Source organism: Grus americana, chromosome 1, assembly GCF_028858705.1.
Source record: "Grus americana isolate bGruAme1 chromosome 1, bGruAme1.mat, whole genome shotgun sequence".
In the NCBI taxonomy this organism is placed as follows: domain Eukaryota; kingdom Metazoa; phylum Chordata; class Aves; order Gruiformes; family Gruidae; genus Grus; species Grus americana.
Window position 1 is genome coordinate 132329331 of NC_072852.1, and position 288358 is coordinate 132617688.

The 288358-nt window shown below is 40.6% G+C and overlaps 2 protein-coding genes and 2 long non-coding RNA genes across 10 annotated transcripts; 1 reads left to right on the plus strand and 3 right to left on the minus strand.

Annotated features, from left to right (window-relative positions):
- Positions 1-694: 694 nt before the first annotated feature.
- On the minus strand, positions 695-6632 carry LOC129204683 (uncharacterized). Its single transcript, XR_008576476.1, has 3 exons — positions 6537-6632; positions 6011-6149; positions 695-2331 (listed from the first exon to the last, which is right to left on the minus strand). It is a non-coding gene; the product is annotated as an uncharacterized LOC129204683 (long non-coding RNA).
- Positions 6633-7205: 573 nt separating this feature from the next.
- KLHL34 (kelch like family member 34) lies at positions 7206-9686 on the plus strand. The gene has a single exon (XM_054820995.1). The coding sequence runs from the start codon at positions 7470-7472 to the stop codon at positions 9255-9257; it is 1788 nt and encodes a 595-aa protein (XP_054676970.1). The 5' UTR covers positions 7206-7469; the 3' UTR covers positions 9258-9686.
- A 637-nt stretch (positions 9687-10323) lies between these two features.
- On the minus strand, positions 10324-242878 carry CNKSR2 (connector enhancer of kinase suppressor of Ras 2). 7 transcript variants are annotated; one of them, XM_054820983.1, is made up of 22 exons: positions 242315-242560; positions 205714-205877; positions 192831-193033; positions 174626-174713; positions 159012-159053; positions 146632-146751; positions 139965-140024; positions 135228-135296; positions 118685-118831; positions 108500-108633; positions 104502-104713; positions 100580-100669; positions 98751-98965; positions 77911-77959; positions 76873-77045; positions 72620-72693; positions 70100-70171; positions 63807-63874; positions 58658-58758; positions 56922-57459; positions 16076-16272; positions 10324-12981 (listed from the first exon to the last, which is right to left on the minus strand). In XM_054820983.1, exons 1-22 carry the CDS (start codon positions 242376-242378, stop codon positions 12766-12768), a joined length of 3096 nt encoding a protein of 1031 aa, XP_054676958.1. In that variant the 5' UTR covers positions 242379-242560; the 3' UTR covers positions 10324-12765. The 7 variants fall into 7 exon arrangements, with proteins under 7 accessions (XP_054676958.1, XP_054676895.1, XP_054676917.1 ...); XM_054820920.1 differs by lacking the exon at positions 100580-100669 and having other exon boundaries at positions 10325-12981; positions 242315-242878; XM_054820931.1 differs by lacking the exon at positions 118685-118831 and having other exon boundaries at positions 10326-12981; positions 242315-242878.
- A 38593-nt stretch (positions 242879-281471) lies between these two features.
- LOC129215546 (uncharacterized) lies at positions 281472-287847 on the minus strand. Its single transcript, XR_008580023.1, has 2 exons — positions 287403-287847; positions 281472-286272 (listed from the first exon to the last, which is right to left on the minus strand). It is a non-coding gene; the product is annotated as an uncharacterized LOC129215546 (long non-coding RNA).
- Between the last annotated feature and the right edge of the window lie 511 nt (positions 287848-288358).

The following is a 288358-nucleotide window of genomic DNA, read 5'->3' on the forward strand; positions in this document are numbered from 1 at the left end:
ATGTTGCACTGTCATGCCAGGCACATACTGCTGGGGCTCACAGTAAGGGCTATCTATATTCACTCCCTTTGAGAGCGACTTATGTCAATCCTTCTTCTGGGCAGATGAAATCAAAATAAACTTGCTGAAAAAAAAGTCAGTATCTCTACAGCCTTTTGATCCGGTTTAAGCAGGCTATGTGGTTTTTTTGGGCAAGCCATCCCTTGCATTTCCATGAGGAAGTCAATATTTGAATTATTGCTGGCACAAGAACTCTAAAGTAAAAATTAATAAAAATGAGCTCATAGTTCTTGGAGAGTACCTTGGGGATTAGGGGTTTGGCTCACCACTATCCACAGCTTATGCGCATGCCCAGCACGCACCCAGCTCATACCCGGGGAAGAGGGGAGGTGACTGAAGCCATGGTGTGCCAGCACTTCATCCTGGAGAAGAAAACTTGACATAAGCAATCTAGTTTCTATAACTACACTAGAAACTTTTTCCAGGAGTCGAATTTAGAGACTGTGCCTAGCCTGGGAGGAGATGTCTCTCTCCTTGTTTGGTGAGTAAGGCCACCGGTACCTTATACCACCACGGACTGGCTCTGAGCTCAGCCTGACAAATGATCGGTGAGGCTTGCTAGCCACGCACCATTTGGTAACTCATGAAGATTAGGAGAGTGAATAAAACACATCCCATCAATGCCTTTGCCACACTCCAGCACAGCTTTATTCAGTCACAAGTCATTAAGGCAGAAAGCCCTCTACAAACTTGGTGGTTTGCCATCCATCACCCATCCTTCAGCACGTGCAATTCGTTCCAGCTGCACTCCACCCGGTGCGAGGGTTTGGGTGATCTCCCTTAGCTGTCTCTCCCTCTCTCAAACCTGAGGCCTTGTGAGCAAATGAAATAGGATTAGCGGGTGCAGGTGCAATCCCTTCAGTCCCAAGGGTAAGCCTGAGAGTTGCAGATCACGGAGGGACCCAGTCCAGAATCACTAGGTAACATGCTGCTGCTGCTAACAGTGATGATGATGATGAAATAAATAGTGTACAGATTCTAGGAACACATTTAGTGATCAATTGAGTGTGGACATCAGACTCTCATTATCTCATAGAGTAACAGCACTAACAGCAGCTGAAGACATTGTAACCTTTGCTAAGCAACAGTCTGTATCTTAGAGAGCGTTTGCTTGAATGTGAATTATGGAATGGAAGAGGATGGAAGACCTGAATCCTCACCAGCTCATGTGAAAAACACCTTGTTTTCAGAGAGACCTCTGCGGTCTGCAGCAAAGTCCTGTGAAGGCTCTTAGCTTTACTTCATCTGTGTGGTGTCCTAATAGAGGAAAATGTCATTTGTGTTTTCTCCTCTGTGGTCCCAGAGCACCGGTTGTTCCTTACATTTCTATCCCTATAAAAACAAATCCCAGTTTGAATTACAAGTAAATGCATTAAGAGACCATTGCAACACAGGGAGCGAGTCTCCATTGCCTTATCATTTTCCTAGACCTGAGGTGTGTATCCCAGTTATGCTGGTTTTGTTCTGGGTACATGTGTCACCAGGAGCACAGAAACCACGTCAGGGTGCGCTGGGGTCCCCGCAGTGGGGGCAGAGCTGGGAGCTGCTGGGTGTATCCAGCCACAGACAGAAGGGAAAGACCCAGCTGTCCCGCCGTTAGCGGTCATACACCCCGAAACTGCAGCTTTCGCTACTATATATACTCAAGCAAATAAAGTTTGGGAACGCAGTTCAACCAGCCACAAGGTCTTGGGGAGGCAGGAGGGCTTCATGGGGGTCAGAAATGTGCCTTTTATAGCAAGGGGGCCTCCACACGTGCAGATGTGACCTGTGAGCAGAGCAGCTTCAGCTAGAGCTATACCTGTCCTCACTGTGCAAAGTCAGCAGCCACCACGGTCTCTGGGCAGCCCTGAGCTGGATGGAGAGCGAAGACCCCCCGGGCAGGGGCCGCAGGTCCCTCTCTGCCCCAGCTGCGGCGTGGGCAGCCCTGGCTGCCTGGCGGGGGGAAAGCAAGGCTCGATGCAAAGCGTCTCTGGTGCCACCAGGCCATCAAGGGAGCAGACAGACCCTCCAAGCAGAAAACTGCCCTCCGCTGTGAAGGCCGTTAGAACATCTGCTCTGAAATGGGCTCGTTAAAATACACATTCACCTTCGTTATCCTGCAGCTGCATTGCCTGACTCATCCCACTGCAGTCACTCTGAAGCTGGAGCCCAAGTTAACAACTTTCCTAACTTGTTTTTTATTCACGGGGAAGCTCCTGTCTAACCCACCGGGAGAGCATTAGGAGCCATAACTACATCTGTCTTCATGGGAGGTGAACGGGAGGGAACCTGGAAAACAGGGAGAGGAAACAAATAAGGCACAGGCTGATCGAAAGACTTTTATTTCATGTTGCCTTTCACAGCCTGACACAGGATGCTTTCTCGCACGGGTGTAGTTAGTGCTCGTGTAACCTATTTGGGGCATGGCACCCCAACGCAGGTCTGCCAACAATATTTCCTCCTTTCCTCCTCATTTTCCTCAAAACAACAGAAAACCGCCACATAGCCGTGGCTTAGCAGCCATGGCCTTGCAGCTGGCTTTGGCTGGGATCCCTGCTCTGACTCCTCGTCACACTCAAACTCTTTTTCTCCCCGCTGGCAGACGGAGGCTTGCACTCAGCCCGAGTTTCTTGCCAGCATCATCCCCGGATGCAAACCCCTCCTAGGATGGACAGCGTGCCCGAGGGTTTGCAGACTCCGACGGGCTGGGGGATGCTCTGTCCTGCACCGATTTCGTGCTCCCCCAGCTCACAGGGGACAGTGTCCCGTGGGCACCTCCGTCTCCTTCCGCACACGGACAGTGCTTAAAGCCACGTGCGTCCCCAGCCTCCCGCTGCCGCAACAGAAACCTCACAGCCTAAGCCCACCCCAGCCAAGCCGATAACTTTCTCCTGCGCTTTTATACACAGACATGATCTCACCACACGTTGCTTTTAGCTGCAAGAAAATTTCTCCCTCTTACTGTTTTGTTCTTAAAGACTGCTTTCCTGGGCTAAACGTCCTTTGCTTTAAATAGATGGGGTGACCCAAATACTGTTGTGAATGATTACTCAAGGATGAAGTACGGACTCTAGTGCAATGATTTTTACAAGACAGCTTAAATCAATATGGTTTTTCTGATTAGTGTTTTCTAGAAAACCTGTATGCTACATTATCCCTACCACATTCATCATTTGGCTCACTTTTGCTGTATTTGTTCATGCAGTACATTTTGAAGCATCTGAAGCGTTTGCTCTGTTGTCCTCTGGACTGCACTGATTTCTTCTGGAACAGCGTGTAGCTTAGAAATCCTCTGCTGTGGATTTTTGTAATGAATATTTTTCAGTAAGCCACTCGTTCCTAATGAGCCTAATTTTACTTGTACAACTCTTTTCATAACCTTTACTCTTAAAAAATAATTGGGAAAATTTACAATGGTAATTGAAGTGTTTATTAACTGATGGCCTACTTGCATGATTAAACTGAACGCGGCATTGCAATTCAGGCCATTTTTCAGCTTTGTACAGGAAAAAAAATAACTGCAAGTGTGGAAGCCAACATTTTTCCCAGCATACCTCTGAATATTCTTTTTTATTGCAGACTGTCTACTGTAGTAGACAGCAATGATTTCCGCAGAAAATACTCTAAAAGCCTGAAATCTAAGTCTAATTTAAAGTCTAAATGATGCACATAATTAAAAATGTACTATCTATTCCCAGCAAATCATATATCATTGAAACACTAATGTTGCCCTAATTTTAAGCACCATCTAGTGAGTCAAACATTAAAACTGATCTTCCAAATTACAACCGAGAAAACTAAGATCGTGGCTTGACTACATCCCACCTAGCGTTAGGCCTGTTCCTGAGATTCGTCAGTTAGCTGTTTAGTCACTGCCTGCTCTCTTGCTAATGGACATTAAATATTCCTCCAAAGGTGCCAAAGACCTGAGCTGCCGTCTGGAGATAATTTGTCTGTTGACAAAGGAAGGTACTGGCTGAGTAGGTTCCCTAGTTAAACAAAGCTAACTGCCGAAAACTGGAGCAGGGAGAAACCTCATTTTGATAATGATTTTTTTTTTTTTTTGGACCACTCCAGAGCAAGGGACTGGAAAGGATTTGGCTTTATTTCAATTATAAGTGAAAGAAAAAAATCTGCAGGCAAATAAACAGCTTTATAAAGATCATGGTTCTTACTATTTGTATTAGCTGGCTTGCCATGAAGATGAAGTAGGTGTGAGAGGGAATCACACAGCAAATCTGCATACAATTATGGGACCTGCTTATCCGGCACTGGTATTAAATCAGTTCAGTTAAATCAGCACCAGCTCCTGTGGCAACGCACTGTAATTAGCTGGCAACTGACCTGTATAAACTGCAGCCCGTGTGCAGAATTAGTTCGGAGAGCAAGTGATGCACAACCAGTTTGGTTAACACGGCACCGCTCTTGGCGCAGACGCGGCCATTGAGCCTCAGCCTCCTTTGGCCTCTCTGAAGTTACAGCGCTCGCGGTCGGTGCCATGCTGGTACTTTCCACGTGCCAGAAAAACCGGTGCAAACCTGGGCAGTGTCTGGCCTGGCCTTGCTGTGGGAGAATAAAAGGCACGTGTCCTTTGCCTGCGAGTGCATCTCTTGATGGGGGCGTGAGGGTGTTTTGGCTGCTGCCGGCAATACCCACAGTTGCCTAAGCCACATCTCTGACCCCTTTCTGGTACACCTGGATCCAGGGGAAGTAGGATTTAATTGATTATGTGTCCTCAGTCCCAGCTTCTATGGCTTACCATCATGCATGAAGCACTTTACCAGCGCTGGGCGGCTGTTGGCCATGGCTCAAGGACAGACGACCAGTCCAGTTTCTGTGCCTCGGGTGGGTGTCCTGTACCAAGGGTCTCTCCCGGTGGTGGGTCCCCGGTTGCCTGCCCAGCCAGTGGCGCACCTCTGCTGCACTCTGGGTCGGGGCACTACGTCTGCTTGGGAAGCTACACAGTGAGGGAGGCTGAGGACCTGATCTGGGCTGCAGAGACCTCTCTCCTGTTGTGTTTTTAGGTTTCCTTCCACTCTTCTCCGAGCATCAGTCCTGGCTGTGTCACCTCCTAGCCCTCAGACTCAGAGCAGTCATGGCAGCACAGGCAAAGGGCTGATGGAGGACAAGGTCTGTGGGCAAAGAGGACGTGGTGCCAGGACTTGCTTGTGCCAGAACTGCTGCAGAAACGCTCCTCAAACTCAATCCTGCACTGAAGGCACAGCCCCTCCTGCTCCCCTGCGCTCAGCACTCCGTCTCCTGGGGAAAGACAATGGTGCAGCACCGGCTTGATGTTTTGAAACAGCGACGGTTTATCTGCACATCGTGTTTTTGAAATCTGGTACCTGATGGGGTTAAACTGGGGAAAGCAGTATCTTTAGGAGTGGGAGTATTTAAGGCCTGGTCCCTCATCACCAGCACGCGTGACTGCTGACGGGGTGACAGAGGTACCTGGTCACTGGTTTGTCCAAACCAGGAAAAGCATCAAACCAGAAGCTTGGACTCAGCTGCACAGCTTTGCTGACAACATCTGAAATGCTTTAGAGTTGTCCCAACATAGACATAGGCAAAGCCACTGGGAAACAGAAGCAAGACATCTCTTTCTTCATCCCCACTGCCCATACATGGCATTTTGCTAGCAAGGGAGAATAGATTTTAGCCAGATCCTGATTTATAGTCTCTAGTGTCATGATGGAAAGTGGATTCAAGCAGTAAATAAATTTTCAGAGCTGTACAGCAATGAAGAACGGTGTTTTTGGAGTCCTTCTCCACAAACAAAACAGAGCATGTATAGACATCGGTCTGCTTAGCAAGACAGCTTAGGGTCACTACAACAGTCACACAGCACGTGATGTGACCCACATTAGGGTCCAGTCAGCTCCCAAACACCCCTTGATTACAGAGGTGAGCCAGAATTTCATGATATCATTTAAATAAATATAAGCAAATACAGAAGAAAATGCTTTACCTTTGGCTTGAGCAGAAGATGAAATTTTTCAGTCCTGAGGGATCCTCCTCTGCCCCCGTGTCTGCTGGCTCATGATGCTTCAAAATGGTCTGGCATTTATCAACCCTGTCAAGGTGTGCAAGTCCTGAGCATGTTTGACCTGGAAAGAAAGGTGTCAGGAGGAGATTCCTGAACACCTCCACCCAGAGTTACCCAGGGAAAAAAAAAAAAAAGAAAAATAAAAGCAAGCTTTAAGAAGTCAGAATGTGTAGCTCGCCCAGAGCTACTATTCCTGGTAGAAATTAGACCCTGAAGGGCCCGGGTGAAAATCAGGGATAATCCCCATATACGTGCTTCTAATTGGGACAAACTGAAAGTGAGAAAGCTGAGCGAGCCAGCTCCGGCCCATCCCTGGGGGCTCGGGGCTTGTTCCCAGCTGGTAACTGAGAGCACAATTATGCAAAGCCTCCTCCATAAACAGATTTCGGTTTATTACGGCCGAACTGGGGGAATCTATTTTTGTCACCGCTTTGTGCGAATGTGTTACCCTTGTGATTTCCAGCCAGGTCATTCCAAGTCAGCTGCTTTGGCTGCGGCTGTCGGTGGAAGCTCCTGCGTCCGCCCGGTCCCCGTCCCCTCTGCTCGCCCGCCTGGGGTCGGCCTGGGGCAGGCGGGGACGAGGGGATGTGCCTGCGGCTATTCTGGTAGCGGTGAGTTATGGTGGTGTCATGTGAAGCAAAGAGCCCAGAAATGCATGTCAAATCGAACCAGTGACTAATCATGATATTTTGGTTGTCTTAGTGCCTGCCGGGCAAAGATTTATGGGCTCAGAAAAATCTTCACGTAATAATCCCTGGGCGCTGATTTGATCTTCAGCTGGGGCTTCCTAAGAGAGTGCAAAAAGAGGATGAAAAGGGGGCTGATGTCCCCGGGGCGGTGAGGTCTAAACTTATCTGAGTTTGAAATACAAACAAGAGAGGAGAAAAAGCCAGTGCTGCTTTCTGATCTGTGTCTCCTCAGAGCCACGCGCTGGCAGCCGGAGAGGATCTATTTGATCTGCCTGCGGAGCAAGAAGGGTCGAGGGCGACGGCTGCGCAGACACAAAGTGTCATTTGTTGGGGTTGCCGTCTAGCTCCCTCATCTGTCACCTGATGGCCAGCCAAGCAAGTGCTCAGCACAACCATGGACCATTCATCCCTGCACAAGCGACGGAGGCAAGAAAAGTAAGCATCCCACAGCTGTTATGACATTCAGCTGTTTTTCTATAAAGGAATGCATTGAATTCACTACAAATCTACTAACTGTTCCCCTATGCCAGGCAAGAGACTGACTATTTTTTTTTTTTTTTGGTTGGGCTTTTCTCTAACAGCTGGAGGTCTGCTAGGCATTCAAGCAGTGGCTGTTGAGTAGGGCAGCTGTTTCAATATCTAATTGCATTTTAGCTTTAATAACTCAAGGGGAAAGCGTTGCATTGCCTACCATGAGCTACTTCCTCTCCTACTGCAAAGCACACTGTACTGCAGTGCTCGCCCAGTACCAGACTCTGAGATCAGAGGGCTTTCTGTGTGATATTTTGCTGAAAGTGAAAGAAAATGAGTTTCCTGCACACAAGTCCCTCTTGGCATGCTCCAGCGACTATTTCCGAGCCATGTTCAAAAGTTACACCCAAGAGTCTAAAGCCAGTGTAATTCACCTGCAAGTTGTCTCACCCACCGGTCTCCAGCACATCCTGGATTTCATTTACACTTCCTTGTTACCCCTTTCCTTTGAAAGCCTGGAGGATACCTTGGAAGCTGCAAGCTACTTGCAAGTGACTGATGCTATTGGCTTGTGCAATCAGTACTTAGTTAACAATCTTGCCTTGGAAAACTGCTGCTTCTCTGCCAACGTGGCCAGGAAGTTCTACCTGCCGGATGCCTTAGCAGCAACAGAAAAATACATTGTCAATAATCTCTGGAAGCTGCTGGACTTGGATTTGACAGGACTGCTCGAGCTGAACTTCAGGTCTTTGCTAGCAGTGGTTGAATCACCAGATCTCCCCATGGTGAAAGAAACGCGCCTGTTGAATCTCGTGCTGCTGTGGCTGAAGCAGGATAAACCCAGGCTGGCTCACGCTAGCAGCCTTTTAGAGCACATAAGATATGGCCTCATCCCGGTGGAAGAGCTGAGGAAAACCTACACACAGTCAGAAGTGCCCCTCTCCGCAGGTATTAAGTGCTTGATCATTAAAGCAATAAATTACCATACATCTGTTTTCAAACAGCCTGTCCTGCAGGATAAGTCCACCATGCTGAGGAACCAGAAAACTCGGATCATTCTGCTGGGGGGAGGGACAGAAACCGAGGGGCTCGTCACCGACGTGGTGGCCTTTGACGTTTACAATCACAAATGGCGAGTTCTCACGCAGGTGCGGGACAGGGTGCAGAACCACAGCATGTGCGTGGTGGGCAACTTCCTCTACGTCTTGGGCGGGGAAATAGAAACCGGTGCCCCGGGTGATGCTAAAACCGAAAAGATCTTAGCGGTTACGAACAAGGTCCATCGTTACGATCCGAGATTTAACACATGGACCCAGATCACAGGCATGCTGGAAAAGAGATGCCAGTTTTCTTGTTGTGTCCTAGGCAAGGATATTTTTGCCATTGGCGGAAGGGGTGAGGATGGGTCACTGCATTCGTCTGTGGAAGTCTACAGCATCAGCAGGGACAGATGGACGAAGGCCAGGGAATTGCCGTGCAAGATACATGGCCATGCCAGTGCCATTTGCAAGAATATTATATACATCTCTGGCGGCAAGTACTCAGACCCAGCCAACACAAGCAAGGACGTATATTCCCTGAGCTCGCTTGAAGGGCAGTGGATGAAACAAGCCCCCATGAGCATTGCTCGGTTTGGGCATCAGATGGCAACAATTAGAGAAGCCATATTCACCTTTTTAGGATTATATGAACCATTCTCTGAGATAGAAAGATATAACCCTGATCAAAACCAATGGACTCGGTTAAGACCACTGATCTATGATCGATTTTGCTATGGCCTGGCAGTGGTAGAGGAAACGGCTCTTCTTATCGGGGGAAAGAAATGGCAAAACTCACGGGAAGTCCCCACACAAGACGTAGTTGGCTACGACATCGACAACGACGGCTGGGAAGAGATCTGCAAAGCCCCCTTGCCTTGGAGCGGGCTGCAGTGCGCAGTGCTGCAACTCTCTGAACTGGCCGATGAGCAGGACAGCGACAGCCTGCAGAAGAGGCCACCGAACTGCTGAGCTCACGCGCTACGCAATAGTCACCTTGAGAGATGAGCCAGCAGGGTGGTCCTGGAGAAGAAGAAAATTGCAACGGCACTGAACGTGACAGAGTGGAGGTTTTGCTTTGATAAGCTAAATGCTTGGTGGAAACAGGCAAGAAAGTCTGGCTCCAGCATGGGAAAAGGTGTTAGGATTTCTAGAGCTGGAAGCTGATCTCACTGAGGAAGGATGTAGCAAGTAGCACGTTTAGAGGCGATGAGCGAGAATCGTTATCCTTGACTTTTGAAGAATAATACCTAGATAGCAATTAATAGGTGTTGCAAGTCAGATTTTTCAAAGGTTAAAAAATATAATCCATCTTTTCTGTTTTCTTAATCAGAGGTAATTTTCCCAGCTGGTAAGTGCTATTGAATTTTTATGCTATGGCTAAGCAAAATGAAAGCGAGCTGTATAAAGATGAGGAAATTGATGCCTATGAGAACTAATAATAAGTACTGCCAAGGAAAAGGTATTATTTGATATGCTACATATTAGGCAAGAATGCCTTAGCTAACCAGCATGAAATCACTGGACAGAAAGCATGGATTTTTTGATACGTGGACTCCGTTATGGCCATAAGTTAAAACAGTGACTGTTTGACAGAAGCCATTTCTCTCAGAGTGGCCTTCGTTGTCGCATGCCTTTCAGATGCTTATTTTGCGTTATTTTAATGTACATTACTGGTACAGTACATTTCTTTTGTATCCAAACCTTGTGTTAGTTTAGATGGCCAGATCTGAATGGGTGTAGTTATTATTAGACTCTAAGAAACATGTTACAGGAGTTGCTGTAACTAATGCCTTGATACTTACCTCGCTAGCATAGGCCACTTTATCATACCTGCTCATGGTGGTAAAATTGCTCATAGCTGTTGAACTAGTACATAAGGGAATCCTGCAGCCGAAAAAGGCTTCTTTTCATCAAAGAGTGTGAAGGGAAGGGAGTTAACTGAAGGTTTTCAGAAGTCTTTATTCAGCATCTGCCTACATCCGAAACAGCAATAGTCCCACTTCTTTTTGGCCATGTTGGCAGAGTTCGAAGGCACAGATTCTGAGGGTACTTTAAGGTACATGGACCTGTGAAATGCAGGTAAAATGGTCAGATGCTGCAGAATCCCTTTGGTATGGATTAAACTGAATCTCGAGTCCAAAAACGTTCATTTAAAAGCTAAATTTATTGTACTTCATTTTACAGTGTTCCCTTTCTAGGCTGAGAGTTAATACAGTAAAAATATATATAGAAGAACATTTAATAGTCTTAAAAGAAGGCAGCACAATGGAGAGGACACATGTTCTTTGTCACTAGACTAGCTTAAAAAACTGTAATGTTTAATTTTCACCTTTAAAGCGATCAAGCTGACTTTACTAATGTAAAGTGCAGGCAGAATAGCTGTTGCATAGCAACAGATCTAAGTCTTCTGAACTGCCTTGGTTTTGACAAGGAATCAACTACACAATGTGCATATACATCCATCAGATATAAAGAGGGGTTTATATGAATATATTTACTTTTGGTCCAGTAAAACAATAGCAAGAGAATCTAAATGCTTGGAACAATAGCACGATCCATTTCAAGTCAAGCATTTTTTAAGAGAAATTTACAAAAACCTCACAAATTTAATATACAAGTCAGTACCCATGCAGTAAATAAATGTCCAGTTTATACAAACAAGATTCTTCTAATGGTACAAATATTACACTGGATCCAGAATTCTATACAAACGTTAATACATGATTTGTCATCCATATCGACTTGAATATAGGATTACTGAAAATGGGCTACAGAAAGGCCACTCTTCTGTACAATTGTGCAAAATCTGCAAAACATTTGCAATCCAAATGCGATAAAATAACAGGAAAGAAAGAGAAAAAGAAGAGGAGAAAGAGAAAAAGAAAGAGAGAAAGGGGAGAAAGAGAGAAAAAGAGGGAGAGAAAGAGAGAAGAAGAAAAAGAAAGAAAGAAGGAGAGAGAAGATAAATTTGTCCGTTCTTTCCTTCATCCCTTCATGGATATAACTGCCAGGAAAAAGCAGAGCTCATAAAGTTTAAAGTACATTCACTGAGCTGTACAGGCAATAGTCTAAAGTTGGTTAAGCATACAACTCTGTAAAAAGTATAAAGGAGGCTTTTCCCTTTCACATGAGCATTACTAAATCATGTCGCGAGTCCTAACTTATGCAGCAGAATACTGAAAAGCAGCAGAAATATTTTGTCATGCTCTGATCACTTTTCGAAAACAAGCCCATAAAAAGTAAATACGTGATTTAAGATTTACCTCCTACTTTGCTATTCCAGGCATGTGCCTAACTCTAAGGAGCTATTTCTACTCATATTCACTAGGTTGTCTCTAGCACATCTCAAATCTCATGGAAGTTTAAAACATTTTAATTGGCTTGTGAACTCCGCAGAACTCAGAGACATCCCTTCCCCTTCAAAAGTGAACCAGAGAATTTTTACTCCTCAGTTATTTTTCAGATTCTGTGCTCAGCTCTGTTCCCATCACACATTTTCCCTGCATATAATACGGCCAAATTTCACAGCTCAGAAAACACATAGGAGACTACTTGAAAAATCCTATTCATTCCTTTTCTATTGTGGGAATTTTCAAAGCCTCCCAGATTTGGAGCATTTCGTTGGGAACTTTTTCCACTGCTGCTTTTCCGGGCAAGAGAAACGCCGCTATCAAGAATGTTCAATGTCTACATTTTCTTTTCTGCAAAATCTGCACATTATTCTGATACCTTCAGTACAAAAGCAGCATAAATGACAGTACCATGACTAATTTATTAAAAAATCAACCAAATGTGATTAAGAGACAAATAACACATAATTTGGTCTTAATTAAAATACAAACCAGCATCCCTTTGCACTGATGGTAAACCTCAGCAACAGGCTTTAAAAAAGCACAAGGAAATAAGACCTAACTTTTTGATACTTAATTTCACATTAGTCATTTCTATCTGCTGATTTTCACCATTTTGTGTGTTCGACAAAACTGAAACACAACCACTGCATTACACTTTTTCCCTGTTATTTAAGAAAACTCCTAGAGTTTCTCATTAAATATAAAAATTGGTTTTCTTCCACCACCAAAATAGTACCTGCACTCCAAAAATGCAATGCAATATTGGAATTATATAATATAAAATATCATTGTAAAAGTGACCTTCGATAGCAAAACCTTTAGCTTGTGGAACTTCCTGCATGAAGGCCACAGTCTTCCAAAAATGCTTTTAAATACTTTTCTTTAATAGCTAAAGATCATGTTTGCTATTTCACAGAAGGTAAACACAAGCGGAGTGTTGGTAGCATATAAAATATACAAATCCTCATTAAAGACGTGGTATCGTTGACCATTGAAGGTTTACTTCACACAGCTGAGTAACATTAAAATATAATTTACTAGAGCTCCCACATATTGATATAAAAACTACTTTATGCACTTGAATAAAGGGCTGGAGTATAGCAAATGGACAAAAAGAGAGACCTTTATACATGCGTTTCAATGTAAGAGTGAGTGTGCGCTAAGGAGGCTATAAGTGCATCAGCCTCAGACAAGCCATTAACAGAGTCCCTCGGGGTGCTGCTTTGATAGATGTCCACGAAGAGATCAAGGTACATTTGTTTCCATTCTTGAAAGTCTCTAGACGTCAAAGCTGGATTATCCAGAACTTTATCTATAATGGCTACTTCTCCTTCCCTGGCCTGTGAGAGAAAAGGAACAAGCAGAGAGTCAAGGGGAGTGTTGAGTCACTGACAAAACCAATCATTGCATGGGTGGAAGGAGAGAACAGAGGGGGCAAACACAAGCCTCGGAGTCCCTAAAAGCAGGGGGACTATCTGTCTGCTACACGACCGCTTACAAACAGGAGCCCTTCCTACAGGGTGCCACACATCACCCTGTGGGGCTGGGGCTTCCCTCACCTTGTCCAGCATCCTCAGAAATAGCCCCGATTCCCCCTCCTCGCCCCTTGTTCAGCTCAAGAAAAGCAAGCCCTGTACTGTTTACTATTAGCTGCTTGCATTTCTCAAGATGGGTTTCACACGACAAAGTGCCATCTGTTTGCTCTTCTTGATCAGCATAAGAAATACTGCGTGGGTGCGTGGGATGCAGACAGATGGCCTCTCGCACGCCAGCAGAGCTAAGCCTTTTTTACCAGGCTTGTCACAGGGATAGCCAAGTGCTACGTTGCAAAGGCTTGTGCAAGGACCCCCATGTTAATGATAACCCATCAGTAAAGATCCGGTGGATGTGATGGGTTGCAACCTCCTCCTACCTACTGCAGTGGCAAAGAGAAGGCAGAAATGTGTGAAATCTAACATAGCTGCTGGTACCTCCTTACCCATCATCAAGGCGGGGAATGTGGCTGCATCATAATCACTGGCCAGTGATTAGTTTATCAAGAGGTGACAGGCAGCTGGTATGGGTCAGAGTAAGCCTCAGATATACCCGCAGCCACCCATGGTTATCGCAAGCAGTGGAAGGTGGATGTGGCAGACTTAAGCCTTGGAGACACAGCTAACACACAGGTCTCCAGCACTACTCCTCTGCGTAGGTATCGTATGGTCACCAGTGACCTCCCCTCTATCCTCCCTGCCAGACGGGTTTCACACTCCTCATTGCTAACTCACATTTTCCATGTCCATGCTATGAGTACGTTAAATCTTTATGGGGAGCATGATAAAGGGAAATATTAAGCTGTGTCAGGTCATGTTGGTGGAAGAGAAGGGTCAGAGATGTCACCGATAAGCAGTAGGCTGTAAGGTATTTTTCATGCTTCGCAAACAGCAGCTAATTAATGCTCTCTGCTAGAATACTCATTTTCGGAAACGGAAACGAAAGCTGAGAATGACCAGTGGAAATGAAACCATGAGAACTCCTGATTACCATATCTACTTGAACTACCATAACTTGCTTCTCGCAGATTGTGGCTGGTACCCACGCCTCTGCACTACGCCAGGTAGCGCATCCTCGCTGGCAGGAGAATGGTTTTGTGGTTGTATCACAGGAAAGAGAGCAGAGGGGTCTTTCACTGAGGACTTAGATGATGGGACAGAGATTCTATGGACAACAAGATCTAGAAGCAATTTGGAGGGCTGTCTCAGGCTATTAATAATTTGGGTAAGTTCAAGGAGGGTTCAGAAGACCAACTCCAACAGGCCAGCACAAATGGCTGCATTCAGGAAGAAATCAAAAGCACTGATAAAGGCAAAAATAACTGATTAAGTAACAGCAGCAGCTACCGGTAGATACAACTACCCAGTAGTATGGCAGAGGTGGAGCTTTGGGCTAGAAGAGAGCTAGAAACTCATCATGAGTTACCATGATGCCGTTGCGAAACAGGCACGTGCCACTCTAGACCGTTGCTGTATGCAAGAAACAGCAGTTACGTGTCTTTGGTGCTTGCTGCCATTGTGTTTTCAATTATTGGTGTCATGTACTTTGAGAATGATTCATCAAGGTCCAAACAAGAATGGTGACGGGTTTAAAAAATATGGCTCATGGACAGAAAATAAACAAATTGTGTTTGCTTGGTCCAAAAGAAAGAAGTCCCAGAGAAGCATGAAAATGGGTGAAGGGGATGAGCTGCTTTTGGAATTCCCTGGAGGAAAGCAATTCCGTTTGTAGGAAGCCATTGGCGTAATGTAGCTCAGGTACCGAGAAATGCTAACAAGACAATCAAGCATGGCAGCAAGCTGCTGATACTGAACCACAGTTTTGGTGTGAGCGATCGCACCGTGGTGCAAAAGCTCAGATACAGTGTGACCCTCCTGCCACCCTGGCGTGTCTGAGACTACTGTGATTTTGTTTCGGTTTCTCAGGCTTGTAGAAGTCATGTGGAAAGCCCGTGTAGCTTGACTTTTTCTGCCAGCCTCCAATCTTGTAAAGACTCACGTACCCAGATAATACTACAAGTAGTAGTTGCCTTCAATGAGACGATACAGTGCAGAAAGTTAAGCATGAGTAAGATTCTTTCAGGATGGGAGCCCCACAGCATGAAAATAATATTGCTTAAATACTTCTCTAGGTGATGGAAAACTAAATTAATTAACGTTGATAAAGCTGTCTTTGATGAAAGCTGTTACAAAATCCACTGTACAATTATCTAGTGACTTAAAATGTGGTAATTTAATAGTTAACAGGGTCCCCGGGGAAATCCAACATATTGTTTGCTGAAATCTCTATCAGGACAGAATTGAAACTGCTGTAACAAACAAAGAAGCTGACAGGGAGGCTAAATGAGCTGTGGTACACTTAGAATAACCATAAAAATCTTCAAATCTATCATTATTATTTATTTAATCATTCCTACTGATTAAATACAATGATCCTATCAGCTTATGCAGGAAGCAAGCATGCAGTTTGCTCCTGGACAAGCTCAGCAATGAGAAAATAATCGTGTTGCAAAAGGTACCGCTCCTTTCCGAAAGGCTGCCTTTGCTTAACTTTAGACTTTGGCAATTACAGAGTGAATGCGTTTTGGTAAATGAAAATGTTCAGGGACAAAAAAGGGATTAAGGTCTCCTCTGATAATTTGGTGTCAAATTCTGTTAAACTAGCTAGAGGAGGAGACGCTGACTGAGATTTTATCTGTGCAGAAATAAAAACTGATCCTCTCACTTCGACTGCTCTCCCAAAGCACATTTTTCTCTGCTTTGCAAACAGCGTTTCCCCATGTCTCCCTTGTTTTGCACGCTAGGTTCAGCCTGGACTCCAGCTGCACACAATTAATCTCCAAATACAATACAGTCCAATCCAACCCTGGGGCAGGATTTTTTCCTCCCTCTTTTATCTCACCTTTAAAGTGCTTTTCAGAATTCGCAGCTGGTGCAGTTTTTCATTGACTACTGGATCGCTACATCTCTTTATAAAAGATTTCTTATACTCCAGCTTAGTGGAAATCCGGTGTTCTCCTAAAGGAGACAGGCTGGCCTGCTCCAAGGCTCTGTACAAATCTTGCAAGGAGTCTGCTGGTTTTTCCTCTATAGTTTCAACTGCAATGAGAAAAAGGAAAAAAAAAAAGAAGAAAAAATAGAGAAAGGAACAATGTATCATTAACATGATTATAGGAAGACCTATCAAAAACCTCCGCAAAATGTTTAACAGGTTTAACTAGAACATAAGGAGAACATTTCACACCTGCTAAGTTCCAGAAAAAAAGTGCTGCGATTGTAACTGCTCCTTCTCGCTATTGCCTTCAGGAGAAAGGGAGAAAAACTTTCAAGAATGTAAAGTCTTGACCCGCAAAGAAAGAAGAAAAAAAAAAAAAAAAAAAGAAATAATGCAAGGTGCGGTAATATTACAGTGACATACTGTCAGAAATCACGTCTCTGGTATTGCAGTTAAACATGCTGGTGACTTCATTATTACAAGGAAAGGAAGCCCTGGGAGCATCCTGCTGAAGAAGGTGATCGGGGATCGGATCTCGGCCCAAGAGCGGTGATACGGCATTTAGGATGATGTTTATGATGGTGGCCTTGGAATGACGTGTCATTTTCCTTCCTAGAAAAGTCCACTTTTTTTGTCTCTCATTTTTGATACTCAGGAGTGTTGTTCAATAGCCAGTAATACTGTCATTTGTGGTATCTTTTTACTCTACTATTACCTGAAGGTTCAGCAGCAGACTACGGACTGTACGTAAGAGCGCATTCATGACAGCCTACCCAGCAGTGCGGCAAACCAAGGCAGAGCTGTGTGCAGTATAGGTTTATCTATCTATCTATCGATCTATTTATTTATTTATTTATGTAAGGTTTTAAAACATTTGTTCTAACTAGTACTGGGAGCATTTTAAAGGAAAAAATAAAAAAGAATGATTTTACTTCTCTAAAACCAAAACCAAACAAAAGCTGGGGATGAAATGTTACACTGATATAAGCATTTGAAATGCTTTGTTTAGAAAGCATCACAACATTTCCATTTCTTGCATACCATTTTCCCAGAAGAAACTGTTTGATGACTCCGTGCAAACTTGGGAAGCGCCACTGAAGCGCCAGGATTAGCTGAGTGGTGACCAGCAGAAGCCAAGGCAGCCCTGGGGAGCAGTCAGCTGGCAGGACGGGCAGCTCCGTCCCTGCTGCCCCTCACACACCGACACACCTGTACATGCAACAGCCGGCCACCGCCTGTGCACAGCCTCCCAGTTGTCTCCAGAGCCCTCAGGACCCTCCCACCCAGTCTTGGCTTTCATAGAGGTGTACGTGTTCCTGGCCCAAGGTGCCCGTGTCCTCAGGATGCTTTCATGAACGCTCTTGTAGGAAGGCTGGCTCCAGCTGTTTGGTTTCAAGCATTACTTTTATCCTGTGACTGACCCTGCACCAAGACATAGCCATCTCCGCTGGCTGAAAGTTCAACACATGCTTAAGTACCCCTAAGTAGTGAACCTCAGTCTCCTCAGGTGTTCAGAGGGTTTTTTATCAAACTCCAACAGGGAGGACAGCCGGTGTTTAGAAGTGACATTTCTAGCTGACCAGGAGCTACCCGAGGCAACCTCCCATTCAAGCCCACACCATGCAGTATGGCAACTACTCACCTCAGGCTCAAGCAAGAACTCCAGAGATCCAAATCTCCCCATCACAAAAAGTATTTGCATTTATATAGCTCTTTACACAATCAAAGAATTTTGCAGTCAGCAGCTAATCTAGCTATATCCCTCATCAGTTTATTCCTTTCCCCTTTTTAGGAGGCAGCTGTTTTTAAAGCACTCATTTTTTTGAAGAGATATGGAAGTGAAGAAGGGTTCGAGGCTTTTTATTGATGGAGGTGTTGTGGGTCTGTGCAGTGCTCCCTAAATCCTCCCAATGTGTGCTATCCTGCTTGGAGAGCTGGGTTCATCACTGTAATGGGCAGCCAGGACTCAAAGAAAAACAGAAATGAGATGCATTTCTCTTTCTTGTTGGCTTCTTTCTTATTAAAACATCTAACGTGTTAAAGGGCAAAACATTTAGTGGCTGAATACTTAAAGATTGGTTAAAATCCCCCACAGTCTTGATTTTCATACTTTCTTAAAAAGTCCATGCAGCAGCGAGATCAGATGTTTGGCATCTATCAGTTCGTATCGCTGAACACCGAAGTTCACCAGCCTGACAGCTGGGGAACGGGAGTGATTTGCTAAAGGGCAAAGGGAAAAAACCCACCTCCATCCGACAAGGGAGTATTTTACATCTGTTTCTCTCTTTCTCTTATCCCTTGTTATGCAAAGCAAAAAAAAAATCTTTCCTTGGGTCTCTTTTCCCAGCAGCATTGCCACATTGTACCCTCACGGGATTAGTACAGGGACAGTCTGTTAAAGAAGCAAGCCAGTGCTTTGACTCCATGTTATCTGAATTTACTTTGCTAGGGTGACCTAGAGCCTGGACCAGCAACCAGCCACCGCATTCAGGCGTGCCATCGAAAACCCACGGCTTCCTAAAACACCAAAGGTCTCCACCATGGTGAAGGACATTTGGATTCAACCCCGAGGTTCAATCCTGAACGACAAGTGCCTTTAATGAACCTGGAAGGCAGCAGGGCCCGTGCGGGTTCAAACACCAGGCTGGGGGGCTTGTGCTGCCCTCCTTCCCCTCGCCGCCGGCCCGGAGGTCTGCACGGCTGGCGGTCCTCAGGGTCACCTCCTCAGGCAGGCAGCTGCTGCTCAGCGTGGGCCTCAGGGGGACTGCGGCCAGGGGATTTCTACCCTCGCCCCAAATGGGAACAGCTCTGAGGCTGCACGGGAAGAGGCGCCAGGACGAGAGGGGCACGACGCGGGCAGGGCGAGGCAGCAGAACGCTGACAGCAGGTCTTTGAAACGCATCGGCACATCACCTCCACCCGGCTGGGGCTGCCTCCCCCGGGCTCTGTCACCGCCTTGGTGCTGTAGCTGTGAGCGGCGTGTAGAAAAGGGGACGAGATTTGCTATAAAGGAAAGAGCAGGGAAGAAAAACAGCAGGTCCCTTCCCTTAAATGTGTCACTGCTGCTGAGGCTGGGGAAGCTCAAACAGAGCAAGACACCGCCTTGTTCCACCCACGGCGGGGGAGAGGGCAGCGGGTGTCACACTAACACATCTCAAGCCCATAATATTTTCCAGAGAAACACTGAAGGTGGTGGTACGGCTGCTCTCAATGGCTCTCAGTAGGCGGGAATGAGATTATACACAACTCTCCCCTCCCTCACCCTTCTGCTAAAGGCTTTGATTGATTTCCTGTAGGTGTTGGTGAAACCCTTGGCACCATAAAGCATCTGAGGTACTTGATTAGATATACAGCTGAGCTTAAAACATATTTTCTTTTTTTAAATTGGTGGATTTGTATGCAAGTCATGCTATTACAGTAGGGCTGTCTCCTTAAGGAAGAATAAGGCTTCAGGTAATGCTTTGTTTAAGTAGAAAATGTGGCCTAATGGGATTTGCAGATGACCTCAGAACAGCAGCTAATGCAGCAGGTTGTTTTTCACCCCCTCTCTGCTGCTGAGTCACGGGTTGCATCTCCCCTCTTTCTGTGAATACACTGTCAGGTAACTGTTTCCACATACTGCTAAAAAGGACGGTCTCTTCTCTGAAACCGTAATTTTGTCCCGGTGCCTCACCCAAGCCTGAACAACTCTGTAATTCTGGAGCAGAAATAAAGCTGCATAAACTCAGGAGGACAGAGGATCTGAATTCAGAACCATATCTTCCAAATACAAGAATACACAGATACCAATTTTGTAACAATGAAGCTTCTGCTGCGTCTTCAAGTGAATGCAAAGCCATTTGTATTCAATTCAGGAGATAAAGAATACATCAGTCTAGCAAATGGCGTGTTATTATTTTTCATTATTCTGTTTTCCACAAGGAAGAGTTTCTGAACTTTCTGTACTTTGCCCTCGCTTCTTAAAATGCAGTAAATATTTGTATCTACTTTTATATTCATCAGGAGAGAGAGCTGGAGATTGTGGCCAGGTGGGTGAAACTAAGAGGTCAGGAATGGTTTGGGTTGTTGGCATTCAGGAAAAACTGGTGGGATTTCTTACACTGTGCTGGCATTTGTTATTGAAAAGAGAATACCCTGAGATCCATGATGTACAAAGTGTAACCACCTCCTGGCTCTCTTGGGCTGTTCACCTCGCCATTATTTCCCTCTTATAAACCAAGATCCTAAGAACAATAAATAAGAACATCAGGCACTTGAATGAAAAATGACCAGGGAGAAACAGCTAACATTGGCATTTACATGGATGAAGACATGATCGGTCCGTGTAAACTGATGATTCAGGAAGATGGTACTGAATTAGGGCCATGCGGAAGGTCACCGTTGCAACCCAGCTGGCTAACACATTGCTCTCTGGACACAGGGAATCTCTAGGCACACTTTTCCCATAAATCTGCTCTAAATATATGGAATAATCTCTAGTAATTTTCAGTGGAGGTTCCTCCGCTTCTGTGACTCACTTTCCCTGTAAAAGCGCAAGCCACTGGAAGGAAGCTGGCATGGTTTTCCCCTTTCAGGGAGGTGCCAGAGGAACCAGTGATGACACCGGGGACTGTAAGTGCACAGGACTGCCCATGCAAGGATAGTACAACACAGTTAATCATAAATTTTGTCACCCACTGTGCTGACAAGGCCAGATTTTTCAGTGGTTGACTCTCTCCTTTGAGGCCCCTTTGTGCTTTGCCAGTGCCTCCTAATGCCACCCTGGCTCATCCTGTCGTCTTCAGACTCCTCGTCCTGACTGATGGACGCTGCTGCCACCCTGATGGCATTCTCCATTTTTCCGCTATCCTCTTTGCTGTTTGCTACCTTTACAGTTTAGTGACGCGCTTTCCTTCACCGTGCAACTCCTCTCATGCACACCCACTCCTCTACTTGCAATTAGCCCTGCGTTTGAACACAGTTACCACCCTCTGCAAATCCTGAGAAAGCCAAGCTGCTGTGAAGTCTGTGACAGAGAGCAAACAAGGCACTAACAGTCCGACTGAAATCCCCCGGCTCCACTGAAATTTAAACTCCCATTTTCATTCCTTTTGGTGAGCTCACTTTCTTTGGCAGAGGAACCAGCTCAGCTCAGTTTTCTCAGGATCTTAAGGAGGCAATTTTGTTAGAATACATCATTAATTACGTTATTAAACAACTGCCATATGTTATTTCCCCCCTACAAATCCCAAAGATTTGCTTCCAATTTGAGTTACACCTTTCTGCTTCACCTTTCACACAGGGGAGGCATCTACCTGAAGCCTCCCAGAGACTTTCTGTGAGTGTCAGTATTGTTCCACCATAACAATGAGCATCCCTGGCCTCCGGGAAATGGTCTCAAGCTAGATAAAACAGGCCCTGATGCACAAATGTCTGGGTGGGTTTTTTTTTTCCTCCTTTGCTTCTACTCTGCTTTTGTGAGACCCTGCATCCAGCTCTGGGGGCCCCAGTACAGGAGAGACATGGAGCTGTTGGAGCAAGTCCAGTGGAGGTCCACAAAGCTGATCAGAGGGCTGGAGCACCTCTCCTGTGAGGACAGGCTGAGAGAGTTGGGGTTGTTCAGCCTGGAGAAGAGAAGGCTCTGGGGATACCTTGTAGCAGCCTTCCAGTACCTGAAGGGGCCTACAGGAAAGATGGAGAGGGACTGTTTACAAGGGCAGGGAATGACAGGACAAGGGGTAATGGCCTTAAGCTGAAAGAGGGGAGATTTATATTAGATGTTAGGAAGAAATTGTTTGCTGTAAGGGTGGTGAGGCACTGGAACAGGTTGCCCAGGGGAGCTGTGGATGCCCCATCCCTGGAAGTGTTCAAGGCCAGGTTGGATGGGGCTTTGGGCCACGTGGTCTAGTGGAGGGTGTCCCTGCCCATGGCAGAGGGGTTGGAACTAGGTGTGAGGTCCCTTCCAATCCAAACCGTTCTGTGATTCTATGATTCTATGACTCTGTGTATCTATGTTGGAAACAGAGAATCTTGTCTGCCACAAGGTAAGTAGTAAGTGATATAATCCCAGGACCCACAGTGTTTTGTAATCTGCCTATGCCACAGCTTTTGGCTGTGCCATGTCTAACTAACAGGTCTATCAATGCCTGGTACTGCAATGGTTTCACTGGCAGGCAGTGCAGCAGACATCTACCTCCTGCAGCAAGCTCTCGAGCCCCAGCTCAGGCTATCTGCCGGCCCAAGCGTGCTAACGGGCAGGCAGGGGCAGGGGACATAACATGGCCACAGGGTCCAACAGCCTGTCTGGGCTTGTAAACCCCGGGGAACAGTTAGGAGAAAGACAGAAGGGATCTCCCTATATTTAAGGTGAAAAAGCAGAAGGATGGAAGGAGAGTGAACGGGGGTTTTATCCATGTTGGAGGGGAGGGGAGAGAAGAAATCCTCCAAGGAAGTAGTTGTTGGTTTCTCAGTGCAAGGCTTAAATCCATCTTTGCTGCTGTTCAGGTTAATCATTAGAGTCCAAACTGCACAAGAGGGAGACATACCCAAATGCTTATGATGCAAAGAGCCAGGAATTACAGTTATTTTTTTCACTATTTGGATGGATGGCAGACTAAGCTAGGTATTTCCTTTCCCCCCAGACTACAAGCTAAAAGGAATGAAATGGTGAAATCAATGAAAGGTTTACAAGGAGATGGTGTCTGTACAGCTGTGTGCTGTGTATGAGGTCACCCCTGCACAGGTACGGGGTGGAGCCACGGTGACATGGAAAATCAGCTCCTGGTAGGAAAATGCTGCAAGTCACATCCCTGATTACTGAGGAAAGGAAGAAGTGACACAGTGCTTAAGCCGTGCATGGTACAGCAGGCAGGAGGTGCAGTAAGATGCAGTTCAGGTCTACGTGGAAGCCAGCTACTAATCATCTGCTGTATATTGCCCAGATTACCCAGCTGCTAATCATCTGCTCTGGGTAATATAGAGCAGATTTCCCTGTTAAAGCACAAAGAGTAACCTGTGTCATCTCCCACAGCACATTATGGCAAAATCAAGGTCTGACTGGGCATGTGAGTATGCCTGTGCATGTATATGTACGTGGATACATATACACATGCATATATTAATACTTTCCATGAGTGAAGAAAAGTTTAAGCAAGATGAATAGAAGCTGGGGGCTTCTTGTGCTGTGCCTGGCTCTTGCAACCCTTCTCTCTGTTACTCCTTCCCTTTGCCTGCCCTTTTCTGATTCGTGTAACCATCCTTTCTGGCCCCATGTACCTGAAATTGCAGGATTTTCCCCAAAGTCTTGAGTCAAGGAAGGGAGGAGCAGTGATTAAAAACAAGCTTTGAGCCACGTTTGGTGAAACATTAGTGGCTGGAGGATCAGAGAACAAGTATTAAATATGCATTTTATACCATTCTTTCCTCTAAAGAGGAAGTATTTTGGGGTTACCAATATAGTTGTACACAGTTTCTATTCTCTCCTATTATGTAAACCTGCAGGCAAAAAAGATATTCCCCAGAGAAGGTGTTTGCTGAAAGCACCACCACAACAGAGCTCTGCAATACGCTGGAGTTTTCCACCCAGTGATACGAGGCTGCCTCTCCTCTCACATGCACGAGCACAAATTAGTTTCTTGAAATAAAGTGAACTGTGCAGACAAGTGGAAAACTCATCTCCCACAGGACAGATTTCTGAAGGTACTTCAGGCATTTTCCACTACAACCAAGTTCAATCATAAGCAGTTAGGTACCACAACCGCTTTTAAAAGAGGCCTGAGAGATGCTAAACCTTTGCTGTGGCACCCAAGGTCTAATTCTTTCTGTGAACTATATGCGGCACTAGCACTTTTCTTTCTGGATCAGTGGAGACCTGCAAATCTCTTTGCCTCTGAGGTCGCCTGTCTGGTGATATCTGAACGACCAGCTGCCTCCACCTTGTCACGGCCTTCTGAGCCACCACTGTCCTGCAGACTGCAGTTTGTGAGATGGTGGGTGAAGCATGTTCAACCTCCAGGCTTCATGGAACACTTGAGCTGGTCTTACGAGAAGTCTCACGCCCACGCCGGTCACCTCTCTTCAGCGTTCCATGCAACTGGAATTGCTTATTAAAAACAGCTGACGCTAAACTCGGCATTAGAAAAAAATTGATTCTCAAGGTTTCTCCCTGCAGACCTGCATTGTTGTGCTGACTAACATTTAGGCATTTTCAACATTCACTTAGCAATGAAGTACAGGTGCCAGCAAATGGGTTAATATGTTAGTGAGAAGGGAAAACACAGACAGAGGGAATAATTAGCTCGCTTTGTTCGTGCTGCCTCTTGACAGCTCTTACACACTTCGAATAAGCATCGAGAGAAGCTCCTCATTTGCTCCCAGCCCTGCTGTTTCATGAGGTTATATTGGTGGGATGTGATTTCAGAGAGGGCATAAGAATGAAGATGAAATAACTCCAAAGCTTCCCAAAGTAACGGGGAACTCTGATCAGTGGCAGAACTTTTTGGCAGCAGTGTTATAATTGCATCCTTTGGTATTTGGACACGGTACTCTACTCATTAAGTTGCCTATGAAGGCATCAGTTTAACCTTCATCTGCTGAACAGATTTTAGTGACTCTTTGGGAGAATTTTAACATGATGAAATAGGATATCCTGACATTTTTCTGTGCCACACATTGATATAAGCACTGTTTAATTCTACTGCAAGCTACCAATGTTGAAGTGAAATAAACAGAGCAATTACATTTTGATGGTACGCTTCCCCTCAGTCCCTGCAGTTCAGAAACAATGAAAAACATCTCGTATTTATGAGGTAAGCCGGGAGCTGAAGCGAACTGGGTAAACTGCTATACTTCTGGGGATGCTGTGACTTTTAAACGGGAGAAGGAGATCCCTATGGATACATCTCGCCAGCAATATATGGAAGCAATTACTCCTTCAGGAAAATATTTTGTCACAGACCTAAGCCGTTAAAGCAGATGAAGTTGTGAAAGGTTAAGTGACAAACGATATGGACCCAGCGACATTACTCACCAGTCGGAATCAAGCCACAGTCATGCTTGCGCAACAGCAATGCCTGTCAAGGTTTAAGGGCTTGATACCTGAAAGCCTGAACAGAAGGGGTATGTATTCCTGGTGAGCAACACCCACTGAGAAAATGAACTCTACTGCAGGCTACATCCCAAGTTTGATTATTTATACGAAAATGTAACACCGAGAGTGAAATTTTCGAAAGCGCTTGCATCGCTTAGGAATAGCAATCCTACTTTCAACATGAAAGAAACATGGCAAATTAATGTGGGTGGGGCCCAGATTAATTTAATAGCTGGCTCAGTTATCTCTGTAACACACTGCAGTCTGTCGGGGAAGCACCTCCCGAGGCATTTATGAAAGGGGCCTGAAATACTTCTGAAAACATTATCCCAGAAGATGTCATATTTATTCAGCTATTCAGATTTATTATTTGATTTATAATTGCACATGTTATGATAGACTGATTAGATTCCAGACTAATTAACCTGCACCTGATTTACATGTTATTTATGTAGGGCACCACACTGCCAAATATTAAGCACCCCCTGCCAGCTGCTGAATGCCCATCACCCCGCCATGGTCTGTAAGCACCGCTCAGAGTTCAAAGTGCCCTTGAGAACAAAAGCTATTACCGTGTTGAGCGAAATGCAATACCATGTTGCTTTTCTAGACATTACTCTTGTCATCAGACGTCATAATGAACTTGTGAACACGTATGCACCTTAACATAAAGCGCTCTCTCAAAACTGGCACCAGAGTCGTCACAGAAGAAAGGTCTGCTCCCCATCCATTGGGAAGAATGTGTTTGCACACAAAAGAAACAAGAGAAAGGAAATGAACATCAGCCCTGACAAACAATGGTTACGCAAAGGCAAAACTGAAAATTTGCTGGCTTATTTCCTTTATTAAGCCCAAAAGAACACCTTCAAAAAATCCTGACTTCATGAATAAATCAAATGCCTTCATGAAAGAAACATTTACTGCCATTTTCTATACTTTATTTTAAGGCATACAGAAAAATATTTAACAAATGTGTATGCAATTAAATGCCGAGGACTGCTAATTACAGCCCTTCTGAATGCCTCTGCAAAACAAAGATACTCAATACAATATGTTAGAAAGGGTGGGGAAAAGAAAGAGAGGAAGCTGAAGACGATCTAATTCATATTAGCACAGATATATGTTGGCCTTTGGCTACGAGCAGCAAATAAGCCATCAGCGTCACCCCAAATGGCAGCCAAAGGACATTTTAGAGTCACATCTTTGCTTCTGCTTCTCTAATTCATTTCCAAAACATTTCACCTCTAACTAATTATGGAATTTAATGACAGAATGTAAAGGACTGGCTGGGGTTGCAGGCCATTCCAACAAGGCTTTAATGACATATCCTTCAGGTTGCACAATCTTTACGCACTTAGCAGTGATTTATCAGCCCTGGCAGAGGCAGGTACTTCAAAGGCAACCTTATATAAAAAATAAATTCTGCCTTTGCCAAGCGTTGGAAAGAGCACTAAATTAAATTTAAAAATCAATTCCTACAGACAAGAGAGTCATAAAAACTCAGTGGGTTTGTCTATTTGGCCAACAGGCAAAAATTTATGACAGTACAGTTTTGTAATCAATAATAGCAATACAGTGTATGTTTTTGATTGGAAAAAATTAAAGATGCCAAAACAACATTGCTAAATATTTAGGCTGATTTGTGACAGTCCCATTGAGCAGAAACACAAAACATGCATTTTGATGAATTTCCAACTAGTTTATGTCATACTATACTTTTTATTTTTCAAAAAAGAATATTAAAACTATTATAAGCTTTGTCACCTGCTGTAAGGCAGAATGATGTAATTTTATTCACTGCACATTTCCTGTTTGTGAGGCAAAAAAGCATAATTTACTTCTTTATAAAAGGGAAATATATATATCTATATATATATAATTTTATTGGTATTAACATAATGCAATACCATACATTGAGCAAACAGAAAGAAAACATTTCAAAATACATTTTTTAAAAGTATCTCCCCATAAGATAGTATGAAATATCAAGTAATTAGCATTAACATTATTACAATACACCCTTAGCCAAATATATTAAGGAAAATCCACATTCTAACCACAGAGATAGAGGCAAACATCAACCCATAGGGGACCCAGAACATAATGATAAATACAATATCTGAATCTACTTTGAGTGACATCCAGACAAATACTGGCCCCAAAACAGCCCTCTGGAGTCTGGGTGTTATACAGAGAATACTTTGTGCCTGCTTGGCCAGGCAGCATCACTCACATGTTTAAGTCCTAGAAGATAAAGAGGAACTGAAGAGTTTATCATCTGCAGAGTCTAATAAATCTCAGCGTGAGGTATCTTCTCCATCATCATCCAAACGAGTGCCAGTGTACCCTCTGGTAATTCATTACAAACCATTAGATAAATGGAAGTCTCGGAAAGGTCCGTACATACCTCCACTTGACAGAATAAACTTAGTTTAGCATGACACAGTAAGGTGACTTCCTTCACTAATGTGAAGCACGCTTAAAAGACACGACTCTGTCTGGTTGGCCTGAACGAGTTCACTGAAGTTCAGTACAAGCAACAGGATTTTACAGTTACCATGGCTGAATCCCTCTTTAATTCCTCGAGGTCTGCGGAACAAAACTGAGTGACATCAAAGCCCTTCCCCTGCCAAGACCCTCTTCCCCTTCCGTTCTCCCATGCGGGGGGCAGTATTTTCTGCAAATGTGCTCCGTGTAGACTGGATCTGACTTTGTGCCTAGTCCCATTGTGGAAAGGGTGCATTCTTCAAAAGACTGGCCATGCCCTTTGACACCTTCCTGGAGGCCTCATATCCAGGCATGTGGTTGTCTATGCTTTAACAGGTCTGTTCTCTGTTATAAACATCAAAGTAATTCAAGAAGAACTGACTTTCTGAACGGAGGCCATTAGGTTGCTTGCAAGAGGCTGAAGTTGAGTCTCCGTCGTGCCAATTCTCTAATGATAAGTTTATCAACCTTTGAGTCCAATCGGTTCAGTGCCAAGAGAAGTGGATCCCATTTGACATGGAGAGGTGCTATCAACTCTCGCAGTGTATTAGCCTAATATGATAAAGCAGTGATACAATATGTTGAAAGAACTGTGATGTGCCATTATTTCCATAGCATATTAGTATATTAGAAATACTATCATGCAAACAAGAGCAAATAGCAAATCTGGCATACAGTTGCAGCACTAGAGAGCTTTTCTAATCTGCATGCAGCTACGCTCGTGAGGACAGAGACATGGCACTGCTCTCCTATTACACCTTGCTCCATTAAAATATCCATCCCTGATGCAAAAGAGGTATTTAGGGCAGAAAGTTATATATTCTCTCTGTGGATATGCTTAAAAAAAAAGAAAAAGAAAAAGAACAGAACAGAACAGAGACCAATTAAAAAAACCACAAATAAAACAAGAGAACAATACACATCCTAACCAGCTTGGGCTGGTTTCCTCCATGTTGAAGAGACATTAGCTCATTTAGAAGCACTGAAAAAGGGCCACGTGAATGAGGAGAAAGGAAGGAAGGAATGTGCCCCAAATCCACCAAACGTGCTATGAACACAGAAAAATATCCTGTCAGCAACTTATGCATGAAACAGAAAAAGAGGTGGCACAACATAATCTGGCTCCTTTCGTTATCCTAGCTGACAATCCAGCATTGTGCAACGTTGGGCGAAGGATAAGATACGGAGCTAGGAAATCATGTGATTTTGAAACCACACTGACATTACATACATCCAAAAGCTAGGGCTTGAGAACTCAAGAATCTTTGCGGACCTGTGTTAGCAAAGAAAAGAGAAAGAGAGAGGTGGAATAAACAGCATCCAGCTAAGTTGTGTACTTAAGAGTTTCTGCGTGGACGTGCAGCCTCTGCACTCAGGGCAGTTTCAAAAGCCCGGCTGCTCTCAGTACATACCCTATTCTATTTTCTGCTACACTTATTTGTAATAAAAAATGAAAATTTCCATGGATCTTGACATCCATTGTGGTTTTAGATCCCAGATATGAAAAGCTGGGGGATGTTTTGTTGTTAAAAAAACACTTTGGGAAAGAGTTCAACTGTGCAGGATATAAAGATTACAAATTCAGTCCAATTTCACTGGTGAGACTTGTTTATCCATTGTTAAAGATATTTTTTTTCTCAAAAGACAGGATGAAAAAGGAAGGAAAATATCAAGCATTGCCATTTTTACTCTTGAGCATATTACAAAAGGCCTGAGATAGCAGAAAAGAAATGTTGTCTCAGTGACAGAAGGCACAAGGTGGAAAGAATCCCAGATGGAAACATCGGTGCCATTTACTCCACCCACGGCAGCAAGTGGAAAATGAGTTTCCCGAGAGGCAGAGGGTGAGCAATGCTATATGGAACTCAAACCAAGTTCAGCCTCTCCTCCACTGCTGAGATTTCCTGGGGACTCTGTGCATCAACAGGGAGAGGAAGATGAAGAAGGGAGAGGAAAACAGTTTATATAACTAAATCCTAAGTACAGTCGAGAGAAATTTTTACATAACTTACTGTTTAAAATAAGGAACATTTGATTCTATAACCAAAATGAAAAAGAAAACCAACACCACCAACCCCCAAACCCAAACCCCAAACCCCTGACAAACAAAAGGCCAAACCAGCACATTTCAGGACTCATGGGGCTGAGGGGAGGGAGACTTCAGTAGACTGCAAAAGGGAATGTTTTTTTCCATTTGACCTTGTTTTACACTACAAACAGTCACAGCATTTAAAATAAGAGTCTTGGATTTGTTTGGAAACAGGCACTAAATGAACGAGAATGCTGCTGCCTCATATATATCACTTCTTCAGCTTCAGGAGATCCTGTTGTCTCATGGATGTTGCTCATATAACTTGATCTCTAAAAATGCAGAAGTTCGGTTTCAAAGGTCAGGCTTTGGCAAAAGAAACCTCCCTTTTTGTGAAAGAAGGTGGCCATGAAATAAAGGAGGGTTACTGAAGTTAAGGCAGGAGGTGTTACCCAGCGGATGTCTATTCCCAGCTCTTCCACAGGCCTTGCCGTGGCTGGCTGGCACATATCCTCTGTGTCTATGGAAGAACTGTGCTACCTTCAACAGATGGTGGGACAGGGCTTTTTTAATGTACCTCAATTTTGCATGAGAAGATGACTATTTCTGGAAAAAACCCTGCTAATAAGTCTTTTGAAAAGGCTACTTAGTAATATTGCTAAAGCTGTTACAGGTCTATCAACAAACACCGGTGATTCTTTGTGGCCCCAGTTTGGATTAGTCACAATGTGCATGGGCAGCGTTTCATTAGGACCTCTTAAGATAAGTGGTAGCATACACTGTCCTATTTATCTGAAGGTGAATATAATTAACAGGCACTTGGGAGGCTTTTCTAAATAGATTTTCTCATTATTTTAGTATATCACTTTTACTGATAGTAACTAACTGTACAATATTTCCTATTAGCATAGATACACATTAAGAGTTTAGAAATTCTGCTTTTTGATAGTAAAATTACTTTTCCTTATCATTATAAACCCCACATTTTTCTGTTTGTATCATTAGCATTAGAAAAATGATTTATGTAAAAAATCTTCAGCATATGGTTCCCTTTCTAGATAAGTTTTTTTTTAAATTTGTTTTAAAGGAGAACAAATACAAATAACAAAGAACAAGTAACGTGCTTTTGGATGGATACTTATCAACGCTACAACATATGAAACTCATGAGACTTGCAAACATTTTGAGAAATAAACCAACTGCCATTCACATACAAAAATGAATGTGACCCTATGAAAATAATGAAGTGAACTTACTGCACTTAACCAAATTATGTTTGTATTACAAGCTTTATGGCAAATGACTTCCCCAGAGAGGCTACAGAAACAAAGCTCCTGCTATAAATCTCCGCCTATTTCTTCAGCTGATGCAGTCACGTAAGATGTGAGGAAACTTACGTCTGAGCAAACCCGTAGCAGTGGGAGGTAGTTTACCCATCGAAAATGGTGGAATGCATCAGAATGCATCAGGGCTGGGACCAACCCGCCAAGCAAGAGCAAGGGGATGCTCTGCAGACCTTTCTGGGCATGCCACCATGTCTCAAAGACCAATAAAAATGTAAGCTAAGGGGAGGAGAAAGTTCTCATCTGAGAGAAATGTTTGAGAGTCACAATCAATAAGGTCTCAAAATGGCTCTCACACAACAAGTCCTATGTAAGGAAAGGGGCATGGAAGGTGAATCAACTATTTCTTTTTCCCTTTGAGACCTATTTATCAGTAATAAAGGCACACCAGCAGTTCACTAATGAGTGGTAAAGTTAGGGTTTTTTAATAAAATGCGTAACATTTTACTGCTGCCACTTGAGACTACACTTTCTTATGAATGTTCACATTATGTATTTTGCCTAAACAGACTACAGGATGTCTGATTATTAAACGGTATGTTTATGGTAAATTTGCTTTTCAGAGAAGGGTTAGGTTGAATAATAGCATGTTAACAAACTTACTTTTGAAATAGGTACTTGAAGTTTTAGCAAAGGAAATTTCAGACTTCCCATCTATAGTGACAATCAGTAAAACTGTAACCACCTTCTGAATCTCCATCCTTTCCTTCATTTGTGCCCTATTTTGTGTGTACATATTTCTACATCTGTCTGTATATTCATGAGAGATACAGAAGAACTTTGGCTAGAAGCTCTTACCTATTATCTAGTCAAACATGTCTAGTTATGTGTATTCCCCTGAAGGTAAATACTACGCGTGAGTAATCTGGCTCTGAACAGGAATGAATGCAAACACTGGGGAAAGTAAATCCCTCCCCGTGTACCACAAACTGCTACCTGGCTGCTTCTGTTCTAAGTCCAGTGGCAGATACATCTTCCTTCTTACTAGGGAAATGACTCAATGCTGTTTGACACAGCATCCTTGGGAGGAATGCTGGCAGATCTACAAACTGTCTATTGCTCAATGGTGGGAAGCTCCCACCATCTTCAGGACTGCTCAGGTCTCAGACAGGTGCCACGCAGAGCTGAAAAGGAGCTGGTGTAGAGCCTGGCAATGAGAGTGCCTGAGGAAAGAGGGTTTCGAAGACACATCCAGTGCAGCCCCCTGACACTACGCTCCAAAACAGCATCTCTCCAAATTATCCTGTAAGAAGCCAGTTAGATGTGGAAGCAGTAGCAGGAGTCACTCAGCACTCCTCTGGAGACTGCAGTAAAGCGCACTAAATCAAACACTGATAATACAAGAATATGCTGCCTAGAAATATCAAGTTCCAGCTTTTCCAACATCACAGCCTATGCTTTAGTCTTCCTCATGTCCTCACTGAGCTCAACAAAAGAACACCAAGAGCACGAATGTTATATGAGAAAGCACCATGATGAGGGGGATGGGGAGGACAGATGGTGGTGTCAGACCACATATAACCTCCAGTACCTGCTCCTCCATGAGTGCTGCACTCGGCCCCATAAGAACAAGGCACGGGGAAATTACAGGCCTCTGATCGGCAGGCATTTTTCCTCCCACTTACCACCGTATTTCTAAACGTGCAAATGCATCCCGGCTTTCCCAATAGGCACTTCATACACTACAGTTATTGCTAAATAACCCTCTATCTACTCAGTACTAAAGAACTAAATAAATCCCCTCAAACAAACAAGTAAGCAAAAATCCCACTAGAGGTACAACAAAAAGCACCTGAAAACTTAAAAGTCATAGTTAATGTTGCCTTACACACTCCAGCACCATACCACTAATGTACTTATTAGTACACAGAATAACATTATTCTCTGTATCGTCCTGTCTTAAGCTGTTCTGAATTGTATCTAGCTCACTTCCTGTGCAGGGAAGACCTATAAGCCCTATAAACTGATTATGCTTTTCCCCAGGCTTGCTTAGCCATGCAGCTGCAGTGCCTGACACGGCTCTGTCCCTAGGCGCAAATGCAGACATCATGCTGGCGGTGCGTGCTGCAACAACCTTCACTCAAAGCACTCTTACTGCTCCGTGAAAGCCACCTCTGATAAAAACAGCCATGGACTTGGAATTTTGTGGAGACAGACCTCTCAAGCATTTCTAATCCTTCTTTCTGATCTACCTTCTGCTAAAGTAAAACCTCACACAGGGAAGTCAAGGAAAAAGTTTACATACAGAATATGCATTTGCTTTACCAACACTCTCTAAATGACGAGAAGCCTTTTGACGATGCCACTAGAGCTCCTATATTATTTGCTGTTTGCTTATGGAGGTTTTATTAAGTGACAAAATTCCAGCTTCCTCAACAAATAAGGACGACACAGTATCAGTAGGTAAACATCTAACGAAGGAGTGCCACCCATAAGGACCCCATTTTTCGCTCCTCTCTGGTACGTCGATTTTTTAAAAGTCTGACTAATTCTGCCCATATTATGTCCCTCCATATTAGATATATCTCATGGTTATTCTTGTGCTGTACAGGTCTCTCTCTAATATCTGTAAAACTCTCTCCTTTAGCTCATTACTGGGGTCATACTGGAGTGCTGGTTCACAACTCCAAGACAGAGCAGTTTGAATTGTGGCTCTGTCAGGAATCTGCAGTTATTTTTCCAGAGTAGTTTGTTTCGTAACCATTGTAAACTAATAGAAAGAGTTGCTCCCAGACAAAAGAGGCCCTCTAATTTGGGATATAAACAGTGAGACATGGTTGAATAACCATGGTCAGGGAAAAAAAAAAAAAAAAAAAAGAAGCTGGCTGAATTTCTTGTAGTTTTATATACGTTCAGAGGGTGCAAGATGTAATCAGGACTGTAGTGTCCCACTGGGCAATTTATGAATTCTGAGAATGTTATTAAAATTACTGCATGTTGGCACGCTAATTGTGGGATTACACTGAAACTAAGTTACATATGCCTATGGGACAAGCCTCACCCAGGAGAAGCCTATGTTACATTCAAAAGACAAGCACATGAGGCATACATCCAACGGTGAGGTTCCTTTCAATCCAATTCTTGGTACCATAAAATTAGCCAGGCTATGATTGTAATGGCATATAAGGCTCAATTTAATCTATCAAACCTCCTGCATGGTTTATACTGAGAACCACTTGAGAAGACATGTCTTTATTTCCTGACCATGAAGCAGGAACTGTGTAGTTTCAGTTTGCTGCCTCGTGAAAGAGTTACTATACAGCACAAACATGGGAATTGTGTGTACTGACTAATGTTTTGGACTTCAACCCTGAAAAAAAAAGTAATATACTAATTTCTTTGCATTTGTATCACCAATTTTTTTAATAAGGAATATTTAAGGAGAATCTGTCCTATTATCACAAGAGAGTATTCTTTATATCACTGTTACCAGCAGCACATTTCTGGGAATTTTTATACATTAGCTTGCTCAGGGCTTTAAAAGCATATAGAAATGTATGGAATTAATTATAACATGTCAAATTTGAATTTACACAAACAAGTTTTTAACTTCAACCTGTAGAAGCCACTTTAGATAAAGAACACTTTAACAGCCCATCATTAAATAACATAATTGCTCTTTCTGATGGTGCCTTGCATACTGACAACAAAAGTACTGATCCATTGACAAAATCACTCGCGTGACTAACTAATGCATGGCTAGACTTTCATCTCCCCACTGCCTGCCCACATCCAAGGGCAGAGAATTGGGATGCTGCCCCTGCCCCTGAACAACTGCAGCACCTTTCCACCCTGGCCGAGGATCTCTGCTGTGAGCGGGTCAATAAAAGAGAGAGATCACATAAATATTTTAAGTTATTGATATCAGACTACGTGGTTAAGGTAAAATGAACAGACTGAGGAAAAAGTGTCATCTTCTTTGTGCCCTGTTCTGCTGAGGCTCTTCAGCTGCTTTTGCTAAAATGTCCAACATGAATGGTATGAAAACCCACCCAGTTAGGGAAAGCTGGGAAGGCAGATTATTATTATTATTATTATTATTATTATTATTATTATTATTATTCTCACATTGAGATATTTTAATCTAATCTGCAGCTCACTGGAGAAGCACACGGACTACATTATTACTCATCTGGCAAGGCCATTAAGTGAAATGATGACAACTCCCCCAGGCTGTCTGTGCTACATGAAACAAAGGTATCCCCTTCTCTCCCCTCACATGTTTGATCTGTTAATCCAACTTGCCTTGACCGTTCCCAGGCAAGTCATATGTTTCTGCTTCAACTCTATTTTTGATTTTGTCAGGTCTCTCCCAGGCTCAAGGAGGACCATATTTAGGAATACACATTCTATAAGACCTGAAACCCCTCCCTCAGATCATCAAACTGAAATACAATGCACAAAATTAGCATATGAAGAAACTGATTTTAGAAACCTTGCTTCTAATTAATCTGAGTTCCATAAAAATAAGGCATAAGTAGCCTTTCCTATTTTAAAACAATGGTTCAGCTGCTTTCTCAGGTGTCTACAGTGTCCTGAAAGCTCATCAGACCAATACAGCAGTGAGCTGCTTGCTTTGCTGCAGTGAATTCATTACCTGCTTGGGAATATAAAATGAAGAATTAATGATAAAATGTTTTACAGCTGGTAGATACTGAAAGCATATATTTTCACCTGGTGAATTTAACTTTTTTTTTTTTTTTAATGAGAATAATTATCTCTACATAAAAAGCTTGCACAGAAAGGTTTGCTGCAAGGTATCCTTCTGGTAAGTCAAACATTGTTATGGTTTTTGTTTGTAATTGCTTGTGTATTTTTAACATCCAAGAGCTGTTTTCAGAGGTGCTCCAAATTTTTCATAAAAAGTGTATCCTAAGCCTATCATATGCCAAACAATGCCCTCACCAGTGTAATAAGAGAAAATCAGAGTTGCACAGGCATTTCATTAGGCTAAAGGCTCCTCTTACAGGAGGCAAATTCTGAAAATGTCGAAGTTCCCCAGTGTATTTCAACTTCAAAGACAGCAACAAACAACAAGTTTTAAAGTATTTCAAATCTCTGAACATGCTAGAGTGAATATGATCTCTCTAATTGGATGGCATCTCTTCAAGCTTGCTAAGAAAGTACTTCTATACACAGTTTAGGAGGGGAAAAAATCAGCAAACTAACCAAAGGAGTCTTTTGTCGTATCACCTTATGCATTCAAGCTCCTGGTTAAATACTCATTCAGAAAACCGCAAGACAGCCGTTCATGGAAAGGGAAGGTAAAAGGCATTTGCCAGACCGGTCAGGAAGCCCAGGCGAAGCTTAGGGATGACACATCTGGGTTTTACGGCTACGTGATGCTCAGCCATGGAGGAGCCCGTAGCCCTGCTGCCCAGCCTTCCTCTGAAATCCAGGCACCCAGCAAAGGCTCTCCAGTGAGAGAGGTCGTGGTGTGCCCAGTAGTTTTTAAGGGAAGATCCCGATCAAGTTCTTGGTGTGCTGGGGATAACCAGGAAGGAGTTACTACTACACTTCCGCTAATTCCTACAAGGTTTTTACCCTCAATGATCATTGTACAAAGTTACAAAGACATTAGTGTCCAAATTCATTGCTTCTCATGAGCCTCCTCCTCCCTGATTCATCCCCAAGCATCTCCTAAAGACAAAAATGCTTCTGTCAAACATGCTGTGTTTGATGAGGTGCAGCTTCCATACTTCTGTATGATGGTATTGTTTCACAGAAGAAATAATCCTGCATTGAACGTATTACAGCACCAATACCCAGTTTGGGCACTGGTTCTATTCTCCTACATGTCTGACCTCTTCTCATTATGGGAGGGCAGAGCCGTGCTCCTGCTTCAGGTCATCATCCTGTGGGGCCGAGGGCAATACTTCTGACCCGGGGGAGACCTCCTGCCCTCCTGAGGCGATGGAGCAGTGCACAGAGACCACCAGCATGGCCACATTGGCACCCAGGTACCAATTTTGCTATGGCAGCTCAAGCTCCTCCACCAGCACAAACCACCAGAGTAGTGCTAGAGATGGGCACTTCTCAAAACCTTTGAGATGTCAAGTGTTCTTTTTCAGGAGAATGAAAATAGGATCTCTGTGGCTTTCAACTGGAAATGAGAGAGCCATCTTAGGACATGCATGACTACTTGCTTGCTCTTGCTACCTTATTCAGGGTTTTAGATCATAAGCAGGGAAAAATATCTTTAGCTTCCTCAAAGTTTCCTCCAGGAAAAGAGAAGGCTGATGAAAGCAAAGGGAGCCCTTCCCCAAAGGACTGCCCCAGCTGCGGCAGTGGCCAGGTAGCAGGGGTACTGCTGGCACGAGATGGCGGCTGAGCAGGCCAAGCCCAACTCTTGGGCAAGGAAGAGGAGCGGGAGGAAGGCCGGCATCGGGTGGGAAGGAGCACCCAGGGCATCTCCACTACTGACACCCAACCCTGGCATTGCTGTAGCAATCTGCTGGGAAGTGGGGGATACATTTCAGACATAATTTGTATTAAACCCCCCTTGAACTGGGTAATGGCATTAAGCGCTCAGGAGGGCTCGGCCTGCTCCCCCGGCAGCCCCCAGGCGAGCAAGTGGTGCTGGTGCCCTGAGCCACCAGGCGCTCAGCCCTTGGTCCTGCCAAGGGTAGCAGGAAGGGTGTCGAGAGGCTTGAAGAAGAAATCCCTTAGTGCCACCACAACTGTTGTTGTGTGCGAGGGAATCCTGCTCTGCAAAGGGGCTGGGGGGGAATGGACCAGAACAGCCTCTGATGCTGGGGGAAGTGTTACCTGTAAAACCAGCCACTCTTGGAAACTGCCAGGTAAGAGTGCCGTTCCCTCAGAGCATGGTCAGCCAAAGGAGGCTTGTCCTGAGGGGTTTCTGCTGTCCAGACCAGTCACGTGCATGGTCACCCCTCCCCTGGGCAAGCTCTAGTACAACCCAGAGCTGCTCTGCAGTGGATATATTGCAAGAATTCACTACTCATTCCCCCTTCTGTTTGCTTAAGTGCTTTTCATCAAAATATCATCACTAAACAAAGAAAATATTAGCATCTGTACAGCCTGAGAAACACTGAATATCATGCAGCTGAGCTCTGTTCTCATCCCATGATAGCAACCTCCCTCCTATTGAGTGATTCCTCAAGCTGTTCAGTCCTCTGCTAATTTGTTTAGTAACTACATTGTCTTTTTTTTTTCCCTTCTCCTCTGCAGTCTTGTATGTGAACAAGCATTACGCTTTTCTTTTCATGCATCACTGACATCAAAACTACACCTTTATTCAGTGTAGTTTGGTTACAGGACTGGTGCCACCGCCAGGGGTTTGGCTACTTAGACCATGGGACTCGCTTGGAGAAATCTGGTGTACATCTGTCGAGAAGGGGAAGAACATCTTCAGTCATAGGCTTGCTAAGCTGGAGAAGAGGGCTTTAAACTAAAGTTGCCGGGGGAAGTGAACCTCAATCCATCCCACTCCTACCAGTTTGATGCCAGTGCCAGCAACAGATGCCCAGAGCCTGGAGAAGGATCGCAGATCAGCAGAAGAGCACCCGAAGGGCAGCACAAAGGAATTCGAGCCACTCCAGCCAGTCAGTCAGCTTCATTGGGGGCCCAACTGAAATGCCTCTATGCAAATGCACGTAGCATGGGGAATAAACAAGAGGAGTTGGAGATGTGCACATGCCTGCAAGGCCATGATCTCATTGGCATCACGGAGATGTGGTGGGATTGTTCCTATGACTGGAGTGTTGGGATGGAAGGATACAGGCTCTTTAGGAAGGATAGGCAGGGGAGACGAGGAGGGGGTGTCACTCTCTATGTCAATGACCAGCTGGAGCATATGGAGCTCTGCCTGGGAATTGATGAGGAGCTGACCAAGAGCTTATGGGTCAGAATTAAAGGGAGTGCAGTGACAGGGGACATCATAGTGGGGGTCTGCTACAGGCCACCCGACCAGGAAGACTGAGTGGATGAGGCCCTCTATAGACAGATAGGAGCAGCCTCAAATTCACAAGCCCTGGTCCTCATGGGGGACTTCAATCACCCCGGTACCTGTTGGACGGACAACACAGCAGGGCATAAGGAATCCAGGAGGTTCCTGGGATGTGTTGATGATAAAATCCTTCTCCAAGTGACAGAGGAGCCAACGAGGAGAGGTGTCATGCTGGACCTTGTTCTCACCAACAAGGAGGGGCTGGTAGGGGATGTGAAGCTCAAGGGCAGCCGTGGCTGCAGTGACCATGAAATGATAGAGTTCAAGATCCTTAGGGGAGCAAGGAAGGTGCATAGCAAGCTCACTACTCTGGACTTCAGGAGAGCAGACTTTGGCCTCTTCAGGGACCTGCTTGGTAGAATACCATGGGACAAAGACTTGGAGGTAAAAGGGGCCCAAGAAAGCTGGTTAGTATTCAGAATGAGGATCACCTCATCCAAGCTCAGGAGCGATGCATCCCAACAAAGAGGAAGTCAGGCAAAAAAGCTAAGAGGCCTGCCTGGATGAACAAGAAACTCCTGGACAAAGTCAAACATAAAAAGGAAGCCTACAGAGGGTGGAAGCAAGGACAGGTAGCCTGGGTAGGTAGCCTGGGAGGAATACAGAGAAATTTTCCAAGCATCCAGGGATCAGGTTAGGAAAGCTACAGCCCTGACAGAATTAAATCTGGCCAGGGATGTCAAGGGCAACAAGAAAAGTTTCTATAGGTATGTCAGTGATAAAAGGAAGACTAGGGAAAATGTGGGCCCTCTCCAGAAGGAAACAGGAGACCTGGTTACCTGGGATATGGAGAAGGCTGAGGTAGTCAATGTTTTTTTTGACTCAGTCTTCACCAACAAGTGTTCTAGCCACACTGCCCAAGTTGCAGAAGGTAAATGCAGGGACTGGGAGAATGAAGAACTGCTCACTGTAGGAGAAGATCAGATTTGAGACCGCCTAAGGAACTTGAAGGTGCACGAGTCCATGGGACCTGATGAAATGTACCTGTGGGTCCTGACTGAACTGGCGGATGAAGTGGCCAAGCCACTCTCCATCATATTTGGGAAGTCATGGCAGTCCGGTGAAGTTCCCACTGACTGGAAAACAGGAAACATAACCTCTATTTTTAAAAAGGGAAAAAAGGAAGACATGGGGAAGTACAGGCTGGTCAGTCTCACCTCTGTGAGGGCCTGGCAAGATCATGGAGACTATGCTCAAGCACATGGAAAATAAGGAGGTGATTGGTGACAGTCAACATGGCTTCACTAAGGGCAAATCATACCTGACAAATTTGGTGGTCTACTACAACAGGATTACAGTGTTGGTCAATAAGGGAAGAGTGAACTGATGTCGTCTACCTGGACTTGTGCAAAGCATTTGATACTGTCCTGCATGACATTCTTGTCTCTAAATTGGAGAGACGTAGATTTGATGGATGGACCACTCAGTGGATAAGGAATTGGCTGGATGGTCGCACTCAAAGAGTTGCGGTCAATGGCTCAATGTCCAAGTGGAGATCAGTGACAAATGGCGTTCCTCAGGGGTGTGTATTGGGACCAGCACTGTTTAACATCATTGGCGGTGACATGGACAGTGGGATCGAGTGCACCCTCAGCAAGTTTGCCAACGACACCAAGCTGTGTGGTGTGGTTGACACGCTGGAAGGAAGGGATGCCATCCAGAGGGACCTTGACAGGCTGGAGAGGTGGGCCTGTGTGAACCTCATGAAGTTCAACAAGGCCAAGTGCAAGGTCCTGCACGTGGGTTGGGGCAATCTGAAGCACAAATTCAGGCTGGGCGGAGAATGGATTGAAAGCAGCCCCGAGGAGAAGGACTTGGGGGTGTTGATTGATGAGAAACTCAACATGAGCCAGCAATGTGTGCTTGCAGCCCAGAAAGCCAACTGTGTCCTGGGCTGCATCAAAAGAGGCATGACCAGCAGGTTGAGGGAGGTGAGGGAGGTGATTCTGCCCCTCTACTCCGCTCTCGTGACACTCCACCTGGAGTACTGTGTCCAGCTCTGGGGGCCCCAGTAGAAGAAAGACATGGAACTGTCAGAGCGAGTCTAGAGGGGGGCCACGAAGGTGACCAGAGGGCTGGAGCACCTCTCCTATGAGGACAGGCTGAGAGAGTTGAGGTTGTTCATCCTGGAGAACAGAAGGCTCCAGGGAAACCTTATAGCAGCCTTCCAGTACCTGACGGGGGCCTACAAGAAAGCCGGAGAGGGATTGTTTACAAGGACGAGGGGTAGTGGCTTTAAGCTGAAAGAGGGTAGATTTAAATTAGATAAAAGGAAGAAATTATTTCCTGTGAGGGTGGTGAGGCACTGGAACAGGTTGCCCAGAGAGGTTGTGGATGCCCCACCCCTGGAAGTGTTCAAGGCCAGGTTGGATGGGGCTTTGGGCAATGTGGTCTAGTGGGAGGTGTCCCTGCCCATGGCAGGTGGGGTTGGAACTAGATGATCTTTAAGGTCCCTTCTAACCCAAATAATTCTATTATTCTATATTTTTTTTTCCTATCAGGCAGAACCATCTCATACCAAACAGTTCCCTTTAGTTCTCTTCTTGGCTTGCAAAGCCACAATTACAGAGTACTTCTTAAAAATATCAAATCTGCTTCCAAAAAAACAGACAACTTGGGAGGTTTGGCTTCTACTTCTGAATAAATACAGAAAGTAGTGGAGATACAGCAGAAAATAAAATTAAATAGTATAAATCCTTGAAGGGTCACATACTGAAGGCTGTATACCGCTCTGGCCTTCTCACCTCAAAAAGCAGTACTTAGAAAGTTACAGATATGGGCAGCTAAGATTATAGGTGGTGCGAAAGGTTGTTGCTGCAAGGTGTGACTGCATGGTCTAGGACTGTTCAACACTTGGTCACGCCTATAAACACGGGGGATTTAAAAGACGTGTATGTAATTATGAGCACATATATGCACTAACTAAAGAGACAAAAAGGTTGATCATTGCCTTTTCTAGTAACATCTGAAAGTTTGGGTGGAAGGTTCAAAACTAACCAAAAGAGATGCTTTTCTCTCCAGCCTGGAGTTAAAATTTGCAACTCCTTGTTGCCACATGATACAGCTAAAAGTACATCTGAGTTCAAAATCAATAAAACTCTTGTGTGGAAGAATGATCCATCAAGCGCTACAAGCAAGACACCTTTAACTCTTCCCTAGAACTATGTTTCGAGGCAGTGTTCAAGGCAAGCTAACTGGGTTAGCTAGAACATGGAGCTCAACACTCTTCAGTGCAGTCACTTGTGCTTGCAGGTTTTTTTTTGTTTGTTTGTTTGGTTTTTTTAATGTAAATAGCTCAGAGTCTGAGATCTGATATGGAACTACATAAATCAACATTTTGGACAATTTTTACTAAGCCCACATCTGCTGTGCAGAATGGAAAAGTTAGACTGCAAGCTGAAATAGTAAAAATGAGCAGCTTAGTGAGTTTTTAATTTTGCAAGGACTTGTTTTTTTCAGAAGAAAGTAAATACCTCTCTTAAAGAAGTTGAGTATCTGATGGCAATAAGCTCACTAATTTTCCTGTATAACGTCAGGAGTCGCTACCATTACAACTGGATAGTCCAAAGAGCCTTTATAGCATTAGACTTGTCACTGATGCTTTTGTAATTTGCAGTGACTTGAATTTATGTTCATCTTCCTAAATGTTTTTATCCCAGAAATATAGGTGGAGAGGTTCTGGAGAAATTATCCTGGTGCAATGACATGGAATTAGGCTACAAATTTATCTCTGATTTGTGTCATATGTTTCATAACTAAGGTAAAAGAAGCACAGAAAACAAGATTGCTTCTGGAAAAGAGACCCAAGGAAAATAATTTTGAAATACACAGAGATCATACTACCTTTTATAGTGTCCTTGCTTTTATCTGATGCATTAAAGAGTTTACTGTGGTTGCAGAGTAACCACAAGTTCAGTGTATATTATATGATACATCTATTTAACAACTCTATGGAAAAATAAGAACTTTCTCAAGTTTTCTACGAGAAAGTACACGAGAAGGTAGGAACAGGCAAGAATTTATCTGTTCTGGTTACATTATGGTGCGATAGGAACCATATGAGCACAACTGCTGGTGATGAAAAAAATGTTGGTGACCATGATTTACACACTTCCCTGTGAACTATGAAATACAGCAAGCACATGGTCAGCTTAATCTGAAGGTTTTTAGAACAACCCCTTAGCAGGTGTGTGCAGAAACCTTGGGGGGATTTCAGAACTGGAAATCCACAGTTACACGCCTGAGTGCAGAAAACAACCTTCCCTGCCCAGCTTGGAACTACTACAACCATTATACTTGCCTTGGAAGGAAGAGACACGTTAATAAAACCCAGGAGGAACACAGATGAAGATCTGGCTGTATACTTTTGGTCATTAAAAACAGTGCTAGCTATGGCAACCACTAAAGATGAGCAACAGCAGACTGAAGAAATTCAAAACATACAAGGACAAAATAAAGAAACAGGCTCATGACTTTGTCTTTTAAAATATCTACTCCATTTCAATATGGTACAAACGAGTAAGTCATCCAAAGGCAAAGTCTCACCAGAGGCCTCTGCTAATACTTTTGCAACATAAACTAAGGGGACACTATGAGAAGGTTTTATTTGTCAAAAATAAGTGTCACCTCAGCTAATTATGGACAGAGATACAACAGGTTTTCCAACATAATCATGAGATTATGCCAGATTCTCCTCCTTGGAGGACAACTTGGGCTGAGGAAATGTTTCTGTAAACTGACACGATCTGCCAGAGTGTGGCCCCAGCATAAAATATGTCTACTTGGCTCACCTGCGCAGCATGCTAAATTGTATAATGCTGTGAAACAAAAGCAAATGCAGCATGGGTGCATTTACAGTAGGTTATCCTGCAAGAGAAATGTGTCACTATCAAGACAAAATGCTTTTAAAACAGTTTTTCTAACTGGGGGAAAGATTTATACCACCATCATCCTCAGTTGTAGCACAGAGCATTAAGGCTGATGGGATTTGCATTTGAAAAACCAATCACAACTGAAGGACACTTGTTCCATAGCTTATTCTCACCATTATAGATGTATGCCCTGTTTCTAGTCTTCTGCCTTTTGCTTCCATCTCAGCTCACTAGATTTTGCCATCTCTTCCCCAGCTACCCTGATGTTCCCTGTTCCCAACAAGCACTACAGATAACGACTTGTAGAAAGTATTTCCTTTCTTTTTATGCAGGTAAATTAAGCCTCCACCACCTTGGTGGGGTGTGCTTTCCGTTCTTTGTTCATTGGGTTGCTCTCAGCAACCTCCTACTCTCTGTAATCCAGGGGAGCAGTGATGCTCAGAAATGCACAGAGTCTTCTGGCAGCTGTGGCAGAAGAGCCAGATCTAGGTGAAATATAAAACTCACCCCTCCACTCCTCTTTTCCTCTGAGTAGAAACCCAAAGACTACAGCTGTCACAGGCTTCCAAGGGACAGTGCTGGCTGCTCGGGGCCATCTGCCCATGCCCTCGGCCTCCCATGTTCAGCCTCCCCTAAAGTTCAGGAATAGTGAAATCCATCAAGGACCCAAGTGCTATTTTCAAACTGACAGAAGAGCCTAATTTTTACTTAAAGTGACCTTTGTACTCTTGCTATAAATCCCATAATCTTGTTTAGCCACAACATGTACAAGTTTAGGAAACTGGCATTTTGGGATGGAGGAGAGCAAGAAGAAGGTGGCTGACATTTTTGAGTTTCATTAACTGTAAAAGCCATTTTCAAATTGTGAGGCTCCAAGGCAATTATTTTTTCAGTTTATGAAAACCCTGAAACTTCCTTCCACTTTCTACCAATAGTTCAAAATTAATTGAACCAAAAATTTCAGCCGTCCTTTAAACAAGTATTCCCAGGAAAACTAACACACATCCTCTTTTCCTCTTTTACTATGGAGACATTTTACACATATTTTATAGACTGTGCAAGACGTTCATAGAATCAAATTTCTCAACTTCTTAGAGTTTGCAGGGATGCAAGGATAGCCGGTTTATGCTATAAGATTCATGATGGCCACTAGAAGGTGGCCATCTCTGCAGGCAGAACTTGAGAACTGGACTGCAGAAGGTTAAAATGCAAAGTGAGCAGAGAACTTAGAAACTATAGATTTATTAATGCATAATGCACTAATGTCCAAAGTGCATTTTCTGGTTTTTATTTTATTTTTATTCCTCAGTCTCACCATTTCATAAACCATAGTCAAAATCCAGACATTTAAATTTTCAATGCGTTAGTATAAAAAATTATGGTTAAATTATTCTAGTTCATTAAGTATTCCTAGCCCCTGTAAGAATCATATGAAATGTTTGAGGCTACATTAGGAAATATGGCATTAAATATCAAGATCATACAGTAACACTGAAGAAGGTAAGCATAGTCCTCAGTGGCAAAAAAATGTAAAAAAAATAATTTAGACTTGGAGAGCTTTAATGGGAGTGTAAAATTCAAATGGATTTTTCCTAAGGTCTTTACACCGCCATAAATAAATAAATAAAAATACTGTCTCTTCTATCTTCTGAAAAGACAGAAACCAGCTACTCTAGTTGTCCCTAAAGCCCTTAAAGTTAAAAATATAAACGTTGTACTGTAAAAGTATGTGCATGTACTTAGCTCAATTAAAAAGAAAAGAAGTCTTGAAAATAAAATTTATTTTCTAAATTAAAAGTGAAAAACAAATGGCAGGGTATATTCTACCAGGGAGGAAAGAAACAGAAGAATTCTCAGAACAATCAGCTTCAAGCTTTTTACAGAATAAGTATGATTTTCATACTGGATTTCAAGTGTTCACATTTGTACAGCAAAAATATCACTTTAATGCCAAAGGTAGAGGCTATTAAAGTACTGTTATGTGTATTCTAAAACAGATTTTGCTATTTTTACTACAGGAAGATGTTCGCTAATTCTCCAGGTCTGATATTCACCAGTTCTCAAGTATTCTATGATGATGGCTTTGCACGTACAGGAAATGCCCTATCAGCTGCTGGGTCCTGTACCCGGAGCCTCCCCCAACCCATCCCACCTCACTCGAAATCTGAGTTTCATTTAACCTGGAACTAAATGCACAATGGTCCCCGGCTGAGTTTTATTGTTTATTCTCATTAGTCTTGCTGGGTAAAGTGATCAGGGTAAACCTCCTCCCTGTTCATACCCTGTGGCTAGACCTTGCAGTGCCACTGCCTGATCTCCGTCCAACTCTGAATTTACAGCTAGGAGAAATCTCCCAAGTGAGGTTTCCTTAATTTCACCTCCTCCTTGATGCCTGTAAATCTTCATATGATTAAATCAACATTTTGAAAACTGGGTTTAAATCCAATTTTTTTGGCAGTCTCTCTCTTCACTCTCTAATGGTGATAACGACTCAAATGCTTTTAAACAAATCAGTGGTGATATTTTATATTCCAAAAGGCCAAAGTTCAACCTTCTGGAATCCAGAACAGGAGAAAGACTTAGCTGCTATTGTTTTGTGCCAGCAGTACTCAAAATGTGGAGCCAGAAAGCGACCATCCTACTTAAAATGCAGCCATTTTCTTCATGCAAATACAATAAGACCCTGCAGGGAACTTGGTTTACACTTTGTCCATGAAATCATACTATTTAATAGCACCACACTAGGTAAAACAATGTGGGAGTGCTAACTATCATCAACAAGATCCAAATTGAGGCCACAAAAGGAGGCAAATAATATTTATCTTCCTGCTTTTGAACCACAATTTTTAAAAACAAAGCTAGAAATCTATTTTTTTTTATTATTAATGAGAACAGAGATCCTTGCAAATTTGCCTGATTACAGGGCTTTTTTTTTTTTTAAATAAACTACCATATTATCACATTTGTTTCATAGGAACTGGCAATGCTTGATATTGAAAAACAACAGAAGAGCTTACAAATAAAACCCACATGGTTAGTACAAAGTCTGAGCATTAAGCTCTTTTGAGGGACTGATGAAATCCCAAGTGACAAAAGGATGAGCCTTCAGTTCCCCACCTATCTCCAGGTAACGCCTTCCTTGGCTATTTAAACGCAGAACGGATGTGAGGCACTGCGTAATCTTTTCCTTCTGGAAGTTCAGCTCCCAGAAGTGAGCGACATTAGCCACCTCTGATATCCAAGGTCTCCTCTGACAGCAAAAGCCAAGCCCAGATGGAAGACACACCAGAGGCTCGCTGGTAACCGGGAAACCTGCACTGTCTGGGGTTCTCCTCAGGCTGCCCTGCGTCCAGAAACAGTCCCAGGCTGCACTAATGACCTGGACAGGGGAAGAGAATAAACCTATGAAAATCCACAAGCACAAAAGTGGGAGGAAACATCTGCTATACTGCTGGAGAACAGTCTCAGAATTTGGAATGATCTGGAGGGATGAAATCCCTTGCCAGGTTTCATATAACAATATGGTAGATGCCATGCTAACAGACAGAGCTTGGCAAACACCAGGTTAGTCTGTAAGGCTTTTTTTGTTGCTGCTGTTGTCTAGTCAGGCTGTCAGTTTTATAAAATGTCATAATTTTTTATTAGTTGGTTGATTTTAGCCCAATTAATTAGACATTTTAAATCACCTGAGGTTTCTATTAACATGAGCTACTTAATGTGGATATGTGAGAGGCGCAGGAATAATCAGCTCAACTACGATGAGAAAAATAACCATTAAGCAGAAAAGCATCTGGGATACTCTACAGCACAAACTGAAATGTGAAGTACAGTGTGGTTGCAAAAGAGATAGTTATCACAGTACAGTGCCTAAAATGCCAAGGGCGAAGCCATCTTCCTGGTCTCAGCCAGGTGCCCTGCACCCAGCTTGGATACTGCCATCCCAGAAGAGGTGGGAGGTAGCTGGAAAACCCAGGGAAGCTCAGCAAGAGCTTGCAAAAGAGCTGTTGTAATGGAGCAATTTTGTTTTCTATGCCATAATGGAAAGGAAATGCTAGGCTTAAATTTAGAGGGAATGATTCAATATCCATTAGGAGAAAATAAATAAATAGATTCCTTTCCAATACAGCAAAGAGGAAAAGCACTGTCTGGAGGGAATGAGGAATGCCCAGCGCTGGACGTGTTTAAGGACAGATTCGGTAGGTAGATTCAGAGGGCAGAGCTACACTGGGTAACCTCTGAATTCACTTCCAGCTCACTGGCTCCAAGACACGCGCATCACGCTTACAGCTTCACCAGAGCCTTCGGAGAGGCCAAGATTTTAGCCTACATATGCTGCCTTCCTGCAGTGGAAAGGTTTAGGAAACAAGTAAGGAGATTAAGATGCCAAAACATAAGCATCTAGTGCCATTTTAGCTGTCAAAGTATCCAAGGAAGTTGCACAGGGCTGGCTGGTTGGACACATGACCTACAGGAGATCTGTGACCCTCTGGAGTAGCAGCTAGTGGCTGAAAGGAAAGGAAAGTCAGAAAAAGGCCAGGCTGGGACGCTAGGAAAATTCACAGAAAATTGCCTACCACATTTGTTTCGTAGGCCTTCATGACAATCTTCATTTTAAATCCAAGAACTCGGAGGACTTCTTTTTAAAAAATAGATTAAACTAAACAAAACTGCTTTGTAACAAATTTGGCTTTTCTAGAGTCTCAACAAAAAAAATTCCAGCAGGATGCTGACTGTTCACACTGAGGGCTTTAAAATCTCATCCTGCTCCCCATGATGAGCAGTAATTAAACAAGAACGCGTGTTTACACGGTGACACTACAGAAGTTGAGCATGGTAGTAGTTTAATAAAACTATATCCCTCCCGTGTCCTCCCAAGCACTGCTGACTCAAGTTCATCCCTGCATATGTTTTAACAGTTGCCTTGAAAGAACTTGAGAGCCACAGACAGCAGATGGTACCACCTGGAGATGTAATAAGTATAATTTGAAAAGATTTTAGTCCTCCTCTATTCTCCCAGTCCTACTGGTACCGTGTCATATTCTTCTGATTTAATTATAATCGATTATAGAAAGATGGGGATTTTTTAGCTTTGAAAAAAGTTAAAAAATTTTAAATTGTAAATTTTGAAAGAACATTCTCATGCACAGAATAGCTGGTTAAGTTTTTTTGTTGTAGATGTCTTTCCTTTGCATTCAGAAACTTTCAGAATAGGCTAAGTCCCCGCTGCATCTCAGAAATTATCCCAGTTCTGCAAAAATCCCAGTAAAAATTGGCTTCCTCATGTATTGTGCAGTGATCAAATCTGAGTGTCTTTAATGCAATTTTCAGTAAGTTTCAGTGAGAAGATTTCTGTAAATTATTAAAAACAATGTATGTTTTTCATGTTTGAAATCAAGATGAATGTGAGTATAAATTTTGGGACATGAAAATCCTCTTTTTAATGGGAAACGATATGTTAATTAAAAAAAAAAGTCTTATTTTCCTTTTTGTACACAAAACAATTCCAAAAAAGCTACATATCCTCATTTAAGAAATGTGACTATATTATGCTTCAGAATGAAAGCACATTTGGAATTGAGGGGGTGGAATCTGCAAGCACAACAAAGGCTTTTTTACATCGCTATTGAGACATATCAGGCCAACAATCTGGGAAGCAATCGCATATCCTTCAGTATGGTAAACAGAAAGCCCTACAGGGCTTGGGCTGTCTTCCCTGTATCCCTTGTGAAATGGTCTGCCACTTTTAAATTCTCTTTTCCCAAGGACAGCATCTCTGCAGCCAGACTCAGGCAGAGCAGCAGCAGGGACAGAGCTTGCTTACAACAAGAAACAGAAAATTTAATGGCAAATCAGATTGGTTTAGCAAGAGAATTAATGCAGAACGTAGGAAAAAAACAGAAATATATTCTCACGTCCACGGATTCCTTGCTCCACCACCCAACCTGAAGGTGTCTCTGGTAAGAGGGCTCCATTGACAGCCACCAATTGAGGATACTTGGCAAGAAAAGTAATTTATAAAAATGGCCACGTAAGAAATTCTCTTGTGAATTTCTTTTGCTTGTAAAAAGACCATTTAATCCACATATTTCAGGCAAAAGCAGATGACCTTTGTTGGCAATGACACCCAAAGCTATTAAAACCAAAGAGCAGGAATTCACCTCTCCTTTGCATTTTTAGCAGCATGGGCAATGGACAGCAATTAAAATTTAAACAGCATATTTTTGGGTAAAATTAATTCACATGTAAAAAACACTAACAGGCATAAAATGAAACTACTGTTATTTTTGTTGACAGACGATATTGATTTCTGAATTGCTAGTCAGTAAATGATTCAGTATTTGGCTTTCGAATACTGCAGGCAATTTTTTCCACTCAAATTGAAATTTAAAATCAGAATTCAGAGGTTTTGTATCCTATCATTTTTATTTAGAATACAAACCCACTTCTATAATTGAATTTCTTCTGCATATGAGAATTGGAAAAGCTTTATTTTATAAAGTTTCAATTTTGAGATAAAGAACATACTTGGAAAGAAAGATACCTACTCCCAGTACTTGTTTATCCAAGTTAGTCTTCGTACCAATATTTTTTTAATATAATAAAAAGTCTAAACCACATTTTTATACACGCAGCTGAACATACACACATATATGGCAGCTAGAAGATAATTAAGCAATTCTTATTTGGGATAACAATTTTACTATATATGCAATTTCTTCTAGAAACTTACAGAAATTCCTACTCAGATAAACATGTATCTTAAAATTTAACAAGGATAAAAAAGTTTAGCCTGACATATCACCTAGATTATCAATGATACCGTCCCCCTACCCATTCGTTTTCAAATATAACAGCTCTCATAGGATCTCACTGGATCTTATGACAAATGAAGCACTAAATAGTTTAGTTAAAAAAAAAAAAAGAGTATGTGAAGACATGCCATTTCACCAGGTATTTTGTACATAAAGCGTTTGCTTTGAAAAGTAGACCAGGTGATATGGTAGCCGCTGTCTTGTCCCGCTTCTCCACATTTCCTTCCTCCCTGAAACTGTGAGCCATTGATGAAAATTTCTTTGTAAATATATAAACTATCCGTACCAAAGCAGTGCCGGTTAGCCATTTACACTATAAATCAAGGGGCTTAAGATCATATTTTTGAACATAACTAGGCAGTATTTTTAGGCAAGCTCATTCTGAGTTAACAGCAAAGGTAGCACCTTGGAGGTGGTGGGAGGGAATGAGGGAGGGAGGCCTCCTCCCAGCAGACGAGGCACGAAACACTGATGGTCCTCAGCCCACAGGAGTGCAAACGCTCAGTCAGGTGCCACAGGAAGGCTCAAATGGGAATCAGGAATGAAAAATCAGATCACGAAAACAAAGCTCAGAAAAAGCAGCTATTCATTAGCCTACTTCAGTGCCTGAGCATGCATGGGCTGTGCTGCCCAGAAGGATGTCGAGCAAAAAAAAAAAACCAACCCAACCCTGGCAAATGTTCTGGTTTGTACAGGGCTGATAGTGGATGCAGTAAGTTAGAATAACATCCTCCTTAGCATCCCAGAGGGTGCTGCACTTCGTGCTATTCACCAGCCTCATAAGGAATATTTCTAATGTGAAACATTACCTGTCATTTCTCATAGCTCCACTTATTTAGAGACACTACCAGGCATGCACACCTTTACTAACCTCAGTAATTCCAGAGGGGAAGGTATGGTATCTTAATGGTCTCTCCCTTGCCTCTTGGTGTGGATAAAACTAGGCGGTCAGATGACAGGACACCACTGATGGTATCCTCTCTAAAATGGAAAGAGGCTGTCAGAGAAGCAAACCACCTTATTAATTTCAGACACTTATCCTCATCAACTCCAGTGCGTGCAATCAGTCTTTACGCATTATTCATCCTGACTCCCACATTTCACTGTTGCCTAAACCCTGCCAAAGTGAAAAGACACCCTATCCAAAAGGCAGAGAAGCAAAACCTAGAAGTGGTACACGGTGTACCACTTCATAATATAGCGTTTAACTAGCAAACATTGATCTTTCTGAGAGATACCATTTGCACTGCACAGTACAGCCCTCTCATTAAAAAGAGGCAAGCCTCCCTGTGCCTGTATTACAGAATCTGAAATACCTGACCTTATTCAGAGGATATTTTTTACTAGCGCAAACGCCTTCTTGAAGTGAAACGCTGCCCAGGATGTCCCACCGATGTATCTTTTTGGGCACAGTGCATGAAACTCTACTTGTTCCTAGTCATGGGACTCCTTAAACCCATCTGTCCTATTTTGTGAAAGCACTGCCACCTTGAATTTCATTTCTGCGACTGGTAGATGGGGTGGGAGGAACTGCTCTCAGTTTCTCTTATTATTCTCTTGCTGGTTCCTAATTTTTTTCCTGGGAAAAAAAAGAAAAAAGTCTGAGGCTTGGTACCTCAGCACAAGCAGACATTTGATATCTCTTTCAGTGACTAGCTCTCACTGACATCAGGGGGAGCTTTCCTGAAATCCTTTGCAGGGACTGGACATCTCTCTGAGCTGCAAAATGCCAGCACCAGCTCCTGCTCCAGCCTTTGGCAAGTTTCTGCAGTGGTTTAAGGTAAAAAGCCAAGTTTCAGAGACTGAAGCATGAGGCTATTGTGTTCCTCTGGGATACTGCTCACTAGACTGTGTGGGACTAAGCACGGAATGCCAGATGTTGCAAACCTGAACAAGGGCTTACATGATGGAGCAAAGTGCCAGGGAATACGTGTGAGTGTGCACACGCTTAAGAAACACTGTGAAATCTTTTCAAGGTGACACAAGTCACGCATGGAAGATTGCTGCATCTTGTAAACACTCCTGGGAGGGGGAAATCAGCGCAGCAAACAAATGGTACCCACCCTTCAATTGCCCCAAAAGGACAGCCATTGATTGACTATTTAAGACTGTTATAGTTGTCCATCCGATATAGAAGGTACTCCAAAATTCTGATGATGAGGTAGCAAGAAAAAAATCCTAAAACACATGTCAGCAGGAATTAGAGTACTTAGACTGCAGGAAAAAGACAGAAAACTTGTAGAAGCAAGAGAACGAAGAGGTGAAGAATGATGCAGAATGAAATGGGGTTGAACAGTGGGAAGACAGTCTAAGTGACTTCTTCCTGCTCCAAATACCTTTTCAATCTCAAACATAGACATCAATGCTTTTCTGTCCATATTCCTGAAGAAATCTTAAGGAGCCTGCACAGCGGAAAGCTCCCTTGCACACTGTTGCAGGTGGAAGGTGTGCCAATGCTGCTCTGGCCAGCCCCGTGGCACGTGGAGCCAGCAGCAGAGCTCCTGGCCCAGCGCTGTCCGGGCGGGTGACAGCACCAGAGATCCCCATGGACACTACTGCTCTCCAAAGGCTTTTTCAGAGAGCATGGAAAAAAGGTGCGGGTTTTTCTGCAGCGAAGTTGGCAGAATCTAGAGCCAGTTACACTCTGTAGAGAGCTAGTATCTGCTTCTCTTAAATGCTGAACCCTTAGTCATTCCTGTTACTTTGCCAGAAACCAAAGAAGTCCTTGAAAATGAAGGAACCACCATCAAAAATACTTTTAAAAAATAAAGCAAAAAATGAAGCAAGCTTTCCTGGGACAAAACCCAGAAATAGTCTCCCAGGAAGATCCTAGAAGTGTTCTTTGGCATTAAGTGGTGAAATCCATGGAAGCACAGAGAGCGCAGACAGCGGTGGGGCCGGAGCAGGAGGAGGTGATAGTACCATGATGCACAGCTGCCTCCTATTACCTCCCACTAGCAGAAGACAAACCTGAAAAGGCCCAACTTGTCCTTCACAACTGAATCACAGAAACGCAACGCACTGTGCCACAGCCATCAGCCTGCTCTCTGTGTGCACGCTGCCTCTGAACACCACAGTAAGAGGGATGTTTGGTGCCACAGGTCTGAATGTTTGCCATTTTCATAGCCTCAGGAGCAAACACACGGACAAACACAAATACCCCACAAGAGAATCCTCTTCAATTACAAAGCAAGAGACCATTACAGGACGGTGTCAATATGGAACATCTAAATGATTTACACAAAAGCCATTTTAATTAGGGAAATAAAACAATCCATTAGAGATTAGCAGGGCAATGTTAATGTGATATAACAAGACAAAAAAAAAAAAAGCAACTGAACACACAACAAAGTCAGATCCTAACGGATAAACATAGGAAAGGACAACCCATATTTTCAGTTTACCATCTAGGCATTACAGCAGAGCTGACACACAGAACTATTTACAGCAGCAGTAAAATCTTGCAATAGCTATTTAAGGCATAAAGTAGTGATTAACAGAGAGCAGATTCTTAGTTGTTGCAAATCTGCGTAGCTTGAGAGAAAGTCAACAGAACTATGTTAAACTGTATCGGCTGAGGACAGCACCTGAAAAAAGCATGGAGCTCCTGATTTGTGGTGTGGTTATTTGAAAACAATTCTGCAAAATAAGTTGGAAGAAACAGGACTGCATTTTACTATTTGATTTACACTCAGGAGGTTTTAAAAGTGGGAATGTAAAAACAAAAAGCTGAGAAAACAAATTTTTGGCATTGACATTTGACTTGTACAGCAACAACTGCAAAGGAGCGGCATTCGTTGTCCCGCACAAAAAGCAATAGGAATGATTAAGCTTTAAAACACATACATGTACACACAAGACCACGTATAATCATCCAAGAGCTCAGAACTATGTCAGGATCACAAATGTATAAGGCAAATAAATACGTTTAAAAGGTTCATATAATACCACGTCAGGGAAGGTTCAAGGTAAGGTTAAAACATTTCTAAAAGGGAGAGGATTCCCATTCTCCAGCCAGTTGCAATGTTTCGTTTTCCCAGAGCAATGGAGGTGAGGGAGGCAATGATGTAGCATGCACAAGGGCACCCATCCTATTAGCAGACTTAGCAGTTATAAGCAAATCTCTCGGCTCAGAAACTCGGATTTTGCACTTAACACCACTTGCACGAAATCCCTCCTGCCTTTTACTGGTAAGGGCACTGGAAAAAGCCAGCGTTGCAAACAGAACATTGCAGCCATAGCAACAAGCAATTCAACACTTAAACTCTTCAACAGACTAAACAGTATTTTCTTTCTGGTTTTATAATTTCATGGTCAATAATTCAGCATGAGCACTTTACTTGTCTAGCTGGTCATTAATGTCTCCAAAACAATCTCCTGTTAAAGCTTCAACCAAGAAAACCTCCTCATCCAAGCTAAAATAAAAAGGTGTATACCGGGAGACCATTTCAAAAATTAAACTTTTTTCTCCCTTTTTCGAAATTCGTATAGAAAGATGGAGAAAAGGCCAAGTTCTGCCTCATTAAACCAAGCACTAGCCTTTATTAGTATTGTATGCTATAAAATGTTACAACTAGGAACTCAAAAGCCTTAAAATTGAGATTTAAAACACCTAACGACTTAGACCTTGCACAGTATCTCTGAGTAAAGCCCAAACAGACCAGGAATTCCAGTGGGAAGTCTCCTTGGCCCTTTTCGTTGACTGTGAGGAATTTTTTTAAAAAATATTTTTTATTACTATCAGTAAAAACCCATTTGAAAACCAAAACTGAAGACTAAAAATAGGGTAAAACATTCTGCATGGTTGATGACATTTAACCCTGTTGATTAGACAGCTTCATTTCACAGTCAGTAAGAGTCTAATAGTACCCTAATAAATGTATGGGGGTTTTTGGAAAGCGTCATGCATGAATGCAACTGAAATCGTGCCTTTTTAAACTTTTAATGGCATCAGATTTAATATCTGCAAAAGAAATCGCTGTTTTCTCAAAGGCAGGAATTTGAAATGTTTAGGACCTATTGACTAAAGCATAAGGGCAATGGAAAACTGTTGATGTTTCCCAAGTAGATTAATAAAGTCCACATTAATTTTAATGCTCAAGAAAGGTGCTAACCTTAATGAATTAACTTAGGTAGGTAGTTAATTATCCAAAGCTTTCATTGCCCTTTCCTATCTCTTTACCATTTTCATACTCCTTCACTGCAGTGAAAAAATTGAATTTGAAGGAACCAGGTAGCACAGAGCCTTTGAGAGCTTCAGGGGTCATCTTGCCTTCCTTGCCACTACAGGTAACTTAATGGCAGCATAACCCCACAATTCCTGGATGCAGGCTACGTTGACTGACCCTACAACTTGTGTGTGAACTCAACTTTGCTAGCAACACATGCTGAGAAGCTCCATAAATGACAGTGAAGGACAGAGCACGAAACAGACACAGAAATGCGTTTACGTGTTCAGGAAGGGCAGGGACCTTCTCCAATCCCTGTTTATTTGGATTATTTTTGACAAGTACCACTAATATCTATGGAGTTAATGTGCCAAGTAAGAGACAGGTACTCAGCATTGTGATTTTTAATTAAGCTCCGCTGGTCACGTAGTTTTTCTCTAGGATTTTTTTTTTGTTTGAAATGGGTTTTTTTAACTTCTCTCTCTATAAATCAGAAGGTGAGGAACTGGGGAAAATACACTCTCTTTTCCAACTTCTTACAGATTCTGGGCTGTCTTGTGACCTGCCCGCCTGGATACTGCACAACCACAGCCCAACCCTGCACTCCGGCATTACCGAGAGTTTTTTACAACCCAGATGGGGCTGGCTGGAAATTTTACTAACTACGTCCTGAGACACATATGTGTCAGTGGGGGCAGGATACTGTGCAAGTGGAACTGTGAATAAAACATGGAAGCAAAATTCATTTATAACTAAGAATTACTAGTAGGAGGTGATTGGTGACCAGCCTATGGGGAAGTGTCTGGTGATCATGAGAGGTCATGCAGCACACTGATTATTAAGCCTTATACAGAAGGCAGATCAAAGAAGTGTGTGACAAGGGGGACCTGGTAAAACATGGGGGATGTTGAAAGACTGTTGGGGTTTTTTGATAGGAAAAAGGAAAAACAATCTCTATGTTACATGAACAGGACTCTTGAAAAGCCACAGAAATGTCCCATACTTACTTTTATCTTCCTGGTTTTCTTCTGCTGCTTTGCCTTCCTCCTCCTCCTCCTCCTCCACCTCCTTCTGCTGTGCTTCTTCATGGTGATCGGCGGTACCAACTGAAAGGCTCTGGCAGCAGTGGTTGAAGCCACTATCCCGAGGCAGCGTGAAACTTCGGGGCTTTCCCCCATTCCCATTCAGCACTTGCATCCGCTCACCCTCCACGAGGGGGAAGGGGCCATAGTGGTCTTGCAGGTGGCACTTCTGGGTAGGCAAGGTCGACTGCCGCCGGTGCTCGGGGGAGACCACGGCCGCCTCGGAGAACACAGAGTCCTCCAGTGGCAGCGTCTGCAGGTAGTGGAGTCCTGAGCTCGTCAGCGGCGTCTCTATGAGGTCCTGCCAGGAGCGCCGCTGGCTCGCCGTCTTGCGCACCGGCGAGTCGGTGGCGCTCCCCGCCGCCTCCGGGCGAAACTCCTCGTGCGACGACTGCGACTGGGAGGTCTCCGTGGACGAGAGTCGGCTGTGTTTTGGCTCCACGTAAGGGCTCGCACAGCTCATCTACAACGTCAGCAATGGAGCAATCTTCAGATCAATGTAGACCGAGGCCCTACTGCTAGTTAAAATCACATACTTTTCATTGTCACTGATGGCATCCAGTTTAGCAACCAAGGCACAAACTTAACTGATTAACCTGCCCTGATCCTAGCTTTAAGGCAGGTACACATCTACACATGTCACACCTGGGGGCCAAATCCTGATACTTACTCATAGTATGTATCCTTATTATGTCCCTTAGTCTATAAAATAAGCCAACACAATTATTTGCAGAAAACTTTGCAGAATATAGCACCACGGAAGACATAGAAGAGATGTGCCTGGTCCATTAAAAATCTTAAAAATGCCATCCAAATGCCTGTTGTCATCCTATCTTGCTAAAAACTTCTTTGGCAGCGTCTGTGCAGTGCTTCAGTACAGTTCAAAGATCTATGATTTTGGAAGATAAAGTATTGCATTCAAATTTAACTTCATGAACACTCTCACCAGACTTTCCCAATTTTTCAATCCGAATTTTTGCCTTTTAAGAACTATATTCAAGTAAGATATATTAGTTAACATTGCCTGAGTATACGGACATGAAAATTAAAATTGACAGTGCAGAATAAATTAGAAGTCCATACTCTGGTTTATATCAGCAGCTGTTTCAAGAAGAAAATAAAAACCAAATCCCCTTTTGTTCTAATTTATGGAGAAACCTACTTTTTCACAACAACAGAACTACTGGTATCACTGTTTGGGATGTAAGAGAGAACATTTTTATGTTGGCATTTCTGTGGAAATTCAAGTGTAATTTGTTACTGTAAAGCTTCACAGCACAACTGTTGTACCTTAGAGAAGAGTCTGTGTTGTTACTGAGGTAACGACATTTTGTTAGAGAAGACGATAAGGGGGCGGCGAGGGATTGCATAGATGAGTAGGGGTCCATCACGAACCAAGAACAGGAAGAAGGAATTTTGTAACTTAATCCATTTTGTACAGCACTTGGGATTATAAATCCACGTCCTCTACGCACCAGTGTAAATAGCAATGATGGCTGTTGAAGTTAGCGATGCATGTTACTTAAGAAATGCTTTAAGTACTGACTCAAAAAATATACTGGAGAGTGCCCTAATGTGTGCATGCACGTGCTTTTAGCAGGAGAGTAGTTAATAGTGACACTTCATGCAGTCTTTCCTGTAGTCAGTTGCTGGTGACTTACCGATGGAGGCCGTGGGTATGTGTCGTACGGGGGTGGTGGGCTGTCTTGTTTGGGTGTCGATGGAGTGTCGGCTTCCTCCTTATCGCTCTCGCTCCAGTAATCTACAAGTTACATACAGATCAGATGAAAAACTACCAACATGTTTTGATACCCAGAGACTCACTTTCACAAAAGCAGCTGGAAACTCCATCCTTAGTACTACTGAGAGTTAAACACCAGTCAATGCTGACTCTGTAAATGATAGCTGCTGTAATTTGGAATTGCTTAATCTAAAGAGGGAAAATTCAAAACTTTATGGGGTGTACTAAGTCTAATGCCCCATTGCAGAAATATTAAACAACAACCCGCAAAAAAGCCACAGATTTGACTCTTGTACACACCTTATAAATACAACATACATACAGGATACTCCTAATACAAGCATTAGATTTCCAAATATTTTAATAGCCCTCAAAATAATTATGATTGGACACATATTGACTGAAAAATACTGAAAGAATTTTTTGAATGGAAAAGATGAAAAATATAACTTGCAAAAGTCTTGTTGATTGCAAATAACATTAACAAATATAATTAACACCAAGTGGCAAATGAAACAAGTAGTGGTTATTGCACACATGACTAATACATGTTATTTCTCTACCCATTTTCTGTTCTATACTACCAGTTACCCAAGCTTTTCAACTGAATTTCTAATAACAAACAGCTGCATTTAAATAAGACAGAAAAACTTTATATCATATATCTGCTTCGTAAACCAGCTGCTGCCCTGTAATCCATGCAAGAACATAAAGGTGTAATGGTAAGGAAAAATATGACAACGATATTTAAGCATAGAGTTCCAAAAGATGGATGAGAAAATAAAAAGGACACAGAGCCTGTGGGCTAAATTTAATGGGATATGAGGTTTCATTTTGTCAGAAAATCAAGTCTTGGCCAAGCACATTCCATATGTTTGGTAGCTTGGTCAAAGGTAAAAAAAAAAACACATGGAAGAATGTACCACATGGGAATTTGTATTTATTCTGTAGCAAATATTTTTGAAGCAGAACAGCATCTAACTACAAGGACACCAGACCTTAATATTCCTTATAAAAGAAAACTACTTAACTACTGACTCAGCTCAAGATGGATAACTTTAATGTTTCTACACATTGTAAGACTTATGCAAACATTTCTGTTGTCACTTTGTTTCTGACTGTATTACCTTCAAGTATTTGGGTAAATCATTGTACAACCGGACGCTTCAGCTCAGACTATTCACAGACTAATCACAGGCAATTTTCACTTTGCCTAGTAAGTGTTCAGTGAACTGCATGACTTACTACTTTCTCTTTCTGAAGAGAAAAAGATTGATTGTTGCTTCATAAATGATCTAAAGTAAAAATCCAAGTTGGCACAACATGTAATTTTGACTTTAATGATTTTTTATAACCATGATGATTATTGTATTGTATGATTAATGATCTACTGTACCTAATCTTATTCAAGATTTAAAACAAAAACTTACCTTAAAATGATACCATCTTGAAACAGCTGTCCCTAAAATGCTGTATATTTTTAGACTGTAGCAATGGTGGGGGCAGCCTTATTTATCTATTCATTTTTTCTAAGCAGTAACAATTCTGTTTTAACTCTGGGTCTCTTGATTTGCTTCCTGCAAGCTTATATATGAGAGATTCTCTTCAAATGGTATAATAAATAGCATAAATAAAGTTTTCATGACTATGAAATAAAAAATTCCAAAAAATTTTGTCTCTAGAGATTTGCAGATAATGAATTTTTGGTGAACGAAAGACTAAATCAGAGAAAACTGGTTTTTATGTCACTCCTAGTTTTAAGAAAACTTGTTTCCAGCAGCTCAAAACACCTGAAAATATTGGCATATAAGCATGTTTGTTCCTATTACAGCCAAGCCTAATGGCATGACGAGTGGTGAGAGACCTGTCAGATTTACATCACTCAGTGAGATTTCTGCAGACTTGGAGCTCAGCTGTTTATTCTGAAAGTAAAATTTAGCAGCCTCAGCGCAGGTTCCAATTTTGGCTGAAAATACAGATGTTCTTGCTGTCAAATCCACGTACAATAAAACACTGTACGATCACGCTTTTGCGCATCTTACATCAGACAGGGAGTTCTGTTGGCAACCTATGGCTTGTCTAGAAAAATTTTTCAGTCACAGGGGTCAATTGCCAGATGAAATGTATGAAAATAGCCTCCTACCAATTTTTAAAAATGTTCTGCTTTTGGCAGCTGACTCATTAGAGTCCATCTAAAATGTCTATAGTGGCATCGAACAGTTGCTGTATTTCTCTCTGCAGATTTTGTCCAATTCCGTGACGGACAAGCTCAATGCATTGGGCATATCTGCAAAGCTTTCTGAATGAGCAAGAGACTGCATATCTTATAAATAAACTAATACTGACCTGCTATTTGCCGATTAAATATTTTCTATTTCTATAAGCAAGTATTTTTTCCTCTGATTTTATATGACTGGGAAGTATATAAATTCTCCATCCAGGGAAGTCCCTTGCCATATTGCTAACATTCATTGCATTTAATATGGAAAGTTGATGGTATTTTTATAAAACTGTTCTGTACAGAATGTGACATTTTATTCAGCAGTACACCCACAATTCGGTGATTCGTGCATCTCTGAAGTACTTGAAACATATTTATGCACTTTAGATTCAGAACTGTTCAACTCTTAATTGAAACAGGTTTGACAACTACTGTTGAATTGTTTCAGAGGTATTATAAAGCTTTGCTGCAAAGGGCTGAACTGAACAGAAATAAAAGACCTTTTGTAAAATCAAATATGTAGATGACAATTGGTACAGTCACCGAATATGGAAACTTCCAGATTCACAGTTTTTATAATTGCAAAAATGCTCGAAGTGATAGAGAGGTTTTACTTTGCTAACTTGATGCCTCTGCTAATTAGGGACACTACTGAGCTGTTTAATAGCCCTTGTGCTGGGAGCCAAGGATAATCACCAGAGGCATAAAAACACCGTACAGCAGAGCGAGGGGGGAATGCGATACTGATTCCCACACTAAACACAACTAAGCAACGCAAAGAGGATATAGTTTTACCCACCTGTATATGATAAATCAATTTGAGCGAATGGCCTTAGAACGGTAATAAAGAGCTCCGTCAGTGCCTGGGATATAATTTCCATAGTAAGTGGGGTCTCATTGATTACCTTCAATAGGGAGACAGTTTAATAATAGGTAACAGGAGGCCTGAATGCACATGATCTCATGGCTAGGAGATGGATCATCTGCTATTTTTTTACTCAGTGAATACTTGGTAGCAAAAAAATTTCTCCACATCCATCTGGATTTTGAAAGGCGTATCATGTCTGCAATTGTGCACTTGGACAGCGTTAGCATAACTGTTCATACACCTTTTCTCTTACTGTCCCAAATGTTATTGTAATTCTAGTGCCAACCTGCTGTCAATAAAACTTCGAATTTGGCTTTGAATGCTAACACAGAGGATTTCCTAGAGACTCCAAGATTCAGAGTTTGTTCACAGCCTCTTCAAGCAGTGACAGGTGGGATAGAGGTCCCTCCAAACCAGGTATTGCAGTGCTGCCTGGGGAATACAGGTTCCTAAACTGATTTTGAACTCTGGTGAGGCACTGAGAACATGACTGGAGGAACAGTGAGCATGACATTGCTATCCTGGGCTGTGTGAATGGGGAGGGCCTGGTGTTACGAACAACATGATGTGCCAAGGACCATACCAGACTACGTCAGGGTGTGGGTAACACTCCCAGGATAAGTAGCTACACTTACTGGAAGACATGATTAGAAATGAGGCAACAGCAGGTACAACCTAGTTATGTGTGAGAACGACAGAATGCCCAAAAACCTTCCCATGCACGCTGCTACCACCGAATTACAGTGGTATGCTGGGAGCCACTGCTTTTCAACCTCAGGCTGATCCCTGTAGGATGCTCTGTGGTGAGACATTCAGGGTATGAATCAAGGCAGTCATAGTTTTCTGATGCTGCCTTTTAATCTTCTACCATGACAGAATATCCTACTCCCTTGATGTTTCTACCTGGCTGCTGAAGTCACTTTTGCTTCTCATTGAGGGAAGTTTTTTGCACAGTGTCTTCCAGGAAAATGGCACTGCAGCAACACTTTGCAGAGAGACAGACCATGCCCATCTTTCTCCTCATGGTATCAGACCAGAAGGTCAGGGCTAATGCTGTTGTCACATAGGTTGGTACAGAACCATGACTTTGGGGGGTAAGGAGGACACCATGTGGCAAATTATGAAGCCTAGTGATAGCTCTTTGAACACAAGTCTCCGTGAAAAATGGTTAGAAATATAGTCTTTGTAAAGAAAAGACTAGATTAAAGACATTGCTGCTGCAGCTCCAAGCTATAAGCTTTTTGGGCCAAAAGACAGAACCTTACTGATGAAGGCTGCAGAGCCACAGAATTAAAAAATGAGGTTTTGACTCAGTGAGCAGCAGGCCGACAGGCATTTGGATAAGTTCTAGATCATCATGACCACCACAATTTTCTGGTGCCTGCTGCCAGATACATCTGTAGAAAAGAGCATGGAACACTTCTGTGGATCCATGTCACTGGCAATTCTAGGAAACAACCTCCAAGAGGGCTTTAGCACACACCTCAATATAGCAAAGCCAGTAGAAATTGCAAAAAATTAAATGACCTTAAAATTAAAGTCTTTAGGGGAATTCAATTATGTCAACAGGCTTTAGAAGAATGGTTTTGTTCCCGAGACCAATTTCATGCATTCCTGCCCCCTGTGAATTCAAACACTAAATGCAATGTTTAAACATTTTCTTTAATTTGCAGATTCTTAAGTTTCTTCTGATAGGGGACACAGACTCCTTGGTACCACATACCGGAGCTCACTGGCAGTACATTTACTGCTTTTAGCTACCTTCTGCAGCCTTCTCGGAAATGAGACATTCTGTGGAGCAGAATCTGAAGGAGCTAATCAAAACCCCTGAGAGAGAGAGAATTCTCTAAAGCAGCAACAGTGATACCCATATGTGAATTGCTTTCAGATGACGAGAATGAAGCCTGATACACAGCAGGGAAAAAAGAACAGATGAACTTGTAAGAGCTGACAGAAGAAAGCAAAATAACAACACATTACCTTGCTCTTGTTTGATCCTCTCTCTTTCTGCATAGCCAGCAGCAAGCATGTTAATTCTGTTTAGCCATCTGAAATAATATTAAAAAAAGCCGTGATACCAATCCAGCCTCTTAATTTTTGGGTGCATTTCTACAAAAACAAAGGTAGGAGCATCTGAAGGAGATTCAGGACAATGTTATTTTTCATATTAGACCACTGTTTTCTTTGATACTGTTACTCAGGGAGTCTCCAAAGATCTATGGGTTTGGTGTTGAACAAATTGTTTTCACAGCAAAGATTTTATTTCAAATGGAAAACTATGTATGATGTCAAACATCTGTAAAATAAAGGACTTTGAGATAATCAAAGAGCTATTAAGTCTGCTGCTCACAGATCTGCCATCTCACCAATACTGTTGTTCTGATTTCTAAAAAATAAACACCACTTTTCAGAGACTCAAGCAGTATTTTAAGGCCTGAATTGGCAACTTAGCAGAGGAATAGAGCAGAAACCAGCAATAAAGAGAATAGGTTCACTCCCAAACAGACAGTGATGCTTAATTATGCCATTATGTGTTTTAGAGCTTACCTACAGTGCCAAGCACAAAGGGAAGGAAGCATATCAGAATTCACTTTTGTGTTTGTGTCAGAGAAGCAGGGGGAGAAAAGGCAGTTGCCTCAATGCAATTCACATCTAAGGCTTTAACCTCAACTTAGACTTGAAAAAATGCTTCCATAAGCTGAACAAATTAAAAAACCCCCAAAACCCCAGCTACTGTTATTTGCTTCTAGCAGGGCTGTCATTGCCAAGTATACACTCAACTGCCTGTAGCGGTGGTCTGCTTCAACCTGCCCTCTTCCCCCGTGGGCCTCAGTGTATTCATTATTCAAATGCTTACACTAAATCAGGTCCTCCATCAACAAGGCTTTAAACCACCACGACAACCTCCCGTGGTCATCCATTCCATGGTAACTCTGGAATTACTTGCTTCAGTCATCCCATAGTCAGGATTTGACAGGCCTGCTTTGCCAACCTACTGGCTTGCAATTTTCCTGCTAGGGTATACAGAAGGACAACTGAAGTCAGGTTTGCGTTTTCTTCGGGAATGTGAAACTCCTGTTTCAGAAAACTGTGCCTGATGGGTTTCATTTGCATACTGTATGCATGGAAACGGGATGGAGTATTGTCTCAGCAAGGGAAACACCTTTGTAATCACTCCTGCATTCCAGCCTTCAAGACATTTCAGTGCGGGTAAGCAGGCATCAGATCATAAAATACAGTTGCTCTCCTTGAAATTAACTCCTGTCTATGTCCTTCCACAAACAGTGACAACATGTATGATCTGTAAAACATGTTAGTGGTCCATAAATCATTGTACATTGGGAAGAAAGCTAGAGATTTCCTCCCAAAGTAATTACAGAATACTTCATGTTAGCATACAATCAAAATTTCTGCCAGAAGAATAAGGAAATTGAAGAAGACACTTAAAATTTCAGTTGTAATTGTTAGGAAGTGCCATACACTTATAAAAATAACTGGCACATAGAAACATAAATCCAATAAATCATGACTCAGACAATGATTTTACATCTTCACAGCAGAAAGGTGACCCATCACAAAGCTATCTTTTAGGTTCACATTCCTGACAGGCAAAGGCTTTCTTTGGGAAATAAAGCTCAGCTATCTTGACAGCTCTGCCAGCCCAAATGAGAGGCACTGAGGCAGGAACTTCATCCAAAGCACTCCAGCACCATGCTGCCAAGGGACCAGCAAAGGCCACAGACTTGTCTGTGTCCAAAGGGTAAAGCAGCATAAGACAACAAGCACTTGCTCTGCCAAATGGCATGACAGACAGTGGAGGTGGCCCTTTACTTGCCTCTTGCCTATTTTGGATTTCACATTCCCATTCAGTTCACGGCTTACCACCCCTCGGTGCAGCCAGTAGGGAACAGCCACCTACTGAACCCTTTTAGATAGGGCTGATGGCCACAAAGTATTAGATGATACACCTGTAAAGGTTATCCTGTTGGAAAACTTAATTCTGTTCTAAATATGAAATTCATTCTATCCTAAATATGAGATAGCATTTCATGTTAAGTGTGCATGAGAGTGAGGTAACCAATTAAAATAACAAACACTTAACTGACAGTCAATTGATACTGCTTACAGCTATGGTAGATGATTGTTTCCAGAAAAATGTTATTTCCTGAAAAGTATAATCTAATGAGAACCCAGGAAATGTATACCAGTCTGGGAGAGAGACAGCAGACTGACTTCACATTTAATGATTTTCTGCAGGTCATGATCTGTGTCATGGTTTGGAATATCACCTGCAATGCCTGTGGGGTGAATGAGAAGGTACTGATACGGTTGTGAGCCATTAACAAACACGGCTTTTGAGCAATTTGCTACTTTAGAAACTAAAAGAATGGTATTGTCTTCTTTACATTTTCTGCTATGTGGCTGCTAAAGCTTCTTCAGATATGGTTAGAATCGGTATGGTTAGAGAATCAATGTTATTTTAATAAAGCATGGCTAGAGCTATGATTCATTGAAGCTAGAACTGTATGAGAAATCCAATGCACTGGGTTTGTATCACAGGAAAATGTAAAGATCTCCTACAGAACGGAACAGGAGTAAAACGTGCCTGCTTTACAATGCACCAGGGACAAATTTCCAAGCATACAGTTATACAAATATTCCTTACTATGAATATTAAAAGATATAAAGCCCTAGGACATGGGAAGATTTAAATCTTTCTTCCCTGTGGTGTGCTGTGTCCTTGTAGCCACTGTCACTTTTAGAGGGCAAGAGGTCAAGAAAATATTCCTTCCTTACTGCAAATGCAGCTTTAATTTTCTTGTGAGAATTATAAAATCTACTTGTTAGGTATGACAATGAATACAGTAGCAATGGTAGTTACAGCAGTCACTTAGGTTTACTTTCTTTTTTTTTTTTCTTTTTAAGAATAGCACATACATTTCTTGCCAGTATTTAATTAAAACAATTTTATGACACATAGAACAGGATTAAACTCCCCCAATCTTTCTGTAGACCTGTAATTTCTGTAAAGAAGAATGCACAGTACTGGCACTCTCACAGAACAGTAAAAAACATTTTTCTATCTTATTTCATGCTCCAGATAGATGCAATGCTTTTAGTCAAAGTAGGGTGTCAAATTGTCCTTAATCATAAAGCTCGAGGATATGGAATGAACTTGCTATATGGGAATATGAATAATACCTTACAGTGTCTATAAGTACCCAACTGCAGTTTAACTGGAATGAAGAGGCCTGTAGATGAAGCGAGAGAATTTTTAGAGGCCTTCTTCACTGAAATCTTCCAGAGGCATTCTCATGCACTAATACTACAAGCTAACTTGTCATCTTTCCTTTTGATCATAGGGCTACACTAAGGAAAAAACCTTTTATAAATGTCAATACTCAATGTCACAAAAGAGAAAGAGGACAGCTCAGTTACAGCAGGTCAAGGAAATTCTCCCAACAAATAGTCCACGTGAAGTTTCTGACTGTATTTCCCTACCTAGAAGATATAATTTTGGCAGTTGTATATGTCATCACTTAAAAAATGGACAGTTTGGAATAAAAAGGAAGAATAAGAGTATTGTACGTATTGAAGCCGGCCAACCCTAAAAAGAATGCATTTGCCTCTGAGCTGATGATCAGGATGTTTAAGTAAAGAACAAATAATCCATAAAGCAGCAGGCACAGTTACCATGGAAAATCAAAATAAAGTTACATATAGTTATCATCAAGTAGAAATATATGGATTGCCTTCTACATCAGAATATTTTCTTGGAATGGGAATAACAATGAATTTCCAAGGAAGATGTTTCTATGACCGTACACTTATACTACCAAAACAGTACTTTGCATCAATAAAGGACATTTCGTCCTTCTTGTCAGTCAGACTAAGAACGTTATTTGGGTAGAAAGCACACTTTTGCTGCTGCAACCATGCAGATAAAAGGAACTTCAGACACCACAACAATAAAGTTCAGTGATCATAGCTCTCCAGACTCCTTACACACAATGGTGCAGCACAGTCATAAAAGTAGTAAGAAAATTTGAATAGTGACAGAGTTACCTGAGATTAAAATACCAATATTATGTTAGTAGATACACACAAACAAATACTTCATATCTTGCATACACTTTTTTAAAAAAAAAAACCCAACTAAATCATTCTGTACAAGGGATGAAGGAATTGAACCATTTTGAACTTTCAGTTAGACTATGTATTAGCAGTTTTCTACTTTTGTTTGTTCTGCTTCAAACGAACAGAACTGAAATGACTGCATGGTACATAATTAAAACGTATGTCAGCAACCTGACCAGAAAAAGAACAGAAATTGATCAAAACAGTCTTGATTTAACTTAATCACTTGATTCTGTGTTTGACTTCAGCTAGGCTACAAACAGCTTTTAAACAGGAAGTATTTTATTATCTCCACATTTGAAAGATTATTTTTCAGTAACCCACTTTTTTCCCAATATATTGAGTTAATTCAATGTTTGTGAAAGTGAATTACTTTTTCTAATACATTAAACAAAGAGAAAAAATAAAATTACTTGGTGAGACTCTGAAGGCAACTCAGATGTAAGAATTTCAAGTAATTCCACAGACCTTGACAGAGTTGCTTTAAATTTACACGCATGTATCTCAGATCAAAAATTGGTTAAGCTCATTCTAAATGAATTAATAAGCATTTATTTTAAAATATGATAAAAAGACTATTTTTCCTGGGAAGTTAAAAATCTTTTACTTCTTGGGTTTTAGACTGTGCAATATATTTTTAAAGAGTTGATGCATATTTGCTGCTGCTTTCTGATTACTGAAGACTTATATAAATTTTTATCCTTAGAAAGAAGGTGCCTTGTCATACTGACTGAGGACCTGCTGACAGAAATGATTTATCTACTGCTGTAGTTCAGATATGCCAAATAGACCATGCCATTATTCTGTTTGTTGTGCAGCAAATTGCATTTTGAGTGACTGGCTTGACAGAATTATCAAGGAAAGGCAAGCCTAAAATTTTACAAATAAATAAAAAGGTTTGGAGTTTTCTAACTGAGGAGAGACTTTTGAAGTGAGCCTTAGTCTTGCATGAACTTTTGAAAAAATGTTAACAGACAGCTAAATGAAAGCAAGCAAAGTATAGTATCAGCATACTTTTCCAGTCAAATACTATCAGTAAAGAACTGGCAGTACCTTGAAGGTGCTCTGCCAGGTAGCTGAATCTAGTATACACAAGAGAGATTAAACTGTGATTATAGCACTTACTAACAGTTTTATGGATTGAGTTTTATCTCCTTTTTCTTCTGTTTTAAAAGCAAATTTGCTCAGTGAGGATGTCCACAGACATTATCTAAGACAGAACAATTCTCAGGTTGCAATAATAGATTTTTGTTTGTGTCCTCTGTCACATACTTGTCACAGTATGACAAGTATGATGAAAATGCCATGTTATTTTGAACTGAATTAATTTCAGTTTATGTTGTGAAAATAAATGAAATAAACCCCAAATATCTGAATAGACAGATCCATGTTTTTAATTCGAATGAATTAAGCCGAACTGTGTTTATTTTGTCCTGAAGTCTCAATCATGTTTCTGAAAAAATCACACAAGTGGCCTAAAATAGATACAATAAAGCTCAATACCCAAAGAACTAAGACTTAAGTCCTCATTCTTTTTGAGTTGATGAAATCTTACCCACTAAATTCAATACAACCAAAATTTCACTTCAACATGTAGGTTAAATTCATGGCAGTAGACAGAATCTGAAAATTCATTCCTTGTAATCCCCACCTCCCTTTTCAAGACTGGCAGAAGAAAAATCAGTGACTGCTTTAAATCTTTCTCCAACTTCTCATTCCCTCCAGGGCCAGAAGTAGAAGCATCCCTAAAGCAAGCATCACATGTCTTTGGGAGCATGTTACGGAGCAGCACTGGAGATACTGCACATTTGCAGGTGCTGCACAGCCAAAAGCAGAAACCAGGAATTCTGAAATTGTGTTTGGATGTTGTTTCACATACTGTATTTATTTATTTTTGGAAAGAGGGAATCTTGTTTCTAAAAATCATCAAACCTTTGTTTCAAAAAAATGTATTTTTTGCATGAAAAGAATATTTAGCATATGCAGCCACTCAGAAACAATGCTACTCTGCACTTATTTTCTCAGCTATTAAACTTCTTAGATTAACATGTAATTTATTATCACTGTGTTATCATTAGCTTCAAGAAGTGTCACACTTAAGGAATGGTTCCTTGAATATTGCTAGGTTTCCTTACCTGTTCATATCATCTAGATGTTCAGCAGCAAAATAAAAACTTTTGATCTTAGGATGGCAGGCTTTGAATGCGCTGTAGAGGAAAAACATAATTATAAAAATGTAAAGGCACAACTCTTTGTTTTTAAAGATAGTGTGGTCACCAAGGAATGAGATGAGTTCAGATTTTCTGAGTTGTTGGATGCCCCCAAACGGTACAGAAACATACAACTTTTAGGATTGTGCCAGATTTCACCAAGTAAAGTGCTCTTCAACTACCCCTTTCTCAATAATTTTTGACTCATATGTGGGTAAATATTGTTCAACAATCACCTGCAGTGTACTGTATTTGGATAAAGTTAACCAGTTAAGGATATAATTTTATGTATCAGGTAGTTTTGCTGATATACCTATAGGTGTCAATTTTTCCTAAACAGAAAATTGACTGAACAATTTATTTGATACAACAGAAAAACTCTCACTCCTGGTGATTTCTCAATGACCTTGATATTACCTTTAGCGCTAAAACGACTGCATTTCAAACAGAAAAATGTGATGCGCTGATTGACTTCTGAAAAGCTGTTATAAATCAACACTGTGTTCTTGAGGTCATTCTAAGCAATGGGCAATTACATCTCATCTTTTCTTTCTACCAAAGTAATCAACATGACTGGGCCGAGAGAATTACTGCATTTCATACATAATATGAAATAAATTACTAGAAAGAATTTTTTAACTGTGCTGGATAAAGATTTGTGGTGAAGTACTTGAAGATCCAGAAAATGCATCTGAAAGTAATTAATAATTTACAGTACAGAAGAATAATTTTTGAGAACAGCCTGAAAGTCTCTCTTAAAATAAGAACAAAAAATGCATAACGGTCCCAAAGAAAATAAGGAAAACTGCAAACATCATACATGAAGAACATCATCACCATTTTTCTGAGACATAATGGATTTTATATAGATATATAAAGAGATATATAATATCATAAAATAATTTGCAACTCTCCGTAATACATTATGTCTTAGAAAAATGGTGATGATGCTCTTCATGTGCATCATGCTTGCAATTTTCAATATATATGTCTGTGTGTGTACATGTATGTAAATAAATCAAAATAGGTTTTAAGAAACCAGCGATATGAAATAGATATTCAGAAAAGTTACTGCTAGTAAAGGTAATGTAAAATTGAGACAAAAAGAATTTCTCTAACACAGAGCATGACACAATGTTATGCAAGTGAAAGCAGATGTACAGTGACATCTGCTCAGTTTAGAAAGACATCATCAAGTTACTGAGACCCAAAACTTGACTTCTTAAAATTGTTACAGCATCTGTTGTCTGGATTCTTAGAGGTTTTTTCTTTATCTGCCACCCAAGCAAGGAATTTTAATAGACACATTTTATGTTCTACTATCCAGTAGATACCAAAACAAGTAAAACAATTTAAGCAGGGTGCAATTCTGAGAAATGAGTTGACTTTATGCTTCTGCCCTAACAGAAAAGAAAAAATGAAGCGCTTCAGCCATGTAGCCCAAGGACACAGGACAATAAGCCCAAGCTGATATATCTTTTTTTTTTAATACAGTTTTCATTTTGTGCCCTTTGAGACCATCGTGAAGAGTAGAGTTCATCCTGAAGAGATATGCACACCAACTGATACAAGGTCAGTGTCTTCTTTAGAACTGTATGTACTACAAATCATACCATTTTACTTTTGCAATTGCTTTTCTGTACAAATTTCAGTGAATCCACAGTCCTGATAAACTAAAAGAACAGTAAAAACCATTAGAAGGCAAGGCAAAAAGTTTTCAACAATAATGACTCTAAAAATACCTCTGTGGGTGTATGCATCTGTCACATTGCTACATATGCTTGAATTTGCATCTAAATAAGAAATGGATTTGCGCAATGGCACAAACCTGGACAGTAGCACACACAGCTAGGTGAGAAGAAGAGTTATTTGAGACCTTTAGGTCATACCCCAAAAATATAGCAAATCACTGTCATTCTCTTTTCTTACTCTGCCTCAGGACTGAGACATTATGTCAGCAAACATTGAGATGGTGCTAACAAATCTGGAGTTACATTAAAATTGATGCCTGGCCATGAACTCAGGGACTTTTTTATTTGGATGGTCTCTTTATTATGGTTAAAGCTCTTCATTGAGCTTAAAGGTATCACAGACACACACTCCAACCCCAACTCCAACAAACCAACCCTGCCAAAAACAGAAAGAAAACAAAAGAAGAGAGGAAAACCAGGAAAATAAAGGGACAGAAGCAGCCAAGCAGTGTTCTTACTCTTAATTAATTTTGCTGTACTCAAGCACTCTGATTCATGCTAAAGTAAAAAAAAACCCTTCTTCAGGAAACATGGCACACAGAAACCACACTGAATTTGCCTGTATGAACTTATTCTGTGATACAACCAAATGATCATTGTCATGAACTCCATTATGTCACTGTTTTAAGGGAAAACCTTGTCCTTTGTTCCACTTTTTCTATTGTGTCATTGCATTATTTTTGAGCATACTTACTATTTCTTGCGGCATTCGCTGGCTCTGTCAATTTTAAATTCAGGTAGACTGATGAATCCTTCTGCTTTTTCATCCTGCAAAGACAGTCCTAGATATTACTGTTGTTAAGGTGTCAGAAAAAAACCCCACTGCACTGAACACTTACAGATATTTTCACTTGCCTTCTTACATAAGGAATACTAATGTATGCTCTGCTCTGGCAAACCTCCCACAGAAGTCACTAGGACTTCTGCCAAAGTAGTAAGACAGATCCCTTGGTGTAAAATACAATTTTAAATATCCATTTTTTTCAAACAATTTCACAGCTGACACAGCATTTGGAAATATACAAAATGACCAAATGTATTCAGGCAATCAGTTATTGTAATTAGTTAATTTTGGGGGAAGATGGAGTAATTAGTAAGGGGAAATGCAATCTACTGTAAGAAATAGGGAAAAAAGCAATTTCAATGCGTGCTGCTTACCATCTTTATATGATATCACAGCTAAGAGGCATGATATCTCTTCAGCTACTTTCACATCTCTCCAACACTTGAGAGAAGCCATCTGACCTTCCTCCCCTCTCCTCTAAAGACTTGTGCAGTTTCTTCTATCAGCTATTCAATCTCCCTTAACTTTTCACAGTTTGAAAGCATTATTTATTTTAAGCCACTAGTACATCAATAACACAGATTCTCTTATTTAACTGCTCATAACTTTGCATGAGAAATTAATACAGGATCATGAAAGTGAAGCTGCAGAAAACACAAATGTACATTACGGAATTCCACAGAATTACATCTTTTTCTCAGAATCTCCATGGTTATTTATGCTGCATATGCAGTCCATATGACCATATGCTTTCTTAAAAAGAAATAAATAAATGACACAAATCAGCCTATAAAACTGGAACTAGAGCTGTTTTGTGGAAGGTACAATGTTGCAACAGGTTCTGCTGTGCTGGTTTTGGCTGGGATAGAGTTAATTTTCTTCACAGTAGCTGTACAGGGCTGTGTTTTGGATTTGTGCTGAAAACAGTGTTGGTAACAGAGGGATGTTTTCGTTACTGCTGAGCAGTGCTCACACAGAGCCAAGGCCTTTGCTGCTTCTTTCACAGCTCCACCAGTGAGTAGGCTGGGGGTGCACAAGGAGCTGGGAGGGGACACAGCCGGGACAGCTGACCCCAACTGACCAAAGGGATATTCCATACCATACAATGTCATGCTCAGCATATAAAATTGGGGGAAGAAGGAGGGGGAGGATGTTGGGAGTGATGGCGTTTGTCTTCCCAAGTCCCCATTAGGCGTGATGGAGCCCTGCTTTCCTGGGGATGGCTGAACACCTGCCTGCCCATGGGAAGTGGGGAATGAATCCCTTGGTTTGCTTTACCTGTTAAACTGTCTTTATCTCAACCCACAAGTTTTCTCACTTTCACTCTTTTGATTCTCTCCCCCATCCCGCCGGGGGAGGGGGGAGCAAGCGAGTGGCTGTGTGGGGCTTAGCTGCTTGCTGAGACAAAACCACAACAGTCCTTTTTGGCACCCAATGTGGGGCTCGAAGGGTTCAAGATAATGACAAATTTGATTGGAATGTGCTAGATCGAATTTATAGCTGTTATTGCTGTTTAGCTATTAATTGGCAGGGTCCTGCACGTGCCATGGGGCTTGCTTGCCCTACTGTATACTAGAGTCTAGTGCTCGTTAGTGGCTGCTTTTTGCTTTCGCTGCTCGCTGTAGTGCTGTACTGCTGATCATCGTACTCTGCTGTGCCTGGGAACATTTTGATAACAGCAATGGCGATGTGCCTGGGCTGGCTGATGGCCGGGGGCATCGCTGCTGTACTGTGCTGCTGTACGGGACAGGCTGGAACTCCTGTCTGCACTCGGGTTGAAGGGACTGTTGACCTATGGATGAGTCCATGTGGGAGCAGGACACACTGAAGCATCTGCGGATATGTCCACACCAGAGCAGGTACATCTTTGAAGTGTCTGTGGCCGTGGTTATTTATGTACCACAGCAGGTATACCTCTGGAGGGATTGTGAGCCAAGGATAAATCCACGCGGGAGAAGGTACACCTCAAAGCATCTGTGGTTGTGACTAAGTCCATGCTGCAATAGGTGCATCTTGAAGCATCAGTGGCTGTGCGTGAGGTCATGCTGGGGCACCTCAAAGCGTGTGGCCATGGATGAGCCCACAACAGTGCAGGTTTACTTCTGAAGGCATTGTGGCCCATGGAGAAGGTCACGCTGGAACAGGTGCACCTTGAAGTGACTGGGGCTGTGGATGAGTCCATGCAGCAGCAGGTGTACCCCTGGAGAGACTGTGGCTCATAGATAAGGCTCCACTTGGAGCAGGTACACCTCTAAGGAACTGCAGTCTGTGGATAAGTCCAAGCTGGAGCAGGGGCAAGGGGAGAAGTTCATTGCAATGTTAAACCTGATGGTCTGGCCCAAAGGGACCGGGAGTGGAGATTGTAATGATAATAACTTTACATTTTTGTAACCTATGATTTGAGTTGTGTGTTATAGGAATTACTGTAGCAGGAACCACCTGAACCAATGGAGGACAAGCCTTACAAGAAGCAGCACAAGTGCAGCAGTGACCCGACCTGAGCTGGCTTGGGTGCCCAGTAACTCCAAGCAATACACCACCTCTCCTGTCCTGAGACACCACCATAACAGATGGAGCTCAAAGTCACGGGCTAAATGAACTCAATGGACATTTTGTGGACATTTCAGGACATTTTACAGACATTTCACAGGGGTGGTCCACAGACTAAGGGAATGATATCTGCGTATTATATCAAAAGATGTGGAGGGGGCTGGTGGTTAATGAGGTTGTATTGGATAATGTGGGACCTGAGCATGATGTAAGTGGTATGGAAAAAGGGGTGGAGAATGTGTCATCCTGCCAGGGGGGAGTGAGTCAGTGGCTGCATGGTGCTTAGCTGCTGGCTGAGGCAAAACCACAACATCTTCATTAGCAGGTATTTAAAAATCAAATGGACACTGTTTAGAATAATCTTGCTTTTTTTTTTTTTTTTTTGCATGGTTGCCTAAGGAAACAAAGTTTTGGCAACAGCACTGTTTGCTTGTCTGTCCATCTGCCACTGAGGCTCCCCCTGCCAGCTTTTGAATCTATTGGTGATTACAGACACTTTGGTGAGGGAGCTGAGGTCTCAAAAACAACGGAGTCTCAGCAAGTCTGAGGGAAACTTGGGACAGGGGGGAGACAGAGGCCCCCAAATCGCTGGCCTCTCCATGGGAAAGTAAGGCACAACTCAGTGCTTCCACATGCTCCTTGGCCATAGCTGGTGACCAGTCATCTTACTTGTAGATATGAATTACCACCCTGATGAAGACCTCGTAGTAGACCATGATGAGGGAGGATAGAGAGAAGGGAGTTAGGGTTACTGATCTGAAGCTGGGATCAAGGCACAAATGGGATGAGTCCATGGGAAAACAGGCTTTGGTAACTCTGTTCATGGAACAACTTGCTTTCTGTCTACTCAGGGAAAAATTGAGGGTCACAATATTTTAAAAAGGTTATTTACAAATGCTTGCAGTGATTAAAAGAACAAGTCCAAGTGTATCCACATATTGGCAATGATTTTATCTCAGGATATTTACTAATGACACCAATACGGTTTAAAATTAAGGTTTCTTAACTCACTGGCAAAGAGCTTTTTTGCTAAAGCTGATATAAGTAAATGTGTATTAATGCAGAATATGTTGCACAATCAAAGCTGTACACAATTTAGTTGGGCTGCTCCAGCACCCTTAAGTTCAGCATATATGAGCACTGAAATCATATCAACAACTACAAAGAAGAAATGACAGGAGAACACAACTGAGAGAACAAAAGCGTCTTCCTTAATTGCCAGAGGTTTTGGTGATTTCACTAGCAGAGATAAACAAGGAACACCAGGCAGCACATCATTAAAGTTTACACTCCCATGACTAAGCTTGAATGACAGGATTAAATAACTACTTTTTCCCCTTTCAAAGGTTTGAGGATAGATTTACTCTAAACTGGTATGAGCAGGACACAGGAAAGTGAGTTATTTCGCCTTGTAGTAAAAGGTGAATTTGAAGGACCAAATATCTCTGGACCTTAACGGTAATGTAGTCAGGTAGTTAGTATTCATTTCAGTGTGATTATTTGGGTGGATAAAGTTATTCACATACATAAGCACTCAAAACATTGGCTTCCCACTAAGTCATGACAACAGGACTACATGGGCTCCTGTTGAGACAATGAGCACAGATGCTTACCTCTTCATTGATATACCAATATAGAGATGTATCCTTCAGGACAAACCAGTATTTTTTCCACTTCTGGGAGAAATAACTCTTGGCATCTTTCTTTTTCCAAAGCCAGCCTTCACAGTCCCCTCGACCAAGATCTTTACATGAGATCCGTCTTTTGCTTTTTCCAGGAATAGGAGCTGAAAATGACAACAAGTTGATGTGAAAGCATTTGACTTGTCCACTAAATCAACAAGATGGCTAGCCAGAAAGCACTATATATTTGCTTAAGAAAATTAATTAACATTTTCAACCTCAATTTGCCATGAATAAATTATTACAAACTTTCTATTTTGACCACAAAGTCTATGCAAGGCACCAGAAGTTAAAAACCAAAACAAACCAAATCAAACGATGTTCAGCAACTCAAAGAGCTCATATTCTATGGATAAGACAAAAAAAAAAAAAAGCAACAGAGAAAGAGAAGACATTACAGAGAAAAGAAAGGCAAGGTATTTAAAAATAAGAAAAATGTTTATTTGTAATTTTCAACAGATGATTAATATTTCACATCAGCTTAAAATACACAGCATTTAAATTCATTTACTTTCACACTTGGCAGCCAAATACAACTATGCAAGTACTTCCTGGGTATTCAAAAACCTCTCTTTGCAGCTCCTTTTGCAACTAAACAGTTCTTAAGGCCTTTGTACTTCTAAATCAAAGAAGAACAATTTATTATGATATAAATTACCTGACAGCTTAGGTAATGAGCAAGGGCTGCACTAAGGCCTTACATGAACACAGCTAGAAAAAAACAGCCCTGGCCCTAAAGAGGCTAGAGTCTAAGTATTCAAAAAAAAGACAACAGCAGATATATGTAGGTAGAGGAGCATTAGGAAACTGAGACACCAGTAATGGATTAATACCTTCACAACCTGATCAACTGAACTAACTATTGAATCGGAGCTAACAAGTTCTAGTTCCTCAGATACTGCAATACCACAAACATTAATGCTGGCAATTCCCTTCCCACCAATACATGAAAACAAATGTCATTTTTACCTTTGTTCTTCTTTTTACTTTTCTGCTGTAGAGAAGACTGCTGAAATGTCTACAAGAAAATCAAAATGGAAGAAGTGAACATACAGTGTTTATATTCAACCACATCCTTATCGTAAAAGAAGTGTAATGTTGTGAACACTGAAGTCATCACCAGGTAACACCAGCCAATGGACTTAAAGGCCTAAGAAAAAAGGTAATTTTAGTTCATCTGTTCATAAAGTTGTAAAGCAAAAGCACACAGTGGAACATCTTAAAATAGACCACAAATTAGTTTGCCAAAACAACTGAATTTTCTCTGTAAAATAGTCGCTCTTCTCTTGTTCTGTTAATAAGGAAGGAATGTCTCCCTTTGGTTAGTATGATAGTGAAGCTACACAGCCTGTGCGTTTCTAATACATCATCTAACTAAGGTCTTCCTGACATAAATATGCAAATACACAAATTAACACACTGCCTAATGCAGGGGTGAAGGCATTTATACGATAGTCTTTAGAACATCAGACAATTTGCTCAGAAACGGGCCTAATATTTTTAAAGACACCAGTAAAATTCTGCTAAATCACAGCTGGGAAAAAGTCTCCCCCCAAAATATTCTGAAATAGAAAATACTTTATTTTTCACCAGGTTTTGACTCAAAGTATTTCCTTCCAGTTGATCCACTCCCATGAACCAACCCATTGCCTAGGCAATGAGACAGGATGGAAATTATTCCTTTGCTTCAGATCCTAGCTTATTAAAAATGGCAATACCTATGAACACAGTTTATGGTCATTTCTGTTAAAAAACTTTGACTCAGATAATCACCATCACTCTAGTGAATTAAAAAAATAATTCTGTAGTTAATAATTCCAAAATTTAAAGACATTATTTTAGTTCTTTTGAATTTTAGTTTTCTATAAATACAGACAAATGTATTAGAGCTGAAACTAAGAAAAGGCCACATTAGTGTCTGAACATTAAAACCTCTTATTTCAGCTTACCATGAATTAATACAAAATCCAAAGCTTTTGTGCCACTTGACAAAAATAAATCTAAGCAAAGGCACTGACAGCCCCGTGAGCCCAAATCCTTTTCCTAGCAGGTAAGACAAACCCTCACCCCAGCTTACAAGGCTCCCTTTTCAATTCAAGGAGCTGCTTTTCATTTTCTCCTCCTCGCTTCCCATACACCTGAGCTCACATGCAGGAGGCTGAGGCTCAGCTTCCAAGGGATGTCTCGCCTCACAGCTGCAAATACTAACAGGTCCGTGGGGATAAATTACCAGCAATATAACGAGACTTAAGTGTAATATAAAAAAATTAACTGACTCAGTAGATGTGCTGATCCATTGTAAACAGTATTTGAAGAAAGCTACTCAACTGTATTGCCACCTCAGACGGTCAAAATAGGCCTCCACTGGGAAGAAAAAAGGAGCCCATTTGTTTTCCTTCCCTGTCTCTTGTCCTTTTTCTTCTGCTACCAGTATCAATTCAATCAGCACCAGCTCTCAGCAAGCCGAGACAGCAACACCATCCCAACTTATGTCACATGAAATATTTTGACCTGCGTAGGACTAAGAGAGATCTTTATGGCCCAGGAACAACAGAGTGATTGGGCTGAAGTGTGTAAATAACTCCGTCTTAGATGCTTTGAAAATCCTTTCCTAACTCAAAGAAGTTGAAAAAATACACACATGCACAAACCCAAAACTTTAGCACTTCTCAGTTCACAAGCCAGACAATTTCATTCTGCTGCTTGACTTTTCTACACTACTATTTTCAGAGTGCCAAAAGAGAAAAGGAAAACCTCCGCTTGGTTTTCGTATAAGTGATTCTGAAAGCAGATGAGAACGATATGAAACGTTTCGTCTGTAAATTGAACCTGCAAATGTGTGCTCACACCTCTCAACTTCTGAGTCACTTTTTGGGAAGAAAGGGCAATGAAAGGGTATCAGTTTTTAATAGGAAGGCAGCATGTAATTTAGATGTCTAGCCATTTTTCCATACATTATGTCATATTGCAAAATAGAAAGGTTTTATTAAATTCAGTTATTATTCTAAATTAGCTCATTAAATTAAATTATAATTAAGGACAAAATCTACAACTGAGCGAAGTTCCTGGGAACAATTCAACTGACTTCAATGATTTTTAGTTAATACTTTAGATTTTACATAGACTTCAAGCTTCAAGTTGGTTTGTCCTTTGCAAAAACAGCACCAGCTGTTTTTTTTTATTTTTTACCCAGAAGATGTATAAGCAGTATGCATTAGTCAGTGCCATTCAGTTTCAAACTCACATGACATGTAAGGCAAAAAAACCCAAGTGAGGGTGAAATCTAAAAATGTTTCTTCTGTTGCTTTTTTTAGGAAATCATCGAATGTGATCTGCAGCCTCTTCCCAGTTATTAGATAATGCTTAATGTAATTTTCTCAGTGCTGTTTAGAATCACAGAATGACAAAGGAGGACATGTTCTTCATCCTGCTCAAAGCAAGGCTTGCTTTGAACCCAACGCTGGATCATGTTCTTCAGGGTCGTCTCCAGCCTGGATCCAGCTATCTCCAAAGAGGGAGATTCCACAACTTCTTTACATGATCTGTCCTAATGTTGGCCACCATAATATTTCCCCTTTTACAGCTTAATTCTGCGATATGGCCAATATGGAAATAATACAAGTACTTGTTTTTAATGCCATAAACCCTAAAAATATGGATTCACACCAAAGCTAGAAATTTAGCTGTACTAAAGCAAGTTTGCTGCAACATACTGTTTAATCACCCACCCACGAGGCCGGATTTCAACATATGTTCACTGCATTTTGATTTTGATACATCTTGAGCTTTGAGCAACTGCTTTCACATACATCTTGTCCCAGTTTCCAAGAATTCATCTCTCCTACTAATTCTGAGAGCAAGCATGAAATGAAATAGAAAACAGCATTCTATATTAAAGAAAGTTGTTAGTAACTCAAAGTAATAAATGAAATGGGAACAAGACTGCCACTGAAAACATGAAATAGATGAATATCTTAACCCAAATGGAAGTTGTCACTCCTGAAGAAAATGTGAAACTGTTTAGTCACATTCTGAACTTGCTTGATGTTTAACATTTATCAAACTCCCTTGAAGACCCCAAGCTTCAGTTTTTTGAATGCAATAATTTTCTCCTGTAATACGTGATGTTTGAGCTTGCCGTATTTAATAATAAACCTAAACTAAGCCCTCCGACAAATGCACGTATAAGCAGAAAATCAAAGAAACATTTTAGGTATATACTTGTCTGCTATCAGCAGCCTCTAAAGCATATATATTTCAAGATGAACAAAATATCTTTTATTGAAGGGATTTTTGCTGTTTCTTTTTAACAAAGGTGCTAGTCTACCTCTAGCCATACCTTCTGAGGGCTTAGCTGCAAATCCCGTCACCCAATGGAGATTTCATTGTGCATGGAAGAGCTGTAACAGTTCCCCTCTTCCTGCAACTGTTCATTACCAAACTTGCTATGTGGGTTATATTTACTTTAACACTCTTCAAAATGATTGACAGGGTTCTGAAAGCCCATCAGAAGACTGCACAGCTGGAAATAGCAATCTGCCCTAGGGTATGCCTTTCCATGTTTTTAGGATTATAGCACAGTAACACATAGCAAAAAACTTTCAGGTGGAGGCTCACACTAACAACAGAGGTCACCAACTGCCTATAACTGTATTTGTTAATCACATAATCACATATAGGTGGTATAATCAACAATATCTGCATGCACACAATCATGCATCAGCATCTTTGTATGTACAACACAAAACTTTCAAGAAATGAGACTATCAGTTTTTTCTGTCACCCTCAGAGTTATCCAGGTTTCTGCCTGCTTTCAGCTCTTGGGGTGAAGTGTTCATTCTTGGTTAGTACCATGCCTTCTGTATATTTGCTCAAAACGGAAGCAAGATTGAAAGTTAGTCATTAATGTTCAGAAGCCCGAAAATGTATTTATTATGAAGTACTTAGTAGCAATTTGATAGCTCTCTATTTGGAAAAAAAATATTTAAATAAAAGTGTTAAATAATTTAAGTTTCAATTAATTTATTTGTTTCATGCCAAATAGGAAACTTAATAAACTGATCTTCTGATACCAATATTAAATTGCAGTGAAACTGCTATCAGGAGAGATGAATATTTGATAAAACTCATGTTATGATGAAAGACAGAAAATTTCTGTTCCAGTGGATACCTCAAATAAAAGTAGAAGACAAGTAGACTGGTTATCAAAACCATTGATTTGGGAGGAGTGGTTATTTTGCCAAACTTCAAGAGTCTGAGAAGGAAGACTAAAGATTTGGGGTCAAATTATTCCTATATAGGAGCTTCTCTAAACTGTAATATAAATTCCACGTGTGACCAACAGAACATGACATCCATGTCCAAAAAATAGATATATTCTAACAGTTACATGAACACCTTCATGGTTACAGAATTTGTAGATCTACCAAAAAAAGCCCATAATTGAAACTTCTCTGAAGATCTGGATTGGCCATAGCAATTAGTGCTAAATTTGACAGCTCCTAAAATCCTGTTTCAAGTGCTTGTTTCTTCACTTCAGAGATTTTCCACTGGCTCACTTTCAGAAAGCTAGGAGAGAGAACCAGGTTATGGAAATAATAATCTCCAATTCTTTTCCCTGAATTTGAGCTCAGTCTGATTGGGAAGGAAAATGGTAGGTATCTTTATAGCTTTTTTGAGAGCTCAAGTCAAATCTAATTTTTCTCAAGCAGCAAGTTTAGACACTAAGGAACTATTTACAGTCAGACAGTTCCCCTCTGTCACTGTAAGATAACTTTCTCTAGTTTCAGCAAAGTAGCTTGTAACATTTCTGATTACTGGAACTTTCTGCTGCAGATGGAAAAACCCATATCTGGAAAAAAATGAAAGTTGGTGCTGCCAATTATTTGATTGATCTCTCACACTGAACACTCTGAGAACACTGGCAACGTTCTGTTTTCACAGTTTTGATACACCACATATACATGTTTCTCTGCATTTGGTGTGTTGAGATCCAAAATTTCAGAGCTTAAAGAAGAGTGAAAATGGAGAAGAATTCAAAGCTATTTATAATATGTTGTCACACTATCCATCACTATTAACTTATGCTTAAGGGTGCTCCCAACAGAGGATTTTGCCAAAATCTTTTTTGTTTACTATCTTGTTTAGTCTTGATTAAGAGCTAATGATAGATAGCAATCATTATTTTCACGGATATTTGTGGAAAATACAGATTTCAAAGACTATGTTACAAAGGTATGATGAAACAAGACCTCTGGCAGCTCAGAAAGTTTGAAACATCCTGCCAATCAGCAGCAGAATTTCATTCACAACAGGTAACTGTTTCATTTACAGCAGGAGCAGGTGTTGACCTGTTATTATGTTTAGCCCGCAAAAGAAGCGAAAATATTACAGTTTATTGTCAGCTAGGTCTTGAAGCTAGCTGAGTCCACACGGGGCATCTGCAAGGCAGTTTTTGGAACAAGAGCTGAAGCTGGGCCACACAGGACTTCATTGGCATAGGAGAGAAGAGACGAGGCACAACCTGGTACTCTGAAGGAACCAGTTACTGGGGCTAAGGGTCAAATGAAGCATCTACGGGTGAAATTAACACTCAAAAGGGAACCTACTAAAAAGTAGGACAATGAAAGATTGTGGTCTAATTTATGATCCTGTTTAGGAAGGCAAAGACTTCACTGCCTTGTTTGAATAGTTTTGTGTGCTGACTGGGGTTCAGAGACTGCTAACAGAATGATTATCTGCAAAAAATCTCATACTTGGCATATCTGATTTGTCAGGTCATGCAGGGTGTTTTAGGAAATACTCCTGTTGCTGTAATCATGAACTCTAAGATTATTCCAAATCTGACTCTATTCTCTTTTCTTCTTTCATTTAGCTGAATAATTATTCATTTTTTATTTACTTCTGGATTTTGAACTTCTCATACATCCAACATTCTCTAATTTATCTGTGGCTGCAACTATTTAGTTGCCCAAAACCAGTACCAAGTGGCACTAAGTTGTGAATAAAGAATTTTTAATATGCTGCAGGAGCTCTAGTTTACACAACCCTTCTAAAAGCAGGGCTCCACTCTGGATAGGTAAAATGCAAATAAAGTAAATGAGATGATCCATGTGAGAGAAAATCTAATACAAAAGCCCAGCAGTGAATTTATGAAAGCAGGTCCAGAAATATTTCCTACACTAAAGTCACAGGCTCATGACAAAACAGTCATCATATGTGAGTAATACATAAATCCATGGTGAGTTGGAATGAAAAGTGATTTACAGACAAAGGATGCCACAGTTGATTAACAGTGCCCTGAAACCTTCAGTCTTGCCTCCCCAAAGCAAAATTTATTGAATCGAATCTTGATGTTTTGGTGCTTTGGTAATAGATACTTCTGCTCCCCCTGTACAGCTCGCTCTGCCCTTCAGCACACTCTATAATACAAATACCAAAACTGGGTTTAAAAGGACAGCATTCACTAAGGTTCTAGCTAAGACGTAACACAGTATGAATTATATATGATCAGACTTCTAAAAGTGAGCTTTTGTAATACAAACAAAATAATGTCAACAAGTAAGGCAGAATCATTATACTAAATATCCTGTGGATATTTCTCTTTTAAATGGCAGGTACCTCAGACAGAGAGAAGCATGAATCACTGGTTCTGTCAAATGGGTTGTGAGAGGCACAGACATATTAACAGTCGCTGGAAGAACAGATCCCAGAATTCATGGCTTCATATGTTATCTCACACACTATATTCCTCCTCCTCCCTTAGTTTTGCTTTTTCAGAACTGCAAAAAGGTGTTTCAATACTAAGGCCAAATGAATGTGTATTTGCAAAAGCTTGCAAAGCAATAATTTTCTTGGCAGCAGCCAAAAAGTTCATTTCAGATGAGATAATTTTCTACATTTACCTGACAGCCAATGGCCCTGTTCCTACTCCTTCTCTCCCTTCCCCACAGTAGCTTTATGAAAGGCTTCTAGGAAGTACCAGATCTACAGCACGTGGCTATGACATCTACCATGCACGGTGGCTGCTCTAACTGGGTTCCTGTGTTTTTGGAGCTCTGCCCATGAATTCCCAATGCATGCATTTTGTTAGTGACCACAAGGATAAAGAAACAGTAAGTGTCTTAAGAGGAATACACTAAGAGCTTTTTACTGTAAAAAATGTAGTCTGAGATCTTGAAGCTGCCGACTTTCTAACTGCCTCTGTTGTAGGCAATGGCTACATTACCTGTGCAGGATGCTCACCTTATTGCATAGTCTACATGGCCTGATAATATCAAAGAAATTGATAATATCAATCTTTTCCTACAACTGTTCCTATAGCTGCTTATCCAAGAAGAATATGGTAGCTAAGGACAGAACTGTGGTTGTCTGAAAAGTGACAGCAAGGACAGCTTTTCTGTTCGGGGATTCTTACTCATTCTCCTGTCCCTAAACTTTTTCTTGTAATTTGTGGGGCTCTGTGGCAAATATTGCATTAGCTGGACGCAAATTTGTAGTAGCACAAGCTAGTGTAAATTGTGCAAAGTTGTTAGCACAATGCACCCAAAAAAATTAAAATGTTTTTAAATCTTCAGGCCATATTGAGAAAATAATATACAGCGGTCCTGCTTTCCACCACCAGGGAAAGATTTTCCTTCTTAGCCATTAAACCATAGGACTCTTTAAATGAAATACTGAAGCAGTAAAACTTCTGGACAATATCAAATTTAAACGAGAGTTCTCATATTCCCCCACTGTCTTTTCAACTGACAGAACAAGCACTACAGCACTGTCATAGCTGCCTGAAGCAAATAAGGATAAAAAGTTAAACCAGACAAGTGCTGTTCATTAGAATAATTTATTCTGAGATCATTCTTCTGCTCTACATCTACTCTGAAACATGTAATTTTGGTACCTCCCACACTGCTTTTATTGACAGTAAGTAATCTAAGAGAGAAAGGGATGGTTCGAAAACTTTATGTATTCTTTAATGGCAAAAGTCCAAGATGCATCAGTTGTTCCATCACTGTGTATGTTTCAACTGCATCCATTTACGAAGGAAAAAGAAACTTAATTATCACCCATTACAGAATAGTATTTAACCCTTTATTTTGATTTCTACCCCAGAGCAACTCCCAGTTTCATCTCGCAGAGAATGGAGCAGTCAGAGAACCACAAAATGCCTGAGGCAGGAAGGCACCTCTGGAGATTGTCTTATCCAGCCCTGTTGCTCAAAGCAGGTTGCTCAGGGCTGTGTCCAGTTGGGTTTTTAGTATCTCCAAAGATGGAGACTCCACAAACTCCATGGGCAACCTGCTCCAGTTAAACTATCTTCACAGTAAAAGTAGCTTGTCCTTATGTTTACATAGCAATTCCTGTATTTCAATTTATGTCCATTGCCTCTTGTCCTTTCACAAAGTATCACTGAGACAAGTCACCCCACATGCGCTTCAGAAGTCTCGTGGATTGCCTGTGCCCTGCTGTGTTGCCCTTCCAGCAGATATTGGTCAGTCAAACAAACCTCTTTAGAACGATGCAATTTCTTCCATGAAAAATCTGGTTTTGCTTAGAAAATTTCTGTCTTATTCACAGGAAGGGTAGGTATTCCTCCATACGTTTATCTAAACATTAAAACAATAAGACTATCCAAGCAGATTTAAGAAACCTATTCTGCAAGTGAGCTATGTTAGATTATAGAGGCGGTCTGCGGCACAGCATGGGACTGATCCTGGACCTTCCGGGGAGAAAACTTAAACTACAGTGAAACACGACAGAAGTCCACCCCAGAGCATTAACAAAATCTTGCATCAGGCCCATAGTCTTTCTAGATGAAAAATCATTACCTTAAAATAAAGGTCCCATGCCCCCCTACAACACCTAGGTGCTTGCTTACGATGAAAAGAGTACGTACACAGCTCCTTCTGTAGGAGTAGTCGGCAGCACTTCTGATTGTGTCCCTCGGCACGATCTCTTTCATATTGCTCAGCCTGGCTGTGTGACCAAGAAAAGTGCCGGGGATATAAGTGCTCTGTAATGGAATGATGGCAGAACTGAGAAAACAGTTTTTTGCTTTAAGGAAGATATACTCTTGCAAGCTATTCTCTGTTAGCACTTGGGCATAATGTTCTTTCAGTGAAAGAAACAGAAAACTCATTCTGACTTTCAAATATATTAAGTTTTTGGCAAAAACTCAATACAACAGAAAACTGTACTTTTCTGGAGCTAGGGAGTTTACAAAGGCTTGGGTGAACCAGGAAATTAGTGCACAGTTGTGTGTGAAAGAAGCAGTCTTAGCAAAGGAGATGCATAAGACAAATTACAGCCACCAAAATGCTTTCCTTGTTCATCTCTAGAAGATAAAACATACAAACCCAAATTTTCTCCTTTTAAGCAGTACTATTCATCAGGAGAAAACCTTATCTACTGGTTACATTACTGTTAAGGACATGTCCTTATAATAATTTTCAAGACTTGGAGATTTCTTGGCATTTGTACCCTTCGGGACTAAAATGACACTTCCAGAACACAGTGCTTTGTGCCTCTTTATCGTTGCACCAGGAATTAGCTTGCAGCAATAGCTGTAGTAATAGTTACATATCAGGGCTGAATTCAGGTAGCTGCTCACTACAGGAGGTAACAGGATCTTGAACAGAGGGGAGGTTTCCATGGGGAAATGAGGGAAAGAGCGTTTGTACCTCAGCCATTATACATTCTGCTAAAATTCATACCAAACACTTCCATTGCACCTATGAATTAAGGTAGAAAAAGACCAGTTCATTCCAGGATAAAAGTCACATTACTTGCTGGAATTCAGTGAAATTTCCTTTAAGCATAAGATGAAACAGCACTTCTCAAAAGGTGGGGAAAGATAACATTAGGTCTTTTTAATTCTGTGCTGGCTATGGTGACCTGATAGGTACAAACCAGCTTACAAAATTAGTTTTACACTTCATTCCAAAGCCAGACTTCTGTAGTGTTAGAAATATTATCTACTTGAGTTAATCTGAAAGCAAAGGGATATACTTGAGAAATGGACAAAAAGCAGTTTTCTCTATATGAAAAATTTGAGTTTTTTTTTCCTCCACAGCACAGTAGCAGAGATGGATTGGCTGACTCAGACATCAGGTGCTAAGCAACAAGCACTTCCTTCCAGTAAAATAGAAACACCTAATAAAACAGCTTCTGTTCAGGAGTTGCACTGCTGCAAAGAGCCATTTGCCTCGCAGGTGCAAGCATACAATCTCCCACATTATGTGTCAGCAATAGGCTCAAGGGGCCACCGTCGTGTAAGCGGGGCAGAGGAAGGGGGTAGACACTCCTGCGGAGTTAAAACCACTACTTTGAAAAAATGGATTGCTCAGGAACAATTGTGCTGCTTGTCAAAGCATTTTGATAAAACAGCACTCTGAAATGGACATCTGTGCTCCCTTAATTCAAACAGCATTTTCACCACTCAGTACAAGTTTTTCAGAACACCAAATTTCATGAGACATGCCAGTCAGTGTCCTTGGTTCCTTGCTTTCATAGTCCTGACGCCTCCCCTTGCCTGGTGCAGAAAGGAGTACAGAGAGGAGCCAGTTGAGAAGTCAGGACCTGGATCTAAGTTCTCATAGATGTGACACTCCCCACCATATTGCAGTGATAACTCATCCTGAGTCCCCTCTGTGTGATGCCTGACACACACTTCTCTGCTACAATATGCTGCACTTAATCTCTTCTTTATCAAAGGGGAATAACTGAGGGACTAAATCACTTATTCTACATTAAAAAAAAAAATAATCATCTCAGCTGTGCTGTTGTGATTGTACCAGCTACAGGTAATGTAACTTACTGGTGTACAAACAATGTTAATACCTACAAAGGCAAAAGCCCTCTATCAGGTCAGAAATGCAGGATACAACCTGGAATGATTAATTGAAATAGATAACAGAAAAAAATACAGGATGAGGATGTGAAAGGAAATTAGGAAATGTTCTGAGCTGGGAGATTTATTAGTCTATAGATCTACATCTCTTGACAATGTAAAATTACACTTTCAGAGCATTATATCATATGCAGTAAGGAATAAATCTAGACTGGCAGAGCTGGACTAGATAACCTTTACAGTAACTCTCTCATTTTTAAAGAATTCCCTAGCTTCGTCATGGAAAGAAATGGTAACAGGTCATTTTTTCCCTCATGGTCAGATGCAAAAGAAGGTAATAGAGAAAGTTTAAAATAAAAAATTTCCACAAAAAACTCCAATTATGCTTCATCATGGCCCATAAACCAATCTTACCTCATCTCTAGAGCATTTTGCTTAGCTACAATAGTTAACTCCAGATTTTAATAAAAATGACAAAGTATACAGAAATAGATGTAAAATCTCCTACATTCAATACCTTCAAATTTCATTTTGGCAACCGTTTCCCCCATAACAGAAACAACAGAAACTGTGCCTTAAATCCGAGCAAGTTGCTATCCTCTCAGCTACTGCTGAGATCTCTTTTTTGTTGCTCACCTCCAACTTTTTTGCCATGAGGACAGCCAAGCAGTGCAGGAGGTTGGCTGCAAGTTCCTGCAGTCTCCACCTCGGGAGTTTTTTAACACCCAACTGGGCGAAGCCCGGGGAAGCCGTGTCTGACCTCAGAGCCGGCCCTGCTTTGAGCCAAAGCCCAGAGTGAAGACCTCCTGAGGTCCCTCCCAGCCTGAACTACCCTATTATCCTATGCACTTTATGCTGGTTTCTGAGGCATTTGGATTTTTTTCTGTAGCAAATTTCATTAGGACTGATGTCCTTCTCTTGCTGGCAGGCTAATTACAATTTTATTCTCTTTCCTCTTCTCTGTCCAACATTTTTCTTGGAATTATGACAACCGGCCATGCATTCATCCAGTTTACCACCTCTTACTGGTCCCATCATTAGGAACAGCGATTCATACCATGTTTGAATGTGGAGTCTAATACATATCTGAATAGGATTAAATGAAGGTGATTAACTGCAATAGCAAAGGACTAGACCCAGGAGGCCTCTCTATTCCTCTGTGTTGATTGCACTAGTCTAAAAATAATACAATGCCATCTTCCATTAGCAAGGAATTTATACGCTGTTTCTCTCCTGCCTTTTCTCTCAGAAATGTAGAAGATTTATTTCAGATCAGATTTTTACCAAACCCAGATGGAATATCTAGATTTACCTTTTAGCACAACAATCTTATGGCTATCGCGATCACTTCCAAGTGTCACGAGTACCTTATGGAGTAAGGTATATTTTGTTATTGGTTAACTGTTTCACCATTTTGCTTGTTTTATATGCCACACAGTTCACTTATGGCCTAGATGACATTCATACACTGATTTTAACAACATAACTACTACTTTTATGACTTGTTTTATGCTTGTTACATTTATAAACTGCTGCATTCAAAGGAAGGAATACCTATAGTATCATTTAGATAGCTTCTTTTGGGAGTGAAGAAGCTGGCCAAGGGCTGGAGCCACTATTCCAGCTGGAGAACATGGGAAATGCTGCTCTTCTGTCTGAATCAGATACGTAAAACCAGGGGTCTCCAACTGAAAGAAACCCAACATGTGCCAATGTGTCAAAGCTGCCTACGGCCAATGGGACGATGGTGGCTGTGGGACATGAAGGTATTTCAGACTCATGAAGGCACTGGATAAGAATTTTCCATTATATTTCTTCCTCTTACCCATCTTCTCCTCACTGAAGTTTTTAATCGTTGTTCTTTCCAATTGTCTCTCAGAACAAAAGGCCTTCTATACCTGAATTATATTAGAGGAAGCTGACAAGAGAAATGGATACAAGCTAAGTCCTCATGATGCCTTCACAGCAAAATTGGGTATTCTACTCTGCATTGCATTATATGAAACATTTTACCATCACTTTTGCCTCTGAATAAATTTCAAGTCTTTTAAATGAACTCCAAATCAGAATATTCTATAACTTCATAAGCCTATTCAGCTCTATTTCTACTGCAGAACAGTGAACTCCTTCCATTTCCACATATGTGGACCTAGATACCGTCACAGTCTTATTTCCTCGTTACATGCTCATTGATGGGAAAATGAACAAGGAGTTGAAGTTGTAGAACAGGCCAAAGAGCTCTCCTACATCCCCATAAGGCTACAAAAACTAAGGTGAGATATGACCAGTGTAATCTACAGAAGAAAGGGATGTAAATGTCATAAATGCTCCAGTCACCTCCAGAGAGGGATATCCCAGTGTTTAGTTTATACCAGAGCCAAGCTATGCTAGACCTTCATAACATACAAGTACTTGAGAAGAAACTAGGGCATCACAGCAGTTCAGACTATTGGACTTGTTCTATTGAGGCACCCAGGAGCCTACTGGGAGTCCAATATGAGAGCACTATTTATGCAAAGGCTAGACATTGTGAAAAATGACAATTTTTTCACTTGCGACATTTCAACACTACATGTGCTGCTTTCAGTTGAGGTTTGCATTTCCGTACCTTTAAAGTGGAAGCTAGTGCATGCAGAATTATATTTAGACTGTAAAGGACTAATTTGCAACAAAGCAGCAGAGAAATGAGCTTTTTAATCCTTTCTTATTGTGGTAATAGATAGACTGAAATTTTTCACAATTATGAAATATTTCAAAAGCTCTTCATGACATTCATTTAATTTCTGGACAGTTATTTGAAATCAAGTGCTGTTTCTTAGCTGGGAATATAAAAATGTCAATGCTTTTTAACTTTAACATAAGTATAATTTTTTAAATTAAGTATTTCTTGCAAGTACATTTTCAAGGAGTAGTTTAAAATTTCCTTTAAAATTGATGCTTAAGTCTGTAATCATTCTGCAAGCTTCAGTATTGTTTTAACACAAATATTTAAATGGAGATGAAAGACTATAGCGAAGAAGCAATACTAATTCAAATGTTAACAAAAATGATGGAAATACTTATGGAAAATATTTTTCACTATGTTCTTAGGTTAAACTGGACTTTGATATCAACTGCTAGACTTTTATTCTACAGTAATTACAAGCCTAACTATAGCCAATTGTGAAAACAGGCAGGAGAAAAAGGAAAAGGAAGCCTTGATATTCAAATACTGCCATAGCTGGACTTCAAACGAAGAAGAAAATGTACCAACTCCATCTGTTGTAACGGTACAATGACATTCTAGATTTCATACACCTACTTAAAATCTGTGCAACTGATTTTCATTTTTTTTCTCTACAAACTTATTTATTGTTTAATTACAAATATCCATAATAAAAATTCACCAAACAGAAATTTTTTAAAAACTGTGATGCTTACAATTATAAACTTCTAGGGTTTTTGTGGGATGGTTTTGAGGGTTTTTTTGGTAAATACTTTTCCAGTATGAGGTGCTTATTAGATGTCATTTCTATTCAGAAGATTTTTGTAACAAATTGATGGGTAGCTTGTGCACAAGTTCATTAGGAAACTAATATGCCTGTGCTCTGCACTTTCTTAAATGCTAGTTACTGAGTACTACAATTAAAAGGTTTCATAAATACATGTGTATTCGATTCAAGAATTTTCATTAAAAAGGTAGGTACTTTATGTTCAAGCACCTTCTCTTTTCCCTTCTTTCCTTTCAGCCTTTCTGCAAAGAGGAGTAGGAGTAAGAGAAAACCAACCACTTAAGTAGAGTTAGACTTTAAAATCATGAGCTTTTGTAAAATTCTCTGTAATGAGAACACCTAAATATGTACATTTTGAATTGAACTTTTAAAAAGCATTTTCCTGTATTTTTCTCTGGAAGGGTGGGAGGCAAGAAATATCTGGAAATACGCATCATTTAAGTGCAAAAGTTATTTTTCTGAAAAGTTACTGTCTCCTGTCCAATTTATCTTATCAGTTAGAAACCGATTTTTGCAATAGGTCCATAAGCAAATCTTCTTCACTTACAGCACGTTCAACAAGATCACTCTTGCAACTAATAGAACTTTGCATGCCCATACTGACGCAGACCCAGCAGCTCTACTGAGCAAACCCACTGAGCTGAACCGGAACAGCAACCTCACGAGGACTAGCGGAGAGAGACAACTGAAATTGTAACCTTGGCCAAATCCCTCATCGTCATTGCCTCAGCGTCCTCACTGGCAGAGTAGAAAGGAGAGTACTTGCCTCTCTCTGGGTGCTCATAACAGCAAGTACTGAAATTAATTATGTGAGTTAAGAGTCACTGAGCTGCACTCCAACCACATAGCTAGCTACACATTGCTAAATAGGAAAAAAATAAGTTTGCCAAAGGTGTACTAGCTTCATTGATTTTGCAGCAAAAAAACTCCAACTGATGGCTTTTATTTTATTCCTCCCTTATTTAATGTAAAACTGGAACAGTAAAGATAGTGCATGTAGATTCAGGAAAAGCCCTGTGGAACAAATCCTTAGTTTCTTTCCTGCATCTGTTTCTGAGCTATTTGTTCCAGATGTATGAACTTTAAATGGTACATCTTGCTATTAAACTTACTTTATTTTCAAATACAATTAAAATGACCAAGAAAACTACCATAATTAATGAAACAATTTTAAATAGGCTGGTTATCAGCAAAGCGAGCAGCTGTTACTTTTTTGTCACTTTTCCTATGACAAGCAAGTCATTAGGTATTGCTAAATATGTATGAACAAGCGAGCATACACTGGAAAAGGCAAAGGGATAGGAGGCAGGAAGGGAGAAGGAACAAGGTCAATAATATAAGTTTATTGGTGTAGGTTTGGAAACAGTTTATAAGCAAGGTTACTTTTCCCTGTATAACTCCCTAATATATACTGGCTGTGACCTTTTCTTCCCATAGCAATGCTGTTTCTAGATTAAGGGAAAGTTGTATTGATCCAGATAGGAGCAGATTATTATTAACCTGATGCAGAACTTCTTTTGACTCATGACACTATCTCCCTCCTAAATAACCACATAATTTTCCTGCAACGAAAACAAAGCACAACGTACCAAGGAAATTCCTATACAGAATAACATAATGAACTTAAAAAACTATAATCATGTGTCAGAGCTTTCATCTTTTGTGCCCCAAAGGTCCAAGACAATTTTAACTGCACCATTTTATATCTACAGTAATAGATCACATTGAACACCTGCTTGCACACTAGATTAGCAACAGCTCGAACAGTTTGCCTTGGCTTAATAAAAACAATAACGCTCTCTGTTGGTACTTCTTTTGCAATACTGAGGAAGAAAAATAGAATGCAAAATCAACAACTTGGCTAAAAATCAAGGTACACTGGAAACACTTTCTGGAATGAGAAACAAAACAAAGCAAAGTGGGGAAGAGACTTTGTATGTGAGGATTAAAAAAATACCGTAAATGGATTGTATGTGAGGATTAAAAAAATACCGTAAATGGATACAAGAGATGATTACTTCACAGACATAACACAAATTATTTTTTCTTTTGCTATTATATCAACTATCACATCAGTTATGTTCAGTGGACACAAGTAAACTGTTCACTTTTTTTAGGCCATAACTGAAATGCTCCCTTGACCACACAGTTTTAGATTGTAATGGCAGGTCAATGATAGGAACAAAATTGTTAAAACCAGTGATTTTATGCAAATTTAGGATACTGACAGTCAGAAAAATGCTAGACCACCACATTCTTGTGATCACTTCAGAATAGAACAATTTGAATCTGCTGGCATTTTTCAAAATAGCTTTTAGCAAATAAACAACAACCACACACTTCTAAATTACCATGGTAATTTTTTAACAGCATCCACTTTGTTTATAGGACAAAAACATACCCTTTCTGTTGTGGTAATTTAATTCTTCAGTGTAGTTTTTTGATCAAAGATTTTTCTTTTCTATAGAGCCATGCATAAAAGCAGTACAAGCAAGGAGTTTAAGTCAGCATAATTGTAAAAGATGCTTTTCTGCAGAAAACCTTCAAGGTAAAAAGGTAGTGAACCTGCACACGTCAATGGCTGCAAAATTCAAAAGGAAAGAGGCCTGGAATTGTAAGGGGAATTCATCACTAACTAGTGGGATGTATTCTTAGTCCAAAATTATTAAACATTTCTATCAATGGACTCAAAAAAGAATAAAAACATCATTGAATAAAGGTAACACAGAATCAAAGACCAGTGAATGACACGAGACCTGAATGCTGAGTGAGCAGCATGGTTTCTATTCCAAGGAATTCAGGAAAAAGGAAAAATAAAATAGAGAAAAAAAATAAAGAAATTAAACTTGTGGGATTTTTTTTATTTCACAGAATAATAAGAAATTCTCAAAACAGCAGACCTCGGTTTCCTGGTGCTTCAATACTCCATGTTATGGACTTGGGAACCATGGGGGCCCAATTTGAGGGCCTAGAGCCCTTACTATCTGGCATTTCATACTTAGGGTTGCTTCAGAGACACAGGTTATTCAGCAAGCATACCCAAGAAGTCCTACGTTTTAACATGGCCAACCATACACAATGTTATACATTTAAGAACAAAGAATGCAAGATATAAATGATTAGATTGGAAATACCAGTCTTGCAAATTGGTGATTTGGAAAAGTGACATTACAGAAAAAATAAAACCAAAACCAAGTAATAAGCATACTCCCATGCCCAATCTATGGTTAAAGTGGGTAAACAGTCCTTTAAATATTTAAGTAGAGAGGTAGTGAACAGGAATAGAAAGGTTATATTACCTTTCTATCCAGCTCCTGGAAATTTATGTCCTGTTCTGGCATAGATACTTTAGGAAGGATGCTTAGGATACTTAGGATACTTTAGGATTAAATATAAGAAGTTGAAAGAATTATGAGAATGATGCAAGTGTATGAAAACACATGCTCTCATGACAAATCCAGGATGCTCACTATTTCTTTTAAGCACGAGAAGGCTACAAAGTGATTTGATTATAACTTGTGAACTCCTCTACTGGGAGATAAAATCTGGCAACAAAAGACCTTTAAACCTAGAGGATAAAGCTACATTTATAACCAAGGCTGGACATAGAAGCCAGGTAAACATAGGCTAACAGGTGAAAACTTTTAATAACAAGAGCAACCAGGGATTGGAACTACTGAACAAGTCTGGTGCAGTATTTTCTAGTACGGTGACCTAATACAACCAATTGAGTCATCATAGGTACAGCCACCTGGTAGGAGCTGCACTTCTGGAAAATCCACTGGCTTGTGGTATGCAGCGCAGAGTCACAGTTATTCTCTCTTCATCTGATATTCTAGTATGATGAAAACATCAACTTCTTAAAAAAAACCCCAAACCAAAACCAAACAAAACCCAAATCAAAGCCCCCAGTCTCTTTCACTACTATCAGTGCAGTTTTTGGAGTTACCATCATTCCTCTGCACTGAACTCATGCTTATCCAGAGGCTGCCATTTACAGATCATCCAAAGTCCTTGTGAAAACTAGGTAGCTGATGCTTGTAAAAAAATATTTTCTAATAGGACAGCCACTTTTTAGTGATCTTTAACATGCAATTTTCAATTTGAGCATAAAGTATGTTTTCCTTGCCCTATTTGTTATCTATAGTTTAATAAAATTGTACTGCAGTCAGATATGAGTTCCTTGTGGTTTATCTGTATTCCCCTGTTCTTCATCTGCTCACTGCACTGTTTATTTAAGATCTTAAGAAAAGTTCTGTCCAATTTATTACAAAACCTCTGGCTCTGCTACATGGCAAAGACATATAGCCCCATCTGCAAACTAGATTAGGGTTTCATAAGCCAGTATGCTTGGGTGCCATCACCACAAAAAGGGAACTGTATTGTACTGCATGGTGGCAGCCAGGTGGTTTCCAGAGATAGGACCAGCAATAATCAGCTGTGCTTTGTGAAGGGCTCCTTCCCATTTCCCGGGGACAAATCAATGACCCAAGCTTCCTCTGTCTATTTCACGCATTTTGCTTCAAAGCCAGTTAGCAGATCAATACTGATTTGTATTCTGAAGAACAAATAACCTTTATTTATTTTTATAAATAAATAAGCTCCCACTAAACTTCCAAAAAAGATGCTGAAGATTTAATGGCATTAGAGAGAGAGAGACAACATTTAATGGTAATGATGCAGAAAAAGGATTAGCAGACAGTGGCGGAATTTGTGGTGTTAACAGTTCAGGTGTTTTGTGGATGGCTATCCAAAGCACATGAAAAATGCTAGTTGTCAATTCTAAAGTTTGCTGTTGCTCATTAACTTCCACATCAGAATTCTGAAGCATCTTCTGGTTCCTGTGTACATCATTTATTTGTGTACACAATTTGGAAACTAGACATAATGGGCAATAGAGGAAACCAAGGAAAAATAAAGATGATACCTTTAAAAAAAAAAGTTTTTTCTCACTGCACAGTGTCAGGAATTTGGCATATACTAACAAAGAAATGTTATTGAGAGATGAGTATTCTCTCAATACATGGAAAGTATTGCAAATTTGCCACACTGTTCTTTACAGAGTGGAAAGTCCTCTGTTATACAAATAACTTTTCTATTTTGTTCTGTAAATATTTGATTTCAAGAGCTCTTGCACTGATTAGATTCCTTCTAGGAAAGACTGCCGACATTACAAGGAGGACAGTTTGGGGACACTTGCAATCTCCTTGGCTTCACGTATTAGGGAAACACCATATACCAGTCTGCCTTTGCAAATGGAAATCTCCCCACTGTGAGATTTTCAACATACAAAAAGAGCATAAAACTAAAGTTGGAAATAATAATGTAAGAAAAAATGTTTATTACCATACCTAAATTACTACAAATGAAAAAGAAAGGCAATTTTTGAATCCGGGGACCTGATTTCGTTGAAGTGCACTACAAGCACTTACTTTTAAAACTAAATGACATAATCTCTGAAATTTATCAGATTCACCTATACACTGCAGCACACTAAGGACTTTTAGAAGCCAGCGGACCAAGCACTCAGATGGTGTAAAAGGATGTAAAGGCTCCATTAGTTTCAAATAATCTACACCAATTATAATGCGATAGTCCATGGTAATGTTTTACAACAGGAAACCAAGTTACTTGTCTCTTAAAGGTGGAGTGAAGCTCCACCTGCCAGTTTTTCACAGCAGACTTCCTGACAAGCCCACACTGCCATCTCCCTTAGACACAGACAATCTAAATTACACAGTCTTTGCCAGTATATGAACATAATTTGAATTATTTTTCTTGTTTTGTTGTACAGTTACTGTGTGCATATTCCTCTACAATGACATCTTTTACTGAGATCTAAAACGTAAATACTTTTTATGGGGTGAATGTGGTATCATATCTAAAATATGTTGTGATCTTCTAATTCCATTTCCTTGACACATTTAAAAACTAGCATGTTACTGCAATTTTCCTTTTACGTCCTATTCAGCAGAATCCCTTCCTTCACATTTACTTGAGTTATTAAACAGTTACATGCATTAGGGCTCCCCTTACCTCAAAGCAAAAACAAATATCAGCTACAAATTTTCCTGCCATTATCAGACCTTTCAAGTACCTGCAATAAAGGGGTTTGTCTGATAAGATTTAACATATTGCAGCGACATAGATGCTGGAAATAAGGTTTCTAGCCAGTCTGGAAACTGCTGTTTTTTCCCTTTCCATCAGTAGCAAGTATGTCAAGGCAGAGATACCACACTCCATTTCAAACACAACAACTTCTAGTTAAAGGAGATAAAACACTGGTGTCCATCCCATGTTTCTAAAAGGAAAATAAAGAATTCTAAAATATTTGAGATCTAGCTATTGTCCAAAGAATAGGAATCAGTGCAACAGCAGCAGTCCAAAAAAGGTTTCAACACCACTGTCAAAACAGGACAGTCTCTCATCACAAGCACAGAGCAAATAATTTTGTTAATGTTATTTTTACTTACGTGGTACAAAGCAGTTTCTGGTCCAGGTGTACCCATGACATCTTGTCTCAATGAGTCCATTTGTAAACTAGGCAACAGCGAGTAATGACTTGGACTACTACTCTTGTCTCCTTTCTTTTTCGACTTTTTCCCTGTATCTTTTTTGCTATTCCTTTGAAACATGTAGTCTTCCTGACCTATTTTCTCATTGCTCATATAGCGAAGCAATGAATTTTCTGTTGAAAGAAAAGTAATGAAAAACATCATTGTGAATCGTTATATGCACGTTAATCCTGCTTCCAAATAATATAATATTCTTGCTAAGATCTACATCAATTTTAACTCTTCAAGACTATTTATTAACAAAACCTATTTGCTTCTTTGGTCTGGATATAATAAGAAAGCAATCTTGTAACAGGGAAAATTCATGATTCTTGCCATTTTCTGGTATCTTTGACAATAAAAGGAATAGAATATAAAAGAAGCCCCACATCAATAAAATTTGTCTTGGAGTTTTCAAAAAATGAGTCATGATACACTTATGATCATATGTGTAATCTTTTTTTTAAACAAGGTCCTAATGAATACAAATTACTGTGGTGCCGTACATTTAAAAGTAATTTGCTTTGAACATTCATTTAAGATCATCCACTATGGCATCCACACTTTCCCCGAATACTCTCCCAGCATCTACCAGCTTGTAGCTGAGGGACATCCTGAACGAGAAGCAATATTTGTGAATTTAGGAAACCTCATCAGATTTGTCTTTCACGAACTTGTCTGGTCTTTCCTTGTATTAATGTGAACTTTTAGTATCCACAGCCTCCTGTGACAAGAGGTTCCTTAGCTTGAACCCTGCACAAGGAGCCATCTCTTTTTAACCAGCACTCAACAGAGACATTTGATGTCTCTTGGGTCTTGTTTTGGAAAAAAAAGTGACAAGCCTATTTCCTTACTTCATTCCACACAAGATTTTATAAATCTTTATTATGTCCTGCCTAAATTCTCCCAAACTGATGATGACCAGCCTACTGAACTGACCCTGGTTTGGAAGCCACTCCATATATCTGATCATTTTTGTTGTCTCCTAAGCCTTCTTGAATGCTATTGTATTTTTCTTGAGAGATGAAGAGACCAGAACTGCACACACATCCAGCGTGAGCAAGAACTTACATAGCAGCATAAGAATACTTCTTAATTTGTCTTGTATTCTTTTCCTAATAATTTCTAACAATGTTTCCTTTTTTTGAGCCATACTGAAAATTTAGTTAATATTTTTATGGAAATATCTGTAATTACTGTAACATCTCGTTCCTGGGTGATATTAGCCATCTCAGCGGTTATCATTTGGTATGTGAAGTTACATATCTGAGCGTCACAAAACAGAATTTTGAAGAACTTATCCTTGATGATTTTGAGGTGAATCCCATGCTGCTCTAGAATGTTTTCTATCCAAAAAGAACTCATGAACGCAGAGAAATGTGATATATAATTCTCATTTAAGCATAACAATATTTATTAGTAATAACCATATATTTGCCCTCTAGTATTATAAAATTAAGGCCAGTTTCAAAATGGACTGGATAATACAGCTGAATCAATGAAATGCCAATATAAATTTAAGCGAAACTGCAGGGCTTTGCAGTCACAATATTCTTTTGCCTGGTTGAGCAAGTTCCTCAATCTTAATAGACGCTCTGCCAAAAAATACGTATACATAATGAAAGAACCTGAAACAGGTTCACAAAAATAAATATCTAAGCAAGCAGCAAAATCAGGTTGAAATATATAGCTTAAAGCATGATAAAACCCATAATGCCTTGTACAAGATGTGTGTTCAGATCACTTACCTCTCCTACTATCTCTTTTTATTTTATTGGGGTCTTCATAATCCCCCACCCAGTTATATTCTACTGGCATAGAAATAGGCCTTAGTTTCCCTGGAAACAGAGGAAAAAATTGAGATCATGCACCATAAGGCAGCATTAAACTAACATTCTTTTGAAGAAAGAAAAAATTATGTGCTAAACTGCTATCCTACAGGGTTGCTTATGAAAAAGGATCCAGCATCACCTCTGAACAAGAGGTTAAGATAGGAGTTCTGTTTTCTTTAACAGACAAGAAGCAGCTAAGTATTTAATGGATTTTTTTTTTAAGTTTAGAAAAGGAAAAGGGTACTGGCCCTACAAAATCATCAGCATACTAACATTTCAGAGTGACAAATGCATTCAAATTACTTTGGTTTTCACTGAACAATATCTATTTACTATTCTGGAAGCCCCTGGCACACACATGGAGAGAACTGTTTTAAAGTGTGTATGTGAATTGTTGGTAACAGAAACGTGTCTACATCACTAAACTACCTTCACAAATAGCATCTTTGCTGGTGGGCTTAAAAGATCCATCAGTGACTAAGTAAGAAAGGAAGCATAAAACCTCTACATGTAATTTCTTTTGGAGTGTTTCACCCACAGAATGCAAAGTACATTACTATTGGTAAATTCAGTTTGATTTCAGACAGCAAGAGACAGAAAAGCTGAAGACTATTATATCTTTTAAATTTTGATTTGGAAGCTGCTGAATTGATTTAAAAAAATGCTGTGAACTGTGATTTCTGCTTAAGGAGTCCACAAATATAGTTGGAAATTCAGTCAAAATGTGCTATGCAACTTAGTGGGGTTACTTGAAGTGGTCTGAAGTTTTTAGCAAGTTAAATAGTATATTGAAACAAAACATAGAGTAGCATAGCATATGGCATAATATCTGGCAGACAGAAAACAAAATGTGTTTCCAAGGTCTGCCCTCACTCTTTTTTGAAACTATTTACTGGTCACAAAACTGAAAAGTGAGAAAATAATTTGTTTTTAAAAGTAGCAGAGCTTAAAGTGAAAACTTCAGAAGTCTTGTTAATTATTTTAGTAGAAAAGCCATGCATAAAGGTGACCAGTCTTATTCCACATTTTTGAGGTTAAATCCATGATACAGTGAAAAAGAAAGATGTGTTTATAATGAAAACAAATATTCAAACATGTCTCTCTACCTACTGAATTATGGTGTCCATGGGAAATACCCAATAGGAAGCAGGCAGAATAATGGTAAAAGGTTGTATTGTCTTTTTAAAAAATTGACAAAAAAAGGTGTATGTTCTGTACAGACCACAGGATCAGGTCACAAATACATCATTGCTCAGGAAATAGAACACATATATTTAACTTTTTATTTATCATTCATTTTACTATTTATGGACACATATTTAAGTCTGATTGAAGCCAGTGAGATTTCGATCACGCAGTTAAGCAGTCATTTCCTGAGTGGGGATGTATTTGGCTCATGTTTACTTGATGAGAAGTAACTTTCAACAGTTACTTTTGCTAGAAATACAACTTTCTCTTCTTCGTGAGACTGAACTCACAGTATCTTATTGAAAGGACTTGCACACTTAAAAGATACAAAAGCTACAAAATCACCTAAAGTCTGATTGTTATCAAAAGCTATAGCCATAACAAATCTTCTACAAAATCTCTAGCTGTTCAAAGTGCATTTTTTTTTGTATCTGGCAGTTAAACTGCAATGACCAAAGTTGTTTCTTTCCTTAAACTCCAGTTTCATTTGCCTGCTACCTCTGCTAATCTCCTTCTTGTTAACCCCCATAGATTCCCTAAATCTGATTTCCCTGGTGACTACACTCAGGAAAATATCTTCCTCGGGACATGAACAGAAGCTTTCCGAGGCCAATTAGCAACAATTATACAACAGCTGGAAGCCAGTAAGAGCATGAAAGAGAAATCTCTTTGTTAACAATGCCAAAAAACGTCAAAAGATTCCAAGAAAGAAATTATGGAGGGCCCTATTAACCTCTCACAAAGGAGGGCTGAGAAATATTTAAAGAAAAAATTGACACCACCACATAATTAATGGTGAGTACATGTTGAAAACAATAATTTCTCTAGGCCTTGGAATTCTGTTTGACCTTCTTTAATGGGTCACCGTAAGCCAGAAGAGTGTTATTGTCATTTTCCAGATTTCTGTGCAATCCTAAGGTCATGCCTAGCCACAAATCTTATGCTAGTAAATGCCATGTGGGAAACTTTAGAATTTAATGCTGAAACAGTAATATTTTTAGAAAATACACTTAAATGAAAATGGATTCAATGGTGTGAATTCATTAAAAAAGGAGTGAGATCAAAAGTGAAAGGCTGTATAACAAATGTGTTTAAAGAATGACTGATTCTCAGTGCAGTCTTTGATCCATGTATTTATAACCCTTTCTGCTAATAGAAAGAAAGGCTAAAAAAGCTTTCCTGTAACAAAATAATGGATTCAGCAGTCCTTGAAGAAGAAATGTGTTCTTCTTCACTCCAGACCACTAGTATTAAAATTTAACATCTGGAACAGAGAGTGCATCTCTGTTAATGGAACTTGACTGCATCCACCAATTGTAATAGTTTAAATACTGGAGTAATGAAATTGATATAGCCACTTTGAAAACTTAGCAGTTATTTTGTACAATACGGACATGGCTAGAAAACACCTGAAAACACTTTGAAATCAAAAGGATACTGAGGATTTTGCATGCAGGATTGTGTAGTTGTGCAGAAAGGGTGCATTTTATGAAAATATGAAAACCACATTGCTCCAGGTCCTGAGGATACTTTACACAGGTCAAGCTCAATTTATATGAAGGCTCTCAGGTGATTTTCGAGCTTGGCTGTGTGATGTACAAAATCTACGCTTCCTCACAAATTAAGGCTATCTTCTTCTCAAAGGCATATGATGTCAGGATTACTGTAACAACTCCAACATACAGCTTGTGCTCAGTTTAAAAATTGAAATTACATAGCAAGTAGAGTGAAAAAATATTCAAGTGGGTGCTCAGCTAATACCATAGTAGTCAAAATATCTTTTTTAAACATGAGATTTCCTCTTCATTTTCTTTCACAGCCTAACAACTCTGTGTGACTGCACAATTTTATACTTGGCAACAGAAAACCAATTCTTCCAGTTCAAAGCTGAAACAAGTTACAATATAAGCTAAAGGAAGAGTTTCAACAGATTCAAAGGGAAAATAACCTGGAGTATAAAGGTTTGAGGGGCAAAACTCTCACCAGAAATTGTTTCTGAGTTCTCACCCTAAGTCAAAATCCAAGATATGGTAGTAGCATGAATATATGTGTCTGTCAGGAAGTCATCACTTCCCATATAGGAAGTTACAGCAGGTTAATACAGTATTATGAAAAAAGCATACCACCATCAGTCATACTTCATTTCTGAGAATAAAGAAAAATTAAAGAGCTTTAGAGAGTAGTGCAGCACGAAAGCAGCATATCATCTCTTGGTAAATCTGAAGTGGTTTTGAACTTTAAACCTATTGTACCTGGGTAAATTTTTCTAATGCTGAATTCCTAAACCCTCGTAAGTCTTGCCCTTATACTAGGAGAATAATTCCATCCTGGTTTTTTAGCAAAAATATATGGATGTCTGCCAGGTGTTTTTAGATAAAATGATAATGAAGTATAATCTGAAAAGTTAAGCTGATAACAAAATTATAGAATTCAGAAAAATCGTCACTATAAAACTGGACTTGCCCTCCCTATCATAGTAATTATTTTATTCTTGCACAGAAGAAGATTTTAGGTTGAAATTAAAGTAGTACAGAATTATTAGCAAAATCAATGGCCACCAAAAATTTTTTCATGCTTAAAACCAAAAGCAGATGCATGAAAATCCTAAAATCAACAAATGGTGATTATCCTTATTAGATCAATGCCATACCATATGTTGGTGTGCTCTCTCTCCTTCCAGGACCACTTGTTCTTCCTTTCTCATATTCATAGCAGTACAAAACTGCATCTTCTTCAACCACATTAAAGCGTTTCCGATATTCCTGGTCAAGAAATGAGTTTGGAGATTCGGATCCTGTATGAACCGGCTTGCCCACTATATGTCTGCCAACATCATCACACGGGAGATTTCCCTTTTCATCCCTTCAGTAAACAAGAGAGGGTTTTAATATATTTGGATAAGACACTGATTTTCATTTTGCTGTGAATATTTCAATAAACATGGGAATATGTAAATATTTGATACAAGCAGGAAACAGATGCCATCGACTAGCATCAGGATCAGACATCATACATGCATATGCATGTATGTGCGAGTTATCTCACACATCTCTGCTTATTCAATTCTTTTACAGACTATATCCACCTTACTGGTTTCTTTTGAAAAGAATCATAGAAATAAAGCTGATGTGTAGCTACTCTTTTTTTCTTGGGTTTTTTTTTTTTTTTAATATACCTGTAATTTTGTGATTTAGGGCAGAGAAATAATGTCAACCTTACTTTTTTATACTTGCATTTTTAAATACATCAGATGATAGTTTTAAGACATGGCTATATGGTAAGCATGGATGAATTCAGTCTAGTTCCTTACAAACTAACCCCAGAGCAAAAAGAACCAGGGACCGATGATGTACAGATATTTGACATACTCTTGCACAATAAATTCAGGCCTAGAAGTTATATAGGTACATCCATGCAGTACCAAATAGGCTATGTAGCACCTGATTACGAGCTGCTGTCCCAGGACAGCAATGCATTGCAAGGCACACGCTTTGCAGTTTGTGTACAGATCCCCAGGATGACTGCTTTTTCCTTCCCCGGACCCACTAGATGAAGCAGGGCTCAGTGGACTTGCTGGTAGGACTGTGCCTGGAGATGCCTGCAAAAGACCTAATCAGACAGTAATTTCTGGGCAGCAAAATACATGGGAGACAGCCAAGAGAGAAGCTGAGGCCTTATGCTCTTCTTGGAGAGCTTCTGCCCCTCTGGACTGCCATCTGAGTTCTAAGCTGGATGGCGTGCTGACCCCTTGGCACCCTGAGACTCCATCTGATGACAAAGCAAAGCCTCCTCATGGGATCCAGGCAGCCACAGAGGATGGGAAAGGGCCATCCTGCCTTGGCTGCGACAGCGCAGCATCATGAACTCCCACTGACCCCTGTGCTCGCTTTGTCAGGCTGCTTTCCCAGAGCAGGGATGGTGTCAGCTTAGAGAGGGGGGGCTGGTGCAGCCTCACTGGGGCTGTGAGCTCATCTGCAGACACAGAAGGACTTTCTGGGGTGACAGTGCTGGGGGACCCTGGCAGGTAACATGATGGCGACTGACACAAACCAGCCAGACGCCTCCTGGTGCTGCAGCTACCATCAGGGCTGGCACGAGGAAGCCTCCAGGACAAGGAGGGCAGCCTGAGCTGGAGGGATCTGTACTGCGAGCACAGAGAGAAGTGTGGACCACCAGGCAAACACCCTTTGCCACAGCCCTGTGGGGATGAGGGCTTCAGCTCTCACCTCCCAAAGGTATTTAACAAATTTGAGCAGGCACTAACTTACGACCAGCACTTCTAAGTAACCGGCAGTAAGTGAGCGTTGGTCCCTCTTTCTCATCCATGTGCAGTTATGTCAGCAGCCATGCAATCTAGGCCTATGGTCACCAAGGCGGCATGGCTTCAGGGTTTTACAATTTACATCAAAATATCAAGTCTTCTACTCTATTCCAGTAACAAAAGGAGTGTTTGTTTGTTTGTTTGGGTTTTTTTCCTTGGAGCTGCAGCAACAAACTGAGAAACAGATGCTGAACAGTCTGATAATACCCAAAATAAAGATGTGCTTAAATATAGCTAATCATGGACAGAAAAACCTGACAAAATGCCAAAGCAGATTATTCAGAAACACTGTATGCTATGTGACAGGTTTGTAAAATGAAGTATAGTCCATTAGGATTAAGCTGATAAAAAAAAATCCAAATGTACATAGCTTAATCTCTCTGTAAGATTACAGCTTGTACAAGTATGTATTATAAGATTTAATCAGAATTTGTCCAAATGACTGCATTATCATCATGATTTAAGAAATGTTATTAATAAATAATCAAAATGCATTTAGAAGATCTTGATTTCTACAGTAGAATTCAAAAACTGCTGAGCAGCGAATATTCACTAAAAATACTTCAAAAAAGAGGATGTATTTCTTATCAAATAAAGGTATTTTTATGGTGGTAAACATGATCAGTAGCAGTATAAAGGCACTACTTCTTTTAAGATAGTACAGTTTCAGTTTCAAGAGCAACAGGTCTTTACCATATAACTACTACATTCAAAGAGAAATCAAAGACATGTTTTGGTTAGGGTTTCTTTTAGCAGCTTTTTTTACATTAATGGGTAAGAATTTACTTAATTTTTTCTATGGATTTTCTGAAAGCTATATCCTTAAAATATTTACACAGACATAACAAAATACTGCTATCAGCAAGATAAAAGACACATTCAATCCCTACAAACAATTCAAGTGTCATGACTGACAATGTTTTTATTTAATTAGAAGAAAAAAAATTAGTGAAATAGACTGTGTATTCTGTTTGTCTCTTTGTCACTTTAAGACAGATATCAGAGTAATTGTGTTAGCAAGTTCAACTGTGCTATATGTGTCACATTTCAAATAAAATGGCAATATCTTTTTTTCAAGAAATAAAACCCAAGCCAGGTAACAAACGAGGCAGTGATGAGGAAGGAACATGGGACTCAGCTTTTGGCTTCACAAAGGCTTGCAACATCATCTAAATCATGAAGTGGAAAGTCATTCTTTTGCCCTGGAAGGTTTTTCATATCTCTGAAGAGTAAGAATTTATCATAGAATCACAACTTCTCCCCACTAGGCAATTTAATTTGCCATATACCTCACTCTTGGATAACCCCCAGGCAAGTCTTGTCAGTATCAGGTCATATATCTTATTAATTGGCTTGAAGAGTTACTGATAAGAAAGTCTAAGAAAAACTCAGCTACAAGAAACTCAGGTACAAGAAAGGACATGCTCCACTTACAGCCTTTCCAAGAAAGTTAACTAAAAGAAAAGTAAGAAGTAATTTAAAAATACATTGACTGGACATATGATAGCCTGTGTATAAGAATATGGAAGCTTTAAAAATACTGATTCCTCTTAAGTACATTCCTAGATCTCTGGGTAGCTACTTCTGTATTATTTATAGGCCATAATTCTCTCAGAATTTTAGGAAAACAACATCTGTGTACATTATGGAATTATAGTGAATCATTCAAGGTCGTGTGAGGGTAGGGTGATGAATCTGCAAGGAGGATCTGCTGCTTTTCTGGCTCAGCAAGCCCAGAGACCTGGGAGAGATGAAAATGCCTGTTCCAGGTGGCAGGTCAGAGTAGCAGATGTATTTACAGGGAACAGCATGGTCACTGCAGAATCTAGCAGAGCAGCCACACTAAAACACAATCCTGAAATTTGCTCTAACACTGTCGAATCAAATATATCTAAAAAAGAAAACAAAACAGCGCTCTTGTTGAATTTTCTTACTTTTAGCTCAGCTTCCCTTGTTGCATCATGGTCATTAGGCAAGGGGACAGATATGAACCCTTTTCCTAGTTATAGATTCAGGGTTTCAGATAATTTTTGCTCTTCTGAAGTAGGATGAGACTGTCACAGACAATAGATTATCCCATATTTGAGAAAATAAGGTACTGAGCTTCCTTTTCTAAAGGCTACTGTCTGTTTTGCGAACAAGACACTGATTCAGATCACTGTGGGTCGGATTCAGCATATCTACCCTTCATAACCAGTTCACCTGCAAAATGAAATATTATCAGCCTAATCCCACCGGGCAGGCTGATAAACAGGTAGGAACAGAATGGTTGGTTACTTTACCAAATATCTTTTTATATTGAATGGTACCTGAAATTATTTTTTTACCTTGGAACGTAAGGTTCTGTTGGAGGAGGGGGTATGTAGAGATCCTGAAGTGCAGAGCTGTCTCTTTTCGTAGGTGTGCTGATAGTGCTGGATGGCGTAGCAACACTGCTTGTAGGACTTCTAGGAATAAGAGGCTGGTTCAAAAGAGAGAGATATAATCAAGATTATCCTTATGTATTATACATTTTTGTTTGAAAAAGCAATAAACATTCTATCATTCAGAAAGTAAAGATATAGTTATCAGTTCTAATGTTTCATGTGCTTTTAAACTGACTGAAAAAACACTCATACTAAGGAGACAGATCTATGAATGGACATGTATTGTTCTTATAAAACTGACTCCTCTGATTACATCTTTTTCCCTTTTGCACAGCAAGATTATTGCCAATGCCCATAAAAATAGTAATCAGAAGAGCCACTGGTGAAATCTTAATGAGTAAATAACATACAGAATCCAGTGAATTCTTTAATTAAACTAACATTGTAAAGAAAAAGTCTAGTGTTTACAGTAAAAGGTGCATAAGTAGGCATTAAATTGAATGTCATCTCCCCCCATCTGCTCTACAGCTTAAGAATTAACTGTAAAAGCTTCAGTTTATGTCTACAGATGCTGTAAAATCAGGTACTGTGTCCTCAGAGCACACACGCTATGAGACAGAATAAACTAGAGATTATTATTATTCTTCAGTCCCCTGGGCACACTCCTCACAAAGTAACATTTACTCACAGGTAAATAAATTGTGCACGCCTTGCAGAATATTAATGCATTCTAGCTATCATTTCAGTCCAAATAGGATCCCTTCTCTTAATCACATCTCCCTCTCTCATGAATTAGGCACCCCTTTTTCTTCCTCAACTTAATTATCTTGGCTAGCTAAATAACGACCAACCATTTGAAGACTTTATTAAATCACTGTAGGGCTGGAAATTATAGCAAGATTTTCTAACAGTCTCTATACAGATGCAGAAAAATGAAATGAGAAAAAAACTGATTGCTTTAGTCTACTTAATAACATGTCTGCCAAATAACAAAAGCCTTATGTTGCTTGGCTTGTGTGACAGCTAAACTCCAGCAGAAGAAAAAGAAAAATGGCAAAACAGCAAGTATAACAGTATCGGCACATATCCTAAAATTAATCTAATATTAAACAAATGCTGAGTTTTGCTTTGAAAGAGTTCTTTCCACTCCATCTTTTTGCAAGCGAACTCCTTGAAGAAAGAAGAGTTGGGATTAAAGAGAGTTCATCATATCTATAATTTCTGGCCTAAATAACTACTGGAGGACACAAACATTTCACATTGTATTGATGGCAGAGACGCTCTAAATACTGACTGAACGATCCCTCTGCCAGCACTATTAAGAATACTTTATGACAGATCAACGGGGCACTCCTGTGCAGAATAATCAGTTCTCATTTTCCAGATATTAATCTCAACACTGCAGCATTACGCCTATACTGCAGAAAACCCCAAGAGTCCAACAGCAGGAACTTGTTCAAAATGTTGGCCTTTCATAAGGTAGAGATGAGCCATTCGACTTTATGCTTATCAAGCAAAGCCCCCACCATTGCGTTACTTTAAGAATAATGCAAGCCCCCTAGGAAATCTCATCCTTTAGCCAGTTACGGCCTTATTTTAGGAACAGAGCTGTGTTTGATGTTATTTATCTCAAATATAATAGAACATATGCTTGAAATTTTCTTGTTAAAACTTTGCAAGTCCACCTTTAGAGTAAGAGCTATAAACTGACACAAGTTTTCTCATTTTGAATGTTAGAAAACCACCTCCTGTACACAGTGATTCTGCTAAATTCTTTCCTTGCTCATTAAAGTTACCATGAGTATTCTGTAGCCAGGCCAGTGAAAGACTGCCAGTATTTACAGGAAGAGAGGGAGAAAGACACACACACAAAACCAGACAGGTAAAGGACTTTACAACCACTACAAACAAGAAGACAGAAGTCTGCAAAAATAAGAATAAAGTTGGTGGCAAAACTGGGTAAAAAACAAAACAACTAAACACCCCCCCCCCCCCAACACCTCTTTCAGATAAAAAATAATCTTATCCTTTAAACTTTCATCTGTGACACTGTAGCCATCGATGTTTTTGAACCACTTACTACTGCAAAACTGGTGATTTCCTTTCTGATACCTTGCACTTCTATGACAAGTATACTTTGTGGTGTGCTGAGTAGCTTGTAGAATTTATTTGCATTGGAAACCAAAATAATTTTGTGACCTTAACCTTGCTTGCACTTGTTTAGCCCAGGCTGCTGTTGTTCATGGCTCATACTGGCAGGAGCACTGAGAGGATGACAAGCTGGGTAGATGGATTTGCTCTTCTCCACTTTGAGGAAGAAGACAGCCCTTTACTTTACCTGCATGAATAGGCAGGTAAGAGGAAAGGGGGCCCTAAAGACTAGACTGGTGCAATCAATAGTTTATGGTTTATGTCACATAAGGAAAATCATGCTTGAGCACAACAATGATCTGGACTTACAATGGGTTGATGAGCCTCTGATGGTCCTGACCGGCTGCTGGAGGGCTAAAGGACACAGGTAAAGAATTTCCCTTGTGTTACAGCCTGGAATACCTGGGCTTAACTGTTTAAATACTAATTATATGGGCTTAATTTATGAAAAAATGATTTTGCTGAAGTCTGAGGATTCTATTGGGTAACTTCACACTTCACCAGTCCCTGCTAATACATAGCCCAGATATACAGGTCGGTTCGTCCTCCAGAAGAGTTTGCTGGAAGATGCTGGAAATCATCTTTGTACATCTTTGACAAATGCATATTTTGGTTCATCTTTTGGCTCGGCAAGGTGGTTAAAACAGTGAATGTAACAGAAAGAAATGGTATTCAGTGTAGCACAGAAAAACACAAGTTATCCAACTACCCAAAGGTAAAAGGTTTCCCTCAAACTGTTCCCATGTCAGACACTTTCAGAGGTGAAATTACAGTGTAAATGGTGAGAGTCTGAATGATTGTGGTATCTTACAGGATGGCAAGGTAGGTACACCTTCCCAGGGCACCCAGAGCTCCCAAGGGGATAGAAACTGTAATACAATCTCTTACAAGTGGAAGCACAATCCTGTAGGATTGTCTCAAAACATACTAGGATGTCTCATATCTTTTCCATATTTGGGTCATATTGCCAGCAAACTCTCCAGCTTATTTCCACAAAAATAGAAAAGCTGTCTAACTAGAAAAAAAGGAGAAATCCAAATTTAAAAATAGGTCACCACTTTAAAAAAATATATATATTCATCACCACTTCACCAGTAAATCAGTAGCTCAGTAAGAACTGCTACATGGTAAAAGCATTCAAATGATCTCTCTTGCTAGTAGCTCAACACACTGAGAGCATTGCTGCAACTACCACCTTGTGCTGTAGTTCAGCTTTCATATTATAAAGAATTAAAAATCTTCAGGCCCTCCGGGTTGAAAAAAGAGCCTTCAGAATATGGCCTGCTGGTATGGTGCATCTACATGGCATTTTGCATTGCAATTTAGAGAGACCTCAACTGCTCAGGTCAAGTCAACCTGTGTACCTGCAAGTAAAGCAGCTCATGCAGCTCTCCAGTTCAATGGCAGCCATTCAGCGGGCTATATGCAGGCACACTGAACAGAAAAACACATGGAACTCCACGTATTTCTGAATAGGATGCCTTGGAGATCAGTGTTATCACTGAGTTAATTCTCTTCCAAGGATTAGAGCTTTTTCCTGCTGCAGTCCCTTTTGGTAGGCTGGTCAGGGCAAGTGGGATTGCTGAAACAGCAATAAAACTAAAAAGTTTTCAGGTCCAAAGAATTAAATACCTGACCCATGGGAATAGCCTGACAGGGAAAGTTTAGAAGTTACATATTAAAACTGGAAAAGCCTCAAAAATGTCCCACAAAAACCCCTGCATCATTAACCTGTAATGACAGACACAAAATCCGTATTTCAATACATTTTGGAGTACTATTTCTCAAATATTTTGGATGCACCATCCTCCTTCAGGATCATTACTCTTTCTTGTCAATTGGCCAGGGAAGAGATAACCATCCGTCTTTACTTACAGCAGCTCAGTTTCTCTAACACAGGGAAATAAGAAGTCCCTGTAAGTACTGACTGACAGCACATAGACACTGAACTCCCCTCTCCTCCAGAAGAGGGGGTCCCCAGTTAGCTCTGCCCTGCCATCCCCTACCTCCCTCTTGCTACCAGGACCTATCGCTGCCTTTTCGGTCCCCAGTCCTGAAGGAACTGAGAGGGTGCTCCCACTAAGTCGGCATATTATTTTTGCTTTTTCTCTCTAAACAATGAATGTAATTAATATTTAATATATACTATCTAAAATTCTTTTTCATGTTTTTAAAAACTCTTTGAATCTTTCATTAACTCCCTTGGAAGCTGCAATACATAGTTTGAGAAACATTGCTCCAGAAAAAGACATACAGTTTTTAAAAATATAAGAAAAAACAATACAAAATTTTATGTAGTAATATATTTATACAGTATTTGCATCAGTAAACAGATTTTATTGCTAATAGATTTTTCATATTGGATCAAGGTTACGACAATTTAATGAACAGAATGTTTCCAATAAAATAAACTTTTTATAAGACCAACCATGACATGAAGTAAGGAAATACTATAACTAATACATACTCTGCAGGAAAACTCAGTCAGAATCCATTTTAACACTGCTGCAAAGAATGCCCAGTTCCCAGTGTCCCAAAGACAACTAAGCAACTGCAGAGCAAACAAGTTAGTATCGTATTCAAATTTAATCATTAAAAAGTGTAAAGTCATTAATTCTAATCATAAATAATGAAAACAGAATATAGCATTGTCTCTAGATGAATGAAGGAGGCAATATAATCAAGTAAGGAAAAATACTAAATAAAAATAATAAAAGTAGCATTTTCTCTCAAACCAAGGACTCTATTGTTATTGTTGCTGTTGCATCTTAGGAAGCTGAAAATCTGAATACATCATAGTAGAAATATAATGCATATCATAGTGGAGAGATGATGCATATCTGATCCAAAATAAAGTGTGTTAAAAAAACTACAGATACTGAGCTGTTGGTGATTTTATAACGGTACAATTTAATCACATACAAAACAGTACAGTGAACTATTTTAAATATACAAAAGGTGACATTTAAACAAGCTTAGTGAAGAGTATGACAGAGTGTTTAAAAGGGGTCAGAAGGTTTGTTCCCAAGTCAACACACAAGACGTGGCTGGCAGCTGGACCTGCCCCTAACCTCACTGACATCAGCAAGAAGAGCCTTTCCACTGATACCGGCAGGGTGTAGTCCAAATTAGCCGAAGCATGGCAACACGTTGCTCTACCACTCCTTTTCTGTATTATAAAGAAACTGGATGAAGAGTCTTCCACACTGTAGTCAAAGTCCAGTTTCTTTTGACTAATGAACAAAGCATTTTCCAGAAGGCAAAGGAGGACTTTGCAGCTAGCTTTTTCCTAGCACGATGACAGTGACTTACATAAGATTTCATATGCTCCGAGAATCTTCTTTATCGAACCTTCCACCACCCTTGTTCAAACAGCACTTCGGGGAGCCTCCCTTTGACACCTCCCCAAAATAACACAAAGTGGAAAGGAGAAATAAAACAGACGATTCAGAGTAGAGGATGTTTATTTAAGTTAGTTTTCAAACCAGACAAAAATTTGGCGAGTTCAAAGATAATTAAGTTACCTCTGTGTCAAGTACGAAAAATAAATTAAAGGTTAAATTATTTGGTTTGTTCACCACATTCAGTAGCAGTCAGAAATACAAACATTGCAATCTGAAATATCATTCTAGGCTTTCACAGAATGGATCAGAGTATCAGAAAAAGTAACTGAAAGGCAAATTCAGTGAGATTTGTCTTGCAGACATAACATCTTAATATTTATGGTACAACACCATATTAATAAATACCTTCACTTGCAAGGGCAACCACAAAATTCCCCAAGGCCCCAGCTGCCTAATTCAAATGTTATAAAGGCAATAACATAAAACACAGGCTGAAAAATCCCTTCACTTCACAAATTCTGACATGATCCCAGAATACGTCAAGGGAGAACTTTGATTATCTGCAAGAAGTTGGATACTGATGGATATTAAAACAGACAATCATCAAGTGACTGAAAACAAAACAAAAACAAATAACCAGCACTTCCTTTAATCAGGACATAAGGGAAAAAAAGGATGTTCTTCTTTCTGTACTGATTGACCTGAGCTGGAATTAATGCACTTGTAAATACAAACTCATTACCTAATGTTGCATAGTATAGCCATAGGATAATTGTATTATTGTACTGTACATTAAGCCATTCGATATCAGTTTCAGGACTGCAACACAGGATGCATAATTATTCTTCTACTTTCTTTCCCCTAAATTTTCATATTTATTCTAAGGATAAGAATAGTTGTGAATATAATGAATATACCACATTTCTGCTGAAAGGAAAAAAACCCCAAAGAATTAATCAATCATTATGTAGACTGCATTTAACTCATAATTCATGGCAAGACTGTGATGTGAAGGCAGAGCTGTTCAAAGTAAACTGATGAACATTCTAAGAAGAATTTATGCCAACTAGTAACCGGTTAATATCTGAATGGTCTAAAAGCGTTTTCCACACTCAGAGATCACGAACATTTGGCTGGCATATGGCTAATCTAGATCACTAACAGTGGACAGCAAGCTCTTAAAAATTTCATTATCAGAATGCATAATTTAATTACCAAGATGCCCTTTCACTCAAACACCAAATTGCTTGACACATTGGTAGTACCTGCATACTGCCTGAACTGGAAGACTCGTCTAGCACTTTCCCAACTTACAGGCATACTTAGTATCTCTCCATTAAGTCTAGCTTTTCATGTAGCTGCAAATGGCAAACTTCATGTTCTTACATACAATTACTGACTACAGAAGCAGAATGCAACTTACCAATAATGCCTCAACATTATTCACTTTCAGCTGAAATTAAGTTTTGAAGGTTCTCAATTAAAACACTCCAATGTAAATCTCAATGTAAATGTGTCTCAATTTAATTCACTGAAATATTTACCTTCTACGCTTGTTGCAACAGCTGTTAAACATACTCATTGGTAGGGTGCATCCAAAAACTCAGTCTCTGCTTTTGTGTCAGGGCAAACTTCCACCTTCCCACCTCACTCATTGCAATTTGATTAGGATGTGACACCACATCTTTCCTATGTTCACTCCATTTGCAGAACCAAAAAAACCCCCACCGCAGCCAGTTTGCAGATCCTAATTCCCATTTTATCAGAATTTCGTCCCCGTATCTTACTCTAGAGTCTTTTGAATCTTTTGCTCATATTTTGTACTTTAACAGAATTATTACTGAGTCATAATTTCCTTATAGCTTGTGTCTGTTGAATAATACATATGGTTCAATTAACTTAGCTCTGGGATGACAGCACAGTTATAAAATTCTCAATTATTTCATGACATCCTGATATAGGCAAACAAGTTATCATCATTTCCCCTGCTTCCAAAGATGATGGAAGTACTGCTTTTCCTTATGTATTTTTCCTAATTGTTATCACTTCCCCTCTCTCCTCTCACACTGCCTCCCAAGCTCCTGTTAAAGAATAGCACCCTTACATGAATCAGGAACATAAGAAATTTCACAACAGCCATAGGGCAAATTGCGATTACAAAACATACAGCTTTTCTGAAGATGTTTTTTTCAGAAAGTTTTGAGGTACATTCTGTTAAACAAACATCATTTCTTCATATTTTTAATAGCTATACAATTACACTGCACTCTGATTGCCTTCACTGCTTTAAACTTTAACATCAGCTACCTTTAACATCTGTTCACCTCTGATCCGCATAAATTAACAGAAATCTCCACATTATGCAGCTTCTGAAGTTCGTCTTCACTTCCCCCTGAAGCTTTTTCGACACTCAATCTACTTAAGAAAACTGTTGTTTCTCACACTAAACTCACAAATTACAACCGACACACATATGCACACTTCACACATAAGTGTTGGATGAGGTTCTGGCCTTTTCCTGGTGTTATGTTTGAGAAAATCAGAACAAAATCATCGTGATACCAGAATTATATCTCTAATATTTAACAGTATCTCTATTTGTACTCACATTAGACTTAAAAATATTCATATTTTCTATGCTGTCAGCAAAAAAAGCCCAAACCACACCAAAACCAATACTCCCATTACCCCCCCCTCCAAACCTGTAAGATTACAGAAAACCGCTATCTAGGGTCAGTCTCATCTTATCTAATACAGATACAAGCTAGCTGTCCAGACTCCCTTTATCATCAAATGGAGAGAAAGCCATGTGCAGGGTCCAATTCAGCTCATCCTAAGGCAGACCACTCTAAAATAGGCCAAGATGAGTGAACCAGTTACATACGTCTGCTGGCCAAAGGGAGTAAAAATGAGAAACCTGAATGATACATAGATATATACATAGCAGATATCTAAAGTTAAAGCAACTGAATAACTCCCTAGTATCTGTATTGAACTAAGGATGCTGAGATGTAAATCAGAGCCAAATAAAACACACTAAAAGATGACTGGATTTTTGCTGCTAGAAGTGAGTGTGGAGTTTCAAACAGGTGCACAACTTTAGTTCACAACTGCATTCACTGTAAAAGGACCACAGAAATCCTCATTTTCCTACTGGACTTAGTTTAAATGGTGGAAATTGGTTTGTAGCCCGTCTTGAATTAATTGCTTATGTGCTATTGTCTGCATCAATGGCCTATGTCAAAAACTTGTGTTATGGGGTCTTCAGTGTAATTATTCTAGTGGCAAATTAGAAAGTGAAGCAAAAAGAAGCATTTAGGAGAATGACCCAATTCACCCAAAGAAATACCAAAATCACTCAAAGAGGATTTAGACTGAAAGCATTTGACCCCATTTAAAGCAATGATGTGCATTTTTCATTTGTATTTATATTCTCACTAAAGCTATGATAAAAGTGCAGCCTTCAAGTATGGACATTCATATGCTCATATCATGCATACAGATTTGCAATTTTATGTTCAGACGCTAGTAAGATATTTTTGGTTGAAAGTTTTTTGTCACATATCTAGTCAGTACTTTATATCTGAAAGACCAAGACATCTCAATCATTTAAAAACATTCTAAGTTTCAAAGACAATGGTGCATTTAACCATTATAAAATAATTTATATATATATATATATACACATATTTGAAACAAGTTTTTCATGGCATTAGTTCTTTTTATGAATCTCTTATTATTTTAAATGGCAAAACCCACAGCTACTGGCAGTGGCATTTCCATATCTCATTTTCCTTTTGCCCAAACTTTGCAGAAGTCTTTTCTCTCTCAAATGTACTTAATTTTAAATTAGGCTTTTTATTGTGATAATAAAAATGTCCTGAAGAATGGATTCTTTATGCAAAGAAAATAAATTTCTAAATATTGTTCTATCTGAACTGAATGAAAAAAGGGATTATTTGTCAGTTCCATCTGCTGGTTACACGCTTTCATTAGTCAGGACATAACTTTTATTTCCTAGAGTAATCCATCACAGTGGCATTTTATCCTAGAGTGAAACATGAAAGCTTTAATGAAACCATTCCATGGTTTTCAGCACATTGCAGGCTTAATAAAATTAAAGGCCCGGCTGGACATCCTGCGCAACACTTCCTTATGTGCAAGGGTTCAATCTCAAGGACAAATTGGACATGAATACAACTTTATTTACATGAGCAAATTTTGATGGTCAAGTGGTTTATTGAATAAAATCACCTTATAAATCTTCCAATAACTCCATGATTGATCAAATTGAGAACTCAAGATCTATTCCTCCTCTCCTTCTTTGAGGTTATATTGCACTGAGAGCTTAACAAGAAGTCAAACTAAAATTTATCAGTTTTGGAAGTATGCTCGTTTATTATCTGGGGCTATTTTTCTGCATTGTAAAAAAACACTGGGATGATTACTTCTTAATTTTGAAAAGTTCTAATAACAGATTTAATTTCAATTGAGCCTATGAGAACAAACTGCAGAGAAATAATTTCAGAAACAATTTTTCAAAGTATACAAGAGTAAATCCATATGCTGCTGAGATGAAGCACAATAAAGCATCATTGAGATAATCTATAGTTAAAATGATGGTGTATGACTTATGATTAAGCTTCATTACCTGCAGAGCAAGGGGCTTCCATCTCATATTTTTCAGTAAAGCTGGTGCTGAGGTAAGCATGCTCTGAGGTCGCTTTTTCAAAGTTAAGATAACACCACTCGGATCCTCTCGTAGTGCATTCACCAAATTTTTCAACTGCCACCCCACCTGGTAACCAGTAAAATCATTACAATAAAATTGAGGTACAGTATTCAATATGTAATGTTCCCTTTTTAAATAAGATTAGTAAAATAACATAATAGGAGTGTATATATATATTATAGGAGATTAACTAAAGAAATGTCGAAAATAAATTACTGCATAAAAATCACGTCAACTAAAATAATTATTATAATGCATTAAGATGGATATGCATCATTTCAGGTTTTAGAATTAATAAACTACTGTTACTCCACTGTAAATGCACAATTAAATCTCAAAGTGTTTTCAAAATTAGCTCTGGTACATAGACTTTAGAGACTAGAAGGTTAAAAAGCCCTGGCTTCTGCCCCAACAGTTCAATTCAAAACTGAGCATTTCATACTTCATGGCTACTATTTAAAGTCCACTAACCACATATAGTCATACTGCTTCTATTCCTAGCAGCTTATGCAAGCACAAACCAGTTCAGGAAAATCTTCTACTCTTCACACCGCTACAAAAATAAAATCAGAATCACAAGGCCTTTTTTTTAAAGAGTACTTCTTTCATGATGATTTCAGAAACAAATACAGTAAATTAATGACAGAAATGTCGTCTAGCCATTACTTGAGTATTAGCCCAAAGTAAAATTTTCCTAAATGAATTACAGCATTTTGAAATATTCTAAAATTAAGAACTTGACTAACATGGAAAGCAACAAGTCTTTATTTATAAACACAGGATAGAACTTTCTGAATAATTTACTTTGCATTTTTGAAAAAAGTACTTGAAATATTAAAATGGTACAACTCATTACAATGGTTTTCAGTCTAAATAATGCCTGATTTTAGGTATCTATCTTGAAATGCTTTAAGATATTAAATCCCTGCATTTTCAAGTTTGGCACCTAGAGTAGCAATACACAGAATCATACATCCCTTGAAAATCTTGGCCTGTAGACTTAGAAAGTGATTATTTCTGTAAACTTGACAGCTTTTCTACCTTTCTCTCTCTCTCCCCCTAAAAAAAAAAGTAAATTTTCCTGATGTTTAAAGGATCATAGTTACAAATATTTTCTTGCTTTCGCAACTTGTAGAAGAATAATATTAATAAGAAAATTATCCAACTAAGAACTGATATTCTTATTGAACAAAACATCTAAAACTCGGAAGTGATAAGGTAACATCATTGTAAGAAGGTTACTTTATATCATGTCAATATATTTGAAAAAATCAAATAGGCAATGTGAACAAAGAGAATGCAGACTTTCCTTATCATGGTGCAATGACACAAATATATATTTGGTACCTATGTTTAAGCAAGGTAATCACACGTAGGTTGCTGCTACTTATTTTTACCTTATTCCCTATTAGAGCGAAACCCACTTTGTTTGCTTAATATCACTTATTTTAAACTGGTAGTCCCATATGAGCATGTCACTTAAGCCAACACTAATGCTTACCAACAGCTGTGAATCACAGACATGGTTCAAACCTCACCACTCTTCCTCAGTTACTGTGAACCTACCTGTCCTGTTTTCACCACAGCAAAGTTCATTACATCCAGGATGCACTTCTACAATAATATTATTGCAAACAAAGAAACAGGGTGTGACAACATACATCTTTATGGAATATTTTCCAGCTTCCACAGAAGACTTCCAAGCATGCTGGAACTCTTTATTTTCAGTCCAATGTACTAGGAATATGGCTATTATACTTTGAATAAAATGAAACATGAACATAATCAACTTCAGCTCAATTCCCACATCTTGGTGAATTCTCCATTTTGTTTCAACAGTATCTAAACCAAGTCTCTGTAAGTCCAAGCTTTGGGTCTTAATATTACGATATGTACAATACTGTTTTCCTACTCGGAGAGACTTCCATCTCTGCTTAGAAAAAAAATATTCCCTATAGTTCCATAATGTCACCTTGGGCATATGCAAGGTTTCATTCGCTACCCAAAAGAAGGAATTAAAAGTCTACAGTTCATGTAAGGTATCTCTGTACACAAGCTACTGTACACTTTAATTCCCTAATGTAACAACTGAAGACAGATTTCTGGAGAGGAATCCTTCTGCTGAATAAAGCAGCACAGGGAGCCCTGAGGAGAACACGATGTAGCCCCAAGTTATGGAGTCGGGATGTAAAATTCTTGCCATGTAAGTTGGTAGGATGCTGCACGCGAAAGTAGTGCTTTAAAGCCATCTGTTTCTCACTGAAATAGCCAGAGGAATATAAATAAAATTGGGGTTTTTTTGGTTATGCTATCAATTTTAAAATTATTTTAAATGCACTTTTATACTTTGCAGAGAGAAACTGTATCATGCATTTCAACTATGCCTGATGTTGCAATAAATGGGAGATTATCTAGTCTCTTTATGACAGTTAGGGAGATTAAAGAAAAAATCACTTCAAAGTACTAAATCTGATGTATTTAATTTAGAAACTCATTAATATAAACAATTTAACTTTTTTTTTGCAGGAAAATTCTGAGTTTACTATAAATTTCAAATGAAGTTCATCCTTTGCTTTTACTTAGTTCCCTGACAGGAGTTTTCTGTCTGGTTCGGACAGTCCTTGGTTGTTTCTCATCTTTTGAACAGAAATTACTAAATTGGCCTAAAAGGAACAAGTCACATAAGAGACTGTCAACAATAAATTGAAGGAAATTGATGTCCACGTAGGAGGCATGCTTTTCAGTTCTCACATAGTTTAGATCCCGTCAAAATTCATATTGACACAGACTAAACAGAAGCAATCTTATTTGAGGAGGTTAGGTTGGAAAGAAGAAAAGGCAGTGAAAATATCTGGAGCTGAAAACTGTTTTCCAGAAATCCACTATAGTGACATGTAATCTACACTTTCTTTTTAGTGTGATTTGAATTTATTCTCTCTAATCTCCCCTCAGAATCTTCTCCTTTCTCATAACCACCACAGTTATCAATTCTCAGCTTCTAATCACCAAGTTTTTTGGCAGAGCTTTCAAAGTCCCTACCATATCCTTTATACTGCCCATATAGTGCAAAAATGGACAGTAAAAAGAAAGTTTCATGACAGGTTTGAAAATTTAATAGACAAGTAAAAGGACTATATTAGCAGACAACTTTATTTACATTAAAACAATCCCAGCAATTAATTTTTAAATCAGTGCCCTATACTGACCAGGTACCCATTTTTAAGGACCAAGCAAGAAACTGTTGTTGCTTTAAAATAAATTTACATTGTTAAACCAAGTGCCATCAACAAGCTGTAGTCAGGAGAGGTCTCTAGTGGCAGCCTAAGCCCAGTGTTGGGCTTTGCTGCGCAGCGCCTGAATCACTCCCGGCTGCCAGTGCGGCTCCTGGCCAAGCGTAGGGAGGGCCGAGGACAGCCGAGGGCAGCCGAGGGCAGCCCCTGGGTCGGGCACCCTGCACAGGCACAACGCAGCTGGTCCCCGGGTAACACTGGGAGCCCTGGGGGAGGGAAGCGCGCCCACTTCATGGGTACAGGCCCGAGCACCTGAGGGAGCACAGGGCACCTTGTGGAAAGTTGGGGCTTGGAGTAGAACAGGCCACAGGGGATTTTTGGTGAGGAAGGAGGACGATGGGCTCAAGGAGCAGCAAGGGAAGGTGAGCATGGCATGCAAAGACAGGGCAACTAGGGGAAGAGGGAGAGGAGAGCGAGGGAGCACCACAGGGGTGCCCTGAGGGGTCATGCTGAGCTGTTTCTGCCAAGGAGATTACAGCACCTTTGCTGGAGGACTCTACTGCCAAGGTAAAGGAGGGGTAGCCATGGTAGCCCAGGTCCACACCACCCAAGGACCGACACCCCAAGGCCAGATGAACAGCGCTGCTGGGAGGTGGCACGAGAAGGGACATCACCCTCCCAAAGGGGAGGGCAACACTCTGCGCCAGGAGAAGCAGATGGCTGGGTGCCTGCAACATCAGCGTCAGGCCAGCTCCAAATTTCTCATCTCCTCCCCCCACTTACATACCCAGAGGTTGTGGCCAGGCTGGGAAGCCTCACCAGTGTGTTCCAGAGACACTTGGGGCCAGCCAGGTCGCTTCAGCAGGGCAAGACGGGCATGTGAGAGCCATCCAGCTGTGATACACCCTCCTCATCTCCCCAGCCTCTCTCCTCAACTCCCACTGGCTTCTCCACCACTGGAATATCCCCGCACCCATGACCCCAAACAGCAGAAAGCTTTAGCAGGGGGTGCTGTTAGAGGTCTGCTCTCCTGGCCACCACCTGGGACAAGACAATGTCCCCAAGCAAGATAAAACATGTATTAAAAGACCCCAATGTTTCTTTGGCTTGCACAAGCACATCTACATGACAATATTACAACGGCCTGAGATGGAACTTTTATTTTGAATTCCTATTCTAAATTGCCAAGAACTTTAACATTTTAAACTATTAAAAAGTTGCTGTTAAAGTAATGACCTTTTTTCCCCAGATGAATCTATTGCTCCCTTTATGACAAGCTTGGAAAAGTGGTAGTAATCTTCTCTTTTTCTGAAAGTAAGCATGACCATTCATTGAATCTTGTTTTTTTTTACACAGCCACACCCATGGCAGTATTCCCAAACTCCTGTGCTCATTCATGATTTCTGTCAGTACTGCTGTATGTTATGAGCCACAGAGGAGCTCTGTAAAATATTAACATGCAGGCACCTCAAATACAATTGGATGGACCTAAACCAAGTATTTTTAGGATGCTACAAGATGCAGTGCTAAATAACCTACAGTCTGAAAAATCCAGCACATATATCCCAAAGAAACCATGGAACAGCTGCATCATTTAAAAGCAATGTGCAAATCTAATACACACTGAAACTACATCATCTAGAGGGTGGAATTATAGTCAAATGATAAATAGAACAGAGTCCATATTTTTACAGGCATGTTCCTGTTCAAAGGGTCACCAGAGTCCCATGAAAGTTAATGAGAGCTTTCTGCTTCCATGAAAACTGTTTTTCTTTTCTCCCCAGTTACAGTAATTCTTTCCTGACTTAGAGATTTGTAAAAGGGAAAAGTAGTAATATCTACACTTTTGAAGGAAAAGTAATATCTTCCTGCTAAATATAATCTGCAAAGCCATGTGCTATTTTCTAGCTAAGAAAATATGCAAAATCAACTCTAGTGTTTAATTTTAAAAAGTTACTGGAATGGGGAAATAATAAAAATTCTTATTCTTTCAATGTTGCCTGTTATAAGTGGCATGCAGCCAGAGCTCTTTGACTGATCAACCATTTCAATCTTCAAACTTTTACATATTTTTCAGCTAAAAAAATAGAATTTCTAGGAGGAAAGTGTATTCACCTTAAGAAATGGGTGGATTTTTTTAAGAACTTCCATATCTATCACCCACCTTGCATTTTATAAATAAAAATTAGTGCATAAGGAAAAAAAAAACCACAATGCTGCACTTCAAATCACTGTCTATCAAACCTAGCAGGTTGTTAAGCAAGTCAGAATCTGACAAGAAACTAACTGGCATCATGCTGTTAAATTAACAGATTGATTTCCATGAACACTGGCCAGAAATGAGGATGGTCAGCTGCCAGCCCTATGAAACAAATATGTTAGTAGCAAGTATCTCCTTCCCTTCCCCCAGCTGCTGAAGAATGAAAAGGCTAAAAATTAATGGAAGGCCATAGGTCTTCCACCTCCAGAAAACATTATTGGGTGAGGAAACCACAGAAGGATGTTTACAACATGGACTACCACAGAGATGAAAGCTGTATCTGTATGTGGTAGGAGAAGCAGTGTCAGGAGAGTAGCAGATGCCTTTCAGGGATTTATCCAGCTTCTTAGGTTAGCACAATAATGAATGTCCACGCTTACATAACAGTTTTCTCCCAAAGAGGAGAGGTTAATAATATTGTGATTGCATGCACTGCAATTTTAATTAAAGAGGAATATCTTGGCTATATCAATTAAATAAATGCAATTTTAATCCAATGTTAAAGAAGTCAGTTCTGTGCATCCTTAGAATGTCACTGATCATGCTGCACTATACCATAGTCCTAAGTCACACTACCACAGTTTGTATGTAAAGTATATTGAAGAAAATCACATCTTCTACTTGAGCAAAACCTGATGTTTCATCAAAACTTTTGCTTACTATCACTATGAAATAGGTAATTTTTATATTTATTTTTGGCTACATAAACTAAAGCTCACAATTAAGAGACTTTCCCAAGAATAAACTAAGTTAGGACCCAAATCGAGAGCTGAATACAGCAGTTATTGCCTCTCCTTAAGCTGCTCTAATCACATTTCCCTGTCAGAAAATGCATCCGATCCAGAGCATAACTTCTGACTGACTTTATTACCTTGCTCTTTTTAGGTATTTGCACAGATCAGTTCCACCAGAATTAAAAAAAAAACCCCAACAAACAAACCAAAAAACTTCACAAATGTTAGTAACATGACTGCAGAGCACCATGGTAATGGAGACAAGCATCTGTTTTACCCATGGGGGAACTGAAACTTGAATTATCCAGGCACAGAATCAGTTCTGTATTGAAGCTTGGACACAGTTTAATAAGTGCTTACCTTTCACTTTTCACTGATAAAATCAACCTTCAGTTCAGAGCTACCTCACTGTTTTGCTTTTAAGTCATTGCTAGCAACATCCTAGAACAAATAAATGAGTATATTTGTTCGGAACAGCAAAGATTCCAACTTTAAAGGTTTGATTATATCCTATTTTACAGATGTAAGGTCAGTGACTAGGTACAGTTTTTGAGGAAAAAGGGTCTCGTTTCCCTATTTCAGGGTGTGGGTTTAAAAAATGGGGTTGATTTCAGTTCACTCAGTTTTGGTGTACCTCTGAAATTTGAAGCATCCTCCCTCACTTGGGTACCTGCTCTTGCCCACAGTGACTGGCGCCTGCAGCGCGATGACTGTAAGGCATCTCTCTCTTCAACCAGGAGTACAGATAACCAGAAGAGACAGGTACTGGCAATTTGGAGGGTTTTCATCCATCCATCCACTTGCAGAATGTGTATCTCATCATTATTTAGCCTCAGAGGGACTAAACTCAGTCTTCAAAACCCTAGAGGGGTGTCTCGAGCATCAAGATGTACATTAATTTCAGGTTAAAGGCCTTCCCTGAAGTCAAAGCACTGTGCTGACAGGAATACACCAATACAAAGCCCAGTCACAGACAAGAAACCACCAGGTCTCTGCGTTGTGAGCAGGGAAATGAAGATCCTGATCCCAATTCCCTGTGACCACTTTTTTCTGTAACACAAATGCAATACAAACTACACACATACTGCAGGGAACGAGCTTTGAAAGCCATGTTGTGATGAGTGGACCCTACTTGTTCTTCAGCAAGGGCACAGACATTAAACTATTATCAATAAAGGTGCTGCCACCAAAGTCCTCATTTGGGCTCATTTTCAGGAGCTTCCAGGGAACGTATGGAGACCCCAAGTGCCTACCTCCAATTCATCGGGGCTGCTGGCGAGGGACAGACCTCCACTGCCTGAGAACAGACATGTTAGCATCCCTGAGTGACCACAGGTGAGCGCTAAAGATACTGTAAGGCTGAGTAGGGAAGTGCTGATAAATGCCTAAGCAGGCACAGAGAGTTGGTGGTCCAAGCTGAAGGCTCAGGCAGGATTTAGGCTGACTGGATCACACCCCAGTTTCTCACAGATTAAGCTGCAGTATGGATGTGGGTGGCCTCATCCTTCCTAGGGGGAAGGGAACAGCCAAGTTCTCCATATTTCATGCTGCATAAGGAACGTGCGCCTTGGGAGTGACCCTGCAATATTAACCCACCACAGCCATGTTTGCCTCACAATAGCTCATTTGTGCTGCTGTGTGCTTACATCTCACAATGGGAATCTGAGGCGTGCGCGTGCGTGTGCATTGCATATTCTCATATTTAAATTACCAAAATGGTTGTCCTGGAATTAAAATAATAAATGTATATAAACATACATGCATACACACATATATAAGTAATTTTGTTTCAGTTTAAATTTACATTATCACAACTTAATAATTTAGAAATATTCCAGTGAGTCAGTAATTCCAACAGTCTTTGACACCATTCCCCTTCTCAATGTATAAATAGAGTCCCTGAGATTCCCAGCTGCCCTGCAGCTAAATAGTGCTGCTATCCTTGAAACAGATGTTTCTTGAGATTGAACTTACATAGAGAAAATAAATTAACATATGTACAAAGAAATTGTAGAAAAATCCTTAAAGGTCACTAATAGCCAAGCAAACTGAAAAAAACCCCACCAAAACCAAAAAGCCTTTAATTGAGCTGAAAACTTACGTAGCATCACTTAGCTAAAGGAAGAACAGGGATAGGGAGTTAAAAGAAATTGTCATAATAAAGCAGTAATTATTTAGCCATAGACTATGCACAGCATTCAAGCCACTGAGGTGTTCTAAGCCAGTACTGAGGTTTTTTTAAATAAAAATTTACATATTCAGAGTACATCTACTCAAATCAGGCATAGAATTTCCCTGCTTTAATTTTTCCTCCCTTATGGCACAGCATTAAGTTCCTTTTCTAACTGTTTTGATCTACTTTTGCAACTATCACTGTCTCACACTTCCTCACAATCAGCTCTAACTTCATCAGAATAAGACAATGAATTATGCAACACAAGATCAGGCTGTGCAATTTACACAGCTGCTACGTGCACAAAGCACAGAGGTATTCAAAACTACTGAATCTTAACTCATACGTGGTCCAGGCTGTGCACAATTAATTTGCACAACTTTAAAGACATCTCTCCTTACCTTTCATCTCCTTCTCTACAATGTACTTCAATTTTCAGCAATCTCAGTTAAAAGGAAGATTATCAGCATCAGAATAATACCTGGCTTTCTTTCCAAATGCACATACCTGAATTTGCACTAGCAGTAAGACTTTTAATCTGTTCTTATGAGACAAAAAAGTACTATAATCTGCATTCTGTTCTATAGGCATTAACATAATTAACAATAAAAAGTTCAATTATCTGTTACCTGGGCATAAAACATATGGTCTAATCATATATTTCACATATCAGACACTAAGAAATTTTGAAAGAATTATTTTAACTGCAGAATTTACAGTATTCTGACTATGGAGAACATACTGTTAGCATTGTAATTTAAATTGCCTGCAAATACAAATTGTACCAAGACTAGTAGTCAGTAGCAACTAGTATGACAGTATGAAAATAATTTTTATCAGCAATATATGCAAAAAGTTTTGGGCAGCACATTGTCTTCCAGTATTTCTGTTGGAAATATTAATATCATTTGCAGCACCTCTTAGAGGATTTTTTTTCTATAGAAACACTACCATATGGAGAAAAAAAAGCAAAACATAAACCAACTGTACAAAATAAATAAATAAATTAAAATACGTCATCTCCAACTCTGTTCTGTGCAGAAAGATGAATTTAACAATTAGATCACAAGAATACTCCACAGAATACTGCAGCAGTTTTAGCAGACACATCATCAGGACTATGGTCATACAAGTATACCTTACATAAAAATATTTGATTTGGCTACGGACTCAGTAACTTTGCTATCACCAGCGGTGAAACTCTGAAGGCCCACCGGTAACATCCACAGAAAAAGTCAACTGGTACTGAAGCAGAATTCTTACTACAATTACACTGCTTCTAAAAGAGATATTGGTGCCTTCAAAGTCTGCCCAGGTGTGTATTCCCAAACTGTAGTCAGTGCCATACAGAATAGTCTATGTCATCAATTACGAAAGAACTTTATTTTTTCCCCGAAGAAAAATAATGGAAGAACTCAATAGTCAGCTGAACGGTTATTCATATATGTTCATCTAATCACATCAGCAAACTACCAGGGCTCAATGATAATAGAGTTGTCCATTCTTGGGTACAGCCAGGACAGAAAAAAAATTTATGTTTTTAAGTGAGCTGTGGGGCACAGCAAATGGCAACAGGTGACCAAGTCCACAATCAGCTGGCAGGGAATAATACTAGAAATACAGTGTATGGCTACTGAACCCACCTCCCAGTCATACGAGAGGATGGGCATCTCCTGTTGCACCAGTTTACTATTACTGTTTGCACAGTAATTCAAACCTCTCAGTGCTTGACTGTTACCCAGCTCCATCAATAGCGTACCAGTTCCACAGATGAGGCTTAGCATGCCCAGCATATATTCTTCAAGTACTGCAGTGCACCGTACATAACTCTACAGCAGACAGCTGGGATCAGGTGCTCCAGAGCACAGATCAAAGAGCTCACTGAAAGTGGGATGTCAGTGACCAGGTCCCAGGACCAAACCTGCCACTCAGAAAGCCCAAGAGAGCAAGGGAGTATGGAGAACTTTCCATAACCACTTGTGACTTATGAGTGACACTGCTGGTGTTCCCTTTCCATTTTGGGGCACAGTCAACCAGGTTTAATGCTTTCAGCTAAGCCAAGCAGGTGGACTTTAAAGTAAGGTAGAAGCACTGACATAGTTAAGCTCTGTTATCATCTATGAGACAGGTAGCTGCTGAAAAGCAGTATGGCATGGCTTTCTGCTGCAACTGAACTAATTCTACTGGCTGGTGACACAGGAGTGTAGTTAAGCATGTAAATTTCATGTGGAATAAACAAAGGGAAATTATTTAAAGTTTGGCATAAACATGAAGCAGCATGGGCTCGCCAAGCTTATGCTGCTCTATCTAACACGGATGCAACAATGACTTGTTTGTTAGCTGGTTTGTCGTGCCAGAGTTAGAAGTGCAAGTGGATGCCCACACTGACACAGCACACTATTTGCATAAAAATGAGCCTGTGCTCATCAAAGTGGTGTGTGTGTCACACATCAATTCCAAACAAGATCTGGGGATCAATGGAAAACAGATTCACTGGACAAGAGCATCCAGCATTTGTGCTGCAGAACTGGCAAGAGAGTCCTCATCCTTTCAAACTCCACCAATCCGAAAACAAGCGCGGGGCAGTTCTCAAAGCAGAGATACTTTATCCATGGAGCTGCTGCCAATGACCTCCATTAATTTTATTTTCACAAATATTTACTTCATTTGAAAAATATTTGTGAAAAATTAAAATGAAATCTATCTACATACACACACGTGCACTTTCCTAACTCCTTAAAAGACTGACTCTTACCTCCTCTTCAGTGTACCTGAGAGTTCTTTCTCCCGGGAGAATATTCCTTGGAAAGCACAACATAATTCATCTGCATTTGTCAAATTTGTCAAGTTGTTTCTCTTTTTCATTATACTCATGTAAAAATATTTGCACTCACCATGGGGAAACAAAAGATCATCTTCCCTCACAGATTTCATTTCTGCAATATCACACTTCCTTGAGATATGGGATATAAAATAATATATTTCTGTGTGTATTTGCACATCTATGTAGAAAAGAGATCATAAATAACACCATACAATCTCAACACAAATTCTATGTTAAAGGGAATTGCAAATTCACAGAAAGATTTTTCTTTTTGAGAAGATCATGACAATTTAGCTCCTTTATCAGTATGACACAATACTTTTGGAGACTGTAAAGAAAAAATAAATAATTAAACTGAAATTTTGAGAGGGAATTTGGAGGACAGACTACATTTGCAAAATCGAAGTATGGTCCTCATATCCTGACAAACTACAGAAAGTTCAGGACAGAGCCCTGCAGAGAACTAGGTTACTTCCATAAAGACTTCCATTAACATTTCTGAACAGACCTAAAAAGCTTTTAGATGTAAATCCCACCTACCTTTAAAATTAAATATTCGTGTTAATATTTACCAAACCATTACAAACAGACGAAGCCCAAGGATTTGGAAAGGATTAAAATCATGATCTGGGAGCTATTACTCTATCTCCTCTTCCATAAAAGCACAGGCATGACAGCAACAGAAGGAAGCTGAGCACAAGGCTATTTCTTTTGAAATTTTAAGATCTTGCTGCACTGTTTTGTTGTTCAAATCAAGCATCATAAGAAAATAAAAATATTATTTTAAATGAAAGATGTTGTTAGTGGAAGTTGTATACGGTGTCAAACATCTAATGTCAACATCTTGGAATGACACTGCTGTCTGCTCCCTTATACTCTCCCAGCCCACTTCCCCACTGAGGCTCTTTAGAAATACATTTTCCTTCAAAGCCAAATTAATAAGGCCTTAAATGAAATACTTGTGTTCAAAAAAGCCTAGCTTGGATCTGAAACAGATCCTGCAGAAAAACTGAATAAACAGAAATATTTGCAACATCATTTTTCTACTTGTAGGAGTTTTGTTTTGTTTTTCCCAAAATAAGACGACATCTACTGCAAACTCTGTTTTGGATGCATACACTCCAGAGATTCACGTGCACCCCAAGTTAAGAACTTCCTATCAGCTGGAATTTGTTAGCTCCCCACAAACCCTGAGAGGTTCTGTGGAAGTTGAACTCTTCTCACTAATTGTACAGTGAATCTTAAAAAAATTGTTCCTCACTTTTCTAAGCAAAGATTAAGTTAGGGTAAGGATCTAGAAAGGTATCATACTCTTCTTAAGTGTTTACCCTTGCAGGGTATCCATCATGTTTCAGAGGAATTTTAGCAAAATCTCCTCAAAGTTTTTGTACTGTAAATACAAAAAAAGTTCCAGCAACTCACTTCTGTGGACTTGGCTTGGCCCACAAGAGCCCACCGGAGTTTCCACAGTAAGGTACATGCCATACAAAAGCTAGGTGTTATCTACATACTACACGATTCCAAAAAAAAATCCAATTTCAATGGTAACTTATAGGTGTTAAAAACATTAAACATACCAGCTTCTATGTGAAACAGATTGATAACTGACCATATTCACCTATTTTGCCAAATTAAACATATTTCTTCCGGCATCTATATTTACATATGTTCTGATGAGTTTTAGCCAACAAACACAAATTTAGAGAATCCACGTCTATCACATGTCATCTTACTTGTATTAAATCCGTAAGTCATATCATACCTGTATTAGAAATATACGCAATGTGCCAAAAATGCCTCCAAAATAAAGAAACTATGCACAGGAGATTACACAAGAACAGCCTATTATTCAAGAATCCTACACCATCCTGAGTCTATACCTCCATGTTTTCTGCTTGGAGTATTTTCTCTACAGCTTTATCACTGATGCAACCAGAAAGACTACTGTGAACAGTAATAATTCATGTAAGTAATAATATTGTTTCCTGCATTTTCAGTTGGTTAAAAGGAGGACTATCTTGAGGCAAAATACACTCTTGAATTATATATGGGCAGAAACAGGAGTACTGCAGTACAGTGCAAATTCTGAATCGCCTGAATGACTTTTTTGTTTATTTACATTGGAAATATTTTAGACAGACATGCTTTTAGAGGAGATTAAGGATGGAATTTACAGGGAAGTTTAAGGGAAGACAGTGCCTAAATTCTTTGAATTTTAATGGGGGAGTCATGCCTCTTAATTACAGAGCTATTTAAAAAAACCCAATTCTATTCTGTAAGGCAAAACTGATACAGAATATTCACATAGTTATCTAACCTCAGTAAACCACAATTTAAAGGACAATTTTCTGAACATTAACTTTTCACTGACTTTAGGTTTAATCTTATCATTTTTTTATTTGAAAAATTCAGAAGATATTTACATTCCAGATATCTTGCCAGCAACAAGAGGAATACATCCTGTTATGCATGTTTTGTATCAACATAGCAAAAGATGAGGGCAATCACTTGAAATCCTTTGATATCACTGCCAAATGAAATACTATGAAGACTAAGCATCACTACAAGCAAACAGAGGATGTCAACGGAGAATTTAAAAGTGTTTGACACCCAGTATAATAAAAATCAATGTAAGTCACTTAATTATTCTCCTATTTTGTCATGCTGCTTATTTGAAAGCCAGGGGGCTTTCTGAAAGAACAGCCTTTTCATAATTATTAAAATGTGATTCTCATAAAAAGTGTTAGCTAACAAGTTGGATTTTAAAAATAATTGTGTCGAATTTCTCTTCCCCATATTTATGTTCATTCTTTGAAATATATAGTACTGAAAACCAGGTATTAGCTTCACTTTGACAAACAGAATACACTGAAATATCTGAGGAAAATACAGGGGAAAAAAGTTTTAACTCTAAAATAAATTTAAATTTAAAGTTAGAGGGGTTTTTTTAGATTTTGATTCTCCAATTACAAGACATCACTCAAATAACGATTACATGCAAACAATACTTCCCTACAGTTCTAGAATCAGATCTTTTAAAAATTTAGTCATTGTTGGAAATAAGTTAAAAGGAGCAAGTTAAAAACCAGATCCTATGTTTTCAACTGCTGAGCAGTATATGAAGTGTGAAAAAATTCAATGAAAAGAAAAGACAAAATGCAATATCTTCAGAATCCTTTATCTCCTAAGTAAGAACTTCTGTAAGTAAGAATACCTCTTCTCCCCAGAAAAACAGATTCCTAGAGCTGGACAGTAAATTCCTTATGACAGGGGCCAGAGTACAAAAGAACTGACTTACACTCTCACCAAAAGGAATAAAAAGATTTAAAAAATGCTGCAATACCTATAGAAAAGATTGAATATTTGGGCTGTATAAACTGGAAAGTGAATGAAGTGCACCTTTGCAAAGGTAAGATGGGAGGTGCAATCACATTCCTAAGAGAATGCTAGCTGATTCTCACTGTGGAAAGGCAACATTAAAATACAAGGAAGTTACTTGTGTACAATATCAAAGATGACAATTATTTTAATGATATTGTTGATACAAAGCAAGAGCACACGTGTGATATATGTGTGATTTAGTCTATTATTAGATTTAGATCATACATGTGTGATTTAGTCTATTATTTAAATATCTTCTACACTAAATGTTACTATGGAAAAGTTAATTAGGTTTGTCTTAGCTCCCTATGATCCTTCCTCCTAGAACTACAATCAATTCTTTTTTCTGTACATCTCAAAATACCTAGCTTCACTGATGCAAAAGCCAAAGCACCCAAATCCTACATTAAAAATTCCATCCAACTAGGTAACAAAGCCCATCTTAAGGGTTGTCAAAATGTTTTTATTATTAGTGTTAGGAGTAAGAATCCAATCTTTCCATCAAATAAATGCAGTGTAGATGTGCCAAGAAAACTAGAATAAATACCTAGTTGACTGGAAATTTTCAAGTTGATAAGGCAACTTTGCTATATAGCACCATCAGAATTTGTTGGAAAAACTAGCTAGCATAAGGACTGAATACTTGTTGATGTGCTCCTTCAGATGTCCATACATTTTGATAGCCAAAATAATAATGTTTTAAAATGTTTTTCATATTAAACTGATGTCATAAGCTTTCTTAGTGCAGAAAAAAACCTGTCCATGTAAGTAATCTTGGGATACAATACTTATGAAGAATCTACATGGCCAAAAAAAAAGTATTAAAATTCACCCTGATCAGTGTAGATTTATCAAATTACATTGCCTAGCTCAAAAGATAGCATCTCATCAGTTAAGTTCCACACATGTACAGTGCATTTGATATCAAACTTAGCTGGAGGGTATACTGAAATATTACACTAATTTGTGCAGAGGAGCTGACATGACGTACAATGGCCTAAAGCTAGAAGTGAAACCCCATGGGGAATGACGAAACAGACTTTTAACAGATGACTGCTGTGTTAATAATAGCGATCTAGGACATTTTTCTGTCAGTTAAATTGCTTGCAAGGACACATGTAATTAATAACATATATTGACTTTCACTACTCTCAAGAAACCTTATACTTCGGGAAAAGAATAGTTGCTTTCTACACCGACAGTCTGCTCTTTTCTATTACCAAGCCTTACCTTAGAAAAGGTAATTTTATTTTAACAGTTCACAAATCCTAAATAACTAACATGCATCTGTTCAAACAAAGAGCAATTTCCATTAGTTTTCTTGCCTATTATATCTGAAATATTTGTTTCATCTTAACTTTCCAAATTTAAAAAATTGTATTTAAATCAAGCTAAACACCCTAGGCACACTATGGAAATTTTATGTGCTTTTGTTCTCGAAAACCATGTTCTACACATTCCAGCCTATTTGGAAAGTAGTAAGTTTCCAGCTTCCAGGAAGTAATCTTAATCTTAAACCCTCAAGAGCACAACAGTTCCAACTCCCTGCATCCCTTTGCCCCAAACCTTCTATTACACGACACCAACTGTTTATTAATAGAGCATGGGTAAGCAGAAAACATCCTAACATATCTCCCAAGCCACAGCTATTTAGCCTGATGTCTCCAGTGGTACTCAGAGGATCAGAGCTTAACTTACAAACTTAAGAACTATGTGATTTCAGAAGAGAAAAGGAAAATTTAGATGTTAGAAAAAATAATGATTTATAAAAACACATTTTTCTACACATTTCTTCTCTACACATGCTGATGTGCCATGACACCTCTATCTCCAATTGACACAGAACATAATTATACATACCACAGTTTGGTGGTTAACTTGAATCACTTCATCCCCAGCATGGATTTTCTTGCACCGATCTGCAGGTGACTGAATTTAAAATAAAAGAGATGATAAAGAATACAGCTCTTACTGGTCATCATCTCTCTTTCAGCAGTATGATTGCTAAGCTAGGTAAATCAGGTTAGATTGATAATTACATTCTACTGTGAATTAATTAAGGAAATATTTAATAAATCAATTCATTGTTGTTGGAGAAAAATGCTCTGTACTATTGCACCCAATACAATTGAGTATTAAAAAAGGTATGAATTTTTTTATTCAAGGGTAACCGGGTCTTAAGGATTTCCTTTTAATTTCATTCTGCCAAAAGAGTGCTTTAATCTGCCTGACATCTCTTAAGTCTGAAAACCCAATCTTTGGCTGAATTTTGAACCTATCAAGACTAACTGACAATTCCTCATGAACAAATTTCACAACATTGCCTTTTTATTCTACAATGTTTCAATATGTTGCAGAGAACTTCAGTATATTACTGCTCTTCAAAGAGTACATCAGGGGAGAGGATTAGGTTAGGTACCAGCTAGGAAGATCATGTAAGTTACATAGTAACTAAGTTTCTAGGTCATTATTGGGGTGAAAGAAATGGAACCAGCATCAAAATCCTACAAAGATCACACTTTCGAAAAGCAAAGTAGTTTTCTTCTTTGCTTTTGCCTCAAAAAAACACCCCAACAAAAAAAAATCCAAACAAAACGCAACAAAAATCCCCAACCCTCCCCCATAAAGTGACATCCCCCCAAAACTTTCCTTTCTTCTGCCTTCTATATTTGCAGTAACCAACTGTTTTCTGAGGGAAATACTCCTGTGCTTAGAATAAAACAAGTTCCTTCAGCTTTTCATAGAGTGACAACGTTTTGATTTTCCTCTCAATACTGTAGCTGCCAGCCTATGAAGGCACTTGATCAACTTAAAGGCAGAAATTTACAGAAAGGAATGAAATTAAATTCATTTTCAGGTGAGATAACAGGTTATCTACAGAATATGCTCCAGGCCTGAAATATGGACTGTTTGTAATAATCTATGTACCACATTCCCATTCAAAATATATGCTCCTTAGCTACGCTGTGACTTTCTAGTACAATTCCATGTAACTCATGGCCTAAGTTAAGGATGGTGTTTAAATGGAAGTTATCCAAGAGAAACATGAGGCTGAAAGAAGGGCCACTCATGACTCAGTCCTAGGAGACATTGCTCAGAACATCCTAAATCAAGCTGGGCTGGTAAAAGTGTAATTTTACTTACATAAAGAACAGCAGCCTTGACTTTTTGGAACTATTTCAGCATTAAAGGTGTTGGCAGAGTGACTTGAGGAAAAATTTTAACACTGGTAATTATGCTCTAATGATCTGTCTTCTGCTGCTACAACTCACACTTACTCATTCATACATACAACAGTCTTTATAATCCTCATATGTAATACTGCTATTTTAGCTCAGATATAGTTACACCTAAGACTTTAAAAATGTCAATGCAAGTGAATCTTGTGTCATTACCGTTGAACTCTACAGGACTGTATTATGATACAAACTTTCTCCTGTACCAACTTCAGCACTTGCAGCTTAAATCTTGACAAAACAGGTATTTTGCATAGCAGTTTGCCAAGCCAGTAAATATGGTCTGAGAATCTTCAAATTGGAAAAATCTGCTTTAAAAAAATTCATTGCAATTATGCCTCGAACATATTGCAAGGTGAGGTAAAAATCCTTTATACAGGAGTCTCAAGGCTGTGGTCTTATGAAGAGGTTGCAACTCTTGTTCCTTACCACTTTTTCCTCCCAAGTAAACAATACTGACCTTGAGGTAAAGAAACTATCTTTTATCATCACTATTTAAGGAAAACATAGGAGAATTGGTAAGCTCTTTCTTTTTTTAGATGTATATGCCAATCATTAAGCAAAACATCCATTCAAGAAGTCCTACTAGGAGGAACAAAGTGTGTCACATCACAGCTATATCTTCATTAGCTGGTAATTTGGTTCAACAGGGAGTTGAACAACAGAAGGAAGTAGCTATCGCTTAGGCTTACACACTGATACCATAAAAGGTATTCAGAATCTGTTAAGGATTTGTTCTTCAGAATAGATTTAGTTTTGTCCTGTAGGCTAAATGTTTTCTTTGTCCCATTCCCCCAGTATACCCACACTGTCTGAAAGACCAGTTTAGACCCCTGGAGCACAGCTGTTGCATGCCCAGAATGGAGATTTTGGTGCTATTTCTTCAGAAAGGCCTCTCTTCCCTGAGTCCTAAAGGTAACCCACAAACTCAACCAGTGAGTGGGTACAATGGGAGCACCCCCTTCAAAGTTACACTCCTGCTGGAGATGCACTGCATGCTATTACTTTAGAAAACACTCTTTTCTATTGGAAAAACAAATTACAAGATGGGCTTATTTGAAGAATACATTTGTTTTGTGAATTAAAAGAATCTCTCCAACATGGTCCAAAAGGGCTACTCAACAAGAAAGCTGTAATCTCTTGCTGGACCAATACACCCTTTAGATTTGTTACTTCCAAACAAAAGAAAGACGACGTGAACCAGAAAGCTCAGCTTGCTCTAATGCTACAGGACCGCCAGGGAGAAGCTCTTATGGGGCAGTGGCCTGTGAGGAACCCTGCTCTCTCACAGTTCAAGTTTCAGAGCTCAGCTGCTTTGAACTGCAGGGCTGGTGTGTTGGGAGAGATGACTCCTAATGCTGAACAGCAAGATCCAAACTCTAATGGGCTTTGTAGCTGGACATCAAACACCTCAAATGGCAAACAGAAAAAGCAGAACTGTGGTTACAAAAACTACTACATTACATTAACGCATCTAGCACTGCCATGCTACTGTGTTTCTTAAAAAGCCAAGTGCTTCTCCATGATCTGTCAGGAAAGTGTCAAACAAAAAGTTGTGCCAGTGTCTCACTTCGAGAAGCAGAATTGGAAAGAAAAAGGCCACAAAATTTTGTCCAAAGGGAAGAGAATTTGGATTCTTACTGTTTCCTAGAAGTTAAATTCTATCACAAATAGTAAATATGTCAACATCAATAGGTCAGATCACATCTGCACCGTCATGAGCTTGCTCTGGCCATGCTGCTTAGATGTTTCTTCTTTTTTTTGTTTTGTTTTGTTTTGTTAAAGGAAGCAGCTAGCAACTGTGTGTTTAAAAGTAGGAGACACCTTACTTTCTCTAAGGCATTAGTCATTTTCACAAACACTTTAACATACAACAGGTTTTTCCCTAGATAGCAGACTGCAGTTTCTTGGTCTGCTGTGAGCACCTCCAGGGTGTTAGAGTGAGTGAAAGAGTCAGTAATGAAAGCAGAAAAGTCATCACGACTGAAGCTTCCTGACATGGCTTTAAATTATATTCATGAATCACAAAAGATAGGAGTTTTGAGGGAATGCATTAAGATTTTATTTTTATCTTTGCCCTTGGGAAATTAAATCCAATATTAGTAAGTCATGGAGAGAAATGGTTCCTTTTTTAATCTGAGAGAAATTCAACTGTAAAAACCATCCTCTTTTCTTTCATGTTTTCTAGATTAAGCTCAACTATGGCTCTGTTGTTTTTGTTTAGTTTTGCTAACTTCGCTGATGATATCTGTAGGTCTGACTCCCTAGAATTTTGATTTCAAGATTGAAATTCCTTACGTTTTCCTTATTCTGAGACAGGTGGCATTCACAGAAGTTCTACAACAGATATTATCTATTGGGTATAACCCATGGATATCCTGCCCGCAGCAGAAGAAAAAAGAAAGAAAGGCTATCAGATTGCAGTTCCTATGAAGGGATGAAAATAAGATTCCTATTTTACTGAGATGTTAACAGAACTTCACTGCAGATCAGAGGCAGCAGCTGTAAATACCATGTAGGTAGTTTGCACTTTCCATAGCACGACACAGTAGCAAGATAAAACAAACATTTCTGACAGCTTCATTTTACGAAAACACCATCAAAATCTTTGAAAGGAGTTGTCTGAGCCATTATGGAACAGTCCAGTGTTGTTTAGTGGCTTGTTCCATGTTCATTGAAGATTATGGATAGAAGCTTTTCTGCCAAAAATGATAATTTTGCTCACTTCCTAACAGACAGCCAGTTCTCTAAATATGGTGTACAAGGAAAGGAGGTTGCATTTCAAAGGCAGTTGTAAAGTAGCCTATTATGTTTTGTTTGCTGTTTAATACCTTCAGTGAGAATTAGTACACCAGTAATAAGTGTTCCTTTCTATAAGCATTACTCAGAAGTTCATGCAGAAATATATGGTTATTTGTCAATGTGAAGGGATGTTCTCATATCCATGCATTTATTTATTACAGAAATAAAGCTTGATAGATGGAAAATATAAAAGCTGTTTGTCTAATACTGCAGCAAACTCCAGCATATCAGCTTATACATAATAAGGGCATTTATCTTTTATTCACAGAGCAAGGTAACTCCAAGACAGCTACTTCCTATATTGATCAACTGCAGCATTTTAGGTGTCTTGCAAGAACAAATCAAAACTGATTCCCCTGTTCCTCAACTGGAAACAACTCTTTCAATTCTGAAGTAAACAAGCACAAGCGTTTCTGCCGTCCAACATGCTATTGGTCCTCAACAGCCAACTAGCACACTTTCGCAAGCAAAATGTAGTCTATAGCAAAGGGAAAGCATAAACCACAGGTAAGGTCAAAAAGGCTTCCAGGCCTGAACATACAGTATTAACAATACTTACATTTTCTGTTGTTCCAGTAATTACATGGAGACCATCATATGTTGATTTAATGTACATACCCTAAGAAAAAGACATCATGGGAAAGAATTTTTAAAGTGTTTCATAAACCATTCACCATCCAAACATAACTTGCAATCTCTAAAAGAAAAGCCTTTTTTTTTTTTCTTTTCTTTTTTTTGAAGATTTGTGGACTTTTAACATATGCCATGAGGAATTCATCTCTGGATAGCAAAGTGCTTTCTGATACACTTCGAGAACAGCAGCCCCAATGTTAGCAATAGCAAACTAAAACTTTTACCACAGTCATCTCCATAAATACTCCCCAGTTTTTTTAATATACTCCTTCAACTACAAATAATACAACACCTGATTACAAAAAACCCCACCCAGAATTACAAATTGCCTTAGGATGATCAATACTTCCATTTTGCTTTGGAAGCTGCAGAAGACTAAAAGATCTGGAGTCGCTGGTAGGCAATGCTGCAAACATACCTCTCAAACTGATAACCAATGCTCTGAAGTGTGCTTGCAAAACGGCTCTAAGACTTTCTGATAGCCTCACTCACCTCAGTGAACAGGTCAGCTATAAAACTCAGTGGTGAAAACTTAAACATCGACTTTGTTAGCTATCCCACTTCTTTCAGAAATATATGGAAAAGGAGGGATAGCTTATGAACAGACTGAAGTTCCTGCATGGGTAGTCTGAGACAGTGTCTCAGACTTTTCATCAAGTCGTAATTCAAGCATTTTAACAGCATCTCTCACTAAGACAGTGAGAGAAGAAAAAAGGAGAGATAATTGGCATACACTGAGCATTCAACAACTTCTGAGGAATCTCCTTTCCCCCAAACGGTTCACACAAAGCAGGTAAAAATTGAGCACTTGAGTAAACATTATCTCCATAACCTACTTTTCCTCTTTTTCGTCAGAGTGCCACAAAGAAGTCTGTTCCTAGCTGAGGAACAGGGTGCACTCACTGGTCATTAAGTACGGTAAAGAGGCGAAGAAGACCTATCAGGTTGGACTAAACTAATTTGGGACCAGAACTCACACACATTTTGGTCATGGGGACAAGGAAGTACCTTCCCCACTTATCAAAGTGGATGATATCTCCTGTAAAAAACCAGGGACTTCACGAGTTTCTTAGAAGAGGGGGTTCAAAATTAAACTCCTGTTTTGCTCTGTACAATATGTAGCAGTAATGGCGTTAAATCCAGTTGTCATGTTGGGCTGTCACAGCTAGAAGACAGCAAAGCAAGAATCTGCTTGTTACTACACAGAAAGGAAGCCTCTAGTATCATTCTTCAACTTCCAGCTCCTCTATGAACCTTCAGAAATTTTTCCATTGATTGGCTCCATGAACGTAGCTTCCTGCTTAATTCAGTTATCTCAAATATAGAATGGCAATTTCTTATGCATTTATCCTCACAACACCCCTGTGAGGTAGGGAAACACTAATATACACACAGTTTACAGACAGGATAATAAGCCACACAAGAGGCTGAGATACATTGGTATCTGTTATTTGGTACTCATGCATACCTCAAACCAACAAAATCCAGGGCCTAAATCTCTCTCAGGATCTGGATCTAAGTGACCTTACCGTATACCCTGTGACATGGCAAGAGCTGAAATCACAGTGACAGGAACTGAGTCAGGTCCCCACACAGAGCAATTTCTGAAGAAACTCACGTCTTTGTTTTTATTGACAGGGAGTTACTGCTTTCAACTTATAACATCAGGATGAAAGTAGAGGATAAAGTCTCACATTTAACGGTTAGACAATGTTTAGTTTTGTGCAAAGCCTTATTCTGAAGGATAGTGAGGTCATCCAAGTATGCTATCATGGCGAAGTGCAATTCACATCTAACCTAGTCTTTTCTAGAAATTTAAAAGACTCTGAAGAAGCAAAAGAGGAGAAAGAATTTTTGCAGAATTTTCTTTAAAGGCTAAGATTAAGATTTTGCATGCATTGGGAAAGAGAGGGAAGAGGGAAGCTGAAAAAAAAAGATTCTTTTTATTCCAAATATGCAAAATTAATAAATGTTACACTAGTACTATGTCACATTAATTTTGCATGTTGTACTATGCCAACATAATTCTGTTTACAAAGCAGCTTTTAAATGTCGAGAGGTAACATTTTGCAACAGAAAGATGAGCTACCCTTTCACCCACGTTCCTCCACACCTTAAGTGAACAATATATGGGAAATGGTACAGAGAAGAGAATGGTTCTGGCTTATTGTTTGATCTGGAATGGAAATAAGAATACTATAGGCATTTACAAGTTTTCCCCTCTCTGCCTCCTTGTGGCTGCACAATATGAACAGTACTTTTAGGGATCAAGAATATAGGGGAGATGAGTGTGTGTGCTGTTCATTTGTACTGAAACAAATTGGCAGATACACATCTTAGATATCCAAAAATAATGCCACGGTCCCTATGAATTTACAAGAATCAATCAGGTCAAATTAAAGGAAAGATAATTCAGTTAATATGATTAAAATAATCGTAAAGTAACCACCCTAAGAATCAAGAACAAGTGTATGCCTAGATTAAAGATCAGGTAACTCATGCTTAATTACATCACAGATTGTCCTTCCTGATCCGAGTGGAAGTCTAATTTCAAACTGTACATTTTATCTTGGTGCAAAATATTATTCAGTTAAGAGTTAGAAAAGAGACCTTGTACCTTTTTTCTTTTTTTTCTTTCTTTTCTTTCTATTTTTTTGAAGAATGAAAACAGAATCTGAAATACTTTTAACATATTTTATGCCATGCTGGATGAAAAAGAAAAGAAGATACTACTTCCATTTTATCATACACATAACTGAATTTTTACTCTTTCACTGTGACATCATCTTAATGGAATCCCCCAAAGTTGCACGTGCCTCTTTAACCCCAAAAGTTCTCAGAGTTCTGTTCATAAGTTTTTCCCAGCTCCTCTGATATTTCAAGCCAAATAACTCAGAAGAAATATTAGGAACAGTACTACACTGGATTCCTGGAAAATACTTTCTAGCTAGGCAGCCAGCAGTGCACCTTTAACCAGCTGCCACATTCTCCTGTATCTACGACTCGTATTTTATGAATGCTTTTTCACATGGCAGGCTCATTTTTGTGTTTGCTTCGGCAGGCGAAGAGGAACTCAGAACAGTCTCATGTTCTGGTGGATTCACCTTTGCGTTTCTGAATCTAGCAAGCTAGGTGAAAAGCTGCTACTTGAAATTATACTATAGCATCTGAACTAACTAGGATTAAAATGATACTATGAACAGGAAAAATTGAAATTCAGGCTTAAATCTTGCCACAGTTCTCTGATATTCTGTTCTATATTAAAAAAAAAAAAAGGAAAAGATTGTCGAAGAAAAACTTCCAAGGAAAAGTGGTAGCTATAACCTGGTTACCCGCTTTTTGTCTAACAAAAGGTATACAGAATTGTGCCTCTTTACTAAATATGCTTACTGTTTTCAGTCAAGCAGTAATATCTTTAAGTCTATTTTCTGGCAAAAGATACTCTACCTAAGCTAGTCAGTTTTGTCTCTTTCTAGAACATCAATAGTGTAAAACCACACAAAATTCAGTTCTGCTTAATGACACACATAAACCAACTTGCAAGTCCTCCAAAAAAAAAAAGGAAAAAAAAAGAAAAAAAAGGAAGGAAAAAAAAAAGGAGTGATTACTCATGGGACCATGCTGGTGATTGCAAAGCTGACCACATTAATCCATTTCAGAGCCTTTTAAGAAGAATTTTCTACTCTGACAACTCCCTTTTCACCCTTACTTCACAGCCATTGCAGGCTGTATCTCAGCAACACTCACTGGAGAACACAGTCACACACCCGGGCAACAGACCAGGGATAGAGGAAAGAAAAAAAAACCCCGCAATACCAAAACCCACACACCCATAACATTGCTTTACCCAGTACACCAGAGTTTCCCCACATCACACCCTAACAACATTTTCTGCTTGTCAGGTTATTTAGTCTGTTTTTCTGATAGATGTTAACTAGTTTTAATATCTATAAGACATCGTAAACCCTGTAACACAATTACCTTCTCCTTCTGCATTAAGGTATTAGTCTGACAATTTACATTTACCTCTGACTGATACTTACGTTTCCAAAAAAAGGTCAAACACAGTGAAGGAACTATTTGTGCTGATTAAAACATCCTGATAGTGCTCCAATGTGTTTTAAGTTGTAAAAACTCCAACTATTATCTCAATTACATTTTGTAATTATCATATGACTTTAGGGAAATATGATTGGTTTCCAAACTTTTTATTTCCTTCTCTTCCCTTTTCCTTTTTCTCTCCCTCATCTACTTTAGCTTCTCAGATATTAAATTTGAGACAGGTTAGATATTCTGTTTATGCTAGGTGACAAAAAAAATCTTCACAGTTAGTAGCCATCCTTGCCCTTTTCCTTCTGCTTGAAGTCTTTCCATCTTTATAGAAGATTTTATTCAGTGATCAGTAGAGTCAGCACAGAACTATCATGTGGGTCAAAAATCTAGAATAAAGTTGATAATGATCCATTTTTCCATCTCCATTGTTGCACAAATCATGGTAGAAGGTCCAGAAGTTATCAAGCTTCACATTCATCCATGTGCTCCCTCCTGATGTGCAGAGGATATTCACAGCTCCAAGCTTCACCATCAATTTTTAAACTGACACACTTAGCACTCAAGAGCGTGGTACCAACATGCATTTGCTGTATCTTAATTGAAAGACTTCGTTTAAAAAACAGAAAAACAAAAAGCCCAACAATCCAAAAGCAAAGCTTTCATACAGAGCACCAAGAGCAACCTGACAAAGATGCTCTTTTAGTAAGCCTAGCACTGTAACAAACTGAAAGGTATGATATTTACCCTCCCGGCGCAAATATATCATCCTTAGTTCCTGCTCTGGAGAGCTCACAATCTAGAGGAGACAGCACAATACAGAGGCAACAGAATAGCGGCATACAGGCAAGTGGAGAAAAAAAAAAAAGACCATATCAAAATAGCACTGTATCCTTCTAAGGCTTGTATACTGCACAGTTGGTATTTTCCGTTTTTAAAAAATACATATAATAATTTTTATGACAATGACATGGTAGTCCTCAGTCAGCATGAAGACCTTGTTCAGCTGGTTCACAAATATATATTAAAAGAAAAAACCCTGCCTTGAGAGCTGCCAGCATAAACAGACAAGACAGACAGAGGGTATAAAACAGAGGCACAGAGGGGGAAGAGATTCTCTATCTGATCAGCTACCCAGCAGGAACAGACCCATGAAACAGCCTTATTTACAAAAATACTGCGCAACATTTTTCAGTCACTGGGGGTTAACACCACCCTACAGAAAGACTTAAATGAGGAGAAAAATAACAGTCACAAGACAGAAAGGAAAACAAAGAAGAGCTCAGATAAAAATGGACAGAACTCCAAAAAAAGGTGTCTGACAGAAAGGGGAAAAACATTTCATTACAGCAGAAGATAGGATTTTGAAAAGTTGACTGCAGTGAGCTGGTGAAGAGATAAAATTATAGGAGAAAGAGAGGGAGGAGAGAATCCATGAAAAGCTGAAATCCTAGAGGATTAGTTTGAAATGGATTCAGAGATAAAAAAGAAAACTAGTAGAGGAAGGGAAAACAAATAGCAGACTAACACAAAGAATGGGGCAATATTTACTCATCCAAATGTTTGGGATTTTTCTCATATTTTGGTTGTCATTTGCTGAAAGAATGAATGTAGTGTGTAATTGCTCTAAATACCTTGGCATATCAAATTTGTCAAAACACCAAACCAAATCCCAACACCCAACAAGAACCAACCCACAAACCAAAATACTCTCCAAAACTAGACGATCCAAACAACTTCAAAAACTTGCTGTGAAGAGCACAGCAGTAGTCCTTCTCATTCAAGAAAATGGAGTGAGAATAAACTTGGTCAGAAGTTGCAAAAGCTATTTCATTAGGCAAAATATGGTTAACTGTATTCTGATCACCTTCTACTACCTCTAAAGATTGTGGGAAGAGATATTATTAGCGATATAAACTTGTGAAGCTGTAATTGTTACCAGTGCTGTTTTTTTCCACACAGTGGGTGTTGGATACTTGAGTAAACAAAAGATCAATGGTCAACAGCAAACATGGGATGGCTGCACTGAGCTTTTACAAGCATCTGATTAACCATGCAGAGTTCTGGCAATAAAATTCAATAAGCTACTTCTCAGCAGTGCTGTAGAGCCTTTGAATAACTTATAAAATAGCTTTCTATCACAGAGATACTATGAAGCATGTTCCAGAATTTGACAGGTTTTGTGCATAAGCCCACGCAAACTTCTTGGTTGAGTTGATCTTAGTAATTTAAATCCCTTCAGACTTCAAGATCCTAGAACAATTTGAACCATTTTTCAAAAGCCGGTATAAATGGCAAGAACTTCTCGCTCATTTCTTCCTGCTCTCTAAACTCTTTGCATACATAGGTCAGCCTTACAAAATACTTCCCTGTTGGCCCAGCTGCATGAAAAAACGAACTAGCATGAGAAATCAAACTATTTTCAGACTTTAAAATAAAAAAGGCTAAAATGTCCTATTACTTTCCAAATATGCAACTTATTTTAAAAAAAAAATCACTTTCTCATCCTGGATGATGGGTTTGATTAACTGCGTACTTCTTACCAGCCCTTCACTTGGCTTGATGTTTGTAAGCTGGATCACTTCGAGGTGAGCAGACTGGGAAACCAGTGGATCAGAAGAGAGCGAGATAATGTGATCACAGACGCCAGAGAGAGTTTTACACTAGGAAGAAAAAAAGAAAAGGTCACCATAAGCATACCATTGCTATCTGTTTGCATATCAACCTACAATTTAAAGTACTGCATTTTTAAAGTACATATTAATCCACATTGTTGAATAGACAAGGCAGAGGGAATGAAGGAGGAGGGGGAAAGGCCCCAGTCAGCAGCGCAGTACAAAATCTGCTTTTTGCGATGACCCCGAACTGACACAGTGTCAGACTAGGGAAGAACAAGAGGCAAACGCTTTTGGATCTGAGTAGAGAGAAGAAGGAACTGCACGAGCTGCTCCCATGCACTCTCAGGGTTAGGAGCCCTGCCTCCGTGCTGTGCTCAGGCACGCAGGCAGCGCAGGGTGAGCTCCAACCCCCCTCTCTGCCCACATCTTTTGCAAGACATTAGCTGCTCCCAAACTCCACTAATTTCAGTTGAACGTGCAGATGTTCAGCACAGATGAAAATCAGGCTCTTAATGATGACAGGTAACTCCCATTAACTCTGAAGTTTATTCTATACTAATAAAACGTGCTAATTGACTTTGGACTGAGTTTCTTATGTTCTACTGCTGCCAAGTATGATTTACTATTGCAGGCATGAAGATTACAATAAATAACCATTTCACGATGGGATCATTCTTAAACCTGTTATCCTTGGCAGCCTCTTTGCAGCAAGATAGAAATAAAAAAGTTTCTAAAAAGGCTGGGACTGTCAAACGAGTGTACCTCCTCATCTCTCGTTCCCTGAACTCCTTCATCTCAGAGGCAGGGAAGTTGTGATTTTTTCCTATCATTCTCTCATATTTCGGTAAGCAAGTGATTTTTGAGAGTTTTAGTGTTTTCCATGAGTCCCCTTTCAGCATCAACTGATTTCTTGGTTCGGGTTTCCAAATGCATGTTTTGTCAGCGAATTCAGGGATTAGGATATTCTTCTGGTCCCACAACTGTGGCTACCTCCAAAATCAATTAAGAACCAGCTTAAATGCTTTCAAATTCAAAAGATTAAAGCTAATCAGTCTCCTCAAATGACTGAAACACAACTGCACACAACTGCTGCACCAACCACTCTTCCAAGATTGCAAATGTATTGGGTTTGCGTGGCAAGGTTTTGGTAGTGGGGGGAGCTACAAGAGTGGCTTCTGTGAGAAGTTGCTAGAAGCTGCCCCTGTGTCTGATAGAGCCAATGCCAGCCGGCTCCAAGACGGGCCCGCCGCTGGCCAAGGCCAAGCCAATCAGTGCTTCTGTGATAACATATTTAAGAAGGGAAAAAAAAAAACAGTTAGAGAGAGCTTTTGCAGCAGGAGAGAGGAGTGAGAAGATGTAAGAAACTCTGCAGACACCAAGGTCAGTGAAGATGGAGGGGCAGGAGGTGCTCCAGGCGCCAGAGCAGAGATTCCCCTGCAGCCCATGGTGAAGACCATGGTGAAGCAGGCTGTCCCCCTGCAGCCCATGGAGGAAGGATGAGGGGGTGTAGAGATTCCACCTGCAGCCCATGGAGGACCCCACACCAGAGCAGGTGGTGGCACCTGAAGGAGGCTGTGGCCCTGTGGGAAGCCCGCACTGGAGCAAGCTCCTGGCTGGACCTGTGGACCCGTGAAGAGGGGAGCCCACACCAGAGCAAGTTTGCTGGCAGGTCTTGTGACCCCATGGGGGACCCACACTGGAGCAGTTTGCTCCTGAAGGTCTGCACCCCGTGGGAGAGACCCACGTTGGAGCAGCTCATGAAGAACTGTAGCCCATGGGAAGGACTCGTGAAGGACTGTCTCCTGTGAGAGGGACTCCATGCTGGAGCAGGGGAACGATGAGAGGAGTCCTCCCCCTGAGGATGAAGAAGCGGCAGAAACACCGTGTGATGAACTGACCGTAACCCCCATTCCCCGTCCCCCTGTGCCACTGAGGGGGGAGGAGGTTGAAGCCGGGAGTGAAGTTGAGCCCGGGAAGATGGGAGGGGTGGGGGGAGGTGTTTTAAGATTTGATTTTATTTCTCATTCCTCCACTCTGTTTTGCTTAGTAATAAATTAGATGAATTTTCTCTCTAAGTTCAGTCTGTTTTGCTCATGATGATAATTAGTGAGTGATCTCTCCCTGTCCTTATCTTGACCCACAAGCCTTTTATTATACTTTTTCTCCCCTGTCTAGTTAAGGAGGGGGAGTGATAGAGCAGCTCTGGTGGGCACCTGGCCTCCAGCTAGGGTCAACCCATCACAGGTGGCTTCTGTGAGAAGTTACTAGAAGCCTCTCCCATGTCCAACAGAGCCAATGCCACCCGGCTCCAAGACGGACCCACCACTGGCCAAAGCCGAGCCCATCAGCGATGGTGGTAGCGCCTCCAGGGTAACTTAAGGGTAAGGGGGAAAAAAACCTGCACCACAGCAGGAGCAATTGCAGCCAGAGAGAGAAGTGAGAATATGTGGGAGGAACAACTCTGCAGACACCAAGGTCAGTGAAGAAGGAGGGGGAGGAGGTGCTCCAGGCGCCAGAGCAGAGATCCCCCTGCAGCCCGTGGTGAAGACCATGGTGAAGCAGGCTGTCCCCCTGCAGCCCATGGAGGAAGGATGAGGGGGTGTAGAGATTCCACCTGCAGCCCATGGAGGACCCCATGCCGGAGCAGGTGGAGGCACCTGAAGGAGGCTGTGGCCCGTGGGAAGCCCACGCTGGAGCAAGCTCCTGGCAGGACCTGTGGCCCCATGGAGAGAGGAGCCCACGCCAGAGCAGGTTTGCTGGCAGGACTTGTGACCCCGTGGGGGACTGAAGGACTGCACCCTGAGGAAGGGACCCATGCTGAGGCAGTTCATGAAGAACTGCAGCCTGTGGGAAGGACACACATTGCAAAAGTTCGTGGAGGACTGTCTGCTCCACGTTGGAGCAGGGGCAGAGTGTGAGGAGTCCTCCCCTGAGGGGGAAGGAGCGGCAGAGACAACGTGTGATGAACTGACCGTAACCCCCATTCCCCGTCCCCCTGCGCTGCTGCGGGGAGGAGGGACAGAAATCGGGAGTGAAGTTAAATGCAGGAACAAGGGAGGGGTGGGGGGAAGGTGTTTTAAGATTTAGGTTTTATTTCTCATTATCCTACTCTGATTTGATTGGTAGTAAATTAAATTAATTTTCCCCAAGTCGAGTCTGTTTTGGCAGTGATGGTGATTGGTGAGTGATCTCTTCCTGCCCTTACCAGGAGCCTTTAGTTATATTCTCTCTCCCCTGCCCAGCTGAGGAGGGCAGTGACAGAGCGGCTTTGGGGGCACCTGGCCTCCAGCCTGGGTCAGCCCACCACAGCAATGCATACTTCTTAAAATAAAAAATATCTACAAAAATGCTATGAAAAAAGAATATAAAACTGGATACAACCTCCTTGCCAAAACATCATTATAATTCCAAATGCCAAACTACAAATACCTTATGTAAAAAGGAAAGCAAAAAAATTTAAGTGATAAAAGCAACAAAAAAATCCAGTGACAATCAAATCTTAATCCTGTTACAGACTATTACATTGGGATTTTCTTCTCTTTAAATTATTTACAAACAGTTGGAAGTTTAGGTTAGCATATAGATGGCTTATTTCATTGAACAATAATGTTTCAGAATGAATAAACAAATCAGAATCAAATGGAAAACTAAATTTATATTACTAACACAGCCTTCTTCCAGAGATAATATTACTTTCAAACATAGACACACACACACAACTACCCCTTCTGCTTTATCTGTATTTCCTGATGCAGAATCAGTTCATTAAAATGAAAATACAGATATGAATACATTTCATGTATTTCATATAATGATGCAGAATCATAACTGGAAAAAGGAAGTCAAGAAATATTTAAAATGGGGTTAAAAATGCTTTGTGCTTTACTTGAGTTAGGAAGAAATGAAAAAGTGATAAAGTGAACTTTATTGAAAAATTGGGTTTTTATGGCTTTTTGGATACATGAAAACTCCTTTGAGCTGACATTTTAAAAAGGTAAAAAATATGAAATTCCATAATGAAAATGAAAGCTTAGATTTCCTGTTTGTTAGAGCTTTTTTAATACAATGCTGGCATGTTATTTGTATTTTCATCTCTCTTGTAGAAAACTTTTCTATTAGAAACTTACAGAAACCTCAGGTCTCCACAAGCAAAGTGAAGACACCTAAATTATAAATCGTTCTCTGATGATGAAAACTGAATATTTCATAGATCTTTAGACATGTATTCACTCATTTAGTCTTCTTATTAATCTTTTCTAAAATTACTAAATATATGGGGTCCTGAGCAGCTTCAGAGAAACTTCTATTTACAATGAATTAATGTATGATTTTTTTTTCCTCCTATTCCCAATCGTTGCATTGCAGTGAGATGCCAAAACACACAGAAAAGGAGTGTTCCTATCACCTAACACAAGGTATGCCATTTCAAATTCACAGACGTGGCTCCTCATTCAAAAAAAAAGTCCTCGGCTGTCTTGACAGATGATGACGAAAGGAGTGAGGCACGTCCAGGAAGAGGCCTGGAACAGAAGCCTAAGCTGAGATGTATTAAATAGCTCCCTGAAGCAGCTGCTCTCCCTCTGCCTCTCCGTCAGAGGGGTACAGACAGTCTATACAGTAAGCCTGTGGAGATCAGCATCCCAATATGGTTATATTGGTTGCAATCCTAAAACAAGGTGATATGAATAATCTCCAAGAGGAGCTCTGGGAATATTGGATGCCAAAATCACCCAGTTACTACGATAAAAAAAATCTGCCATATGCTTCTATGCATTTCTAAAAGATTATTGTCTTTTGGGTCTTGCAGCTTTCTTTCCATCTTAGATATTCATACCGCCGTCCAACAGCATGATATCGTGCCCATTCTAGGCACAATAAATGAGCCACAGCAAAGTCTCTAGAGAAGACCCTAAGATTAGAGGATGCTCTTTCAGATTAAGGCTTCAAATTCTATGACCTTTCCAAAATGTAAACACTCATTCAACATGGGGGGGGTGCGTTGTGCACGTGTGTCTGTGGAGCATGGGAAGAGAAGGAAGAGGGAAATTCAGCCCCAGGAACATACTGGAGCTTGGATGGTTTTGGGACATATTCATAGTGTACAGCCATGTCAGTTTACAACAGAGTTTAACCAGTGCCTCTGAACATAGTTACTATCCAGTTCCCATGCAGATTACTGCTGTGGCTTCATTGGCCAAGGCTTTTTCATATACTGATCAGCATAAACCAGCATACAGACAAAACAGCCTTTTCATCAGCAGTATGCTTCCTCCCCATCAGGCCTCTTTATGGAAAAAGACTTTGGACCTATACAGTGGATCAGGACCTTCCCTGGCAAAGATGCTGCCACATGACACAGGAACGATGCTAATTTAGTGGAGGCCACATGCTAGTGTGTGTAGAAAGCTCCCAAGTAAACTGCCTTTGGCTTCTCTGTGCTCCTCTTCCGAAACACTTCACAGTGTGCCTCACCAGGTTAATCTCATATTCATTCAAGCAACCTCCCTGCCTAAATCTGAAGTTATGTTCAATGCTACTTTACTTCTAGCTTGACTAAATTTTCCCTAAGGTCCCCAGGCTTCACTGGAGCTTTCACCTTGGCAGATGCAAAGCCAGTTTGACATTATGTAGGTGTGAGAATTACCGAGGGGGCTATTATTATATTTTTATTATTACTATTTATTAATTAAAAGTTTAAAAATTATTATTTTATTTGATGGAAAGTAATGAACTGACATAATATTTTGCATATAGGCTACTCAATTTGAGTGGAAGAAAAGCATACAAACTGTGCACTTTCGTGACTCATTTTGTTCCAAACAATTTATGAATGCATTCTTTTTCAGCATAACTACCCAGCACAAGCTGCATCACAGACGTGTATTTTAGTTTCACTAAAATCGGATGACAGTACAATTCACCTTTTCTCTCAAATGGTAGTGACCTGTTGTTTCTTTGTAAAACTACATTTCTGTTTATGAAAACATTCCTAACGGGATCAGGATCCTTTGTCTTTTGTAACTGTTGATTCCCTGCTGCAATGCAGTACTAGCTACAGTAAGACACACAGGAGAATGAGCATCCAATTGCTCCTACAAAAATCAGCAGGCATTAAAAATGCCTGGCCTTTCTCAAGCTGCACTCAGCTTCCAGAGTGCAAGGCATCTGAACAAAAGAAAAGGATTTGGCCAGGCCAAAAAAAAAGGCAAGCTACAAAAAAATAACTGACAGAAATCAACAGATGATTACGTTTTCTCCTTTTGTCACATAGTCCCTGTTCTCACCATAAGCCTTACAGCAATGACTTCAGTTCTCTTTTGCAGTAACTCATCACTGCACTTTAGCAATAAATTCTTCTTGCTATTCAGTGACAAACTTATAATTGCAGATTGAAGCTACACCACAGGCTTTATGTGCAAAGCTAAATGATTCAAAGGAGGATGAAAAATATCACTACAGAGCATCTAGTTGTTTGGTAGAAAATCAAGGGGAAAGATTTTCTTTCACTCAGTAGGCATCTAGTTTACACACAGAGCATAAAAAATAATACTTAGTTTCTACCTATATTTTTGGACTATAGTGTACTGATTTCTAACAAGATTTTCCACAATTGCTACTTCTTTCAGCCAGGGGAGTGAGGACCTAAAGGTGACTAAATTAGATTTGCATCTGTTCTGATTCCCTGCGGCTACTTCGATTTGTGCTGAATTTGTGCTGAAAATGATGTCTGTCTTCTACAGCAGACTGGAAAGTACTTAGGGACACGGCTAGCTTCAGAGGCCTTCACAAGCCATGGCCTTTCCTCAAACTGTTCATCTGTTACCTGTTCAATTCAGGCAGCTCGAGGGTCACAAAGCATTTCTGGTCAAGCAAACACACTTGTGTTTGTTCCTGTTGTTAATTTTATCCAGGCTAGAGACCAAGCTTAAATCTATCTTGTAAAGTATTTGCAATATTGCAGCACCCTGGCTCAAACACATTCCCAGGGCTGAAGGTAAGAAAAGAACCAGCCTCCCTCATCAACCTCTCATCTACATTATTTGGATGAGGGATATGATGGCAATGAGAAACACAGACGTTCAGGGCTTTAAAAAAAAAAAAAAAATCGTCTCGGCAATGTCAAGTTTAATCTGCTTGGGGAAAAAAAAAAAGCAGCTCAGTTGGTTACAGAAGACCGAGACAAAGCAACTTGCTACACGAGCATTCAGGATGAAGTCTAACTAGTTAGTTTCAGCTAAACCAAAGAATTATTAATCAATTAATTTTGGTCCATAACATTTGTTGTACATTTGAGGTAGGGAATACCTCGTAACTCTATCAATCTTAGAACTGGCCGGGCCTGGACTTGTCTTTGTGTATCCATGAAGTTTAAACAGTGAATTAAATCTTGGATGCAAAAAGAGGCTTCTATTAGAGTGAGGTTTGCTGGACCCAATCTGTGAGGTATCTGCAAGCAGGTAGTTACTTTTTTTTTTTTCCTTTAATAAATCTACCAAAATGATACCTTTGACAATGCCTTTTTAGTTGATTATAGTTCTATAACAAATATTCAAACATAGTGGGCAGGAGTCAATTATCATCACCGTGGTTTCTACAAGGCTCTCAGCAAAAAGCGAACAATCCGATACATTACTTGTTCTTTTCTTTTTCAATTTAGTAACTCTTTTTTAACGTAAATAGCTCATTTGTTTTTCAAAAACTTCTGAATATTAATTTCTCTCTGCGGTGCTACTTTCTACAGTTTTCCAACTCAAAAAAACTGTATTTTTTTTCAGGAAAATCATCGCAATTTTAAGAAAGTGAAATTCCTTAGGAACATATTCTCTTTTTTTTATAGAATTAAACTAAAAAGAAAATTCAGTTAAAACTTATTATTAATCTGACTGGAGCCCGGCTTCTACTTTCTATAATTAGTCCTTCTTGCTTTGCTCTCCCTTTAATACTACTGCTTCACATGGATTAATCTGAACTAGATATTTCCATCATATACAGCCTTGAACAGCTGGATGGAATCAATGAATTATTCTTCAAAGATTTTAAAGCTCCATTCAGACTTTCACAACGATTAACTTATAACTCCCCAAATAAGCAGAACTGATACCCTTTTAAGCTGAGCAGTTTTACATGTATTTTATCATCTCAAGTTAAACTAATATAAAGATTCTAAATATAAACTAGCAAAAGCATACTGATTTCCAAATTTGAAGCAAACACCACACCTATGGGTTATCCTTTCATATTTAGGCCCACTGCTTCTTAAAATTTGTACTTTTAAAATTTTCTATTGCCATCTACTTCTGTTGGTATTATCTTCTGGTGATATTTATTTTCTTTTTATATTACTAACATGTTTAGTATTATTATTATTTAATTATGTATTTATTACATCACTTAGTGAGTAAAAGGTAATCTGGAAACAACATACTGAGAAATTAAGTGGCAGAAATATGAAGCATTTATCTGTATTCATGAATATTTCAGAAGCATCAACATTTTAATGAGCAAAACCCAACACGTTATTCCTATGTGATTTTACGATTTTTATTCCGTAGAAACCAAGCGTTTCTGTGAACAGATTCACAGAAAAAAACCCCAAACTTTAAGAAATATAGTTGTCTTTAAAATAATTGTTTCAACACACCTGCAATTCTAGGGCAGAAAATTATAGAAGAGATTTTTTTTCCCAGAATCACTTTGCAATTCCATTTAGACGAAATAAACAAGTTGAAGTACGTAATTTCTTCTTAAAACTTCATCAGTTTTCCATAAGCCCTTTTCCTTTAGATACATTCTATGTGCTTAGTTGAATAACACAGATTAGTTTACTACTTAATCTAATATTGTGAGTAACAGTCAAAATGCTTTTATATAGCATTTGAAACTCAAATTGCTTGGAGTAAACAAAAATATTTCTTTCTAGAATATAAGCTGAAGCTATACAGTTCTGTCTCCGCAGAATACCATTTCTTAAACTTATCAGTGATATCTAAAAAGCTAACATCAGAATAAGTTTATTGACATTAAAACATACTATCTATGGACAAGGTGATTCAGCAGTCTCTCCAGATGAACACCCACATCTCTGAAAGAAAGAGGGCATTCATTTGCTTTTCAAAAGAAATTACTGCCATTAGAATATGAGCAAATTAACTATTTTTTGGCCCTACCTAATTACAGCAAACCAATCAGTCATTTAATTGAGGATCTTGCCTTTGGTGAGGGATGTTCCCTATTCCACCATTCTTTAGAGGGTGAAGAAGACTCAGTGACGGGTTAACTTTGGAGGTATCCATGTAAGCACTTCAGTAGCAGCAGAGTGGTCTCACATCCCCCACCTGTGCCTCCATACCCTCTTACCCCCTGATTTGGCACAAAGTAGGCTTGCTCCAGGGGGAACAGGCCAGCATCCCCACAGGAGATATATGCTTACAGAGCTCCAGCTCCTGAACTATGGCACATGAGTCCAAAATAACACTTTGAGCCAAGTGAACAGTGGAGATGTTCAACTCAGAACACAGGTTCAACCTGAAGTACTGTATTGGACCACCAATAGGTAATGTGGACAAAAATCAACTGCTTTGATCCAATGATCTGCTCCTAAGGTGGCAAACAGCTTGGTGTCCTAAAGAGTACATAACTGTCCTTTAATTTATTTTCATTTCTGTAGCCGTAGTTCTTTTTTACTTATGTAAGAAGGATCTCTTAAAATTTGACTTCAATCCTTAGTGGGAACAATACCTTGCAACAAGGATCTCCTTATGCTAATTGCATGAATTGCTAATTAGTTGTAAGTCGCCACCTTTCACTTTTGTGAGGAACCTTGTTTCCTTGTGTCATGAAGAGAACGTGGTACGTGAAATCATATGGGGTGAGCCTACAGTTTTGAATTCAATTCCTTCTCTAAGTCATCCCAGCAAACACAGCTGTATGTTGGTATCTGATCATTCAAAGGCAGCTGGATGTGATGCTGCCTAGACACCGATTCTGTTACCTCCAGGAGTTTGCATGGCTTGCAGATGGGAAATGGATTTGCATACTCAGATACTCAGAAAATGCATTTGCAATAGCTTGGTCTTTGAATTTAAGACAGAATTTACTTTCTCTCTATACAATATCTTCGTACATGTCCTCTCCTCCCAGTCTTCCCTAGTTCTCCCAGCATTTCTCATTCAAGACTCTTTCCACGCCTTTACCAAAATTTACTACTATTCTTTTCATATCAGAAAACCTTCTTTTTAACACTCACCTGTAAATTTATTGGATGCACAGTCTGTAACAAGAGATTTAAATTCTTAATACCTCTCTAGAACATCTTTAATCTAGTTTGTACTTGTGCATTCAAACACTGTTATCTCATAAGGTATCTAACATCGTCTCTTCTTTGACACTGGCATAAAAAACCCATGCACTCTCAAGATGTTGACATCAGTAGGTTTTCCCCCTCTTTTTGTAATCTACCTATTAGATTGTTCCTCCCCAGATTGTCTAATGGGCTAAAGCCACACCACCTTTATCTGTCTTCCAAGGGGAGGGCTTAGAGGGAACTGTGACTTTTTTCAATTCCAATTCTATCATCAACCTTCTCAGCTGCACTTGTAAAATACTCCCTTTCAAATTCAAAATATGATTTCAAATCCTGTCCTTTAATTATTCAATCACAGATTTATTTGTTTCCTTGATTGCTTTTGGTCAGCTTTTGGCCCATGAAATCCCAACCATCAGCTGAAATGCAACATGATCCAAGTTACGTGTAACACATATAGTAATTTTTAATCCTAGGCTTCAGTAAAACATTCAATGCTCTGTTCATCTTTCCTTGCAAGCTTAAGTACTAATCGTAGAAGCTAATTAAGCTCTCCACAATAATACATATGTCCACCTGTCACTACAATGAAGTTACTATGAGTTAAAGAAATAAGCCTGTGTGCATCTGAATGATGTAAGATAACTTTTGAAACCTGTCTCAAATTTGTGCACATACATATCTTAAACAAATCCCTCTCAGTTTCCTCTGAATTTTCTGTCGAAGACTATATTGACTGATGTTTCATCAGCTCTAAACACTGCCAGCTCCCTTTACAATCCTAATTTGTAAAAGATATATACTGTATATAGCAATGTCAGAACTCTTGGCTCTTACAGCAGAAAACAAGTATGTATTGAAAACCAGGGTATATATGATTTCAAACTTACAGCACTTCAACTTTTGCCAAGATTATGCAATTAAAAACTTCATTAGTTAAATACTTGCAGAGATCAGCCTAGCAAAGATGATGATGTCAGCCTCACTAAAATTGCTAATTCTTTGTGTCCCACAGGGAAAAATGTCAGTGAAACTTAAAAATACAAGGACACATTTTATTCCACATCACTGTGAAATCAAAGCATCAAAAGCTTACAGAATTCAGCTTGCCAAGCATTTGATATGGGAGCACTGAAAAATGAAGTATAGCAAAATACTGGGAAGCTCACCTTTTAAAATAAAGAAATGCAGTATTTTCTTGCTTAAGCTCCAGCACTAAGAAAAGTGAGATACCAAAACCTACCTAAATGTGAAATACAGTGAATAAATTAAACCAATTAATTACTCTTTGGAGGAATATCTTCATATCTAAGTTTTAGAAACAAGCTCTGGGTTAACTTCATAGTCACTAAACTACAGCCACAACATGAGATGAAATTTAATATCTAAACCTTAGGTGCAGTTTTCAGACAAAGTTTACTCAAGCTTTTAACTCTCCATCTGCCAAAGTACCAGCCTTTCAAACCAATCCTGTGTTCTGATGCCCTGATGACTTTCATCTGCTTTATTCATTATCAATAGCACTACAGATTCTGGGAACAGGCCGCTGTATTTATGCTGAGAATTCAAAAGGAAAGAATTGCATTAATTTTCCTATCACTAGACTGCTTCCATGCTCCTATGAGGAATAAAGTTGTATAAATGAAGCTATATCACCAACATAAATATATATGATTTCATAGAAGCCTAGCAACCAGCTCGCTCTCGGGAAAAAACCTACCATTTTTCAAAATCCTTCTTATGACCATGGTTTACAAATAACAGATGGGCCTGAGCCAGACAAACGCAAGCCCTTGCAAAGTTCCTGGCTTCTCATATGCCAAGTTCAGCTTCCAGAACATCATTACCTACTCACAAGTAGTTCCATACATTCACTCAGCCATATCCAGACTAGTTCAGTATCCCACTGGCACTGCATAGAAAAAGCTCAAAACACACAGGTCTATGATTCTATGTATTTCATACAAATATATTTATTAATAGAAATCCAAACACTACTCACCACATGAAGAATTTTGTTCTCTGTTTCATATACTGTGCAATCCTGAGAAAGTAAAGCAGAAAAGGCAGGTTAAATTGATCCAATCATTCACCCTTCCTAGATTTATCCTTAAAATGAATTAAACTGAATTGAAAAGTCATTAGGATGAAACAAAAGTTTTCAAAGTCTCAAACAGAATGGGAAGATTCATGTAACCAAAGTGTGAAACCACCACAGAAAGAAAATACTGGTAAATGTTTATATCTATTCACTAGTTCTTGTTGCTTCCTTCCTTGAGATAATGATCTTCCTCCACTGTACAACCCTTTGGCACATACCAGCTAGTGACATGTATGCCAGACAAGTGGCTTCAACCAGCAGTCCATGACCATGGACAAAAATGACCTGTTTCTAGTGGTAACACTGAAAAACAGAGGTACCAGCAATAGTCTTAAGTAATTACAAAAGAAAACTTTGCTGAGCTGAACTGACACATTTGCACACCCTGCCAAAGATGAGAAGGAAAACCCTGGGAGGAGGAAGAAGAGAAAAGGGAACCACTGGGTGTTTATAACACTCCATGCAATGAGGGGGAAGACAAACGCCAAATACAAAACAGACAGGAACCTTGAGTTGGACCATCTTATTAGATACAGCCTGCGGGGGACAGCAAGCACATTGTTGTCTGTCACCTTATGTAGCATGTGAGGCAGATTCTATAAGCAAGACTAAGAGACTAAGCTGGGAGGGGCTGTGAAAGTTTTTCTAACAGGCCAAAATCTCAGTGGATATAGATAAATGGAATTAGTAAAGCAGAGAGCACATGAAATACAACATTGATGAAAGAATCACTCTTTTCCAAGTTCATCAGATGCCGTAGCTTTATGGTAATTAGTACAAGCTCTGTTTGAACAGATGCTTATATCCTACCTAATAACCCACATGAAAAATGTGACTAAGTTTTCATCTTTTAAGTCTCATTTTTAAATCAGTTTACCCTGGTAGAAAAACAGCTTTGTTACATGCAACTGTTTAAAAAAAAAAAAAAAAAAGGAGTTTTAATCCATGAAACGCTTCTAGTGTTACTCAGGCAAGAAAAGCTAATGTGTTCTTAAGCTTTACATAAAGCAACCTATGCAGAAGCAGCAGGTTGATCAGGGAGTATTTTCCTAATAACAGCTGTTGGCATTCAGGAAACATTTGCCAGTAAGTACAGCCGGAAAGAAAACCTAGCACATTTAATTATATGCAGACATCAATGAAGTATTTGCAATCTTAGTAGCAAAACACACATTTTATTGTTATATGTGGGAGGGCATGTAACATTTTCAATCCGGATACATCTATGTTCTGCATGGTTTCTTATGAATCATTTTGCAAAAATACCAGGAAGAGATTGAAACATTTATATTGAAGGAAAAAAAAAGTGCTTTTAAGAAGACATAATTATTTCACTGGTAATAGGAAGAGTTTACTACAAGTTTAAACATTCAGCTTAAAGAGGATACTGTTTGAGAAGGCACACTACTAAGGGAAGAAGGATTCTGGGTTCTTAAATGCTGCAGAGGTTGACTTACTGCAACCAAGAAACCAGTGAATAACAGAGAAACACTGCTACATCCTTGAAATGAAACTCTTCCACACAATCTTGAAGGAAGCTAAAGAAATATGCTTATTTCTGATAAACCAAGAGTATATATAAAAAATTACAATATTTCTGAATCTAGAAAAGATAGTAAAGCAAGTGGAAAACTTCTCAGGCATGCAGTCTATGTATAAGGGCAGGTGGCCTCTTCCTTAAATTCTCCCCTCAACACACAATTCCCTACAAATCCAGAGTCTGAGAAAAGGAACTGCTAAATTAGTTAATCACATAGCAGACAGTTGATTTTTGATGCTACATCTTCATATCTAGGCAAGAGAAAAATTAACAGTTTGCTAAACCATATAACCCAGAAAAACTGGAGGAGAGCAAACGTAATGCTTAGGTAAAAAAACAATTCCACAATATACTTTTTTCCATACATGAATGACATCCAACCAAACATAATTCAAGCATGAACTCAGGGAAATGCAAAGATCCATGCCAGCATAGCCCAGAGCAGGCCTGATGTCTAGGATTCAAAGAAATCTAGAAAAGGTCACCAAGCTGATCCCTGCATCGTAGCAAGCTCGTTTCAACTTCCTGCAGCCATGCCTAGAGATGAGGACTGAGACTACTTCTGAATGATCCCAAGAGCAAAACCTACATGTCGCTTTCTTTCATAGCGAGCGGTTTATTTCCCCTTAGATTTTTTAAGACACTCTGCTGCTTTGTGCTTTATCTTTAGCAAGTGCTGAGGATAACTGTGCCCACCCTCTTCAAACATCCCTTAGGTAGAATGATAAGCTGAATACTTATTACTGGGGGCCTTTACCATTTACAGTTATTGCTTTTTCATACCCATTTCATTTCAACTAAAAGAGCTTAAAGCACTTGAGAACTATAAAAAGAGTCGCTAACTATGCAATTAGAAATAAATTCGTATTCTTAATAGCATACCACCCACAGCTGGAGAACATCTCTTCTTTCCATACCTAGACTACTAGCCCATATCTTACTCCTGAAAGTTCTTTTGAATATCTGTTTAACCACAGCATCAAAACATTGCAATTAAGGTAAGAAACAGATCATACGCAAGTTTACCATCAACTTTTTTCTACTTTAGAAAAGCAGGAACACGCAAAAAAATCTGCAACCAAGCTTTACTCCTACACAAGCTAACAATTTGCTATTCACTTAGTGAAACAATATTGTGATTACTCTTGAATTGAAATACATGGATACAGCAAGGAGGAGATATTTTACTTTTACCTATTTATTCTCTGAACATCACACATATATTCACTGATAACCTATAACTTAAGCTAGGCGATGTGATCTTCATCTAACCAACCAAAAAAAAACTTCAGCTGAAACAGCATAAGGTTAACTTCTAAATACGCATTATTTTCTAAAAGATTAATATTTTTTTGCTGTTCTTGCTAATAAAGCTACAAAAGCAGTTCTGTGTTAATTTATACTTCCTGAAGATGTAGTCAAATATTGGCCATTAGCAGTTTCAGAGAGGAAAATTGGACAGTATCATTTGCAAAGAAAGAGAAATAAAAGGAGAGTATGATGGAACAATTGCTACTATCAGAATTCCATGGTCACTCTTTCCAGCTCTGCCTCATGCATCAAAAATGGCAAAAGTGACGTTTGTGGAGGCAGCTGGAACTAGGCTAAGATCCTAAAAAAAGGGAAACATGAGGTCCAAAATTGGAAGAAAAGGGAAAAAATGCAGTAAGGGAGGAAGATAAGAAAAGCAAGAACAAACCACAACAATCAGGGAGAGAGTTCTTCTGCACTTTCAATCCCAGTATAATTTTAAAACCTGTTTTTAAGACTAGCAAGACCTATGTTACACTGCAACTGAAAGGCATCACTTACATTTCTTCCAGAACTTCTGAACTTTATAACCACAACTCTACATCACTTTTACAAAAATTACAGGTTTTATCTGCAAAGATTCTATTGTAATATCATAAGTGATAATTGCTAAAGACATTTAAATTAAACCCACTGAGTTAGCACTGACCTGTGACAATGCTACAAAATGTACACACCTCACCCCACCCTGTCCCAGACATTGTTAGAACAATCCACACGTGAGGCAACATATATAAAATACAAGTATTTGTGGATTTTATTTTTCAAAAGCTTTATGATCCTTTATTTTTCCATTTTATTTTCTTCTCCCCTCACTGTTATTGCCTTCTTTTTAACCATTTGTCTCAGTATGTCACAGAAGTGGGGAATGGTGTCAGCTAATTGCAGCAGTACTTTTCTTATTTTTTAGTCCTTGTCTTTGCACTCGAGTTGATTAAATCTCAACTCAAAATGTGAAGTACTGAAATCTAAAAGACCTGCCAACTCATCCTACTGCTCATATATCCCACAGGGAAAAAATGTTCATGCAGTTCTCCGGTACTATAACTTCAGGAAAATAATCAGCAGAAAACACGTCTATTTTTGCATATATATGATCTGGTTTACAAGTCCAAGCTGGCAACCTGTCAAATTACCTATTGCAATTACCTGTCAAACACTTCTCCTCTCAGGGTACTTGCAGTCTATAATCTTGAAACATATCATCATTATTACTACTACTACTACTACTATTATTTGTGGGTTTGCTACATATTCTAGGCAGCTGCTGCACTGCACTCTTGGCAGTCTTAAGTTCCTGTGAACTCCATGAACTTCAGAATAAAGCTATGCTAGCTTAGAAAATAATATATATATACACAAATAGTTAAGGGATACAAAACGGGGTAATTGCAGAAATATGTTTATTAGTTCTTTCAGCAACAAATCAGCAACATTTCAGCATATCTAGTAATCCTTAGATCAGAGTGCTCAAGAGAGGGCATGGGCTTCTTTCACTGTATTTTCTTTTCAGCAGGTTGCCTTAGTTGCTCATGTATATTCAGCCTTCCTAATTTATTTTTTCTTCCAAGGCAAGGAAATTTCCTAGGCAAGGAAATTTCCTAGGCAGAATTGATACAGAAGCAGGCTATATGACTGTGAAGAACAAAAACCAGATCTCCTGATTCTCAAGTAACATGCCAGCCCAAAAATGTCCTCCATGTATTCATGATAGCAGCTTTGCTCAAAAGCAGGCTGTGTGGTGCTACAGAGGTGGAGTCAACTGGAGCAGCTTAGGAAAAACAAGAGCTTGCCATGAAAGCGTTCGTTCTCCAGGCAGCTTTCAAGCTGCTTCTGGTGGAGCTTCTTCACTCATTTTTTTCATTCGTTTTCCTCTGCAATCCAACTGAATTTACATGAAGGCAATTTACACATGTGTGTTTGTGTATTTTCCACTGTTTTTACCAGTATTTTGCTGATAAAATGTAGGCAAGGTTAGGAATACAATTTTAAAAGCAATAATGAAATTGCCTGGGAAATGCATCTTTCATAAGCAATCCCACACATCTTCCATGTCTAGTTTTAAGAGGGCAACAGCTAGATTTTATGTACTGCTTAAAAACAGATGTCTGATAGAATTGCTGTCACCATTATTTTGAAGTCACGCAAAATGTTCTAAACTATGTAACTCCAGTTCTCTATTTGTAACAAAAATAATGAATTACATGATTGCTAAAAGAAGGTTCAGACTCTCATGCGTTGCCAAACCTTTGGCATAAAATCTCTCTTGGGCAATGTAACCATTGGTTGGAATTAAGCCAAGCCATCCTTTAAATCCTTTTGCTTCTCAAATTGATTAAAACTGTAACTGAATCCTTTAATACCAGTATAACGCAAATGGATGGTCTGTTGGTCTTGCTAATTAGTAACAATAAAAAATAATTGACTTGAGAATGCTCAGATCATAACTCCCAGTCCCTTCAGCCTCAGCATCGCACCATCAAAAATAAGTTGTTCTGGCTTCAAGGAGCCCACTCTGAGCCTGTTCAAGTATCACTAGCCCTAGGGAATTTATGCCATTGGCTCTAGAAAGGCTCATTTGGTTTGAATTCTGCCCAATTCAGCTATGGCAATAGAGCCACAAGACTGAGGTTTGCTGGAGTCGTCACTGAAGGTTCTCACAAAAGTTCTCAACAACAATGATGACAAAGCTTTGCCAACACATGAAGAAGGCAAAAGTTTTATAGCTTTCATAGTACCTTCATTATTATTACCTCTCATCGCTTTTCTTGGACCAACACAGTGGTAGATAATTTCCAAACAAGTACAAGGGTAAGTTAGGTTGAGTTAATTTAGCCTTTCACTTTTTCTTAGAAAATGCATGGAAAATATATCTAATGCAACTGACAGCAGCATTAAACAATGACAGTTTTGAAACAATAAACTTGATCGATATAATAGAGGCTATAGCAAAATGCTGTGTTCTATAGAGCATGACAATTAGAAAACTGAAGGATATTAGGGAACTCTGCTCAGACTGTGATTTACAGATCTGTCTGGGTAATTACTGGAATAATAAAATATAAATTGGCAGATATACAGCTCTCTTTAACCCCCTCCCCTCCAATCCCCCTTCACAAAAACAAGAAACAAAAAACTCTTCAACACCCCTAAAACTACAGAAGCTGGCGAGCAGGTAACGTTCTCCTCTGGTAACAGGCAAAGAATTAAGAGCGTGACACAGGCAGAGGTTTCCTGAGGTGCTTTACCACGTCTTATATTTTAAGAGGTCTAGCAGGACTTTGGATACAAAAAGTGTGGGTGGGCCTTGGGGACACTGACAACTACAAATGCTTGGAACAGAGAGAGGGGAAGAGGAAATAACTTCTTCCTGTCTCACTACCTAAAATGCAGTAGCAAGCTCCTCTTAAGCTATGCAAAAATCCAGCACTTGCATAGGTAATCCTTGGCTGCTGCCATACAAAATGAATTTTTAAAATTACACAGCCATTGTTAAAAATATATACTGTATTTCTAAGTGGACATCCCAAAATATGTGCTTTCCCTGACTTTCGTCTCACTGAGCTGCTCCAAAAGAGTCTCCCATCATGGCTGTTCCTCCTCCTTCCAACTGCCACAGTCCCAGGGAGCTCTGTCCTCAACTCTCCCCTTTTCTGCAACCTCTTCCAATTGCTCAGCAGCCTCCTAAAATCATGCTGCTTTAATTATCATCTCTGTACGGATGAGTCACAGATCTCTCGTCCCTTCTGTTCACATTCGCAGTTCAGAATCTCCTTCTGGATATTTGCCACCAGCCCTAACGCAGTATGCTGAAAAGCTAAAATCACGTTTCTTCCCAAACCCTCCCTGCTCCCCCCTTCTTCCCCTATCTCTGTCAACAACTCCACCACCTTATGTCCCACAAGCTCACAACCTGGGTGCCATTTTCAACTTCTCTATGCTTCCCACACAAATCCTGTCGATTTTCTTCCCACTGCCGTTCAGAAATATTTGCTTTCTTTCTCACTTATGCTACAATTATTCAAGCCCTGCAGTTTCTTGACACTGGGTCTACGGCATCCTCCATCTATTATTATTCCCTGCCCCTCCACACTGAAGCCAGAGCTCATCTGTACCTGCAGCAATGCACTCTGTCCTCCCCCATTGGAAACATGCGTAAGAACCAACAGAGATGGGAGAAAAGAGAATGGTGAGCACACGCCATTTGAGATACTAAGGGAAAAGGAAAAACAACTCTATTGTGAAAAATATAATGCAAGCTATTAAATAAATACTACAAAAAAGGGCATTTCCTATGCAACCTGCACAAATGCTTCTAAAAGTCTAGAGCCTTTCTCCGAATATTTAATGAACCTGCAGTTCTCTAAGTTCATAACCCTTGTGTACGAACTAATAACAATTACCCAGCTTACTGAGTACAAAGAATTGCCTTAATTTCATTTAAACAATCTGCGTGGAGTGGCGCCTATCACCATAGTAACAGAATAGTTCGTGTAAAAATTTAACACAACTTATATAAATCACCCACAGATCAAGCAACTACTGGGAAAAATTGCTCGCTGGATTAAGAGAGATGCAATGTGTTCCCTAAGCTCTTTTCTTCTATCTTTCTGAATTCATTTTCTAGGTCCAATTATTTCTACCCTCCTTTCTGTAAAAGACATCATCTTGCTTTCCTTTGGGATCTGGTCACATAGTAGTTCTTAATTTGCATACAGAGAGTAACACTTCTTCCTACTACATCGTTTCTAAAATGAGCTGGTATACCATTAGGTCAGAAACCATAGCAAGTATTTTAGCACGAACTAAAATAACATTGATACTTGCTCATATATCCTACCAGAATCTAAGTGCTTACGTGGTCTAAATTGAATTTCAGCTCTTAGGGTGATTTCTCTACGCAACGATGTTCTCAGCAGGTAAAAATAAAATCCACTGAAACTATCAACAGGTGAGAGGTTGGAAATGAGGCAAAAATGTTCCATTCAAAGGAGAAAAAACAAAGTCAAAACACCCTTTTTTCCACACCTCAAATTCAGAAAAATAAGCATCATGCATTCAAAATTAAATCTTTTATTACTGATATGCAAAATAGAGTTCGTAGCACGATGTGTTGTGCAGCTCTTAAGTTTTCAATGTCACATCAAACACCATATAGAGGTAAGTAACTTCTTAATTTTTCACTCCCGCTTTTCCTCTATTACTGTCATGAAAAAAGAATTGTGGTTTATAAACCATAATTGCAGCAAAATATTTCATGTTTCATATAGTGCCTAGGTGGTTATTCTGCCAATAGATGAAATAAAACTAATCGAACTTGAGAAAAAGTAGTGATATTTAGGTAGATGGCATTTCAGGCTCAGCTATGACTTGAAGGTTTCATGTTGGATCATCTGAAATTCTTGATGTATTTTTAATGGATTTAACCAAACACACACACACACCCCTCACATTATATTCCTGAAATAAAGAGTGACCCTAGACTTTTTTCATGCTCAAGGCTTTGACTTGCTACCTAGCAACACATAGTTTCTGTAATTCACTATACCGAGGTGAAATCTTTCTTAGCTGCACCTGGTTACAGAGACTGTACCATCTCTGGAAAGGGGAATCAATTTCCAAAATAAAAGAAATGCAGAGTCCCCATCTTCACTTCCACTGATATGACCAATACAATCTTAATTCATCATCATCATTAATGATTAAATTTAGTATTTATAAAGAATTACACAGGAAACATGGCATATCCTCTGTCTGCCTCTATTCAAATGGAAACTGTGATGTCACTCAACATGCACTGACACAGTGTCCACAACAGTCAGTCTAAGAAAAAAAAGGTTTTATTTAAAGGAAACATATGAGAGAAAACACATTTTCCCCTCTGTCTACTCTTCATCTCAGTTTCTACCAACTTTCTGCTACTTCCTGCAAGTGCTTCCATGAGTGCATGAATTAACTCAACAGTCCCTGACTCCTTCAATGTCACCTTGACCCACTTATGCTCCATTTCCTAGAAAAATTTAACAGCTGCAATGGTTTACCAGCATATGCCCCATCATAAAGACTACTCCTTTTTCCACAAATTATTCTGCTTTGTGTTTCATTTTTGCCCATGTTCAGAGACTGTCAATCAATAATCTGGAAGAAAAACAACCAAACAAAAAACCCCAAACAATCCATCACCAACCCATTTTTGCTCTCTGGTCACTAAACTTCTTAGGTACTCAGCATCTTCTGGGGTTTTTCTTTGTTTTGTTTTTTCTTGTTCTATCCATGAGGAAAAGAAACTACTTTCTCTAAGAATGGAAAAGAAAACACAGCTAACAAATACACAGGACTTTACAGAGTGGTTTTTTATTAAAGAATGCAGTGGCTTCATGAGCTACTTTGAAAATGTCACATCACAGACTACGTAAGTTTAGAAAAAAAAACTCTTTACAGCATATATCTCAATGACAACTAATGAGGCATCAAATTATTTCTAGTACTGGTTCATATCCCTATATTATTGATGTTTTAACTTTTGAGCTATTCCATGCCTAATCCCATTTCAAAAAGAACTTCAAAAAAATCAAAAGACAACAATACATCTACAAGTAAGCCATTTCAAAGGAAAAAAGAAGTATAATAAAACAGCAAAAATAAACTACCAGAATCAGAAAAAAGCATCAATGTTAAGCACCTTAGGCACTTTTTACATTACATTAAATTACATCTGAAATTTTCCATAAAACTGTGCTAGAGAGAAATAAGCTACTCCAGTATGAAAAAGAGAAAAACACTGCTAAAGAGCATAAATTGAAACTACTTTGACATAGTTTCTTGTAAACAAAAAACAGTTTCATATTTCCAACAATTCTTTAAATTGTATTTTACCTTATACATTATACATTGACTTCTAAATGTGAAGAAAACAACTGCACAGGATAATACATCTCCTGAAACACCACTACTTCAGAGCACTGCTTGCAACCTTGTGCGCCAAAAAACCTTGCTTAAGAGCAGCACTTGAAGGATACGAGGTGAGTCTAAATTTCTGCCAGTGTTACTTGCAACAAGTTATAACACTCATATACATCCAGGACCATTTGGATTCCATGTACTATAGGCAGATATTGCCTATGTATTGCTTTCAAGGGGGAGGCTTTTTTGTTCTGTTTTTAACTATTCACCAAATCTATTTAGCTACCCACTTGTACACTTACCCCCCTACTTGTACACTTATCAGAAATGGGCCATTTTGTGTAAACGGTGTACTATGCATATATATATTTTAAATTCCAAGAATGTGGCCTCCTCACTGTTAAGTATTTGTATTAAAAAAGGGAGGAGGGAGGGGATTGTTACCACAGCAGGCTAACAAAAATTTTCCTGCAAGCATTTGATAACAAAGTTGGGGTGGAAGGAATAATGTTGAAAATTTAAATTTAAAACTTTAAAATTTAATACGTAACTGCTTCCATCAAACACATGTTGCTTTGAAAATCCCAACAATCTGGAAGTGCAAAGCAGCTTTAATGAGGAACCAATCAAACATTCACACCACTAAACTATTAAAGCCAGTTTATTAGCTGAAGATACCAGAGGTAATTAGCTACTTGGTATGACCTAAAATTAAAATTTTTTAAGCTATATTTAGCAAGTCCTTAAAGTCCTTAATAACTAGGACTTAAAAACAAAAGTGAGGAATCGTGATAGAAAAGGTTATATGAGAGATACTTTGTAACAATAGTACTAAGGATATTAATTATTCTTCTCTGTTCACACATTTGATATTGTCCTAACAAAATTAATAGAATCATTTTATATTATTGCATTTGGGTTCTGAGTTAGGGTGGGAGGCTAAGAAAGTAAATTCCCTTTTGATCCTTTAAACCAGAAAACAAGTCTGCACTTAGTTTCTCAGTGAGACTTAATATTTGAAACATTTCTCACGTAAGTTGCAGCCATTTGCTTATGAAAAATGCAACGTCATACAAAACCAGTACATTATTCAAGAAATTATTTGTGATCCTTTTCAATATCTTTTATCTCAAAGATAGCAATGGCTATAAGCCCAACCAGGGCTTCCCCTTTAAATGGGGAATAAGCTCCAAATCACTCAGCTGAGGCAATGCACAGAGCACTTCTGTATGTGCTCTATATTAGGGCTTTTAGCTCAAAATCCCAGATGTCTCATTGTCCAGACAGAGTTTTTGTGGATGGTTGTCTTGGTCTTTCCTAGCTATCTTCCATCCTGGCTGCCATCTCCCAAACTGCAACACTCAGGTTCTCACCTCGTGTCATCCAAAATCTGAGTTTACCTCCAAATGTTGCTGTGAGATAGATGATGTCAGAAGTATGTTCTGTGACAACAGTGCAAGCCAGATGCATGACATCCAAGTGACTGTTTGCCATCTCCACCTGTTACACAATTGCTTCCACTACATAGTCCCTTTTCAAAAAGGTGTTTAGGCAGAGAAGTAATTGCAGTGAAGCTTTTATAAAAGAGTATTTACAAGCCTACAGCTATGCTTCTGCTGGAGCATCTTGCTAAGTAAATCCCACAAGACATTAAAGCTGAGAGATAAACATCAGTGGTTTTAAAACTAAATAAACACAGCAAATCATTGTGAAAGCTGATTAAGGAAAGTAAAAAACATGTGACAAGTGCTACTAATGATCACTACTAAATAGCAATAATAAGAACTACAGTGTTCAGCCATAAAGTTTTCTTTAAATGTCTGATAACTTACAAAGTCAGTACAAAATTGGACTTTTCAGATATTCCCGAGATTTCCAGGGTTTTAATTCTAAAGAAGAAAGCTTCTTTAGTGAAACCTTAACAGGTTCCTGAGGAATAAGAGCATTGAGAATGATAAAAGCTAACTACAGATTGCCTAAGCAAGCAATAAATCTTCTATTCCTTACAGTTATCAATGTAGCTACTGCTACCTTTCTAAAACAAAATAAGCACACTTAGAAGGACCAGTTTCTGGCACCCTCTGAAGGTGAACACCCCAACTAAGTAAGTCAATAGCAAGACTTTCATGAACACCATAAAGACAAGAAGTCACTCGTTCTTCCTTATACGCATTTGTGACTGGAACAATTCTGCCAATACAAATCTAAATTCCTGAATGAAACAAAAAGGAAAAAAAGCACAACCCAAAACAATCTCACACACCCCCCTCAACCCATACATCCATATTCCTTTAACACCTATCTTGTACCATCAAGAAAGAACAGGTCTTTTTTACTTATTGCTCTGATTCCCATGGCAGAGAGTGCAAGGGAATGACAGCAAAAATCACAATAGTCTCATGGATTTGTTTGTTATTTAAATTCTTTTTTTTCCCCTCCAGTATTCTGCTGCAAGGGAAGAGTTGATTATGAAAATGAAACAAGAATGCAAGCCCTGAATTAAATAAGCCATCAGCAAGGAGGATGGTATTAAAAGTGAAAACCTGCAGGAAGTGACTATGAAACAATATCCTAAAGTCTTAAGGGGGAGAAAAAAAATCCCTAAGCGAAAATAAAACAGCTGCATAGAAGCAGATGATTAGTGCGAATGCAAAGCAGGTTACAATAATAACTTGCAGTGCTCTGAGGGACCTGCTTCCACTGGCAAATATCCACTGCATGCTGGCCTGTTAGTTGGGTCCTGGGCTATGCACAACATAGAAAATGAAATGCTTAAAACTAAGTATGTGCCATTCTGCATTTTATTCCATAGTCTGTCTCTAAGTAGGTATTATAACTCCAACTTTTCCAATTATTTAAAGGTTAAAGAACAGACACTCAATAGATTTTCTTAGGCTTCATACTTATGAGAGAGTGCCTTAATTCCGTCTTTTTTTCCTTCATTATGCATTTAGCACTGATAACAGGAGAGGGGACAACCCAACAACACTTAATTCTATGAAGAAACACTGACATTACAAGTAGCCTCAAAACGTGCAAAATAATTTAAGAAAGCCAACTTAATCTTTTTTTCCTCCATCTTCGTTAAAGAATCATCTTTGGTTAATAAATCTGAATGTTGGCTGTAACTTAAACAACACAAAAACCCCCAGTTTTCAATCCTGCCAGTACTCAGTTACTGAGGTGAATACTGAAATTGTAAATACTGGAGTTGTATTTTTAAATTGTGTGAATGACTTAAAAAAAAGACAAAGGTATAAGAAAATGTACAGACTGTGTATTTTTAATAAACCATTGAGCTTTATAAAAATTTGTCATCAGCTACTGTTAAAAGAACAATTGTAAAATTGCCTTCTGTAGGTTTTTCACAAAGAAAAAAATATTTTTAAAATGAATTATAAATTATTTTAAGTTAGTGAAGTCCTGTAAACTACTTTGCTTACAAAAGAAAACAGATTCTGAGACAGAAAAACACCTTACAAGCTAGTATTGAAACATTCAATTTACAGCCTTAAGAGAGCAAAAAGAGGATTTTCATTGTGTTCAGTGATCATATAAAAGAAAAGTTCAGTGAAGACACTTTAAACGCTACATTGGAATGCATTTGTTTTAAGTAGAGATCAAACCACATGTGTTTGGTACTAGTAATGGAATTTTTCATTATCATTCTTCTGACTACAGCCCCATTCAATTTCAGAGCATGCTTAAATTTAGGTACATAAATGCTCCTTTTGACTTCAAAGTATGGATTCACGTACTGAACTGCTTCCTGATTGGAGAATGATGTCAGCTTTTGGCGAAGATAAAACTGCTGTTCTCTAAAGGTATTAAATAGTAACATTTGCTCTCATTCTCACTGAAAAATATACATAGAGAAATATTTACCTACACCACAATGAATTAACAGTATCACAGATAGGGATGAATTTGTAAGAAAATGAACTGATATTGAGCTAATTCCTGGGAAATACTGTAGCGGCTGATATTTTACTCACTTTCTCACTGACAGTGGACACATGAAAATGGATCAGGTGGCTCTTCCCCTGAATTAAAAAACTAGACATGATGCACAGCTACCTCTGTGGAAAATGAGGAGTTTGGCCAAGGGGAAGGGATGTCCTCCATGCCTCCTTTTCCCAGAATACCAACCCCTTCTCACACCTCAAAAAGGGTACAACAAGCCACAGGACAACAGATAAAAAACACATGACATGCAAAAGACAGCCAAGAAAACAAAGGCCCGGGCTCTTCTTCCACAGCCACCACTGCTGGCACCTCCATCCCAGTCTGAGGCAGGGAGATGGCGAGAAGCCTGGTGGGGAGCACAGGGCAGCTGAAGGACAGGACTGGCCAGGCATCCCTTGTCCCTCAGGCCTGGGAAGCAAACAGGCACCCTCACTGTGTGGTCTGTGGGGACAGAATAGCCCATGCTCCATTTCCACATCAAAAACTCCATGCCAAAAACTCCACACATAATTGAGGGAAGTTTAATAACAATAATAATAATAATAATAATAACAACAACGACGACGACGAAAAGTGAGAAACTGTCATTTCCCAAGCTTGAACACACGGGACTAGCAATACTGCTTTTTCCAACTCAGGTGGGAGGTAAACCCAACTAATCACCAGTGTTGCACACATTTATGAAAGGGTCAGAGAAAAATGCATTTCTTTTATAAAAGGGAGAGAATCATCATACAAAGTCATGCCAAGAGCCATAAGAGAAGGTTAGCTTTGCTTAGTTTGGACTGATGCTTCCGAAAACCAGAAAAAGTCTCCCCAGTGCTTCTACCTAGCCCACTCTCTGCCTTTTTCTCCATTCCACCTTCTCAAGTGCAAAAACCCCCTCAAATGTCTGCTTGGCAGCAGTGGTCCCTTCCCTCTGCTGTTGCTGAACCGCCAGGGGAGGCAACTCTCTCTAAACCCTTTTCCCTCTGCATGATGGGCACTACTGCATTGCATGGTCAACTGATGATAAAAGATGGTACCAAGGCTCTTCACAGTCATCAGTAGCAGACTGGTCTCAGAAATGCATGCATCAAGGTCAATGATGATGCTCAACTGAATAGAACTACTTTAACTTCCTAGATTCTTTCTACAGAATTTGATATCAACATTAGTTTGAACTTGCAGCAGAAGAGACTTTTCTGTTTCAGCAGAACAACAGGCAAAGATAGAGACAGACCTAAACCATGCACAGAGAGGCAACAGAAGGGTGGGGAAGGTTCTCTAGATTGCACTCCCAAATGAAGCCCATTCGGCAAGTGCTTCTCAATACCTACTTCTGGATTTCTTGAAGGTAGGATGTACAAAAATGTATACAAAATATTCTGGCCTCATGGGGACATGTATCATCTTAACAGATGTCTAGATGATATGAACTGTATGAAAGAGCAGATGACTAAAGTCCAATACATACACACTTTTGAACTAGACAGTTAATTAAAAATTAAAGACAAAATATAAGCAATTAAATATGCAAATTATCAAGTAGATTTCACAAATGTATAGTGATGATATTAGACTAGAGAACTCAAGATGAATCTTACTACTGAGATGTGCAGAGACAGGCACAGCACAACCCAAACTAGTATTATAAAACCAGGAAGCAGAATTTTTATAAAGTATTTACTAAGTACCAATATTCCCTTATTTTTGTTAGACAATGATATAGACAGAGTAAGACAAAATTGCATGAAAAGGTAATGGCCTTTTACAATTTAGGAAAGAATAAATTGCTAAGCAGATGGTCTCATACCTGTTGTACTATTGTTGTTAGTTCCAGACAGAGCTGTATGACATTATTTCTTGTTACTGAATAATCTGTGACAGCAGCAAAAGGTGATCTAAAAAAAAAATGCAGAAGAAAAAAGTTGAATAGCACTAGCACATATCCACTTGCTTCACTGGTACACAATCTGCTTAATACACATTGTTTCTAGAGATATTAAAATTTCAAAGAATACCCAAAATGTACTACTAAAATTGCAAAATACAGGATACATATCCATGGAAAACGTTCATCTCTCCTTGCTTTTGTATTTTTTAAGTTCTTCTTGAAGAAATTCCATTTATAAAAGCATTATTTCTTACAGCCTTCCCAGTTTACTTCTGGACTGCCAGAAAAAGCCCACCTTGCCTTCTGCGTTTGTTTGGCAATACCTTTATAAAGGCAACCAGAGGCACCACTTCCACCTGTGATATGAATGGTGTACAGATGTGAATCAGATCAGAAGAGCATTTGGCTGATTTACTGGGATTCTTGGGACCTGATCTAGTATCTGTTAAAAGTACTGGAGGGACTCAGAAGTAAAATCTTTATCCAACAGGGAGAACAGCATTTAGAGCCAGAGATGCATCAGTGCTCAGAAGCAGCTGCAAAGGCTAAACTGAAAGCACAACTTAACATCCATACACACTGCGCTATGATCAGAAGTGCTTAGTGAAATGAAAAGTGATCCAGCATTTACAGACATCACCTACATGCATCCTGCACCTTAAAACTTCATGTTAGAATGTTTAAAATGCTTGCCTACCTAGAAGCTTGCTTGTTTCTAGAGGCACTGCTAAAATACATTTAGTTAGTGAGGCCGGTAGTCATCTGATTTCTGCATTACAAGTCTGTTAAACTATTAACTCAACTTGGCCTATTTTCTATATTCAAGAAGTAGCCAAACGCTAGGCAGGACTAGTATTTTATCCAAGAGGAGTCAAGACCTTGACTTTGCCAGTGTTGCAAATGAGGTTTTTATGGGCAGTATTAGCATCGCAAAGATGGCATTTCTCCCTAATATACCTGCTTCAAACATTTAAAACAAAAAAAGGTGGCAAAGAACCAAAAGGATTGTACTGTCTGAATAAACTAATAATAGATAACATGATGTGCCAAGATCTCTAAACAATAATAACAAGTGTGGTTGCCTTTAAATTAAAATCCCTTCCCCCTGCCTTCTTTCATCACATCTTAGGGCATACATATTCGCATGTATCTTTAAGAGTTTTACAGCACTGGTTGGTCTAAAGACCAGCTTCCAGTACAAAGAACTCTATTATAAGCATGTCCAAATGATAACTACAAATATAGTTCTACTGGTTCTTAATAGGCTTCTAAATTTCTTTTCCATATGCAGAATTACTGAAATTTTAGTTCAGGCAGATTTGGAACCGTCCATTAATAAACCCATGTGAACTTCCCTATCTCCACCTGTCTCTTCTAATGCCCTCTTTCTTCTCCAGGGCTCCCAATCCAGCCCTGATGGTTCATAAGATAGAATGAATTTTGAGGTGCATACTCGAGTCTAGCAGCTTAAATTTGATATAACACATCACACAACAACATATACTTTTTGCCTGTATTTTCTAGGGAGAAAGGCAGTACATTCTTTTTAAAATAAAAGTATAGAAATTGGAAGCTAAGCAGAGTTTAAGAAACATAAAAGCAACAGAGAGTGAGGACTTAGTAGACAGCATGTGGGTAAGTTCCAAAAGGTGCCTTACAAAAGCTGTTTGACACAGACGGATAATCACAATTCAAAGTCCAAGTTTTATGCAGTATATGGCAACTGTACAAGAGGTACACACCACAGCAGGCATACTCACAGACTCACGCAGAGTATTATTGAAGTTCAGGAGACATGTGAGCATATTAAAGGATAAAAGGTAACTGAACTGCTTGGTTATGAACCATAATTGTGTTTAAAAAAGTACATTAGCCAAGAGGTACAAAAACTCTGATATTTTTCTTTTCAAAACTGTAACTGTTGAGGTTCTGAAATCTACCTGAAACCTTGATTTAAAAAGGTCATGTTCATTTATGAACTCACTTTTACTGAAGATGAATGGAATCAAGCCAGCAAATGGTACTATTTTACTTTAAGTATGGATGTTAATACAATTTGATCCTCAAATTACACAACTGGAATCTATTTGACATTTCAAAGCCTCCAGCATTTCTCTAAACAAAATCGCATGGTAGGCTTTGGCTTCTGATACTGCATCATCTTCCCTCATACTTTTACAATTTAGTTTATTTTCACAGTTCACAAGGAAAATAATGACATTACCATCATTGCTCTTAGTGAAGATCATTAGAGACGCCCCAAATAAACTTTGCTGATATTAAAGAACAGGCAAAGTGACTGAGACACTACTCATTTTTGTTACATCGAAGTTTACACAGTGAAGATTTACTGAAAACAGCACGTGAAGTGGGCAGCAAGGGTGCCAGCAGAAGGGAGAAGACTACTAAAAATCAATAACTAATATGTAATATTTTGAAAAGTGCTTCACAACTTGGAAGGATAAGGAGACAGGTCCATATTATATGGATGTTGCTCCTGCACAAAACGTAAGGGGTCCTTGAGCTGCCTCCTCTGTAGGTCTCTGTAGCTTATAAATCAACTCCCTCACATCAGTTTCTGCCAATACTTCTCTGAGGTATTGCTACAAATTGGACCAGTAAAACTGAAATTCCATTTCCTCCCCTTCCCCAGTTCAGACCACTTCCCTGCAGGCAATCTGCGCGCACAACTATACAGCCACAACTGCATAAGCAGCTGGGGAAATGGTAAGGACAAAAGCCTCTTTAAATATTTACTACCAAAGGAAATGTATTTTGGTATTACATCCCAAGGCTCAATTTCAACTGTTAAAGTCCCATAAGAAAGTATAACATTGTGCCAGCAGTTTCAACCAAAACATCAACAGAAACTTCATTGTAGGATCACTGGTTGGATTTCATAAAAGACACAGTGTGAAACACCAATCTGACAAAACCACTCTTCATTAATGATATATCCACTGATTGTGATTTTAATACAGCATAATAGTATTGACTTGCAACAGAGGAAACAATATGTGTAGGTGCAAATAAAGCCTACACACACTACAACTTTTCAACTGGCTGCTAAAACACTTTCCTTCTCAAGGCATCAGAAACACACCAAGTAAAAAGAATTCCTTGTTTAATTAAATCACTTCTCTCTACTTTTAAAAAATTATTTCCTTAGCTTGGTTCAGTCATTTCTGTCAACTTCCAATTTCTACTCTTTTCTTTCAAAGCCACATCTTTCACAGTCCCTTGGACCTTCAAGTCTCAGATACCTCCAATGGCTCCAGTGAAGCAAAGCCCCTCAGAACAACTGCAATTTTCAACATTTGTGCTGTCCAATTCAGTGCTCTTTAAGTTAAACAAGAACTAAAGCACTGCCTTGGACTGGGGCCATATGTTGCCCCACTTCCTGCTGTGACATTGACCTCAGTGGCCCATTGTCTCACCTCTCTCTCACTCATTTCCAAGACATTTTCCCACATACATTTCCCTATTCGTGGAACCTTTTTCACTCAATTTCTCTTGTAACTCCTTCGTTCTTCTTTCAAAACCTCCCTGTGATTCTCCTCCTTTGCAACACCCACATTAAAACACCTTTGTAGCTCCACAGCACACCTACCTGACTACATGCCCTTTACATTCATTTCCTCTTCCAGACCCCTGCTTCTCCTTTCCATTCTATGTCTACCCTTTCTATGCCTGATATTTTAAGGAAAGGAGATTTATGCAATCACATCAATGTTTCTGCACACACGTCCAGGGTGGTTTTGCTCTTGTTCTCGTCTTTTCTCCTGCCTTCTCCTTTCCAACGTTGGAAGCCATAAGCCATTTTCAAACCACTTTCACAAATGGATGGGTAATAGGTTTCAAGGATAATTAAATTCATACATGTTTTGTGATCACGTAGGCAGCTGGAAAAGTGAGAGCCTCTTAATTTTTCCACTGTGCAAACTCACATTGTGAGCCTGCACCTTATTAGACACCACAGATTCCAGTGAGATGAAAAGCTTCTAAATTCCTCATTCACAGGGAAAAAACCCTACATTTGGTGCTTACTTTTTTTTTTTTTTTAACTTTTACATCAACCAACTTCAAGACCCTAATCCATAGGAAATAAAGCTTCCCTAACACCACACATATCAGAACTACTAGTTCTTTCCATGTCTTTTTAAAACACTGTTTGAGTTAAATAATAAAACAGCTCTAAAACATGAATTTGTTTATACATGTCTGTTGTGGTTTAACCCAGCAGGTAGCTAAAACAACCACACAGCCATTCACTCACTCACTCCCCCACAGTGGGATGGGGGAAAAGAATTAAAAAAAAAAGTAACAAACTTGTGGGTTGAGATTATTGTTATTATTAAACAATATATACAAAACAAGTGATGCACAGTACAATTGCTCACCACTCACTGACCAGTGTCCAGCTAGTCCCTGAGCCACTGCACTCCTCAGTCAACTCCCCCCCGCCCCGCCTCAGCCTATATACTGAGCGAGACATCATACAGTATGGAATATCCATTTGGCCAGTTTGTGTCAGTTTGTGTCCCCTCCCAACTTCTTGTGCACCTCCTGCAGAACGCTCATGCCTCCTCGCTGGCAGGGCCTGGGAAGCTGAAAAGTCCTTGACCTAATTGTAAGCACTGCTTAGCATCAACTAAAACATCAGTGTGTTATCAACATTATTCTCATCCTGAATCCAAAACACAGCACTATACCAGTTACTAGGAAGAAAATTAACTCTACCCCAGCTGAAACCAGGACAATATCCACTCCTTATTCTATACCATTTACATCATGCCTAGGTCCCACACTTTTCAATAAATTCCTATTAACCACAACCATCTTTCCCGTCTTTTGAAATATAACCACAGATATTATTCCCTTAGTCTATGGGCCATCCCTCTGAAATGTCCGTGTGTTCATTTAATCCATGACTTTGGGCTCCATCTGTCATAGTAGTCCTTCAGGGCAGGAGAGATGGTGTGTGCTGTTGGGCTGCTGCATGCTGAAAAGCCAGTTCTCGTTCCATCGCTGCTGCGTTTGTCCAGTTCTATTATCACTGCACTTTGTTCAGTTTCATCAAAGTTCATTTTTCATTAATCTGGGTGATTTTTACTGTAATACTATTGCTATGGTATATAGTAATTGTAGTAGTGATGATATACAGTATTATATAACAATTATCATCATACAACTTAATTTATTGCTATTTTCACCCAAAATCCAATCCCCCTGAGATGTGCATCAGATTTCCCCATCCTTCTGCATCACTCACCAAGTGCACTCAGGCCCTTAAGCAAAAGCAATCCCGCAGGTGGGTTTGCCTTTGCCTGAAGCAGGGCTAATCCAGACTGTCTTCCCCAACTTATTCTTCATGTGCACCATGGGGACTTTATCCCCTTCTACAGTACATGGAACTTTTCATTGGGCAGGGCCAGCTTGACTGGTAGATGCCCTAGTGTTAATTAATCAGGTGGCCTTTGCTAAATGTGTATCCCAATGTTTGAAGGTTCCACCACCCATCATTCTCAGTGCAGTCTTTATCAGTTCATTGTATCGTTTGAGGCTGGTGCATGATAGGGGATGTGATACAAGTACTTAGCACCATGCTCTTTAGCCCAGGTGACTATGAGGTTTTTTCCGGAAATGAGTCCCGTTGTTTGACTCAATTCTTTCTAGGGTGCCATGTCGCCACAGGACTTGCTTTTCAAGGCCCAGGATAGTGTTCCAGGTGGAGGCATGGGGCACAGGATGTTTCCAGCCATCCGGTGGTTGATTCCACCATTGTAAGCACATGGCACTTGCCTTGGTGGGTTTGTGGGAGTGTAGTATAATCAATCTGCCCAGGCCTCCCCATATTTATATTTCAGCCATTGTCCTCTATACCAGAGAGGTTTTAATCACTTGGCTTGTTTGACTGCAGTGCATGTTTCACACTCATGGATAACCTGTGTGACAGTGTCCATGGTCAAGTTCACCCCTTGATCACAAGCCCATCTATATGTTGCATCTCTTCCTTGATGAACTGAGGTGTCATGGGCCCACCAAGCTATAAATAATTCACCCTTGTGTTGCCAGTCCAAATCTACCTAAGCCACTTCAATCTTGGCAGCCTGATCCACCTGCTGGTTGTTTTGATGTTCCTCTGTGGCCCGATTCTTGGGTACGTGGGCATCTACATGATGTACTTTTACAACCAGCTTCCCTAGTCAGGCAGCAATATCTTGCCACAATGGGGCAGCCCAGATGGGTTTGTCTCTCTGCTGCCAGTTGCTCTGCTCCCATTGCTGTAACCACCCCCACAGGGCATTTGCCACCATCCATGAGTCAGTATAGAGGTACAGCACTGGCCATTTTTCTCATTCAGGAATGTCTAAAGCCAGCTGGATGGCTTTCCCTTCTGGAAACTGACTCAATGCACCTTCTCCTTCAGCAGCTTCTGCGACTCATTTTGTAGGGCTCCATATAGCAGCCTTCCACCTCTGATGCTTTCCCACAGTGCGACAAGACCCATCAGTGAACAGAACATATTGCTTCTCATTTTTTGCCAGTTTATTATATGGTGGGGCCTCTTCAGTACGTGTCCCCTCCTCCTCCGGCGATGTTCTGAAATCTTTGCCTTCTGGCCTGTGATCACTTCCAGAATTCCTGGGCGACTGGAGTTTCCATTTCGACCCTGCTGTGTGATCAGTGTGACCCACTTACTCCACATAGCATCAGTTGCATGGCGTGTAGAGGGGATCCTCTCTTTGAACATCCAGCCCAGCACTGGCAGTTGGCGTGCCAGGAGGAGCTGTGCTTCAGTACCAACCACCTCTGAAGCAGCTCGAACCCCTTCATAGGCTGCCAATATCTCTTTTTCCGTTGGAGTGTAGCAGGCCTCAGATCCTCTGTATCCCCGACTCCAAAACCCCAGGGGTCACCCTAGAGTCTCCCCTCGTGCTTTCTGTCAGAGACTCCAGGTAAGGCTGTTCTCCCCAGCTGTGGTGTACAGCACATTTTTTACATCTGGTCCTGCCTGGACTGTCCCAAGGGCTACGGCATGAACTATTTCTTGTTTATTCTGTTTAAAGGCTTGTCATTGCTCAGGGCCCCATTTGAAATTGTTCTTCTGGGTCATTTCATAGAGAGGGCTTACAATCAGACTGTAATTTGGAATCTGCATCCTCCAAAAACCCGGAACACCTAAGAAGGCTTGTGTTTCCTTTTTGCTAGTCGGTGGAGACAAAGCTGCTATTTTGTTGATCACATCCATTGTGATCTGATGACACCTATCTTGCCATTTTATTCATAAAAGTTGGATGTCCTGTGCAGGTCCCTTGACCTTCCTTTGTTTTATGGCAACTGGCTTTCAGCAGGATTTGGACTATTTTCTTCCCTTTCTCAAAAACTTCTGCTGCGTCACCACATATGATGATGTTGTCAATGCATTTCAGGTGCTCCAGAGCCTCACCCTTTTCCAGTGCAGTCTGGATCAGTCCATGGCAAATGGTGGGGTTGCGTTTCCATCCCTGTGGCAGTCGATTCCAGGTGTACTGGAGGCCCCTCCACGTGAAAGTAAACTGTGGCCTGCACTCTGCTGCCAAAGGGATCGAGAAAAATGCATTAGCTATATCAATTGTGGTGTACCACTTGGCTGCCTTTGACTCCAGTTTGTATGGAAGTTCTAGCATGTCTGGCGCAGCAGCACTCATCGGTGGTGTGACTTCATTCAGGCCACGATAGTCTACTGTCAGTCTCCCCTCTCCATTAGACTTCTGCACTGGCCACATGGGACTGTAAAAGGGTGAGTGAGTTCTGCTGATCACTCCCTGGATCTCCAGTTCACGAATCAGTTTATGGATGGGAATCAGGGAGTCTCAGTTGGTGTGATATTGCCGCTGGTGTACCACTGTGGTAGCAATCGGCACCTGTTGTTCTTCAACCCTCAGCAAGCCCACAACAGAAGGGTCCTCTGAGAGGCTGCACAAGGTAGACAGCTGTTTAACTTCCTCCAACTCCAAGGCAGCTATGCCAAAAGCCCACCAGTCCCCATTTGGGTCCTTGCAATACCCTCTCCAGAGGTAGTCCATGCCAAGGATGCACGGAGTCTCTGGACCAGTCACAATGGGGTGCTTTTGCCACTTATTTCCAGCTAGACTCACTTCAGCTTCTAATACACTTAGCTGTCGGGAAACCCCTGTAACTCCAGAAATACAGATGGGCTCTGTCCCTTTATAGTTTGATGGCTTTAGAGTACACTGTGCACCAGTGTCCACTAGAGCCTTATACTCTTGTGGATCTGACATGCCAGGCCATCAAATCTATACAGTCCAATAAATTCAGTTGTCCCCTTCCTCCACGTGGCTGGAAGTAGGGCCTCTCTAGTCCTGGTCATAGTCTTCATTACTCATGTCTTGTGAATACAAATCAGAAGTCCCTTTATTAAGATAGGAAGTCAGACCAGCCCTTCTACTCTGTCTGGGGAACTGCTCACTGGAAACTGAAACAGCAATTTTCCTAGAAGAACTCCCTTTTGTGATTGTTTCTCCTTGCAACTCACGTACCTATGCTTGTAGGGTGGAGGTAAATTTTACATCCCACTTCCTCATGTCCTCTCTGTGGTCACGTAGACAAAACCACAGGGTAGCCTGAGGTGTGTACCCCCTATATACTTTCTCTTGAGCAGATGAACACTTTTCTCCTAATAGCTGAGACACTGGTCTGTACAGTTGGGGAGCAGAACATATCCTCTTTGAATTGCTTGAACTCCTGGGACAGTTTCTCAGTTAGCATGTCTGGCAGTTTCTCCACAGACAAGACGCAGGCCCGTATGGAGAAAGAGAGATTTTCTTCGTATTGCTGGAGTTGGCCAGCCACTTCATCCCTCGTTGGTCCCTCTTCATCTTTCCAGTCCACAACTGCCAATGAGTTAGCATATGATGATGGTGCGCTCCATACAAACTTGGGGCAGATCTCTGAGTGGTATTCTTAAATAGTTGTTTAACCCTAAACAAGATCTGAAACGCATTCCAGAGGCATAGGAATAGGAACATTCTGGTTTGAACATCTCAAGGATATTCAAAATTCTCAAGAGCTATTGTAACTAGCCTGGAGGAGAAAGGGAAGGTGAAGGAGCAGTAAAAAGTGTCCCCGTTGTCTCCCCCATAGATTGGCTCTCCAAAGAGAAAAGGTAAAGAGTGTAATTATTAATAGTTTCCGCGAGATGGCTCCTGAAGAATGGAGATGACAGTAATGCCGAGTACAAATACCAGATTAGTCTCACAAACAGTAATTTTTTCATATCATAACCCAGTGTGACACAGTACAACAAAATGGTAACCTTGATCCATCTTGTAGAGATGATAAACGGCACCACAGGGAATATATACAGCAAGCTAAGCATTACATAAGACAACCCTGAGAACAAATAATACAACACTGTGACCAGTGACTATTAAACTAATATAATGAATGCTTATAACAAATTTATTTTCACACACTCTGGTAGGATTTGTCATTATTTCAAATCCTTCGAGCCTCACGTTGAGTGCCAAAAGGACTGTTGTGGTTTAACCCGGCAGGCAGCTAAAACAACCACGCAGCCATTCTTTCATGCCTTCCCCCATAGTGGGATGGGGGAGAGAATCAAAAAAAAGTAAAACTTGTGGTTTGAGATAAAAACACTTTAATAGGACAGAAAAGGAAGATAATGATAATAACAATAATAATAATAAAGAATATATAAAACAAGTGATGCACAGTACAATTGCTAACCACTCACTGACCAGTGCCCAGCTAGTCCCTGAGCCACTGCACTCCCCAGCCAACTTCCCCCACAGCCTATATACTGAGCATGGCATCATATGGTATGGAATATCCATTTGGCCAGTTTGTGTCAGCTGTCCTGGCTGTGCCCCCTCTCAACTTCTTGTGCACCTCCTGCAGAAGGCTCATGCCTCCTCGCTGGCAGGGCCTGGGAAGCTGAAAAGTCCTTGACCTAATTGTAAGCACTGCTTAGCATCAACTAAAACATCAGTGTGTTATCAACATTATTCTCATCCTGAATCCAAAACACAGCACTATACCAGCTACTAGGAAGAAAATTAACTCTATCCCAGCTGAAATCAGGATAGTGTCTAATGCAGGCTGTAACACACATGCATGTATGTATAGACTTTTATGAATTGAGAGCTAATTAAAATCTTTAGCAGTATCAGCATCTTTCAGAATGAAAAAAAAATTATATTATCTAACATTAATTAATTAAGCCACCCTGAAGGAGTAGTAGAAAAGCCAGCTACATCAATATAGCACAGCTAATTCCTTTACAGAATTAAGAAATAAAATGATTCAACACATGTTAATATTTACAAGTACTGATTGCACATGAAGGAAAATCCTTCCCAAGCAATTAAAAAAAAGATGTATATTGCCAAGGAGATGCATGCACTTGGTATTTCTACATTATCAACATCTTCAACCTCATATGCTTTAGCCTCTTCATCTCTCTTCTTCATATAACATTTGGTTAGGGGAAAATTTTATATAGAAATAAGTATTTCACTTTAAAAAAATGCAATTTGGACAAGTAGAACCTTCTGTTAGTAAAAGCATTGCCCCAAAATAAAAGTTAATAATGTTTCACCACTAGTTGTAGTACTGAGCTATTTTATAAAAACAGACATTGTGAGGAGTTTTAAACCAATATCATACTTATATTAGCATCCTAACTAGGGAAAACATCCTTAGAGTAGTTTGATTAAACATAATAGTCCAAAATCTTTTAAAAAGAGAGGTAACCAAGTCAGTAACTTAACTCAGTCTTCAAAGGAAACACAATAAGCTCAAATAAAAATCTGAATGTACAATATTGTTGCATATATACTTGTACCAAATCTGTCAAAGATTCATAGTTCTAGGCTTTCATGAAACAAACACTTTATTTGTGTTTCTGACGGAACCGCTTTATGTAGAATCTGGGAGGAATGCAGTAAAATTCACACTGGATAAAGGAATTCTTTAAATGAGTGCTCTGTTAAACATTTACAGCTGTTCCAGCAGCACAATACAGTTAAGTACCATAGCATTCTTAGGCAGCACTTACAGGTTTGGCATACCATTCAAACAAGCATAAAGGGAAATGCATAAAGGAAACATAAGATTCACAGGTTTAAGACTGAAAACCAATTGATAGAAAGTGCATTATTTGTGTGGTGAGTAAAGAATCGTTGAAGTCTTTTGTTTCTTTTTGTTTGGGTTTTCATTTGCTTTCCACCACCGCCTTGTGTGCAAACCAGATCTACCCTGTCAGGACAAGCAATAACCAAGCACAACTAACAGGACTGCACAAAGTCTCTTATAAAGGAGACTCTAAACCGGTAACACCTTCTTTGTAAGAAGTTATGGGCTTGCAAACATTCAAGCATAATTTTCCCAATGAATGCTCCTTTTAACACTACAAAATAATCACTCCATAAACATCACCAAGGCTCATTCACAGAAAACAATGAGACAAAGAAATCCAGCTGAACACATTTTACCTACAGTAGAAGAAAACATATGCATTGTGTATGTCACCATGGTGAAAAGAGGGAGATGCATTTTTGAGTGGGTAATGTGTTCTACTACTGTGGTGCTTTCATACAAAGCAGACTTTACCGGTGCGCTGAAGCTGAACACCTAGAATTGTTCATACATAAACAAGAGTGTTGACATCATTGCAGGCTGCGCTTCTCTGTAGACCACAGAGCATCACCAAAAAAAGTTTACACAGCGCACAGTGAGGCTTGGAGGTCCTGTTCTGCTGCCCAGATGTAACCATTGAAGCATTCAAATGTCCTTAACTTTAGGCACAGATTTTAACCTTACTTAATAGGATTTTTGTACACATATAAGTGCTTTGCAGAATATTAGCACATTTAAGCCCATGTCAAAACGACTTGCCCACCTCAGGTTAGAAGTCAGAGGATTACACCCCACCACTCTATGAATGGCCCTAAAAGCAGACTTGGATTTGCCAGAAAGCCCTTTTACTCTGAAATTTTACATTTTTTTACTACTGTCAATTTGACCCACATCTTTCATATGACCAATAATTTCTGTTTAAATTTGGGCTTTTTATTCATCTCCTTGTTCCATTTTGTTCATGTATCATGTATCCAGACAGCAGTGGTAAATTAATCAGACTGGCGCACGTTTGTCAGCCTGCTAGCTTTTCTCTGGCCACAGCACTGAAAGTCTGGAATACAAAATCTATCTCCACAAGATCTCTTTGTTCCTGCTACTTAGACTTCAGTGTAATCTACAGCAGCAGTTTAGGTTTTTTATTTCCAAAAGTGGGATAGTGCTGGGGTGAAAAACAAGGGATACAGGAGAGTTGCTGTGAAAGACATATTAAATCACTGCCCACACAGATGGCTGAGTCAAACAGTACACTAAAAAAATCCAGTGATCCCTGACAAATCCTAATTCATGACCATTAAAATCTGTGACACAACAACAGACGCAAAATGTTGTAGTAGTTATCTCATGGGAAGTTGATTATGTTTTCTTAAATTCTTAATTGAAAAATAAACTGCTGCATTATCTTAGCTGTGTCTTTAATGAAGACTCAATTAAAGCCCTAAGAACAACCATCTCTTCCTCACTCCTAGTATCTAAGTCCACATTTATAGTTTATACAGATATTGTTACTATTTGCTAAGGCCTAAAATATTCTTCTTGATGCTGCATAAGATATATGGTATGAGGAGCCCTTGCTTCAGATAACACAACACAAGCGCTACAGAATAGGCAGGAGCAGGAATCCCAGAAGCACAACTAAGAATTTTTCTTGCTTAGTGCAGTCTGCAGGAAATAAAATTTTCCAGGGTGTTTGGTGGCAAAGACAGAAGTGTGGCGAAGGTGAATAAAGACAACATATCAAACCAAGAGCAACATGGAAGATGGCACCAGCAGAAACAAGGGATGCAAACAAGCTGTGTGCTGGCAGAGCAAGGAGACAAGATGGGAAGAGACAGAGCTCGTGCAGCTGCCACCAAATGTCACCCCAGGTCAGGTTCCCTCAGGATCCTTCCTCTTCCACAAAGAGCATTACAGTTCTTCCCAGTTAAGACTATAGTAATGAGTTCTACCTGTTAAATCCAGCTGTCCCATGAAAGAAAAACATATGACATACAGTGGGACTTGAAGGGGGAAAAGGGGGTGCTTAAAGGATGGGTAAAAGATGCTTTCACTCCCAAAGCTGCCTTCACTTTGCAGCAGCCTCTGACTCATTAGAAGACAAACTCAACACTCAGCATTGCGCCAAATTCTGATGAAAATACAACCTTCTGTCTGTCTGTCAGATGGTTTGGTAAATTCTGGGAGAAAAAGTATTGGATTAATCTCAGCACCCTTCACTCAGGACTCATCACAATTTCAGTAGTACAGTAGCAAATTGGTAGAAAAGGAATGAGATGTGAGTACAGTATAACAGCTGGCTGTGTCTTAACCAGAGAGAAAGTTAGTTGTAAGCATTGCTAAAAGCTCTAAACTTAGACCTCAGAAGAATTTTCTGGGATGCCTATGATATCATTGCTTTTCAGTGCATATTTGCCTCTGGACAAAAACTGGGAAGTTTTCACTTATGTCACTGAAGACACAATTAACATGGTAAAATCCTAACATAATTCTGTTAAGGATGAAAAATGTAGTTTGATACTCAAAATCCTCCGTAAGTTCATGGTGCTTTTAGAGCAAGAAAGCCATGGGTGGATAATGTATATTTAGTTCAGAAATGTCAGAGAGGCAGTGAACTCTGGCACATCCACACACAAAGCAATACTTTTACAAAGTGGTTTTCAGGTGTACTGTAAACATGTGCTGTAAGACCAAAACCTTACCTGGGATTAATAGAAATAAATATGTATAATTTCAATTAAATGTGCAGATACTACTGGACATACTACTGTACAGAAAAAATACTTTTATGAGGTTAGAGATAACTTTATGCCACAAAATTGCAAGGCATTCATGTTGTGGATCCAGAGTAGTGAACTCACAACAGCAATTCTACTTTAATCATACATTTAAAAAAATTCCCTCTGTTATACCTTATGTTTAGCTTGACAGACATAAAACTTTTTACCTCAATTTTTATTTTTAAATCACCTGCATACATTTTTCAATTGTGGGTTTTTTAATTCCTTCTAATGCTTTTCTTTAACTATTCAGTTTATTTTCCCTTCAACTACATTTTTTTTGATTGTCAGCATTTTCCTAGACCTTTGACTATCTTATATTTTTGAACACTGTACTAGAAAAAAAAAAAGTAAAAAAAGATGACAATCTGTGCTCATTGCATTTGCCACTTAGCTTCCAGACTGTAGCATACTTTATGGTCAGGAGTACAAAGCGGAGAGTTTTTCTTATTTGACCAGATTGCTGCTCAACATTATTTATCTCCCTCCTGCTTTTATACTGAATAATAAATTTGCATTAAATGAATAGCCCAGACTTTGAAGGCAAGGTTATGTGTGTTTTCACTGTAATTCAAAAGAAACATTGAGAAATACATTTATCAGAACTACTGTATATAATCTTAGCAGAGGAAACGCATTGTGCAGAAAGCACTGAGGTTTCTTCCCAGGATGGAGTGCGTCAGCCCTATGAAAGGTAGGAGAATTTCCAGGAACTTGATGCATCAGAGAAGAAGGAGGATTCAGAAAGATGTCATATATTACTATTCCAAAGAATACAACTTTCATGAATTACAGGAATAAAGACTGAAAAGAATACCAGTGATCTAACTGGAAGTCTAGAACACCTGGAAGACTACATATTATTTTCTAATTCTTGAGAAGTATCACTGGAGACATTTCAACGCGAAGTTGCTTTGAATATCAGATAAGTAGTTTGTTGCTATGGCCTAAAATGTGGTTTTCCATCAGCCTAAGAGCTATGTCAAGTGGAAATGCACCGTACTTTCACAAAATACTCACAGAGTTTTGCAAGAGAGCACCAATCTCATCAGCAAATGGGCTTGGAAGAATTTGAAAATTAGGGAAAGAGTACAAAATGAAACATTATTAGGGTGAAACATTTTTTGAGGTCGTCTGGAAGAGAAGACAGATTTTGTGGGCTGAGAAAGTAACAGGAAGTTAAAAATAGTCTAAACAGTTTAAGGGCATGATCTATTAGTGTGCTGACAGTTTCTTTACAGGACGCTATTGAAGAGCTATTTCATGCTCCTCAAAATCATCAGCCAACGTCTTTTGAAAAATAGCTAGAATTCTCTACTAAGTTTTCCAGTTCCTAAATGAAACTAAACCAGAAGACTTTTAAAGCCTAGCAATAAAAGCTACCCTAATTCTCAGTAAAATTCAATCTCTGACATACATCTGGAAGTAGGACTGCTCCAGGCAGAGACCTGGAACAAAAAGTGTCCTTGGATCGGCCCTGCACAGTGCCACTGCAAGAGCCACAGTGAAAGTAAGTCAGCAAACCACAACTCTCGCACTCCTTTTGATAATTGTGCCTGGCCTAAGGAGGTCCTTATAGATTGTAAGTGTCTTACAGACATATTGTAAAAAAAGAGAGCTCGCTAGAGCAGCAAGTGAAGCACAAGTCGTATAGAGTCATCACCATTCCCTACACATAAAACCCACATCATTGCATTTCTATGCAAGTTAGAGCTGCTGCTAGCTGCTTTTTCCCGATGTGACCTGCAAAACACTGCACAGGGGCAGCCTAGTGCGGATCTTACAATGGGGAGGATAACTTTATTCCTCCTAATGGTTTGCTCTGCCCTCTCTCACGCCCTAGAGATGGAACTGGTGTTAGAAACCAACCAAAAAACTAAGCTTTGGGGCCCAGATTTAATAGTAACAGCTGTGCAGAATAAAACTAAATCCATATTCCTGACTTTAAATATTTTATTTTTAAAATCTTTCTATCTCCCTCTAGTGGCCCCAATAGCTTCTTAGAAGGAGTATAATAAGCAGAATCCTATCAGTCTCCAGATGTTCCCACTTCCTGAGAAAAACGCAGTCATTGGCCTGCCTTCATCCTAATTTGGGGGCTTCAGAAAGAGGGAAGAACAAACTGAACTAAAAAAACCCCACACCCACATAAATCAAAAAAGTCTTAAAATGCTACAGAAAGCATTTGCCAGAACCAGGTGTTTAAGCTACACAGATCCCAGAAACCTGAATGAAATTAAAATATCACTTCTAGGAAGCCGTATTTGGACACTAAAGAAAACATTGCTAAAAGAGGGCTACCATCACAACTGTTCTCATTTTTAACTTCTTAGAAGTCCTGGATCTGATTAGCTGTCATTTCAGATAAATGCAAAAGTCATTTTGCATTTTACTGGGAGTAGAATTGATATGCATGGGTTTAGAAATTATTTCAGAGATCTTCCCCCACCAACACTAAAACCTGCTAACAGAATTATCTCTGACAAATACAATATAGCTGCCTTTATAAACATAATTTTACTAAGAGGTAATTCTCAACACGATTCTGAGCTACAAATAAATTCCTGAGACTGGATTTGTCTTTTAATACTGAAAGTGCATCATTTGGACACAGCGCACAGTACTGCAGTGACATATGAGTGCTCGAATGCAGATGTTTCCTAGCATCAACAACTACTTTCTTCCTGAAGAACAACTACTAAATTCATACTAAAATACCAAAACTTGTAACTTGTTTTTCAATGTGTTAAATGTATATATGTGAAAGGTTACTTTTTAACACCAGACTATTTTATACAGAAAAAATTGTCTCAACTTTGTAACTAACAGTCTTTATCCATCACCCACAATTCCGATGAGAAAACAATCAAGGTTATTTCTAAATAGAAAGAAGGAGCAATCATTGATCTGCCTATGCAAAAGAACATGTTTTTCTACTGTTCCTTCTGTTTTAAAAGCCAGTATGATATGCTGTTCTCTGTCAAAAATGATTTGCAGGGAGAAAAAGTGAAGCCTACAGGTCTTCCAAGCAACAACAACAGGCCAGAGGCAGAGCTAAAAATATATTCCCAATTTTTCAAGTCTCAATACTAAACTCTTTCTATGAGATTGCATTGCTTCTCTGCACATTTAATGTTAAATATCTAAATAGAAATTTAGGACCCCAACTTTAGGTACTCCAGTTTTGAAACTTGGGGGAAGGCTAGAAAGGGAGAAGAAAAGAAGCAGCAGTGGTAGCTGCAGTCTGTTGAACAAAAGAAAGAGTTTGCAGTTCAGTTTAAGAAATGGAAAAGATTCATGCCTTCCCTAAACTTTTCATATGAAAATCATTTATGGGAAAGAAGCCAGTTTTCCTCAGGAAAATGAAACACAACAAAACCCAGACCAGTAAATCCAAACACTTCTGTTGGATTTAAAGAATTACAAAAAGATCATACTCTGAACAAAACTTCAGCTGCTGGATACAAAATAAGATACACCTTTAAATCAAGATAAGCATTTTATTTTTGCTGATAAAAATGCAGTGTGATGCATTTTATAAAGACATACAGATAGACTAACGTTAACTACTTTAGGAGTTTCAATGATCATCTTAGATACCTTCATATTACTCTTGTTATCATTAGAAAAATGTCACTACAGATATAGCAAAGGAGAGCACTGAAGTCCTGGTCCCACATACTTCCTAGGTGATAGAGGTAAAACTACAAGACAGTTCCAGTTGTATCTACAGTTTCAGAGATATTCCACTGCAATTTAAAAAAATCCTAAAATGCAACATGCATGTTTACACACACACACAATGGAAGTATATATTGACACCTATATAATAAAAAGTATGATGACAGTTTTGTGAATTTGACACTATCAGAGCAATGAATCTGAGTTATGCAGGTCAAAGTGGTGTTCTATATTAATAAGAAAATATGTATATGACCTAATGATGCCATCCTATTGCTATATTGTATTTCCAGAGATCTGTAGGGTTGCAGTGCATTTAGAAGCACTGAAATGCTATCTGAATTCCACGCTGACTTGACAAGAAAAAATTGCTACAAACTCTCCCTCAGAATTTGTAAATGAATTCTGCTTCGGTTTCAATGTCTACATTACATTTCATAAAGAAGTTGAGGTTTGTGTGTGTGTGTGAACTGGTTACCTGTGACACATTTGGGAGATTTTACCTGTCCAACCAAGCCAGCAGACTTTTAGCTGCTCCAATCAGATCCACTACTGATGTCAGAAAATCATTCGGTAATTTGCGGCTGGTCCTTCCATCATAGTGACCACTCCTCCTCCTCCCAGTGATGAAGTTCTGCAGATTTTTCGCAGATGCATTCAGTTTGTGAGAAAGGGTTTTTAGATTTTCTGTTTCCAAACCGTAGTTCTGCATTGAAAAAAAGACAAAGAAAAGAAAAGTTAGCTTTGCAGCTGAACATGAAGTACCGAGAACAGCAAGACTGCTCTTCTGCTTCAAAACTTAACCATTCCTAATAATTAAGGTAGAAATACACCCACTCATTAGTTTTTAAATGTATGGTATGTTCTGTTTCTAAAGTGCATAAAAATAGAACAAAAGAAGAGCAAAATTATGAGTGATCTTTTAGCTGGTTTTAAGTGCACTAAGAAAAACATCTCAAAATGAAGAAAAACCCTAGTCTGGAAGACTGATTTTCAAAGCAGTGCATCACTCTCAGTAGATCTGATGGTTAGGGATCAGTCTGTGGGCATTAGGGTGTGTCCGTACTCACACTGATTCCTAAGATCACGTCAGGCAAGAGGGCTTGCAACTACCAGAAGTACACTGTATGGACACAGTGTGACACCAAATTGCTTTTGTTGGTTTCAGTGAAGGAAGCATGTTCACTACCTTTTTTTTATTCTTGTTAGCAGTAAAGGACCACCAGAATCACAAACCAGAGAACACAGTGTTGCTCTGCTCAATGTCCGTGCTGCCTTTTTAAAGTCAAGTTGTAAACTTTGCTTCCATTTCAGAGTCAATCCCTTAAACTTAAATTACGGTCCTCAGCTGTGCAGCAGAGACAGAAATAATTAAGCAGAAATATTAATAAATAGTACTTGAAAATCCTTCAAATATACAAATGTTGCTGAAACAACAGTGCTCTCTTGCACTAGAGAATGCCCTAATTTAACGTTCAATTACAGTATAATATAGAACTATCAGTGATTTGTTATTTCTAGAATAGATTTGTTTTCCTCACAAATGCAAAGAATAAGAGTTATTTCAAAAGATCTTCTTTTGCCTTTGTAGAGGAATAAGCAACTGCATAGACTTGAGCTTACTATTCCTGTAAGAGAAAGATGGGACTGCTGAAGGTGCTCCTCACCATAACCACATCAGAGGGTTATAACATGGGGTGCTCACAACTTGTTCAGTTGACAATGGAAAGGGCTACTTACTATCAAAGGTGAACCATTTCCTACCACAAATGATGATGAAGTAGGATGCAGAAAGTCCCTCAGCTGCATACAAAAAAATCTAATTCCTAACGACATCCCATCCTCACCAGCTCTCATCCCAGGCCCACTGGTCCCCATGCTAGTCTGTCCACAATGAGAAGAGAGGGAAGAAGGGATATATTTCCCAATGCTAATTTAAGACTGCTAAAACTTATTTACTTTAGTCTTTTTTGCTATAGGAAACGGAGTGTGGGGGTGTATTATTTACAGCAGTTGTCATGCCCCTAATCCAAACCATAGAATCATAGAATTGTTTAGGTTGGAAAAGACCTTTAAGATCATCAGGTCCAACCACTAACCTAACACTGCCAAGTCCACCACTAAACCATGTCCCTAAGCACCACATCTACACATCTTTTAAATAGCTCCAGGGATGGTGACTCAACTACTTCCCTGGGCAGCCTGGTCCAATGATTGACAACCCTTTCCCTGAAGAAATTTTTCCTAATACCCAAAATAAACCTCCTCAGGTGCAACTTGAGGACATTTCCTCTTGTCCTATCACTTGGTACTTGGGAGAAGAGACTGACACCCACCTGGCTACAACCTCCTTTCAGGTAGTTGTAGAGAGCGATAAGGTCTCCCTTCAGCCTCCTTTTCTCCAAGCTAAAAAACCCCAGTTCCCTCAGCCGTTCCTCATAAGACTTCTGCTCTGGACCCTTCGCCAGCTTTGTTGCCCTTCTCTGGACACGCTCCAGCACCTCAATGTCCTTCTTGTAGTGAAGGGCCCAAAACTGAACACAGCACTCGAGGTGCGGCCTCACCAGTGCCGAGTACAGGGGAACAATCACTTCCCTAGTCCTGCTGGCCACACTATTTCTGATACAAGCCAGGATGCTGTTGGCCTTCTTGGCCACCTGGGCACACTGCTGGCTCGTATTCAGCTGGCTGTCAACCAACACCCCAAAGTCCTTTTCTTCTGGGCAGCTTTCCAGCCGCTCTTCCCCAAGCCTGTAGCGTTACATAGGGTTGTTGTGACCCAAGTGCAGGACCTGGGACTTAGCCTTGTTGAACCATCTACTAAATGAACTTAATCTCTTTAATTATACAAGGACTGCAGGAAGATTACACTGAAGCCAGCTCCAGTGAGCCCCCAGCACTCCCACAACATCCGTTCCCAAGCAAAGAGAGAGCATCGTGGAAAGGAGAGACTTCAGCACATGGCTTGTCTGCAGTCTCCCAGCCAGCCCCTCTCTGTACTTGTAAACTGAACACGCTTTGTAAGGGAGCTGCCAAAATGACAGTCATCTTTCCACAGCAAAGGATGCACTTTGGGACTCAGCTTAAGGGGGAAGTGACCATATGCTAAGGCTGCATTTTAAAAATCTCTACTTTCCAAATTTTGGACATGGAAGGCTTTGCAGGCGTGTTTCTCAACTGCGCAATTTCTGCATAGGCGCCACCCTCTGCCACCACGCTCAGTTCCCAACTTGACAAACTGTTTGGGCAATGACTTTTCCACCATGTAAATATTCGATAGCAATTATACAACAGATGGAGTTAGGTTATAAATAAAAAATTACAAGATGAAAGCAATAAATTAGGATGGAACAGTAAAATGTACTTTATTATGCAGCTAAACGGCTCATAACTAATAACTTATTAAATCAGTCCAAATTAAAGAGATACACATCAGATAAAAGTAAATTTGTTTTTGCTGCATTTTTTTGTGGTTGCTGTGGCTGAGAGAGCACGATGGAGACTGAGGATTGGGTAGGAGTAAGTTGGAAAAAAATACCAAGTTTGTTCTTTTTTCATGCTGCTTCTTGAGCATCTAGCTCATTTTGGCAATATTAACAGGGGAAGAAACAAATGAAAGACATTCAGGATGAAAGATATGTCACATAAAAAGTCTTACGGATCAGCCAAACCAAAAGCCCACCACAAGCGAGCCCCATAACACCCGTGCAACATGGCGCTCACCTCCCCCAAATACCAGGAGAAAAACTGCCAATCACAGGCTGGCCACAGGGCTCCTCACAGGGTTTCCTTCTTTCTGACACACCGAAATGTTGAACATCTTAATTCAGGAGGCTGTTCCCAAGAAGCTGAGTGCGATTACCCAAATACCGCACTCGCTTTCAAACCACGTGAGGTAAACTAAGGCAGGGGTGGGCGTGGGGAAGGAACTCGCCAGACCCTGGCACCCGCTCACCTCCCCAGCCAGGCCGCATGCAGGGCCCACGGCTGAGGGAGACCACGCTGAGGCCCAGGCTGGACACCAACGCTCCTCCTCGACAACCCCAAATTATTTCACCTCTTTCTCTTCCTCCCTCCCCGGCTTCGTCACCTCATCTGTACCTCATGCACTCAGAGAGGGGTGCTAGGTACCAGCCTGCGCTGGTGTGCCATGCCTGCCACAGCGGGAACCCCGACAGGCAGTGTACAGGCCTCCAGTCCCACCAGAAAGTAAAAGCAATTTTGAACACTGCGTATCGAGCAAAACGATACTCAAAAATGTATTCTACAACAAGAAAATAGGGTGCATTTATGTATATGCTTCTTTGGAAAATCAATTCCTATAAAAGCTTGGTGGCCTCCTGTTAACATTTCAAGGGACGGCCACCTACAGACATATTCTTTTTCAGATGTCTTTTTTGGCCATCAGATATGTGGAAAGGAAGAGACAACATTAACAGATACAAAGTCTATTTTCACACATATCCATCAAATATGTGTGTTTGATTTAACATAAATAAAATGAGGCACAAATGTAATGCCTAAGCTGCATATAAAATCCAGTCTTACATGAGGAATGGCACTGATTTTGGTAAAGCCTCCACCTGTAATATGAGACAGATAAAGTCAGGGATGGAAAATACAGAGATAAATTTCAGGCAGAATATATTTTTGGGCAGCTGTGTTTATTGAAGCCTTCAAGTAGAAGGATCCTAAAACAGCAGCCAAGCTAACAAAATCCCCACTTTGTTTATCACTAATATTTCTGGCCCACATTAAAAACGAACAAAGAGTTGCATGTTCTAACACTGGAAAAAAGCTTGCGAAATAATAACTGCCAAGTTTAATCATACTTTATATGTGATACGATACTATTAACAATATGGTTTTCTTAGAAATACACTGCATTCATTTTCAAGCAACATAAGAAGATAATTGCAGGCAAAGGAGAAAATTCTTTGTTTTCCCCTTCTCCGCATTTAGCCAGCACTAACACAAGTTACGCTGCTTTCATTAGCCAAAATAAATTCACAGTCACTGAAAGAGCCACAAAGAAATCTCTGCATGCTTGTAGAGATGACGAGAAGCGAAGCAAGTCTATGCATCCGCTTTCTCAACAAGAGGCCACAGAGCAAGAGTCTCTTCAGAGACACCCCGCCTCAACAGAAATGGCTCTAATGGAGTCTCTTCTGGCAATCACAAAACAAGAACTTGATGAAGCTAAGCTACACAGAGTAATAGCTTGTCAGCAGGTGTTCAAACTAAAGGTGGTGGGAGCTATTAATAGACATTTTACCTGCTAATTACTTTTCTGTGGCTTCACATGACAGTGAGAGTGATGAATTGCAGCTCTTTTCTTCACATGCTGACAAGCAGCAGCTCTAATCACCGCTGATGAGGTTTGCTTTTTTTTTTGTGCGGGGAGCCAGTCTAGTTCCTCTGCCAGCCCATCCTTGCACCAGCACAACAGGGTAGGAAGAGAGTTTGGTAACCCAGCTTTGGAAGTAAAATGAACTTTTTTTGGATTAGCTTGATCAATGCTCATTAGTTGTTCATTCCCCCTCCCCACTCCAGTTAAAAAAAAAAAATAAATCAGAGCTTGTTTCATCTCTTTTCTGCATTAAATTCACTTAACTCCTGTTAGCAGGGAGGTCCACCCCACACTGCTAACATAGGTTAAAAAATAAAGTGTTGCTAACTCATACGGAGCTAACTATCTCTGCAGGCTCAGACAGGGTGTCAAGAAGCTGCTGAGACCTTTAGTTTAGGGTATTTTTATGCTGCCAGTTGCAAGTCCAAAGACATCTGAGCTAACTAAAAAAGCCAAGCTCAGATATCAAAAGAAGTCCGGACATAAACACACCACAATATGCAATACAGACATAGCCACAGTCCTGTTAAATCCAGAAATCCCCCAGAAAGGATGTCTTCATCACAACTTCTATGCAACCAAAAATGCCTCTACATCTCCAAGCACAAAGGCCACATTAAGTTCAAGGGCATCATTCGACTTCTACAAACAATCCAAGATAGAGAAATGAGCATATGGCCCCTCTGCCTACCTCCCTAAATAACTGTTTCTTCTCTTTCAGCCCAGAAAGCTGCTGGAAACCACGTGGAGCAAAAGGCATACAGCAACCAGCACTAACTCTTACTGAAGAGACACAAGATGGGAACTGAAGATACTACTGTAACACTGGTGCTTGGGGGCAAAAGGAAAATAAAACCAGTTTCTCCAGGCAGAGAAGTTTCTCCACTGCAGATAGCAGTGCTTACATCGATTAATTTGTGCTGCCCCTCTGGAGAAGGCAACCACGACTGTATAAACTACAGAAGGTAAACGTTTATTTTTCTTTGGCAAATATTTGTTGCCACACACAAAAACATTATTTCATAAAGAAGGGAAAAAATGGCAACCTTTTGAAAAGACAAATATTATAGTCCAGATAGCTGTACTATGTAATAAATTATGTGCAGTGCATAATAAATTATGTATAAAGAAATGTAACTTCTCAGTTATGCCTGATATCTCTCAGTAACATGGTTAACAGTCAAAAGGGGGAAATCGTAAGTTTTATCTCTAATGCAACTTTTTAAAAAGTCCTTTTCCAGTTATTCACAGACTGAACGCAGGAGTTTTAGGTAAGAATAGTATATGACTGCTAAGAAATGGACTTAAGATAACCTCAGGCAAGCTCCTCACTATTTTTCACTACTTTCATCTTCCATATTTAATTCTTGACCATCATTTTTGTATGTAATATTTATTGCTTTTAAGCAAGCACCCTGGAAACAGTAAAGTTCACAGAGTTCTGAGTTCTCTGGAAGCCTGGGGAAGTTTTTAAATGAATAATCAAAACAGCATCACATGAATACCACAGCACATGGCAGTCATTTCAAAACCACACCTCGAAATTTGGGACAGCCAAAAATTTGCCAAGAAAAATGCCAACCTTTGTCTCCAAAGTTGTTTTTAAAAATGAACAAAATGCATCTGAACCTCATTCTCCAAAACATTTGGCTAAACACATCCCACAAAGCATGAGGCAGATAGCTTACCAGCCCAAAGCTGCCAGCAACGGAGAACACAGCTTGTCATATGGAAGGTGCCTTATGTAACTCTATACCTCATCAGATCTGCCTACAACATATATTTCTAACAGTCCTACTTCCAGCATCACAAAATGCCAACACTAAGGTTATCTCTCCTTCAAATAGCACTGACATATGGGGTAATTTAGAAGTGCACAACACATGATCCTTACACATCTGTTTCATAAACACAGAATTAGTAGATAAGGAGAAAAAGCCAGATAGCTCCAATGACACTTATAATTTACTGCAATTATTAAATATACACTGATTAAAAGGCAAATGGTTTCAAAGAGTATAAATATTTGTCCTAAATGTCTACAATCAGAAAAAACTCAGGTGCACAATACTTACTGCCCTGCAGAACCCGGGAAAGATTCATAATCATCAGCAGCAGCAGCAGCATCCCCTTTCCTGAGAAAAACGCCCTCCTTTTTCTACAGCACAATCAAGCAATACATCAAAAAGCCAAGCCCTGGTCATGCTTTGTAGCACTAATAGAGCAATTATATAAACTATTCTTCTTACTCTTATTCAATCAGCAGACTCTGCAAGACCAAGTGCTCATTATTTTTTTGTTTTTCTACTTTTTCATGTAATTTTGACCCTAGCCAGCCAAGTGCTCTTATTTCTCCAGGATTCAAACTACCAGTTACATATTCAGTTACACGCATTTCACAAAGTCCTAAATAGCTAATCAGCAGTTTCAAAAGAAAAAAAAAAACAGGAAATACGTAGATTGTTATGAACACACTACCTCTTTAAAACATTTTACATTGTAACAGCCCTTTTAACTAGTGTACTTTTAACTAGGGGGTTGGATCTTTAAAGGTCCCTTCCAACTCAAACCAGGGCATGTATTTCATACTTGCCCAAAACTCCAAACAGCCCAAAGAAAAAAGAGACTAAAAAAAGTATCTGGGATCCGTAACTGATTCTTGAGGTGGGTGGGAAGAAGGACATTCACCCTTTGCATACAGACGTATTTACAGCCTTTGCCACACCGCAGGGTTTACTGCAGTTCTGTATGAAAGATCTACTAACAACAGCAACGAACATTTCCAGCATGATCTATATGAGCTATCAGAAACCCTTTAACTCCTTAGCTTTATTGATCTGGTGAGGGACTTCAGGATTTCCCCCTCTGCAGTTAAGTTAGCCGGGGCTGAAGGCAGATGATATATAAGCAGAACTTTAACTTGCAAAGGGCAATAGGAAAAAGGGTAAGTAATTTTTCTGCTATGAGCATGCAGAATATTAACAATAAATCCCAACTCCAGTACAGACAAACCTCCATACTGAAATGAAGTCTTCCTCATTTAGCACTACGGTGATTAAGTCTAATATTCACTATTACTGACAAAAGTACTTTCAAGATCTGACTAGTGATAAGGGCAGAGGAAAGCATTTCTGTGTGAGAAATGGCAAGAAGATGAAGATAAAAGGCATAATTCTTAAGAGGAATCGAATCATTCATGGGTAAAGTAGGTCTATTTTTTACATTCATTTGCATATAAATGTTTTGTGTTAGTGGTAAATGATAAGTAATTTCATGCTGTTAGTGCACACCAATGTTTTCTCTGCCAAATAATAATGCTATTTCATCTGCTGCAATCTTCTAGCTTTACAGATTCAAATATACAGTGTATAATAAATTCCTGTGTAGCCACAGCAGATTTAAATAACTAGCATGAAACCAGTACTAAAACCAGTATGCTGTACAAAGCAAAAACTGTTTTGTTTTTTAACCAAACTCTATTCTATACAAATGCAGATTCCCCAAAGAGGTATTTTGTAAATTCACAGGGACTTTATTAAGTTCTTTGTTTAAGGAAAACTTTAAAGCATTCAAAATATATTTGTCAAGTTTTCTAAATATTCTTATCTTCCCAGAACAAAATATTTCCCAATTTAAGGTCTCCTTTTAAAAAATATTTGAAAACGTTCGAAATCAAATGAAACTAATTTAATCTTCTTGCAAACAAAATGTACACGATATTTTGGAGAAGGAAAGCAAAAATAAAATCCTCATACATCAAGGCATTGTGGTGATATTTCAGGTAAACTAGATAATTTTCTTAAAGATGGAGGAAGAAATCTTTGGCTGTACAGTCTTCAGTCTTTGTATTCTCCAGGCAGTGAGGCAAAGGGAAGCATTTTCTGGGAAAAATATGATACCAAGGAGACATAAAATGTAGAGTCCATGGACACTCAGCAAAATATGGTCGTTTCCAGTTTTGATAAATGCAACCCCATCTCCTGACAGATGATGGAAAAAGAATTACGTGCATTTCTTTGCTTTCTGCAACACAGTTGAGTATTTCAGGAGCTACAAGACCCCCAGATGCACTCCAAACGTGAAGACTGATATAGTAGTCTGATGGCATTATCTAAGTAATCTCTTCTTCAGTATACGTTTCTCTTTTCACAAGCATCACCTCCATCTTTCGTCAATTTACTTTCTGTTGGCATGGTTCATTCATGTCCAGTTCTTAAAGCAATCAACAAAGAAACAAGGCTCATGACATTTATATGTGGATCAAGGTCTGCTATACTGCTGTTTGTTTACTGATGAAAAGTAAAGGAATCTTAGACTAGCTTCACCACCACACATATCCTGAAAAGGATCATGTGGAGGCTAGATCTGGGTGGTAATTTTTACAATTGATGAACAAGTGTATGTTTTATTACCTGGGAGTAACCTGGAGAAAAAAATACCACAATACCTAACTCAGTAGTTTCTCCTGTATCTCTAGAGCTGGACATGCAGTTTCTTAGTTTGCCGTTTTTCAAACAGTTTTGAGATTTTGTCAGCATGAATAAACATGCATGTCCACATCAAGCAGGAATCTACCTGTTGGTGCCACCAGTGTGATCTCGGTTTCATGTCCCAGTTTGAACAGAAAGGGAAAGACAAGAGACATGCCTTGCTGGAAACAGAACAACTCTACAGGCATACATCTGTCATGCTGGTTTCTCAAGGATTGATCAAAAACCATGCAACAAACTCTTAGCAGCATCAAAATACCATCACAGACCTCGCTACTTCTTTCTTTTAAGCACAGAGAACATTTCATTTATCTTGCCCTTTCTGACACGAGGATTGTATAAAACACAAAACTGCACCGAGGCAAGATAATCTATTGAACATGCTCCCACCATCACAGACTGAAGGAGAAAGGGAAGAGACAAACCACATTAGTTGCATTGCTCGCTCTCTCCTGGAGCACGTCCAGCTTCAGTGATGGTATGCGGTATGTACGCCCCCACCATTATCAGCAAGTGTGACCTGTAACAGCAGTAGCAGCTGGGCAAAATCATTATTCCTCCATCTCTGAAGCACCACAGGAAAAGAAAACCTGTGAATCTCACCCCGAGGATGCTTGCTCTCCTGTCAGGAGCACAGTATGGCAGGCTGACAGCCAAGAGAGACTCTTCTCAGATGGAAGCACAGGCCACCATTTGTTCTCTGATCAGCTAACAAACACTGGAGGATCCATTTTTTGCAAGTGCTCATGACAGGAGGGGAATACTGTGAAAGACCATAGCCACCCACCTACCTTCTGTCAAAAATCAATAAAGAACATCCTTTAAATAGTGCTATCAATCATAACTGGTTCCAAATAATACTGTGGCAAGCAGTTGTCGATCTAGCACTGTTCCATAGCCTCCGCCTGAGTTAAGGAGGTCCCATGCTCTCTCCATACCAGCCAAATATGCTTGTTCAGGCTCTCCACTTTCCTCCAGGAAGAAAATGTCACCTGGTGAACTACCAGCACGCAACACAAGCAGCTGGTTTGCCACTTGCCATGTCCACAGCTGACAGGGCAGAAACTGCAGCAGAAGTCTACCCCCCAAAAATGCTGGGAAGGGGGGCAGGAAGAAAGCAGCTCTTAAAACGCATCAGCTATCAACATTGCTGAAGCTCTCCTCATTGATGGCAACTCTGTCTTGGAAACTTTCCCCTGCAGAGTGGGAGCAGGAATGAACAGTGGGAGGTGGTTCTGTCCCCCTCAATTGTTCTCAATGCCAAAAACATTTTAGGTCATCACTCGCTAACCCAGAGAGAATGGGGTGGAGAATCAGAAGTGACAATCCTTTTGTTTTTTAATGATTAGTTTAAAATCAATCAGGGATTATGCTTGCAGGGCAAAATTACCATTACTATTTCTACCCCATCATGCCATTCATCATCTCCAGCATCCAAATAGATGTTAACTCAGCTGGATCATACACTTGTAACTCATGCCAAATTCTATCACAAAACCTCTGTCAAACTCCAGTGAAACAGGGAAAAAAAAAACCAGATAATTTTCCTTAGAAAAACCTTGCACAGTGACTACCTGCACTAGCAGCTATCCTATATTGGGGAGTCACAGGCTTAAAGTTCTCTTAAACAATACAGTCAACATTAGAGGCTAATCAGAAGAATGGGCAAGCACTAACCAGGGCAGATACTTACTGATGCAATAAAAGAAGGAAAGCCTGTAAGTATAGGGCCAGTATAGCCAAAAGGATTACCTCTGAATTAAATTTCCTAAGAGGTTTATCTGATTGGTGAACAATAAATTCAAATTAAGCCCACGAAAATCAATATAACAATCACATTTTGTATCCCTGAGGAGACATCAGGAGCCAATTGTGAGACTGCAAAAACCTCAGCTTAAATTAGCAACTGTGATCTGAACGCATGCTATTGTGTTTCAGTGATGAAGTTTTCTTGAAGATGAACTCAGAAAAGCAGACAACAATGTATGTGCAACAAGGACCAGGAAGGTAGAGACTTGCTGCATGACTTAAGGATGCAGTGTCAGCCTTTGCTACAAATTCCTAATTTCATATTCAACCTAGTTCCATCCACTTCTGCCTAAGATAAGGGAGCTACAAAGACAAGTTCTGTTTGTTTGTCTAAAGATAACATCTGTAATTACATACCTGGGAAAAAAAGAAATTTCAGCTAATAAACAAGGTTTTTGCTGTGAAAATAGGTATTTTTGAAAGAGCCACAATCTGTCTTCCTGTGTGCCTGAGAAGAATGGTCATCAGTGTTCACCGTAACTTAGATTTTGTCTCAGTTAAAGTATTTACTTTGTTGTTTCCTTTTGCACCATCTGATGAGAAAAGCACTTTGTGAATAACTCTCTTTATGTTGCCTTCTATATCAGTAGCAATTTTTTTTTTAGGATTGCATCCTTTCCATTATTTAAAAAACAAATGGATGAGATAACTTATTGCACTGAGCCACTCTGCAGCGTTATTAGAAATACTACCCTAAAGAAGAGGATCTAAGATGTGTTTCAAACCAAATGACTTCCTGTATGAAAAATATCTTCTCCCCTTTTTCACTTCTCCTTTTGCATTTTTTATTTATCTTTTTCGCTCCCTTCTCTTCATTACCCCTCACATCTATCTCCCAAAGATGCAACAACAGGATATTCAGAAAAGCTGCTGCATACTGAGAATCCACAAGCCCTTCTGAAGAGCCTTTCAGCCTACCATCTTTGATTGCCTCTACTGGGATTCAGGTTTCTTAAAGCTGCTTCCAAGGCTTGGAAAAGTAGTACGCATTAAAAATCCACAAAACACCACTTTAGGCAGTCAAGTACATCTTAGCAGAGCCATTCACAATCCTTCCTACAGCAGACAATATGCCCAATCTACCACTAATCTTTACAGGCACACACAGAGTTCATAAGAAGGGCGAAGTCAGCACCACACCCCTCACTGAGGGGATAATCCCAGTTTTGCATGACGCAACGTGACTGAAAAGACCATTACCAAAATCCCTCTGTATGCTCCATCAAAGACGTATGCATTATTTACACATCAGATAATTATCTCAGTATTTAATCCTTTCTAGTGTAAAATACAAGCAGCTATGTTTCAGCAAGCTTGAATAATAATCTAAAATACACTTTGCATGAAAGGATCACTGAAAAATGACATGGTTAATATCAGGACATTTTGTTTGTAAAGGGCAACTGGCACTCAATTACTGCATTCACATATATAACTGTTTTACATTCCAAACCAAACCCAGTCCAGTCCTTTTGTGATTTCAGATAAGCCTTTCTTCTATAAAGACAGATATGCAAGCCTTAAATCTCTCATACCAATTTATTTAACAAGCACTATCCTATCAGTAGATACTGCTCTTTATCTTGCCTCTGGTTTAAAATGCTAAATTGTTCATACATTACATGTCAGGAGTTTCTTGAACTACATAGACAGTCTTTAGGTCTATAAATTTGACTACACAAACTGTGAATACGCAAACATTATTCACTCCTCCCTTTTTTGCCCCAGAAAGTTTACCAGTGCGCAGAGCAAGTCTACTGCTTCCAAGATAAGCTCCTGATGGCCAATTCGTGTGACTCCAAGGTCTTCCAGTTCTTGGTGAGTAATGCGCAGTAGCTGGTCACCACTAATCTTCTCTCTCTCAAAGTTCTTTATGTATTGCTGCAGGCAATCATCAAGACCTGCAGAAACAGGACAGAAGGGAAGACAAAAGTTACCAACATTTTGTAATGCCGTAGGAAATCAAAATCAGCTGGAACAAAAAAAAAATCAAGCCAATGGAGGATATTTGTCCTATCTTTAAGAGAAATATTTCAATATGACACAAATTTTTATGCTATCCAGAAATCGTAACATTTGTCGAGCTATGGCAGCCATAGCTTTTCCACCTGTGGATGATACCAACCACTCCTGAACCCTGAACAGAGCTCTGAATTCTTGTAGTATACTATGCTATGAATGCCTATCTGGCAGTCCCTAATAACAGGTACCTTAGTAATGCCTCCTTACATCAGGGAGGGGAGAGGAGAAACAAGGGGAGGGATATATCAACTGATGCTGTTAGCTATTACAGCAGTGTAAGAGACTGGAAACAAGGGAAAACATTTGCACCAGAGACAAATTCTAGGGGTATAATGGGAGTGTGAATATATTTAATGCCATATATCCAGAAGTAACTAGCTACCAGTGCCTCTTAACCTCCCTCCCAGCATACCTCTGCCATAGTAGGTCGCATGACGAGGAGGGGCTGCTGCAGATACCTTCAGCTAGGAACCCATCTCTTCACTGGACTCTTGACTACAGTGCCCCATGCAGTGACACACAAAATGGCAGTGCCTCATCATAGCGTCTCACCTACTCCAAGACCGTTCATAGCCTGCTCAGCTCCTTGACAGTTCACAGATCATGCCAGCCCCCAAAACAAGCTGCAAAGGGCTCTGGGGAACAACAAAGGTGGTAGCACTGTGAATGCATAAACTGGGCCCCGACTGCTGCAGCAGATCCAGCTCAATGTACCTCAGTTCAGAAACTGTATGGAGTCACTCACCACACACAAATGCTTACTGAGCGTGAAAAGGCACTCACATCAAGACCTGGATGCACTCCCCAGAACACGGTAATCGGGGAGCAGAAACAGGCCCATTGTGCCAAAAAAGATCCTAGAAGTGCATGCAACACGTTTGCTGAGGACACGGACGAGTGCAGGGTTGTACAGGACCAGGTCCTGCTTTGGGGGCCATCCCTATTCTAGCTGTTCAGTTTGAGCGTCAGTCTAACGACATGCAGCTGACTACATATTTTTGCCCAGCGCAAAGAGCACTGCAGAACGTGAGATGATCTATCATGCGTCCTTTCCCCATCAATCTTTGCTTAAGGGGCCAGACCAGTAAGGGGAAGCTTTGCAGCGTGTGCAGCCCTGTGCCAAGGGGATAAGGAAGACTCTTGAGTATTTGATGGTCCATCTAAAATTTGTGTCTGAATACCTTCCAATGGATCAACATGATTGATACTGAGTAGCAGGATTTGACAAAAACCTGAATGCATTAATTTAGCAGCTTCTTGAGAGATACCACCTTTCTGATGGTTGTCTTCAAACAGTCCCAGCCAGCACATATCTCTCTCCCTAATGTTGAAAAGACATCTGCTCATTAGGTTGTGAGGAAGTAAGAACATTTTTACTTGCTAATCAAAATGTCTGAAAAACCTTAAGATACGTGGAGGAGAAAAGATCGATCTGACTGCTGAGCCCCAGATGACTCAGAGGGGGCCAGCTTATAGCATAACGCTTCTCTGAAACTGGTTTTGTTGCATTTTGGTTCTCATTCACCCCTTTTAGGGCGTAGCCACACCTCCAAAGAGACTCACATGAGGAACATGTTGGTACTGCAGGCAAGGATACCCCAGTGCCAGGCCGGCCTACCGTTCTTGGTTTGGCCTGTGGGCAAGCGCCACCCCCACCCTGTCCCTCCTACTGCACACCAGAACAATCTTCACATGGCTTTAAGTTCTAGAATTCACACACCAAAACTAAACCACATGCAAACACACTGTAAATCAAATACTCCAGGCTCAAGACACAGGAAATTCTCCTTAGCAGGTCCCCAATTCCAGCAGTCTCCAACCACGTCCCCCAGAGCCTGCCGCCTGATTTCCTGCCTCCACAACAAAGCCACTTAAAAGGTCTAGGTTAATGAAGCATTTGGAGCCATGTCTTCTATTTATTTCCCTTTCTAACCAAATAAATAGTTGCTCAAATCAGCCATATACTCTATTGTAACATATTAACAGAGAAAAAAATGGTGATCCAGGACTGGTCACGTATCGCATCTTGCCACACAGCCTGGCTCTCAGATGTGCTCGACCAGCTTGTGAAGAGCTAGAAATTGTTCTCTAATTCTTCAACAAAGAAAATACAAATGGTTAAACTTTCAGTGAAAGCAATGATCTACTAAAGCTTTTATTCTCCTAAGTTTCAGTAAGGGAAACTGAATTATCAGAACCACCAAGACTGATCTATAAAATGACGTGGTTACCACACATATGCATGGAAAAGAAGACAGAAACACTTACTAAGGTCAAAACAACACAGTCTGCTGCTTTGTGGGGTGCCCCACTGTATTTTTGATATTTTTTTCCTTTTTACTTTAATAATAAACACTCAGTCTTTGGCCTTAGAACTGCTTCTTAATCAAAAGTGATGTTTCACTGTAAAACAACAAAATACATGCATAGTCAGTGTGATGTACAAGGGGACGATCTTAATTTCTCTCTTTCTTAGACACCATTGCTTCAGAACATGCCAAAGAGCACAATTCCTGCATATTCCCAAGCCATTTCAATAGGAGTGCTTAATTCATCCAAATGCTGCTGTTTTTCTGTTAAGTGCTAGGCAATGCTTATCATTATTAGCAAACAGACAAGTAGCAATAAAAATTAGGTATTCTTTTCTGCATGAGACCTGGAAGAAAGGTCCAGATCTATAAGAACTCATTTACATGTTAAATTTAAGTTGCAAAAGGAGGTGATTTTTCCTCAAGCCTTCTTGAAGCCACTTTACTTGTTCACACACACACGATACCATTATCTGGAATCATCTGACGTAAGTCTTCTTGATTTATCCATTTTTGTACGTATCTTCTCCAAAAGCCCTTCTCAGACCAAGTTTTCCATCTGGTATATTAATTGCATGAACTGTTTTACAAGCACAGCCCCATGTATAATGGCATTTATTTTTTGAAAGAAATTGAATATTCTTGACAATACATAAAACACTTCATCTAAAAATGTATTAAAAATAGACAATAGATGTGCTTTTGCTAAATGATGAAAAAAGAAGGCAGTAAGTACTTCTGATATTCCTGAACTTAAGTCCCACACTGCTTACATAGACTGATGAATGAGAATAATAACATTAAAATATTCAACGTCATCAGGTATCAAAAAAATGGATTCCCAGCTAAGAGACTAGCAACACAAATCCAGAATAAGACATGACAGATGCACTTAATAAACACTTACTGACAGCTAATTCTAAATCAAGCCATTACTCTTCCTCCTCCTGCTATCTATGTATTTTTGTCATTCAGATGTAATATAGATGGATGCATATAGTTCATATGGGGTAAGAAAAAAAAAATTAAGACAACAAAAATATTACTGACAATTACTTGACTCACCAGTTTCGTAAAAAAAACACAACCAGGAAAGAACAAAATAATTTAACTGTAGATTGCGTGACATTTTCAGAATAGCTTGCCACAATTACTTCCCCTCATTCCCTAAATAGAACATCCTTTTAAAGACATTTATTTCTGTCATTCTGTTTCTTAATTAAAGAGCAGCAATTTTTTTTAATAAAACTGAGCACAGATAGGAAATAATAATTATTATTAATAATATTAATATTATTAATAATAATATTAATAATAATACTACAAAAAGGCCACCAGCATTCCTCATCCACACCGTGTGTCCCCAGAGCCACAGCAGACAGCCCTGTTTGCCAGCAGCCGGCCAGCCGCTGCTGTGTTCAGATCAACAGGAGGGGAGCCGCAGGGAAGGAGCATTCCTGGCTCATACTGCCATTTCACTTGGGACAGGACAAGATGTACCAAAAACAATCAAGTGCCTGGGGTCCACGGAGACACCCTGGAAGCTAATGGGGAAAGCACAGCTTTCTAAAGAGCATTCTGTCTTTTATGGTATTTCTGCAAGTCCAGCATCCACCCAACCTCAATGTAGTAAGAAATTTTTCTAGCTGTCATGGTCTGCTCCTCTTCTACTCCCCAATGCCCTCATATCAAAAGACATCATGCAACCCACGCACCACAAGAATCCCAGCAAACAATTCAGTTTGATGTCCTATTCCTTCTTCCTAGCCATGGGTGCGATTAAAGTTGCCAAGCATCCAGCAGTCCTGGATATTTCAACAGCGGCCCCTGTCCAAAAATCAGGTTCGTTGTTATATTCTGGAGGCAGTAAGGCCTCATAGTATATCAAACAGGTTTTGGGATGTCAATACAAAAGTAACAGTCTCATATTCAACAACTCCGCTCCTCACCCAAAATAACCCCAAGATTTTTTCAGTATATGTAAAGGCACAGATGTTCCAATTATAAGAGAGTTTAAAGTAAAACCGTATGATGGTACTCCTTTTCCTTTTAGATCTACTCTTTAAAAGGAAATGATATATACTGTAACTTTTTTTTTCTTTTTAATTGAAAGGTTCCTCATCTTGTGCTACAGAAATCAGACCTCCAAGGACGCTAACTACTCAAGAGGCCCTCTCCTGCCACACATGCTTTCCACCTGAACTTATCAACCACATAGTTTGGCAATGCTGTGCAGATCCCACCACACACTCATTACCTGGCCAGTCTGACTGGTGCCTAGAAGACCATTTAAGATGTTAATACATTGCAGCCCTCTGTCAGCTGGCATACCCCTGAGGTGTTATGTACACAGATGGACTATTCTGTGCACTAGCAGAAAAGAAGCAACTCTCTTCATTAAGTTTAAAGCAAGCTCTACCTCGTCTGTGGGACTAAACAAATAAAAAACAATAGCAAAAATAAAGAAAGCTCCTCCAAAAGAAACTGCTCAGAAGAGTCAGTGCTTTTAACATTAAAAAAAACTTCACTAGAAAAGTTTCTCTTCCAAGTAGAACATACTGGAACTGGTTTTTTTCCCCTACTCCGTCATTGACTTCTACCTTCTGTGGGCCAAGTCAGAGTTCATCAAATCATTAACAATTTTAATGGCTCGCAGATGTGAAATCAGGCAGATTTCTATGCAATGAATTCCTTTTAATACAAATCAATAGAATCTGATCAAGAAATGTTTAATTTCATTTTTTTACTCATATGATTTTCTGGAATAAGATTGCAAGATGCAGTGCTACCCTCCAGGGAAATCTTCCATGCTTGCAATCTCCTAACTAATAGCACAACCGCACACTTCATGATCTCTCTGAGGTATTGTCTTATTTTGATGTGTGTAACAGGTTATCTTTTGAAACAAGCACGCTAACAAACCACCCTGTAATTCAGTGTCAGAACAGGTTATGCGCATCTGTGGCAATTCAAACTCAAATGACCTTCTCCATGAAATATATCCTGAGGTTCTGATCCTACAGCCTGCTCCTCCTCTGCAAGCAGTTCAGTCTTTCCTCCCACCTCTAAGAGACTGAAAAAGTATTAAAATAGACCTTTCCTATGGCTAGATCTGAACTCAGATTTGTAATCACCTGCCTAGATATCCACAAGAAGATGCAGTTCTAAAAATAATAGCAACTAGGTAGAATATTCTTCCCCAAATTGGTGGCAAAAGAATTCTTCCTTAAGATTGGAAAACTACAGTGAAAATAACAGAGCTTGTCCCCTCATCAGCCTTCTTTTCAGTTTGGGATTAAAGGAAAGATAATGAACATTACAGGTTTAACTACCATACCTGCAACTTTGACAAGGGAGTATATTTTTATGCTCCACTGGTAAATCAGAATGAGGATGCAAACTGACAACTTTCCTTGGTAAGTCCTTGCTCTGGAAACCCAGCATTTACTGAAAAGCAGCAATATACAGACAATACATGGAATAATTTTGCACAGGAGGGAGAGACACACAGCTTTCTTAAAAAACAAATGACAGGTTTGGGGCTTTGCTTTTTCTTTAAATATAAGGCAAACAAATTCATCTTTCAATCTGAACAGAAAGACTATGCCCTACCTGAACTCCATCAGTTTTATGGCTTAACAAATACAAATTCAAGCAATGGACTGTAGCACAGAATTTAATGAGTCATTACAAAAAAATTTAAACTAGAGTTTAATATAAGCTGGGCATTTATGTAGCACTGTCCAATGCCGTTTCAGATTTTAAACTATTATTTGCAACATTTTAACCTAACCTAGCATGATAGAAGGGACTGCTAAAATATTAAATGCTCAGAAAAAAAATCACGGTTGTTTTCTCCCTGCTCACCATTAAGTATGCATTAAATTTAAGCCAACTATTCTTAAGGACTGCCCACCTTTGAAACTGCACATGAGCCGTTGAAACATGCATGTTTCAAACTTACACGTTCAACTGAGTTCCTGATAAGTTAAAACATTGTGCTATGACTTACGCATTTGCACCTAGGCTTTATTAATCCAGAGCTTGTAGCCTACTGCCTATTCACTTTAATTACACAAAAATACAAGGTTTGCTTATGTGAAAGAGCAAGACACCCAACCATAAAACTTCTCCCTGTCTCCCCCCCTCAACCAGAGAGCTGCTCCTGGGCTCAGACCCTGCAGGCAGCCCAGAGCGGGCAATTCTCGCCGCCACAGCAGCTCCCGTTCGGGGTACGCACTCACGTTTCCTCCCTAGGAGAACCACAGCATGAGAGGGGAGACTAGGAAAGGCCAGGTTTCCCCACAGTCTGTACGTGGGAGATGGGCATTTGGAAACACTCCACGTCCCTCAGTCTGAATGTCACCAGAGAAACGGGGAGCAAGCCACGCCAGCCGCTTCCCCACCTGAGAGGCAAAGATAATTCTCCTCTGCCCACGTAAGGGATGATCACTGCTTCGGGGACTTCAGCACCTCCTGGGCGTCATATGTGACAAACAGATGTCATAGTTATTGGTGCCAAAAGACGTAGCAAAGAACAGAATGTCTTAAGTGCAGTACATGGCAAATGCCTACTGTGGACAGGACCGCCTCAAAAAAAGTAATGCCCCCTTCCCAGAGGAGCACTGCAGGTAGGATGGCAAAAGAAACACCAGAAGCAGCTTTCATTACAGATTGGGAGAAAATTACAATATATTTAAAACTGGGGGGGGGGCAATTAATTGCAGGCCCCAGATTTATGAATGGGTGCAGGATTAATGAAAAAAAGAATTGCTAAATGCCTGGATTACAGCAGTATTTGAAATAGAGCAGGACAATGACTTTGGGCCCTGGTTATCTGAAATGTCAGACAAAAGCCCTATAACTGCAAAACGTGTTTGTCCTTCACTCTATAGAATTATTCTCTCTCTCACTCCCTCTCCTTCTTGGTCTGTATATATCTGAGTCAAAGCAAATTCCGAAAGCAATAAAGACAAACATGAAAAATGCCTGAGAATATCCAAATAGTTATTGCTTCAAGCATAACATGCTTATTCATAGAATATAGTATAAGTTTACATGTTTCCCATGTGCAGTTTTGGTAGGTATATTTTTTTTCTAGAAGTCTTCAACTGTTCATAGTTAAAACGTTAGCTGAGAGGTACTGCTAACTAAAAACTACTTTTTTAGACAATGGAAGAGAAACACAATACCTAAAAACCACCCCACTTTATATCTTTATGTCTACTGGATATATACTACTACATCCAAAAAAGTATGTTAAGTTTGTAGAATGAAGAACTCAGAAGATGTGAACATGAGAAGCAGCAATGTAATCCAGATTCAGCCTCTCCTGAAGGTATTATAAATGCTGAGACCCTGGCTACTAGACCAGAGGTACTGTGTACAGCAGTGAGGTAAATAAGGAAGGTATCACACTGGGCTCCTGAAGAGATGCACAAAATGAGGAATTGAAATAGAAGTATATTTTAGACCTTGCATGTTGCTCTGTTCTTTTTAAGGTCCTTGCCAGAAGGGCCTGTGGTCGGTCAAAGGAAAAGCCACCAGTGAACGAGGAGACAGCATTACGCCAGGTGAGAACTTGGGAGTCAGAGTGTTTTTCTGGCAGCGGTGGGTTGAAACAGAAGCTTGAGGTGAAAGAAGTACTGTCTCAAGTCACTATGAATTCTGTAATTAAAAATCAAATCCTTTTCAAAGAATCTAACTCTGAAGTGTCTGCTCTTTCCATGCCTACAGATACACTCTCTTTTCGTGATTGTGAACCCTTAGGAGACCTGGATATATTAATTGTATGACCATGTTGGCAATAAATAGCAATTTTGTTCATGAGAAAACTGCAGAAACATCAACGCTGAGTGGATCATATATGGCTTATCAACTGCTCTACTTTACAAAGAATTTCACACTGACCAAATTTTAAAAGGGTTTTCCTGAAAAAAGAAAATGAAATTTAAAAAAGGAGACAGAGAGACAGAAAGCATACATGTACACTAACTACAAACATGATTTCAAGATACACAAGACTGAACTGGGTACAGCGTCTAATAGGACACATTTTCAATAAAATCAGTCCTTGCTGTTAGACTACTTCTAATCAGGGCTTATTATGGCAAGTTAGACTTGTTAATTACAAGAATAATATCCAAAGTGTTCTGTTTAGCTGTTGATAAATGTAATCATTCATATTTCTCTGAGTGCTTTTTGTTTCCATTATGCCCATCTGTATAGCAAAGCCAAATCTTTACACAAGCACACACAAGTTTTGCAAAGTATTTGAAATCTTAAAACATGGATAACACTGCAACAAACAGTGTCGAGCTCTTTCTATGAAATTCAAGGATTAGTATCCCTGATTATCAATATTGTTCTCAATGTAAGAGGTTATAATTATTGTTATATTTAGGACTCATTATTGGATTACAACAACCACATTGTTCAACTACAGCTGTGGCCTTTGCACAGGAGAAATGCTGAAGGGTGCTGAAAAGTTAGCATGGCTGATAATGGCAGCGGAAATCTCTTTGCTAGTGGAAGGGAGAGGAGCTTGCCAAACAACCCACAGCATCATTAAATATCAGGAATCCCTCGAATGAAGCTAATCAAAGGAAGGCATCCATTTACTCCTGATAAATACTACTACACCCAACTGCCAGGGCCTAGGGCGGCCACAGTGGGGATAGGATGAGAAAGTGTGCATTCATCCTCATAATTCAGTGTATAAAATGACAGATTTTAAGCTCAGGTTTAAAAGTTCAACACACTTTGGGAGGCATCTAGAGATAAAGTGGAAATATCTGAACTGTAATGATTTTTTTCTTTTTTTTTTTCTTTTACCTTTCCCCCCAAGGAATCCTACTTGCATTCTGAATAAAGAAGTGTTTGTTTAAATATCATATGCTACCAAAACCAGAAGTTGTCCAATAAGTTGTCCAAACATTATCAAGATTATAAGATTATAAACTGTGAAGTAAATATTCCTCTAAAATTTCAAAGAGGAAATCCCATTACTGTCTCAATTTTTTTCCTACTTTAATCTATGCCCTCATGATTTTTGAAGCAGCTTTAAGGACATGGAATGTACCATCAAAGCTTTGCAAAAAGCAAGAGGAGAAAATGCCATTGTCACTTTACATGTAACAATTTATTTTTATGATACACAAGAATCCAGCCAGTCTAGTCTTATTCGGGGTCCCATGACGCTATGTACAAAGTAATATACAAGGAGCTGTTGCCCTGACCCAAGGCACTTGATAAACTTCTCTTTCTCCATGAAATTCAAGCTGGCTAGCTAATAAAGGCAGACCCCTCAACAGCTACTTTTATTCCTACTCGGTTTCAGTTTGCAGTTTTCACACACAATCACTCTCCTTCCCATTTTTCACACGTGTTCCAGCTTGCAGACTACCTCAGGAAAGGGCACTCTTCATGGATCCAATCAATGTTTAACTTCATCCTCAAAGTACAACATTTCTGCTCCAATGATCACATGTAAACTAGTATACATTGCAACTATCTTAGCATAGAGGCATTTTTCAATAAATGTAAACTAAGGGTTCTAAATACTATTAACTAACATTTATTTGATTTGTGTTTTATCAGGTAATTTTTTTAAATATCAAACACTACCATTTTTCTCCTCTAAAATGATTCCTTGTACAACATCTGTCTGCATCACTACCACTGTAGGGATTTGATGTTTTCTAAGAACTACCATACATCGGACTGTAAGGAGTAACTTTATTACTAATTGGTTCCCCCCCAAAACACAATGCAGTTTATGAACAAATACAACAAAAAGTTTTCCTCAGCATGTGCCCTTCTGTCTTTAGAGTTTCTAGAGGTTTATCTTTCTGCTAGTGTGAAGCAACTTTACAAGATTAAGACGCAGCTTATCGTCAAACATACAATATTAAAACTCGGCTTATGGCCAAACATATAATATTCTGGTGCCTGCAAACAAAACGGCCACACCACTGGTTTACACGGGGAAGCAACCATCCAGCGAACAACAGCTTTACTACTTCTCCGACACGTCTCAGGCAAGCAGCAAGCGCTAACAATATTAAAATAGGCTGAAGTGAGCACCACCAGGTTCAGGCACACCACCGATGGAACAGGGCCAGAGCTGCAAAGGGCGAGCGAGGGTGCAGCGTGCCCAGGGCAAACCAGCCCTCCCCCCTTCCCAGCCCCGCAGCTACGGCTGCGCGTCTCCGACCGCAACTGCGCTAATGGACAGCGCCTGCCCTCCGAACCATTTTGCACCGCACAGCAATGACAAACTACCAAATTCCCAAATATGACTGTAAGCAGTGAAATGCAACCGGCATATCCTCTAAGGATGGGAGGCTTTGTCTAAGTAGGTGTGGTATTGGCTTCTTCGACGGTTTAGAAGGGGCTATAAAGCTGAAACACCCCCTCAGGACTTAAAATACAAAAGTTTTAGTTTTCCATAGCTTTTGACTGTCTCCCATGGTTATTTGCAGCTGTGCTTCACACTAGCACATGACTATAGGAAGTGAAAAGCCATCAAGTGTCCAAGCCTACAGAAGGCAGACAGGAGGGAAAGTTTTTTTTCAAATTCTGAGTGAACTCCCTCCCATTCATTCTTCCTTCTCGCAACGCCCATGCAATTCCCAGGCTTGGAGCTCTCTTTAGCGGAAGCTCACACAATTCAGCACAGTGTGAGATTTGGGACGGTTTTAGGGTTGTGGGCAGAAAAAGCTGTACATCCCCCTCCACATGACAAAGAAACATCTGTAACTTAAAATCACTGGTCAAATACTTTGATATGTGTAGGAGTGTCTTGAAGAAGAAAGGGAAAGCTATACTCCTAATATTCATCACTTCCATCACTTCACATACCATGTCTCAGTAACCATCCCACCCCTCCGAAAAATATAAATGAATCATGTATTAAAGGGAAAAAACAAGTATAATATGTAAGACAGTCAGAAGATGTTTATGTAAGCCAAGCACACCCCTGACATTAACCAAGTAAGTAAATAAGTACCGGTTGTTCTTTCAAATGCCTTCCCATGTTTGCATTTTTACAGCGCACTCTGGAGCAGCCACATTAAACACGCTGTTGTTGTCACAAGAAGGGCCCTCCTCTTCTCCCTCCCTCATATGGGCTAATATATGCTATTACGCAAAACAGTCAAATAAGCTCTGCCTCAGCCTTTATTATAGTTCTTCACCACGAAAACCAGCTTTGCTGCCAAGAATTTATTATGTCAGAAGGCATCCTTTCGGAGCAAGCTGGAACATCGTGTCCCCGAACAAATAATACAACAGTTGTTAAAGCTTTCCTTTACCTCAGTTCTTTACACTGTCTCCCACCACTGGAGAAATCTGTTAATGGTTCAGATAAGGCCTCAAGATTTATTTGGTGATGCCATCGCACAGGGCCCGAGGATTTCATGCAGCCCAGCAGCATGGTTAAAAGCAATGCAATTCATTTGGCAACATGAGCAATTCCTCAGCTTCGCTGTGCTTACACTGAACTTCTCTCCGGAGCAATAGTGGCCAAGACAGGAGGCTTGACTGGGAGTGCTTACGCTATGACTTCCATCCATGCTCCAAATTATTCTTCCTTCCTCTACATTTGATTTTCCTTCTAATACACGCAAAATCATCCAGTGTTCACTGGCTCTATCCACCTTCTCCCAGGAAGGATTTCAAAATTAAGCCATAACCCTAATGACATCACCCATAATTGAACAGAAGATGTTGAAATAACTTTACACACAGTCCTACAAGTACAGCTTTATTGCATTCTAATATGCACAGATCCAGTGTATGTTAAGAAGTTGAAAGCATTTCCATTTTAAGCTTCTGGGCTAGGACAATCTGCTTCAAACTATATTCAAAGTAGAGAGTTTTACATAAAAGTACACGCAAGCACAACTTTACATGCCTGCTCCTCCCCTCTCCCTCTTGCTCATTAAAAGAGAAGAACACATTCCATAATGTAAAATCTACAATACAAACCATAAACCTGTAAAGTGGGAGTGACAAAATAAATTCGTTAGGTTTTTATTTTCTTTGGCAATATACTTTTTAAAATAATGTTGTCAGCTTTGCATAAGTTGTAAATACATAAAAATTAAAAAAAAAAATCTGTTGAAGCGACAACTGAAGTTACACTTTAGCTAGTTTCTCATTCTGCATAATAACTTGCTCATACAACTTATCCATATGAGCAAAAAGCAGTAACTGGGAATCTTTCAAAGACTGAATTAATCTACAGCGACACACTAGTCTCTTTCAAGTCTCGTCAGTGTTATATCCCCAGGAAAGAGAAATGAACGTTCACATGGAAAGTAATGTGTGCATGTGTCACACAAAATTAATAACAATTTGTTTTTAACTATTAACTGCATAGCACTAAATTAATGGTATGAAACCTGTCCCTGAAGCTCTTTCCCAAAGAGAGGATGAGGTACTTCATTAAATATTAGTATTACACACTATATACATTTCTGCAAAATGCTGCAGTTTAGTGTTACTAACGTTTTATAATGCACACATATACACACATTTACTTAACCAACTCAGAGGCCTAATGCTAGGAAACCGTAAGATGTTGCAAGCAGCTCACAAGGAGACTCCTGGGACCCTGCAGCCAGACGACAGGAGTCCTCCCTGCAGACCCTTGCCTTCTGCCCAGCTGTCCATGCTCCTTCAGCTGAAAGCGCAGCATTCCTACCTGTAGCCCGCTCCCACGGAACAGAAGTACTATGGGTTTTGCACAAAAATTTAGTTGGCAACACCTGAGCACCAGTGGTGCAATCCTTAATAAATGAAAACCTGTAACATGGCTTAAAATATCCTGCCATGATATTGTGCCAGCAAGCCTATGTGGCCAACCTGCGCTTACAGTCAGATAAGAAAATCTTAACCACGGGCAAGATCGTGGGAAGAACCCTAACCACCATCTTCAGCAGATGGGCAGGGAAATCTTGTAAGGATTCCCACTTGGAGAACCCATCTTACCACCAAGCTAGAGGCTGCATAAAGACCAGGTAAGCTTTACCTGTATCAACATCACTCTCGTTTATTCCTTTCCCAGCACCACCACCAGCAAAAATTTTCCTCAACACATCTGTTACTCTACCAGCCCAACCCATTCCTCTCTTCTTTATCTCCTCCTTATTCTCTTTGCACCTAAACAGAAATGGGAAAACCATTTTAGTCTAGCATCCATTTTTCATCCTCTTCTCTCTCCCCCTGCGTAGCTCCAAGGTCAGCATCTCCTGCAGCACACAGCTTTCCTAAGTGGCAGGAGCCATACAGCAGACTGACAAGAGCCTCGATGATTTAGCTGCTGTGTGAGAGCTGCTGCTAACATCAGCAAAGCCACCCAGAAAGACTGTTACTAGTTTCACCTTACTGCTGTTACTTGGAAAATCTGTGACTAGCAGTAGAGGTATTACAGTCATCCTCCAAATATCAGGCTGGCAATATTACGGTGCGTCAGAACCAGAAAGAAAATGATGTTTCTTCTACATAAAAAGTCAAACTCTGAGCAGCCTTCAGGGATCCTCCCTCCTTATCAGGAGAACTGCACCTCCACCATTTGCAGAGAGAATTTTATTATAATGTATTCACGTTCTAAGCCAGTCTTTGGCAGACATAGCAGTGCTTTGACTTCCAAGCATTCAACAGATCCTATTAATGAAACACTTTCAACCCACATCGTTCAGGTAGGGAGCAATTCGCTAACATGTGTCTCTCAAAGTCTGAGCACCACATCAGTGTTGGGGCCGTCTTCTCTGACACAACTTGACACTTCAGTCATATGTTAGGCTCCGAAGCATCTGTTCCATAATAAACTCTTCTATGCTTGCCAAGAACCTAAGCACTGCCTTTTGGATGAGTACTGCTAAGTTGCAAGCCATAATTTAATACTCATCTGACATTGATGGTGACCCAACGTTTAATGGAGCTTAATGCTCTTCTGATGCCACTGATTAAATTATTGCTCAGTAGTCCAGTTTCATAATCTACAATTTGCAAGGAAGCAAGACAGATAGACAGGCACTGTCTCCTCTCACATCAGTGAGCCGGTTCACTGGCAGGGAAAGGTTCCCTAATTGAAGTTATAGGTAAGTACACCACAGTGCATCATTCGTCAATACAGAATTTTGTTCAGATGCTTTAAGCCAATTATATTATCATGAAAAAACGAAGCATGAATTATTCCCAAGCGCAAGAGGAAAATATGGGCAAAAACCTTGACCCAGCATGTGCAATGACTTCATACCGTCCTGAGCACTGTCCAGGAAACTCAGTGCTCTGGCCAACAGGAGTTTCTATTCATTTTCCCCCCGCAAGGTTGTTTAGCAGTTCGGTCACTGCTTAGACACAGCTGTGCAAACAATCTTTCAATGTTTGGCCTGATGCTATTGAACTCCATCCCAAAATGTCTCTCCCCTCCTTTCTGCACATAGGATGAGGAAGGCTAACTTGGATGCAGAGGATTATAGGCTTTCATAGTCCAACTTAAATCTGTAGATCCTAACATTTTTGAGTTTTGAAAGAATTTTAATAAGTAAATTAGCATGTTTTGGTTTATGTCTAAGACAGTTGGCAGCAACAGTACTTTCCAAATCACCTCAAGAAGGCCTGTTCCCATCTTGAGAAGAAAAATGCCCCGTGAATGCCCAAATGTTTTAAAACAATTAAAAGCAATTAAACAAAAGCAATGAGAAAGTAATGTTTTAAAAATGCCTTAGATGAGAACAACTAGAAGAAGTTTCTGAGGGTACAGACCTAAAAAGCAACTACTGCTTTTTTTTTTTAAGCTTCCCAGAAAGTAAGCCTTTCATCCCAGATAAAACAGACGAACAGTGTCAGTACACAAGTACTTTTGCAGGACTATTCATTATTACATTATTTTCACAGCTATGGGCAACCTAAAAACATACCACCTGCAATAATGTAACTAAGGACTAACTAGCCGCAAATTGAATACTAGATGCTAGCACAAATGCAATATTAATGCTGCAAAAATAAAAAAGTCAAAATCAGAAAATCCCCAGAGTAAGGTTTCTGAGGTATACGTACCTCAGCTACGCTGTAGTTCTCAATGAGCCTCATTTCTGAGACCATCCACAATTTTAACTTCAAGCCTGTGAATACTCCTACTGACACTAGAGCAGATCACGCTAGTGCTTTATGTAAGCGTGAGCTTGTGCATCTTGTTAGCGATGAAGATTTAGTTCTAGTGGAAAGTTGCAGAGTTACTCGTGTCCTCTCAGCTAGCAGGCAGAAACTAAACAATTTAATTGACATTATGGAGGGTATAAACATCAGACCTAAGTAGGCCCTATACAGTCTCTCTCAGAAATGAACGTCATTACCTTAGAATATTGTAAAAATCTCAAAAGCATCAGCATTTGGAGATTTTTTTTTAAAAAAAGCTTTCCCATTAAACACACATTATTAGTCAGTGTTAATATATAGGATATGTTCCAAAATTAATTCTAATACAGTTTTACACAACCATAAGGCCTACTGACTTCTTCCTTCATTTTTGGTTTTTATCCAGAAATACTTTAATATAGGTAAAATAACTCGATTCCCATTTTTTTTCTCAATTTGGTCTTCAAGACTTTTCCATGTTATATATTAGAAAAAAAACCAAAACAAACAATCAGCAAGTGTTTTGAACATGCAATAGCTGGTAATTAAATTTCAAGGAGTTAATTGCTGTGTAGAACCTCAAAACCTAACATACTGCCCACAAGAAGAAGCTCTCCGGCTCAAACCCTGCACTGCACTCTCAAGAGGCAGGGTCCCAGGTGCCTCCTTGTGAGGTGCTTGTAACATCTTATGGTTTCTGAGACCTTAAGACACTTTGCCATGGATAAACATATTTTTAGGATTCTACAAGCTGTGAAGTATATACAGTTCCTCTTCCCTTTTTTAAAGAAATATTTTCTGTATTGTCAAGCCCACAAAAATATATTTAGTTTTAGTAATAACTGACCTTTTTTTTGTTTGCAACTTACTCTTCAATTTCACCTTCCCCACTGCTTACCGCCAAGGTTACACTTCAGCCAGGCCTGCAGAGAGGTTATTTTTTCCTTCACTGTATGAAAGAAGCTAAGCCCCAGAGAGGAGGAGAAGATTTTCTTCTGCAAACCCAATCCTCATCACTCAGCATCCTCTAAATGCCGATTGGAAAATTTACCCCGTTGGCATGCAGGAAAAACATAACATGGTATTGTTTCTCTTGGTCAGGTTTTCACAGTTACTTCTGAAATAAAATTTTACCATTCAGCATTTATAGGAAACAAAAGTCTGTTTTCTTTCATCTCAGTGCTTCCCAAGACTGCAGCAGTCATCCCCTGCGGTCCACTGTCTTTCTCCACGGGTGGCTGAGGCAAGAAGTGTGTCTCAGTCCAGTCCCAACTCATCAATGCAAGTGGAAACAACAGCCACAAGAGTCACCTCTCTCTCACATCCCTAGTTCCCACCTACAAACCCACCGCTATTCCCCCACCACCACCCATGCCTTGCAGCCTCGGTACTTTGGGTCCCTCTCCACGTCCGTTCCAACCATGGAAGCCTTTGGTGTGACCACCCCCTATGTCGACCCAAAACCCATCTGACCTCTGCTCAGACCTTCCCCGCGCAGGCAGTCGGACAGTCAGCCACCTGCTGGAAGCAAAGCTGGAAGAAATCCTCGCAGCAGGAATTCATTGTGAAGATTTCCACCACAGCTTGGGGCAGGTCTTGGCCATTTAGAATAGCAAAGGGAAGGACAGAGGTTGATTAGCAAACTTTCGCTGATATTTTCCATGGCATTCCCTTCAGAGTTCCCTAGAATATACCATTAAAAATGAGTGTTTGCTTTTAATCTTTCACAAGTTCTATATTTTTGGAATACAAATAGTTTACATGAAAATCATTTTGATTAAATGCCAATTTTGTGCAGAGGAATAGATCTCTATTTAAGAAAAAGGTCCTACAATTACAGACCCCTGAAGGAATTAGCTGGTTTATTTTACTGTTATTTGGAACCTTTTGAATATCGGACTGAAAACTTAAAGAAGACTGAGCTTCAGTATTTTGAGGATTTCTGAGGCTTGTAAATTTCCCTTTAATTTATAATTGACAGAGCTCCTTTTTAAAGTTAGCCAGAAGTCTGTTCCAAACAGGTTTTTAAATAGCTAACTAGTACTAGAGAAGAAAAAAAGAAATTCAATGAATGTGTCACTGTTACAGAATCAATGCTTTACCACGCTTATAATATTTCATTAAATAGTAGACCTTTAAAAGATGAGAAATCATTAGTTTCAGTCATGAGTAAAAATATTCGCCTTTGCAGCAAACGCTAAAAATGCCCAAACATTTAGAGGCAGTAAAAGAGGATCTTCTAGGCTTCTGCATGACATTTAGAATTATTTTATTACTATTTTAGGAATTCAAGAGTTCAAAAACGTTATTTCAGGGAGAAGAAAATGTAGTTTGCTTAGGCCAGTAATCTCAACACTTGAAGTTGCTGCATCCCAAGTAAAATTGCTAAAGTAACAATTTTTTCACTTAATTACTTTTTTTTAAAAAAAAAAAAGCATTGTACTAGTGACTACTGCTAACAAGAAAAGACGTGGTGATTAAACGTTTCATGTCCTTTAATAGCTAAACTGAAGTGCTAATGAGTGTTCAAAACATGACAAAAATGTCAATTGTTAGATAGCTTCTTGCTACACTGTAGAGGGATGAATAAACTTGACTTTTTTGTTTTTCTTCAGTCAGAATCAGAACATTGCAGACCTGGTAGCTGAAGCGCGGGTTACACAGAGTTACTCTTTATAGGACTGTCTTAGAGGACTTCCCAGGTGTCTCACCTCACGCCTACCTACCGAGGAGGCTTTCTGATTTCCCTCTGCTCCACACAGTCCACACTTTTGTACTAGAGCAGCCACCAATTTCAGAAACTCTAATTAAAACCACAATATTAACCCCCCCTTGCTTTTTACAGGTTAACTAACCTGAAAGAGGTTTCTTTGTTAACCATGAGAGTTTACTGTCCACTTTTTTTTGGACACAGGCCTGTCTCATGTGCCAGGTAATTTCACCCCCCAGTGAGCACATTAATGACTCATGAATCATTGAATCATAGAATTGTTTGGTTGGAAAAGACCTTCAAGATCATCAAGTCCAACCATTAACCTAGCACTGCCAGTCCAATGGCTAAACCATGTCCCTGAGCTCCACGTCTACACATCTTTTAAATAGCTCCAGGGATGGTGACTCAACCACTTCCCTGGGCAGCCTGGTCCAATGATTGACAACCCTTTCCCTGAAGAAATTTTTCCTAATACCCAAAATAAACCTCCCCAGGTGCAACTTGAGGACATTTCCTCTTGTCCTTTCACTAGTTACTTGGGAGAAGAGACCAACACCCACCTGGCTACAGCCTCCTTTCAGGTAGTTGTAGAGAGTGATAAGGTCTCCCTTCAGCCTTCTTCTCTCCAGGCTAAACAACCCCAGTTCCCTCAGCCGTTCCTCATAAGACTTGTGCTCCAGAGCCTTCACCAGCTTTGCTGCCCTTCTCTGGACACGCTCCAGCACCTCAATGTCCTTCTTGTAGTGAAGGGCCCAAAACTGAACACAGCACTTGAGGTGCGGCCTCACCAGTGCCGAGTACAGGGGAACAATCACTTCCCTAGTCCTGCTGGCCACACTGTGTCTGATACAAGCCAGGATGCTGTTGGCCACCTGGGCACACTGCTAGCTCATATTCAGCCGGCTGTTGACCAACAACTCCAGGTCCTTTTCCACCAGGCAGCTTTCCAGCCACTCTTCCCCCAGCCTGTAGCGTTGCCTGGGGTTGTTGTGACCCAAATGCCGCAGGGGGGCACAGCGCTACGACAAGAGCTGCCTCCCCCTGCCCGCCGGCATCTCCACACCAGCGCTGCCCTGGCACGGCTGCAGAGCCGCCAGCAGCAGCCCTGCTGCACACACGCTGACTCTGCTGGTACATCAGGAGCTTGGCACCCAAACCAGTAACCACGCAACTATGGGACAAAGCAAGAACCAGGGAAGACCTTTTAGTCCCTCTACCAAAAGCATGAAGTGTCTCCACCTGCTCTTCCCTGTCACCTGCCTTGGCATATGGTAAACTCCATAAGCATTTAGTATTCTGAAATGCAAAAAGAAAAATGGTGCATAGTTCATTCAAGACACATTGCATTAGTTACTTCGTTTTTCTATAATTTTTATGTTAGAATGGGTTGGCTTCTTTTCCTACCAGTCTTGATATTTTAATATCATCAATTATTTTAGGCAAACTCAAAACCAGAAAAGGCTTAGTCTCAAACTGTAAGATGATGTAATTTCAAATTTTCCTTCAGAAACTCCAGAAATACCTTTGAAAACATTCCTTTAAAAGCCATCACAAATACTGGTACAAATAAAAGCTAGAGCTTACGAAAATGTAAACATTCGCTGTGACATTATTAATAATGAGCATTCTTCAGGACCCTAACTGATACTTTTGAGCTTGTTTTAACACACGAACATACTATACAGACCCACCAAATGACCTATTAATCTTATCTGCAGAGCACTTCTAAAAATCTTTAAAGTCTTATTATGACCTGACTCATAATTGGTAACTTATTGAGCAATATATACTGAAGCCCCTCCCGCCCTCGTAAGAAATGGGATGCAGATCCAGCCGATATCCACAGCAACACCATGTATTAGTACTTTCTCAAAACACTGATATTTCTCATACAGCTTCAAGGAGCTTCTGAAATAGATTTTGATAGTGTATTTGTTTATTTTTCATCAGCACAAATTTGTTTTGTAGTGTCTCGCTTATCATTGTAACAGTGATAAGCGCTGAGCAAGATCAAAGCAGACCTATAGTGTATAGCCGGCAGGAATTTTACACCAAAGAGTTTCCTATGACTCAAAATAATTTAATCAGATAACCTATATGAAACAAAAAGCTTGCAATACTCTTCTTTCTCTGTCTACTCATACATTGCCTCTCTCTTTTCATGTATGACAAACTAGGTTATACAGGGCCTATATTTTACAGAGTCTAGGACAACAGGCACCCATCCGGCTGGTTTCCGGCACCAAGCCTCTCCCAAAATACCGCGTTATGAATTACAAATACTCTCTCTCCTCCTACATTCAGTCAGAATAATGGCAAACCAGATGGCAAATTGTCACGGCTTCTACTGCTCAGCCAGAAATGTGGGCAATTATCTTTTGCTTACCGGATCTCTCCCTCCAAATAACCAACGCAATAATGCACTTCACCTTTTCTGTCATGCCATTCAGGCTGTAATGTCCTTGGTGAACAATTCTCTACGCTGGGATGAAGAAAGGTGCCGACTCAAGTCCTGCTCCATCCCTTCCTTTTGGAGAGGTGGGAGTGGTTGGTCTTCGTTTTTAAGACTCTTGTATTTGCAAAAAGAACCCAACTTGTTCGGTCAACAGGCTAAGCAACAATGTACTAAACAGAAACCTCATTTGTGAAATTTTTAGCCACTAATAATGATTTTTTTACTTTTCAATGTGCTACAGAATCTGCATCAACATGACCACCAAAGAATTTGTCAAGGGACTGCTTGACAGCTGGGACAAAAGTTAATGGGGTTGTTAATCCTCAGTCCACCCCACAGCTTTTGGCACGAGAAAAAGATAGGCGGAAAAACAGGGTACGCATGATTTGTTTAGAAGGTGACTCCATCTCAACAGCCGATCCAGCTTCCCAGCTGGGTGAAGTTCCTCAGACCTCCAGGTCTCAAATCAGGAGTGACAGGCGGCATGGCAGTCTTCAAGTCCCACCTGTGCACACTCAGATCCGTATGGAAGAAATCAAAGTGCTGCAATGAGGAGACCACTGGAAAAACATACAAAGCTTCAAACAATCTGAAGGGCATCAACCAACACTGAGTGCCTAAGCAAGTACAGACAATGCTGCCTCTTCACGAAAAAAAAGAAAAAAAAAGAAAGAAAGAAAAAAAAGAAAGAAAGAAAAAAAAGAAAGAAAGAAAAAAAAGAAAGAAAGAAAAAAAGAAAGAAAGAAAAAAAGAAAAAAGAAAAAAGAAAAAAGAAAAAAGAAAAAAGAAAAAAGAAAAAAAAGAAAAAGAAAAAAGAAAGAAAAAAAAGAAAGAAAGAAAAAAAAGAAAGAAAAAAAGAAAGAAAGAAAAAAAAGAAAAAAGAAAGAAAAAAAAGAAAGAAAGAAAAAAAAGAAAGAAAGAAAAAAAAGAAAGAAAGAAAAAAAGAAAGAAAGAAAAAAAGAAAGAAAGAAAAAAAGAAAGAAAGAAAAAAAGAAAGAAAGAAAAAAAGAAAGAAAGAAAAAAGAAAAAAAAGAAAGAAAAAAAGAAAGAAAGAAAAAAAGAAAGAAAGAAAAAAAGAAAGACAGAAAAAAAAGAGAGAAAAAAGAAAAAAGAGAGAAAAAAGAGAGAAAAAAGAGAGAAAAAAGAGAGAAAAAAGAGAGAAAAAAGAGAGAAAAAAGAGAGAAAAAAGAGAGAAAAAAGAAAGAAAAAAGAAAGAAAAAAGAAAGAAAAAAGAAAGAAAAAAGAAAGAAGAAAAAAAAAGAAAAAGAAGAAAAAAGAGAAAAAAAAAGAAAAAAAAAAGAAAGGCATTTTTCCTGCCTGACAGCTTTTACAAAGGTTGCTAGCAAAGGCATACCATGTTGTAATGATTTCTTTATGTAAAACACATTCCCAAGCTTCATGTATCAAACTAAATGTCGCTCACCTTAGTCTTGCCATAAAGCTGAGGCATTTACACCCGCAGAACAAACTGGATCTTATGATGCTAAACAAGACTGCAAATGTTTTCTGTGTTAATGATTAACAAATCTTTCTATTTTCCAATATATAAAAAGCCTTAGTGCCTTATTATTTCTAAGTTATACAAGTCCAAGACAGCAGTGTCCTACAAAAGCAACATCAACAAGACATGAATCTGTGAAAGAGCAAACAATTTCTGCCTACCAAACAGGATACATGGAGAGTAATATAATGGAGTGGTTTTAATTAGCTGGGCATATAAAGCTGTTACAAGACAAATTTCTTTCATTAAAAAAAGCAGCCAGTCAGTTAGAAATGCTTCAGTGCACTTAAAGTAAAGATGACACGAGGCATTTAACCTTCCCCCTCCCCTGTAATGAGGAGGAGCTGGAGGACTTGGGATGGAGCGGGTGACGAGCAGCCCCTTCACCTGCTGCTGAAAACACTGGTAACTCCCCAGCAATGCAAAGAATAGAGAGGGTCAGCAGCACACGGGAAAAAATTCAACGGTATAAAGAACCATTTTCTGTACTTTTGTTCAGTCACCTGGGATAAGAGTTTCTAGCAAAATGAAATGCAGGATTTTTAAGACCTTCCAGTATGGAGTACAAAAGTTTTGTGTGTTAGCCAAAAATGGTGCCTCTAGCAGTGTGGTGCCCACAGGAATATGCTGTTACTTTGTGTAATGGCTACTTAGTTTCAGCACCAGATACTACAGGTTTTGGCTACTTGGTAAGCAACCCAGTATTACTAAATATGGGGAATTTTCTTCATTACTTGTTTGGGTTTGTTTTTCTTTTCTTTTATTAATCTTAGTGAAAGATTTGCTCATTAGCACAGGCAGTTTCTCTTTGCCAGTGTTACACCTCATACCACATGGCTCCTGAGTCAAGCACTTATTTTCTACATGCAATTTCAAAATGTTATGAATATAACTTAAAAAATTAAAAAATAATTTAACGTAAAACAAAAGCGACTGAGAATACATATGTACACACAGTACGCCTTTTTTTCTCCTCTCTTCTTAAATTACTCTGCTTTCCACATCATATATTTGTATCCCAACATACTGTTCCCACTTACCCCTTTGCTTCGGGCTAGAAGTGCACCCTGAAGAAGGGCTACGCCAGCTCCTCCTTCTCCCACAGGGGCCAGGGGACACATCAGAAACATTGATGAAAAACCCACTGCACAGATCATTAGCAGAGGCGTTACTCTGCCCAGGCCCACGTAGAGATTCATGCACTTAAATACAGAAATTAGATGCCTGAATTTAAGACCACAGTCATCAAAAGCCGCTCTCAATCTTTCAGGGCATGACTGCAGACAGTTTTGTCTCATCCAGTTAGGATGGAGACAGACCCATCCTTGTCTCCAAATCCTGTTCTTGCCAATGCCACCCTGGGCACACCAGCCACACGCACACGCACACATGCGTGCGCACTCACACCAGCCAGGATGCTCGTGGTATTTAAGAGCACATGGAACCTTATGCTCCAAGCCCTTGTTCCCAGGGGTATGAAAAGATTCTGGATAAAACGAAGAACAAAACATGGACAGTCCCGAAAGCAAAGCTGGGAATCCGAGACTCCTCCTTGCAGTTAAATGGGGATTCGCTGGACAGCAGTTTCTTATTTTTAACGTGGTTTTGGGAACAGAGATTACAAGATATTGTATGAATGTCGGATTGTTCCCCTTCAGTTCAAAACAAGTCATTGTTCTGGGATGGGAAACTGTGGTTTCTCAAAAGACAAACATCCCTTCTTCCTTGTTTCATTAAACTGGCAAAAGAAAATTTAATTCAAATTAAGAAAACTCATATTCAAACGGATCCACTGGAGAAAAACAATTGATATTTATGTGCTGTTGCCACTTTGCACTCATTACAGGGGCTAATGTTTTGCAAGACACATCTTTTAAACCTTACTAAGCTTATTATTTACTATCTCCTGACAAGCATGACTTCATTTCAAGAGCTGGCACACATCCCATTGTGAGAATCTAATCTTTAATAACATATCCTAATTAAATATGCACGTTTAATGCTAAAAACAAAAGATAAAATTCAAAACAAAATAAAAAACATTCATTTGACTAAACAAAGCAATTGGATTAGAGTGCACAGAACAAACTTAAATAAAGTCACATATGCCACAGCAAAAAGTCATTAAGGGAAAGGAGGAAAAAAAAGGGTAAAAAAAAAAAAAAACCCCACCAAAGAGGCAGACAACTCTTTATAGCTGGCCTTATCCGACCTCTCTGAACTCCCTGCTAGTTTACTTCCCATCTGTCATATGATAATAACTTTAAAGGGAACACATTTAAAAACTCATCAAAAGTTCATTCAAGTCAATTGTTCTTATGTTGCTTGATTACACACAAGAAGGGTGAGCTCTTCTAGAGGAGCTACACGAATTTATTTTTCTCAACACTGACGGCTGATTTTTACCATTAAGCCATTTACAATTTACCATTTAGTGCTGTTCCACAGTGACAGAAAAATCTGAAAATAATGAGCAGTAAACAAAAACAAATGACCTCTTGAGATTTAAATACCTAATCATGCCACTGAAAAGCTATTTCTATCTATTTGCTCATTTTTAAATTACTGTAATCTGGAAGCCATTTTCTTTCTAGGAAGTACAGTCATAACATTTGACATTACTGAGATGCTTTGAACTCCAAAACTTTGAGCTACAACTTTGTGAATTGCCTTAATACTTTAAAAGATTCTATCAAAAGAAAAGTTATTTAGATAGATCTGTAAATTTAGAAACAGTTTTATCATCGATTGAAACTACATCCCGACGCACATCAATCTTTCCCTTCAGAGGTCTCATTTTAATTCTTTCCTGAGGTGAATTTTGATTTAGTAAGATTTATCAATACAGTATTCTGCAGGAAACTCCTTCCAGAGTTTGAAAGAACTAAATGAGAGGGTACAGGCTTAAGATTTAGTTTTAATTATTCGGATAAATACAGGTCAATTACCTTGTAAGAGGAAGACCACATTACTGAACATACACACAGTGAGGAAACCTAATGAAATGACAAGACCACGTTACAATTTGTAGATGTTACTTAATTCTGTCTATTAATTGAATCAATTTCATATATATGCAACTGAAGAGTTACGAGCATGTTCGTTTTTCCTTTGGATCTAAAATGTAACCATTCTCACCACAGCCTGCAAAATATTATCAACTGAAAAAACAAATGTTTTCTAAAGTAAGGGTCTTTTAATTATTTTTTTACTAAGGAACTGGGCAGCAAAGTTTTTATTCTGCTTTACCTTCTTTTCAACTAGAAAACAAATTTTCGATTAATTTTTGGTTTTTTTGAAGGAATGCATGACGTATCAAAGTTATCTTTTCAGTTATTCTATTACACAGGCAGCACTCATTTTCCTAAAGAGGAGTTTGTGCAGATTTGCAGAGGTAAAAAGACATTCAGGACACGGTATCCTGCAAACTCAAGCCCCTGTTCTGCAATTCCTGGCTTTTGGATGCCCTGGCAGCCACCTACAGCATGCCATCGCACCCTGCTTCAGAAAGCATCATTGCAGGAAGACGGATAAAACCCAATGATCTAATAACACCACCAGAGGCAGTCACTAATTGTCCACTCTGTTCAGGTTTATTCATTCATATCTCATTAGCGTTAGTTACCTCCAGTTGAATAGTTCAGTGTGGCTTATAGTGAGCTGAAGGACAACTGTTAGGATGAAATGGAGAAAACGGATGACGTCCAAATAAGTAACAGAAAAGGGGTTTATTGATGAAGACAGAACACGCAAGGAATCAGTGAGCTCCTTGTAAACTAACTTTGTAAACTTTTAGTAACTGAAATTACCTTGAGCCTTCCGCAACAAATTTCACCTTTTATTCATGTAGGGAATACTACATAGTACATGGGTTATATTTTTATAGAAAAGTGATGTTTTGTTTTGCACCGAGTATTTTGTTTTTCCCAAGGCCTTGGTTTGGTAAGCTGGTAAGACCATTTTCAAATACTGACATTTCCATCAGGGAGATGGCTAGCACTGCTTCATTAGCTTTGCCACAACTCTTCTGCTGTCTTATTCAAGCCAAGGTAGTTACCAGGAACACCAAATCCTTTATTTAAAAGGAAAAAAACCCAAAATAACCCATACGAGGACGTATGCTAATCTTAGTAATACAGAAGTTTCATGACTGCATATGCACCATTTTACTTTCTACAGTTGCTAAGGGTAGCTGCATCATAACTCACGCAGGCATTCAAATGCTATGCCAGTAATGTAATTTGCTAAAGCAGACATTTAAAACAATCCTTTGAGGGCTATGAAATATCCGGTCCTTTTAAAAAATGAGTTTATCTGCTTTCAGAGAATCCTGTCATATACCTAACTTTCTTATTTTTCTAATTATAAACTCTCCTCCTTCCTTCAAAGATTCAGATTGACACTGATATGGAAATTTCTTATGTGCAATGATTACGCTTCCAGACTGAAACTCTCTCTCTCAAATCCCCACGCAGAGCCTGACAAATTATTCACACTACACTGTGCTCTGCGACTCCATTATCAGGGCTCCAGAAATAGGCTTTTGACCACAGACTGCATTAAACAGCTAAGATCCATATGGTTTAAAACATACAATGAAGTAACAGCTAAAGTAATGAAAACTATATCTGACTTTGAAGTCCAGTACCCAACAGTGAAACTACTGATCACAGGTATTTTCAAGAGGGCTTGTGGGGCACAACACTCAAAACTATACTAAAAAAACATAAAGAGAAATTTAAGAAACAATAAACCTCCACGTTCTAGGTTAAATTAACATATAGTTAGTTTTATTTGAAAATATTTGAAGACCACAATATTTGAAAAGGGCAATAAACAGCTCTCTGAAAAGCAATAATGACCACTTCATCATCATGCCCTTACAGAAAGTTTTAGAAACAAGTAGAAGCAGACTACAAAAATAAAAACACACTAACAATTTGTATTTTTTTCATATTGGTCTAATAAAACAAAGTCTACCAAAAAAGAGCCATGCTTGACCTCTGAAGAGAAACAGAGACAAAGGGCACATGGCTCTGTCCATGACCATAAAGAAAGAATAAACAAGCCATCCAGAAGTCAGCCAGTGCTGGACACTCAACAAGGTACTTTTTGGATATTTCACCTCATACTTCAGCCACACTTTAATCAGAATAAGGCAAGAAGAAAATTGGTATTTGTTTGGTGTTTAAAAGGCGTACACAACGCAGGAAAAGTGAGGACTCACAACAGTTGAAGGTACACAACATAAGTTATTTTTTCAGACAGCAACTTCTCCTTTGCATTCAACAGGTCCCTCAACCACTATTTTTTGAATATCTGAAACAAATCAAGGACAAGAACAGCACTGCACTTTGCAAATCGAAATATCAACTGTGTGAAAGCAACCAACAAAACTACAAAGCAATTAAGGAAAGGAAGGAAGGCACATCTCTCTCAGTCATGGATATCAATGAGGGGAGTCCAGTTACAAAGATTTTAATTATTAACATGGAATTTAATCGGGGCGCTAGAGTTAACTTTCCCACTATTATGAAGAATGCCAGCCAGCCTTTAGCAACCACACCTGGCCAAGATTTCAGGTTCACATCTCACTAATAAGGTCTCTTGTCATTCCCATGAACGGTTACGGTGTTGACTCAGAGGGAAGAATGCCATCTAGTGAATTCCTCAGACAACACTGGCGGGTCCCACCTATATTTACCTGGCCTCATTATGCAGAGGAAGGTTTTCTTCACCTTGTTACTGACATGAAGATTATCAGGAGAGAAGGGAAAGAGAAAAGGAAGGGAGGCCAGGGAAGAAGAATCTACTTTAAAATAGGTCATTTACAGCTGTAGCTATTGGCAACTGGTGGATGTGGCCAAACTAAAAATAAATTCTACACTTTAACAAAAACAGTAATATTATAAACTTCTACACGTCCAACGATCATCCTCTGTGAGAGGCAAGAGCCCTTTAGAGGTGACCTAGCCAGCTGCTCAGCAGTATCCACAGGTGTGCTCATCATCCTCCCAAAAACAAGAGGGCCAGGAAGGAGGTCCCAGCATTACCCCGTCTCGTGCACACCCTTAACTCCCACCCCAACACTCCTCCAGACCATTTTGGCCAGCTCGCACAGGAAGATTTTGGTCTGCTGGTGGTTCTAGACCAAGCAGTGCAGGCATAGCCTCATCAGTGATATGTGAAGTTACGTGAAAATGGCTTGCTTGCTTGCGTGGCTCAGCTGGACATCCACTGACCACCCACAGTGGACACCAGTAAAATCCTAGCAGAGGAGTCTCCAAAGCATTCACAATCAAAAATTCATCATTACCAAACAAAGACCCTATTCCACTTAAATCAATGGATGTTTGATGCTGATGTGAGTCTTAAACCATTTATTTAAAAAAGCTACTTGAACCTTTAATTTAAAGGCTCAATTAATTCTCATCAACTTTTTGCCCTCTTCTTCACACAACAGAAAAGGTCTATAATACAGAAGTACAGCACTTTCCATCCCACTATATTAAAATAATACACTTCAGCTGAATATAGTTTAATTACGGCTTACTCTGGTACACTCATATATTAATTAACAGTTTACTTGGAAATTCCCACCATATGGTACCGTAGCAGATGTTAATCATGTAAGGCCAAACACTTTGAAATTACTGTTCTAGGCACTTCATCTGAGGTACCAAGTGCCCTAAATTTCTACTTAAAGCATCAACTGGAAATTCTGAGCACCCTACAAGATCACACTCACAGCTATTTTCTCAAAGATAATATTATTTGGCAGATAAGCAGAATAAAAAGGCCTAGATTTTCAAGCCTCCCGTGCTTTAAAATGACTCGATATACCAAATTCCCTTTGCATAACAGAAATGCCTGCACAGGAAACCTCAAGGAAAAATTTCTCTCATCTACCAGGCATCTGCTAACCCCCAGATACGGTGAGGGCGAAAGGTGCGTGTGAGTGGATGCTCGTGTAGCATTCCAGATCTTGGGCGCACCAGACCAACAGACCTCTGTCTTCCAGCCCTTCATCCCTCAATTGCAAGAAAGGAGCATTATGAGGAGTGGCAGATGCTTGCTCTTGGACAGTCAGCTATTTTAAATTTAAGAGCAAATATTCTGCTAGGTCCAACTGTCCCACAAGAGGAAATTAAACTCCCTGCACAGTGCTGCAAGTAGGTTCCTTTCCTCTGCATTTTGACTATAACACGGGACTAATATTGGGCCCCCCAAATTTTTCTTCTTGAAAAATACAACTCATCTCCATCTCCCTACTTCACCTTTTTAGAAAAAGTCGATGTGTTTGAAAAGCTGGAAGAGATGAATGAAGAAAATGTGGCATTTCACAGTTTCATGACACACCGCTTCCAGATTTGGATTTTTTTTAGTGAGGTATTTGGGAACCCTTATACTACAGCATTTGTCTTGATAACTATTCAGCTTCTAAACTGAAAATTTAACGGTTTCATTAAGTAAATTATTTAAGCAGTAAGTGTGATAGTAGCACAGTTTTGTTTTATTTGGATCTAGAAATCTAAAGCTAAGTTATCCAGCTAAAGGTAAATGCTTGCTACAGGTGATCACTGATATAGTTAGCCTATAATTTAATGAGGAAATGGTAACTTCTTGGGAAAAAACCACCAACACCCAGCATCTACATAGTAAGGCAGCCTGAGGAACAAGCTTTCTCATTCTCCTGGTTGCATACCTTTGAATGCAAGCCTCCACATGAAGAATTTGCTCAGGAAACAGCTTTTCCCTGTTCCTCTGGAAATTGGTAACAAATATTACTACTTGACTCTGAGAAATACAGTACAATCAAATGCTACAATAACTTTATTGAGATTAAATCGTTATCTACACTTCTGAGGATCAGATAGAAAGGCTAGAGCATTTGCCACTTTGGGTTTTAGAAGATAAAACTACATGGTTTATTATTGCCCGAGCGCTAAAAGACAACTACTTGCAAAGATTCTAAAAATACATCTGTATATATATTTCAAAACTCTCATCTGAAAAGTGATCTGGTTTATATCGCTGCGTTGCAAAATTCTTGACACCCATTAACCAGAAAAGGCATTTGTAAATTGCCTGGTTTAATACTGCAGTGTGCAAATAAATCCGACTAAGATCAGAATATAGAGTTTCGCTGAACTGTTGCAAAAAACCACTTGAGAAAACATATTGTGAGGCCATATTTAAACTAACAGATGTTTCAGAAACAGAACAATATGTTCAAACAAAATAAAGGTGTAAACGGGCAGTGTTAAAAGAGCTTCACAACTAGCACATTAATTTCGGTAGCGGGTGAGATCACCTCATATATAGTAAAGCTCCCTCCCGAAAAGATCATTAATTTAGAAATTAATTCTCATGTTATGCCTAAAAATTGGCTGCATGAATTATTTGCAGAGTGGCTGCTTATGTAACATTGCATTTGCTATGGCAACACCAGGGCTGTTAGGCTTTGTCACATCCCCATTTCAATTGCAGTTTCATTTTCTGCTGATAAACAATGGCAGGAGAGGTTTTCTAATCGCAAACCAAGGTGCTCTAAAACGCGTCACCGTGACTGATGCGGCAGCCACCAATACTGCAAAAGCTCCTAATGTCAGAAGGGCAAGCGAAAAGTGAGAGATCCACAGGAAAAATAAACAAGCTAAAGAGAGAGATCTTTGCAGCGCTGCCTTCGCTACAGCTTTAAAGCTCGAGTCCTTAAAACTCAAGTTTGGAATAGCACGGTTTGACCCTTGACTATCAGTCTTTGTACAAACTCCCCTCTCCAAAAAGACCCCCAACTTGTCTTACACTCTTATTACTTTCTTACAAATGGAGTAAGTATCTATAAATTAAAAAGTTCAGGAGTTCATCATAATTGTGCTCCAACTATGGCACTATTTCATGTTTCTACAGCTTTTCTTGCTAGGCATTACAGTAAAAGTCATGACTCCATTTAATAGCATCGCTTCAAAGCTAATGGAGTACTATACGTACCCTCCGATACTGAAAAAGTTCATTTTGCTTTTCTTAGGAGGAAAAAAAAAGTTTTAATGCTGACAAATTGTAAAACACCTGATCTATTCCACATATGGCACTTAGCAATGACTATTCAAGTTGACGAGTATTCTGCAGCTCATCAGTCATCTACACAAGCTTCACAAAGAACTGAAGTTCCAGAATCCAAGAATTTTTCGTACTCTCAAATATCCGGCTTTTATTTCCACGATACAACTCAGCCTTTTCCATATAATTTCTAATAGTCACATTTGTTAAGGGCCCCACCAAAAGCAATATGAAGGGAAGTAGCATAAGAAAGCACCTTTAACTCAAACCATTGAAAAAACCCAAAAAGACAGACAAAATTGAGAGCCCGAAGTGAGGGACATACGTATGTGCAAGCACACCTCCTCTCTGCCACCAAGCAGATGCTGACAGGCCTTAGCAGCACTATAGTCCAGCCTACGCTCCAGAAAAAGCTCTCTCCTAAACTCTATCCATAACACAGTCTCCTTCAGAGAAAGGCAAGGTAAAAAAAAAATGAGGTAGGTCTGACAGCGACCCTGAATACAGGAGTCACCCTTACTGTTCATAAGGCCTAAATCCATTTGCTAGATCCACGCGCTGTGAGAGGGCTTGTGCCCTCACTGGTGGGCCTCCCTGTCGCTACCTAATGGTTCAGGAACTGCAGGAGGACCGAGGTGTTGCCACAGAAGTCCTAAGGCTCTGCACATGCGGCAACAGGAGTAAAATATCCACATGGCAACATTTTTTTAAAAAAATCATTATTAAGTATTAGCGTTTTTCGTTTCAGAGCATTCCCACAAACTCTTGCATTTTCTTGACGAACAACACGTAATTCCTGTTACACCAAGTGCAGTACAGTTGTCGGCAGCCCATGGCGACTCCGTGCAAAGACACACACTCCTGAAAACGGACGTGAACTTCTGTAGGTGAAAAGCAGGCAGAAACTCAGTTCTTAAATCCATGTAATATTCAGTCATCCAAATGGAGAACTTTTGTACTCTGCTTTCACTTTGCTAGCACATTCTCTTCCCCCAGTCCTTCTAAATATTTGCATCCTTCTAAACGCTGGTAAAGTAGACTATATAGAGGTAAAAAGCCCCCATTCTTTAGCATTAGAAGCCTTTAGAGTTACTCCGAGCCTCAGATCTCAGCTTCTTGAGCATGACTACCATTACAACAGTTTAAGCTGTATGCGCTTAGTATAAGCTCTATGAGCTGTCATTCAGCACACAAAAAAAATAAATATTTAAGCTTTGTTAGATTAAGTAGTATTGATTTTTCCAGGTGGATTGCCTTTCTGAACAGATTCTGCCATTGAGAGGTTGGTACTGAACTAGAACTAGAATATTGTTAAAAGCAGCAAGTCCTTATCAAAATACAGCCATTATAAACAACCTCAGACAGAAGAAGTTAAATTACAAGACTCAGTTAAAAACATCCTGGTGTTTGGAAAGTAATTGCGTGTCTTTGAGTTTTCTCAGCACCTCAGAAATCTAAAACACATCTGACATGTTCCCTTCCTGAGTCAGTGAAAGCCATGACGTTCGACGGCGTTCGCCTATGCAACATGTCAACGTCTTGCAACACGGCAGTAGAATCCACTCATGTCCTCCAAAGGGGAGGCAGAGGAGGTGATTGACACAGTTTCAGCTCACTGATCCATGCAGGGCCTTTAAAATTAGTACTAAATATATGAAAAGCAAAATAATACACAGTTTGAATCAATTTAAATATTCATTTTATCCTCCACTCACAATATGCCATCCTGTGGGAGAGATGAGCTAATCCATCTGCTCTTTTTCCAGCTCTATGACAGTTAATCTTCTGTCAGTGGGTTCATTTTAAACCATACAAAAACTCATATGCTGACACAGGCTCCGCTCCTTTTGCCCTTTTTGTTTGCAAAGTTTTAACTGGTACTTTGATCCACAACTTCTTAATGTATGCATTTTCATAGGTGGAAATTTAGGTAGTGGCTTATTTGCATAACCAATTCCAGGTACAACTCTCTGTCTCAGCGGCGTTAGAGTCCATAGGCTGTTAAAGGATCCATAGACCAACCGTGTATATCAAGGAATTAAAAAAATGAGAAGATATTGGAGAGACTGTATTTATTCCACATATACTCATGGTCTTGAGCCTGCTCCCTATCCAGCCATCCAGCCCAGAGCTCAGCACTTTTACCTAACACTTTTGAGTGGGAATACTTCCCCTGTCTTCATTTCTCACATCTTTTGATATTAGGCCCCATGCTTTATCACTGCCTTGAACAAAATGCCACTGAGGTAATGGCTCTTTTGCCTAAATAAAGAATTCCAGACAGGGCCTTTTATTGCAAATGTTCAGGTCATACCAGCAAGACCATCACAAAAACACTGAGAGCAATAAAATCTAAAGTGTTTCATTTCCCCTTACTTTCAGATAACTGTAAACAATGTTAAAGAGTGGGATTTTCCTTTTTCAGGAAAGATTTTGCTTTGAACATTGAAATCTATTTTGAAGAATGCTCTTTACAGAGCTGCTCTGAGCAGGCACATTACATAGCAGGGCACTTACTTCAAGGAAGAGGTTAAAACCAAGTTCACCGTGTATAATTCTGTAAAATAACCCCAGTAAGTCAGCAAAATATTCTCGCATCTTCAAATTTAATGTAATTTATGCAAACCAGACTTGACTGCCGCTTATGCAAAGACCACTAATGCATGCACCCCAAAGTTTGCATGACAAAGACATGGTTCATGTTTTACTCACTGAACTGTCTCGGGTACCTCTTAAAACACAGAGACTTTCAGAAATGTAGTTTCTTGGAGACAATGTGTCTAAAGCAGTAGAAGAACGTATTTTCACCTGGATTTCAATAACAATGTTCGCAACACTACAAACGATAGGTGAGGAAAATGAAGATGTTGCAGCCAAGACCACTTGCCCTTATTCACTACCGTCCTTCCTCCAGACTCTGGAAGGTGTGATCCATCAGCGAGGACCAGACCTGCCCACAGCTGCCAGTCTTACTCGTTTGCAGGCTCAACTTCTGAAAGTACAGTGGCTACCTAGGTGGTTTTCCTCAAACAGTACTAGTCAACAGCAGGTGCTTTATCTCTTTGCACCTTATTCTAAATGAAGGTTCATCTACAATTTAAAATACAAAACAAAGAAATGAAAGCTTGAAGCAACATATATGTGTTTCCTCAGTAAAAATGAAAGTACTCCAGAGAAACAATCGAGCATTCGCACAGAAATAAACAGGTTAAAAACTAAAAAACAAGCTTCATAATCCAAAAAGTAGGCACAATTCCAATAAATGGGGGGTTTTTTTGTAAAGCTCACATAATTATTTTTAAAACACATTTACAGCTCTGTGTGTTAGTCACAGGTTTCTAACTACGAACCTTTACCCAGCCTCACCATTTTTAATGTTATCATTTAGTCAGCCTGTTGTTTTTAAATAACTGATTTTATATTGATGCAACACAAAAGCAGAGCATGCAATGTACTTCACCTGTCATTTATGAAAAGTATTTGATGTATTACATTTTTGAAGTGTTTTAAAAATGCACGATCTGCAAATTCATTATTTTTTCTGCATTCTCAAAATATGGGGGAGGTATCTCAGACATTGATTTGAAAAAACTCCTACACGATCTTTTTTTTCCTTTTTGTCCATAAGTAAAAATGTTGGAAGCTAGACAGCTGTAATAAAACATTTTGAAGTTGAAAGGGGTTTGCTTTTAATACTGATCATCTGTAGCTCCTTCAAGTTTTTTATTAATATTTACTAATTTCTTAGGATATGAAGTATCATGCTATTTTTATTATTATTATTATTATTATTCTATGGATTGAGAATGCTTCAGAAACAGCAAAACTATGTATGTTACTGTATATAATTATAACTCGACAGCTATAAATGCCAGGATGAAATAACTGAAAACATATGCTATACGCCTGAAATTTTAAGGATGATGAAACTGTCACATTAGTAGCACGCAGCATGTTATAAAGAACTCCTACAATGTAGCAGTTGTTCAAAAGTTGTACCCATCCGGTCATTCTATCTTTATAAAAAGATATATAATACTTTATGGTGATTTATTCAAAACACAGCTGCAGCCTAACTTAAAGGTAATAAGAAAAAAAAAAACCACAAAAAAGAAAAAAAAACACCAAAAACCCCCCCAAAACACAAAAATACGTTTTTTAATTATAGTGTTAAAGCCATGTCGGTGCCTGCAGAATAACAGAAAAGCACTTCCAGAAAGTCCAAATTTTATTCTCATTAGACTTTATTTTGGGGGAGGACAGGTGAGGGAGCAGGAGAAGCAGAGCAGCAGTACAAATGCACGTCAGCCCAGCGGACTCTTCCAGGCTGATGTAAATCACAGATCTTTAAATGCCGCCCCTGGGGACCGGGCATCGCGACCCCCACGCGTGGGTGCCCTCGGCCCGGCCAGAGGAGCGGGCTGGGCGCCCTTCGCCCGGCGAGGCGGTTTCACGGCACCGGGGGCGGAGGCGGGGGGTTGGGGCGGGGGTGGGGGGGCAGCCCCGGGGCGCTCTCGAGGGCGCGGACCGAACCACCGACCCCGCCGCCTGCGGATGCTCCCCCGTCCCCCCAAGCCCCGGGGCGCGGTTGCAGCCGTGCCCCCCGCACGGGCGAGCGCCCACGTTAGGTTAAACTTTTGTTTCGCGACTCATTTCGCACCGCGTCTGCCCGGCGCAGCCGGCCACGCTCCTCGCACCCCCTCGCTGCTAGGGGGGGCGGACAGCCCCATCGCCACACCGCGGCCGCCGCTCGGGAGCACCCCGGGCTCCCCCGGGCACAGTCTTCCCCTCGCCCCCCCCACCCCCGGCTTTATGGGCCGCCGGGGGTCGCCAGCCGCCCCCCCTCTGCGCCCGGGGGTGGAAGGGGGAGCGCGGCCCCGCGCCCTCGGGCAGCCCGTGGCCCCCGGCCCCCACGCTGCTCCCTCGCCCCGGCGGCGCGGCCCCGACGGCCTCCCTCCTCCCTTGGTCCCCTCCTCCCTTCCCACCCCGCAGCCGAAACGGGGTGGGGGGGGGAGCCGGCAGTGCCGGGAGGCGGGACCCCTGCGCGGGGGAAGCCGCGGAGCTCTCCGCACCTGCGGGGATGGGGGGTGATGGGAGAGGGAGCACCGCGCAGCCCCGGCGCCGCTCCTCACCTTTCATCCAGTCGACGACCTGGCTCGGCGACCACTTACTGACGGGCTCCATGATGAGGGCCATGGGGGGCGCGGGGGCGCGGGGCTCGGGCGGCCGCCGCTCTCCGGGCGAGGGGCGAGGCTGTGCGGAGCGGCGGGACCGCGCTGCCCGGAGCCCGAGCGGCGGCGGGAGGAGAGAGCCGCTAAATCCCCGCTTGCCTCCGCTCCGCTCGCTCGCTCGCCGCCTCTGTGCCTCTCTGGGGATTTCAGTTCATGTTGCCGGCTCGGCGGGGAGGAGGAGGAGGAGGAGAAGGAGGAGGAGGAAGGGGGAGGAGGCGGCGGCACGCTCCGACGCCTCCCGCCCCCGCGAACCCACGGGCAGCGGCGGCGGTTCCCGGCCCCGCCGAGGGGTCGGTCCCCGGGCGGCGGCGGAGCGGCGTGCTGGGGACTACCGCGGCACGGCTCTGCCCGGCTGTGCCCGCCGGCTCCCGCGGCTCTCCGCAGCCGCGGCTCCCGCACCGGTGTCTTTTTCTCCTGGCGGAAATGACGAGGCGGCTCCCGCCACCCGAAAATATCTCCAAGTGAAATGGGAAGCGACACCCGACGGCCGCCCGGGGCGGGGGAGCGGGGGGGGGGGGCGGCCAGGATGACTCGTAAGGTGGTGCCGCCGCCCGGGGGGGGGGGGGGGGCGGGGCGCGCCTGGGGCGGCGGCAGCACCGAGCACCTGCTCCCGCCGAGCCGGGGGCACCGGGGGTGCCTGCGGGGGAGCGCAGCCGGCGGCACCGCGCTGCCGTATGGGGTTTGGGTCGGGGTTTTGCTTTTTTTTTTTTTTCCCTTGAAAAAAGCATCGCTGCGTGGGCGGGAAAGGTAATTTTTTTTTTTTCTTTTTTGAGAAAAGCCCGACTGTAAAATGGCTGTGATGGACGGTGTCGCCGAACGCCTCGAGGGAGCCGCGCTAGGCAGCGCGGACGGGGTGGCGGCCTTTGGCCGGGGTCCGCTGGCGGCCCGGGGACGAGAGGGAGGGGAGCTGCCCCTTGTTATTTTGCCTGCCTCACCCCGAGGGTGCCATAGTGGGGCAAACTGGAGTGAGGTCAACCATCAGAATAGGAGTAGGAATTAGGCAACCTCAGCGGGGAGAGGGCACCGCAGGGGGCTCCTTTGCCCCGGCTGTCCCCTGAGCTGTGCCACCAAGGTATGGTGGCTGCAGGTGCGGAAATCCACCACCCCTGCAGGGGACCATCATTGCTGGAGCTGTTCATCTTCTCGTGGTGTCCCCCCAGGCTGCATCGTCCTGGAGACTACCCCAAGGGGGCAATTCCCACAGACCCTGTGCCACAGTGTCTGTTTGTGTGATTCCTCCTAGGGTGGCCGTGGGTGCTTTTCAGGCACCCTTCCTAGAAGCCTCTGCAGTTAGGCGGTGGTGGGCCCCCCGGAGCTCCAGGCGGAGGATAAATGCCGCTTAAGGGTGTTTTCCTGCTAGTGAGTTGGCCAATGCTCAGCTTTGCCTGCATTTGCATTCGCCCTGCTTCTCCTGCCAAGGCTGAGGCGACGGCCATCGAGATGTTCCCTCTGACAGCGTCGGCTGCTGAGCGCCAGCTGCCGACGCTGACATTTAATATCTGTACGTGAGAAAAAAGAGGATTCCCTCAGCCCCTAAGTGGCAATGGCAAAGGCGTCCCTTTGCATGGCACAGACAGCGACAGAAGCTCTCCTGTTTCGAGACGTGGGATTGAAGCACTAGCGATGAGGGCCAGTAAGGCACTCCTAGGGTTGGCAACACCTCTCCCTGGAGTCCCAGGAAGAGTCTGCCTAGCAGCACCAGTTAGGCTTGACCCTCACTTTAAAGGTTGTACTTATCTGTGAGAAGAAACTTCTTTTTACTGAAAGCTGGGGCTTTGACACTGTAACTTTCCTTGAATTTGGCTCTAGACATGTGTCTCCTGTGTCACATTCCTGCCAGCACACTGATGAGGCAGTCAGCTTCTAAAGAGGTTGCGTTACCTAAAGCCACTGAAACAATAAACCTCACTTGCAAATTGAGGCTGACTTTTTTTCCTTATGAAAGGTTTGAAAGGTATGCAGGATCCTTACATACTGGGTTATTGTTGTTGAAAGAGCATGTCATAATTTTAATTAGAAACCAGTAGTTTGAAAGGTTTAGAAGTAAATACCCGAGATCAGACTGAAACCTGGCATATAATTTATAACACCATTGTGTAATTCTCTTTGTGCTGAAAAGTTCTTCATGGGTGAGGAGAGGGGAAGTAAGTTCTCAGTGCATATGTATGAAGTCCTGTAGTTCATAATTACAGAACGCACTGGGATCCCTATAGCTTGCCAGGGTAATTTGTAGCTAGAGCAAGTTTTTCAGTAAAGCTTCTGTGACCCAGTACTGTCCCAGTGGTCAGTATCTATTACGTTTAAAGCCCCTTTATAGTGGTTCTAGCAAATTATGGAACGGTAAAAGGGGGAGCTTACTCCCCCACTTCAGTAAAGAGATGATGTGTTGAACATGGGATCTAATTACCTTCATTGTTCTTCTCATAGAGCATGGCTATCTCACAAATACTGGGTAAATCCTTCTGGTTTACTCAAGCAAAAGTTCTTGTTTCAGTCTCACTGAAGAGCACTGGTTTGGTTGTGGTGGGGAGGATTTGGCTCATTATAAGTGATGATAAAATTATCCAGCCATGGTTTTTAACTTGGTGACCTATTAAAGCAATGAATTCTATAGTCAGGACATGTGCTACATAAAAGTATTTTTTTTTAATTTGCTCTAAATTTATTGCCGCCTGATTTTATTATTGCGCTCTCTTTCTAGGGTAAGAAGTCAAAAGGAGAGCTGAATGACTTTTCATGCTGACCTTCTTAAACTAAAGTGTCTCAGCCAAAATGCCTTAACCAAAGTCTTTTGGCTGTTTTCATCTTTCAGTTTAGTGGCCCTCATCTTGCTGTCACACCTGCATGAGTCAGGCCTTTTATGTAAAGCGTATGGGACAGGCTTCTGCACAGATGCTGAACTGCAGGATTATGTCCTAACTCATCTTTTATAATTACTCTGGTCCATATAGTGCATTAAAAATTACTGTGTTTCAACATATATATATCTAGATATACATGTCCTTGTTAGGTAAGTTTCAATTTATTAGGTCGTAAATGTAAAAGTAAGTACACAGCAAAATTCAATATTGAAAGAAAAATAAAAAGAACAGGAACGAGTTTACAACTGAAGTGCAAGCCTGAACCCAGCAGTATAGACTATATATCTGCTTAAATATCCATTCTCCTCAACATCCATGAACGTGGATGGACAGACCCAGCAGCTGAGTTTGGGCACACACCTCCTGGATCAGCACCTCAGCCTGCAAGCTCACAGGAGAAGCTGTTGCCATTCTGTTGTGGTACATTGTCAAAACCAAAACTCCCCAGAGTTCAACCGGCAATCATAGCTGCTACAGCAAAACAAATTGTAAATAATACCAGTAAATAGTTCAAGTATGTCTAATAATATGCTTTTTGTGCCTGTTTAATCAATAGGACAATTCTTGAAGTAGAGCACTGCTCAGCCTGAATAATGGTGGCGGAATTAGATCCAAGCTGTAACACTGGTACATTGAGTGGGCATTGGTTTTATATATATGAAGCCAGACTCTACAGTGGGTACCAGGGATGGATACCAGCATAACTGTGGGTTCCCCAGAAACTTCATGGGTTTTCTGCTACGGTCTCTGGAAAACATGCAAGATGCTCAGCAATGACAAGTTGAAATCTTACCCTGAAGATACAGAAAGGAATTTAGCTCTCAAAAGACGTTGTTTCTGGTGCTAGATATTAAAGCCAATTCTTCTAGAGGAAGGAAATGAAAACAAGCGGAGGTAGACGCAGTAAAAAAAAGTAACGAAAGCTGAGGTCTAATAAACCCAGTTGGATTAAAAAAACACAAGAAAAGGGTAAAAGCTGATACTTTCTTCAAGTTAAGAAAGCTTGTTTGTGTTTTGGTAAGAAATAAATGCCTGATTTTTACAAGGGAGGCTTTATTTGATAAGAATTTAACTGTTCCATCAGTATTAGCTCATGCTACAAATATCTACTTTGGATGCTGTATCGGCGTTACTAGAGAGTATTTTATTCCACAGCTTGGGACAACGTGTAAAGCAAATTGCTACTCTCCTTGAATAGACACTGGGTTCGTTCTTTGTCGGGTAGGGCTGCCATCTGTCCTCTGTTCCCCGGAGTCTTTTTGCCTTCAGAGCGGTATCTGAGTCGATGCCTTGTCAACGCAAGGATTGCTGTCCCTGCCAGGGCAGGCGTCTTCCAAGGAGATGTGGGAATGACGGGGATGAGGAGGGAAATAACGAATAGCCTTGGTGCCAGGGAGCCATGGGCAAGTAAAGGAGGAGGAGAAGCGTCCATTGCAGAGCAGAGGTGCAGTGGTAGTAAGTCTCTGAGGAGCGTAGAGGCAGGGCAGATCAGGAAAGTTTAGAGGAGCAAAGGAGCTTAGATGGAGTTGGGGACCCAAGCCAACTCAGAGGGGCACAGCGTACTGACCCGTTACCCCTGGCACTGGAGCAGCGGGGAGGTGTGAAGGCCCTGGGGTGGGAAGGAGGTCCATCCCAGCTGAGAGGAGCAGGCGGCTCTCCCTCGTGTGCCGCGGGGGGCTGTGTGACCCCCCACCCTGCCAGCAGCCAGCTGTCGCTCACTCCGCATCCATGGGCAGCCCCTGCCCATACGACGGAGAGGCCACAAGGACGATGACACTCACTCAATCTAGGGCCTGCGCTGAGATCTCGCCGTTTCCTCGTTTCTCACCACTCATCTCCTTCAACCTGCCTGAAAGCACAAGGGTTTTAAAATTGCGTTTCAAAGGCAAATATCTTGCCCTTAAAGTATATGCCTCACATCCCTGATGGTTTAATTTGACATAAATATGGGGGGTGTGGGGAGTCTGTGCGATTGATATTGTTTTTGTATAATCAGAAATACAAATTGTAATTCCCCAAAGATGTTCAATAATTTAAAGTATTCAGAACTCAATTAAGGCTATTAAGAGATTAGAAATTAGATTAAAGGTGGCTAAAGGGTAGAAATTCAAGGACTTCAAACACCTTTTGTAATACAAAGGCTCTTAAAAATGAACAGGCTGAGAATTTCCCCAGGAAATTCCTATCATTTTAATTAGGTTTCTTCATTTAAAATAAAAAAAGAAACCGCTCCATACACAATTCGAGTCCCACTGCTGTTCTTGAATAGTGGACTCAAGTAATTGCCTGCTGAGACCTCCCTGGTCCTCAGGTTTGTGTGGATGTGCAAAGGCTTAATAGATTTTTAAGATCAAGAGGGCCCACCCGGACCATCTGACATGTTCTCCTACATTGGCGCCTGCCAAAGAATTTCACCCAGCCTTTCCTGTGGTGAGGGGACTTATCATTTCTCCGATCGTATCTGTTCTCCACACCAAACTGTATCTGTTTCTCATTCCCTCCCATCTGGAGTCAAGTGGCTGGTTCATGTTGTCGCTGAAAAGAACAGGAATCCCTGGCAATGTGACGGGCTCTTGTCTTTCTGCATCCCCCGGTTGCTCCCAGCCGAGGCTCTCATGTGGTGCTGCCACGGGGAGGGTGCGAGCCGGAGGCAGAGGGGCGGTGGATGTGTCCCTGCAGATGCAGAGGGGTTTTCGGGAGTGTTAGCCACCCAATTGGAGGTGGGGGGGGAGCTGCCATCTCAAAAGAACAGTTTTCTGTTCCTTCCTGAAGATAAATACACATAGGTGGTATTATGTGGGCCTTCTCGTTTTCTTTTTTTAGGCATGAGCTCGAGGAGGCTGTTTGTTTGTGCAGCTACCGTGCTAGGCGAAGGCTGCATTTATGCTACTGCGACACAAATGCCCCACTTGAAACAATAAGGAACCCGAGGGAAGTGTGCTTCTGTTCTAAAATTATTAGAAAATTATAAAAGAAAACAGCTACTAATTATTAAGATCAGGTTCCCACTCATTATTAGCATCACAAATGTAAAATGGCTGACAACAAGAGTCAGCCCTGAAATCTCATTAGAAATAAATGTCACAGTTTATTCCTGGTTATAAATGTTGGTTTATTACCTTTGGAATGGTTGGGTGGCTTGGCTAAATGCAATGGGTGGCTCCCCTCGAGGTATATATTTTTACTGATGAATTCGTATTAGCAAAAGAATAATAAATATCTGATCATTTTATAAGCAATCCTGAAAATAAAACGGCATTCTAGAATTGCCGAAGAATGTAGTCATCTAAATTGCACACTGGAGTACAAAAGAAAAAGAATAATGATATGGTAATATAAAAAGGGCAAAACCATAATGAGAAGGGACATTTGTCAGTATACTCAGAAAAGCACAATCTGTCTCCCTGGTAATTTGGTGGAGTACAGAAAGTATTACATGCCATATTACAAGTATTACATTTTATTTCTGACTTCAGGAAGCATTGCCATATGTCTTCCAAGTCAGACATGACCTCCGAAATGTAGCGCGTTCTTTGTTCGTGCTGTGCGGGCTCCATCCCGCTTGGACAGTATTTATTCTGAATAAATTAAAGAGCGTATAAATCTTCCAGTGCCGCAAGACTTCGTATCAGCCAGCTTTTGTGGATGAAGTGGGCAGGAGCAATTTGGCTTCTAATGACCAGGGAAACTTGACAGGTTTGCTTTATTTCTCAGACCTGACAACTTTCTCTAAAAGCTCTTGTTACGGAAATAGTCCCAAATTTCCCAGCCTTAAGAAGCATTTACTACTTTCAAACGTATTTCACAGGAAAAGGAAAAAAGACACATATTTTCAAATATTCCTGGTGGAAAGCATCATACATATGTTACAATTAAATCTGCCCTGATGTGCCCTGATATTGCTAGCATTAGAAGTTACTTGAGATTTCATACATTTACATGAAGCTTCATCTTTACAGCTTCAGAAATTTGTGACCTAAGGTCCTACTCCTATGAGTGTTCCCGGTCCCCACATTCTCCCTGGAGCTGTGCTGGGACTGCGCATAGACCTAAAGGTCCGTCCATATGGTGTCACACTGAAATCAAAGGGAATTTAGGGAGGCTGATGGTCAGATCAAAAGTATGCTTGCAGATCGATGTTAACCAGCGTACATGTTAGACTTACTTAGATACATAAAGTGTTCAGGTATCACAGCAGTGCCATAGTTTGGACTTTTCTATACCACCATGTCATTAATGTTCTTTTTGTACTGCTGTTTACAGCTGGACCTGGTTAAAGCGTAAGGAACAAGGATAAGGCAAAGGAATATTGTTTTATGAAAGGGAAGTATGAGGAATATTTTTGCAAGGGAAGGAACTTTTCTAGTGTCAAAGACTTGTAATAATGAAGGAAAAGTATGAGTATAGAAAGAAATGATGGATCAAGGTGAAAAGATGACATTAAAAAGGATTGAAGCAGACTGACGAGTAATACGCTACAGGAAGCAATACAATAATCAGAAGAAAATATTACAAAAAATTGGGAAAAACAAGGACCATGAGAGGAAACGAAAGCAAATGTACGTATGGATCAATCTGTAGGTACAGCTGGAATTAAGGGCAGGGAGGGTTAAAAGAGTGAGAAAGCAGTGAAGTGGGAAGATATGGAAGAGTATTGAACTTGAGAGGAAATAAAGCAGAAAACGTAAGTATATTATCATCAAAGTCAAGAGATCCAAAACACAGACAGGTTTGAGAAGAAAAGAATTTTAAGAAGGCGGGTAGATTGGACAGCGTGGATTTGAAATACCTGAAGTGACTCAGCAGGAATTAAGCCACGGAGAAGGAGTCAAGATAACTTTAATTATTCAGAGAAGCAAGAAAGCTTCTCACAAAACGTAGCCAGATCCAGTGCTAAAGAAAAGCTTTTTCGATGTTATTTTTCTTGTTCCTTGGTGGACTAGAGCTAACAAATTGAACTCTGCTGAATTAAATGTGCCTGGCTCATTCTCTAGAGCTGGTCTCAGCTACTACAGAATGGCTCATGTCCATAGCATTAAATAGCCTTTACCTCCAAAACCAGGTAGCTGCATGCAGCCTGCATATTTTGAGTGGTTCCTGGCCACGCTAACACCCAAACAGTGCTTGGGACTTGTTTTGGACGTGATAGCTGGCCTAGCCCAAAGCTGTGCTGGGGAACATTTGAGTGGTTTGGTAGCACAAGCATTCTCATGCACGGAAATATTCCAACACCTTGATAGATTTACTGTTGGGACTTAAGAATGGAGCCTACATTCATACCACAGGCTCTGGCATTGCTTTCCAGGTCTAGGTTCATGCTCTGCTGTGCTCTTGACTTGAGTGTCAACATCAGACTAGAGCAAGCTGCATCTGTTCCCCACAGCAGTGAAGACAGGGTTGGACAGGGGCCTGGACAGTCTCCAGCTGGTCACCCAATCCCTATACTTTGGCAACCAACAATCAAGGATGTCCTGGAGGTGTCACAAATCCCAAAGAAGAACCCCGAGGTGCCCTGGAGGTGACCTGAGAAGGTGATCTGGGCACGCTCTCAAGGAAACAGTTTATAATCAACTGGAAGTATCACAACAGCTTACTTTCCCACAAGGTACCCCTACACACCTGTGCTTGAGAAGGCAGGAGAATGAGGACAAATAGTCAATACAACACTACAGATAAAACCATTTTCTCTCATTTGTTAGCTCCCTCTAGCTTCACAGCCTCAAATCCCACCTGAAAGGTGGCCATCCTCCTACCCAGACAGTCTAATGTTAATCATAAGTGCTGCCCCAGCCCTGCAATCTCTTGAAGCTTTTGTTTCTGTGGATTTTTTTCTTTCTTTTTTTTTGTAGTTTTTCTTCTTTCTTTCTTTTTTTTTTTATGACCACTGGGAAGTCAGGAAATAGGAGTCACAGATTGGAAACTTTGGCAAAGCTCTCAATTGCTCTTTGAGTAATTGCTCAGCAAAAATGCAAGCCACAGACTCATTTCAGATTCCTCTAACCATCCCAATTCTAAAAACTCTATTAATCCCAGTGACAGCCGGGTATCACACCTACCTAATGTAATCTTCCAAGGCATTTCCATTGCACTCTTCTCTGTAGTATTCTGAGCATTTTAGAGAATTAAATGAGTCTACTACATAATCTAATTAATATTGATCTTTGGTTCTCTTCTTGCTCAACGCGGGCAGGAGGAGAAGACACATAATTCATCTAGTTTAATTATTATTATTATTATTATTAAAGTTATTACAGTGGGAAGGCAATGATAGAGAGGAATTCTGCATTTTAGCCAGAGGGCATCAATATCTGTGGCTCTTTCAGTCTCTCGAAGAGGGAGTCCCAGAGAGAACTTTCCTCACATGATGTTGAACAGCCCTGGATAACTTTGCACTAGCGTATCCAGATTTGTTCAAACAGCTTTTCAGCTGCAGGTATGTAGCACAGGTGCATATTAATGGTTGCATACCCAAAACAGAACTGCATAAAATTTAATACCTGCCTTGTATCTGTGCGCAGGTTCGATCAGAGCTTACATAATGCATTACACTGATGTGAATTTCTATTGTGCAAATGTGGTCATATGGCTTTTTAGAAATAAGTCATCTTGCAAATAGTCTGGAATGAGTCTACTGGGACTGCTGAAGGTCAGGTCAGAGTCCGGAGGCACCACAATGATTTATTTGTACATTTTCCATTTCTTTGCAGGTCAGCTGCTATCTCTTGAACCAGCCTGAATTTTACATTTTCCTCTCCAGAGCTGAGGTTATTTCTAAGCTGTTGGGATTGCATCTGTCCACTCTGGAAATCAACAATGCTCAGAACCAAGTCAGCATATGGCAGCCATAGATTGGGTCTCCTACCATCCCCAGATGAAAAATTTTTTTCTATCGATCTTGACTACTGGAAAACCCAATAGCAATGAAAAGTCCATGATGATTCCACAGATAGAAACCCTCCCTGAAACCCTTATCTGCCAGGGTAACAGGGTTTCAGGACCATGTGCAGTCTACCTACAGAAGCTCCACAGCCACCTGACCAGTTCTGTTCATTTGACACGGGTGATACGCTGTGCCAGCCAGTGATGCTGGGAGGGACGGAAGCCTTCGTAGTCCTCGCTGCCCCCATTGGTTTGGATCCCCCCACTGTGTGTCACCTTCACACTGCAGGTTCCAGCCTGCGGCTGTAGCACACCAGCAGTTACACTCCTGTGTAATTTCACAAGCAAAGTCTGTAGAGAAGGAGCCTTCAGAGATAATTTTAAGATGACTTGAATGGTCATCATGGCCTGAATGACCATGATGCAACTTTGCTTCGATGAAAGAGCTTTGGCAGCCAGCAGCAGTATTTGCTAAGCAGAAGCATGCAATATGCCTTAGACAGCCAAAAATATGGCCTTTGTCCGTAGTTCATATCAAGAGGAAATGTACTCCCTGCTGGCAGTGCTAGCAATGAATCTAAGATGAACTCAGTGTGAAGTATTTGAAAAGTTACCAATCACCCATTTTTTTTTTCCTTTCAGTCCAGGAGAAAAAAGGTAACAGCACAACAGGGGAAAATGTTGAGCAGGTTTTACATCTGACACGTCCTTCCACACTCTACAGAAAATTGCCATGAACATCTCCAGTAATTACAGGCTAAATTCTTCACAAACGTATAAAGCAACATGAATGTATCCCAATTTCCACGGCACCCGACTGACTTATTGTTAGCGCAAGAAATCTTTCTTACAGCTGCCAATAATCATGGAGAAACTCAACGGGTTACACAGTGATCATTTATTGAAGAAGAAAATGAGTCAGGATGTGAGAGATAAAACCTTGCTGGTTAATATGCATGTATTTGAGGATATAAAAGTCTTAGGGATGAATTTTATTTGGGGCACTTTATATGGGCTTGCATACTGTACCGCAAATGCAATTACTATGCAAATGCACACGGTAACAGTGGAAGGAATTTAGGGTATAGCTGGTGGCATCATTCTTAGTTTAAGATCATAAAAATTATTCTGACCAACTGATCCAATGTTACTACAAGAAGCTAGAACTGATATAATCTTTTAAGGTGGAGAGAGATTTTAAACAACAGGCAATAAAATGTATTTTCTGGCACAGTTGCATGTACAAATTCGAGGCATCAGGTATGACTAACTAATTCTGATCTCTGTAACCATTATCCCACATCTGCTCAGACCTGTGCTAACCACTGAGATAGTTCTCGTTTGTTCATCCTACCTCATACACATCACTTTTGTGATGAAGAAGCGAGGAGATATTTGATTGGAACCGGTGGAGAGTGGTGCTGAGTGCCTCCCCACCACAGCGTGTGGTACAGCTGCCAGTTGAAAAAAGTGGGCAAGTTTCCTCTGCATCACCCCCCTGTCCTTCTGTCTTTCTAAGAGGTCCTTTTCCTCTGCGCTGTTAATCTCTCTGACCAGCGATACAGGCCTGCTTCCAAAGCCTTTTGTGTTAGCGCTCCTTCTAGTGGGTCCAGTTTTCCTCTGAGTTAAACCCAGTTAACTCCAGAATAACTCCATTAACTTCAAAGCACAGAGCAAGTGAGTATTAAGTGTATGGAAGACGGAATTTAGTGTATCGACTTCAGTAGCGCTGCTTTCCCCGGAACACCCTTGCACGTGAGGATAGCGGGAACCTCATCATTCGTCACTGCCTATTAATATCGAGTACCCGGAGGTTTGTTTGAGTCTCATCTGTGTCACTGGCTTGTCAAAGAGAAGAGCAATGGGGTTTTTTCATGTTTTTGAAAGTTGTACCATTTTTCAATTTTGTTACTTTGTCATCATGACCTTTCTGCCCAGAAAAAGATATATAGTACTAGGATAAATCGTTTTGCTCTTTTTCTCCTAAAAGTCAATTAGTTCATTTCGTCATAATGCATCAGAAGTTTCTGTCAGTCACATCAGGTCTTTGTAAACTCACAGCTGCAACAGCAAAACACATATCAAAGCACCGTGCAAATACAGTGGTATAACCGTAAGGTTACCTATTATTCTCTTATTTTGTTTTCAGAGAGGAAGGAGAACCTTTATGGTAAGAAAACACTGGAGTTTTCCACTGATATTAATCCAGTGTGTGCACTGCTCACACTTTGAATAAAGCTTCAAAATATCTCAAGCTTTTATACATGAAAAGTCAAGTATGTTATAATTTGTAGTCAAGTGGCTACTTAGAGGAGGAGCTCAAAGCGTCAGAGAGAATTATGTCAGACTGTGAAAAAGGATTGTGTACATTTGCACCCAACTCAAGGCACTCACGGTAGTTTACAAGAGGTAAAAAATTCATAAAATTAGAATTTGTCAATCACATACTCGATAGGAAATTGGTACTGGGAGAAGGTTGATTTTTTTAAAATGCTGTGTTGGGGAAGGATTGACCAGTGAATTAACATTCCTGTACTCCAGAAGTATTTTTCCATAACTGCATATCCAAATTTATGCACCAAATCTTTTAACGTGATATTTGAATGCAGAGAGCATGTAGTTTATGTTTCTGGCACAGAACGGAGCAGGCAGACTCATTTAACTGTTTCCAGTCGGTATTGCTTCGTGGTATTCATACCGGTGACTCCATTAATTCCCACCAACTCTCGAGAAGTACGTTGATGTCTTGAGGAAGTCGAGATTTTCTTTTCCTGCATGCACGCATGTGTGCATGTTTGGAATGAGCCTTTAAAAGCTTTTTCGTTCTGTTCGTCCTGATGCTTGACATAACCATCTGTCACTGCCTTCATATTTATACAGCACCTCTCATTCAGGGGTCTCAGGCAGCACCAGTATTAATACAAGAAAATGTGCAATATTCCTCTGAAATATTTATAATCCTCTTCTTGTGGAGGTGGAAAATACGGCACACAAAGGCTAAGCAACCTGTGGGGCACACACAGCCGGCAGTCCCAAAGTCCTGGCTCCCAGCCTCGTAACCGCAAGGCTCTTTTCCCTTCTGGATGTTTCGGAAAGCAAGCCCCTAATTCCCAGAGACGGTCCCAAAAGACTCTCCCACAACACTCCCGAGATTTTTGTCTCATGGGATTTGGTATAGTGAGAAACCCAACAAAACACTGGCATCCCCAGGAGGATGTCACGACTTACTGGTGGACAGAGAGGGCGAGCGAGGGGGAGAGGCTGCTGCCCCCCGCACGCTCAGGGCAGAAAGCGCCCCGTGGTGCGGGATGCAGGAGCAAGCGCCGGCTGGGCAGCCCCCCTCTGCCACCTCTCCCTTTGAAGCCGGACCCCGTGTGGCACCCAGGCGGCTGGCTCGCCTCGGTGGGGGGTGCTGTACCGGAGCGCCCGGCTCCCCGCTGCTCTCACGAAGGAGGTCTCTGCAACCCACCCCTCCTGTGCGTGGGGCTGGGCGGGAGAGCACGGCTGTGAATTACTCAGCCCTAACACTCACTGTCTGGTCTCTGCAGCTATTGGGATCCCTCTGCAGCCTGGCTTTCCCTGGCTCTGCTCCTGGCTTTCCCAGGCCCGCCGCCCCATCAGTGTCTCCGTGGTGCAAGGGGAACCCGGAGTCCGGAGGGAGGTGCATGCGGTTGCCTCTACTTGGGGTGAAATTCCAATGTGGTCATGTAGGGCTCCCCAGAAATTTTGATTCCCTCACAAATTATGTGTATCCATTCAAACAATATATCCGAGTATGCAGCAAATAGACATTAAGTAGCTAGTAAGTATGTTTTCAGGTAGTCTTTGCTTTTGTAAGTTTTCCAGATCCTCAGAAGTGTAAAGAAATCTAAAAATAAAGAAGATGATAGGTAACTTCTGAACTCTCACAAGTGTTTACTTTTTCCAAATATTTGGTATCACTACAAACATTCTTTAACTCTTCGTGTTCTGTCTCGGCTGCCCCCTCTTTTTTACAGTTTTGCCTTCTCTCCCAGCCTCTTGATTGTAAATTGTTCAGAAAGCGGGTGCTTTCTTTCTTGCATAAATTCCCTGCATATTTGAATTTCCTTAGAGGTTGAATTTGAGGTCACCCAAAACACCTTGGCACAGTTTAAGATGTTTTCTGTGTTCATATTAAACAATCTAAATTTACTATGAGATGCAAGATTCAGTAATGAAACCTAGAGTTTAATTTAGCAAAAGTGAAGCCACTCTGTGCTTTTCTTGATATAATTATAATATTCTATAATCCTTGATATAAATTTAATATTCTATAATTTTCTTGATATGATTCTAGAGCTTCCAAAAAAAGTCAGATTTTTCTCATCAAAAGTCTGTTTTCATAGGGAACCTAGAGTCCAGCTACAGTTATGAAGATGTATTATAGCAACGGTATCCATGGAGCTTAGACTTTTCCATCCGGAGGAGACAGGTTTGGATTTTTTCCCCTCTAGGTTACACAGCAAATGTAAAACTTCCTTAAAGAATAAAAATACGGAGCTGCGTAGCAAGCAGAGTCATACGGAGGTATAGATTTTATCATTCACCTCTAAATTATTTTCTGAGCAGTCACTGAAAGGCGGCACTCTGAAATCGTTGCTGTACGGTAGGGCTGCTCACATCCAGATCGGGCAGGCGTCACCGGTGGTGACACCAAATACTGGCTCTACCCCTGCTGTCCGCATCTTCTCCTACCACGTACCCTCGCACGGGGGTATCAGCCCTACAGCCCACCCTCCCGCCGCCTTGATCTGGCGTCTGCAAATGGGCTCAGTGGCGGCGGCGGCTGGGATGGGTCAGGGCACGCAGGCAGGAATGGCCTGAGCTGAGCCACGGGGTGGATGCCTGCATAAACAGCTACTGGTAATAGCCTTGGAGCTGGCGGCTCCCGGGGAATTCAAATTAGCATCCATATAGGAAGAGGGAGGCCGCCTGGCTACGGCCTTGGAAGTGGTTTGTGTGATGCCAGCGGCACTCCTGCCACAGGTGGGGAACCACGGCTGACGTCAGTCTGCACCAAAATAGATCAAGGCAGCATTACCTTTGCGCTCCAAAGAATCAGACCTGCAATGAGTGAATTATTTGGTGGTGATGCACATCCTCTGAATATTCTTGCCCTATTTAGGAGCACACAAATGAAATAGCTGTTATGAGATTTTTCTCATCATCCTGTACATCAAATGCATGCCAGACAGTTTGGGCAATAGGCTGGTACCTTGGCCATGAATCAGTTTGTGTTTATTGCTGTTCCTTTTTTTTTCCTTCCTTTTCTTCTTTCTCTTTATTACTTTCCATATTTTTAAATAGTAAGAAATATGATACATTGCTAAACATTAAAATTAAATCAGAGGCAGTGTATCTAGAAGTGTTTCTCCTTGGAATGTTGAAGGGCATTTTGGAGGTAAGATGCAACAGAACACCTTGTAGCTTGTCTTCCCGAGGAATTTGGTAGAGGTGAGGGCCAGAAAGCAGCACTCGCAGTAATGCTTGACATCAGCTTTAGTCTGCCACGGTCTTTTTTTGATGTGCATTGCCATGCTTGCATCTTTTTTCATGTAAGAGAAAGAAGTGGGTGCAGTGCCCTTGGGACAAATTTGGAAAAGGTGCATAGAAAGGGGACAGATTTCTCTGAACTCTTTCAATAAGTTCCCTTTCTGTCTTTGGGAGTTTAACTTCTTAAAACACATGCAAACATGAAGGAAAGTGCCCATTAGCAGAGCTCCACATGGCTGAAGTGCAGCTAGCGTGGAGCACGCTGCTACGCTTGCGTAGACACTTTGCATACAAGTAGGAGCAATAACTTGTTTTAATGGCAAGTTTGGGTGGGGAGACCTGGGCAAGTTATGGATAATCAAGTGGTGAAGTTAACAGGCGTAAGTTCAAGCATGTTAAACTCCTTGGACATGTGTTTTCACTCAGAATAAAGAGGCTGGAGTTTGCAGCAATTCAAACAGAATTAAACTACAGAAAATGAAAGCCATTTTATTCCTGCATAAGAGCACCCATATGGTGTTTATCAACCTGCAGTTTAGGCATGCTTACATTCCACCTTTATTTGATTAACTTTCCTGCATGCCTTCATACTAGGCATGGTCTACGATTTTTCAGTTAGTTCAGGGAGCCTAAAGTACGCTACTTTTACAAATACCATTCTTTGTTTATAAACTAATATGGAATCCATCGCTAACTGTAATTGCACTAAAATTACTGTAATAGTTGCTTAATAAATACACAAGATTAAACACTTTACTTTCAGAGTAAAATAAATATGACATACTATACTAGGACTAAGTCTCCAACAGAAATAAGCTTTTGCATGTAGGTGAGTAAGTAATTTTTTTTTTTTCCCCAGAGAGTACTGACTCCATCAGGTACATCTATGCTGTCAAATAATTTAACTCCCCAGTTCATTTCCAGGTTCTGTCCTCTAATCCTCCGCGTTAGTCCAGTCTCAGATTCATTTGGCATCAACCTACAAGATCTCCCCGAAACAAAATGTGTGTGCACTTCTGAGGATGCTTGGCTCCAGGTCCCCCTCCAGGAAGGCAGTGGGGTGAGACTGGACCAGGTTGGGCTGCTGCTGCCTTACACTGGGTACGTCTGTCAGCAGGTAGCGCGGTGCGTTGGTGTGCTCACCCCAGAGGGAGTCCTTTGGAGCTGGGGTAGGACACACACACTGTACATATTTTATATGTTCTTTGAACTAACTCTAACAGTAGGAATGCATTACATGTGCTCCTGTGTGCAAATGCCATGCTCTGTCTCTATTTTTTTTTAATTATTATTTAAAATTAGAGACCATCTTCTGGTTTCATTTAATCGGTTGAAGGTACACCTACAGTCATGTTTCTGCCCATAGCAAGAGTGCACTGTTGAAGTCAGTTTCTTGGTTGTCTCAACCGTGCCCTGACTCTTATTGGAGACGAGTCTTTGAGCACAGAACCTGGATTCCTTTTGGACAAAAATATGTGAGGAGAGGGGGTCCAGTGGCACAAGTGGTGCCCTCCTACTGCAGGTGAGTTTGCAGCCCAGGGACCAGACGAGAGATGCTTTGAATTAACAAAACCCACGAATGCCTGTGTCCACTTCCAGATGTAAACTTTGGGTTTGGTACTAGGTATTGCATCTTTTTAAATCCTTAGCTTCCCACTACTGCCAACTCATTTGGTAGGCATGACTGGATACCAAAAGAAACTGTGTGGCCCCAAGGTGCACTTGGATTTGCGGTGTCAGTGTATGGTCACACTGAAGTCCAAGAGCTAGCCTTGGGTACATTGGTTTGGAAGGGCAGCAACAGCAAAAAAAGGAAAAAATGCAGGTTTTGGAAATGCAAAAGCAGAATTCCAAGGAGGAAATAATAATAAGGAATAAATGAGGAAAAAGAGGGGAAGGAACTTCTCCACCATCTTTACTGTAGTGTATGTGCCTCTGTTAACCCAACGTCTCCCTGCTTAGTGAAGCAGGTACCGTGCCACGGTGTCAGTGCTTCCTGCGTCTTTGGAGAGTTGCTCCCAATGGTTTCATTTATCCGGAATTAATCTGGTATGTGTTTGTTGGCTGATGTGATTAAAGGCTTGTCTCCCCACGCATGAAGGAGCAGAGAGGCACAGGGGCGGGCGGGGGGTGGGGGCAGTTACCGCACCAGAGAAGGGTCCCTGGTCCACACCTCTCCCCAGCCTGTCACAGGAGAGGACCGACCCCATGGTCTGGGGGACATCCATCACCATGGGACAAGGGAGAGGCTCTCCAGAGCCTCTTACAGGCTGAGGGGGGCACTGCCTGTGGTGGGATGGCACCCACTGTGGGACTCGGGAGGAACATTTGAGGATTGTGCACAACTCATTATGGGACGTTCAGGGGAGGAACTAAAGGCAGGAAAGGGAGGGGACATGGTTTGGGGAAGAACAAACATGGGAAAGTAGAGAGAAAAGGAATAAATGGGGCCAGCTGGAGGTCAGCAGGGGCTGGTCAGTGCAGTCTGTCCTTTCTCCCTGTTAAACTCCATTTCCTGGGTGAAGGGCACTCTATTCTGTGTGCAAGTGCGTGTATGGAGGGTCTGAGTCCCAGCAACTGGAGCAGGACCATGGGTCAGAGGGTCCATGTGTCTATGCTGCCACAAGCAGAGCACAGGAGGCTGTGTGTGTCTCACTGTGTGATTGCTAATGAACATCAAGGTGGAGCAGCCGGTGGACCAGCCAGTGGGCCAGATGATAAAGACTTGGGAGCCAAGTACAGGAGCAGCTGTGGATCTGAGCTGGATACTGGAGAGACCAGAGGATATGTGTGTTGGTTACTGGAGGGGCCAGGGGGTCCGAGTTGGTTACTGGGGAGACAGTGGGCTCTGGGAGTTGACTACTGCTACGTGCTAAATCTGTACCAGCTACCAGAAAGACCAGTTTGCACATGTGTGCGCGCGTGTGTCCGTGCATGAGGCAACAGGGCAACCAGGGTAGGCAGGGACCAGCTGCTGGGTGCACTGGGTATCTAAGGCCTGTTGCTGGAGGGATCTGCAGTGCGTACGCGTGTCTTCATACGCCTGTGTGTTTGTGTAGGTCTCAGTTCTGGAGGGATCCCTGTGCATATAACTTTACCCCTGATAGGCTTTCATCCTCATCAGCCAGAGATGGGAGCAGGATGAGGCCATTGGTGCTCTTTGTGTTCGCGTGAGTGCTGAGCGTTTCAGTCCATGCTGATCTGTGTGTCTGTCCTTATTTATATGTATATGCGTGTTGTATATATGTGTATGCACGTGCCTGCCGGGATCACCCGCTCCTCCTGGCTGCTAGCAAGACCTGGGGAGCTGCAGCAGCCTCGCCTCTGCCGGTCTGCTTGCGGCCTTCGGCAGCTCCTAACACCATTGCTCTTTGCCTTCCCGTGGCGCGCAGACACAGCCCTGATATTTCCTCCTCCATTTACTGCCACAACATCCTTTCCGCCGGTGGGAGGGCAGGAGCTGTAATCTCCTCTAAGGCTGATGCGGTTGGTGTGGAGCGGATGGGCTGTCAAAGGGGCCGGCGTCCTTCCCGCCGGGGACCAAATGTGTCGCCCCTGAGGTTTTCCATCTGGCAGGGAGGCAGCAGTCCAGAGGTTACTCCTAAGCTCCGCTCCCCGGTCCTAAATTGCTCTATAAGATGATAGCTTCCCAATCAGAGATTATGATATTTTCCTGCTATGTTAAGCTTACTGTTGCTTTTAAAGATGATTTTATAGCGTTTAGCTTAGTGGTGGGCATCATCCCGTGACTGATGCAACAGACTTCATAGTAAAGTTGTCAAAAATGAATGAGTGTTAAAAACATGCTAATAAAATGTTATTGGAATGACTGTTTGCAAAGGTTTGAGTCTGTTCTATGCTTATCGTAGTACAGCTAATTAGTTTTTTTAAATTATGTAAGCACTCATATGTTCATTTAAAAACTAAAAGGCAATTTAAAAATAATTCAATGTAAATTAAAATGATTTAAAATTCTAATTGATCATAGGGGTTTGTTTTCCACTGAAAGGCCCAGATGCTGGAGAGTGGTTTTTTATATTAGGTGTGAAGTGGCTCTAGCATATCATATACCTTGTTTAGAATTTAATTTCTTATAATTGTCACACAAATATTTTTTTAAATTTGAAAATTTTCACAGGAAATTGGAAGTTTGTAATGAAAAATCATTCAGAACATGGGTCTTCTGTGAAAAAAAAAAAAATAGTTTCCCAAATCATTATCTGACTTCAGCAATTAGTCTATAAAATTGAAAACTTAATAGATACAGAATGCCAAACAGTCCAATTCACAGCAATCTTTACAGTCGCACACAGCACGTGATGTTGTTTTACGAGCCCCTGGTCAGCTACAGGCAAGAACATTGTGTGCTACAGACTCCGAGAGGGATGCATCTTGCTTAGCCTTAAGCAAGCAAACTTTTAGACATCTCGGTCTGAGCTGGTCACCTTCAAAGCCGTCATACGTTGCGTCGCCCCAATCCCATGGTTTCGTTTCCAGCAGTGCACGGGGCAGAGCAGTGATGCTCAGTCCCGACAGCGGGCCCAAGCTTGACCGGACGGCTGCGACCCATGCTGAGCTCCTCCTGGTCTTCTCGGGTGAAGGGTTTGGTTTTGGGTGAAATTTCCTTGGGTGAGTGAGTGGCAAAATTCCTGCTGACTTCAGAGGGAGCAAGATTTTACCCTTAGCATAAGTATTACTATCCTTCCAGATCGCAGGTTTTCAAGGAAGCCAGTGTCCCAGAACCAGAGCCTGAAATCGGGGCTCCACTTTTTCCACACAACCAAAAAGCAAAGCCTGCTCACACCACCTGAAAACCTGATCTCTCCATTTCCTTTCAGTTCTGTGAAATGCAGATGAAACCTCAGCTGATACCAGTTTTAGGTTAAAAGTTGTAAGAGTGTTCAGTTTTCATATTAAACTAGGAAGGGACACTGTCTCAGTATTGCTAATGAGTAACATTTTTACGGCTTAACTTAAAGCTTGTGAAGCTAGTTGTTATGCTCAATATTTTATTTTATGGGCAAAGAGGAAACAATTTATATATAAAGACAGGAATTTATTGTTAGTATAATTGAAACCTTAGCAATCTAATCCAAGAGTCATTATTACACCAGACACAATTATTAGAGAAAGAGAAAGAATACGTCTCTGCAGAAAAAGTTTCAATCATAGTAGTAATAACAATACAGCTAAAACTGTGACATACATACCCCCCTTAGTTTCTACCCCTTCTCCCGGTGTAATGCTTCCCCTTCCCCAGCTGCTGCTTTTGCTCAGGTGTTGGGGGTGTCACAGGGAGTTGTTGGCATCCATAGTGCCTCACCAGGAGGGATTTCATGTTCACACAGACAGTTTCTTCCTCCTCATTCTAGGATCTATTTGGGTTCATTTTTACCTGTTGCTAACATACTTTTACATCTTTGCTCTTTCTGAATTGGTCTGAGCTCCACATCAGATCTGAATTTGCTAAGTGCAGAGACTTTTACATACTGTTTCTTTGTTCTTCTCGTTGTCCCTAAAACCAGTTTTGTCCAGCTCCGGGTCTGCATTTCTTTAGCTGACGCTGGTGAGTTGTTTATAGCCGTGGGGTCTCCAGTGCCAAACCTGTGCCCCATCTCCTGTCACCGGGTGCAGGGACTCCCCTACGCCGCCCCCCACATCTGCGCGTCCCAGAGCCGCTGCAGTGCCACCGAGGCAGCGCTTCTCCTACGGCATCGCTGCTGCGCAGCCACAGTACTACGCTGGAACTGCGCAGCGATGAGCAAAGCAGGACGGATTAGCCATGGCCACCCTGGTCAGAAGAAAAACTGCATTTGCAGCTAAAGCGAGTTAAAGTGAAGCTGCGGGCAGGGCAGACAGAGAAGCCGCACAGGCGTCAGCCCTGCTGAGGTCTGGCAAACCCAGCGCAAACCCCGTGGCCAGACACTGCCGACGGCGATGCCACGTTGCAGGGCTGCGCGGGCGCACAGTTTGAGTCCTGCGGTTGAAGTACATTGCTGTCTTAGTATACTGAACACAGCAGGTGAAAAGGAAATCTATGGAAGAAATTAATTTCCAGCACATCTTGGATTTTTTTAGCACTAGAGAAGCTAGGAGAAAGCTCTCCAATGTCCTTCTAAATGTAGGTGGAGGGGGGGATGTTTATATCAAATTTATGGAAAGGTGTTGAGGACAGTTGTTAGAAGGATTTCCTATGTTCACTAATCTTTCATTTTTTTCATGCAGAAACCTTCTTCAAAGTTTTTTCCTTGATGTACCACAGCTATATTGATTTTTGTATTCAAGATACTGTAGATACAGATGATATTAAAAAGACATATTTGTGTTGCTTTTCTTTTCTCAGGCTTCTTTTGCTTGCACCTTCAGACTTATCCCTGAAGAATTAGTTTGGCTATTCATGCTGCTCAGTTCACCAAGAATAAAGCCGTATTCTCACACAGACCTAAAACTGACTGAGCTCATAAAATACTTCACGCTCTGATTTGTGAGTGTGGTGGAGGCAGTTCTTCATACTTTTTAATGTATGCCTGACAGAGGCCTTTTACATCATTAAAACTCTTATTTAAATTTGTTTTAGGACTAAACTAACAGAAGCGATCTGACAGAGACTCCTTTCCTAGCAGGCCTTGCTTCTGTTGCTGAGCCTGACAAATGACTTAAATAGTAAACAGAAAGAGGAAAGATGACTGGAGCTGCTTTATTAAAAGAGATCGAATCAGCAGCAGGGCCGTCCTGCTGTAAGCGCCGCTCGCTGAAGAGCCACTCTGCAGGACAGCCCTACGCATCCGTCTGGATGGGGTCCGCAGCCTGGCCGTGCCGCGGGCATGGGGGGACGCACGGGGATTTCTTGCTACGTGAGATGCCGAATTAGCCGGGGAGAGCCCAACAAGAGCTCACAGGCTCCCACGGGGACAGCCTGCATTTCGGGTCGTGGGGGCACAGAGCCCATTTCTTTCGCTGCTCACCTCGAGCACGCCGAGGTCATTAGGTTAGGCGAGGGGGGACTCTATTCAGTGCTGATGTGGTTTGGGGTTGGTTTTTTGCTTCCTATGAAGCTCAGGCAGGAGAAAGGGAACGGCTTTCCGGCAAGACTGCTTCAGCGCTCACCTCGGGGCAAGGCCCGGCTTCCCCTTTGGCAGGAGCCCAGTTTAAATCCCCCCATAAGTCACTCCAAACCCAGGCCCCCAGGGTACATCTGATTTCAGACCATTTTTTTTTTTTTTTCTGACTAGAAATACAGGGTGGCGTGGACCTCCCTGCAGGCAGGAGCCACCAACTAAACCAACCTGAAGCGGTTTGAGCCTGGGGAGGGTCCCCGACATGCAGCACCCCCCCTCGCAGGCGGGGACCCAGCGGTACCCCCCGAAAGGCTGCTGGGGAAAAGGTCCAGTGGTTGGTGCCCCCTGGGCTGGGCAGTGGCTGTCCGGGAGCTGCAGGAGCACGCTACTGCTCTTAAGTGTTTAACTTGCATCTTAATCTCATTTCACATCCCTGAAGTCTTCGGTGGATGTAATCTTAAAGTGTGGTAATTCAGTGAACGTTATGTATGAAAGCTAACACCTTGAAACTCGTTAAAAGTCCTGGCTGAAAGGTCTGGCATCTTAAATGAGAATATTTCAAAAAGATTGTGGTATCAGCGTTCTGTGGGGAAATACCGTTTCTAGAAAAATCAGGAAAATATTTTTATAATGTTTGACATTTGAATGTTGAAATAATGGCAAATGCTTCTGTTCCCTCATTCTCCCCACCTCCCCTCCCCAGCTGGAAATGTGAATGAAAAGTAGAACTCTGCATAAATAAAAACAACATTTTAAATCTTCAAATATATAATTTTTCTATCACTAATAAGAAGAATATGCTAAAAACCTAAAATGGAAGTTAACTTTTTTCTAGAGAGAAGTAAGGAAAAGTCTTCCTCCTCCTCTCCTCCTCTTTTAATTTTGATTTCTTCACTTACTCCAGTGACAGGCAGGACAAGGAGTGTGAGACAAATAAAAAAAAAGAGAGAGAAATTTCATAGAATGAAGCAATGACTATAAATGTCTATTGATTTCAAAATTTTGCTTAAATCTAATATATAGAATTTAAAATATTTTATTTCTTTCAAATCTTGTTGTTATAATTTCTACAAAACCAACCCCCTAACATTTTTGTATTTAAATGTTCACTTCAGGAACCTTACTTTTCTAGAAATGGCCAATTTTTAGAGTATCTGCATTTCCCAGTAATTCCACATGAAACAGTGCATATTCTTACCACTTTCTCAATATTGACCTTTTTGAAAATTATCTCAGACTAAACACCTGCAACATCTGGGTATATTTTTTAATGTCATATTGACTAAACGTGAAAGCAAGCATTTCAATAAGAGAATGAACAGCTGAGTGTGTCTCATGGGGACACAGCACATAACATGTTTTTCATGGAAAGCAGCAGACCATCACACCCTTTTAGTGATTAAATAATACATTACTGTAGGAATGGCCCTAAATTTTAACATTTGGAAAACCTTTTCTTAGATTGCAATCAACAAGGAGAAACTCATGTGAATATCAAACCTCACTAGGTTTAGATGTTTGTCATATCTCCCCCAGCTATATATTTTCTCTTTGCCTGTGTCCTTTTTCTTCTCTCTCTACCATCTTCCTGCCCCTACCTGTTAGATAGCAGAATAGCAGAGAGAATTTATGGGAAAGTAGATTTACCGCTGGTTGGTACAAGGCACACTGCTATCTTATGGTGGGATTTACCCATACGGACAAAAATACAGACTGATTTAAGTGTAGCGGATCTGGGAAATTTGTGGTTACCCACGTTATTCATGTGCTTGTGGAAGGAAAAGTAGTCAAAGTAGTAGAGCCTTTTTTTTTAATGTGCTTTTGCTTGTTGGACAGTTTAATTTCTCACATGCATTATTTACTTTCCTTCGGTGCATTTTGAGAGAAACCAGCTCTCATAAAATTTTTAGATGAGTATTTTCCAGCCTGTTGAGGTAAGCATTAAGCATCTTGGCTTCTTAAAAATAATTCCCATTATTCATGTTGCATACAGGCTAACCACATAGGCTTCGTTTGCCCTTTTTATCTTTTACAGGTTAACTGAATAATTAAGGAGTTCACCAAAGTGAATATTGTAGAAGAGGAAGGCCAAAAAACCCATCATCAGAGCCACTGGGGTCACTTGGCTTCATGACTAACAAAGAATACAGTCCGAAAAAATATTTTATTTTACAGAGTGATTTGATTCTCATGCAAATGCGTAATTACAAAAATGACCCAGATTGTTTATCCCAGAGAGCATCTGTTCTGGTTTTCTGGAGTTGTTTAGTTTGGCAACTTACTATCAAAAGTAATTTGTAGCTGGTATATTGAGCTGACCAGTCTGATAATTAGGCTGGGCATTCTGAATAAAGTATTTTAAAATCTTATTAAGACGTTTGTACCACACGCACCTTGAATATTCCACCTTAAATATTCAGTCATACAGTTGGATTTTTGAAAGAGAATAAGGAATGAATTCATAAATTTATTAATAATTTCTCCCTTTTTGGTTACCCGTTACCAACATTTCAACTCACTGTATAATAGAATAATATATATCATAATGGATCCCTGTAAATAAATATGTATTTACCTCATTGCCAAGCTGTATTGCTGCTTCTGAACTTGGAGTATTTTCCTCCTGCCTTAGACTTCTTAACAAGCTCCCTCTTATTGATTTCTTCCCTTTGGTTTTTATAAACTTAGTCACTTGGAATAAGAAAACTTGGTAAATCTGAGAAAAACGTTAATATTATTTTGACATACTATCAGTACTTTTCTTCCAAGCAAAGTCATTCTCTACTCTCTGTGAGATACATAAACCAATAAACAAACCTGCTTACTAAAGATGCTGGCATTTGACACAGTCTTTGGCTTAACACCACCGAAATATGATTGACTCTTACTAAAATAAGATCACATTTATTTATCCTACATTAAACAGCATGACCTTTTCAGTACCACTTTACGTGTCTCAGATTTGCTAAAAAAGACTCTATGGTATGATTAATGAACTGTTCCGCTCGTGGTAATGAAATCTCCAAAGTCAGTCTGTTGTTGTCCCTTCCCAGATGCCCCCAAGAAGCCAAAGGGAATTTACCATTGATAAATTTGGGGATAATGCAATACAGCATTTCCATTTTGTTAGCCTGATACGGTCCCTTCCCCAGAGTCTCCACATGTGTTTCTCCTTCATGTCCTTCCTGGGAGGAGACTACCAGAGGAAACAGAAACCTGCAAAAGAAACCCTACACTGCTGCTTGCGCGCACAGCGCACCCAGGGGTACCAGGTATGTGTCTACCGAGGGGATAAAAGAAGCTCATTTAGGGTAATCTCACCCAGGACGGGCTCTCCTGTGCTGAGGATGTGGTTGCAAACGGTGACGGTGCAGTCCCAGCTGCGTGGATCTGCTCCGCAACCCCTGCTGCTCAGCGCTCCCCTGCGGGTTCAGGGGCTGCCGCCCGGCTGTGCCTACAGTCCTTCGAAGGTGACGTTAAATCCAAGGAGAGGTTTTGGCACAGAGAGAGGCAATGCTGAAAGACACGTTTTCAGCAGAAGCTGGATTTCACCCCCAGCTCCTATCTTTCCAAAGATGTAATGCTATTTTGCATAGACTTGTATTAAACTATTCTCTCATGGGCAGATTCCAATTCTGAGATGTCCGGTTTTCATCAGTTAAATGTACAAGGAACTTCAGGATTATTTGTGATGAAAAGTTATGAATTTTTTGCTACTGTTCAGTACGTGCCTGTCTAGATACTTTCACCCTTTGCAAATGAATTCTCTATTTTCATATCACAGAGGGCTTTCATTGCTAGGTAACATACAACACACCTGTGTTCTCTTATCTCCTCTCGCTGCTTCCTATTTAAACTTGCATTTCATTCCCAAAGTGCAGCCACATTGTCTGTCAGCTTCAAATGACAATTTTCTCTCCTTGCTATCTGACTCAATTTGCACAATTTAATTTTGGTTAACCTCTCATCTTCAGAATTTGAAAGACATGAATGTGCAACACCTGGAACAAATTCTCACGTGGAAGCACAGGGCAGGGAGTGATAGCAACTCCCTTGCAATAGGAATGAGCAGAGGTTATGGCTCTGATCTGGAAAAACACTTGAACATACACTTGCTGTAAATCACAAGAAATATTCGCATATGTAACTTTGAGCACATCCATAGCTGTGCTGCTGGATTGCTGCCACTGTTTTCAAGAATAGACCGCGTGCTTTATGTTCTGATACTTACTCAGAATGTAAGGCACCGATACTTCATCTCACAGTATTTTTTCTTTGTGTAACCCAAGAGGTAATTCAGAAGCTATAGGTGTGTTTGCAATTTGTTTCCCTGTTGCTGAGTGCGATGCAGAAGGAATATGTTCTCTCAAACATCACACACAGACTAGTTTCCATTTCTTAAACAGCCGTAAGTATAGTGTCTCATAGGCAAAAATCATATCAGACTGTTTTTTAAGGAACAAGAACTAGCACTTTTAAGGAAGTTTCAGGTACTAGAATTTTTTTAGATGTGGCCATGCACTATTTCTGTACACATTTACAAAGGAAAAAAGATAAAGACTAGCCTTTAATCTACCTATCCTGAAACTACAGTTCGACAGTCTGTATTCTTATCTCAGGAAAATGTGAAAAACAAACTCCTTAATAAACATTTTTATTCTTTGCTAAACAGCAAGCAAACCTCTGCAGTCTATGGCTTTTACATGCTAGTACAGAATGTTCTATTCACCCACTCATTAAAGAAAAATAAAGCACTCTATGAAATAGTGGAAAATAATTTTCCTGAAGAATATGCAGGCTTTACTTTGAAGTATGAAGAGGCAGCTGTGATGACCAGACAGAATTACATTTGCTTGATCAAACAGTTAACAACAAGGTACAGAGGAATCCGAAGGAGAGACTATTCACAAACAGTGGGAAGAAGATTAGTGGTGATTTGCTATAGATTAACAGCACACATTTGTCAGTAGTTTGTTTGCTAGTCTGGACACTGGGAGCATCTCCGATTCTGCAGATGTATGTGTGCAGTATTGTGCAAATGTGTGTGTCAGAGCTTACTCAGGGAATCTCTGGAGGAGGTGTATCCTCTGATGAGGGTGTCCTTTTTGAAACGCTTAATGTGTGCGGTTCCAGCCATGGAAAACAAAGAAAACTACAATTGAGGTGTTACAGTCAGTAACATAGCACTTCAGGGTCCCATTCATCAAAATTGTGCACTGTGCATGCATTCGTTATTTATTTATTCAGACAAAAATACTATATCTTGATTGTTCTATGTAAATACAATGAGTATGATTTTGTTCAGTGCAGAATATGGTATGGGTCTAATGGGGCATATTATCGAGGTAATGTCTGCAAGCTACCAGGAAACCAAAGGACGTGAACAAAATTACGGACAAGCCCAATACCACACAGATACGTTTATATCTCTCAGCAGGTGTCAGTTACATAAAGATCCATTTATGTAATTACTTAGCATATAGAAAATTACATTACCAGACTATGCCAGCATGTCTACAGTGTCTAATATGTCCCTTTAACATTACAAAATACTATCTTTCAGCCCCTCTCCTGCAATCTTACTGTATTTTAATTGAGACTCCAAAAGCTATTGGCTGAATGCAGGCTCTGGCTTCATGTGTGAATCAAGTTTGTAAGATCTCAGCTCGATTCAAAGAAAGATCTAGTTATTTTCTTTACCAACACACCTTTCTCTGATGGCTTGCAGGTTTTTTTAGTCCTTCTAATGGCACAGAGGGTGGATGGGTAACTCCTTAGACTCCACCTGTGGTCAGCAGGGGAAGAAATGGTCCTTTGGAGAATCACTTGTCATCTGGAAATAGCATTTGAGATAGAGGAGTTAAATTGCCCTCCGAACATCCCTCTTTCTTCATTGACCGCAGAGAGACAGGCTTGGGCTTGGTGCCCGGCTGGCACAGCCAGCGCTGGATGAGGTGGATCCCACCCCACAGGAAAACGTGAGGTGTTCTGCAGCCAGAAGGTGCCGAGGCATCGGCAGGGAAACCTGCCTCACAGCCTCGCCACTGCCCCCGATAGATACCCTGTTCTCTGCCAACGCGTATTCGGTGACTACGGGCCCTTGAAACAACAGGGCATGTACCTTTGTATACAAAACGCTGATCTTCAAGTGCTTTTTAACTGCAAGTAATTAAGAACAACAACAATAATGCAGGAATCAGTAAAAATGTAAAATTGGGTTTCTAGCTACCTCTGGTCAGCACAAATCTCAAGACATTTTAAGTAGTCAGGCATTTGAAATACCATGCACTTCACACGCAATCCACGGCAAGTGCAATTAGGCTAACTTTTCTGGCCTAATTTCAGAGGAAGTAATTACTTCTACCTAACAAAGTTTCCCTAGCAGGATATACCATACTTTCTGCTCCCCACCTCACGTTATTGCAGCGGATGGATGATGGCACGAAGCTGCTTCCCGGCCCGCGTGCACCCCGGGGCTGCAGGGCCGCAGGCGGGCAGGGCCCACGGCCGTGCCAGCCTCCCTGGGGGGGCCTGCACCCCTCCCTCGGCTCGGGCTCCTGGAGGCCTTGGCAGACCAGCTCTGGAGAGATCAGAGCGAGGATGGAGTGCGAAGGTCTGGTGTGGTCAAGGGAAGGATTTCCCCTGTTTAAAGTCTCTGTGCAGTAATGCATTTTTATAAGGCGCTGCTCATTTGTTGGAATATGCCCACCCAATTCCACTGTCCGTCACACTGGCCCAGCTGCGCTGGAAAATGAGATGGTGTTTAGAGGAAGTGTTACATGGAGTAAGATGTTCAGTTTTAGCTACATGTTGACACACTTCCACAGCAATGCCCTGTATCCCCTCAGTCCTGGGTCTCAGCTGCCTGCCCAGACTGGCTTGCTGAGGTCTGACGTGTACAGGCATTAGAATGGGGTCTTGACAGCATTTTTCTGTTTTAAACACCTTGAGTACCTGGACCACTCTGTTTGTCTGAACAGCACTATATTAAATGGAGTTATTCTAGTATTTCATCAATATTTCATATACAGTGTGATGCACAGCATTTGTTTTCCTGTATAAATATATCATTTTCAGGATGTTGCCCTTCTTTCTTTATCCTTCTCTATTGTCTTATCAAGATGCTTCCTACACCATGGTAAAAATCAGTTTATAGGGCTAGGGACTGTGTATGTGCTCCATATTTGGAATTTGTTTCCTAGCATGGCCACATAATTTATAATGTGAAATAAATCTACAGTGTATTAATGAGTACAGTGTGGATGCATGGATGTTTATTTTGTTGTTACTCAGATTTAGAGTAGGATGGACATAAGGTCACCATACAAGCAAGGAGCACAACGTCTTGGTAAGGAGCTTCCCTAGCAGTGCTCAGACCTAGCGGCTTGGGTTAGAGCTGTGCAGAATCCAGGGCTTGCACTCAGCTCTGCGATGAGTTGTTCTTCCAAGCTGGAGATCAAAAGGCAGCAGTGAGCCAAAAGATTTGCCCTGCAGAAAGTGGGGCAGGGAGGAAGTTACCAGGAGCCGCAGACTGCCACGGGCTGGTGGAAAGCCAGCGTGCATAGCCCTCGTGCCCTGGCTTGTTTCCTCAAAGCGGGGAAGGGACAAGTTGCAGCTACTGAGGGGCTTCAGGAGGGTAACAAGTATAGGCAAGACTGTATGGATATATGTGTTCACTGTAGTAAATTGATCTCTAACCAACCAAACCATAAGCAAACATTTGGATAATTCAGTATCACAACGGGCACTGACATGTGAAAGAGTAAGTTGACGGCATGTGCCAAACGCGGTGGAAACATCGACCTCTTGCTTGAAAGAGGCTCATGCTGGAGACTGCAAAAGGATCCAACTCCTACGCAGAGACTGTGGCATAGAGAGTAATCTTAGCAGCTAGCATTTTTGGTTTGAAGTGTAGTCAAATAGAACTGGAGAAAAATCAAGGCTATTTTGATGAAAATACTGATTTAGATGCTATTTTCTCTTTAGGTGGGTTGTAGGTGTTGGGCATCTTTGAGTATTGCTTATTGACTCTCTATCAGAGATGCTGGGTTTTTACATCTATTATGACTAGAAGAAATTCTAGTCACATAGAAACTTCTATTCTCATATATTTTGACCTTAACACAAGATGGAAGATAAAAACAGTTGAAAGTAAAGTCAACTGAAGGCATACATCTGCAAGAAACCAATCCTCATATTCCCATAGCATGTGGTGGTAAAGCCCAGTCTCTTTGATTTTTCAAATTTCTGGAGAAAAGTGTTCAGGTTCATGCTGATAAGTTGACGACAATTCCCATATACCACAAAGCACTATAAATTGAGGCATTCATAATATTTTGCATTTTTTTAAAGTAAAATAGAGTTGTCCAACACAGAAAAAGCATGGATTGCTGCCTTTTGAAAGCAACGAATAGCTGCTTGCATAAATATTATTTCTATCACCAAAATTCTACCTTACATTTTAGTAAGGTAGCTCATCCCATAGTTGAAAGCCTGTTAATGTTATTTGGCCAAATCAGTACAAAATGTCATTTGCAGCTGGAGACTTCTGGGTGCTGGATTGCTCTTACTTTCTTTCCCCCTTCAGCACGAGCTGGTAGGGACTCTTCTCAGAGAAGCTCTGTTGTGAGAGGCACAGGTAGCGCAGGGACTTTCTCATTTATGGCCATCTGCTTGCACAGCAGCTCAGGCATCTGTCAGAACGTGTCTCTGCAAACCTCTCACATTTGGAAGAAAAAGGGGTTTGTGATGGTTGGGGCACAACCTTCCACTGCTGCTGTCTGCGGCTTCTTCCTGTGCGATGGGGATGACACTTGCCTTCTTGGAGATATTACTGCTCCGCAGCTGTTGGCTGATGATGATCATTCTCTAGTCTGAAAAGATATTGTAAAACTATCACATTTCCAAGAAAATGTCAGTATGCGAAGCTTGTTGATAAATGATTGTTAAATATTAACATAATATAAAAGGAGTGAGAAAGGAAGATCCTCATTTCAATTTTATCCTGTGCCATGCTGGCTCTGTCTGAGATTGCTTCTAGCACACCTGCAAAACTCTGAGAAAAACATTTGAGCTATACCCTCTGGAACAGATCCTTTTAGGCAAAAAAGCCAGTGAAAAACAGCTATACTCAGAGTTAAAGTCCTAAAAATATTCATAATATCCTGTCTTCTCATCAAAAGCTACAGGAACCCCTGAGGAAATGACAACATGCTTGTAGTGCTTAAGGATGATGGTGATGATATATCTGTGTGTGTATATATATATATTAAAAAAATCTGGTGATTATATAGATATATAGACATACAGATATAGAGATATAGAAATATAGAGATATAGAGATATCATCTGATGCCACTAAACCTATTAAAATGGCAAAAGAGCAATTAGCTGAAGCTGAGCCCAGACGAGATTCAGGTGATGCTGGTCAGAAAGAGATGTCTTTAAAGACCAAAGCTTTGTGACCCATTTAGTCCTCAGTTTCTGCCAGGAGCATCGGACCCTCACTTGTCCACCTGGTGCAAGGCCGTGGGTTTCTGTCTGGTTCCCCTCAGAGGGTGTGTGATGAGGTTGAACAAGTTTGCAGAAATGTTTTCCTCTTTGCTGGTAATCTTGACAAGGGCTTGGCCATGGCATTTGTCTCCTCCATGCTGGCACACAGGAACTTGCTGAAGCCAAAGGTGACCCACAGGCTGCCTCTGGCTGGGAGCCTGGCTGGCCACCCTCCCTGTGCCGTGGCTGCTGTGAGCTCTCCAACCTGGCTCCAGTCTCAGTTGGCATCTAGCACCAGAAGATGCCTTGGCTTCTGTTTTCAAATCAGTTAATGAATGTATCAAACCCTAGCTATGCCAAAATTTGTGACAACAGCTATGACCCTGGGGGATGGTGGGGGTGAGAGGGACAGAGACGAAATGTTGGAAAATCCCCAGTCTTGTGGAAGAGCATTTGCTGCTGGAGTAACATCTCAGCGCTGGGAGCTGAGCCTGACGTTAGGAAGCCATTCTCCAAGGGAAAACCTCTGCTCCGGTTGTGGTGCTAACAAATAAAATGCCCCATTTAGTCCTCAGCTCCTTTCACTTCTCCCAGGATGAAACAGAGCAAAATCACCAGTCAAAGTAGCTTTCTCAGGTAGAGATCTGGCTTTATAACTCGCAAGAGACTCCCTGAAGTCCGCCATGGAATTTGCTGTTGCTATTGATTTTGCATGAAGCACTTTCATATGTTGTAGCAGTAAGTGACAGAAGAAAGCTCTGAGAGAGGAGAAATTCATAGCTATCTTTAAAGGAAAATAAAGTGAAAAGGACCGATTTACAGATAGTTGAATAAATGTAACCTAAATAGGACCAACTTTCCTCAGGTCTGACAGAGACACGGTTCATTTTCAATAGTCATAAGCATTGAGTGTTAACAGCAGCATCTTGAGGGATAACCCACTATATTACACACACAGATCCACTCCACCCTCCTCCCACGGGGATATTAGGGAATACTTGATAATGTTACCTACGACATTTTATGACATTCCTTCAGAAAATATGTTGAGAAACCCACACCCTTTCCTAGGAAATTTCTAAGCTATCGATTTGCTGGGCTGGAAATGGAAGACAATCCTGTGAGGAGCAGCTCAGAGTGATGGTTGATGGGTCTGCTGTCTCCATCATGGACACAGCACCATGTAGCTGAAGTCTGGAACCATTCCCAGAGCCAACCCCGAGATAAATATTCAGCGTTTCCCTTCACATTTCTCGTTCCTCTTTTACCAGGAACCTCTTTTTCCTCTTGCCAGTTGACCCATCTGACATTCCTGCCAATGACAGACAGCTCTCCTTGGAAGGCTGAGAAAGAAATAAAAAAAGGTGAGGTTGAAGCTGTGATACAGGGCTTTGTGTACCAAGCATTGCCAAAATAAATCCTACACTCAGCAATAGCTTTATCCCATGGTACTGCCAGTCCCAAACTTCAAGGCCGGATTTCCCTGTGTCAGAACAGGTATTTTAGCATTGCCTTCAAAAATAGCTTCTCAACCTAAAATTAATTTAGAGTGGGATCACCCCATTGTAGACGCATTGTCAGGCAATATAGATACAATACAAAGGCTTCTTCACCATATTCTTCCCTGCAGCCATGGCAAGTCAGAGCTCCAGCAACCTTCACTTGATGGTAAACCCTGGGGAAGCAGACACAGCTTAGAGAAGAGTGGTATAGTCAGACATGTCACTGGGGACTGGTCCAACGGATAGATTCAGGGCAAAGTGAGGGCAACGTAAACTCACCAATGCTTTTGTAGACGTCTGCAGTACTGTTCTTCCTAGAGGCTCATGTGTTCATGTCCATCACGAGCCACACTGGGCTATTCTCAGACTCTGAACAGGGAGGGAACAGGGTCCTCCGGGCTGCCAGCAAGGTGGCCACAGCTTAGGTGATGGTGCTGTCATGTGCATAAGAACCAAGGCTGGTTGGCTGCCAAATAATGTCAGGTAAAAACGCTCCTTCAGCTCAATACCCACCTACCAGAACCAGCACGGCCTACCTCATCTTGGGCATCATTGGTTTCCTAATGAAGTCAAGAGCTGTGAAAAAATAGCAACAGTCTTTTTCCTGTTTGTGCCATGACCCCACATTTTCAACCGTTTGGATTCATTTGCCACTATGCCAATAGATTTTTATTTTCCATTAATTTGACCTGAAATAACAAGGGCCTGCCTGTACAGTGGGCTTCCTTGGTCTTATGCTGAGAATTTGGGGATTAAAGCACGCCCAATCCAGACATGGCAAAAAGTCAGTTGGAGCCGCAGACTACAAAAAGGTGTTACTACATGGCAAAACATCCTTTCAATTCAAGCAGTTCTGATGGTGTCAAACCATCTGGGAGCTCAACCCTGCCCACATCCTCATAATGTGGCTGAAGAGGACCTCTGCTCCCCTCTGCCCCGCCGAAGAGGGGGCGAATGCTCCGGGAGCCGCTGGGCTGTCCTGCCGTGCCTCTCCTCGTCTCAAGCTCCTGCCAGAGCTGACAGCCCTTACTAAACCCACTGAAAGGGCACTCGAAGGTGGTCTGACGGGGAAATGTGGACAACAGGGAAAGTTACGTCACTCCTAATGGTGTTCTTAGAGAAAAAGCAACTTCTCCCTGTGAGGCAGGATTCATCAAATACATATGAAATCTACATATTTTTCAAAAAGAAAGAGTACGCAGAATCCCATGCGTCAGCTGGAGGAGTCTGGAAAAGTATTTTTTTCTTTGTATTGTCCGTAGAAAGTGATAACATTACCAATATTGTTATATCTTCTTAGCAAATAACTCTGCCTATTTTCAGTTGCTTGCTAGGTTTAATTCATCCTGCCTGTCATATTGCTACAGCTTTTTGCTGGTTGTTAGTATTATGGTAATACATGTAACACACCACCTGATTTGTACATCAGAGGTTAATATTCCCGTTGCAGTTTAATTTGCATTGCAGAGGTATATTCAAGGAAGCTGATTTCGATGTCTTGATAGAGGAAATTAATAGTAGAAATTATAACAAATTGTCAAATTACTGTTCTGAATATTAAGAATCAAAAGTAAAAGATGTGGAAGAAGCAACATTATGGTAATTTCAGGGAGCAGAGTGCCACCTTCTAGACTGCAGTTTTCACACATAGCAGCCAAAGGATTTGTGTGGGTGCGCTCTAGCTCTATAGCATGCCCAAGGTGCAGTACTAATTTTATTCTCTAAATATCCTAGAGTGCCATAGCACTGCTTTTAAAAACATACTTCAAATAGGGAGGATTTCACTAACCCTTCAGAAGATATGAAATGTAGATTCATAAAAGCCTGATTAAAACGTAAGAAACAAGCATCACTCGATGGAAGCTTGTTTTATGTTACTGAATGAGATACTTAGAGAGCCAATGGCTTTGGTTCTGTTATTTACACATTGTGTCACAATACAATTTTCTCTTTTTCATGAAGGAAGAAACAGCATGATTGTTTTCATTATCTTTCCTTCAGCAGTACTGGATGTTGTCACAGGAAAGATGAGTTACATCATTAGACTCTTTGTGGTAATTAATTCACTGAGGTTTCAGTGCTGCTCTACACAGTGAAGATAGGCATAGTTGCACCAAATATTCAAAATCAAAATATTAAGTGAATCCCACATTTTTCTTCAGTGTGGCTATCAATGTATTGAGTGTGCTAAATTCCACAGCTCAGCTCATTGCTGCGCCCCTGCATCTGGACTTTTGCATCTGTTACATAACAGTCTCAGGGTATCCTCTCTCTTGCACGTAGAGCCATGATAAGCATCACATAAATGACTACATTTCACAACAGTGACACAACTTGTCTTTATACTCCACATATGGATGTCAGAAAACACCATGCACATAAATGACTACAATGTTTCCATAGAAACTAATGTACTTCAGGCAGAAAAGTGGAATGAGGTTTATAAAATTTATTAAAAAAACCCCAAAAGTTTAAAAAAAGGAAGGACACCAAATCTTTGTCAAAATGCTGAGAAGATGTTCAGTGTAGCCCTTTATAAGGTATATTTTAAAAATCATAATTGGTTGATGACAATGACACTTGTCCTGGACAACTAGACTGTTGGCTTATATATTTTTCGCTGTATCCCTGTCTCTAATAATGTAACCTGGACAGTGTTTTGCTGCCAGACATCTTTACAGACGGTACTGAACGCAGTGCAGAGGTGCCTGTGGGACGCCCGTGCGCCCCACACGTGCCCTTTGAGGGCCTGGCAAACCTCACACTTCAGCGTATGGGTGGTTTGTTGCTGAAGAGAAAAGCAGAACCAGCTGACGAGAAGGCACTGCTACAGCTTTTCCTTCATGAATTTTACAGGAAAAAATGGGAGAGGCAGAGCAGGCACCACCTCTCCACCTTCCCTGAGTGATTTCTGTGCTTGGAGCAGCAGTGACCGGACCAAACGGGGAGATTTTCTAACCGAGGTCTGCCGACCCCGGAGCTGGGACGGCAGCATCCCTGCAGCCACACAGTTTCTGGCGCTCACATTCTATCCCCTCCATTCCCCTGCTCGCTGGCCCCTGTTTCAGCACGGGGCTTTGGTGCTGATCCTCGGTTGGAAATATTTCACAGTGACAGGAGAGTAGCTTCCCCCTTTTCGGCACCAGGCTGCCTGCTCCTTGGCAGCTACCTGCTGGCTGTCTCCGCTCCCGGTCCTGCTGAATCAGCACTGCTGGTAGCGCTGGTGCTGCCTCCTCTGAATTTGTAAGACCTGTAAATATGCATAGGCAAGTCTGAAAGGGTTACTGCAGCAGAACAGGAGAAAGAGTGAGTGGCATTTTTCCATATTTATTTTCTTTGAGGGACAGGGAACGGTTTAGTTTCGCCTGGCATGTCATCAAAACAGGTTTCCCAGCTCTGCCTCAAGTCTGATACAGACACAAGACAGATGTTGCTATACATTTTTCAGTAATTTTCCTATTCAAGTCTCTTGGTCTTCCCTCTATGACTCCTGCATAATTCAGGTTGCTTACAGTGGTTTGATGTTTCTCTTTGAATTTCTTCTTGTTTGTTTGCCCTCCCCTTTGCCAGTGACTAAAATCATAATACTTTACCACCAGTTGAGGGACTGCTACGCCACACATCAGCAGCGCGTTCCCAGGGCTCCTCTGCAATCCCAGCCCTGACGAGGAAGCTCTAACTCCTCTGGGTCTTCAGTGAGGCATGCTGGCCTACCCAAACAGCAGCTTTCACAACAAAAGCTAAAGAAAAGTCTCAGTGTACTGTTATCAGTGAGGTTGGTTTTTTTTTCCCCAGGCTATCACCCATTAAGGGTGAGGGTTTTGCATCATTTAATAAGTGATACCACTGCTTAGAAGTGTGTATATGAGCTGTTTTGGGAAGGGAAAAGTAACTAAATACATAGTTATGAGGTGGCTGAGTATCTAAGAGGTTGGGGGAGTGGACAATAGAAACTTTCACTAATTAGTCTTCTCTTCAAACTAATTCAGGTTCACCACAAGCAAAACCAATTTTTACCTGTGAGCCGGCAAGCGCAGCTCAGTTTGTAGCACAGCATAAACTACAAAAATCAGAGCTGCCACCCTCTCTTGGTGAGCTCAGCAGTGAGAGACCTGACACAGAGACTGAATTACTGCCTTGTTTTGGCAGCAGTCATTCCAGGTGGGAACGGAAACAGACACAAGGATTTGCAGCAAAAAGCCAACAGCCAGTTACATTAGGGCTGGATCCATCCATAAAGGATGTAGGAACCGAAGCATGTAGTTTTGAAAACTCTGGTGTCTCCAGTGTCTTCTGAACCCTATTTTAGGTGCCAAGACCCTCAGCACCTTAGTAGCGAGCCCTCTGGACATGCTTAACCCTGTCCTGCACCACAGAGGGAACAAAGGTGCCACAGAGGGGTTCCTGCTTTCAGGCGAAGGGCAATATTGCAGCATCAGTCCTGATGTGTCTTATCCCTCCCATGGAGCCAGTCTAAGGTGTAAATAAGCATGAGTTTCCATATATCAAAGCTAGGTATCTTCAAGGGTATTTAAACTTCCAAGTCAGTCTGCACATTGACACAAACCCTTTGTTGCCTTAACTCTAGATGCTGAATCTCCATTTAGAGAGACCTGCCCCAGGAACAGCAGCTCCGGCTGCACCTTCCTACTGCACAGGCACGGGTAGGATGTGTTTGAGCAATACCAGTCATCTCCTCGCCTGTCTCATCGGCAGCCCTTGTGAGGCCTGATCTAGCAAAAGATTTCACTCTGCATTGACTTTAACTATGTGCTATTCCTCCTTGACTTCAACAGAATTACTTATATGTTCATAGGTATGCACAAGCTTAAGCACTTTGCTACATTAAATCTCTTTCTTTTTTGAAAATGATGGAATCTGTTAAAAGCAGAGTAGGAAATGCTTGCTGCAGTCTATTTAGCAGTGAGAGCCAGAAAAGGCTCAAAGAATGCATAAGATATAATGGCAAGTAACATATATAGCTCAAACTGACAAAAGAGACGTTAGTGTTTGCATTCTTCTGCTCATTGGGACCCATTTTGAACATCTTGGTAAATCTGGATCCTCAGAAATTGAAAGTCAACAACCCTTAAGAAACTGGGTTCTTTCAAGGCATTCAGATGGGGCATCTTTAATCTCCAGACAATTCTGGAAACTTTCATATCACCTCCTTGAAGACTGCTGCAGATAGCAATTCCATGTAACCTGTCTGCATTGGTCCCTGGAACGCTATTAAACTTGTACTCAAATAAAAGTTCTTGTCTCCTTCATTAACTGCTTGTGGCAGGACCTCTCTTGCCGTACATGTACAAGAAGACTCCAGAATATACTGAGTGCTGATATGACCTACATTAAAATATATCCTAACAATCACTGTTGCAAAATCCTTGTATGCAACTAAATGTACACATATCAAAAAGCAAAGGAGAAGTGGCAGGATTCAGGGGCAGAAGAGAGAGTCTCTAGGAAGAGCATCTGCGCCCAATGAAGTTACACATCTCAGATCTCTGTCAGCAAAGTTGACAAGATACAATGCTTGCACTTTATCTAACTAAATCTCACAGTTCCTAATAAACACATAAAAATATACAATAGTGTGTTTCAGTGGCAAAGCTTACAATTTTATTAGAATGTACTATTACTGCAGCAGAAGAGCAGCTTATATTATCCATAGATAGCAGTTGACTGTGAAATCGGCAGATTGGGAACTACCAGTTGGCAAACAGACTAATTCTGCCGTTTTTCTTACAGTGCATAGTTAGAAGCTCTCAACGATATTCTGTTGTACTGCAGAGGCTGCAGGGCTGAGCTTTTGGAGCTGAGAAGTTCCAGGCATTTTTTCTGCTGGTTTTGAGGAAGATTTTGATGGCTATGTTCCTGCTGAGTAGTAGCACGGAGCTGCATATGGTCTCAGCAAGGATAATATGCCGACTTGGGCAGCAAGGTATTTCATTCCAGCCTCTTCTCGTGACAAGACACGATGCTGTCCACAGAGGGTAATGAACCTGCTTTCACAAAGAACGGTAGATGTCTGCTGGTGATTCACATTATAAAAACGTGTTTTTCTGTTGCTGAGGTCTTAATCCTGGTTCCCTGTTTGTGTGCAGTCGTGTTAGAATTATGTCTCTCCACTGCAGTCTATGAACTTGTTAACAGCTGTCTACATCCTTCAGTTGTGATGAACTCTCTTTCTGTGATTTCCCCATAAGTATCCATTTTTCTCCAATCTTTTGGCTGCCGTACTCATGCCCATCTGCTAACGTGGCAGGATGCTGCTTCCAGATTGGACCCTTGCTCCAGCAGAGGTCCCGGGAGAAGTTAGGGTTATGCCAGTAGCCTGTTTAACACTGTCTCACAAGTGAAAAGGTCTTCCCCTGTGCCAGCTCCGAGGAATTTGCAACCTGTCTCTCTTTACACTCTGTTCATGTTGCAAAACCATTGCGCTGTTCCTCCAACAGCCAGGGTTGTCTGGGCCAGATGGCCCTCTTTGCTGCTCAGCTGGAAAAGATCTGAGGTGATTCCTAAAACAGCCTGGTGATCCCAAATCCAGGGATTAAGGATGCAGGCGTTCAAGTATTTCCTCTGGCCAGTGTGTACAAAGCCCTTGCTTCCATATTCCTGTGCCTGCTGAAAGGTCAGAAGAATGGCTTTAGGGTGGTTGTTGCTTGTTGCTTGGAAAACTTTGTGTCTGAGTTAACACAGCATTAATTTGTCTTAACTTCCAAGGTAACAATCCGAAAGAGACTTGCATTTGGCAGATTTTACCAGAAAGGTGACTTTTCCTGCATAAATAGCAGGCAGTTCATAACCAGAAGAATATATTTATTAGCAGAAAAGAAGGTAAAAATGAATGAGGTCAAAAGACCTTCTGGTGACTAATATCTTGTTACTCACTGGACCATAAAAATCACTTGAGCTGGATGAGAGTTTGCATTCCTTCTGTGTAAATATCATGCTGGGGATGGCTGGTAATACTTTGGGACCAAACTAAACAGCAGAACCAGAAGTGCCTGTTTACTCTAAGAAAGCAAACATCTTAAGTTGTACAACCTGCCTTAAAACTAGCAATGTGTACAGTGCTTGCTCTCATGAAAGTAAAGAAAAATATTCACACGTGTAGTTCTTCTTTAAAATGACTCCTTAAAGTATAAGACATAGGCTAAACAAGAATGCTCATGCACAGAAAGGTCATAAAATATTAGTGCATTCAGTAGAATGTACAAGATCTAGAAAATGGTCTTCTTTTATTTTTCACCCAAAAGGTAAAAATTCAATAGAAGAAAAGCTACAACTCTTATTAGTTGTCAAAGGGCCAACTGTTCTTGCTAAAACTCATTGACATAAATTGCAATAAATGGGACTGTTTGCTACAGGAACAGCTAATTGGAGTGTTTGATGATGACCTCTCTATTTTTTTTATTAACAGCAACCAAAGAGGCACTAGACTGTGAGAGACCGTCTTCATGTACACCTAGATATTAGAAGGAAGCAAGAGGAAATAAACTCCATATGGGAAAGAAACTGGAGTGTTGATTAATATGATACAGAGCTGCATAGAGGAACCAGCCCAGTGCTTAAGGTTTATTTCTCGTGAGCAGAGCTAGGCTAACACTGCTGTGCTTGTTCAAGTGGTATTAGCCATGCTTGGTTTTAGAATGTTATCCGTGTTATCTCCTAACACGGATAATACAATTACACCTTGAGAGAAGTAAATCAATCCTAAGGACAAACCACTGCTGTCTCTGCTATGGCACGTTTTCACCACTGCTGACTCTCAGAGTGGCCATGTTCAGAAACGTTTGATGGAAGGAAAGAGAAGTCATTACCCTGCCTAGGGAATAGAGAAGTTTCAGAGAAATGGAGCTGGGAAGAGAGGACATGGGCACAGATGAGAGTTAATGGGAAGAGCGGATCAAGTGGGTGTAAATGTTTAGGCGAGTTCCCGGGAATGCCTGGAATCTTTATTGATGGTGAATAAATCTCAACAGAGCTGACAGCTGCAGGGAAGCTCAGAGGGCTGGTCTAATGTATGAAATGAGGCATAAAAAAGGAGACTCGTCCAAATTGTCATCTCTATGCTGCTGCCTTATCATCAGTTCTGACACAAATATCACTGAGGAAAGATTTATGGTGTGCGCTCATTTTAGTTCTTTGGATAATTGGATGCTAAATACACACAGAGCTCATCTTCCAGATATTTGAAGTCCTTCCAAATTAGGTAGTAGCTCTTTTGGAACTAAGGATTTCAGTAGCCTGCCCAAACATGCATCCCTTCCCCCTCGATGGTGGACCTCAAATACTTTAGCCTTAGCACACCTTTGAACCATTCCTGGGCAAACTACAGGTGTTCATTTTATTTCCTTGGGGTAGTTTATTAGCTTTTTTTTTTACATTCAGGCTTAACATGAAGATCAAAGTTGTATCCACATCATAAAAATTATTAGCATCTGTTACAGGCGGCCAATTGTTTTGGTCAAAACCCGCCCAGCCTGGATTGCAATCAGCCCCAAAATCATCAGCAGCATTTACCTTGCCCTCGCTGTCCAGATCAGCATCATATTGGACTGGACGGAGCCTTGAACCATGCTGAGCTTTCTGTCACTCATGCATCTAAATTCCTGCCCCCAGGAAGCAAGAGCCCATCCGTATCAAGGGGTGCTCCCCTGCATAGGAGGAAATAAATCATAGCGAACTATGAAATGGGCAGACTGAAGCAAACCTTGGGATTAGAAGAAGAGGGAAGAAGAGAGCAAAAGGGAATGGGAAAAGATAAAGAATAAGACCTTGTTAGCAAGCCTAAATGAGATCACACAGCATTGTCCTGGGGAACAAACAAGGGGAATGGCAGAGTGAGCCAGTACAGATGAGGGGGCTGATCTGAGCGGAAACAAAGAGCAGCACTACTGGTGAGCATCTGAAAAGGTCAGCAGAAAGGCTTGGCCTCGTTGTGTCTTTGAGAAGAACATGACTGTAAGAGCTCTGTCCAAAGAGACGCTGTGCTCCGGAGCCAACCTTTCATGGCATCCTTCCCTGGGTGCTCCCCCTTGCTGAGCCAGGCCGGCAGTGAACTGCAGAGCGCTTTGTACTGACTCAGCTTTGTTTGACCAGCAAAGGAGAGCCGCAGCTCAGCGCTCCCTTTTGTCCTGCGGTGCTTGTGTAGGCACACCCGCTCCAAGGGGAGCATTTTAGAAATTCAGCAGATAGCAGCATTGTATAATCACCCGATCAGCTCTAAGCCAAGTAAGGATCCCAGGGCTGAGAGGATGCTATTGCAAGCAGATGTCTTGTCTAAATCACAGCTCCTTGGATCAGGCGGTCATATTGTCTCCATGGGAAAGCCATGACTGCTCTGACAAAATGTGGATTCGGAGAGGAGATAGAAAATAATCACCCTCCTCTCGTTATCTGCAATATTTCTTTCATCTTTTTTCCCATTTGCTTATTGAATCATTTCAAACGTGCCCTTGTTTCCTTGCCCCTGGCCCTTCCTTTTCTGTCTCCAAATCATCTTTCAGGCATTTAAAAGCTTTTTCTCCTCCTCTCTTATTTTATCATCAGTTAGGTTTCTTTTCTCTGAGAAATTTGGGGCTGAGAGCCCCAACAGGAGCCAGTTGGTACAGCTTTACTGGTGGCACTGGAGCTCTGCTGATTTCTTCTAGGCAAGGATCTGGCTTGAAGATTTTAGAAGTGCCTGCCTTCCTGATGTTGCCACTTTACAGGGCCCTTGCTGTGCAAATTGATATCTTCAGAGGCCTCTTCAGATGCTAGTTCATACAGGAGGCACTAACAACCCAAAGAGGCAAGGCAAGAGGGTTTTTAACACCACAAGGTGACAAAGCTGTAGGTGTCTGTATGCAGGTTTCTGGTCAAGTAGAGGGAGGAGAGCGAAATGCCTAGATCTCACCCTGCGGAGTCTTAATCTACCTCAAACTGCCCTCCGGTGCCTGCGAAGGGTTTGCTTTCTGCTTTAGCTACAAACTGGAGTTCAATCTCACCGCACTCGCTGCTGCGCAGTGGGTGAAAACTCTTGATCCACGTATTAATCATCTGAGTCAACACACGAAGTCACTGTCAGAGGCAAGTGAGTAATCTACAAGGAGCACTGTAAATATATGGAATAAATTCTGTCTACTTTTCTGTTAGCTCGTTGTCCTCCAGTATCTCCTCGTAGTCCTCTAGGAGACGGGAGATTTCTCAGATGTATTCATTTTGTAGATTTCTTTCCTTGGAGATCAGCGGGAGAAATATCATTGGGAATATGCACAATTTGTTATTCAGAAGTCACGCTCTGTTGCTTAGTCATATCCCTGCTTCTCTCTTCCCGGCTGGAAGCATTATGTAACATCTGTGCTCTACATAAGGGTGGTAGCGGGATGGGCTTCACATATACGTGTACATATACATATATACATATACATATGTGTATGCACGTGTATTCTCAAGCATCTGTAGAGATAAATCAGTCTTAATCATGTAGTTTCTGCTTCCAGCAGTACATTTCTCAAATCTGTGGGGAGACTTGATTGCAGACCAAAAGCTCTGGAAAGGTGAGCCTGCACAAGGTAGAGCAAAAGAAAATCCCTCATGTTAGTAGCCCAAACCACTCTGGCATTCTGCTGCTGCTGCTGGCAGAGTAAGCATAGCAAGCGCATCTGCAGAACCCAGTGCTGAGAATCAGCATGTGGTGCAAGAAACAACTAACTCCCGCATTGCAACAATCTTGTGGCTTCCACAGCTCCAGCCAGGGCAACCCAAAGGCTTCTGCAACCCATCTTGGCAGGCTAGAGTCTGATGAGACTGAAAGTGTATCTAGAAGTCAGTGCAATTTTAAGGGAGCCATGGCAGCAATGTGCGCAGGACAAATAGAGACAGAAAGAATACAGTACCCGGCTACAGCTCAAATTGTAGAGTGATTTTCCCTTTTAAAATAAAAGAAGCATCAAACATCACTGCCCACATGTCCTTATATACCAGCCATGTCCAGGCCATGTTGTTTACCCAGATAATTAAGTCAGACTGTCCTTCATTAAGAAGGCAGAATTGCTTCCCTTTTCTACTGCTGAGTGCATACAGCCAGGTGAAAACACCACAATTTCCTATGAAAAAAGTGAAAAATAAATACACACTAGAAAAGAAACTAAGAATAGAAATAAATAAGCTGGAAAATAGGGCTTCTGCCTTGCAAGTCAGATCCAATGGCTTTTACCACCCCTGCTCATGTACGTGCAGCAACACAGTGCCCCCTAGACCTCAGCACAGATTTATTTCAGAATTAGCTGTGCGCAAGTGACACCAAAGCAATACCATCATTTCCCAGCACACCTGGTTTCCCCCCAGAGGTTCCAGGTCCAAAAGCTGAGATCTGACAGGTTTTTCATGGTGTGATTGCAGACATGTAAATTGGAGGCAGCCAATTTCATTTCACTCACAAGCTTAAGAAATGTAAATCTGGGGCTCTGAAATATTCTAATTACTTCTCCCCCACTGGATCTTTGTGGCTTGAATAACACTAAAATTGCATGACATTCCACCCCCAGAAAATACATAATTCATATCTGCAATCCAGCATCTGTATAAGCTCTGTTCAACTTCAGGGACAACATTAATTTCAGAATGAGGGAATCCCTTATTTCTTCAGAGGGGTAAAAATTTCCATGTCGAATGCAATTTCCACATTACTCACCCACAAGGAAGCAAGGACCGCGTTGGTGGCGTGTGCTCCTCCGAGCCGGTGGTTCACGCGTGCAGTGGGAAATATCGTTCTGCTTGATGGACGTCATGTTGGCATCTCAGACTGACCGTGGTGGGGCCTTCACTCTGTCACCAAAACTGACCCAGTGGCGCTGAGACGGGTGACTGCGGCAGGGAGGCACCTCACTGGGCGTCTGCTGGGAGGGTGACTCGGGCACCAGTGGGAACAGGGAGCAGCGGTGGCATTTACATTGGTTAGTGGAGAATAAGAAGGCATTCCCGGTTGACGTATTTTGATAAGTGCAGAATAAAGGATCTCTCTAAACTGCTTTGGTTTCATGACGATCAGCTCCCAGGTTAGAAGCAGAGAGAGCTCTGGGGCCTGCAACAGAGACTGTGTGTTCTGGCAGACAAAAATCTGGAGGTTTCTGTAAATGCACAAAAGGAAGCTGGGAATTAGGCAGAACGCTCTAATAACGGGTGTGAAGTGTGCACGAGATGAAGACGTGATGAAAACGTGTTTGTTCGTATCACTTCTGTGCAGCATCCTCACTTTAACTTTGTATTTATTGTATTCCTTTGAAATGTAGCTGCTTTGTAAGTATAATTAAGAACGGGTGCCCTGCACTTTGCAAACATGGGGATGCTGCTATGGCAACAGCAGGGGAACGCAGAGAAGCAGCTCTCTCTGATTAATGTAATTACATAGCAAGCATGTATAATGCCTTTAAATACAGTTTACTTTTGCATGAAGGAGGCATAAAATGGATATTATAAGTTCTATGTGTGTTCACATTCCAGAAATGCTCTTTGTACATGTTGCGAGATCATGGTTTGTAGCAGATTACGCACGTTATGAGGGCCCTACCATTGCCTGGCAATTAGGTCGGTAGTGAGGGATTAGGGGTTTTGACTTCTCTCGAGCTCAGAGTGAGGTTGTTCTCTATG

Bases quoted from the DNA above. Each gene is read 5' to 3' on its own strand.
- KLHL34 (XM_054820995.1), top strand. From the start codon at position 7,470: ATGAGCTACTTCCTCTCCTACTGCAAAGCACACTGTACTGCAGTGCTC.
- CNKSR2 (XM_054820983.1), bottom strand. From the start codon at position 242,378: ATGGCCCTCATCATGGAGCCCGTCAGTAAGTGGTCGCCGAGCCAGGTC. The intron at 70,172-72,619 runs GTAAGTATGCTC...TTTCCTCTACAG, and splicing joins AGCGAATGCCGCAAGAAATA to CGCATTCAAAGCCTGCCATC. The intron at 58,759-63,806 runs GTAATGTGTTGT...TGTAACTTGTAG, and splicing joins GAGGATCAAACAAGAGCAAG to ATTACTGGAGCGAGAGCGAT.